This window comes from Elephas maximus, chromosome 5 (genome assembly GCF_024166365.1).
Source record: "Elephas maximus indicus isolate mEleMax1 chromosome 5, mEleMax1 primary haplotype, whole genome shotgun sequence".
NCBI classification, from domain to species: Eukaryota; Metazoa; Chordata; class Mammalia; order Proboscidea; family Elephantidae; genus Elephas; species Elephas maximus.
In genome coordinates, this window is record NC_064823.1 from 82,338,193 (window position 1) to 82,626,550 (window position 288,358).

Sequence of the window (288,358 nt, forward strand, 5' to 3'; positions counted from 1 at the left end):
TTGCCATTAAGTTGACTCTGACTCATGGTGGCCCCATGTGTGTCAGAGTAGAACTGTACTCCACAGGGGTTTCAATCACTGATTTTTTGAGTGTAGATAGACAGGAACCTCTGAGTGAACTCTAACCTTCAACCTGCTGGTTGGCAGCAGGGCATGTTAACTGTTTGCATCACCCAGGGACTCCTGAGTCTTCATTTGCTCATCTTTAAAACTGGAATAACAAAATGTTCAGGCTCCATTTGTAAAACTTCTGGGCCTTAAACTACTTTATTTATTTATTTTCTTATTCTGTGTGTATGGCCGTATATCTGTTATTAACAAATTCTTGCAGTGATGCCCATATACACCTGCCTGCTTCTTAGCAGTGAGGATGGCGAGACTTTGACTTGCTTACTTTGGACACATCATCAGAAAGATCGATTGCTAGAAAAGGACATCATGTTTGGTATAGTAGAGAATCAGGAAAATGAGAGAAACCCTCGGTGAGATGGTCTGACACAATAGCTACAACAATGGCCTAAAGATACAAACAATCGTGAAGTTGGCACAAGACTGCAGCATTTCATTTTGTTATACATAATAAGGTTGCCATGAGTGGGAGCTGACTCCCTGGCAGCAACTAACAACAAAATGCTGCTCAGGACTGCCTTTATCGCCTTTCAAAGACATGTTACCAACAAAAAGAAAGGAAAAGAGGTGTAATGTCCAATAACTCAAACCTGTGCAGGTGGGAACATTTCTCTCTCAGCCTTGGGAGTGACTATAAACACCACATCAAGTTTCTTTCCAGCTCATGTTCCCACTTAGAAATATAAAGGATTTATTCTATCTGAATAACTAGTACTTTCCCAATGTACTCCCAATTATTAACTTCAGAACACTATTTCACATCAGCAACGACAACAATCTAAGACCTACTGCCTTGCCAAGTCTACTGTGAAGTCCCTATGGGCGTCCACAACTTCTGCACAGAGGATCATTTTAGGAGGGTATTCCGTGAAGGCATTAAACCCAGTGCCATCGAGTTGAAGGCATTAAGGTGTAGTAATTAAGAACATAAACTATGTAGATAAGTATGTCATATCCTTTATCTCATTTAATCCTCACAACAGCTTTGTGAGGTGCATACTGTGATTTCCTTCCATTTTACAGATGAATAATTAAAGGCTTAGAGAGGCTCATAACTTATCCAAGGTTTTATAACTAGTAAGTTGTAAAATCTAGTTTCAGATGCAGATCTAATTCCAAAGTCTGTATCAAACCCCCCCCTTTTTTTTTTTTGTCGAGGGCAACAGTATTATAATTGGGAATTGTATTCCTGATTTAATATAATTAAATTGGACTGTCAGAAGAATGAGTAAACCGGTCCGGAGGAAATATAGCCAGAATGTTCCTTAGATGCAAAGATGGCAAGACTTCATCTCATTTACTTTGGACACATCATCAGGAGGGATCAATAGCTGGAGAAGGATATCAGGCCTGATAAAATAGAGGGTCAGCAAAAAAGAGAGAGACTCTCAATGAGATGGATTGACACAGTGGCTGCAACAAAGGGCTCAAACATAACAACTATTGTAAGGATGGCTCAGGACCAGGAACATTTGATTTTATTATACATAAGGTGTCTGTGAGTTGGAGCTGACTTGATAGCACCTAATAACAACAACAGAAACTCTGGTGGAGTAGTGGTTAAGTGCTATGGCTGCTAACCAAAAGGTCGGCAGTTAGAATCCACCATATGCTCCATGGAAGCTCTATGGGGATGTTCTACTCTGTCCTATAGGGTTGCTATGAGTTGGAATCGACTCGACAGCAATGGATTTGGTTTTTTGGTTTAATAACAACAACATATTCTTTGGGGGAGGGGGAATTTTTGAAAAATTTTTTCTTCTTTTATTGTACTTTAGATGAAGGTTTACAGAACAAACTAGCTTCTCATTAAACAGTACACATATTGTTTTATTACCGTGGTTAACAACCCACAACATATCCACAACCTCCCTTGGGTTCCCTATTACCTTGGATTCCCTATTACCAGCTTTTCTGTCCCCTCCTGCCTTCTAGTCCTTGGCCCTGGGCTGGTGTGCCCCTTTAGTCTTGTTTTGTTTTATGGGCCTGTCTAATCTTTGGCTGAAGGGTAAACTTCAGGAGTGATTTTGTTACTGAGGTAAAAGGGTATCTGGGGTCCATACTCTTGGGATTTCTCCAGCCTCTGTCAGGTCAGTAAGTCTGATATTTTTTTGTGAGTTAGAATTTTGCTCTACATTTATCTCCAGCTCTGTCCGGGACCTGCTATTGTGATCCCAGTCAGAGTGGTGAGTAGTGGTAGTGGAGTACCATCTAGCTATACTGGACTCAGTCTGGTGGAGGCCATGGTAGCTGTGATCCATTTGGACTAATCTTTCCCTTGTATGTCTAGTTTTCTTCATTCTTCCATGCTCTTGAAGGGATGAGACCAGTGGAGTATCTTAGATGGCCACTCACAGGCTTTTAAGACCCCAGATGCTACTCACCAAAGTAGAATGTAGAACTTTTTTTATAAACTATGTTATTGCCAATTGAGGTAGGTGTTCCCTGAGACGGTGGTCCCCACAGCCCTCAGCCCAGCAATTCAGCCCCTAAGGAAGTTTAGATGTGTGTATGGAGCTTTCACCATCTTGCCCTGTACAACAACATAATTTTTGATGTCAGAAAGAAAAAAATACAACACACGTATCTAAAATAATTTAAAATATTATCATTTTCCTCTGACTTCTATGAAATATATGTAAATATTGTACACATAAATCTCCAATATATTATTAAAGATACGTATTTCACAAAATAATTCAACTCTTTATTTGACCTGTTTCCAACATACTAACTACAATGAACATTGTTTAAACATTCAAATCACAGTAATTTTGCTTTCTTTTGAAAAAAATTTAAGATCTTTTTGGAAATGATTTGAATAGTCTTGGAACCTGGGTGGAACAAGAGGTTTGCAATTGGCTGTTGATAAAAAGATTTAACCCTGCCCACAGCTCCAAGGAAGAAAAGCTTAACTACAGCCAAGAAAACCACAGGAGCAGTTCTACTCTGTAACTCATGGTATCATCATGAGTCAGAATTATTTCAAAGTCAATGGGTGTGTGTGTGTGTTTTGTTTGTTTCTCTTTTTAAAACAGTCAGGGAATTCTGAACCAATATCTTCCTTTTTGCTTTGTCAATTTCTCTGTAGCAAGCAGAAGCCCTCTAAATTATTTAATTACCTGCAGATTATGCTCCAAATTGAGATCATTCTTTATCAAAACAGCCATTGCAGATTTGAAAGCCAGACTAAGGATTTTAATGATGAGAGTCTGATGGAAGAGACATCCCTCCAAAATAATTCTTTCTTTCTCTCTCTCCTTTGTCTTTTATGCTTTGCTTTCCAACATCTCTCTTGTAGTCCCTTTCTCCCTACCAACTCTCAAAGAAGTTATAAAAATTAAATTCGGAGACTGCATGTGGATGTTATTTGAAGGCATATTTTATGGATGTGAGTTTTCTTTTTGACCAGCTGGTAGCTCCTTGGGGCTCACCTTCCTTTGCTTTCCATGCAATTGCCCAACATAACTGATGGTGCTGCAACACAGCCATGGAATGAGCAGGTAAAGCAGGTAAAACGTGAAGATTTATAAAGTAGCGGAGACTGGTGAAGTATTAGTAGTACCTAGAATATGCCAAATGTGGGATGAGTTAGCTAGCACATGTGAACTGTATAAGTTTCCTAAGAGCAAATAGGGAGCAAATTGTTTTCCTCTTGGATTTGATGACGCCACAGTCCTAGCTATCACCCGTTTCTCAGACCACTACTCCTCAGTATCTTTAGTATGTTCTTCCTGGACTCTGGCTTCAAGTTAAGAGTTCTTAGGGCTCAGTCATGGGCTTTCTTTTTCGTTCACTTTATACTTATTTTCTTAGGAAATCTCAATTTCTAACAAGGTTTTACATATCATTTTTATTCCAACATTTAAATTTATTTTCTGTACCTCTGTTTTAGCCCTTTCTTCATGCTTCAGATCTGTATAAAGAACTGCTGGCTTGTTATCTGCACTCAGATATCTCATAGGCATCTCAAACTTATCATCTTTGAAACTTGTGTATTCCTTTTAACCTTCTCTCCCTTTGTTCTTTGCTATCTAATAAATGCTAACTTTACCCACCCAGTTGTTCGTGCCAGAAACCCAGGAGTCATTCTTTTTCTTTATTTCCTCTTTTAAAACAGTAATTTAAAGTTTATTCCAGCTATAATGCAGGCTTCTCTGGCATGTTTCAGAGCCCATTACCAACACATTCTGTTGTACTTGTCTGTCTGATTTATGGATCTGTGCAATTTCTGGCACTAGGGCATCATCTGAGTTTGGACCATATGTTGTTGTTGTTAGATGCTGTCTAGTCAGTTCCAACTCATAATGACCCTATGTACAACAGAATGAAACACTGCCTGGTTCTGCATCATCCTCACAATTGTTGCTATGGTTTAGCCCATTGTTGCAGCCTCTGTGTCAATCCAACTTGTCAAGGGTCTTCCTCTTTTTCACTGACCCTCTACCTTACCAAGCATGATTTCCTTCTCCAGGGACTGGTCCCTCCTGATAATATGTCCAAAGTACATGAGATGAAGTCTTGCCATCTTTGCTTCCAAAGAGCAATCTGGCTGTACTTCTTCTAAGACAGGCTTGTTCATTTTTCTGGAAGTCCATTGTAGCTTCAATATTCTTCACCAACACCATATAACAATGATAAAATGAGTAGAAGAACTTTAGAAATAGTTAAAGCAAGAGACCACTGTGATCCCAGACAAATTCTCCCATTATTATTTAATGTTTGGGTGATAAATTAGAACATTTAGCATTTAAATACTATTTAAAATGTAATATTATGTTAATATTTGGATGATGAATTCTTGTTATAAATGCGTTTGTCAAAAAGAATATACCACCTTATATAAGGGCTGTCATTTGGGTCTGTTTGTAATTTGCCAGTCTGTCACAGGCCAAATAGTTAAGCTCCTTATTCGTTGTTTCAGTGCCATGGTTTGTGCTTTTTTCTCTGGTTTTTCACTCTCTCATTGTGGACTCTGGTCAAACTTTAGGACACAGAGGAGAAGTTGCCTTTTTGCTTCACACCATCTTTGTTGAACACAAGTGGCCAGTCGGAGATAGAGGATGGGTTGATGGGTTGAGAGGTGGGTCAGGGGTTGAGAGCAGTGAAGAGGAAGTGAACATATTTATGCATTGAAATTCATCCTCAACATCTCCTTCCTCTATTCTACCCTCCACATCCAGGCTACCACTATGATTTGGCAATGTCAACTTAGTCCTCCCCACCCAACTAACATCATTATCTCTCCTTGGACTATTGGGATAGCTATCTGGCTGGTCTTCCCTCTTTCATTCTTACCCACCTTTAATCCATTCTCTACATATCAGCAAAAATGATCTTTTTAAAGACGTAAATCATACTACCTCTATGTTTTCCCCTTTTTGAAACCTTTGGATGGCATCCCACTGAACTTAGGATAAAATCCAAAATTTTTGATGTGTCTTACAAAGCCCTGAATGATATGACTATTTCCCCAGACTCCTCTAATATCACTTCTCACTTCTACTCTTTATACTTTAGACACAATTTCGTGAACATACCAAGGGCTTTCCCAACTGAAAACCTTGGGAATGCTGTTCTCTCAGCTGGAATGCTCTTCTCTTCTTCCTCGTCTAGCTAATTAACTCCTTCAGATCTTCCCAGTCACAGCTTAAATGTCATTTCCTCAGAGGGCCATTCCCTAAATGGCATGATCTAAATTGTTACCCTCTTATATTTTTACATAACACTTCTTCTTATAGTATTTATCAAGTATTTATAGTATAGTACTTCTGTATTTATCTGTATAATAACTGTCTCCACTACTAGCCACCGTGCTTCATGGGGGCAGAAACAGTATTCACTTTGCTATTATTAGCACGTGTCTGGCATGTAGTAGGCTGACAATAAATATTTGTTAGAATAAGAGCAATATGATTTTTATTGTTAATTTAAAAAAATACATACACTTGTCCAGAAAATTTAACTTTTTGAGGAACCAAATTATTCTTGGAATAATTTATCTCATAAAATACTGATATAAAATACATTATTAGGTAGTATAACAGACAATGCACTCAACCCAAATTTATCAGAGATATGAAAATATTCATTAAATTTACAATAAAAGATTAATATTGGCTGTTTGTTTTTTCTCATAATCATACAGAGAAATACTTGTGTAACTGGTACATTGAACAGACAGGACTCTTAGGATGTATTCAAAAAAAGCATCTTTCTCTTTTATCTTCCACTGTCTGTATACAATATTTTCAATTGTGGAAGTGTTTCCCTGCCCCTGTCTACTTTTAATTAATAAACCCATTGCCATCAAGTAGATTCCAACTCATAGTGACCTCATATGAGGGAGTAGAACTTCCCCATAGGGTTTTCAAGGCCATAAATCTTTATGGAAGCAAACTGCCACATCTTTCTCTGAGAAGTGGCTGGAGTTAATAACAATTAAAAAAAAAAGTCCTACAGCCACAACCAGTTTCAATTAATAAATAAAGATATCCAATCCAAAGTAATAATTGCAACTATGAACTAGATTTAAAGTTAACCCTCTGGCTGGGAGTTTTCTTCGCTAGTACTATAATTCAAATGTGTCAATTCCTCTTCGGTCTTCCTTATTCATTGTCTAGTTTTTACAAGCATATGAGGTGATTGAAAATAACATGGCTTGCGTCAGGTGCACCTATGTCATCAAAGCGACATATTTTCTTTTTAAGCTTTTGAAGAGGTCTTTCATTTGATTTCTTGACTGTTGCTTCCATGGGCCGTGATTGTGGATCCAGGTAGAGTGAAATCCTTGACAACTTCAATATTTTTTCTGTTTATCAAGATGTTGCTTATTGGTGCAGTTGCGAGGAATTTTTTTTTTCTTTATATTGAGGTGTAATCCATTCTAAAGGCTGTATTCTTTGATCTTCATCAGTAAGTGCCTCAAGTCATCTTCACTTTCGGCAAGCAAGGTTGTGCCATCTGCCTATCTTAGGTTGTTAATGAGTCTTCCTCCAATCCTGGTGCCACATTGTTCATAATGTCCAACTTTTTGGATTATTTGCTCAGCATACAGATTCAATATGTATGGTAAAAGGATATAACACTGCTGCACACATTTTCCGATTTTAAACAATGCAGTATCTCCTTGCTCTGTTCAAATGACAGTCTCTTGATCTATGTGCAGGTTCCACATGAGCACAATAACCTGTAAGAGTTCTGGAATTCCCATTCTTCCCAAGGTTATCCATAATTTGTTATAATCTATACAGTCAAGTGTCTTTGTGTTGTCAATAAAGTACAGGTAACCATCTTTTTGGTATTCTCTGCTTTCAGCCAAGAGCCGTCTGACAGCAGCAGTGCTACTCCTTGTTTCACATGCTCTTCTGAATTGGCTTGAACTTCTGGCAGTTCTCTGTCAATGCATGGCTGTAGCTGTTTTTTAATTATCCTCAGTGAATTATGATTGCATGTTATATTAGTGATATTGTTCGATAATTTCTACATTCTGTTGGTTGATCTTTCTTTGGAATGGGCATAAATATGGACCTCTTCCGGTCAGTTGGCCAGGTCTTCCAAATTTCTTAGGATAGAGGAGTGAGCACTTCTAGCAGTGCATCCAGTTGTTGAAGCATCTCAACTGGTATTTCATCAATTCCTGGAGCCTTGACTTTCACCGATGCTTTCAATGCAGCTTGGACTACTTTCTTCAGTAACATCGGTTCTTGATCATACGCTACCTCCGGAAATGGTTGAATTGCAACCAGTTGTTTCTGGTACAGTGACTCTGTGTATTCCCTCCACCTTCTTTTGGTGCTTACTGCATCATTCAATATTTTGCTCATAGAATTCTTCAATATCTCTGCGTGAGGCTTGAATTTTTTCTTCAGTTCTTTCAGCTTGAGAAATGCTGAGTGTGTTCTTCCTCTTTGCTTTTCTAACTCCGGGTCTTTGCACAATTCATTGTAATACTTTACTTTGTCTTCTGGAGCTGCCCTTTGAAACCTTCAGCTCTTTTAGGTCATCATTTCTTTTGTTTGCTTCAGCTACTTTGTGTTCAAGAGCAAGTCTCAGAGTCTCTTCTGACATCTTTGTTGGTCTTTTCTTTCTTTCCTGTCTTTGTAATGACCTTTTGCTTTCTTCATGTATGATGTCCTTAATGTCATCCCACAACTCTTCTGGTCTTTGGTCATTAGTGTTCAGTGCATCAAATCTACTCTTGAGATGGTCTCTAAATTCATGTGGGATATACTTAAGGTAGTACTTTGGCTCTTGTGGACTTGTTTTAATTTTCTTCAACTTCAACTTGAATGTGTATATGTGTAATTGATGGTCTGTTCTACAGGTGGCCCCTGGCTTTGTCCTGACTGATGATGTTGAGTATCTCCGTTGTCTGTTTTCACAGAGGTAGTTGATTTGACTCCTGTGTATTCCATTTCACAAGGCCTACGTGTATACTTGTCATTCGTGTTGTTAAAAAAAGGTTTTGCTGATGAATAAGTTGTTGTCTTACAGAATTCTGTCATGCAATTTCAGGCATCATTTCTATTGCAGGTAGTCCCTGACTTATGATGTGTTCGAATTACAACAAACAGCATTTACAACTGCCGGTTTTTTTTTTTTTTTTTTGTACATCTTATCATTGGTAATATGTGCTACATACAATGTTGCAGCAAGCAATTTGTTGATGTCATCATGTCTGTAAGCTTTTATGTAATATTTCCAACCCCCAAAGACAAATAAAGGTCAGATTTATAAAGATACTGATAGTAAAAGACAACAATAATGAAAACTAAAAAAAAAAAAAAAGGTATTCAACTTATGTCAGAACTGACTTAAGACAGGGTTGTCAGAACAGAACCCCATCATAAGCCAGGGACTGTTTGTATTAACTTATTTCATTCTTACAATAACTCCATAAATAAAAACCGTTATTGCCTACATTTTGCAGGTTTGAAAATGAAGCACAGAGAAGTTAAGTGACTGGCCCCAGGTCCCATAGCTGGAAAGCAGGGGAGCTGCGAATTGAACTAGGAAGTCTGGATTCAGAGTCTGGATCTAAAGTCTGCATTCCTAACCCCTATAATATACTATCTCTAACCAGGAGACAGTGAAGGTATTTCTTCTGGAGACTAAGAAGATATAGTCCAGGTGCACTGCTCCTGGTGATCTAAATTGATCAAATAGAGTTTAGATAACCTAGAAAAATTGGTAGTTATTATATCCCCTAGACTCTTTTAATTATCTGTTTCTCTGGTAACCTCCTAGTTACTGTCTGACTTGATCTGCATCAGCCTAGCAAATCAAGTCCAAAATATTTTATACCTGCCCATCTTCCCTGGTGTTCATATTATTGAATTAGCAAATAAATTCGATTTTTTTCCTACTGCTGGTTTTTCACAAATTGTGACTGGCACCTATATATCTGTAAAGGTTCTATTGCATTGCTAGATTTTCACTGCATCATTAGAACAGATTACAGATCGCACTGATGAATGCCACGATGAGATGTGATAAACATAGTCCTTTTTGACTGGGTAAAACTGAGAAAAGGACTCCTCTCTTTAAGATTCTGGTTTATAAAATGGCATAAGAACAACTAACTCATAATGTTGGGGGGCTGTATTAGATTAAATAAGATCATGTATATGAGAGCAGCTAATAATTCCTGGCATGTGGTAGGCATTCAATTAATGTTGTCAGAATCTGAATCATTGTAGGCAGTGGTTATAATATGACTGAGGCTAAAGGAAGAGAGGAGATGAGAGATGATTATATTTACTGAGCATTTTCCATAGTCCAGGCACCATTCTTGGTGGTTTACATACACATAGTTTTGCATTGTGACATTAGTGAATAATTTTATAAGATGAATTTCCTGTGAGAAGAGACAACTGAATGGGTCCCCACAAAATGCCCTAGATCGTTGCTTTTGAAACTTGAATGTGGAAACCAGATACTTGGGAGTCTTGTTAACATGCTCATTCTGATTCTGTCATCAGGTGGGCCCTGATATTCTGCATTTCTGACAAGCTCCCAGGTGGTATCAATGCAGCCGCTTCTCAGACACTTAGAATAGCAAGGCCCGAAGAAACACAGAACCAGAAATCCAGGGCAGGGAAAACTCAGACATTCACTGTGTCACTCATCAATGACCTTCCAATCACTTAAGAATCAGACACACCCAGGAATGACTGATCGCACCTTCCAGAAACTGGGACGTGCACCCCGAGGGATAGAAAACTAGCTAGGATCAAGGCAAGATGATAAGATAGAACAATCCATTGGTGTTGGAAGAAAGAAAAGAGTTCAAGGTCACATGGCCAGGACACCCATGTCGTGGGAGCGAAGGTGATCACCAATCTCTCTTTTGCCTCGTTCTAGCCACTCTGTGATTAAGAAGAATTGCTATTAAAAAGAGAGAGAGAGGGGAAATTTTAGTCTCTATATAAAGCTCATTACTAGGCTTCTTAAGGTTAGGGACTGTTGCTTATTTCTAGACATTTTTCAGAAAGATTCCCTGGGAAAATGTCTGTTTGACTCAAGGGTAGGAAGAAAAGAGACAGATTTATTGCTAAGTGCTTTATTAACAAGCAAGCCGGATACTTCTCATTGATAAGGACGGGAGAAAAAGGAAAGACACAGAAAGAGAAGGGCTGGTGGAAATCAAATCATATTTCCTCCAGGAAGCCTGACCTCAGTGAAAACGCAACAGTAGAGGACCCAAAGTATTCCTTCTGCTCCCAGGAGACACTGCATATTAGATTGGCATTGTGCTTAGCAGACAGGCCTAGATGCTAATTTCTCTTGACCTTCTCATGTGATTCTTGTCAGCCTGGCCCTCATTTGTTAAGCTTGCTTTAATTATGTGCATAATGGCTCATTATTTTTTATAAAGGAAGCAGCAAAGGAAACAATTATGCAAATGTGGGGTTTGTTGTTCACTGAGGAGTTGTGGGCTAATTAGGCACTGGTGCAAAAACACCATTGCCAAACACAACGCCAAAAAGAACCCCATTAATCTGAACCTCAGAGACTTCTTTAAGCACACAGTATCTACAAGATAAACTTAATGCCCAAGGAAAAAGATAAACTACTAGAATAACTGCTAAGGCCGGGGGATTTGATCGGAACAACCACTCTTTCTTCCTAGCCAAGGTTGAAGGTTTATTCAAATTATCCAAGACCAAGATTCTCTAAACAGCATCTTCTTTTTAGGTTGGTCTTTGGTTGTTGCTAAATTAAGAGGATTTGATTGTTCTGTTGTAGTATTCTTTCTTTCTTCTAGTTTCTCCCTTGGAATGTCTCAATCATTCATTCAATCATTTTCCCTGTGCTAATTCCACCTAGTTAAAATTTTTACCTACAAGATCCTATGTGATGAAGCTTTTTCTTGCCTTGTTGTTAGCAACTGCTGAGTCAGCCCCTGACTCATGGTCAGTGACCCCATGCACAGTGGAACGAAGTGCTGCCCGCCCCTGCGCCATCCCCATGACCTGTTGCAGATTGGACTGTTGCGATCCATAGTTTCAGAAGTAGATTGCCAGGCCTTTCTTCCTAGTACATCTTAGTCTGGAAGCTTGGCTGAAACCTGTTGAGCATTATAGCAACATGCAAGCCTCCACTGACAGATGGGTGCTGGCTGTGCATGAGGTACATTGACCAGGAATCAAACCCCGGTCTCCTGATGGAAGGCGAGAGTTCTACCACTGAACCACAAAATGTCAACCCTTCCTGACTCCATTCACTCCAACACAGTGGCCTTCTTTTGGCCTTGAACATTCCAAGCTTCTTTGGTCTTTTACCTACCATGGGTCACTACCCCCTCCACCGCCAATTCTGATAGATTAGTTCAAGAATAGGTATCACATGCTCCCATGATACCCTGTATGTCTCCTTCAAGACATTTATAATATTTGAAGTTAATTGCTGTTGCAAAATGACCTAAGCCAACTTGGTCATTTATAATTATATCTTTTCTTTCTAAATTTACAACCAGGAGGAATGTTACAGTGAAGGCAAGTCTCAAAATGGATTCTCTCACACATAAAAATATTTATCATTAAGCAAGTATAAAACAGCAACACAGCCTGTCCTGTAAGGTCAATGAAATCCTAGCTCTCTGTCTTTTTATGCACCTAGACAAGCCCTAAAATGAAAGATTCATTTGAGACAGATGTGAAAATATTCTACAGTAGGACTCGGCTAACTTTCTAATCAGAATCAGATACTGCCTGTATTTATAGGAAATTCCAAAGCCTGGGGCATCATTTCAAAAGATATACGACTATTAAGATTGCTGCTGTAGTTTTTGTTAGTTGCTGTCTAGTAGGCTCCAACTCAGCCACCTTGTATATAACAGAACGAAACGTTACCTGATCCTGTGCCATCCTCATTATTGTTGCTATGTTTGAGACACGGCTTCTAAACCTTACGTTCCTGTTTGACCCACTGCTGAGAATTTGTATTTCCACCCCAGATATACTGAATCAGAATCCACAGTTTAACAAGATCCCCAGGTGATTTTTTTTTTTTTGGAGTCCACTTTTATTTACTAATTTTTTGAATCCCAGCACTAAAAAGTACAATATTTTAATTTTTTTTATTGTGCTTTAGATGAAGGTTTACAAAACAAATTAGTTTTTCATTAAACAACTAATACATATAATGTTTTGTGGCATGGTTGCCAACCGTTCGACATGTCAACATTCTCCCTTTCTTGATCCTGGGTTTCCCAATTCCATTCATTCGGCTTTCCTGTCTCCTCTTGCCTTCTCATCCTTGTCCCTGGGCTGGTGTGCCCATTTAGTCTCCTATACATGGTTGAGCTACGTTTGTTTTATGGGCCTGTCTAATCTTTGGCTGAAGCATGAACCTCAGGAGTGACTTCAGTACTGAGTTAAAAGGGTGTTGGGGGCCATACTTTGGGGGTTTCTCCAGTCTTCGTTAAACCAGTAAGTCTGGTCTTTTTTTGTGCGTTTGAATTTTGTTCTACTTTTTTCTCCAGCTCTGTCTGGGACCCTGTATTGTGATCCCTGTCAGAGCAGTTGTTGGTGGTAGCTGGACACCAGCTAGTTGTTCTGGACTCAATCCAATGAAGGCTGTGGTAGTTGTGGTCCATTAGTCCTTCGGACTAATCTTGCCTTTGTGTCTTTGGTTTTCTTCATTCTCCCTTGTTCCAGAAGGGGTAGGACCAGTGGACTATCTTAGATGGTGGCTCATAAGCTTGTAAGACCCAGATGCTACTCACCAAAGGAAGATGTAGGACATTTTCTTTATAAACTATGTAATGCCAGTTGAGCTAGATGTTCCCCAAGACCATGGTCCCCAGCCCTAAGCCCAGTAATTCTATCCCTCAGGGAGTTTAGATGTGTCTATGAAGCTTCCATGACCCTGCTTTGGTCAAGCTGTGCTGACTTCCCCAGTATTGTGTATTGTCTCACCCTTCACCAAAGTTACCACTTATCTATTGCCTGTTTAGTGTTTTTCCATCCCCACCCCTTTCTGCCCTCATAACCATCAAAGATTGTTTCTTTTTGTGGGTAAACCTTTTTATGAGTTTTTATAGTAGTGGTCTCATACAATATTTGTCCTTTCGTGATTGACTTATTTCACTCAGCATAATGCCCACCAGATTCATCCATGCTGCGGGATGTTTTGAAGATTCATCATTCTTCTTTATTGTTGCATAGTATTCCACTGTGTATGTACCATAGTTTGTGTATCCGTTCATCTCTTGATGGGCACGTAGGTTGTTTCCATCTTTTTGCTATTGTGAATAATGCTGCAATAAACATGGGTATGCATATGTCTATTTACGTGATAACTGTTATTTTTGTAGGATATATTCCTAGGAGTAAGATTGCTGGATCATATGGTATTTCTATTTCTAACTTTTAAAGGAAGTGCCATATCGTTTTCCAAAATGGTTGTATCATATTGCATTCCCACCAGCAGTGCATAAGAGATCCAATCTCCCCGTAGCCTCTTCAACATTTGTTCTTTTCTGTTTTTTTGATTCATGCCGTAATGTTGGGGTGAGGTGGTTTTTCATTGTGGTTTTGATTTGCATTTCTCTAATGAGTGGTGATTGAGAGTGTTTTTTCATGTGTCTGTTAGCCACCTGAATGTCATCTTTGGTGAAGTGTCTATTCATATCCTTTGCCCATTTTTTAATTGGGTTATTTGTATTTTTGTTGTAGAGGTATTGGATTTTCCTATAGATTTTAGAGATTAGATCTTTCTCAGATTTGTCATAGCCAAATGTATGTAGATACCCAGTCTGTAGATTCTTTTTTACCTTTTTTTTTGAAGTCTTTTGATAAGTGTAAGTTTAATTTTTAGAAGATCCCAGTCATCTAGCTTATCTTCTGGTGTTAGTGTGTTAGTTATAGCTTGTATCTTATTTATGCCGTGTAATAGGGCCTCCAGTACTGACCTTGTTTTTTTTTTCTATGATCCTTATCGGAAGCCCTGGTGGGGTAGTGGTTAAGTGCTACGGGTGCTAACCAAAGGGTCGGCAGTTCAAATCCGCCAGGAGGTCCTTGGAAACTCTATGGGGCAGTTCTACTCTGTCCTATAGGGTCGCTATGAGTCAGAATCGACTCGACGGCACTGGGTCTGGGATGATCTTTATAATTCTTGGTTTTATATTTAAGTTTTTGTTCCATTTTGAGTTAGTTTTTGTGTTTGGTGTGAGGTATGAGTCCTGTTTCTTTTTTTTTTTTTTGCAGATGGATATTCAGTTTTGTCAGTATCATTTGTTAAAAAGGCTGTCTTTTCCCCACTTGATGGATTTTGGGCCTTCGCCGAAGATCAGGTGACCATAGGTAGGAGGATTTACGTCTGGATTCTCAATTCTGTTCCATTGGTCAATAAATTTGTCATTGTACCAGCATCAGGCTATTTCGACTACCATAGCTATATAGTAGTTTCTGAGGTCAGTGCAAGTCCTTCTACTTTATTCTTCTTCTTCAGTAGTGCTTTACTTATCTGGGGCCTCTTTTCTTTACATATAAAGTTAATGATTAGTTTTTCCATCTTGTTAAAGAAAGCTGTTTGTATTTGAATTGGGATTGCATTGTATTTGCAGATGGCTTTGGGTAGAATAGACATTTTCCCAATGTTGAGTCTACCTATCCATGTTTTTCCATTTGTATGGGTTTCTTTTCGTTTCTTGTAGTAGTGTTTTGTAGTTTTTTTGTATAGGTTTTTTACATCCCTGGTTAGATTTATTCCTAAGTATTTTATTTTTTTAGGGGCTATTATAAATTTTTTTTTTTTTTATAAATAGCACTGCTTTCCTGATTTCCTTTTCATAATTCTCTTTATTAGTATATAGGAATCCAACTGATTTTTGTGTGTTTATCTTGTATCACGCTGCTCTGCTGAATCTTCCTATTAGTTACAGTAGTTTTCTCATGGAGTTTTTGGGTTCTGTATGTATAGTATCATATCATCTGCAAATAGGGATAATTTTACTTCTTCCTTACCAATCTGAATGCACTTTATTTCTTTTTCTTGCTTTATTGCTCTAGCTAGGACCTCCAGCCCAATGTTAAGTAGGAATAGTGATAAAGGGCATCCTCATCTTGTTCTGTACTCAGGGGAATATTTTCAGCCTTTCTCCATTAAGAATGGTGTTGGCTGTTGGTTTTGTACAGATGGCCTTTATAATGTTGAGCAATTTCCCTTCTATACCTCTTTAACGATAGTTTTTATCAGGAATGGGTGTTGGACTTTATCGAATGCCTTTTTTGTATCAATTAAGATGATCATATGATTCTTTTGTTTTATTTGTGTGATGGATTATGTTGATTGATTTTCTAATGTTGAGCCATCCCTGCACACTTTCCCTCCAGGTGATTTTTGTGTACACATAAGAATCACCTGAGGATCTTGTGAAACTGCAGATTCTGATTCAGTATATCTGGAGTGGAAATGCAAATTCTCAGCAGGGGGTCAAACTAGACTGTACTGGTTAGAATCCCTGGTTTAAGCCCATTGTTGGAACCAGTGTGTCAGTCTATCTCATTGAGGGTCTCCCTATTTTTTGCTACTTTACAAACCACGATGTCCTTCTCCCATGATTGGTCCCTCCTGATGGCATGCCCAAAGTAAGCTAGTCAAAGTCTCACCCTCCTCGCTTTTAAGAAGTATTATGGCTGTTTTGTTCATTCTTCTGGCAATCCATGGTATATTCAATATTCTTGACCAACACCACAATGTGAATACCTCAGTTCTTCTTCAGTCTTCCTTTTTCATTGTCCAGCTTTCACATGCATATGAGGTGATTGAAATTAGCATGACTTCCATCAAATGCACCTTAGTCCTCAAAGGGACTTCTTTGCTCTTTGAGATTTTGAAGAGGTCTTTTGCAGCAGATTTGCCCATTGAAATATGTCATTCGATTTCTTGAATCTTGCTTCCATGGGCATTGATTGTGGATTGAAGTAAAATGAAATCCTTGACAACTTCAATATTTTATCCATGTATCATGATGTTGCTTATTGGTCCATTTTGAGTATTTTATTTTTTATGTTGAAGTGTAATCCATGCTGAAGGCTGTATTCTTTGATCGTCTTCAGTAAGTGCATTAAGTAGTCTTCACTTTCGGCAAGCAAGGTTGTGTCATCTGCATAACGCAGGTTATTAATAAGTCTTGATGCCAATCCTGATGCTGCATTCTTCTTCATATAGTCCAACTTCTTGGATTATTTGCTCAGCATACAGACTGAATAACTATGGTGGAAGGACATAACCCTGTCATATACCTTTTCCAGTTTTGAACCATGCAGTATCCCCTTATTCTGCTCAAATAACTGCCTCTTGATCTATGTACAGGTCCCAATGAGCACAATTAAGTGTTCTAGAATTTCTGTTCTGAATAATTTTGTGCACAATTGTTATGATCTGCATGGTCAAATGCCTTTGTGTAGTTGATAAAACACAGGTAAAAATCATTCTGGTATTCTCTGCTTCCAGCAAAGATCCATCTGATATCAGGAATAATATCCCTTGTTCCACATCTTCTTCTGAATCTGGCTTGAACTTCTAGCAATCCCCTTTTGATGTATGGCTGCAGCCTTTTTTGAATTATCTTCAGCAGAATTTTGCTAGCATGTGGTATTAATATTAATGATACTGTTTGGTAATTTCCACAACCTGTTTGACTGCCTTTCTTTGGAATAGGCATGAATATTACAGTGCAGTGAATGACTTAATATGGCCCTTTAGGCAACAGTCATCGTAACTCCTATCAAATGACCAGGTGGGACTATGCAAATGAGGTGCTGGTGATCCACCAAGGGGATTGGGCAGCTTGCTAATGTAAATAGGATGTATGGAATACTAATGAGGGGATTGGCCAGTTTTACAATCCTGTTAGGCTTAAAATGAGCCATCCCAGAGGCGGAGAGAGAGGATCTCACCACCACTAAGGAAGAAAAGCCAGAAGTAAAGCACATCGTTTGGACCCAGGATGCCTATGCTGAGAGCCTCCTGCAACCAGGAGACACAGAGAAAGAGCTGTAATATGGAAGACAGCACGATGTGGTGGCAGAGAAACAGTGGCAGCAGAGGCAGGAGATGGCACGGTGGGCTTCTTGGCCCATGGAAAAAGAAAGCTGAGTCCCTTTGGGCAGGAGGTTTGCTGGTGGAGTAGGGTGCCTCCGGGCACTTGGTGAAGGAGCTAGGTTTGCAAATCCACAGAGCTCCACATAGCTGAGTGCCTTCACACCTAGGCTTACTGGTGGTGTGAGGTGCCTCTGGGCACTTATCAGCAGAGCTAAAGGAGCTTTTTAACACTTGCCCAAGCAGGGCAGAGGCCAGGCCTCTCCAAGGAGCCCAAGGCCAGGGAGAGACCTGCTTGAGGGCACGGGTTGAGAAGAGGCTGTCCAGAACAAAGAACTGTACCCTGAGTGTTGCTGAACCTGAATTGTAACCTGCTAAACGTGTTGGCACACACTTCCTTAATAAACCCCATAATCGTGAGTATTGTTTATGAGTTCTGTGTGGCCATTTCAAAGAATTATTGAAGTCAGCAGAGAAGTAGAGTGTGCCATGGGAGGACAGATAGTTTCAGAATGGGTAAAAAGGACTGGCAAGAGGAGGTATGTCTAACCCCAGTCTCACAGGAATCAGCCTTGGGTGGGCTGTTGATCTTGCTTCTCCTTCCCCTGTTGTGAAGTTAGAGGCTGCTAGATGCCACCCCCATGCCATTTTTACAAATATGGATCTCTTCCAGTCAGTTGGCTAGGTAGCTATCTTCCAAATTGACATAAACTTATCTGATATCTTTGTGTGTTTTTGCGAGGACAGGAATGTCTGTACAATGTTTCTATTCAATCCATACAACCTGAAAATAATTTATTTCACTAAAGAAAAATCGTGTACATGTCTTATACTAAATACAAAGCTTCTACTGCTGATCAGATATTAAGGTAGCTGCAGCATTATGGTGGCATATGTAGCTACCGTGGTGGCATAGTGGTTAAAAGGTACATGTGCAAACCAAAAGGTCTGCAGTTCAAATCCACCTGGCATTCCTTGGAAACCCTGTGGAGCAGTTCTCCTCTGTGCTATAGGGTCACTCTGTGTTGGAATCGACTCCACAGCAATGGGTTTGGTTTGGTTTTGGTAACATTATGGGATAGCTGCCTCTGGAGAGTAGAGTTTGATTGGTATCTTTGAAATACTAATTAATCACTCCTGGTGTGTGTATTTCTTATTAGGGTAGTTTAGATATTAACCAACCAGTCCAAGAATGTAAATTAAAATGTCCACCTATATATCATACAATCTGTGGAAGTAGTTTAAAGTAAATTGCAGACAGTATACCAATTGTTAAGTTTGTTGTTAAATGTCTGGCTTTCTCTTGAGTTGTATGTAAGCTCCATGAAATTGGAGGTGACTTTTTACACTGTATATCCAGAGCCTACACAAGTAGGTGATCAAGAAATATTTTTGGAAGAAATGAAGATCATCTAACAACCTCTCTTCCTTCCTATCCAATTCTCTATTTTTACTTCTCATTTTCTTCTATCATTCTTCTTTCCTTTTTTATTTTCTTTGTTCCTCCTTCTCATTCTCTTTTCCTTTCTTTTTTATGTGGGAAAGTCATGTAGCATTTTCAGGATTCTGGCAGTATGTTCTGCTATTGAAGAACTGGGGTATTTGAGGTGCCCTTTTAGGTTTCTTTTTAGGTGCCCTGGGAAACCCTGGTGGCATAGTGGTTAAGTGCTATGGCTGCTAACCAAAAAGCCAGCAGTTCGAACCTGCCAGGTACTCCTTGGAAACTCTATGGGGCAGTGCTACTGTGGCGCAGTGGTTAAAGCACTCAGCTGCTGATCAAATAATCGGCATTTCAAACCCACCAGCCACTTCATGGGACAAAGATGTGTCAATCTGCTTCTGTAAAGATTACAGCCTTGGAAACACTATGGGGCAGTTCTACTCTGTCCTAAAAGGTCACTGTCTTAGGCTGGGTTCTCTAGAGAAGCAAAACCAGTAAAGCGTAAAAATATATACAGAGAGATTTATATCAAGGAAACAGCTCACGCGATTGTAAGAGTTGGAACATCCCAAGTCCTTGAATCAGGATAGAGACCTTTCCTAATTCATGGAGCAGCAGAAGCTGGTGAACCCAAGATGAGCAGGTCAGAGAGCAGGGCTCCTGCTCACAGGCTGTGACAGTCAGGAATCCCCGAAGTCGGCAGACAAGACCGCAAGGTTTCTCCTGAGCCACGTAGCTCTGCAGGGGCTGGCCAACCCAAGATAGGCAGGTCAGGAAGCAGGACTCTTGCCTGTAGGTGGCGAATCCCAGAATGGACAGGTAAGCTCCTAGCTCAAGTCCCAAGAACCAGAAGTCAGACAGGAGACTGCTGTTGGATCCACAACAAGCCAACAACCTTTCCAAGGCAAGCAGAAAGGGAAGTAGGTGGCAGAAGGGGGAGAGATGAAAGCTGAGGTGATGGTGAGCCACTGCAGGCCTCACTTCTGCTGGTACCACTCAGCAGATTCCTTCATGGGGGTGATCACATATCAAATTTTGACAGGGTAGTGATCACAACATTTTACAACTGCCAAAACACTGGGAATCACGGCCTAGCCAAGTTCATACACAATCTTAACCATCACAGTCACCATGAGTCAGAATCGACTGGGCAGCAGCAGGTGTAGGTGGCATAAACAGTTTGTACTCAGTTGCTAACCTAAAGATTGGCAGTTGGAACCTACACAGTGGTACTTGGAAGAAAGGGCTGGCCAATCTGCTGCCATTGAGATTACAGCCAAGAAAACCCTATGGAGCAGTTCTTCTCTAAAACACATGGGGTCTTCATGAGTAGGAATCAACTCAATGGCAACTAACAACAACAAAAAGGGTACTTGAAGACTTGCTTTATCCTGATTTTATCACTTTTAGGCTTGAAGCTTGCTTTGTTTTCTTATCTGGGAAATGCGGATTGCGGTAGGATCTACCTTAGACGGTTGTTGTGAGAATTTCAGTTATCACTATGCCTAGTTCACTTAGTTCTTCTTCTAGTCTCCATCTTTATTCTAAGTTAACCCTAACCTCCATTTTAATAATTATTTGTTTACTTTAATTTCTTTAGCAAAGACATCATCCATTTCTGTCCCCAAGACTCAAATATTTGAAAATGTAATATCTTCCTGTTGGGCATGTATACGCGTGAGATAAATTGGGAAGGGAGGGATGACTAGGCAAGAAGAAATGCCTTGCTCCACTCACCTTTCTCCTCTAGTTTGGTTTTCTTAGATGACCCAGTTAGTCTTTTTCAGCTTTAATTTTCCTACCTGTAAGAGGGAGCTATGATGCCAACCTCACATATCATGAGGATAAGATGAGACGGTATATGTGAAGACACCTATTTCGGATTGAATTGTGTCCCCTCAAGATGTGTTGGAATTCTAATCTCCAAACATGTATAATCCTATCTGGGAAGAGCTTTTTGTTATGTTAATGAGGCCGTATCACTGTAGGGTGCATTTTAAGCCAAACGCTTTTGAGATACAAAAGAAGCATATTAGGCACAGAGAAGCAAGCAGGAATGGAGGAAAGGTAGATGCCATGTGGAGATCTCCACGGAATGCTGAGAATAATGCTAGAGAAGCTGAGACAAGGATTTTTCTCCATAATTGACAGAGAATCCCCTAGAGTCAGCACCCTGAATTTGTACTTCTAGCCTGCTAAACTGTGAGAAAATAAATTTCTGTTTATTAAAGCCACCCACTGTGGTATTTCTGTTATAGCAGTACTTAGAAACTAAGACAACACCTAATTCAGATTGATGCTTTACAAATGTTAACAAAATTGAATGATCCTTTCTAATCAGTGATATTCTAAAGGGGTGAGGTACCCTACTTCACACATGAAATGAAATTCCAATGTAAGAGAAGGGTTTTAAAAATGATCACATATCAGTTTCCTTACAAATGACAAAGGGAGATTATATTGATTATAATTTAATTTTAAATTCCAAATATACTTTAGTATTTACCATATCCATGTACTCTATACTTTTGTTTGTTTGCTATTTGTCTCATCTCACTAGATTTTAAGCTTCATGGGAGTAGAAGCATTGTTTGATTGCTATCCTTTCTCTGAGCTCCTAGGGACTCAGCCATGAGGACTGAAAAAGAGCATTTCACAGGACATCTTTCAAACCTGTGCTTCTACATCCTCAGTGGGCCCAGAACATCTGTGGGTAAAGAGTAAATAATATGTACTCCATTTTGTCAAGGAGAAATAGGTTAGACCTTTAAAATGTTCATAATAAAATATTTTTCTCTTACTTGAGGCTCAGCACAACTGAGCCACTGCTCATGTCAGGAGTTTGGTGTAGTTTAAAAGCATTCAGCAGATTCAGTGTTAAGCACTGAGGAAAGGAAAGATGAATAAAATACCTCTTTTCAGGAATTTAAAATCTAGTGTTTGGGAACCAGTTACCCGTTGTCATCGAGTCAATTCCAACTCATAGCGTTTGGGAGGAGGAACAATTATAAAGTAACTATGATCTAGGTACACTGGAGGAAAGAAGACATGATCAGTTCCTTCTAGGGAAAAAAGGGGAGGAATCAGGGAAGGTAAGTCAGAGGAGGTGCCTTCAATTGTTGGCCCTTGAAAGATTTATCAAGCAAAGAAAACAGGCAAGATATTTATTTCCAGCAGAGGAAACTCAAGGAGATCAGAATATTTAATTAATTTCTTAACCATCCTGGTTGAGTGACATGAGAAACTTAGTTCTTATTTTAACCAACTGAAAATCTGACAATCATGGATATGGCAGAAGATACACAGTAAGTGAGATATAATGAGCTTGGGATAACAAAAATGTAAATAGTAAAGGAGATGAAGTTTATTTTTAGTACTTCTATTTATCCTCTGGGGGCTCTCCAGGTCCCTTTGCACTCAGGCTTTCAGGGACCTTATGCTGTCTGTGGTCATACCCCACTTTAGTGCATACCTTGACTCATAGGACTCTTTCTCCCATTATACCTTACCTGTCTTCATCTTATTCTTTTGGCACTTGGTGGTTTATTAGGCTACCTGTTTAGCCAATTTTATGAATTAAATCGTGTTCTTAAAAAAGATATGTTGGAGTCTTAACCCCTGGCACTGACCTTGTTTGGAAATAGCGTCTTTGAAGATGTTACCAGCTAAACTAACATGAGGTCATACTGTAGTAGGGTGGATCCTAATCAAATATAATTAAAACTTGTTGCCGTGCATTTGATTCTGACTCATGGTGGCCCCATATGTGTCAGAGTAAAACTGTATTTCATGGAGTTTTCAATGGCTGATTTTTCAGTAGTAAATCATCAGGCCTTTCTCCCGAGGCGCCTCTGGGTGGACTCAAACCACCAAACTTCTGTTTAGCAATCAAGCACTTCAAATGTTTGCACCACCCAGGGACTCCCCAATCTGAGTGGCATCCTATAAAAAGAAGAGGCACACAGACACAGAAAGAAAACAGCCATGTGACAATGAAGGCAGAGATTGGAGCTGCAAGTCAAGAAATGCCAAGGATTGCTGGCTGTCACCAGAAGTTAGGAGAGAGTCATAGAACGATTTTCCTTCAAAGCCTCAGAAGGAATCAACACAGCAAACAACCTGATTTCAAACCCCTAGCTTCCAGAATTATGAAACAACAAATTTCTGTTCTTATAAGTGACACACTTTGTGGTACTTTGTTACAGCAACCCTAGGAAACTAATACACCCAGACACTATCATTTGAATGATTTACAATTGTAGATTTCCTTAAAGCTTGCTAAATGCATTTAAATATAGCATCACATGTAATTAACATACCATTGTTGTTGTTAGGTGCCAACAAATTGGTTCTGACTCAGAGCAACCTTATCTACAACAGAACGGAACATCGCCAGGTCCTTGGCCATCTTCACAATTGTTGCTATGCTTGAGCCCATTGTCGCAGCCACTGTGTCAACCCATCTCGTTGAGAATCTTCCTGTTTTTCGCTGACCCTCTACTTTACCAAGCATAATGTCCTTCCCCAGGGACTGATCCTGCTGGATAACATGTCCAAAGTATGTGAGACAAAGTCTCTTCATCCTTGCTTCTAAGGAACATTCTGGTTGTACTTCTTCCAAGACAAATTTGTTGGTTCTTTTGGCAGTCCGTGGTATCTTCAATATTCTTCACCAACCCCACAATTCAAAAGTGTCAATCCTTCTTTGGTTTTCCTTATTCAGCGTCCAGCTTTTGCATGCATACGAGAAGATTGAAAACACCAAAACTTGGATCAGGCACACCTTAGTCCTCAAGGTGACATCTTTGCTTTTTAACACTTTAAAGAGATCTTTTGCAGCCAATTTGCCCAATGCAATGAGCCTTTTGATTTTTTGACTGCTGCTTGCATGGGTGATGGATCCAAGTAAAATGAAATCCTTGACAACTTCAATCTTTTTCCCACTTATCATGATGTTTCTTACTGGTTCACTTGTGAGGGTTTTTGTTTTCTTTATGTTGAGGTGTAATCCATACTGAAGGCTTTGGTCTTTGATCTTCATCAGTAAGTGCTTCAAGTCCTCTTTTCTTTCAGCAAGAAAGGTTGTGTCATCTGCATAACACAGGTTGTTAATGAGTCTTCCTCCAATCCTGATGCCCATTCTTCTTCATATAGTCCAGCTTCTCAGCTTATTTACTCAGCATACAGATTGAATAAGTAAGGTGAAAGGATACAATCCTGATGCACATCTTTCCTGACTTTAAACCAATCAGTATCCCCTTGTTCTGTCTGAACAACTGCCTCTTGATCTATGTAAAGGTTCCTCATGAGCACAATTAAGTGTTCTGGAATTCCCATTCTTTGCAATGTTGTCCGTAATTTGTTATGATCCACACAGTCGAATGTCTTTGCATAGTCAATAAAACACAGGTAAACATCCTTCTCGTCTCCTCTGCTTTCAGCCAGGATCAATCTGACATCAGCAATGATATTCCTGATTCCACTTCCTCTTCTGAGACCAGCCTGAATTTCTGGCAGTTCCGTGTGGATATACTGCTGCAGCCATTTTTGAATGATCTTCAGCAAAATTTTGCTTGCGTGTGTTGTTAATGATACTGTTCTATAATTTCCACATTCGGTTGGATCACCTTTCTTGGGAATAGGCATAAATATGGGTCTCTTCCAGTCAGTTGGCCAGGAAGCTGTCTTCCATATTTCTTGGCATAGAAGAATGAGCACCTCCAGTGCTGCATCCATTTGTTGAAACATCTCAATTGATATTCAGTCAATTTCTGGAGCTTTGTATTTCACCAGTGCCTTCAGAGCAGCTTGGACTTCTTCTTTTAGTACCATAGGTTCCTGATCATATGCTACCCCTTGAAAAAGTTGAACATCGTCTAATTCTTTTTGGTATAATGACTCTGTGTATTCCTTCCATCTTCGTTTGATGCTTCCTGTGTCATTTAATATTTTCGCCATAGAATCCTTCAGTGTTGCAACTCCTCGAGCCCTGAATTTTTTCTTCAGTTCTTTCATCTTAAGAAATGCTGAGCATATTCTTCCCTTTTGGTTTTCTATCTCCAGGTTTTCTATCTGAACATGTCATCATAATTTTTTTTTTTTGTCTTCTTTAGCCACTCTTTGAAATCTTCTGATCAGCTCTTCTACTTCATCATTTTACTTTTTTTTTTTTATAGCTACTTGACATTCAAGAGCAAGTTTCAGAGTCTCTTCTGACATCCATTTTGGTCTTTTCTTTCTCTCCTGTCTTTTTAATGACTTCTTGCTTTATTCATGTATGTTGTCCTTGATGTCACCCCATAACTCATCTGCCCTTAGGTCATTAGTGTTCAATGCATCAAATCTATTCTTGAGATGGTCTCTAAATTCAGGTGGAATATACTCAAGGTCGTACTTTGGCCTTTGTGGACTTGTTCCAATTTTCTTCAGCTTCAACTTGAACTTGCTTATGAGCAATTGATGGTCTGATCCACAGCCAGCCCCTGGCCTTGTTCTGACTGATGATATTGAGCTTTTCCATAGTCTCTTTCTACAGATGTAGTCCTGTGTATTCCATCTGGCAAGGTCCACGTGTATGGTCATGGTTTATGTTGGTGAAAAAATGTATTTGCAATTAAGAAATCATTGGTCTTGAAAATTCAGTCATGCTATCTCTGGTATCATGTCTATCACCAAGGCCATAGTTTCCAACTACTGATCCTTATTTTTGCTTCCAACTTTCACACTCCAATCACCAGTAATTATCAGTGCATACTGAGTACATGTTCAATCAATTTCTGAGTGTAAAAGTTGGTGAAAATCCTCAATTTCTTCATCTTTGGCCCTAGTGCTTGGTGAGAAAATTTGAACGATAGATGTATTAACTGGTCTTCCCTGTAGGGTTGTGGATATTATCCTATCACTTACAGTGTTGTACTTAAGGATAGATCTTGAATGCTCTTTTTGATGATGAATGCAACATCATTCCTCTTCAAGTTGCCATTCCCGGCATAGTAGACCATATGATTGTCCGCTTTGAAAAGACCAATCCAGGTCCATTTCAGCTCAGTAATGGCTAGGATATGGATTTTTATGCATTCCATTTCCTTTCTGATGATTTCCAATTTTCCTAGATTCATATGTAGTACATTCCAGGTTCCGATTATTAATGGATGTTTGTAGCTGTTTCTTCTCATTTTGAGTCGTGCCACATCAGCATATGAAGGTCCCAAAAGCTTGACTCCAACCACATCATTAAGGCTGACTCCACTTTGAGGAAGCAACTCTTCCCCAGTCATATTTTGAGTGCCTTCCAACCTGAGGGGCTCATCTTTTGGTGCTATATCAGACGATGTTCCACTGTTATTCATAAGGTTTTCACTGGCTAATTCTTTTCAGAAGTAGACCTCCAGGTCCTTCTTCCTTGTCTGTCTTAGTCTGGAAGTTCAGCTGAAACCTGTCCACTGTGGGTGACCCTGCTGGTATTGGAATACCGGTGACATAGCCTCCAGCATCGCAGCAACACACAAGCCCTCACAGTACAACAAACTGACAGACTCATGGGGATCAACCTATTAGAATAGATTAGAATGTTGATAAGTCAGTCCCTCTATGTAACACACTGATATGTAAACAAGGGGCTACTGGAAATAGTATCATACTCCCCTAAACATCTTAGACTGGCACGGTACTTTATATTTTCCAAAGTGTTTTCACATCTGTTATTGAAGAGGCTCTAGAGTAGTGCGAACCGGGCACTGGGTAGACTGGAAGGGAAGCTAGAGGGGCGCTGGGGGCCAGGGCCCCCACACTGCACAACCCCAGGGGGTGGCATGGACACTGAGGGCCCTGGCGATGGCATCCTGTAGCTGTACAGCTCACTTCTTGTGAACAGCCAGACACAGTAGCCCTGTTTATGGCCTTTAGTTCATTCCCTGGTTTCTCTGCTCCTTCCCAAGAAGATGGCTTAAACCTCCCAGCTGGAGACACTCAGAGGGACTGGGTAGAGGGGATCCTGACACTCACACCCCTACAATACATCATTCTTCCCCCAAGCCCAGGGAAAATCTTTGGCAGAGGAATTTTCCTCTCAATGCTCAGAGTTAACCTCCTTGTAGTTATGATTAGAGCAGAGGTCAGAGATTATAAAACTATGCAAAAGACAACATTTTTTTTTCTTTTAAATACGTTTTCCTATGAAGTTCTCAAGGAGCCCTGGTGGTGCAGAGGTTAAGGGCTTAGCTGCTAATCTGAAGGTTAGCAGTTTGAACCTACTAGCCACTCCTTGGGAAAAAGACGTGGCCGTCTGCTTCCGTAAAGATTACAGCCTTGAGACAGAAAATGATACTGGTGAGGAGTGAGCTTCTTGGCTCAGGTGGACACATGAGACTATGTGGGCAGCTCCTGTCTGGAGGCAAGATGTGAAAACAGAGGGGGACAGGAGCTGGTTGAATGGACACAGAATGAGGGTGGAGAGGAGGAGTGTGCTATCTCATTAGGAGGAGAGCAGCTAGGGTACATAGCAAGGTGTGTGTAAGTTTTTGTATGAGAGACTGACTTGATTTGTAAACTTTCACTTAAGGCACAATAAAAAATATTAATAAATATTAATATTAATAAAAAAGATTACAGCCTTGGAAATCCTATGGGGCAGTTCTACTGTCCTGTAGGGTCGCTGTGAGTTGGAATTGACTCGGCGACATATATATATGCAGCTGTCACAGCTCAGTTACTATGTTCATGTTGCCAAGGACTTGAAGACAGGCTGCTGCGGTTTTCAGTTTTCCTGATGAATTCAGAAAGAACTCTAGTTTTTGAACTCAAATATCTCATTTGAGCACTGTGCGCTGGTTGTCAGGGCCCCTTCTGATTATTCTCTGATGCCAAAGCAGTTGTCTACCGGACTCTCTGGCTTTTCTGCTATAAATGCACTCTCTTACTGTGGCACCCTACTTTGGGGGTCCAGGAGGCCTGAGTGAACTCCCAAGAACGCTTGTTACCCCAGCAGTTTATCAAGAAGTCCTAAGAAAGTGTGGCAGTTTTACAGAGAAAACCTATGCACATTTTGTCCACATGTATTTCACAGATTGGCAATGTGAGATTAATCATAGGCCTCAGAAAAATTCTGTTACATTCCTCACAAACCAAAATAGTCTAAAAGTCTTGCTTGTGCCAAAGGCCATGGGAGTAGCTGTCCCTGCTCACATTTGGTTCATTTCCATTACTGTGCTTGTGTTAAGTCTGAATTTCAAAAGGATCTCCATCAGTTCTCCAGGCATAGATAGGTTTTGTCCCAGATTGTGTAGGTGCCAAGAATAAACAGCAGAAGAAAGATTTCTTTAAACATTTAGGTATTGCCTCCTTCCTCCACTTGTGTTTGCCCAGACACAGGGGATGCAGAAGCATGAGACCCTTTGTTCAGCTTCTTGACTGGAAGTGTGAAGATGATTTGAAGCAGCCTTGGGGGATTTATAACAAGGGAACACAAAAGTAGCATCTGCTTCTCAGAAATTCTTAAGTGGAAGCTGTCCATAATGCCACTTTAATTGAGGATAGTTTTGAAACTGTGAAGCGAGTAGAGTCTGTGGATTATAGGGGCCTATTTTTTTTTTTTTTTAACTCACTTACCCCAGCTACCATATCCCTGGCCAAAAAGACGATCCTGTCTATTTGTCCACAACTGTTTTCTTTCAGCTGTACTCCTACATTCAATTCCTGCTGAAACTTGAACGGTTTTTATTTTATAGAGCTTTGTTTTTAAATGTAGATGTTACCTTGTTGTTGTTGGGTGCTGTCGAGTTGGCTCCAACTTATAGTGACCCTATGGCCAACAGAACAAAACATTGCCCAGTCCTGCACCAACCTCACAATTATTGCTATTTTTAAGCCCATTGTTGCAGGCATTGTGTCAACTCATCTTATTGAGGGTCTTCCTCTTTTTTGCTGACCTTCCATTTTACTAAGCATGATGTCCTTCTTCAGGGACTGGTCCCTCCTAATAACATGTCCTAAGTATGCGAGCATGGAAGCAGCAGTCAAGAAATCAAAAGACACATTGCATTGGGCAAATCTGCACTTTAAAGTGCTGAACAACAAAGATGTCACCTTGAAGACTAAGGTGTGCCTGACCCAAGCCATGGTATTTTCAATCGCATCATATGCATGTGAAACCTGGACAACGAATAAGGAAGACCGAAGAATTGATGCCTTTGAATTGTGGTATTGGCGAAGAATATTTAAATACACCGTGGACTGCTAAAAGAATGAACAAATCTGTGTTGGAAGAATTACAACCAGAATGCTCCTTAGAAGCAAGGATGGCGAGACTGCATCTTACATGCTTTGGACATGTTGTCATGCTTATTGGTCCACTTTGGAGGATTTTTGTTCTCTTTATGTTGAGGTGTAATCCTGGAGAAGGACATCATGTTTGATAAAGTGCAAGGTCAGCAGGAAAGAGGAAGAGCCTCAACGAAATGAATTGACACAGTGGCTGCAACAATGGGCTCAAGCATAACAATGATTGTGAGCATGGTGCAGGACCGGGCAGTGTTTTGTTCCGTGGTAGATAGTGTTGCTATCAGTCAGAACTGACTCAATGACACCTAACAACAACAACAAGTATGTGAGACAAAGTCTTGCCACCCCCGCTTCCAAGGAGAAATCTGGCTGTACTTCTTCCAAGACAGACTTGTTCATTCTTATGGCAGTCCATGATATATTCAATATTCTTAACCAACACCATAATTCAAAGACATCAATTCTTCAGTCTTCTGTCTTCATTATCCAGCTTTCACATTCAAGTAAGGCCATTGAAAATACCATGGCTTGGGTCAAGTGCACCTTAGTCCTCAAAGTGACATCTTTGCTTTTTTAACACTTTAAAGAGGGTTTTGCAGCAGATTTGTCCAGTGCAGTACGTCGTTTGATTTCTTGACTGCTGCTTCTATGAGCATTGATGAAAGTCTTGACAACTTCAATATTTTCCGTGTTTATCATCAAGTTGCGTGTTGGTCCACCCGTGAGGATTTTTGTTGTCTTAATGTTGAGGTGCAATGTGTACTGAAGGCTGTAGTCTTTGATGTCCATCAGTGAGTGCTTCAAGGCCTCTTTGCTTTCAGCAAGCAAGGCTGTGACACCTGTGTATCACAGGCTGTTAACGAGTCTTTCACCAATCCTGATGCCATGTTCTTCTTCAGGATGTTACCTTAGCTCCCAATTTATGCTCAACATTTTAATTAATACTATTATTTGTCATCATATTAGGTAGTTTAGAGATGAGTGATTATACTATACGTGTGTGCCTACCTTTGTGCTCTTACCCTAATAACTTTTTAGTTTACAGTTGTCACACTCACTGATCTACACTTACAAGTTCTCTGTCAACCTGGCTTCTAAACTGGAGGTGAGGCTTGTTGAGAGGGTAGTCTGTCTTGTGGCCTTGAGAACCTCACCTGGATCATTTAATCAGTGCTCTTGGGCCCAGAACATTCCCTAATAGTGAAAACCTCTCCCTCTGGCCCAGTTTCTTCTTTTTCCCTATTAAGGCAGCTACTTCTCTGCTTTGTATACGCAGTCTGATTATTGCTTATGCATGTGTGTTATATGACACCTGGCCAACCCCACTTCTGTATCTGTTCCCAGTAGGGAAGGAACAGGGTTCCTCTTCTGTAGTATAAGAAGGGTGTATGCAATCTGTCATTCTGCATCAGCTGCTGTGGACAGTGACCCACTGGCCATGGGGAACTGATGCACACTGTTAAAACTGTATCTTCATTTGAGTAAAATATTGTTCTATCCAATGTCTGTGTGTTAGTTGTATCTTTCTTGGTGACCTCAGACCTTGGCTCAACAAAGCCATTATAAACTGCTGTGGCTAGCTGAGTATTTCTCCTCTCTTTTTTTTTTTTTTACCATTACACTTTCTTTGCTATTATTGTTTATGTTTGTTAATTTTGGTTTTGGCTGTTTCATTATATCATGATTTTTACCAAAATGATTCAAAGGCTTCCAAGGATTTATTGAAGCATAACTATAGTGTTAAAATAGTTAACTAGGAAGAAGGACCCAGCAGTCTACTTCTGAAAAGTATCAGCCAGTGAAAGCCTTATGAATAGCAGTGGAACATTGTCTGATATAGTGTTGGAAGATGAGCCCTCCAGGTTGGAAGGCACTCAAAAGATGACTGGGGAAGAGCTGCCTCCTCAAAGTAGAGTTGACCTTAATGACGTGTTGGAGTAAAGCTTTTGGGACCCTCATTTGCTGATGTGGCATGACTCAAAATGAGAAGAAACAGCTACAAACATCCATTAATAATCGGAACCTGGAATGTACCAAGTATTAATCTAGGGAAATTGGAAATTGTAAAAAATGAAATGGAACGCATAAACATCAATATCTTAGGCATTAGTGAGCTGAAATGGACTGGTATTGGCCATTTCGAATCAGACAATCATATAGTCTACTATGCAAAGAGGAATGATGTTGCCTTCATTGTCAAAAAGAACATTTCAAGATCTATCCTGAAGTATAATGCTTTCAGTGAAGGGATGATATCCATATGCCTACAAGGAAGACCAGTTAATATGACTATTATTCAAATTTATGCACCAAGCACTAGGGCCAAAGATGAAGAAATAGAAGATTTTTATCAGCTGCTGCAGTCTGAAATTGATCAAACATGCAATCAAGATGCATTGATAATTACTGGTGATTTTAATGTGAAAGTTGGAAACAAAGAAGAAGGATCGGTGGTTGTAAAATATGGCCTTGATGACAGAAACAATGCCGGAGATTGAATGATAGAATTTTGCAAGACCAACGACTTCTTCATTGCAAATACCTTCTTTCACCAACATAAACTGCGACTATACACATTTATTTATTTATTTATTTAGTTTAATTTTTTTTTTTTTTTACACATGGACCTTGCCAGATGGAGCACACAGAAATCAAATTGACTACATGTGTGGAAAGAGACGCTGGAAAAGCTCAATATTATCAGTCAGAACAAGGCCAGGGGCCAACTGTGGAACAGACCATCAATTGCTCAGATGCAAATTCAAGCTGAAACTGAAGAAAATCAGAGCAAGTCCACAAGAGCCAAAATATGACCATGAGCATATCCCACCTGAATTTAGAGACCATCTGAAGAATAGATTTGACACATTTAACACTGGTGACCAGAGACTGGAGGAGTTGTGGAATGACATCAAGGACATCATCCAAGAAGAAAGCAAGAGGTCATTGAAAAGACAGGAAAGGAAGAAAAGACCAAGATGGATGTCAGAGGAGACTCTGAAACTTGCTCTCAAACATCGAGCAGCTAAAGCAAAAGGAAGAATTGATGAAGCAAAAGAACTGAACAGAAGATTTCAAAGAGTAGCTCAAGAAAACAAAGTATTATAATGACATGTGCAAAGAGCTGGAAATGGAAAACCAAAAGGGAAGAACATGCTCAGCATTTCTCAAGCTGAAAGAACTGAAGAAAAAATTCAAGCCTCGAGTTGCAGTAGTGAAGGATTCTATGGTGACAATATTAAAGGATGCAGGAAGCATCAAAAGAAGATGGAAGGAATACACAGAGTCATTATACCAGAAAGAATTAGTCGATGTTCAACCATTTCAAGAGGTAGCATATGATCAGGAACCGATGGTACTGAAGAAAGAAGTCCAAGCTGCTCTGAAGGCATTGTTGAAAAACAAGGCTCCAGGAATTGATAGAATATCAATTGAGATGTTTCAACAAATGGATGCAGCGCTGGAGGTGCTCATTCTTCTATGCCAAGAAATGTGGAAGATAGTTTCCTGGCCAACTGACTGGAAGAGATCCATATTTATGCCTATTCCCAAGAAAGGTGATCCAACCGAATGTGGAAATTATAGAACAGTATCATTAACATCACACGCAAGCAAAATTTTGCTGAAGATCACTCAAAAATGGCTGCAGCAGTATATCCACACGGAACTGCCAGAAATTCAGGCTGGTCTCAGAAGAGGAAGTGGAATCAGGAATATCATTGCTGATGTCAGATTGATCCTGGCTGAAAGCAGAGGAGACGAGAAGGATGTTTACCTGTGTTTTATTGACTATGCAAAGACATTCGACTGTGTGGATCATAACAAATTACGGACAACATTGCAAAGAATGGGAATTCCAGAACACTTAATTGTGCTCATGAGGAACCTTTACATAGATCAAGAGGCAGTTGTTCAGACAGAACAAGGGGATACTGATTGGTTTAAAGTCAGGAAAGATGTGCATCAGGATTGTATCCTTTCACCTTACCTATTCAATCTGTATGCTGAGTAAATAAGCTGAGAAGCTGGACTATATGAAGAAGAATGGGCATCAGGATTGGAGGAAGACTCATTAACAACCTGTGTTATGCAGATGACACAACCTTTCTTGCTGAAAGAAAAGAGGACTTGAAGCACTTACTGATGAAGATCAAAGACCAAAGCCTTCAGTATGGATTACACCTCAACATAAAGAAAACAAAAACCCTCACAAGTGAACCAGTAAGAAACATCATGATAAGTGGGAAAAAGATTGAAGTTGTCAAGGATTTCATTTTACTTGGATCCATCACCCATGCAAGCAGCAGTCGAGAAATCAAAAAGCTCATTGCATTGGGCAAATTGGCTGCAAGAGATCTCTTTAAAGTGTTAAAAAGCAAAGATGTCACCTTGAGGACTAAGGTGTGCCTGATCCAAGTTTTGGTGTTTTCAATCTTCTCGTATGCACGCAAAAGCTGGACGCTGAATGAGGAAAACCAAAGAAGAATTGATACCTTTGAATTGTGGGGTTGGCGAAGAATATTGAATATACCATGGACTACTGGAAGAACAAATATATCTGTCTCGGAAGAAGTACAACTAGAATGCTCCTTAGAAGCAAGGATGGCGAGACTGTATCTTACATACCTTGGACATGTTGTCAGGAGGAATCAGTCTCTGGAGAAGGACATCATGCTTGGTAAAGTACAGTGTCAGCAGAAAAGAGGAAGACCGTCAACGAGGTGGCTTGACACAGTGGCTGCAACAATGGGCTCAAGCATAACAACGATTGTAAGGATGGAGCAGGACCGGCAGTGTTTCGTTCTGTTGTGCATAGGGTCGCTATGACTCGGAACTGACTCGACGGCACCTAACAACAACAACAACATAGTGTTAACAGTAGTCATACAAATACTCAGAATAAATGACAAGAACTCCCCTATACTGAATGTGAACGTGATGAACATACATTGTGAATTTCCGTGGACCAGAACAATTAAATCCATCGTGATGATAATCTTGCACAAGAAAAAAAAAAGTAGGAAGTAAAACAATAAATACATGAAATTGGAGTCTTACTGGAATGACAACTTATTTTTACCTAATACTTAGTCCATTTTAAAACTATCAAATGGAGGTATGAAACCAGTATAGCTTTTATATCTTTTTCAATCAAGGTACAATGATATACCCGCTACAAATAATTTCAGCTGCATTTTTTTTTATAAGAACTTAACCGTGAATTAACAGTTTTTTTTTTTTTTTTTTTTAGAAGAAGAAGAGAAAGGTTCATTTCTCTTTCTCAAAGAAGAAGTCTGAGGTAGGCAGTCTAGGTTTGGTAGAGAGGCTGTATGGGGTCATCAGATCTCCAGGCTCTTTTCTTTTGATTCCACCATCTTAGTGTGTGACTTCTGTTCTCAAAGTTCCTTTTTGGTCAATGATAGCTGTTGGAGTTCCAGACATTACAATCCTATTTAGCCAGCAGGAAGAAGGAAGGATGGGCACACTCTTCTCCTCTTAAGGACACTCCCTAGAAGCCCCACACAAACACTTCTATTTATATCATAGATTGGAATGCCAAGGGCTGCAATGGAGGTGGAAATGTAGCCCTCTACCTGAGCATCAGTGTCCAGATAAAATTTGGCATTCTGTTATTATGGAGGGAGAGGAAAATGGATATTGTGCATGCAATGAGCAATTTCTTCCACAAACGACATCCATAGCAAACTAATAAATTTTCTAAGAATATGCACAAAATAATGCTTCCTAGTATAATACCAATAAGTTTTATAGCTAAAGCCAAAAAGGCAAAAAAAAGTAGTACATTTAAAGTAGTACTACTCATAGCAAAAATGAATATTTACCACATAAATGAGGAGAATGTTATAAAATTAGTCACAAAGTTAATGATAAATATTTTTTTCGTGCTTTAAGTGACAGTTTACAATCCAAGTCAATTTCACATACAAAAACTTACACACAGTGTTATGTGACCCTAGTTGCTCTCTCTATAATGTGACAACACGCTCCTTTCCACCCTGTATTTCCCATGTCCATTCAACCAGCTTCTATCCCCCTCTGCCTTCTCATCTCACCTCCACACAGGAGCTGCCAACTTAGTCTCTGTATCTGCTTGAGCTAAGAAGCACACTCTTCATCAGCATCATTTTATGTCTTATAAAAAAAAAAAAAAATATATATATATATATATATATATATATATATATATATATATATATATATATATTTTAGTCCAATCTTTGTTTGAAGAATTGCCTTTCGGAATGGTTTTAGTTTTGGGCTAACAGACAGCCCGGGGGCCAAGTCTTCTGGGGTCCCTCCAGTCTCAGTCAGACCATTAAGTCTAGTCTTTTTATTAGAATTTGTGATCTGCACCCCACTTTTATCCTGCTCCATCAGGGACTCTGTTGTGTTCCCCGTCATGGCAGTCATTGGTGGTAGCGAGGCAACGTCTAGTTCTTCTGGTCTCAGGGTGATGGAGACTCTGGCTTATGTGGCCCTGTCTGTCTCTTGGGCTCGTATTTTCCTTTTGTCTTTGGTGTTCTTCACTCTCCTTTGCTCCAGGTGGGTTGGGAACAACTGATGCATCTTAGACGTCCGCTTTCTAGCTTTTAAGACCCCAGATGCCTCTCACCAAAGTGGGATGCAGAACAGTTTCTTAATAAACTTTGTTATGCCAATTGAGCTAGATGTCCCCTGAAACCATGGTCCCCAGGCCCCTGCCCCTGCTAATGTGTCCCTCGAAGTGTTTTGTTGTATTCAGGAAACTTCTTAGTTTTTGGTTTAGTCCAGTTGTGCTGACTTCCCCTGTATTGTGTGTTGTCCTTCCCTTCACCTGAAATAATTCTTGTCTACTTACTATCTAGTTAGTGAATTCCCCCCTCCCTCCCTCTCCACCCTCGTAACCATCAAAGAATGTTTTCCTCTGTTTAAAGCTTTCTTTGAGTTCTTGTAATAGTGGTCTCATACAATATTTGCCCTTTTGTGACTGACTAATTTTATTCAGCATAATGCCTTCCAGATTCATCCGTGTTATGAGATATTTCACGGATTCGTCATTGTTCTTTATCATTGCATAGTATTCCATTGTGTGGATATACCATAATTTGTTTATCCATTCATCTGTTAATGGGGACCTAGGTTGTTTCCATCTTTTTGCTATTATGAACAGTGCTGCAATGAACATGGGTGTGCATATATCTAGTCATGTGAGGGCTCTTATTTCTCTAGGATATATTCCAAGGAATGGCATTGCTGGATCATATGGTAGTTCTGTTTCTGGCTTTTTAAGGAAGCACCAAGTTGATTTCCAAAGTGGTTGTACCATTTTACATTCCCACCAGCAGTGTATAAGTGCTCCAGTCTCTCCACAACCTCTCCAACATTTGTTATTTTGTGTTTTTTGGGTTAATGCCAGTTTTATTGGGGTGAGATGGTTTCTCATTGTAGTTTCGATTTGCATTTATCTAATGGCTAATGATCATGAGCATTTCCTCATGTATTTGTTAGCTACCTGTATGTCTTCTTTGGTGAAGTGCCTGTTCATATCCTTAGCCCATTTTTTAATTGGGTTATTTGTCTTTATGTTGTTGAAGTTTTCCAGTATCTTGTAGATTTTAGAGATTAGATACTGTTCAGATCTGTCATAGCCAATTTTTTCCCCCAGTCTGTAGGTTGTCTTTTTACTCTTTTGGTGAAGTCTTTGGATGAGCATAATTATTGATTTTTAGGAGCTCCCAGTTACCTAGTTTCCCTTCTGGTGCATTGTTAATCGTGTTTTATATTCTGTTTATGCCATGTATTAGGGATCCTAGCATTGTCCCTATTTTTTCTTCCATGATTGTTATCGTTTTAAATTTTATGTTTAGGTCTTTGATCCATTTTCAGTTAGTTTTTGTGCATGGTGTGAGGTATGGGTCTTGTTTCATTTTTTTTTGCAGATGGATATCCAGTTATCCCAGCACCACTTGTTAAAGAGACTGTCTTTTCTCTGATTAACAGACTTTGAGCCTTTGTCAAATATCAGCTGCACATAAATGGATGAATTTACATCTGGATCACCAATTCTGTTCCACTGGTCTATGTATCTGTTGTTGTACCAGTACCAAGCTGTTTTGACTACCATGGCGGTATAATAGGTTCTAAAATCAGGTAGTATGAGGTCTCCTGCTTTGTTCTTCTTCAGTAATGCTTTTCTTATCCAGTGCCTCTTCGCTTTCCATATGAAGCTGGTGATTTGTTTTTCCATCTCATTAAAAAATGCCATTGGAGAGGGCGGAGCCAAGATGGCAGACTAGGCAGACGCTACCTCGGATCCCTCTTACAACAAAGACATGGAAAAACAAGTGAATCGATCACATACATAACAATCTACGAACCCTGAACAACAAACACAGATTTAGAGACGGAGAACGAACTAATACGGGGAAGCAGCGATTGTTTCCAGAGCCTGGAGCCAGCGTACCAGTCAGGTACGGCACGAGCACAGAGAGCTGCTCCACCCCCCTGAACTAACCCCAGGAGGGGGACCAGCTGGTTCCACGGGCGGAGTGGGACGCAGCCGGTAGGAGAAGTCCCCGGGAGGCAGTGACTGGTCTTGGAGCACAAAGAGCAGCGTCTGAGCCAGGGAACCGTCCCGCAGGGATTTGGACTGGACGCAGGTACGGCATAAACATGGAGAGTTGCTCCACCCCCCTGAACTAACCCCGGGAAGGGGACCAGCCGGGTCATGTGGGCGGCGTGGGACGCAGCCAGTAGGAAAAGTCCCCGGGAGGCAGCGACTGGTATTGGAGCGGGGAGAACAGCGTCCCAGCCGGGACACTCGGTCACGGCACAAGCACGGGGAGCTGCTTCACCCATCTGAACTAACCCCGGGAGGAGGCCCAACTACCTCTCGGGTGTGGCACGGCCACGTGGCTGGAGGGACGAGAAGTCCCTGGGAGGCAGCGACTGATTTTGGAGTCAAGAGTGCACCGTCCCAGTAGGGGAGCCTTGACGCTGGGCGTGGGGCTGGATGTGGAGGATCTGACCTTGACTCCAGCGGGCCAGACCCCCCGGGGGCAGTCTCCACACAGCCAGCACACATAGGCGACGCGCCCCGCGGGAATCTTAGATATAATAGTCATTCCAAGCAAGACAAGCAACTCTGGCTATATTCTGAGGTGCTACTCTCCTATCTCTCTGTTCCCTCCCCCACCCTCCCCAGGCGGCTTCATTAACATCCAAATAGCCTGAGCCAGAGGGAGAACTCTGATAGGGATCTGACTGCATTTTTTTTTAGCGGATTTTCTGGAAAAACTAGTTTCCCAGTGATGGCTCGGAGACAACAATCCATATCAAACCACTTAAAGAAGCAGACCATGACAGCTTCTCCAACCCCCCAAACAAAAGAATCAAAATCTTTCCCAAATGAAGATACAATCTTGGAATTATCAGATACAGAATATAAAAAACTAATTTACAGAATGCTTAATGATATCACAAATGAAATTAGGATAACTGCAGAAAAAGCCAAGGAACACACTGATAAAACTGTTGAAGAACTCAAAAAGATTATTCAAGAACATACTGGAAAAATCAATAAGTTGCAAGAATCCATAGAGAGACACCATGTAGAAATCCAAAAGATTAACAATAAAATAACAGAATTAGACAACGCACTAGGAAGTCAGAGGAGCAGACTTGAGCAATTAGAATGCAGACTGGGACATCTGGAGGACCAGGGAATCAACACCAACATAGCTGAAAAAAAATCAGATAAGAGAATTTAAAAAAATGAAGAAACCCTAAGAATTATGTGGGACTCTATCAAGAAGGATAACCTGCAGGTGATTGGAGTCCCAGAACAGGGAGGGGGGACAGAAAACACAGAGAAAATAGTTGAAGAACTCCTGACACAAAACTTCCCTGACATCATGAAAGACGAAAGGATATCTATCCAAGATGCTCATCGAACCCCATTTAAGACTGATACAAAAAGAAAAACACCAAGACACATTATCATCAAACTCACCAAAACCAAAGATAAACAGAAAATTTTAAAAGCAGCCAGGGAGAAAAGAAAGGTTTATTTCAAGGGAGAATCAATAAGAATATGTTCTGACTACTCAGCTGAAACCATGCAGGCAAGAAGGGAATGGGACGGCATATACAGAACACTGAAGGAGAAAAACTGCCAGCCAAGGATCATATATCCAGCAAAACTCTCTCTGAAATATGAAGGCGAAATTAAGATATTTACAGACAAACACAAGTTTAGAGAATTTGCAAAAACCAAACCAAAGCTACAAGAAATACTAAAGGATATTGTTTGGTCAGAGAACCAATAATATCAGATATCAGCACAACACAAGGTCACAAAACAGAACGTCCTGATATCAACTCAAATAGGGAAATCACAAAAACAAACAAATTAAGATTAATTAAAAAAAAAAAATACACATAACAGGGAATCATGGAAGTCAATAGGTAAAAGATCACAATAATCAAAAAGAGGGACTAAATACAGGAGGCATTGAACTGCCATATGGAGAGTGATACAAGGCGATATAGAACAATACAAGTTAGGTTTTTACTTAGAAAAATAGGGGTAAATAATAAGGTAACCACAAAAAGGTATAACAACTCTGTAACTCAAGATAAAAACCAAGAAAAACGTAACGACTCAACTAACATAAAGTCAAGCACTATGAAAATGAGGATCTCACAATTTACTAAGAAAAACGCCTCAGCACAAAAAAGTATGTGGAAAAATGAAATTGTCAACAACACACATAACAAGGCATCAAAATGACAGCACTAAAAACTTATTTATCTATAATTACCCTGAATGTAAATGGACTAAATGCACCAATAAAGAGACAGAGAGTCACAGACTGGATAAAGAAACACGATCCATCTATATGCTGCCTACAAGAGACACACCTTAGACTTAGAGACACAAACAAACTAAAACTCAAAGGATGGAAAAAAGTATATCAAGCAAACAATAAGCAAAAAAGAAGAAGAGTAGCAATATTAATTTCTGACAAAATAGACTTTAGACTTAAATCCACCACAAAGGATAAAGAAGGACACTATATAATGATAAAAGGGACAATTGATCAGGAAGACATAACCATATTAAATATTTACACACCCAATGACAGGGCTGCAAGATACATAAATCAAATTTTAACAGAATTGAAAAGCAAGATAGATACCTCCACAATTATAGTAGGAGACTTCAACACACCACTTTCGGAGAAGGACAGGATATCCAGTAAGAAGCTCAACAGAGACACGGAAGATCTAATTACAACAATCAACCAACTTGACCTCATTGACTTATACAGAACTCTCCACCCAACTGCTGCAAAATATACTTTTTTTTCTAGTGCACATGGAACATTCTCTAGAATAGACCACATATTAGGTCATAAAAAAATCCTTTGCAGAGTCCAAAACATCGAAATATTACAAAGCATCTTCTCAGACCACAAAGCAATAAAACTAGGGATCAATAACAGAAAAACTAGGGAAAAGAAATCAAATACTTGGAAAATGAACAATACCCTCCTGAAAAAAGACTGGGTTATAGAAGACATCAAGGAGGGAATAAGGAAATTCTTAGAAAGCAACGAGAATGAAAATACTTCCTATCAAAACCTCTGGGACACAGCAAAAGCAGTGCTCAGAGGCCAATTTATATCAATAAATGCACACATACAAAAAGAAGAAAGAGCCAAAATCAGAGAACTGTCCCGACAACTTGAACAAATAGAAACTGAGCAACAAAAGAATCCATCAGGCACCAGAAGAAAACAAATAATAAAAATTAGAGCTGAACTAAATGAAATAGAGAACAGAAAAACAATTGAAAGAATTAACAAAGCCAAAAGCTGGTTCTTTGAAAAAATTAACAAAATTGATAAACCATTGGCTAGACTGACTAAAGAAATACAGGAAAGGAAACAAATAACCCGAATAAGAAATGAGAAGGACCACATCACAACAGAACAAAATGAAATTAAAAGAATCATTTCAGATTATTACAAAAAATTGTACTCTAACAAATTTGAAAACCTAGAAGAAATGGATGAATTCCTGGAAAAACACTACCTACCTAAACTAACACATTCAGAAGTAGAACAACTAAATAGACCCATAACAAAAAAAGAGATTGAAACGGTAATCAAAAAACTCCCAACAAAAAAAAGCCCTGGCCCGGACGGCTTCACTGCAGAGTTCTACCAAACTTTCAGAGAAGAGTTAACACCACTAGTACTAAAGGTATTCCAAAGCATAGAAAATGACGGAATACTACCCAACTCATTCTATGAAGCCACCATCTCCCTGATACCAAAACCAGGTAAAGACATTACAAAAAAAGAAAATTATAGACCTATATCCCTCATGAACATTGATGCAAAAATCCTCAACAAAATTCTAGCCAATAGAATCCAACAACACATCAAAAAAATAATTCACCCTGATCAAGTGGGATTTATACCAGGTATGCAAGGCTGGTTTAATATCAGAAAAACCATTAATGTAATCCACCACATAAATAAAACAAAAGACAAAAACCACATGATCTTATCAATTGATGCAGAAAAGGCATTTGACAAAGTTCAACACCCATTCATGATAAAAACTCTTACCAAAATAGGAATTGAAGGAAAATTCCTCAACATAATAAAGGGCATCTATGCAAAGCCAACAGCCAATATCACTCTAAATGGAGAGAACCTGAAAGCATTTCCCTTGAGAACGGGAACCAGACAAGGATGCCCTTTATCACCGCTCTTATTCAACATCGTGTTGGAAGTCTTAGCCAGGGCAATTAGGCTAGACAAAGAAATAAAAGGTATCTGGATTGGCAAGGAAGAAGTAAAGTTATCACTATTTGCAGATGACATGATTATATACACAGAAAACCCTAAGGAATCCTCCAGAAAACTACTGAAACTAATAGAAGAGTTTGGCAGAGTCTCAGGTTATAAAATAAGCATACGAAAATCACTTGGATTCCTCTACATCAACAAAAAGAACACCGAAGAGGAAATAACCAAATCAATACCATTCACAGTAGCCCCCAAGAAGATAAGATACTTAGGAATAAATCTTACCAAGGATGTAAAAGACCTATACAAAGAAAACTACAAAGCTCTACTACAAGAAATTCAAAAGGACATACTTAAGTGGAAAAACATACCCTGCTCATGGATAGGAAGACTTAACATAGTAAAAATGTCTATTCTACCAAAAGCCATCTATACATTTAACGCACTTCCGATCCAAATTCCAATGTCATATTTTAAGGGGATAGAGAAACAAATCACCAATTTCATATGGAAGGGAAAGAAGCCCCGGATAAGCAAAGCACTACTGAAAAAGAAGAAGAAAGTGGGAGGCCTCACCTTACCTGACTTCAGAACCTATTATACAGCCACAGTAGTCAAAACAGCCTGGTATTGGTACAACAACAGACACATAGACCAATGGAACAGAATTGAGAACCCAGACATAGATCCATCCACGTATGAGCAGCTGATATTTGACAAAGGACCAGTGTCAATTAACTGGGGAAAAGATAGCCTTTTTAACAAATGGTGCTGGCATAACTGGATATCCATTTGCAAAAAAATGAAACAGGACCCATACTTCACACCATGCACAAAAACTAACTCCAAGTGGATCAAAGACCTAAACATAAAGACTAAAACGATAAAGATCATGGAAGAAAAAATTGGGACAACCCTAGGAGCCCTAATACAAGGTATAAACAGAATACAAAACATTACCAAAAATGATGAAGAGAAACCCGATAACTGGGAGCTCCTAAAAATCAAACACCTATGCTCATCTAGAGACTTCTCCAAAAGAGTAAAAAGACCACCTACAGACTGGGAAAGAATTTTCAGCTATGACATCTCCGACCAGCGCCTGATCTCTAAAATCTACATGATTCTGTCAAAACTCAACCACAAAAAGACAAACAACCCAATCAAGAAGTGGGCAAAGGATATGAACACACATTTCACTAAAGAAGATATTCAGGCAGCCAACAGATACATGAGAAAATGCTCTCGATCATTAGCCATTGGAGAAATGCAAATTAAAACTACGATGAGATTCCATCTCACACCAGCAAGGCTGGCATTAATCCAAAAAACACAAAATAATAAATGTTGGAGAGGCTGCGGAGAGATTGGAACTCTCATACACTGCTGGTGGGAATGTAAAATGGTACAACCACTTTGGAAATCTATCTGGCGTTATCTTAAACAGTTAGAAATAGAACTACCATACAACCCAGAAATCCCACTCCTAGGAATATACCCTAGAGATACAAGAGCCTTCATACAAACAGATATATGCACACCCATGTTTATTGCAGCTCCGTTTACAATAGCAAAAAGTTGGAAGCAACCAAGGTGTCCATCAACGGATGAATGGGTAAATAAATTGTGGTATAGTCACACAATGGAATACTATGCATCGATAAAGAACAGTGACGAATCTGTGAAACATTTCATAACATGGAGGAACCTGGAAGGCATTATGCTGAGCGAAATTAGTCAGAGGCAAAAGGACAAATATTGTATAAGACCACTATTATAAGATCTTGAGAAATAGTAAACCTGAGAAGAACACATACTTTTGTGGTTACGAGGGGGGGAGGGAGGGAGGGTGGGAGAGGGTTTTTTATTGATTAATCAGTAGATAAGAACTGCTTTAGGTGAAGGGAAAGACAACACTCAATACATGGAAGGTCAGCTCAATTGGACTGGACCAAAAGCAAAGAAGTTTCCGGGATAAAATGAATGCTTCAAAGGTCAGGGGAGCAAGTGCGGGGGTCTGGGGAACATGGTTTGAGGGGACTTCTAAGTCAATTGGGAAAATAATTCTATTATGAAATCGTTCTGCATCCCACTTTGAAATGTGGCGTCTGGGGTCTTAAATGCTAACAAGCGGCCATCTAAGATGCAGCAATTGGTCTCAACCCACCTGGAGCAAAGGAAAATGAAGAACACCAAGGCCACACGACAACTAAGAGCCCAAGAGACAGAAAGGGCCACATGAACCAGAGACCTACATCATCCTGAGACCAGAAGAACTAGTTGGTGCCCGGCCACAATCGATGACTGCCCTGACAGGGAGCACAACAGAGGACCCCTGAGGGAGCAGGAGATCAGTGGGATACAGACCCCAAATTCTCATAAAAAGACCAAACTTAATGGTCTGACTGAGACTGGAGGAATCCCGGCGGCCATGCTCCCCAGACCTTCAGTTGACACAGGACAGGAACCATCCCCGAAGACAACTCATCAGAAATGAAACGGACTGGTCAGCTGGTGGGAGAGAGACGCTGATGAAGTGAGCTAATTATATTAGGTGGACACTCGAGATTGTGTTGGCAACTGTTGTCTGGAGGGGGGATGGGAGGATAGAGAGAGAGGGAAGCAGGCAAAATTGTCAAGAAAGGAGAGACTGAAAGGGCTGACTCAAGAGGGGGAGAGCAAGTGGGAGTAGGGAGTGAGATGTATGTAAACTTACATGTGACAGACTGATTGGATTTGTAAACGTTCACTTGAAGCTTAATAAAAGTTATTAAAAAAAAATTCAAAAAAAATTCAAAAAAAATGCCATTGGAATTTGGATCAGGATTGCATTGTATCTATAGATCGCTTTTGGTAAAATAGACATTTTTACAATGTTGAGTCTTCCCATCCACAAGCAAGGTATGTTTTTTTTCCACTTATGTTGCTCTCTTTTGGTTTCTTACAGTAGTGTCTTGTTTTCTTTGTATAGGTCTTTTACACCTCTGGTTAGATTTATTCCTAAATATGTTATCTTCTTGGGGGCTATTGTAAATGGTATTGATTTGGTCATACCCTCTTTGAGGTTCTCTTCGTTGGTGTAGAGGAATTCAACTGATTTTTGTATGTTTATCTTGTATCCTGATACCCTGCTGAATTCTTCTATTAGTTCCAGTAGTTTTCTTGTGCGTTCTTTAGGGTTTTGTGTGTGTAAAAGCATATCATGTTCAAATAGAGATGCATTTATTTCTTCCTTACCAATTTGGATGCCCTTTGTATCTTGTTCTAGCCTAATTGCTCTGGCTAGGGCCTTTAGCACAACGTTGAATAAGAGTGGTGATAAAGGGCATCCTTGTCTGGTTCCCATTCTCAAGAGAGATGTTTTCAGACTCTCCCCATTGAGGACGATGTTGGCTGCTGGCTTTGTATAAATGCACTTTATTATGTTGAGGAATTTTCCTTCTGTTCCTATTTTGCTGAGAGTTTTTTTTTTTTTAAATCATGAATGGGTGTTGGACTTTGTCAAATGCCTTCTTTGCAATAGTTGATAAGATCATGTGGTTCTTGTCTTTGGTTTCATTTATGTGATTGATTACATTGATTGTTTTTCTGATGTTGAACCATCCCTGCATACCTGGTATAAAACCAACTTGGTCGTGATGAATTATTTTTTTTGATATGTTGTTGAATTCTATTGGCTAGAATTTTGTTGAGGATTTTTGCATCTAAGTTTATGAGAGATATTGGTCTGTATTTTTCTTTCTTTCTTTTTTTTTTTTTTGGTGCCTGTACCAGGTGTGCACATCAGGGATATGCTGGCTTCATAGAAAGAGTTTGGGAGTATTCCATCATTTTCTATACTCTGAAATACCTTTAGTAGTAGTGGTGTTAATTCTTTGAAAGTTTGGTAGACTTCTCCAGTGAAGCTATTAGAGCCAGGGCCTTTTTTTGTTGGGAGTTTTTTGATTACATTTTCAATCTCTTCTTTTGTTATAGGTTTATTTATTTATTCTACCTCTGTTTGTGTTAGTTTAGGTAGGTGATGTGTTTCTGGAAATTTGTCCATTTCTTCTAGGTTTTCAAATTTGTTAGAGTACAATTTTTCAGAGTATTCTAATTCTTTTAATTTCAGTTGGGTCTGTTGTAATATTACCCATCTCATTACCTACGTGGGTTATTTGCTTCCTCTCCTGTTTTTCTTTTGTCAGTTAGGCCAATGGTTTACAGGTTTGCTAATTTTTCAAAGAACCAGCTTTTGGTCTTGTTAACTCAATTGCTTTTCTGTTCTGTATTTCATTTAATTCTGTTCTAATTTTTATTATTTGCTTTCTTCTGGTGCCTGAGGGTTTCTTTTGCTGACATCTTTCTTTTTGTTTGAGTCGTAGGGTTAATGCTTTGATTTTGGCCCTTTCTTCTTTTTGAATGTGTACACTTATTGCTATAAATTGACCTCTGAGCACTGCTTTAACTGTGTCCCAAAGGTTCTGGTAGGAAGTGTTTTCATTCTCATTTGATCCTGTGAATTTCTTTATTCTGTCCTTAATTTCTACTATAACCCAGTAGTTTATGAGCAAGGTGTTGTTAAGTTTCCATGTGTCTGATTTTTTTTTCCTTGCCTTTTCTGTTATTGGTTTCTACTTTTATGACTTTATGGTCAGAAAAGATGCTTTGTAATATTTTGATGCTTTGCATTCTGTTAATGTGTGCTTTATGGACTAATATGTAGTCTATTCTGGGGAATGTTCCATGTGTGTTGGAAAAAAAAGTATACTTGCCTGCTGTTGGGTGGAGTGTTCTGCGTATGTCTATGAGGTTGAGTTGGTTGACTGTGGCATTTGGCTCTTCCGTGTCTTTATTGAGCTTCTTTCGGGATGTTGTGTCCTTTACCGAAAGTGGAGTGTTAAAGCCCCCTACTATTACTGTGAAGCTGTCTATCTCTCTTTTCAATACTGTTTGAGTTTGTTTTATGTATTTTGGAGCCCTGTTGTTGGGTGTGTAAATATTTATTATAGTTATGTCCTCCTGGTGTATTGACCCTTTAATTATTATATAGTGTCCTTCCTTATCCTTTATGGTAGATTTTACTTTAAAGTCTATTTTGTCAGAAATTAATATTGCCACTCCTGTTCTTTTTTGATTGTTGTTTGCTTGATATATTTTTTTCCACCTGTTGAGTTTTAGTTTGTTTGTGTCTTTAAGTCTAAGGTGTGTCTCTTGTAGGCAGCATATAGACGGATCGTGTTTTTTAATCCATCCTGCCACTCTCTGTCTCTTTATTGGTGCATTTAGTCCATTTATATTCAGTGTAATTATTGATAGGTATGAGCTAGCACTGTCATTTTGATGTATTTTTTTTTTTGTTTGAGTTGTTGACAGTTTCTTTGTTCCACTTAATTTTTGTGTGCTGAGTCATTTTTCTTTATGTATTTTCTGTCCCTCTTTTTCATTGTTTTTGCCTTTGTATTTGCCGAGACTTTATGTTTTTCTTGTTTTTTTTTATAGAGATGTGTAGGATTGTTAGTTTTCTTTGTGGTTATCTTGCAATATTTAGCCCTATTTTTCTAAGTTTAAACCAATCTTTCACTTCTTTATATCACCTTGATTTCCTTTACATATGAAGGATCTATGACTGCTTTTTTTTTTAGTTCCTGTTTTTTGTTTTAATGTTGTCATCTTTTACATAATGATGCCTCTGTTTCCCTATTTTCAGCATTTTACCTTTGATTTATTTTTGTGATTTCCCTATCTGGGTTTATATCTGGTTGTTCTGTCCTGTGTTCCAGTCTTGGGTTGTTATCTGATGTTACTGATTTTCTAACCAGAGGACTCCCTTTAATATTTCTTGCAATGTTGGTTTAGTTTTTGCAAATTCCCTAAATTTCTGTTTATCTGGTAATGTCCTAATTTCGCCTTCATATTTGAGAGACACTTTTGCTGGATATATAATTCTTGGCTGGCAATTTTTTTCCTTCAAGGTTGTGTATAAGTCCTCTCATTGCCTTCTTGCCTGCATGGTTTCTGCTGAGTAGTCCGAGCTTAGTCTTATTGACTTTCCTTTGTAGGTGACTTTTCATTTATCTCTAGCCACTCTGAAAATTCTTTATCTTTGGTTTTGGCAAGTTTAATTATAATATGTCTTGGTGACTTTCTTTTGGGATCTACCTTGTGTGGGGTTCAATGAGCATCTTGGATAGATATCTTCTCATCTTTCACCATATCAGGGAAGTGAGTTTTCTGCCAACAAATCTTCAACAATCCTCTCTGTATTTTCTGTTGTCCCCCCATGTTTTGGTACTCCAACCACTCATAGGTTATTCCTCTTGATAGAGTCCCACATAATTCTTAGGGTTTCTTCATTTTTTTTTTTTTTAATTCTTTTGTCTGATTTTTCCTCAAAGATTTTGCAATCAAGTGCTTTATCTTCAGTCTCACTAATTCTGACTTCCATTGCCTCAATTCTGCTCCTATGACTTTCTATTGAGATGTCTAATTCTGAAATTTTATTGTTAATCTTCTGAATTTCTGTTTGCTGTCTCTGTATGTATTGTTGCAGCCTATTATGCTCTTCTCTAATCTTCTTAAGTTCCTTTAATGCTTTTTCTGTGTGTTCCTTGGCTTGTTCTGTGTTTTGCCTGATCTCCTTCCTGATCTCTTGAAGAATTCTGTATATTAATCTTTTGTATTCTACCTCTGGTAATTCTGGGAAGTTATCTCCAACCAGAAGATTTCTTGATTCTTTGTTCTGGGAGCTTGCTGAAACCATCATGGTCTGCCTCTTTATGTGATTTGGTATTGACTGTTGTCTTGGAGCCATCAATAAGTTATTTATTTATTTTATGTTTGCTTACTGTGTCTGAGCTTCTTGCTTTGTTTTGTTATGCCCAAATAGACTGCTCATGCGAGCTAGTTTGATTACTGGCACCTTTGAAGCTCTAACATCCTGTCACGAGGTGGTTAGAGCTGTTACTAGGTATGTGAGCCCAGGAGTCCATTTACTTTTCTTGTATGGATTCAGCTCAGGTGTCCAGGTAGTCAGTCACCAAGTGTGTGGTGCAGGCTCTCACTTCCATTCCTAGATGAGCAGAGGTGATTGGTGTAGGCTGCAGTAGGGGGTCACACACTGAATGAGACAGGGAGCTGACAACCTCCCATGAGTGTCTGTGAGGAAAGCATGTCCCTGTTCCCTAGAGTGCATAACGGGGTGGGTTTTGCAGCCAGACTATGGGCACACAATAATGTAGCTCTAAAGACTTGGAGGCAACACTTATTCTTGGACCCCTGTTGTGGGTGGCTAGGTGGCATGGGTGGAGCTACTAGTCTTTATGCCTCTGATGTGGGTAAGTGAGGACACTGCTTAATAGGCAGTCTGGTGTCAAATGTCATGAACCTACCTCTCCATCATGTAGCTGAAACAGCTGAAGTTAGATTTCAGGTATATTCCCTGTTATACTGTGCTAATGAGGCCCTATGCTGTTGAAATGGACCCACACAGGTCTATGCAGAGGTGAAAGGCATTCAGGTCCGTGGACCCCTTATGCCTGTGCCTAAGCAAGGGAGCTGTTTCTGCCTAAAATGCCTGGTTTAGGGGAACTGGCAGATTATTTTTTCCTGTTTGTTAATTTGTTTTCTCTCCAAGGCTGGGAGAATGGCTCAGGCCACGTGATGGGTCCTACTTTCAGCCCAGGAGGCATGGCACTCTCTGAAGCTGGCTTGGACCCAGTTCAGAATGGAAAGGGGGCAGGTAAGTGGGACAAAGGTTTTTCCCAAAGGGGTGTTTTTTGATCTGCACAGTAGGTTAGATGCATGTATTTATCTTCTACCAGTTGAGCACTGTTTTTAACTAATTCTTGAGGTGTGAGTAGATTCTCCATTGCTTGGCCTCTCCTGGTGTGGAAAATGCACCCCAAAAGCCATTGCTTGTGTCATCACACTTGCATCAGTGGATCCAGCCTGCAGGGTGTCAATTTCTGCCAAGTCAAGTCTGGCAACTCTTTGCTGCTTCTGAACTGTCTCTCCCTCCTTCTGCTGCTCAGTCCAGTTCCTCAACTTTGTCTTTGATGTTCAGGGCCCCTAGCTTGTCATATATAATCAATTCACTTGTTTTCTTGGGTCTTTGTTGTAAGAGGGACCACAGGAAGCATCTTATTAGTCCGTTATCTTGGCTCCATCTTTAATGATGAATATTATGCTTTGAAAATTATTGGTAGAGTTCCTTTATGAAATGGCTCTGCTGTGTATTGTTCAAGATCAGTGAAATATTACATGAAAGGGAAATTACTCTCTCAAGTACATAATAATGGTAAACATTTTGTATTACAGTTCTGTAAAAACATTGAGTTTCAGAGTCTTAAATTAGCTTATGACATTTGTGAAGTTATATACAAGGGCAATGTGCTTGACAAATTTTTGTTCTATTTATTCCTGAAAACCCATGGTATATAACATTTTTGTTCATTACCTTTGTAAGTCATAATGTAGATAGGAAAACATACATTCAGTCCAGCCATGTTTACAGCAAGTCAAAGAAACTCAACCAAAATGTGATCTCACTCATTGTTTTATTCAGACAAAGTAGTTGCCAGTCAATAATAGGTCACTAGCTTAATTTTAGAGGGAGTAGTGAAAGTTGTGAACACAAATACTGGCTAGTTAGTGTATTATTTTCAATGTGTTATGCCAAAAAATGGACAGCATTTAAAAGTCTACTGTTGGTAGATAGAACACATCTATGATGTGTGGTAGTGGTGCAATCATTAAATATTTTAGCCAAGGTGAACTGGGAGGGGACGCAGGTGGAAGGTAATGCAGTAGTGGGTACAGTATGTCAGGTGTCTGAATAATATGGGGGAAATAATAATTATAAGGACTATAAAATTGGATGGCTGTTGCTGGTGGCAACTGATGCTTTAGAGAAAGAAATAGAAAGGGCTAAGTTTTATTAATTGCCAACTAAAGACTAACTGTGAAAGTGAGAGGGCTTCCTTGGCAGCATATAAAGAGAGTCTCATCTCCTGCAGGATTGGGCCCAGCACTTAATTAGAAGAGTAGCAGAGCTCCAGAGGGGGTTGAATTCTCAAACTTGATCAGTCTACTACATAAAGTCAGGGCCCTGATTATGAAGAAGTGGAGACATCTGGGTCAATGCACTAAAAAATCAGATACTCAGATTTCTCCGAATCCCCTGAAACTGCAGAAGTGACTTTCTACTCTCAGTAAAAGACAAATGCTCCCGCGTTGCCTGAAGTCAATGAGGAGGCCCCCACCCCTTCAAAACCTGCCCCTACTTCTTCTCTTGGCCACCAGACCATGAGAGAATGCCCTCGCTTCTGAAGGACTCTAGGACATAGGGTCTGAATTAACACTGATACCCAAAGCATCATTACAGCCCTTGTGTTAGAATGGAGGCATATGGAGGCCAGGTAATAAATGAAGTCCTGGCTCAGGTCTGGTTCACAGTGATTCTGCTGTGTCTGCAGCCTTCCTGGGTGGCTATTTTTCCATTGCCCAAATGTATAGTTGATTACTTGGCCTATTGGGTAAGGTCTATCATAGTGAGGAAGGCCAAGTGGGAGTTTCTGAAACTGCATCTCACCCCCAGCCAAGATGGTAAAACAAAAACATTATCTCATACTGGGGGAATGATAGAGGTTAGCACTACAGGCAGTCCCCTGGTTATGAATGTCCAACTTATGTACAACCCATAGTTATGAAGCAACCCCTGTAAAGCCTATTATATTAAAAACTTGAGGTACATACAATGGTTTGTAATAACAAACGGGCATTACTTTGCGATGTGCATCAATATATTATTATTACTGTATTATTATGTTAAAGATGTTCTAATGTCTCTGGAAATGTTTCTTTAATGTTTTTATGCATAGAAATGTACACTATACACTAAGACAAACATTTGACTAACTGGCGTTAGATATGAACTGTACCTAACTGTTCTGACTTATGTACAAATTCAGCTTAAAGACAGATTTAGGAACAGAGCTTGTTTGTAACCTGGGCACTGCCTGCATTTGTAAAGGCCTAAAAGATCCACAGATGGTGGTCCCCATAATATTCCTGTTCATTTTACCAGTCTGACTCTTACAAATAACAGATCCTGGAAGACGACAGCTACTCAACCAATTAGCGGCCCTAATTCCTGCTGCTGTGCCAGATGAGGTTATTTTTACTAGAGCAGACTAACATGACTTTAGATATTTGGCATACGGCCATTTGTCTGGTGAAGGCATTCTTTTTCATTCTATCAGGACTGAGGGTCAGAAATAGTTCACATTCACTTGCTACGGACAACAGTATGTGCTTACGAGTTAACCCTAGGCTGATTCTCGAGCCCTCTGTCTTAGCATAATCTGAAAGGACCTGACTTTCTAGACATCCAAAGAATATTACATTGGTCCGCAATATTACTGAGAACATGTTAATCCAATGGTATGAACAAGACGCGCCAAGTATGTTAGAAGCCTTAGTAAGATACCCATGTGTGGTAGGCACAGTTTTTACAGATGGTCTACAAGATTGCACACTCTAATCCCCAGAACCTGTGAATGTGATGAGATATAATGCCCATGATTGTGTTATGTTCTATGGAAAATTTGACTTTAGAAAAGGGAAATTAGCTAAGTGGGCTTAATCTAATCATATGAGTCCTTAAAAGCAGAGAACTTTCTCTTGCTCGTTGGCAGAAGAAAAAGAGAGCTTCAAAGCATGAGAAGCCCACTGGAGGGGGACACGTGAGAAGGAATGCAGGTAGCCTCTATGAGAAAAAGGTAGATCCCACTGACAACCAGCAAGAAAATGGTCATATCAGACTTACAGCTCAAGGAACTTGATTCAACAACTTGAATGAGTTTGAAGTGAATTCTTCCCAGTACCTGTAGATAAGAACCCAGCCAGCCAACATCTTGACTTTGGCCTGTGAGGTCCTGAGTAGAGAGCTCAGTTGAGACTACTTGGACTTCTGATCTACAGAGTTGTGAGGCAATGCATGCGTGTTGTTTTAAGCTGCTAAGTTTGTGGAAATTTCTTAATGCAACAATAGAAAATGCAATGTGTTTCAGAGAGTTGGAGATAAACCCTAAGAAGATTCAGGGACCCACAGCATTGCTGTAGTTTTTAAAGTCTAATGCTCTGAGGCACAGTGGAGCATTGTCTCCAAAGTTAGGAACAGATTACTATATCTTACACCATCAAGAATTACCTGATGAAAAACCAGTAATCAGTTGCCATCACATTAATTTTGCCTCGTGGCAACCCCATGCATGTCAGTGTAGAAATACCTGATAGGCATATTTGATTTCTGGAGGTAGCATATTGCATACTTGAGAGTATTGCCTCAACCCATATCCTGGGTGACACATAACACTGAAAACTTTGTGTGGGACCCAGAATAGAAAAGGGATCTGCAGTAGGTTCAGTAGCGTGGACATTTTCCACACTGGATTTGACATCTCTTCAAAATAGGTGTTTGCCTTTTCTGCCTGCAAAGCCTCAGCCAGCACCACTAAATAAGGGCTACAGAGATTTGATCTGTGAGCATAAATAGAATTGCGCTGGATCAAGGGACTCATTATATAGCAAAGGAATGCAGCAATGGGCACATGACTGTGATATCCATTGGTCTTTCATGTACCCCACCACCCACGGGGTGTTGGACTGATAGTGCACTAGAACAGTCTGCTGAAGGTCTATCTGAGGTGCCAGCTTGAAGAAGATAACTCTGTTCAGATGGAACTCTATCCTCTGATGTCATATTGACCCTAAATCAGTGAACAGAAATACCACAAGTGGGAGACTTTAGAGAACAGAAATATATTTTATCACTGTTCAGGAGGCTAGAAGCTTGGATTCAGGGTATGGCTCTAATGAGGGGCCCTTCTTTGCCTATTTCAGCTTCTAGTAGCCAGCAATCCTTGGAGTTCCTAGGCTTATAGATTCACCTGCTCATTGTTGGTCTTCCTTCCTCCCGTGTCTCTCTGTCTGTGCTCCTCTTTATATAACTTAGAAGTGATTAGATTTAGGAGCCACCCTACACTGGTATGACTTAAATTGATTATATTTCATAAGGTTACATTATGGAGGTGATTACATTACATTAGATTGAATCCACAGGCATAGAGGTTAGGATTCCAATGCATATTTTTGGGGGGAGGAGCACAATTTAATCCATAACAGACAGGAAATTGTCCCACCAGGGGACTAAGCAAGAGTCCCATTAAACTTCAAGGTAAGGCTGTTGTTGAGTCACTTCAAGTCACTTCTTGGGTCAAGAGGCCAGTAGACAAGCAAAAATAGAGGCCATACCAGCTGGAATAACTGACTCTGACCATCAGGCAGAGGTACACTAGAGACACAAAAGAAACAAGGAAGGGCATGCTTGGCACTCAGGTGATCTACTTAGGTATCTCTTGGTAACCGTTTGCCCAATTTTGATGGTAAATGGACAAGTGTAGCAACCATGGCCTGAGAAGGTCATGGTGACCAGTGGCTCATGAAGATCCTTATTCAGAAATAAGAATCTGTGCCATCTCAGCAGCCTAGCCACTTACACAGAGGTGCTGGTTAGGGGTTAAGGAGCTCCAGAAGAGGCGGTGGAGGAATAGGTGGTGCCTTGAGTTCAGCTGCAATGGCAATCACTACAGTTTTTCTCATGAAACTTCCTCTTGTAAAACTGACCCAAGAAAAGAAGCCAGACAAAATACTGGAGGAGCTCCTCCTAGAATTTATTACGTGAGGCAAGTGGATTCAAAGGGTACAAGGGATTGTCTACTGTGGATGCCATGGTGTGCCACCCAGATCTCCCTCCTGGTCTGATGTACTCATTCCCCTAGCTGGTAGGAGTGTTGGTGACAGACAGCTGTCGGCTGAGTTCCTTTTCTGATAGTTGCCATAGGTTGGAGAGAGCTGCCTTGCCCAAGGTCGTGCCACCATAGCGTGGGGGAGGAGGCTGAAATTCTCACCTCAATTTGAGACAATTTAGAAAGGTCGTCTTAGCCTCAGAGCTCCCCGTAGGATGGCTGAGAACTTCACTGCAACTGTATTGCAGTTCCAATTCCCTCTCTGTGCAATCCGGCCTCTTTCTCTTCCTTTCAGGTGTTGATCCCTAAAATACTCCCCAATAAACCTTCTGCACACAAATCTTTACCTTGAAATATGATTCTTAGGTTTCTGATCTGTGAAAAAGTTTCTCCAGTTTATACCTCACTAGAAATATAATGGAGTCCCTGAATTGTGCAAATGGCTAATGTGCTCAGCTGCTGACCTAAAGGTTGGCAATTCAGGTCCACTCAGGGGCACCTCAAAAGAAAGGCTTGGCAATCCACTTCCAAAAAATCAGCCATTGAAAATGCTACGGGGCACAGTTCTACTCTGACACACGTGGGGTGACCATGAGTCAGAGCTAATTTGAGGGCAACAGGTTTTTAGAAATATATAATAGTTTCATCACAGCTTTTCTGGTATTGGGTATCCTAGTTTTTAAAGTTGGGAATTTTTGTTGCTGTTGTTTTGTTTTCTACATTTATTATGTACAATGGTGTGGCAGTTTTATTTGGAATTTTTAAAATTACCAGCAAGGTTGAAAATATTCTTACATGTTCATTTACCAGTTATATTTTTTCTTCTGTAAAATGTCTAGAGGCATGAGTATTTTGGGACCTGGCCTTTATACGTCACCCAGACCAATGACCATTTCTTTTCCACCTTTCCCACTTCTTTTACATGGTGCACAGCAGGAGCTTTTGAAGTATTCTGGTCCTGTTTACTGTCAAATAGGATGCTATTCTCTACCCCAACTCCCAAATTCCTAGAAGGGCCAATTCATGAAATTGGGTGGAGAATTGGGTTGGAAATATGCTAAATATAAATAGGCATTTTATTAAAAGTCTATAAACATACTTCATGACTCCTCTTTGTTTGTTTAAGCTCCTCAAGCTTGTGACTTCAATTTTCCAAGGCTGGGATATTTTCTCTGGATGCAGGGCTACATATTTCAGGACTAAATGTACAGGCAGCACTTAGCACCCACAGCGTTGCATTGAGATTCCCTTCAGACTGACAAGAACTCCAGCTTTTATCTGACTTCATTAGAGAAGATTAAACAGACAAAGATGTTTGGAAGCTTTTTCAAAATTCAGAAACACTTTAATACCCTTCCAAACTACTACTGACACTTGAAATTTTGATTATGTGAAGAATTTTGTCTCTGGAACATGGAATCACCTACTGCCAGAAATAACTCAACTGAGACCTGGAATCTTTTTCTGTCAGAACTGATGTTAGTAGGATTAGCTAACAGGCTAGAATTCCCATTTTGAGCAAAGACATCATATGTGATTAATGGAATATTTGGACATGGGTACCACCTGACTTAGAACAACTGAACTAGAGAAGTTCAATCTTTATAAGCTTATCTATCCTAAGTAGGATTTCCATCATAGTGAATAAACTTTGTATTAACAGTTGAAGCTGATGTAAATTTAAAATAAAGTTAAGTCAATGCAAATAATTAGTGATAAGAAAATGTGGCAAGCTGATTCGAGAGGTGGAAGAAACTTTTGATGGTATGGATTCATGACTGGTTGAAGTGTATGCCCCTGAGCCAAGCTGTAAATTTTGGCAAAGGCATTATTTGTTTCTTTAAAAAGTTGTTATGAACACAGCTTGGGAAACCATCAAGAAAAATGATAGGTACGAGTAAAGTATAGTTTGTTCATTCAGAAAGAGAACTGGTTGGCATATTTTCAGATATTGGGGGGAGGCTGAGAGGGCTGATAGAGACAGAAGACTTATTTGAGAATTAGCTGAAGTCTTTGAAGTTGAAAGCTACTGTTCAAGATGGGTGTTTAATGCTTTTGAAAAGGGAGCAGAACATTACTGCAAGAGAAGTCACCTTTGAAACCTTTCTCTTAGAATTGACTGTTTACACTCATTGGCTCATCAATGGAAAATTTTGCCCCAGGGGATCCAAACATAGATCTGACTACTAAGAAACCTCTCAGGAGAAGAAGGCATCTTCATGACTCAGTTCACTGGGCTCATATTTTTAGGAACCAAACAAGCAGCCTATGCCCCACCCTCACAATATATTTTCAAATGTAGATTTATAGTGTATGTTTAGTTTTACATATTAAATATGTCAAAGCATGTATTTGTGGGGGGTAATTGTTTCATGATTATCTGGCATGTTTTTTATGTGAAATGTTGTCTTAGTTTCCTAGGGCTCTGATAACAAAATAGCACAAAGTGTGTGGCTTTAAAGAACAGAAACGTATTGTCTCATAGTTCTGAGACTAGAAGTCCGAAGTCAGGACATCAGCTGGACCGTGCTGTCTCTGCTGTTGGGGAAAAATCCCTCTTTGTCATTTCCAGCTCTGGTAGCCCCAGGTGTCTCTTGGCATTTCTAGGCTTTTAGATGTAGCTTCACAGAGTGTCTCCCCCTACCCCACCATGAGCTCATTTCTACATACATTCTACTTTTTTTTATGAAACACTACTCAGAAGAAATCAGGACCCACTCTACTCTGCCTTGACCTCCTTAACTGACAACCTTTAAAGAAAAACCCTATTTCCAAACAAGGTCACATTCACAGGCACAGGTGTTAGGACTCAGCATATCTTTTGGGGGATGCAGTTCAATCCATAACAAACCGGTTTCCAAAAACAAAAGTCCAATTCATAAAAATTCGACTATGGAACCCTTTTAGTTATCAATCCGGAACTTTAGTCTATTGTAAATCATGTGTCCAAAGGATCTGAATTTTTATTTCAACTTTGTTATTCTTTCTGAGTCATAGAGAAAGGAAGAGATGGGGATTAATGTTTATGAGCACTATGCTTAAAGAATCTTACTTTAAGCCTTATAAACAACTCTATTAAGTATTATCATCTATGTTTGTTTTAGGGGAGGAATCTGAGGCTCAGGGAGATTAAGTAATATGCCCAAGGTCATTAACATTAATAATTGGGGGAACTGAGAATTAGATGCAGGCTTGCTCTCACATACTGCTTTGCCAATAATAAAGATATGACATAGAATTACTAATTTGAAAGTAAACATTGTACCTAACACCGTGCTGGGAACATAGTAGGTGACCAACAAGGGGTAGATGAGGAAATGGGATAAAGCACCAGGCTCCAGAATCAAACTCCTTCGTTCATATGCTGGATTCATCACTTACATAACCTTGGGTAAGTCACACTTACCTCATCATGCCTCAGTTTCCTTACATGAATTAATTCAGTTGATACTAGTAAAATACTTAGAATGGTATTGTATCTGGCACATAATAAATATTCAGTGAATATTACCTTTTAATTATGATTAATCAGCAAAACTTCACCACACTGGAGCTGTGTGAAGTTGGGTAAGCCTGAGTTTCCTTGTCTGTAAAATGGGGAAAATAATTTATTTTGCAAGACTATTTTATTTAACAAACATATACTTTTATAGTCTTTGCTCTGTGCCAGGTACTGTTCTAAGTGGTCTATACGTACCAACTCATTTATAGGTAGGTCTGGGGTGGGGCCTGAGATTCTGAGTTTGTAATAATAAGCTCCCAGGTAGCAATCACCTAATGTGCCAGGTACCATTCTGATGCCCACTTCACAGATGAAGAAACTGAGGAACTGGTCACACAACACAATTAAGTGAGCTGAGATTCAAAACCAGACTCTGCAGCTCCACAGTCTGAGTTTGTAGTTATACCATGCAAAGGGACAAGTGAAATAGTGTCCATAAAAAGCCTAGTAGGTGTCAGCTCCTCTCCCATCTTCTCAGTAAATATCTTTTGAAATTCTTGGGGAATGAAAAATGATATGAATTTATTAGCCAGACTACGGGCTTTCCTAAAATGCCCAAGTTTGTATAATAATAGCATCCTTGGGCTCTTTGAGGGCTCCCAGAGATATGTGAACATACACCTCTCTGACGAGGACTATCTTGGATAACCTTTTCTGTTGACATCTTGGGGTTTCAGTAGCAAGACGTCAGCATGCACTCGTGTATGTGCGGTGATGTCTTGTGGAGCAGCTGTCACTGATGACAGTTTGCAGCAGAAGAGCTGGAGGACAGAGCCGATGTTTCTAATGACTGAGAACTAGTAAAGGAGGTCAGGCAGCAAAGGGATCAGTTCTGACAGCAGGGCTCACCCGAAGATGCCATTCAGGGTTTCTTGATGGGGATGTTAGTTTTAGGTGGGGCAATTCTATGCTATGAGGGACTGTCCTAAGCAAAACAACCTGAACTATTTCATAGTTTGTAGGATCCGTAGCATCCTTGACCCCAGGTACTAAATGCCAGTAACTCCACCTGTCATAAAAAAAACAGCAGTTGCCATCAAGCCAATTCTGACTCATGGTGACTCCATGCGTGTCAGAGCAGAATTGAATTCCGTAGGGTTATCAGTGGCTGATTTTTTTGGAAGTAGATTTCCAGGCCTTTCTTTTGGGGTGCCTCTGGATGGACTTGAATGTCCAGCCTTTCAATTAGCAGCCAAATGTGTTAATCATTTACACCATCCAGGAACTCCCCACCAGCCATACTGGTGTAAAACAAAACCAAAATATACTCCCACACTGTGCTGTGCTAGGGAGGAAGGGCCATTATCACCTTTACGGAGAACTGTTCTTTGTTGGGCACTTGGAGTTACCTGAGATCAGGAGCAGAAGGCTGCATCCTATATTGCCTTGCTGTTCATAGTGGGGTCCATGGAAGCAGCATCAGTACCAACTGGGATCTTAGTACAAATGGAGAATCTCAGACCCGACCTCAGACCTACAAATCAGTACCTGCATTTAACAAGATCCTTAGTGATTTGCATGCACATTAAAGTTGAGAAGCACGGCTATGGTAGATAGAACATGGGCTGGGAAATAAGAAGGTCCAAGGTTGAAATCCAGACTTCCTCTTACTAGCTGTATAATCATAGGAAAGTCACTTAACCTTTCTGAGCCTCAGCTTCCTGATATTAAAAAGATGCCAATGCCTTCCTCATGGTGTAGGCACATAACAGGCATTCAACAAAAGTCATTTCCATTCTCCTCTTCTATCGTCCATGAGAGAATGCAGGAAAACCAGTTTACCTCTTTGGTGACCATTAGGGAATTATCATTATAGGATACTGTAACAAGATGAAGAGATGATGATGCTTGGTACATTCTTTCTCTTTCTTCTTCCTGCTTTCTTCCAATACATGTCAGGTTTAGCTAGGGCAGGGCTGGGGTGGAACAACAGAGCAGAGAGGGCTGACGTGGGTATCACAAGGCTGGGAAAGGCCAGTACTCCTGGCTAGGATAGGTCATTTAGGAGGAACGAATTAAATTTCCGAGGTAAAAATGTAATTAATGGTAGTAAAACATTTAAGGAGCCCTCCTGGCACAATGGTTAAGTGCCTGACTGCTAACTGAAAGGTCAGCGGTTTGAACCCACCAGCCGCTCTGCGGGAGGAAGATGTGGCAGTCTGCTTCCATAGAGATTATAGCCTTGGAAATCATGTGCGCCAATTCTACTCTACCCTATAGGATAGCTATGAGTCAAAATCGATTCGATGGCAACAGGTACTTGTTAGTAAAAACATTTAGGTTGCTGGGTGGTGCAAAAGATTTGCACTGTGCTACTAATCCAAAGATTGGTGGTTCATACGCACCCAGGGACGCCATGAAAGAAAGCCTTAGTGGTCTGTTCCTGTAAAGATTACAACCAAGAATACTCTACCTACGGATCTCAGTTCTACTCTGTCACACATGGAGTCACCATGACTCAGAATTCATTCTATGGCAACAGGTTTTAAAACGCTTAGAAGGGTGCACGTAATAAATGCTCAGTGAATGCTTTGCAGATGGCTAAGGGAGTCCAGGGAAACCCTGGTGGCATAGTGGTTAAGTGGTAGGGCTGCTAACCAAAAGGTCGGCAGTTCGAATCCGCCAGGCACTCCTTGGAAACTCTACCGGGCAGTTCTACTCTGTCCTATAGGGTCGCTATGAGTCTGAATCGACTCCACGGCAGTGGGTTTGTTTTTTTTTGGGGGGGGGGGTTTAAGGGAGTCCAGAGAACAAGTGCAGGTCCAGGAAGCTATTAGGCAGCCAGTGAGGGACTTAGAATCAGAGACACGTCTGGGAATAAAGAAGATGGAAATAAACTTGTCAGGACACTTCCAGGTCCTTTTGTTACACCTTCTTCTGTGCTTCCGGTGTACCCTGCACAGTATTCTACTGTTTTATTATTAGATCAAAAACAGTTCCACCTGGACATTGTTTTCAATGTCTAGGAAAATATCTGTTGTTGTTGTTAGTTGTCGTCGAGTCTATTCCAACTCATAGTGACTCCATGTGACACAGTAGAGCTGCCCCATAGGGTTTTCTAGGCTGTAATCTTTACAGGAGCAGATTGCCAGGCCTTTTCTCTCATGGAGCCGCTGAGTGGGTTCGAATTGCCAACCTTTAAGTTAGCAGCTGAGGACTTAACGGTTGTGCTAGGGTGCCTTAGTCCCTAGAAGCTGTATATAAATTCTGTTTGTTGAATGAATAAATGAATGAATGCTTTGTTTCAAGTGTGATGATTTCCATCACAGTTTATTCCTTAGGGAAACCCACAGGCCTCTAATACAGCTAACATTGAGGCTCTCTATGAGCAAAGGGGCCCCTGGTAGTCTCCAATCCTATGTGCCCCTCTTAGGTAACAGCCTGGATTTCTCACCTTACCTCTCTTCTTGCAGTTACTGTCCCAGACATAGAGAAGGAACCAAGGGGAATGGGCATAAAGTTGGGAGAGTTTTCAGCCTACCAGTTCTCCTTTTGGCTATTGTTAGATTGAGAGACTTACTTTCCAAGGAGCAAGCTACCTCAGTTTCCAGGAGGTCTGGAAGCTGAGAAAGAATGCTTGTGCTTTCTTTACTAAAAAATAACTGCCAGCCCCCCTGGGATGGCTCAGAAGGTCAGTGCTCTAGAAGCTAGCTTAGAGATACACCTGAACTCTGAGGCAGGAAGCATCAGAAGCTGGTCCATGGAATACAGATATAAAATTCAGCTTCTCTAGCCAGGTTATGCTGGGAACCCATAGAAGGGGACAGGCAAAGGATTCGAGGCTCCATCCACCTGAATAGGGGCTGCTGGGTAAGCTTGGCTACTTTCCAGAATTCAATATTTAGGGGGACAACGACTCTTCAAAGGACTTCTGGGCCTCTGGACCTGAGATTAGTTGCCATAGGGGACTGCTCATCCTCTAAAAGTTAAATGCATTTCATTGCCTATCAGCTCCAGAGCTTATCAGCTGCTCAGCAGAGCCACTTGCAGCCTGGAATTTCCTTATGGGAGGGGATAAATTGGGGAATTGGTGAGGGTGGGGGATGGAATGGCCCAGGGCACTTTTATGTTGAAAGTGAATGAATGAAAGGAAACCTTGCTCTTATTCTCCCCCACTCTTCCTAACAGGTCTTTTTGAAGTTCTGGCTTTCTAAAGAAGGAAGGCCTAGTTCTCCCCAGAAGACCCCAAGCAGTAGGGATGGAGTTGTTGGTGGCAGATGGGTGGTGGAATGGCTCATGGCTCTGCCTGCAGCAAGCTAAGAGCTGAGAATGGTTGGAACCTCACCCTTATTTTCTTCCCCTGCCCTTTTTTTTTTTTTTTTGGTGTGTGTGAGTGAGGTGGGCTGGAGGGATGGGGGGTAAGAAAAGAAGGAGCGATTAAGGAAGGGAGGGGAGAGAATTTGGCACATTATACACCATGTGAGTTGGCCAGCCCTTCCTTTCTTCCTCCCTTCCTCCCTCCCTCCCCCCTTTCCCTCCCTCCCTTCCTCTATCTCTTTCTTCTTTTAATGTCCATACTTAAAATAAAATAAAATAAATGATAGAAACATCATCCAGTAACTCCCTTTCCCTTTGCCAATCCCCAGGTTTTACTCATATTTTGACTGAAGATTTGAGTCACCTGGCCTGTAAAGAACCAAAACCAGCTGAAGTGTTGGCCAAGGACAAAAGTGGAATAACTAATGGAAGAAGGAAGTGATTTCCTTGCCTGGCATGTATATGTGTAAATATATGAAACACGACAAATAATTAAGCAATTCTTTTTCCTCCCTTTCTTATCCCCCTCTATCCAATATAAGGTCGCTATGAGTTGGAATTGACTCAACGGCAATGGGTTCTATCCAGTAAAAAGTGAATTAAAGTGGTTGACCGTATAATTTGAGATTTAAGTTATAGGCTCTCAGAGGAAGACAGCATCTGAACTAGGAAAGGAATGGATGTTCCCAGAGAGACATAAAGTGGCATGTGGGACATTGTACCCTTCCTTATAGGGAGCAGGTGTGTGCATCCTCATTTGTGTGAAGGCCAGTTACCATGTTAGGGGGATATTTGATGTTGTTATCGTTTTTTTAGGGAGGATATTCTCATCAGGGGTAAGAGGGGTGGACTGTGCTCATTTGTTTATTTTCAACTGAGCATCATTTTATCTTTTTCTAAGATCTCCTTTGCAATGCAGAGGAGCAGCCAGGAGCTACATTTCTCAGAATCCCCTTTCTTGTATGGTTGGGGTTAGAATTTGTCAGTGAGAAATTCTCAGGCGAGATATGAAAGACGGATAAAAGACAACGTCATTCTTCAGAAGCTATTGCCATCAGATGTGCAGGCAGCTTCACAGCTGCAGCTCAAGACAGCTGGTAGGAGTTTCCAGAGACCCTGGATTTTCAGCAGTCACCCCAGTCATCTGCTGGTGGCTTCCCTAACCTTTTCTTCACCTGTTCTTCCAAAGTTTGTGTAAGACTCCAATTTCTACCTGGAATTCTTTAGTTGGTATTAAAATTTAAACATATATTCCAGGAATACACAGAGCACTTTTTATTTTTCTTTTCCTGATGGAGCGCTGTTACAAGGCTTAATGTCCTGGCATGGGGGCTGGTGTGGGGGTGGATGTCTCTCACACCACCTGATAACACCTGGCTTGTAACTGACTGGAATTTCTCAACACTTGGCCCAGCAGTGTTAGTTGCAATGAATTTTGTTCGTGTGCCAACGGGGAAGTGGTTAATGACAGAACAAGACAGTGGTCTGGACTGCCTCACCACAGTCGCTCTATGGATTTGGTGACAAGGAAAGGATCAGTCTGGAGTCCCCTGATGTTGACTGGGTGGCGGTCATGTGGGTGACTTTGACTGGAAATCTAGTGAGATGCAGCTCTGTGTCTGCCAGGCCATCAGTCCTAGGGCCCAGCTGTTTTCAAAAGGCCCCAAAGCACGGCACTGACACCTGTGAATACATAGGTGCTGGGGCCCAGAGCTGCCCAGGTGCAGATGCCCTTACTGTACACTGGTATAGCCACTTTGGAAACTGTCATTCAGGGAAGGCAGAGGATGCCCAGCCTTGGCTTAAAGTTATCCACTACTGGGTTCAGAAATGACAGGTCTGCTTTACGGCTGAGAGAGTGTGTCTCCCAGAAATCTCTGGCATGGGGTGAGGATTCTGCATGGAAGTGGTCAAAAGCATAGACTATGGAGGCAGACTGGCTGGATTTGAATCCTGCCCCACCACTTACTAGCTGCGTGACCTTTGGAAAGTTTCTTAACCTCCTTGGTCCTTAGTTTCCTCATCTGTACAATGGGCATATTAAAATATCTACATCATAGGGATGTTAATACATGTAAAGTGCTTTTTAGGACAGAGTCTGGCACATACTAAAAACCAAACCCATTGCCAATGAGTTAATTCCATAGGACAGAGTAAAACTGCCCCATAGGAGTGGCTGGTGGGATCGAACTGCCTACCTTTTGGTTAGCAGCCGATCTCTTATCCACTGCACCACCAGGGCTCTGGCACATACTAAACGCCATGCAATTATTATTATCATACCAAGAAAAGGCAAGTTGGGCCAATGATAGAGGCTCCGGGTAAGAGAGGGGAGTGATTCTGAGGGCAGCCTGCTCCTGTTCAGCCGAAGCAACTCTAATCCAGCTTACTGTGGATTCATAACTGACTCCTGTGGACAGCAGGGGAGCGGCAAGTAGAAACTAAAAGTTTTCACTAAAACTTGGTGAGAAAATGGGAGCCTGTGTTGGTGTCTCCACAGAACAGGGGAGGAGGCAGTCTCTCCCGTTGCAGAGAACACAGCCTGGCAGGGCAGCAGGGGTCAGCAGAAATGCATTGATACCTGGCAGGGATACATGCTTCATAGCTGACTGGATTTGTTTGGGACTGCATACCAGACATAACCAGGACTGCCAGAAATAGCTGAGGGGGATTTTGTCCCATATTAGCAGGAGGCATGAGAATCTTGAGATCCTGGCTAAACTTACGTTGGATACCACCAGTCCCTCAGGTGGAAAAAGGCAAGGGCTTTGGTGACAGACAAACCTGGTTTTCATCCCAGCCACTTACTAAAGTGTAAATACCCAAAGGGCAGAGACCATCTTATTAATTATGGAGTACATGGAAAGATTCAGTAAATGGATGTATGGATTTAATATCGTGGACCTCAGTTTCCCCATCTGTAAGACGGAGATTGTGTAGTGATCTCTAAAGCTGATCTAAGGATTACGTTAGACAGTGCCCAAAGGCATGGAGTCCCTGACCCCCCAAAGATCTCATTGCTGTCTAGCCGATTCCGACTCATAGTGACACTACAGGACGCAGTAGAACTGTCCCAGAGGGCTTCCAAGGCTGTAAATTTTTATGGAGGCAGACTGCCCCATCTTCCTCCGGTGGAGCAGCTGGTAGGTTCAAACTGCCAGCCTTTCAGTTAAGCCAAGTGCTTAACCTCTGTGCCACCAGGGTTCCTATGGAGTCACTGGGCGGTGCAAATGGTTAATGTACTCAGCTGCTAACGGAAATGTTGGAGGTTCGAGTCCACCCAGAGGCATCTTGGAAGAAAAGTCTATGATCTGCTGACACACATGGGGACACTATAAGTTGGAATCAACTAGATGGCAACAGAAATACTCATGCAAGTTCCCTAATGAATATTGTATTTTGTTATTAATTTTGATAGTAAATATGCTGTGTCTTGCTTAAATTAGAAACTCAGATTCATTTGGTGACTCAAACTTACTAATCTGTTTTAGTGCAGTTAATTGTAGTTCATTCTACATTTGCCAAAGACTAGATCCTTTAAGGGAAGACATCGTACATCTTACAGGTTTGTCCCAATTTGAACAGTGCTTTTCAGGTGTTATTTATGACACAATGCTTCTGGACAAAAGTCAAAATATAGTTAGCTATTGGTAAGCACCATTGAATTTCAGAGAATAGGACATTACAGATAGGTTATTAAGTGATTTAAACAGAATACACTCAATGAGATGGACTGACACAGTGGCTGCAACAAGGGACTCGAACATCACAATTGTGAGGATGGTGCAGGACCAGGCAGTGTTTAGTTCTGTTGCCCACAGGGTCTCTATAAGTCAGAACTGGCTCAAGGGCACCTAACAACAACATGCTCTGGGTTGGGAAAGCCATGTCAGAAAAAAAAAAAAAATACTAATTTGTATCCAAGAATTTCATAATATGTAAACACTATACATTATTGTTAAGCTTTTTCTTTGTCCATTTAAAGTGCTTTCTGACTAATCTTGTTCGGGAAAGCTTTGAATAACGGGGTTTTTAGTTGCTTTTATGCCCCAGGGAAGTTCCTCAAGAAATGACTGAATAACGGATGGGAAAGTGGCCATTTCATGATTGGTCTCTGACTTCCATTTTGATTCCTTCCAGTCAATCCTCCATGCTCTGCCACTGGAAACTAGGAAACTAAATTTATTAAATCTGACCTTAATTTTGTATTTATCCTCCAATCAATGAGTTCTAGTTTGCAGGTGGTTCCATTCCTCTCTTAAAGAGCAGAATGTATGTGGTTTGTTGTTGCTATTTTCCTTAAAAATCAAAATAATCATTGGTTAGCTTCTGGAATTGAAATTATATTCTGGACGAATGTCTGATATGGATGAATATGCTGAATTTGATTTTCTCGAAGAGGAATGAAGCAGGTATCAAATGTACTGTGAGTGCTGATATACCTTAACATGACTTGTTTATGTACTGCCATCTACTCACGATTCAAAGTGTTCTTTAACACCTATTTTACAAGGCATAAAATACAGGTAAGAGTAAAATTACTGCTTGGAAAGTTTCTCCAATTCTGTTTTAAGATCAGAAAGACCTTCCTGCTCTGCAGAAAATATTATTTATTTGATGTGGAATAAATTTTCTTTAAGAACAAGCCAGGACTACTTCATATGAGCAGTATTGAGTATACCCACCGAATGGCACACCAAAATATAAATCACCACAGCCAGATGCAAGCTTTTAACAACTTTAATACAATTATAATCCATATAATACATCTTATAACAAATGTGGATACAAGGACATGAAATATCAAAGAAGTTGCACATCTTCCCATCTTCAAATGATGTCGGCTTACCCATCCCAGGAAAACAATCTGGCACTGGTCTCCTGTTTAGCAATGTTACCAATATCATCTACTGTTTTTAAAATCAAAGTTGAAGTGATACATTCATTTGCCAAAAAAAGGTTAAAGGCAAAGAAGGTGAATCAACATGCAAATTAGCATCTGGCCCAGTTGCAAAATTAATTTCCCAGATGTGAGGGATTGAACCATGCACCCTTGCAAGCAAGATGAACGGCAAACAGATGACATCAAGCCAACAGGAAATTCAGCAAAGGGCCCAGGAGACCCCAAGATGGTATAGGCCAGACGTCTACTGTCCTTGGTGCTCATGTATCTGTACTATCACCCTGACCTTCTAGATCCTGGCTTAAGCGTCTATGAGACCCATGTCCTAGGCCATCCTTTCTTTTGGAGATGGAAACCATTGTTCAAGGTCTCAGGCACGATTAACCCTGCAGTTGGTCAGCTGCACTAGGGTAGTTCAGAGCTGTAACAGCTGTCTGGTGTGGCCACAACACAGCTGCAGTTTCATAGATTTAAGTAGAAACAATTCACCAGTATAACAGCAAGCAAACCTAGATCACTTATATATCTATGTAATACTTCAAATATCTATAAATATTTTTCTCCAGAAACTGAAAATACTGTAGATATGAATTCATTAATCCTCATGACACCTCTGTGATGTAATATAGGGTGAGGTCAATATGAAAGCATTGCCCTCATTTTAGAAACAAAGAAACAGAAGTTCAGAGAGGGCAGGAGATTTCAGTGGGGCCACTGTTTTCAGAAAAACAAAGTCGAATCCCAGTCTTCCAGGAATTTGCAATCTCTGGTCTAGAAGAGGCTCCTGCACTGACCTCCCTAAGGCTTTTACACTAGTCCTATGCACGGATGCTGTGCTGTTCATTTGGATCCACTGGAGCCATTTCCCCTGGGTAGACCTGAACAGACTCTCTCCCTGAGGAAAGTGATGTCAGTTATTGGCATATGTTTCATATGTGTATGAATGTGTGTTTTAAGTAACATTTGCAGAATATAATTGCTAAAATCCTCTGGCCAACTCAAATGCCAAAAATACATTTAGCTAAATAAGGTTCAACTCATACATTCTTTATACCAGCATAACAAAGAGTGCTCTTAGAGTTTTTGTGGGAGGCTGTCGTCTAGCTGAATACACTTACTTTAGACCCAGACCCTTCTCTTCACCATAATGATTTTGAAGTTAAGAGCAACTAGCTACCTGGTGCCGTTGCTGACTCTATGGTTTATAATTGGGTGGGGTTCTCTGTGAAGAGTTGGTCCCTCTGACCCAATGTTTATGACTGAAGCCACACCCAGAAGTGAACCTCCAAAGGTGTACCATGGACATGTTGTCAAAATGGTTTTAGCTGAGGGGGACAAAATTTATGGAATGTCCTGTTTTTATTAGCTTGTTCTTTGCCAAACCGAAAGCCCTTTGAAGGAGGTGGGGGTAAGAAAGAGGGACAATTATCCAGAACATTTACAGCCCAAGGTGCACCTTTGGTCATTCTTGGCCATTTTTCTGAGAAGATCCACTTAAAAAAAATTCAGAGATATTATAATTCCTGGAAGCCCACTCCTCGTTACCTACTGCTGTTGCAAAATACCTCTCGGGGTTGCTCCTTCTCTTTTGGCACCTGAGGAATGTGGGATGAATTCCTCAAGCAGGGTATGGGATGGCAGGTTGTGGACAGTGGTGCTGCTCCCTGCACCTCTGACACCAGAGAGGTTAGAAAAGTACTGCAATGGTGGTTTTCATGTCAGGACTTTGCTAGACCAGAGCGAGTGACAGGATGATCTGCGGGTCAAGTTTCTGTACACTAAACACTCATGGCAATAAGTTCAAGTTTAGAAATAAAAACTGACCCAGTTTCAAGTTCTTTGTGACATTGAAGGACAATAGAGCACATTCTGAAAGAGGACCTGAAGTATGTTTTCTACTACATGAAATCAGGACATCAGATGCTGGTTGCTAATATCATGTATTATGGGAGGACAGAGTGGCAGCCGTGAAATAAAGCTATCTAGGAAACACATGGAAATAAAAAGGCAATCATGCATGCCAAAACAACCCACGACCAACAAACACAACACTTTCAATATAAAAAATTTAACAAATCATTTCATTTGTTAAAAAAAAAAAAAGTATTACTAGTCTGTGAATGTCTCATTCTATCATAATGAAACACAATAAATTAGGGTTTCTCAACCTTGGCACTGTTGACATTTTGGGCTGGTTAATTCTTTGTTGTGGCAGGCTGTCCTATGCACTGTAGCATGTTTAGCAACATCCCTAGCCTCTACCCACTAGTAGCACCCCCAATAAAAAATGTTACCAGACATTGTCAAATGTTTCCTAAAACCAAAAAAACCCATTGCCATTGAATTGATTCCAACGCATGGTGACCCTATAGGACAGAGTAGAACTGCCCCATAGAGTTTCCAAGGAGCACCTGGTGGATTTGAACTGCTGACCTTTTGGTTAACAGCTATAGCTCTTAACTACTGTGCCACCAGGGCTTCCAATGTCCCCTAATGTCCCCTAATGGGGGGAAAAATCACCTCTTGCTTGGGAATCACTGAGATAAATGCCTATAATGATGATCCGTTCTTTCTCAGAATTTGCTATGCAAGATTTGAGACGATATACCCAGGGTATTCCTTTATTAAAGGGAAGAATGTGTAAGTTAAAGGTGTGGGAAGGATAAATGGATTAACCATGGTGTTGGTTTCCTATGGAAATGCCTCAGTGACAAAAGCCAATACATTAGTGCCTGCTTTTAAAAAAAAAAAAAAAAAACCAAACATTTTCAGTCATTATCCAACAGACAGGAAGGCAGTGAGCCAGTTGTTTTATTGGGTATAAAGCAAGGATTCTATTGACTCCTTCGAGCAGTGGATACCTCTGAGAGTGAGAGCTTATTCTTACTTCCCTAATGAGGCCCTCAATGCATGTCACTCCCTCCTTTCTCCCCTGCCCTCCTCAATTCCTCAAGCACTCAGCCCATGACATCTCTTCTTTTCTCTTCTAGATCTAAACTCATTTCACGGCATTCTCCTTTAGGATCCCAACTCCGCTGAAAGCTGTGGGCTGCAATTCCAGCTGAAGTTGAATAGAACTGGCATCCTTAGCTGAGACAGGAGCCTGGAGGGGAGCACAGGTAGAGGTGGGCTCACTGAGATCTGGCAGCAACTTGTTCCTCTGGCCCTCAGCCTCCAGCCTCCCCCAGGGCACTTTCTATTTTCATCTTTCATTAATTAGGCCGCGAAGAAGCTGGTATCCAGCTTGTCCAGCTTAAAGGATGTCCTGTGAGGCACAACCAGATAAACGGAATTTAAAAAGGAATTGGAGAAACCCTTGCTTTCCTCACCTGCGGAGTGAATTCCTCCTAGTCCTCATTTCCTTTCCCCTCATTGACATGTAACATAATTTCCTAGAGAAAAGTTTAAGAAGTACCACGAACAAAAAGCTCCCCTTAAAGTAACCCCCAACAAAACTAACCCAGTCCCTCTTCCTTGGTCCCTCTCGGAGCGGGTCTTGCGGTGGATGCAGATGCCTTCACCACGGTGGTTGGGCCTGGTAGCTCAAAGTTGGCCCATTTCAGAAGCAAACCAGCCTTGATTCACCTTTAATTAATGGTTCTTTTTGTATCAGACAGGGGGAGTTGTAGCAGCCATAGGAAAGGGAGGAAAACAAAAACAACCAGACCAACAAAACAGGGCTTAAGATTGCCATTCAATGTGCATCGGGTACTTGTTAATTCTACTGGAGAAGCACTTATAAATAAAGAACAGTTATTCCATCCCAGTCCACGGTCCTTTGTTAGGAGTCGTCGTAGAGAGGGTTGTTGTAGTTTCCCCAGGATCCGTAGTCATGGTCATCCAAAAGCCTTCCATAGGAGGAATGCCTGGTGGGGAAAGAGAAGAGCGTTGTGGTTACTTTGTAGGACAGCCTAATACATCTGCAGCCTGAATTGGGTAGCTGATGGGGACTATGAGGGGTGAGAACATGATGCTCCACTAGGACAATCCTTTGGCAACAGAGAAGAGCGACCAGCCAAGGGTCTACAAACACCCTGTGGCTATGACTGATCCAGCTGGGAGCCCACCTGGCGCCTTCTGTTGAGATCATGGGGCCTTGTCTCTCTCCTCAATCCCCAGTGCTGGAGAAGGAGGAAGAGGCACCAACTCCAGGATTATTTCATAAGAAGGGATGGGAAAAGGAAGGCTGCATTCCTGGCACTCAGCCTTAGGACCAGGACTTAATTTTCTTGAAATAATGACACATCACAACCACTGTGCTATCACCATCTCTGTCAACATTTATATAAGTGCTTTACATTTACAAAGCACGTTTATAGTCAGTTTTTACTTGATCCTCGAAACAAAGCCACGAGGCAGGTATTGTTTATCTTTATTTTCAGATGAGGGCAGTGCGGCTCAGAGACATCCACTGGCTTGCCCAAAGTCAACCCACTCAAATCCCAGCTGCCTGGACCTAAATCCAGTGCTCTGACTTCATTCTAAGAGTCTGATTTAGCACCTTGGTTCAATGACAATACTGGTTAAACAGGCTTTGGTGGGTCATTCTGGGAACCTGTCTCACAATTAATATTATTTCTATAAGAAACTGAAGTCAGATAATTATCACATCTCTGTTCAAAACCTTGGCTCCTCATCTCCCACTGAGTAAAAGCCAAAGTCCTACAATGGCTTCCAGAGCCCTACAGGATGGATGGCACACAAGAACAACGATAGGGTCTGGCTCCTGTTACTTCTGCCTTGGGGCCTTTGCACTTACTGTTTCTTCTGCCTGGAACAATCTTTCTCCAGATATAGCTCACATAGCTCATTCCCTCACCTCCTTCAAGTGTTTGTTCAAATGTCACCTTCTCAGTGAGGTTTTCCTTAACAACTCTATTTAAATTTGCAACTCCAGCTTTGAGAGCTCTGTTTATTTTTCTCAGTGCTCACAGCCTTCTAACATACTATATATTTTACTCACTAATTTTGATACTGCCTCTTCCCCCTAAGTAGACTATAAATAAGCTCCAGGAGAGTATATATTATTTGCCTATTCTATTTTGTTCCTGGCTGTTTGTCAGGGGTTGAATTGTGTTCCCCGAAAATATGTGTTGAGTTGGTTACACCATGACTCCCAGTGTTGTGTGGTTGTCCTCCATTTTATGATTGTAGTTTTACATTAAAGAAGACTAGGGTGGGATTGTAACATCACCCTTACCCAGGTCACATCCCTGATCCAATGTAAAAGGAGTTTCCCTGGGATGTGGCGTACACCACCTTTTCTCTCTCAAGAGATTAAAAACGAAAGGGGAAAGAGCAGAGACGGGGACCTCATACCACCAAGAAAGAAGTACCGGGAGCAGAGAGCATCCTTTGGACCTGGGGTTCCTGTGCAGAGAAGCTCCTAGTCCAGGGAAAGATTGACGAGAAAGACCTTCCTCCAGAGCCGACAGAGAGAGAAAGCCTTCCCTCAGAGCTGACACCCTGAACTTGGACTTGTAGCCTACTAGATTGTGAGAAAATAAATTTCTCTTTGTTAAAACCATCCACTTGTGGTATTTCTGTTATAGCAGCACTAGATGACTAATACAAGATTTCTCCAGCACATAGTAAGTGCTCAATAAATATTTGTGGATGAAACAGCGATTGGAAAAATATATCCAATCTGTACATAAGATGGGAGCTTCCTGGAGAGAGATATGGTCATTTTAAGACTAAATCTAATGACAGGATTTGGAAAACACCAGAAAATGAGCATCTGGTGCCTTTGAGGTTCATGCTAGCGTGTGAATTATTATACCTTGTCACTATAAATCATGTTTGTTATCTCTAGTATGGAAAATATTCCCCTGTTTTTTTCTCAGCTAGATATGAAAATTAAATGAAAATACAACTGGAGAGGCACAAAAAGTGTTTTGCTATGCTTTTATCTGTTGCTAAAATAGTTTTTGTTGCTCTCCTGAAGTTTACTTATGTTTGCCAGTATCTCAGTCATTTAGAGCTGCTATAACAGAAATACCACAAATGGATGGCTTTAACAAAGAGAAATTTATTTCTTCAGATTAAAGTAGGCAAAAAGTCCAAATTCAAGGCATCAGCTCCAGGGGAAGGCTCTCTCTCTCTGTTGGCCTTCTCATCAATCTTCCCCTAGACTAGGAGCTTCTCTGTGCAGTGATCCCAGGTACAAAGGACATGCTCTGCTCCCGACACTGCTTTCTTGGTGGTATGAAGTACCTCTTCTTCACTTCCTTCCCTTTCCTTTTATCTCTTCTAAGATAAAATGTGGTGCAGGCCACACTCCAGGGAAACTCCCTTTGCATTGGATCAGGGATGTGACCTTGCTAAGGGTGTATTAATTCCACCCTAACCCTCTCTAACATAAAATTACAACCACAAAATGGGAGACAACCACACAATACTGGGAATCATGGCCTAACCAAGTTGACACATATTTTTGGGGGACACAATTCAATCCATGACATTCTACCCTTTGGCCCCCCAAATTCATGTCCTTGCTACATATAAGACACATTCACCCCATCATATCATAGCAAAAGTCTTAAATCAACTCCAAGTCCAAAATCCAAAAAGTCCTCTTCATCTGTGAAATCTAGAATACAAGTTATCTGCTTCCAAAGTATAATGGCAGAACAGGTACAAGCTAAAACCCAGTGCCATCGAGTCGATTCCGACTCATAGCGACCCTATAGGACAGAGTAGAACTGCCCCATAGAGTTTCCAAGGAGCGCTTGGCGGGTTCGAACTGCCGACCCTTTGGTTGGAGGTACAAGCTAGACATTTCCATTACGACTAGGAGAAATTGGAGGGAAAGAAGGCATAACAGGCACCAAGCAAGTCAGCAGAACACTGCATTAGTCCTTAAGACTTTGTAAACAATCCTCTGTTCTCTGAGGCAATTTACACAATAGTCCTGCCCTCCAGACTCTAGGTATTGGCCACACTCTCCAGTTAGGGTTGCTATGAGTCAGAATCGACTCCACGGCAGCAGGTTTGGTTTTCGCTTTTCTCCAGATTCTGAATGGAGGCCTCTCGGCCCCGGGCTTCACTTCTACCTTCCAGGCCCACTGGGACAGCAACTCTGCTCCCTCAGCTTTAGGTGCACCATTCTCCTAGTCCATCTGAGTGGTGACTCCACCCTTAGAAACGCCAGAGGCCACGGCTCCAGCCTTTGAAAACCCAGAGGTTGTGGCCAGACCTTTTGAGACTGAGGCAGCTTGGCTTTCTGTGTTCCTTGTCTCTTCAGCTTCTGCTTCCTGGTCCCTGGGCCTCTCAGCCCTTGGGCCTCATGCCTACATCTGCCCTGCTGGGGCAAGTGTTTCAAAGCTCAATAGCTCCACTGATAAGTGCTTGGAAGTATCCCCACTCCACCAGGAAGCCTCCTGCCCACAGGCACTCAGCTCTCTGGCTCCATGGGGCAGCAAGCCTAGCTCTACTGATAAGCGCCCAGAGGCAGCCAGGTATCTGAAGAGACAGTTTGCTACAGGCACTCAGGTCTCTGGCTCTGTGGGTCAGCAAGCCTAGCTCCACTGATAAGCACCCGGAGGCAACCAGGTATTTGAAGAGACAGTTTGCTACAAAGAACCAGGTCCTTGGTGTGCTTGTATCAAACTCTTAGCTTTCAAAATTTTGAGTTAGGTCCTGAAAGGTGACTCAGCTGACCCAACCTATATATCTGGAAAGTTAAGAATGTTCTACAACATACGTTACGCTTTCCTTAAAGACCCATGTTAATTTCCGTGTATGGGAAGGAACAGGTCTACAAATAGCAACCCAGACACTCTACTGATCTTTGAACGTACAGGAATAGGGGAAAGGCTAGTTGGTTTCCAACCATTTATAGAAAGGTAAACAAAGGTCACGAGCCATCCATCCTCACCACTCCCCCAAATTTAAAATCTCCAAGTGCAATAAAACATTTTACCAATATGGTTGAGGAATTGAAGCTGCAGAATGAACAAGTAAAAACCTGGGAATTACAAGACCGGAGCTCAGTCTAAGTTTCAGCATGACTTACTGTTGCAAGCTTGGCAAGTGTCTACCTAGTAAACTTGTTCCTTTATTGGAAAGACACTCATACTTCACCTTTGTATGGTAATTTAACTTCCAACAGCATTTTTATATCTATCACAATTTTATTCCCATAAAATGTCAGTTTAGTTAATAGATTATGTCCTTGAACATGTTTTCTTAATCCCTATTTCTTCATCTATAAAATGGAGAAACTTTTTTAACTGTGTTAGGGTTGTTGAGAGGATTAAGTGTGGTAATGCATATAAAAGGCCTGGCACACAGTAAATGAGCAATAAATGTTGGCTAATATTGTTTTTTAGTTTTTATTATAGTGAAACTTATGTAAGCATGTGGTAAATCTGCAAACAATACAAAAAGGCATTGAATGGAAGGTGAGCCTCCCTCCCACCATGGACTCCTGAAACTATGCCCTAAGCATACTGATGAGACTACTTTCTTATACTGTCATTATTTAAATTTTTACCAATTATTATTATTATACTGGAGTGGGTTATAAGATTAAAAATCTCCTGATAGTCAGGTTTTTATTGCCCACAGTTATTTTAGACAAGACTATTTGATCAGTGCTGTACATGAATCTGCTGTCTTGTGAGAGTCATCTACTGCCCAAACACTAGTGCAATAAAAGCAAAGGCTGGTCTTAAGTTTCATTTCTCTTTGCCTTCCCATAATCTGAACAGATAGCAAGTTGAGCAACACGCTGGTAAGTGAGGAAAGAGAAGCAAGAGATATAGATAAACCAAAATTGAGAATGTACTTAACCCATAGGGCTTGTTTTAACACATGAATGAGTCTAAACAAGATGAGTGGAGAGCACTGGGACGCAAGCCTGGTTTGATAAATCCTGTAAGACAAACTTTTTTTGCTTTTTGGTGATGAGGGAAGAATAATTAACTAATTAATGATCATTTTAAACTTCTCTCTCCATCAAAAATTCGTAAATCAAGGCACATTTTGGAATAAAGGCTTTCAAACTTACATTTGTGGAGGCTAAAGTTCCCTCAAGTTTTGCTTCCTTGATTTTTTAGAAAAATGAAATGTTAGCGCTGGTAGGCCTTTGGGATTATCTGATTAACCTCTTCACTCCCACGATTAGGAAAGCGAGGCCCAAAGAATTTAGAAGACCTGTTCAACAGAGCTATGTTTTCTATTTGCTGTGCCTTGGCTCCCCCTGGATGGTGAACTTCTTGGGGCCAGATTATGTCTTACTTCTAACTGTAGGGACACCTAATATATTGCTCTTGACATGATGGTTATCTTACAAATATTTGATAAGTTCTTACATTCAGTGGCATATAAATAGTATATATGAGGTTTGCTTGGTCACTATCAGCAGGGGTTAGTTACCAGTGGTAACTCATTGTGCAATATAACTGTGGCAAAGTGAAAAAAATCTTATTCAAAGATGCCAAGGGTCAAAGCTGCCATTTTGACTTTAAAGATAGGACAGAGGGAGAGAATTATGGTTAGATTTTTCCCATGTAATGACATGGCTTTGAAACACTTGGCACAGTGCTCAGGGTCCACAATAATCAATGGCACTGTGTGTATTGTCAATGTTACTATACTAGATTGTACAGTTTAGCTAAAAGTAAAACCTGAGAGGACAAAATAGAGAATGATTTATTTCAAGTCCTTGCCTCATTGCTCTTGGTCTCTAGCAGCTTTGCTCTAATAGAAAGCAACACTCCCCACCACCCCAATTGGTGATGCCTTTTTGGTGACAACTGGCAAATACGGTGGTGATACTTGTGGTTTGAGGCTTTCTCTACTACTGCAAAATGATACCTATTTTAAGGTAACTGTAGTATCAGTACTTAACAGAATACTTAACTGTCTTTATAAATGAGTGTGGTGATTCACTTGTGTTAAAACACATTTTAGAAAACACCTCCTTTACAAAGGTCAACCCCAGATCTCCATCAAATACCCACATTTGTTTACAACTACGCTCTCCAGTCATCTTCTCTTTAGTCAAGCTAGTCTTGCCATTCAATCATTAGTGCATATCAGGTGCTATCAAGAAAGGATACAGACATGAACAAGACCTGGCTTAGTGCTGGGAAAACACAGCTGAATTTTCAGCTCATTAGTCATTAGTAATTAAGCCTTAGGCCCTTATCATCCATTAGCAAAGCTAGTTTGGTGCAGCTGTCACTGTCTCCCTTTTTTTTGTTTCTATTAGTGGCTTTCTTTTTCTGATTGTCTTTTCCTGTCCTGACTCCTTTCTTTTAACTATTTAGTGAAAAACTTACCATCTGCCAGGCACTCTTCTGGGAGCTGCAGGATACCTCAGTGAATTAAACAGACAAAAATCCTTGTCTACAGGGAGTTTACATTTGAATGGGGGCAGAAACAATACATAAGATACAAATAATAATACGGCTAATGGTAATAAGTGCAGTAGAGTAAAATAAAGCAAGTAGAGGGATGAAGGGTTTCACATGGAAGGTAGAGATTATAATTTTAAATATGGTGATCAGGGAAGATCTCACTAAGACATGTAAAGTAGATGAGGGATGACTCAAATGGATGCCTAAAATATACCCGATAGACAGAAGGGACAGACAGTGCATAGATCCTGGGGTAGGCGCAAAGGGCAAATCTGCATGATAGCTATAGAACCATAATTTTTTAGAAAATAGACTTCATTTGGAATTATTTAGATTTACAGAAAAGTTACAAAGATAGTTCCCATATACCCTTCTCCCAGCTTGCTCTAATGCTAACAACTTACATAACCATGGTGCCTTTCTTTGTCAAAACTAAAAAGTTAACACTGTGAGTCACAATTTTGAAGCTAAGAAAAGTGTGACCATTAGGGGTAAATTTATTTCCCATTTATTTGCCCACAGGTACCATAACAAGTTGGTTGTCGAGTGAGTATCACAATTCAGGAATCCTATCAGTTCAGTCATCTTTCTATTCAAATCCCAATGACAGAAACACTTCCAAACATTCATTTTCAAAATGCTCTTTCTGTAGTGTGGGTTTCTCTTAAAAATAAACCACCAAAAACCAGTAGCCATTGAACTGATTCCAACTCATGCTGGCCCCATATGTGCCCACTAGAACTGTGCTCCACGGGGTTTTCATCGCTGTAGCCTTTTGGAAGCAGATTGCCAGGCCTTTTTTCCCAGGGACCTCTGGGTGGGTTTGAATTGCCAACCTTTTCGTTAGTAGTCAAGCACTTAACTGTGCCACCAGGGACTCTTCTTTTAAGAATAGCTACTTTCAAGGATACAAACCATAACTAACAACACACAAAATTCAGATGATAAGCTAGATAACTGGGAGCTTCTAAAAATTAAATACTTATGCTCAACAAAAGACTTCACCGAAAGAGTAAAAAGAGAACTTACAGACTGGAAAAAATCTTTGGCTATCACAAATCTGACAAAGGTCTAATCTCTAAAATCTATAGGAAAACCCGACACCTCTACAACAAAAAGACAAATAATCCAATTAAAAAATGGCAAAGGAAATGAACAGACACTTCACAAAGAAGACATTCAGGTGGCTAACAGACACATGAGGAAATGCTGGAGCTCACTAGCCATTAGAGAAATGCAAATCAAAACCACAATGAGATACCATCTCAGCCTGGCATTACTGGCACAAATCAAAAAAGCAGGAAATAACAAATGTTGGAGAGGATATGGGGAGACTGGAACTCTTCTGCACTGCTGGTGGGAATGTAAAATGATACAAACATTTTGGAAAATGATATGGCTCTTCCTTAGAAAGCTAGAAATAGAAATACTATATGATCCAGCAATCCCACTCCTAGGAATATATCCTAGAGAAATAAGGCCTGTCACACGAGTAGACATATGCACACCCATGTTCATTGTTCACAATAGCAAAAGATGGAAACAACCTAGATGCCCATCAATGGATAAATGGATAAACAAATTATGGTACATACATACAATGGAGTACTACACAATGATAAAGAACAATGTTGAATCCACAAAGCATCTCACAACATGGGTGATTGCCTTATTTCACTCAGCATAATCTGGAGGACATTATGCTGAGTGAAATAAGTCAATCACAAAAGAGCATATGCTGTATGAGGCCACTACTATAAAAACTCCTGAAAAGGTTTACACACAAAAAGGAACAATCTTTGATGGTTACAAGGGAGGGGAGGGGAGGGAATGGAAAAAACACTAGACAACAGATCAGCGATAACTTTGGTGAACGGTACGACAGTACACAATAGTGGGGAAGCCAGCACAACTTGTACAAGGGAAGGTTATGGAAGCTCCATAGACATATCCAAACTCCCTGAGGGACTGAACTGCTGGGCTGAGGGCTGTAAGGACCAAGGTCTGGGGGACTCTCTAGCTCAATTGGCATAATATAGTTTATAAAGAAAATGTCCTACTGTCTACTTTGGTGAGTAGCGTCTGGGGTCTTCAAAGCCTGTGAGTGGCCATCTAAGATACTCCACTGGTCTCACCCCTTTGGGAGTAAGGGAGGATGAAGAAAACTAAAGACACAAGAGAAAGATTAGTCCAAAGGACTACGGACTAGAACTACCACGGTCTCCACCACACTGAGTCCAGTACAACTAGATGGTGCCCAGCTACCACCAGTGACTACTCTGACAGGGGTCGTAATAGAGGGTCCTGGCCAGAGCTGGAGAAAAATGTAGAAAAAATTCTAACACAAAAAAAGACCAGACTTACTGGCCTGACAGAGACTAGAGAAACTCTGAGAGTATGGCCTCTGGACACCCATTTAGCTCAGTAATGAAGTCACTCCTGAGGTTCACCTTTCATCTACAGATGAGAGAGGCCCATAAAATAAAATGATACTAAAGGGGCACACCAGCCCAGGGGAAGGACTAGAAGGCAGGAGGTGACAGGAAAGCTGGTAATAAGGAACCCAAGGTCGAGAAGGGAGAGTGTTGACATGTCGTGGGGCTGTTAACCAATGTCATAAAACAATATGTGTACTAACTATTTAATGAGAAGGTAGTTTGTTCTGTAAACCTTCACCTAAAGCACACACACACAAAAAAAATCCAGAAGAATCTACATGGCAAGTTGGAATTCGGGGAAGTAGAATTGGAGTAAAAGGCCCTTTTAACTTTCTACATGTCTCTATAGCTTTGGTTTATATAATTTTTATTATTAAAGTGCAATTTTAAACCTGTGCACCAATACTCCTTTGTAGCACTTTTCATAAAAACCAGAAGGTGGAAACCAGCGAACTGTCCATCAACAGATGAAGGGATAAACAAAATGTGGTCTATACACACAATGGACTACTAGCTGGCCATAAAGAGAAATGAAGTCCTGATGCATGCTGCAACATGGATGAACCCTGACAACATCATGCGGACAGAAATCAGTCAGTCACAAAAGGACAAATACTGTAGGATCTCATTTGTATGAAATAGGCAAACACATAGAAATCAAAGTTCATTAATGGTTACGGGGTGGGAGTGAGGGGCAAGGGGGATGTTTTTGCCTAGGGGGCACTGGGTTTCTGTTACTGGCGGTGGAACAATTTGGAAAAAGATATTGAGAATGACTGCACAACTGGAAGAATGTAATCAAGGTCACTGAACTGTATGTGTATAAATTGTCAAACCGGTGTATCTTTTGTTGTGTATATTTTCACTGCAATAAAAAAAAGCAAAAAAATAAAAATAGTTACTTTCAAACTTATCTTTAAACAGTCACCTTTACTTTGAAGGGGCAGAGAAAAATTATGTTTATTTTTTTTTTTAGTCTCTGCCAGATACCGTACTGCTGGCAAACACTCAGCACAGAAAAGGTCTGCACGTTTGGAACATTTGTCTTTTTGTAACAAGTTCGTTGTCAGCAAACTAGTGGAAGTCTGTGCGGTTTAACAGATTCCTATGGCTTCCTCTTGCCCAAACCTAGTTCCTATCTGAATAATCAAATATTGCTGCAGTTCCTCAAACTTTCCTACCCCAAATCATTCATTCATCTAACAAATGTTCATAAGGCAAATATTATATGTCAGGTACTGCCAGGGGCTTCATATCCTTCTGGGGGGGGGGGGGGCGGGGGCGGTGCTGGCTAAGAATGAAATGATTCCAGGACAGGAAAGTGAGTGGAACAATGCGTTATGTGCAGCACGAACCCACCACGGAGAGGGTGGGGAGGGGGGAGGCTTCCCAGGAGAGGTCGCTTTGAGCTCGGCACGGGCATCATCTGTGAGCTGGTCAGAAGTGCAGGCTCATAGACCCCACCCTGACCTACTGAGTCAGAATCTCTGGTGATAAGGCCCAGAAAGTTAAAAAAAAAAAAAAAAAGAAAAGTGTTTTAATAAGCTCTCCCTGCTGATTCTTACGCATGTTAAAGTTTGAGAACTACTGGGGCAGAGAATCAGATTAGGCATGCAACAAGACCTATAGAACTCCAACAGCTGATCTGAAAAAGCTGATCCATGGATAACAAATTGTAGAAGATCTTAGCTTTTATAGCTGGCTGGGCCTACTCTTTAAACTCAAAAACAACCAGAAGACATCCAGTTGTATAAAATGTTATCATAGAAAACATAAAGCAAAACAGGTGACTTCTAAGAAGTTGCCTTACGAGCCAGGCCCTGTTGTGTCTATAAATCAAGATCACATTTATTTTTGAGAAGGGAACGGCATGTGTTGTCTGTGTGGGTTACCAGCACACCTAATTATAGCAGCATCCACATCGCTGGTGATAGGAGATATGGTCTCCTGCTCAGGGAGATTATCTCGCGGCTGAACAGTTATGAGCCAATTTAAACAAAACAGAACCGACTTACCTCATTCTTCAATCATCACTAATTAAATACACCCTCTGCAAGAGGCAGGCAAGGCCTTTGCTTTCTTTTAAATTTGCAAAGAAGCCCTGGACTGAAGGCTGCTCAGAGGTCATTTCTGCTTATGAATGCACAATGGGGGTGCAGCTTCCAGGGCCTTCAGAAACAGCATGACTGAAAGCACCAAAGCGGAGTGTGGAAGCCCGCTACCTCAATACACAGAACACTGAGCTCTGGGCTATCTTCCTCCTCCCCTTCTTCCCTCTCCTCTAAACCCCTGATGCTTACTGAATGGGACTGGTAGGGATGGAGCTAGTAAGGCCTATTGTTGGTTGCTACCATTTTACTGAGCACCTATGGGTTAGGTCATCACCCATCTGTCAGTCTGTTGTACTCTGGTGGTTTAAGCTATGCTGTTGGTATTTGAAATACTAGCAGGGTCACCAATGGTGGAGAGGTTTCAGCAGAGCTTACAGGATAAGACAGACTAGGAAGAAAGGCCTGGTTATCTACTTATGAAAATTAGCCAGTGAAAACCCTACGGATCACAACAGAACATTGACTAGCTTGCTTTGGACACATCATCAGGAAGGATCAATTGCTAGAGGATGACATCATGTTTGGTAAAGTAGGGGGTCAGCAAGGGCAAAGGAGAAACTTGGTGAGATGGATTGGGACAATAGCTGCAATCATGGACTCGAACATGCTAACAATTGTGAGGATGATGCAGGACCTGGCAACATTTCATTCTGCTTTGCATAAGGTCACATGCTTTGGAGTAGATTCAATGGCAGCCATCTTTTTATCTGTCCATGGGCTAAGCACTATTCCAACAACTATAATAATAATAGTTACCTCTTCTATCACCCTCACTTCCTAAGAGTCACTGAATGTTTACATGTATCATATAATTTAATTTAAAATAATCCTGTGCTTTGGGTGTTATTATTATATACCCATTTTATAAATGAAGAAACTGAGCGCAGAGTGATTAAGATAGTTGCCCAGGGTACGAATTCTTAACTGCCAAGTTATATTGTCTCACCAGGTACTTTACATTCGTTATTTAATTTCTTACTCAAAACAACCTTAAAAGACAGCCATCAGGAGCAGATTATCCAACAGGCAAGGTAAGTACAGTGCTTACCTTGCTTGTTGGATAGTCTACCCCTAATAGTCATTATTAGCTCCATGATGCAGATGAAGAAATTGAGGATCAGGGAGATTATAATTTGCCCACGGCCTCCTAACAAATAAGTAAGAGGGTCAGTATTGAACCTGGCGTGAAGCCCCCTTCCTTCCCTCACCCCATACTGCTGCTGGCTAAAACAGGCTTCCATAACAGAAAATGGCCCTGTTTGATTCAAGGTAGTTCATTTCTGTGAGCTGCACCCAAAAGTGGCTCAGGTTACAAAAGGATGCAGCTCTCCAGGAAGGTGATACTGTGACAAAACTAGGGTCACAGGTCTCTGGAGGAGTGTGAAAAACAGATGGCTAATGAGTTTACCAATGTCTTGGGAGAAATGAGGACTTGGGAAGAAAGGTGAGGCTACTTCTCCCTCCCTCCCCAGCCCCCCATCAGCAGACCTTGCCCACAGCTTTTCTGGTTGTGAAGCTGCCCTTTCAGGCAGGCTCTCACCTTGCATTTGTGAGCATGTTGGCTGGGGCTAGGGGTACAGCCTGTCGTTGCAGGCCAGAAGCTAATGGTTCCCTCATGGGCTGTGATTTCAGCTGCTTGCTGCTCCAGCCAAGTGAGCTGTTAAGACCAGAGAGAACAGACTTCTTGCCATGCTATTGTTCTCAGAAATCTAGGCCGATGGAAACAGAATAAACTTTCAGCCAAGGCTAAGCCTGACCACACACACACACACACACACACAAACACACACACACACATTTGTCAATGAAGCCAAATGTATTCTTGACTAATGATTAGCGGGACTTTCCAAGAATCTGGCAAAATAACACTTGAAAGAGTTTTAACCCAGCCTTAAGATTAATGACAGCTATTACCCTCCTTATATTTTCACTTTCGTCAAAATAATTAATAGAGAAACATAAGGGGATTTTCCTTAGGGGGTTTCTCAGAAGGGGTCTGAGCACGTTATCCATTGCTAAGTTTGTAGTGCTAAAGAGAAACAACAAATATGTGTGTGTATGTATATATGTATATATACATATACACATATATATAATTGCTGTGTGCTGTTGAGTCAATTCCAACTCATAGCAACACCATGTGGCAGAGTAGACGTGCCCCACAGAGTTTTCTAGGCTGTAATCTTTATAGATGCAGATTGCCAGGTCTTCCTCCCTAGGAGTCACTGGTGGGTTTGAACCACCAGCCTTTCAGTTGGCAGCTGAGTACTTAACCACTGTGCCACCAGGGCTCCATATATATACCCGCTACCATCGAGTTGATCGCGACTTATAGTGGATTTGAACTGCTGACATTTTGGTTAGCAGCTGTAGCTCTTAACTAGTACACCACCAGAGTTTCCATATATATATATGTATGACAGCACTGGGTGTTTTTATATGTATATATAAAAATATATATTTATATAAAGTATATATAAATATATACACACACATCATTACAGACCTTCCTACATTTGTGGAGGGGAACTATAAGGGAAAAGAAATAATGATTAGCTCAATTTGATAATTCACTGAATTTATCTGGTGTTGAGAAGGCCCGGCAAAATGTACTTCTGAATAATTTTTTTTTTAATAAAATTTTATACAATTTTAATCAGCACTCATTATGACAAATTTTAATGGCCTGCTAATAAAATTTCCCAGTGCAGTAAGATGTGCTAATGTAGCCCCAGTGCTTAGCAGTGTTGCACAGGGCTGAGGGACAATGACTACCTATCAAGCAACCGTCTTACTAGGTCCCTTCCAGCTTACCACTTTGAAAATGAATGATGATGCTGCCAGTGCCACGTACTTTGGTAGCAGTATCCATAAATCCTCCCAACAATGCCACCAAGTAGTTAAAATTGGAGCTCTGGTGGCGCAGTGGTTAAGAGTTTGGCTGCTAATCAAAGCGTTAGCAGTTGGAATCTACCAGCTGCTCCTTGGAAACCCTACAGTGAAGTTCAACTCTGTCCTATAGGGTTGTTATGAGTCAGAATCGACTTGATGGCAATGGGTTTGGTTTTAGTTAAAATTACTACACTTACATTACAGAGCCCTGGTGGCGCAGTGGTTAAAATGATCAACTGCTAACCAAAAGGTCAGTGGTTCAAAACCACCAGCAGCTCCTCAGGAGAAAGATGCGGCAGTCTGCTTCTGTAGAGATTTACAGCCTTGGAAACTCATCATGAGTAGGAATCGACTAGATGGCAGTGGGTTTTGGATATTACGCGTGAGGAAAATGAGGGTTAATGAGGCTAAGTAACATACCCCAGTCACACTGCCGGAGAGTGAGTGGTAGAGTTGGGATTCTAAATGAGGTCTCCTTGGTTCCAGAGTCTGAATTCTTAATCACTGTTCTAAACTGCCTGTCTATAGTTAGCAGTTGGTTTGAAACGGTAAACTTGAATTCGTGCCTGAAGTAAAGAGAAAGAGTTCTTGAGGCTGCTTCGGCACCTATTTTTGACAAGCATGTAGCAAGAAAGCAATGTTTGTTTAACTCCACATTCCAGTGGAGGTCTAATTTTTGGCGACATGGCCCTTCAGAACTCACCACTGGTGATCCTAAAATGATGCCAAAGTTTATCTGTAAGTTCCTTTTTTGGGAGCCAGAGAACAGATTTTTCAATAAAAACTTTCTTACAAAATAGTAATGAGGTTCTCAGACTGGTTCATAAAAACCAGTTTAGTTTATAATTAAGATAATGTCTATTTGCAGTGATAAACTAGTAATTAAGACAGGTGGAAAAGAGTACCATTCAATAAGATGTAATTTATAAAATTAAGTTTGGTGTACAAGGAAATACAAACCAAACACAGAAAAGATTGTGTAAAATCTGAAGGAAACTTCTGGATGCTTTTAGAAAGGTTTTCGATACAAGTAACACTGGTCCTTTAGTTTCAATTTCCCTTCAAAACCTGGCTTGCCTGTTCTCAGTTCCTTAGACTCAGGTGGTATTATGGGCACCCTCATACTTGACACCATCATTAGATTGATCTGGTGCACATTTAGGACAAAAGACGAGAGAGAGAAGGGAAGGCGGAGGAGAGCATTTCCCAGTGGGCGCTGGGCTGGCACGGGGCGACGACAGGAGATGAAGGGGCAACAGGAGGGGGCAGCAAGGTGGATGTGTGCATATGGATGAGAAATTATACATGTGAACTCTACGTGGGGAACAAGGACACGAGAGAAGGACAACGTGTGTGCACACCTCTTGAGGAGGAAGTGCAGCTGTGGGGAGAAGTCAGTCAGGAATGCATGTGTGTGTACATGACAATGCCTGTGTGATGGTTTATTTGTAAGCTTCGTTGTTCACTTATTCGACTTATCTTTGTGCCCAGCACGCCAGTGCTAGGTGCTAGAGATGCAAAGGTAAACTGACAGATAAAGTTCAAGTCCTCATGGAGTTCACATTTTAGTGGAGAAAACAGATAATAAATAAAACAATAGACTGGTAACTGCTGTTCTTATTAGTCATCATCGAGTCAGCCCTTGACTCATGGCAACCCCATGAACACTGGGACTGAACCACTGTGATCCACAGGGTTTTCACTGGCTGATTTTCAGAAGATTGCCAGGTCTTTCTTCCTAGTCCATCTTAGTCTGGAAGCGCTGCTAAAACCTGTTCAGCACCATAGCAACATGCAATCTACCACTGACAGACGAGTGGTGGCTATGCTCCAGGTGCATTTGCTAGGATGGAAATACTCAAGGCACTCAGAGAATAAATAACAGGGACAGCAATCTGAAAGGGAAGTCTCCTGGAGGAAATGCTATTTAAGCCAACATATACAGAATGAGAAAGAGCTGGAAGAATAGGCTCCAGGTAGAGAGACCAGGAAGAGCCAAGGAGCAGGAGAGGAAAAGAACTGGACAGAAGGCCAATGTGACCGGAGCTCTATGATTAAGAGGGAGAGAGAGTACATGGTGTGGGAAGAAGTAGGCAGAGGCAAGTTCAGGAGAGACCTTCAGGGCCAAGCTGAGGAGTTAGAATTTAATTCTAAGTGCAGTGCAGAGCCACTGGGGGCTTCTAGTGGAGGAGGTGACATGGCCAGAGGAACTTCTATAAAGATCACCTGGCTATTGGGAAAAGAATGTATCAGAGGGTGAGGAGTGGCTGACTTATCATGGCGGCACCTGGTCCTTCCATTCCCTGTTATGGGCACACACAGACTGACCAATAAGACTGACACTTGCCATTTGGCCCTTTAGAGCTGGAAGAAAACTCAGAGATGCTAGTAATGTAGTTCTGAGGCTTTTGGATTTCACAGAGAAATAGAACGCAAAATGGGGGAGTCACAGAATATTGTAACTTTCTATTTTGCTAAGCCAAGTAAAGACTCAGTTATCATCTTTGATCATTTCATTTTATAAAAGAAGATATGTTAAAATCAAAAATATAAAGATACAATCTCAGAAAAAAAAAAAGATTGTATAGAAAGCATACTTTCCTTGTATTTTCCCCATTTTGCTTTAGGGCCAATGAAAACCTCATTATATATTGGGTACAAAATCACAGACCAGAACTCAGAACATCAGTATTTAGGAACCATGGATCCTATTCTCTATCCTATCTCACAAATGAGAAAACTTGAGCTTCAGGAGGCACACGGCTTCCACAGGGTGCTAAGGTAAGTTCAAGGCAGAAAGCCTAGGCAGGCCTCTGTCTCTCTCTCTCTTTTTTTTTTTTTTTTTGTGCTTTAAGTGAAAATTTACCAATCAAGTCGGACTCTCATACAAAAGTTTATGAACACCTTACTATACACTCCTAATTACTCTCCCCCTAATGAGATAGCCCACTCCTTTCCCTCCACACTCTCTTTTCGTGTCCATTCGGCCAGCTTCTGACCCCCTCTACGCCCTCATCTCTCCTTTAGACAGGAGATGCCAACATAGTCTCATGTGTCTACTTGAACCAAGAAGCCCATTCTTCCCCAGTATCATTTTCTATCCTATAGTCCAGTCCAATCCCTGTCTGAAGAGCTGACTTCGGGAATGGTTCCTGTCTTGGGCTAACAGAAGGTCTGGGGATCGTGACCTCCGGGGTCATTCTAGTCACAGTCAGACCATTAAGTCTGGTCTTTTTATGAGAATTTGAGGTCTGCATCCCACTGCTCTCCTGCTCCCTCAGGGGTTCTCTGTTGTGTTCCCTGTCAGGGGAGTCATCGGTTGTAGTCAGATACCATCTAGTTCTTCTGGTCTCAGGCTGATGGAATCTCTGGTTTATGGGGCCCTTTCTGTCTCTTGGGCTCGTGATTACCTTGTGTCTTTGGTGTCCTTCATTCTCCTTTGCTCCAGGTGGGTTGAGACCAATTTATGCATCTTAGATGGCCGCTTGCTAGCGTTTAAGACCCCAGACACCACTCTCCAAAGTGGGATGCAGAATGTTTTCTTAATAGATTTTATTATGCCAATTGACTTAGATGTCCCCTGAAGCCATGGTCCCCAAACCCCTGCCCCTGCTATGCTGGCCTTCGAAGCATTCAGTTTATTCAGGAAACTGCTTTTGGTTTGGTCCAGTTGTGCTGACCTCTCCTGTATTGTGTGTTGTCTTTCCCTTCACATCAAATAGTCCTTATCTACTATCTAATTAGTAAAAGCCCTCTCCCTCCCTCTCTCCCCCTTCTCATAACCATCAAAGAATATTCTCTTCTCACTATGAGTTGGGATTGACTCGACGGCACTGGCTGGTTGGCTTTTTCTGTTTAAACTATTTCTTGCGTTCATGTAATAGTGGTCTTATACATTATTTGTCCTTTTGCAACTGACTTATTTCACTCAGTATAATGCCTTCCAGATTCATCCATGTTATGGAATGTTTCACAGATTCATCATTGTTCTTTACTGGTGCATAATATTCCATTGTGTGAATATACTATAACTGATTTATCTATTCATCTGTTGATGGGCACCTTGGTTGCTTCCATCTTTTTGCTATTGTAAACAGTGCTGCAGTGAACATGGGTGTGCATATATCTGTTTGTGTAAAGGCTCTTATTTCTCTAGGATATATTGCAAGGAGTGGGATTGCTGGATCATAAGGTAGTTCTATTTCTAATTTTTTAAGGAAGCGCCAAATCGATTTCTAAAGTGGTTGTACCATTTTACATTCCCACCAGCAGTGTATAAGTGTTCCAGTCCCTCCACAACCTCTCTGACATTTATTATTTTGTGTATTTTGGACTAATGCCAGCCTTTTTGGAGTGAGATGGAATCTCACTGTAGTTTAGATCTGCATTTCCCTGATGGCTAATGATCGTGAGCATTTCCTCATGTATCTGTTAGCTACCTGAATGTCTTCTTTAGCAAAGTGTCTGTTCATATCCTTTGCTCATTTTTTGATTGGGTTATTTGCCTTCTTTGTGGTTGAGTTTTTGCTGTATCTTGTAGATTTTAGAGATCAGATGCTGATCGGAAACGTCATAGCTAAAAACTTTTTCTCAGTCTGTAGATAATCTTTTTACTCTTTTGGTGAAGTCTTTGGATAAGCATAGGTGTTTGATTTTTAGGAGCTCCCAGTTATCTGGTTTCTGCACTGTTAGTAACGTTTCGTATACTGTTTATGCCCTGTATTAGGACTCCTAGCATTGTCCCTATTTTTTCTTCTGTGACCTTTATCACTTTAAATTTTATATTTAGGTCTTTAATTCATTTTGAGTTTGTTTTTGTGCATGGTGTGAGGTATGGGTCTTGTTTCATTTTTTCACAGATGGATATCCAGTTATGCCAGCACCATTTATTAAAAAGACTGTCTTTTCCCCATTTAACTGACTTTGAGGCCTCAGTCTCTTGATTGAAGTTAATTTTAACACATCACTGTGCTGAATATTTTAGCTTATTTCTTTTACTTTGCCGGGGTTCAATACTGTAGCATCTATTCCTGTCTAGCGGGGAGTCTGCTGGACATATTCATTTCCCTGCCAGTATTGCTGAAAGCTAAGGCACCTCTTAGGAAACAAGCACAAAGCAAAACAGCTCTCAGCCTAGAGACCAACAAAATGGAATCCTTTTCTTTATAAAGAAGAGTCAGATGAGTCTTACCTGATCTTCAGATATGCTGCAACTCCAAACACCAACAACACCACGGCAATGACTGTCACGGTAATGGCGGCGATGCTGCCTGTGAAGAGGGAAGGCACAGAAAACAAGATGAAAGAGAGAGTTTAATGCCTTTGGGGGGCACAATCCACAATCCTTTTCTGCCTGACCCATCTTTTCTCTGACACAGGAAAAGGTTTATTTATTTCAGATTGTTCTTCATAAAAGTCAGAGCTAGGATAAAACCCAGGATCTTAATTTGCTTATCAAAATGCTTTTTATGCCAGGCGAGGTTTGGTAAATAGCCAGTATTTATGAAGACTTTTGGCTGGCCTGGAATACAGAGAACAGTACATTGTACTATTTGATTATCTCTTTAAAAATGACCAGCCTGTTATTGTTACTGCTGCTTTCGTTGTTCGCAGAGGTAGGGGACTTAAAACCTCTTGATGTTCTATTTCCTTTTTCTATAGGCTCTGGCTTATATTTCAACCACTTGTGAAATACTGGGAGACTCAGGATGTTTCACTGAAGAGCCACTACAAGGTAATGAGGCTGGTATTTTAATAAACAAGAACCACACAGCTATATCAATAGCATCTACTTCGAAAGTCACCTTGGTAGGAGATGCACTAATTTTGATAATGATGCCATCAAATCAGAACATTTGAAAGACTCCTCTTTAGGAAGTATGTCCAGTTTTCATCCTTGAGAGGTGAATTGATATTACAGAAAATAAACTCAATTTTGGTATACAAGATAAGGTCAAGTCTGGTAGGCAACACTATTCTTTGTTTGAAAAATAACCAGGCACGATTAAAAATAACATCAATGTTTTCTTGCGCAATTTGAAAACTCGAGCCAAAGGTAGCTATAAAAGGGCAGTTAAAAAAAAAATCCTTTCAGCATGATAGCCTTGTAAGAAAAACCACAATGCCTCCCAGGGTTACTACTTTGAAGCACAACACTTTTTTGTGTGTGAGCATTGGACTATTAACGCAAATACTTCAGTTTTATTTCACCTTAGAAGTGGGAAGACTCACATGGGCTCTTGCAATTAATATTTAAAGTGACATTTTGCACTAAAGCTAGAGTTGTTGTTGTTGTTGTTAGATGCCACTGAGTTGGTTCTGACTCATAGCAACCCTATGTACAACAGAACAAAACACTGCCTGGTCCTGTACCATCCTCACGATCATTGCTATGTTTGAGCTCACTGTTGCAGCCACTGTGTCGATCCATCTCGTTGAGGGTCTTCCTCTTTTTTGTTGATACTCTACCAAGCATGATGTCCTTCTCCAGGGACTGGTCCCTCCTGATAACATGTCCAAAGTATGTGAGATGAAGTCTCACCATCCTCTCTTCTAAGGAGCACTCTGGCTGTACTGCTTCCAAGACAGATTTGTTCATTCTCCTGGCAGTGCATGTATATTCAATATTCTTTGCTAACACCATAATTCAAATGTATCAATTCTTCTTTGGTCTTCCTTATTCATGGCTACCAACCCAAAACCAAACCCATTGCCGTGGAGTCGATTCCAACTTATAGTGAACCTATAGAGCAGACTAGAACTGCCCCATAGAGTTTCCAAAGAGGGCCTGGTGGATTCAAACTGCTGACCTTTTGGTTAGCAGCCATAGCACGTAACCACTATGCCACCAGGGTTTCCTTATTCATGGTTAGGGACCCATTTACTTTTTCAGGCCACTGAGAAATTATTTAGTACTTCAACAAATGAATGGGACTCTTCTTAAACAATGTAAAGAACATATGAGATTTGGAGTACAAGATGTGGATTCAAGCTTTGGTTCCCACCATAATTAGCTACATGACCATGGCTTATTTACTTATACCACTCTTCTACAAAAACAGAGGAATAGAGGTGTCTTATCTATCTCATCGACCATTCGTCTGTCAGTTTGTCATACTGTGGTGGCTTGAGTGTTGCTATGATGTTGGAAGCTATGCGACCGGTATTATACATACCTGCAGGGTCACCACGGTGGACAGATGTCAGTGGAATTTCCTGGAAGAAAGACCTGGCAAACTACTTCTACTTCTGAAAATTAATCAATGAAAACCCTATAGATCACAACAGAATATTGTCTGAAATAGTGTTGCAAGATGAGCCCCCTAAGTTGCAAGTCACTTAAAATACTTGGTGGCTTCAAGAATGGACTTGAGTACACCAATGATCATGAAGATGGTGCAGGATTGGGCAATGTTCCGTTCTATTGTATATGAGGTCACCACGAGTCCAAGTTGACTTGGTGGCAACTAAAAATAACAATATATTTATCTCACATGATTTTAAGGGGATTAAATGAGATACTGCATGCGCCAGGCTAAAGTGCTATCCAAATGTAAGATCCTGGACCAGGGCCCATCTCTTGTGTACCAGGTCTCCAAGGTGGTGGAACTTCCCCACATTTTTGGAGATTGATCATTTTCAGATTATTATGCATTCTCTCCTTTTATTTTTTCCCTCTTGTGTGAATGGCTTTTATTTAATATTCTTCTCACTGGATCTCCACCAAAGGAATTAGAGCAGAGCCAAACACAGGTCAATCTACTTATGAACCCTTTAGTTAACTCCCTAAAAGTTTTGGGTGAAAGAAGGCTGCCTCAGACATCCATGCTCTGACTATTATAATTTCTAAATGAGAGCCAAGTAAGATCACTGCTAACATCTAAACTAAGATCAGAACTTGATATGTCTACCCAGACTGACCAGAGTCCACCATTTCAGAGCTTCCACATTTCTGGATACTCACGTCTTCATTTCTTTGTCCCTGGGATCCTTCTGAACCAGGTTACTAAAATTATTGGTATACTTTTCTTCCCCCTTCACTATTGTAAAGACATAATTATGGGACTGATGCTAAAATGTGTAGACTGTACCAAGCTGAGAAAGTTTTGGGTCTGCTTCTCTTATGGAAAACCTCCACTCCTACTCTGAAAGGCTGTTCTTTGAGGCCCATAAAATAAAAAGAGACTGAATGGGCACACCAGCCCAGGGGCAAGGATGGGAAGGTAGGAAGGGACAGGAAAGCTGATAATAGGGAACTCAAGGTCGACAAGGGGAAAGCGTTGAAATGTGGTGGGGTTGGCAACCAATGTCACAAAACACTATGTGTATTAATTGGTTAATGAGAAACTAGTTTGCTCTGTAAACCTTCATCTAAAGTACAATTTAAAAAAAAGGCCGTTCTTTGCTTCTCAGCCACCAAGCTATGCAGAAATTAGACAAGTTCAAAGTTCACTGAAGCCTCTTAAGAGCTCTTTAACCAAAAATAAAACCAAAAATCAAAAACCCCAAACCTTTTGGGGGTGAATCGATTTCAACTCATAGCAACCCTGTAGGACAGAGGAGAACTGCCGCATGGGGTTTCCCAAGCTGTAATCTTTATGGAAGCAGACTGTTACCCATTTCTCTCTTGGAGAAGCTGGTGGGCTCAAACCGCCGACCTTTCTGTTAGCAGCCGAGCACTTAGCCACTGAGCCACCTGCGCTCCCTTTATAGCTCTTTTAAGAGCTTCTGAAAGGAGGATTATAGCCTCGAGCTAAGGTGATGGGGGCATTTTAGATTCAAAAAGATACAGCCATTGCAATTTAGGAGCAGCTTTAAAAAAGGAACTTTTAATTTCTCTCTTTTAAAAAAATGGGGGGAGAGACGGAATCTAGCTAGTTTTCCTATAAGACTTCTGTCTTGCCCCAGAGATAGTTTAATCCAGGAAACTGTAGGTTTGACCTTTCTCAAAGTTTCTTCCCTGACTCTAAGTAGTTGGGCCTCCTTCAACTCTGCTATTTACTGAATTTATTTATATATCACCTCATTCTAAAGATGAACACAGGCAACTTCCCCAGCTCAAGTGCTGTTCTCTTTTGGGGGACAGCAAGTGATAGAGTGACGCACTTCCCCTCCATGTCACCAGTGGTTCTCTAGTTCTTGGTGCAAACCCAGTCTTCAAACAGGACTGGCTTTTCAAGGCCACCCTTCCTTATCCCCTGAGGATAACCCACGTGACTACAGCTGGAATTAGGAGGTCATTTTTCCACAGTGATGGTCCCTTAAGGGCAGCTGGGCAAAGGGGCACTCCTGGGGGTTGGTGCTGCCCAATATGAGGCCAAAACAGATTTTAGTCTGAGGTAAAAAAATTTGTACTTAAACATTTGGACTTCCTTATTAACTATTCTGCCACCAACTGGCTTTTCTCAGAGGGTGCTGGTCAGGGAAGCTGGGGTCCTCCACAAGTAGAAGACCTTTATCAGGCCCAGAGCCTAGGCGACCTTATGTCCTGAGCTTGCTCTTGCCTCCACAGCAGCTGCTGCCCTCGGAAGCTTAGTCCTGGGACAGTCGACATCTGAGGGCATCATGGTTTGAGCCTGTGAGGAGGTTGCTAAGCCAACATTAAACCAAAAAAAAAGCAAACCCGTTGCCGTCGAGTAGATTCCGACTCATAGCGACCCTGTAGGACGGAGTGGAACTGCCCCATAGAGTTTCCAAGAAGCGCCTGGCAGATTTGAACTGCCGACCTTTTAGGTTAGCAGCCGTAACGCTTAACCAGTACACCACCAGGGTTTCCAACATTAGCACAACTTTATTTGGTAACTGAAAGGGCTTTATTTCCTCCTTGAGAAAACAAACGTCATTTCCTCCTGAGCTCTGTTTAAAATAAAGTGGAATTCCCCTTCTCCTGCTACCCTTTTTCTTTTTTTCAGGTGGGGCAGGGAAAGGGAAAATGAGGAAGGTGTGGCTGTGGGCAGGGGTGGCTTTGCCCTACGAGGAAGATGCTGGACACTTGGTGTGCAGTATACTGGAAGTGGGGGGATGGGAAGGGTGACTGGCATTTCTTTCTTCCTTGTTGGTTTTGCAAGTTACAGACTGGGGTGTGACTCACACTGTGGAGCCCTGGAGCCAGCAGAAGTTAAGAGAGAATTGGAAGAAACTTATCTGTGTATTTTATAAGCTGAGATGCGAGAACATTCCACTGCATCAACACTTCCTGCCTGATCAGAGGGCTCTTGAAGAACCATGAGCCAATGCCTCCTTGAAGTTTGGGCCTCTCCGAAGGCTGGGGTTTCTCAGGGTGCCATGCGCCGCTTTTATAACAGCCCAGAGCAAAAATAAACAGGCTAAAGAATAGCACGAGCTACCATTTGCAGGTGATTACTTTGGGCTTGCACTGTGTCACGCACTTCACAGCTATCATCTCACTTAATCCCTGGTGGTACAGTGGTTAAGGACTCGGCTGCTAACCAAAAGGTAGGCAGCTCGAATCCACCAGCAGCTCCTCGGAAACCCTGTGGGGGCAGTTCTACTCTGTCCTATAGGATCACTATGAGTTGACTTGATGGCAACAGATTTGGTTGGATTTGGTTTACGAGATAAGTGGAGTAGTTCCCATTTCAGAGATGAGGAAGTTAAGGCTCAGAAAGATGAAGAACTCGATTAAGGTTTCACATTTAGGAAATGAATGAGCTAGCATTTGAACCCAGGACTGTTGCATTCCAGGTTTTATATTTTTAACCATTAATATACTGGTTCCTTCCCTGGACTCTTTCCTCAGCTTAGTCAGCTCCTACTCACTCTTTATGGCCTAACTAAAAGATCAACCGTTCTGAGAAGCTTCTCCTGACTCACCCAAACAAATTACCATGCTGCTGTGTGCTCTCAGCCCTTTTCCTTTGTGATTACTTCCTACTCACACACAGTGAGTTTTGTTCATGAGCCTCCCCAGGTATACTCTAATCAGATTTATTCTGCATCTCTTCCCCTACACTCATAGTGGGTGCTCGACTCATTCAATGCTGAATGAATACATCCAATACGGGCAAATGAAATGATAATTGGCATTTTTTTAAGCCCTTGTATATGCCAATCATGATACTAAGAAAGTTCCTTAGCAGCAGGCTCTCATCTATTCATCTTGGAATCCCCTGCTCCACGTCTTACCTGCATACTTACTTCTATAACTCTACCTTTCTGGTCCTACTATCCCAGCTCCTTATTTGCCACACATGCTCTTGAGAGTCCCAAGTGTGAGCAAGTTGGTGAGCTGGAGGAGAGTTATTTTAGGAATAACTGTTTGAGTAGAGTGAGATAATATCCTTGAAGCAGCCAGAGCAAACTCCCAGGAGGCTGTGCTCTGGGGTGGTTTCCAGACCTGGCCAACCATTACTCCTACTTACTTCCCCCACAGGAAGGTGTCTGCCCAAGGTCATCATTTTCTCTGTTTTGGGCTGGTTCTGTACCCTGTGGCAGTCCTGGGACCAACTCTGGCATCATTTTAAGGGTCCGTCTCCTCATGGGCTACCTCTCATGTTATATACACATCCCCTCACCCCCTTCTTTCAGTTACACACCTACTGGTCCTTTGTGAACACAGGAGCTCTGTCTACACTCAGAAGGCTCTCTGCCTGTATCCGAACTCCCTCCCCCTCACTTGACCTAAAAGTCCCCTCCTGTCTTCCTGGGCTTGGCAACATTCCCAAACCTCAAAAGGTCCTCTGGGAACTCTTCTCATTGAGGTGTTTTCTTTTCCTTTTTTTTTTTTTCCTCTTTTAAACATGAAAGAAATATTTCATCTGATCTCTTTGGCAGGATATTTGCCAACTATATCCAAACTGAAAATACCAGTTTGTGATGGGGTGAACCTCTGAAAGAAAGAATTTTACTAGGCTCTTTAAAAGTTGTTATTGCTCTGAGAGAGCTAGGGTGGAGGAGGTGATGGTGGAAAGCTTCCAGAGGTGAAAAACAGAAGGTGAGTGTCTTGCCCCTATCCACAGATGACTCCCAGAAAAATCAACAGTCAGCTTATTTAGAATGTATGTGTAAGGACTTTGACCAAGGTCCTGGGTGTGTGTTTGTACCTCTGATCCATTTTGAGGAGAGTCATTAACAAAACTCTTGACTGCTTTTCAGTATTCTTGCTCTTTTATTTCCTCTTCCTGGTCCAGAGCCAGAGCCTTGGTGGCATGGTAGTTAAGAGATCGGCTGCTAATCAAAAGGTCGGCAGTTCCAATCTACCAGACACTCCTTGGAAACCCTATGGGGGTAGTTTTATTCTGTGCTATAGGGTTGCCATGAGTTGGAATTGACTCAGTGGGCAGATTAGGCAAGAAATGGGGAAGATGAGAAGGTGGTCACTTCAGTGTGTACAGTGGCTTCTTCAGTTAAAGTCACCAAGAGGAAAGCAACATTTTGTCTCAAAGGAATTCTTTCTCTTTAAAAGAGTATGTTCACCTGTGGGTGATTGATTGGTGAGGAAAGGGGCTCAACAGAGCTCTGAGTGTGTGTCCAAATCTCAATTTATTACTCTGGAAAAAGGCTCTTCCATCTTTATAGCAAGAGTCTTGGATCACATCTCCTCCCAAATAACAACAATAATAAAATAATCGTAATAAGCAACAAGAATAAAAATAATAGCAGTGATACTTTCCTGTTACTTACTATGGTGCCAGGGACTGTTCTAAGAGCTTTATATATTTCAATTCATTTCATCCTCATGGGAACTTCATAAGGTAGATATTCTTGTTACTGCTACTTTACAGACAAGGAAACTGAGGCACAGAGAAATTAAGGGCCCAAAGCCACAAGGCTGGTAAACAATAGAACTGGGATTCAAGGGCAGACTCTCAAGTTCATGCTGCCAATCACCAAGCCCTCCTGCCCCCTAGGCTCCAGTGCTAGATCTGAGTCTGTTTGGGGATGAAACTTGCCACTCTGGTACATGCTCTGTCTGCTTTCTGTTGTCTGGCCAAAACCATGGCCTAGCTCAGGGCTGTGTGGTGGTTTAGATCATCTCATGCGTACTGGTGAAGGGGGGTTGAAGCTTAGTAGTTCAGATTAATGGGGATGAGGGACTAGCTAGAAGCAGACAACAGTCAAAGCAATCTAAAAGGTCCATGTCACAGGCTTCTAGTATGTGTTGTGGTCCAAATTAGCTGTTACACTACTGCCAAGTGCTGCACATTACAGTACATTAAATAACTCAGGGTAAATGGTAAACGATAATTTGCATTGGTAAGGTGGGGTGGAGGGCAGGTGGGGATGGTGAGGCGGGGGTGAAAAAGTAAAAAAGAGAACCTCAATTCTCAGATATTGCCATCTGATGGGAAACCCCGGTGGCATGGTAGTTAAGTGCTACAGCTGCTAACCAGAAGGTCAGCAGTTCATATCCACCAGGCACTCCTTGGAAACTCTATAGGGCAGTTATACTCTGTCCTATAGGGTCGCTATGAGTCGGAATCGACTTGACGGCACTGGGTGGCACTGGGTCTGGGTTACCACTTGATGGATCCTAATTTTACCATTATTAATGGTCTGCTTGACCTCTGGCCTTGGATTCTGTTTGGATTTCCTTCCTATTCTTCTCTCTCTCTATCCCGCACCAGGGGAAGCTATGCTTGTCTCCTCCCTCTTGCCCCAAATCCAACCTACAAACCTCTCCCGAATGAGCTTCATGGGCTCTCTTGACGTAGGCCACTGTGATGGAGGGAGAAGCAACACAGGCCAGGGCTCTGAGGTTTTAACACCCAGCTCCAGAGACACATGTAAGGCCCCGGAAGCCACACTGGATAGTGTAGAATTTGATGGATAGATAAGCAGGTAGGTGAGTCGGGGGAGGGGTGGCACTAAACTCTATTTCTGCCAATAACTGCTGAAGGAGCAGTTCACAAATGACAGCGAGTCTTTGAAAGCTGGAGCAGTCTTGGGAAGAGGTAGGGGGTGGGTGGTGACACCACGGGTTACCGCACTGGGTGACACCAACCCGAGTGACGCCTTTGTATGGAGGTATGAAATACAGTGTTATAGTCATGGTTTTATGAAAAAAAAAATTTTTTTTTTCTTTTTTTTTGTTCTGCTTGCTCACTGGACTATAAAAGTCCCTTAAAGCCAGGGATAAGAAATTGTACTTCTTTATTTGTCTAAGCTTAAAGTAAGCAATTCATAAAATAGCTTGGATATCTTCTGAAAGCATAGCTATTTTTTATTTAACTTTACAACTAGTAGTGATGCAAAAATAAAACTCCTTTATAAGGTATACAGCTTGCATGCAAATATGCTCCAGAAGTATTTTTAATTAACACTTAACCCAAGCTTGTTTCTGTAAGTTAATCCTTCTTCCTAATGTTGTTCAAAAACTTTAAATCATGAAATCACTGCTTAGTCATTTTTCACATACAGTTGCAGAGGCAAAATTTATCAAAATTAGCCAAATATTATCACAACAGGAATCTTTTACCTCATGTTTATATTCTTTCTAAAAACTACTTAGTGGGTGGCTAGTGGGCAGACGTGGATTTTGGGCCTGATGCTGTTTGTTGCCATTGAGTCGGCTCAGACTCGTGCCTGTCTGATGTACAACAGGGCTCAGCAGTGCCCAGTCCTACGCCATCTTCATGAGCATCGGCATGCTTGAGTGCATTGTTGCGGCTCTTGTGTCAATCCATCGCTTTGAGGGTTTCCCTGGTTTTCACTGGTCCTCTATCAAACATGATGTCCTTTTCTAGCAATTGGGTGACATGTCCAAAGTAAGTGAGCTGAAACCTCTTTATCCTCACTTCTAAGGAGCACTTTGGTTGTATTTCTTCTAAGTCTGGTATGAACATACTTTAGTCATCAAAGTGACATCTTTGCTGTTTAACACTGCTTTGATTTTTTAACTTCTGCTTCCATGGATGCTGATTGTTGATCCATGTAGAATGATATCGTTGACATCTTCAGTTTTTTCTCCATTCATCATAATGTTGTTTATTGGTCCAGTTGTGAGGATTTTCGGGCAGGAGCCTTCAGATCTATACTTTTCCACTTCATGTGATTATAAAACCTGGTTTGGAGAATGGGTTTATTTTTATCTAAAAGCATTTTACCTATCTAGAGCATATGGGTAAAAAGGTGAGCTACAAGTATTAATCTCTGTTGAGATAATAAAGGATTTCCATGTGCTCAAGTCAAGTGCTTGTTTTCTCTTCCTTTGTTGCTCTCTCTCTCGTGGGCATGTCAGCTGTGCTTCAGGGAATCAGGGAGCACAGGTTTTTAATGAATGCAAACCAGTGGCACGCAAGTCAGGACAGTTCCTGGTTACCATGGTTTTAAAGTTTTTTCACTTACAATTTCAATCTTTTTCAGCACAATATGGCCTCTTTTCCACTTGGAATTTATTTTCAACGCCTTTTTCACTCCCCTAATCTCAGCTTTCTTTTGACACCTGTAATATGGACTCTACTGGGTTTCTAAGAATAGTAAATGGTGTTCCTCTTCCCCTTTTCCCATCACACAGCAGCAATCTGTGTACACACTGGCTTCCCCATTTGAACAAGCTGATTCCCATATAGCAGCCCAAGCCTGCCCAATGTTTGGGAGCACTCTTCCCGTTCAGTTGGCCTAAAGGCACTCCCCTGAGGTGCTGGTGGTTTAGTGGCAGTGAACAGGAGATCCTGTTCAACTCCCAGACAATGTACTTCATGTGCAGCCACCACTTGTCTGTCAGTGGAGGTTTGAGTGTTGGTATGATGCTAAAGAGTGTTTTAGTAATGCTTCCAGACTAACAGAGACTAGGAGGAAAGGCCTGGCCTTTAGGAGGAAAGGCCTGGCAATGTGCATCCAAAATTCAGACAATGGAAACCCTATAGATTACAAAAGTCCCATCTGCAACTGACCATGGGGATGGTGCAGGACTGGGTAGTGTTTCTTCTGTTGTGTACAGGGTTAGTATGAGTCAGGGGCTGACTCCATGGCAACTAACAACAATGACAATAACAAGGCTGCTCCCAGACCAAAAGGAGACTGCAGGGCTTAAGATTTCCTCCTATGCATGGGTGGCCCATACATCTGAATGCTATTCACAGAATTCCCTTAAAGACTGCTCTGGATTCAATCTCCCCTTAATAATAGTTCTTGGGGGGCATCTATGGTATTGTGCCAAGGGCAGTAATAAAAGCATTAAGAAAACAATCCTGCCCATAAAAACCACAGTAGCCATCATTTCCTGTGGCTAGCCCGTGCTAGGCATTGAGCTAGGCAGAGGTGGGTAGATCTCTCCAATTTGGAGTTTAGGAAGTTTAGTCTCCAAGTAGTTAACGAATCTCTTCAATTGGTTAGTGGGCAGAAGTGGGATTCAAGCTTTGGGGCTATGCTTTTGTACTTCATGCTACCAAAAGACCTGGTGTGGGGACTGGCTTTGTATATGCCCTAGCTGAATGGTCTTGGGCAGGTCACTTCACCCCTCTCCTCCTCCATGCCACATCTTACCCCCATTGCTATCTGCAAAATGGGATTCGTTCCATCAATTACACAGCTAATGTTTATTGTTTACTATGTGCCAAACTCTGACAAAACACTCCTTTCCTCCAAGAGTATTAAATAATGTTTTTAAAATGCTTTGTCCGTTATCAAGTACAATTCAAAGGCCTTAGGATCCACGCACCTCTCACCCATAAACACTCTGAAGCCAGGAAGGAACCTTGGATTCAGTGGAGCACTTGAGCCAACCTAGATATTAACAATGACTGCTGATCTCATTATTCAAGTTTCCCCTTCAGCCAGACCATAACCAAGGCAATAATGTAATTTTATTGTTGAAAGGGACTTCTAAGAAGTCTCATCCAGCTTAACGCCTTCATTTTGCAGATGATAAAATAGAACGTTATAGAAGTAAAGAGGTTTGGTCTGGATCAGAGTCCCTCAGTGGCAGAGAACTCAGATCTCTTGATTCCTTGGATTCTTTTAAATTCTCTACTCATTGGCTTCAGAACGAGTAACAGCTTTTAAAGTGCTGGTAGCTGAGGTAGTGAACAGGACCGAGGCCCCAGCCTCTACTTCGGGACAGTGTTTCCAAAATTCAAAAGTCTATATACCAACTGCAGAGTAGAACTGCTCCACAGGGTGTTTAAGGCTGTAACCTTTTGGAAGCAGGTCACCAGGCCTTTCTCCGGAGGCAGCTCTGAGTGAGTCTGAACTGCCAACCTTTTGGTTAGTAGTCAAGTGCTTAACCATTTGCGCCACCCAGGGACTTCTTCTCCTACCCAGACCCCACACCTATTCTGGAGAATAACTGAAGAAAAAGAACAGAAAAGCACAGTTAGTGTTGGCTGTGGATGAGGAGAAGTCTCTTGCCTCCCCTCTCCTGAAAGTACTGATCTATAAATGTGAGTGGGTCAGCTGTGTTATGTCAGGCCATCTGATCCCTTGACTGAAGGGTGTAGGTATTTCTATTCAGCAGTCAAGTCAGAATGAGAAAAATAAATCCCCATATCTCTCTGCTATCCAAATATTCTGAGTACAATTAACAATAAAATTATCAAAAATAATTCACTGGGATTTTTCCAGTTCAGGTCAACTATCTGCATGGCATTGGGCAGGAGAAAAGTATGTGTAGGCTGAGAAGTCAGCCCTTTGTAGACTCTGACTTTAAACAACCATATATTAGAGAGTAGAACTGTGCTTCATAGGGTTTTTAGTGGCTGATTTTTGGAAACAAATTGCCAGGCCTTTCTTCCAAGGTGCCTCTGGGTGGGTTTGAACCGCCAACCTTTCAGTTAGTAGCCCAGCACTTAACCGCCTGCATCACCCAGGCAGGCCTGAATGACACCTAGAGTGGGAAAATAATGCACTGCAGGAAGCATGCCACTGTCTTGCTCAGGAGCTGCCATTTTCCTCCATGAACACTGAGGGAGGAGGTTTGTTGTTGTTACCTCCCCCTTTGTCGCTTTATTATTTCAATGATGAATGTGAGGTATGACCATAGATAAAATAATATTTGAGGGGAAAATAAATCACAGAAGTTGACATATGCCCTTTTTGAGAATCATCCAGACAGCCAGGTGGAGGCTCAGATTCCTTCGGGGTCCACCAGCCTCAGCAAGGAAGACCTTCCACATTGAAATTTTCTTGGTTCAGAGGAAATAAGCAAGAAAAGAGGGAGGAACTTCTTAGAGCCTATGGCAGAGTGCTAACCCTACTGGCCCAATGGTGTGCACATTTATCATTTGAGCATGGAACACAGGGGGGAGCAGAGAGTCACAGTTTCAGGTCACCTGTCCCAATACCTTGGTCAAGGGCAGTAATATCAGTAGAACTGCTGTAACCCCAAGGACTCAGGGATCTGTACAGAACCATTAGTCAAATTTATCTAGCCTTGCCTCTGTGTAATGAATCACCAAGGCCAGGTAAGAACCTGCTTTTAAATATTGTATTTACCAAGTTTTAATTTCTCCCAGACTCTTGTCCCTAAGGTTTTAGAGTTAAAAACATTGGAAAGAAAAATAATTTCCAAACTTGCAGGCAAGTTAAGAGAAGACAGCAACTTCTATCTATTAACTGTCTACCCACAGGGGCAAGTGGGGTCTAGGCTAAATCCCAAAGCTCAGCTTTTGTATCTTCCTCTCCCCCACCACAAGTTCTTTTCTCTAGGCAAGAAATCTCTAATTGTTTGAACTCTTTAGCCCTTTTCCTTGGGTTGCCCAGGTTTTCTGAAAGTGTTACTATTTCTAAGGTGAATATAGCTATTCTTATCCTTCACACCTTTTGGATTATTATTTTCTTTATTGTGCTATAGGCGAATGCTTAAAAGAATCTTTATGACCTAATTTTTAGAGCAAAAGTCCCTTTAGGAGTCTTAAAGTGTTTTGCAAACATTCTCATTTTTCAAATTAAGAAAATCAAATTCTGGAAGAGTCAAAACTCATGTTAGTAACTTATACTGAGAATTACAGATTCAACTGTACTAACCGTAATGGCTAACATTTATTTGGTACTTACTATGTTGGGGACACTTTATATAGTACCCGTCTCATTTAATCCTAATAAGAATGATTAGGCAGGCATGATACTGTTAGAACCGTTATGTCATAGATGAGGAAAACGGGACACCCAGGGATGAATAAGTTTGACCAAGTATTCCATCCAGCAAATGACACTGCTGACATTTAAACCAGGCAGTCTGATGCCAAAGCTTGGACTGTTAGTAACACTCTCGCCTTCCTACAGTCTGGCTTTGAAGTTACCCCACAGTTTCTCCACAAAGAAATAGGCAAAGTGGTTTTGATGGCCCACTTCCATGAACTCACTGAGGTTTTATGACTTTAGCTTAAATTTATCCTCACTTTTCAGCCTGTGGTCACAAGCCTGAAGACCATGAGTCTAATGATGACAGCAAGACACTATAATAAAATGCCTTCTCTCATTGACCAATATTTTCTTTCTAACGACCAAGAAAAAAGGTGAGCTGAGGACCATATCAATTTAGTATCCGTTATGTGCCCTCTTAATACAATTTTCCTGAGTCAACATGTCAAGGATGGGACTTTCAGATCCTTTTCCAATCAAGATGATGGGTTGGTACCAATCCATTGGCACCTCCCTGCTCGGTTATTTTGTAACTAAGAAGACATACTCTTTTGAGTTGGAAGCTTAGGGTAAAAGTGCAATCTAGATATGGAGTCAGGCATATTCCAATCAGTTTCCCAATAAGCCCACCAGCCACAGAATCAACAATTATGTCAGCTGTGCTTACAAGTCAACTCCTACTTCCTCAGTGAAGCATTTCCCAAATCACTTTGGCCAGCTATGATTGGTGAAAAGTATGTAAAGCAGAAGAATGAAACTGTTCCATGGAAATAGAAACCCTCTAAATGTAATAAAAGGTGACACTGAGACAATTAAAATATGTGATGGAACAGTACTTGGACCAGACGACAACATAAATGGTAAAGAGTTGATTTTCTTTATTATCTTGACATAACTTTTCCAAGAATATTTCAAGAACCAGATTAAGATTTAGGTAATAAAAATAAGCCAAAGGAGAAATACAAGTAGTAGAGACAATAGCTCAAAATATTTTTAACCTAAGATAAAATCTGACAGCTGGAGATCATTGTGGGAGTTGCAAGCTCTGAGGTTTAGCGTAAGTTTAAAGAATTGGGTACAAAAGGAAAAAGTGGAGTGAAAATCTATAACAACCTTTAACCTGGCCATTCCTGAAACCTATGGGAAAGCCAAAGGTGGTAGTCAGAAGAGAGGTAGTGAGAACGAAGGTGGGCAGAAACCCTTAGCAACAGCAGAACAGCCTTTAGACAGCCTACAGGTATGACAGTATATTCAAAAGGTATTTTTGTGTGCACAGGTGAGGGTGTTCAATTTTTCTTTATTTTCAATACCAAACCCAGGATTTATGAGGCCAAGAATATAAGTGGATGTATTGTCTAAATTTTGGTACTTAGTCATCAAAAGTCATTCATTCATTCATCACACATTTATTGAACACCTACACTGAGCCAGGCACTGTAGGTACTGGAAATATGTTTGTGAGTCAAAACAGACAAAATCACACCCTCAGATACCTTGGAAGGCAGTGTAGTGATGGACAAAGAGCCACATGAGGTAAATGTATAATCACGTATTGTGCTATGTGTTGTGAGAGGGTTCCAGGTAGAAGCGTCTGAATGAGTGAAGGGAGATCAGCAGATTCACAGTACTGAGAGACATCCAGCCTGGGAGGTAGAGGGAGGAGGGCAGGGGGCTGAGATGCAGGCAGGGGCTGACCCTACAGGGCTTCACTAGCCATGTAAAGTGAAGGACTGTGGACTTCATCTTAACAACAGTCGGATGCCCGGAGGAGATGGGATGTTGGTTATGGAGATGTCATATGTGGCCTGTTCAGATGTGTGTTTAAGGTCACTCTGGCTGCTGTGTGGAGACAGGTAAGATGGGCGAGATTGGTACAGGGGTGGATGTGAAGGAGCGCAGTAGAATTAGGGAGCTTCGATGTGAGAGGGAGTGGAGAGAAGTGAATGAATTTGGGAGCTATTAAGACTTCAAAATCAATATTACTTGATGGAGAGGAGAGTGAAGGAGAGAGAGAACTGAAAATATGCTGGCACCATTCATTAGGAGTCCTTGGGTGGTGCAAATGGATAATACCCTTGGCTGTTAACTGCTGAAGGCTTGAGTTCACCCAGCAGTGCCTTGGAAGAAAGGCCTGGTGATCTACTTCTGAAAAATCAGCCATTGAAAACCCTACATGGAGTTGCCATCAGTTGAAATTGATTTGATGGCAACTGATTTACTGGTTTATTATCCACTAAGAGGACCAGGCTTGGCTGTGAACAGTGATGTAATATTTGTAAAACTGAGCCTAAGATGTATTTTTTAGGATTATTGCTTTCTGATATATTCTGGGCATTCTTAAAGAATCTAATAAGTAAATGTCTAACATTCTTTTACATGGCTTTCTCATGCTATGTTTCTAGTTAAATCATTTTTCCCCTTTAACACGTTTTTAATGTATCATTTAAATATGGTGGTCATTAACATACTACGATACACATTTTTATTCCTAGAACTTTTCTACATACATTTTTAAAATTATCCTTCTACCTTTTGTAAGAGTTAATCTTCTTCAAATGTATATTCATTCGAAGGATTAGTCACAGAATAAGGAGATGTCTTGTAGAGCAGAAAGTCCCTTGCAGGTGTGGACACAGAGATGTTTAGATGTCTGTACCTGCTTATTTGAAACTTGATTTGACCTGAATAAATACTGCGGTTCAGACTGGTGATTTAAAGTTGAAAGGGCACAAATTGACACAATTATCTGCCCTTTTCTTTGTAAATGAACATATAGATTAGCATAAGACCAATAAAAAAACCAAACCCATTGCTGTTGAGTTGATTCCGACTCAGCGACCCTATAGGACAGTGTAGAACTGCCCCATACGGTTTCCAAGGAGCACCTGGTGGATTCGAACTGCCGACCTTTTGGTTAGCAGCCATAGCTCTTAACCACTATGCCGCCAAGGTTTCCGTAAGACCAATAAAAAAAATAAAATAATAATAATAAAAAGACCAATGGACACTTGGAATTTACAGACAAAAGAGAATATCCACTTTGCAACAAAACCACACCCATTGCTGTCAAGTTGATTCCAACTCACAGTGACCCTATAGGATAGAGTAGAACTGCTCCACAGGGATTCCAAAAAATGGCTGGTGGACCTGAACTGACGACCTTTTCGTTAGCAGCCAAACACTTCACCACTGTGCCACTAGCAACAAGTAGAGTGTAATTTTAAAGTCTGCATATACAAGGATTGATGACACTTTGAGTATACTGTAACTTGATGTGTAATGTCAGTTAATTCCTTGGCATTTACGGAGCACCTAATTGTTCACAGAGCCATTCAATTTAGTTCAGGAATTCAAAAAACAATTGCGTAGTTCCACCCCTACTGGGTAGTTCTACATCTTAGAATCAGCTCTGGCAGCACCTGGCATTTGACAACATCCCATCCAGCTCATGTTCACAGTAGCTTTGGAGGCCATTGCTCTCTTTCCCATTTTTCATTTCTGCAGAGTCAGGTAGTACTGGTGTAGTGGAAAGAACACTGGACTTAGGATCAGAAGAACTGAGGTTGAAGCCAGGCCCAATCACTCATGTGAGAACTTAAGTCTCTTAATCTTTCGGAACCTGTTTAATCACCTGTAGAACAGGTGCTGTGTTGCTCACCTCACTGGAAAGTATGAGGATTAGACAAAGGGGTACGTGTGTATCGGTCACTAGCCCAATTCTTGGAACATGTATATTCTTGGTAAGTTTCAGATAAATATGAAACTCATTCTTTCTGCACAGGGCAATTGAGATAAACAATTATCATAGTATGACAAGCCAGAAGGACCTGAAAAAGTGTCTCTCTTATATTCAGCTTATAGCTGAGAACACTTAAAAGTCTGAGTAGTGAAGTGACACGCTTCTTGGTAACAATGACAAACCAGAAACCAGGTCTCTTAACTGGTCTACATGTTTCCAGCGCTGAACTCTCTCCAACTTACCTTACATAATTCTGCCGGTTGGATACACTTAAATATAATTCTGAGCATGTTCTTGCCTTGATCAAAAGCCTAAAGTGGCTATCAGTGGTTTGGCAAGGAGAGCTAACTGTCTCATCCTACTACCTTGGGTCCTCCAATACTTGTCCTCTTCCTGCTTCATCTGCAACGTCTCCCTTCAGGCAGCCTAGCACCCATCAAACAGGGTACTTGCTATGCTGTGTACATGCTACATTGTAAACGCCACGAGGGTAACAATTGCCTTCTTCATGCCTATATGCCCAGTACCTACTCAGATACTTTCACAGGAGAAGTTGAAAAAATGTTGAAGATGGTGGGCCTCTTCATTGTAATAAATGTAATAACAACAGCAATCATAATAATGACAGCAGAATAGTAATAATACTAACAATGTAAATTAATAACTGTAAATAACAGTGAAGTAGCAACGAGGATAGTCATCAATTGAGCCATTTATCAATGGCCAATCTGTTGTAAATTTATTATCTCAATTAAACCTTGCAATAACCAATCACACAGATTTTATCTTTATGCTATCTTTCTGATGAAAAGGCTGATGCTCAGAGAGCTTAAATAACTCACCTTCGTTGAATGATTCTTTCCTTTATCAACAAATGTTATTGTAGGCATACCATGTATCCGGTTGCCCTGGGTGGTGCAAATGGTTAAGTTCTGGGCTATTAACTAAAAGGTTGTTGGTTCAAATTCACCTAGCGGAGTCTTGGAAGGAAAGCCTGGAGATCTGTTCCTGAAAAATCATAGCCTTATGGGCATAATACTACCTTGAAACACATGGGTTCTCCATGAGTCAAAATCAACGCAAAGGCACCCGGTTTGGGAAATGGTAAATGATCAAAAGGGAAAAAAAGCTGAGTAAAGGAATCGACCGTGATGGTGGGGGGGTTGCTATTTCAGGTAGGGGTGTAAGTAAAGGGCTCAGTGAGGAGGTAACAGTTAAACAGAGTCCTGACTGATGAAAATGTGTGAGCCATTAAAGCTGTGAAGGGGCTATGTTTCTTGCAGAGGGAACAGTAAGTGCAAATGCCCTGAGGCATGAGTGTTCTCAGTATGTTCAATAAAGAGCAACACTGTCAGTGTGTTTAAGGGGGAAAGTGTAAGAAGGTGAGCGCAAAGTGGATGTGGGGAGTCAGATCAGGCAGAACATTGTAGGCATGATACAGATTTTGGCTTTTACTCTGATTCAGAAGGGAGGCAACTGGAGAGCTAGTGCTGAGGAGCAACAGGCTCTGTCCTGGCAAGGGTGGGAGTAGGGAGATCACTTACAGGAACACTGAAATAACACATGTGAGAGACGATGGATGGGTGAAAAGAGATTGGGGTCTTGATGGCCTGGATGTGGAGCATGAGAGAAAGAAAGGAGTCTTAGTTTAGTCTAAGGCTTTTGGCCTGAGGAACTGAAAGAAGACTGAGAGAGGCACAGACTGAGAGCTAGTCGGAGAAATCAATAATTCATTTTATCTATATTAAGTTTGAAATGCCTCTTAGCCATCTAAGTGGAGGTTATGAATTAGATGACAGTTGGATATACATGTCTTCGGTTCAATGAAAAGAAAAAAAACAAAACAGAGACAGAATAGTAAATCTGAGAGTCATCCTTTTATGGATGGCATTTAAAGCCCTGAAACTAGACAAGATCAGGGGACTGAGTGTGGAGGGAAGAGAGGAGAGGGGAAGTGCGTGAGTGTGAGGAGACGGGGAGAGAGGAGGGCCAGTATTGCCCTGTAGAGGGAGGAAGATGAAGTAAGACAAAAGAGGCTGAGAAGGAGCTTCCGGTGAGATAGGTAACGAACCAAGAGAGACTATGTCCTGGAGGTCAAATGGAGAGGACTTTAGAGGCGATCACCTGTGTCAGATGCTGCTGACCGGTCAGGCAAACCAGGTCTGAGAATTAACTACTGGATGTGGCAATGTGGAGGGCACTGGGTTCCACGACAAGAGCAATTTCAGTGTGTAAAACTGAGTGAAAGGACTGGGTTCCCAAGCCAGGTGTATCCCACAGCAAATTCTGCAGCATTGTCCACTATGCTGGCTCCCTACTTTGCTCACAGTGTTCCTCTGGCTGAATCTCCCTTGCTACCTCTCTCTCTCCTTATGCCCCAAATCCTTCATCTCTTCAGCCCAGCTCATGTGCTCTCTCCATCACAGAATCTTCCCCAATCCCTTTTGTCAAATTTAACTCTGATAGCAATTAGTTTGTTTTATAAATACTTATTGATGAAGATGGATAGGTATCCTTTGAATGGATGAGTCCTTACAAGGATTAATAGAAACATGCTGTGTGAATCCACATTGTTGTTGTTGTGTGCTGTCCGAGTCAATGCTGACACATAGCGACCCTATAGGACAGAGAAGAACTGCCCCGTGAACCTACATAAAAAATAGACTATGACAAAGTGCTTCCAAAGGGAGTACTGCTACTGCTAAAGGCAGGACAAGAACATCCCAAAATAGTAATCCAGAGCACAGTCTCATGGGGCGCTGCTTGGTCTACTGGGCTAAGAAATGAGCAGTGTAGCAATGCTGGGTGGTGGAAAGAGGGATCTGGGCTCTGGGCCCAGCTGGCACCGAGCGGTGTGACATAATTTCTTCACCTATGAAATGAACAGATTGTATCACAACATCCCAAAGGTCCTCCTACCCACCTTGGTTTATTCTTAGAGCAGAAATTAATGAGTGGCATTAAGAGTTATTGGTGCTTATGCTATTTCTCTCTGTGTAAACTATAAAATCTCAGAGGACAGGTCTTCTACTTCTTTGCATCAAGAACAAGTTCTTGGTAGATGCACAATAAATATTTTTGTAGCTTGTAAGCGAAATGTACACTGAAATGAAATGTACACAGGCCCAAGCTCTGTGGTCTCCCTGTAACCCCCAGTCACTCACTCTTTCATACATTTACTCTGGACCTCCTACTCTATACAGTATTCTGTAGAGCTATAAAGGTTCAGAGTCCCTAGGTGGTACAAACAGTTGGCTCAGCTGCTAACAGAAAGGTTGGAAGTTCAAGTCTACTCAGAGGTGCCGTGGAAGGAAGGCCTGGCAGTCTATGTTTGAAAAATCAGTCATGGGAAAGCCTACAGAGCACAGTTCTACTCTGATACACAAGGGGTCATTATGCATCAGAACTGACTTGATGACAACTGATTGGTTGGTTCTAACAGTTCAGGATTCAACTCTGACACTAGTTTTTTTGCCTCTTGACCCTGCTTACTTAGAGGTGAAGAAATCAAGATACATGGGATGATCTCAAAAAGACAGACTATTGGAACTGGACTGTCCTAGATAATCTAGCCCGAGGAGTAGGTTGTGTCAGATGACCACATTCTTGCATTCTAAGCTCAGAACTTGTGCTCAGGAGTATTAGCCCACCATGTCTAGGGCACCCTGGAAAGGGCAGAGTGAAGAGAGGGTAGAAGCTGAAGAAATAGCTCAAATAGGTGGTGAGGAGGCCTTCAACTGGGAAAGAGAGAAGAGATGAGGTGGGGCACTGGCCGCAGGCCTATACTTTGATGGCACCTTTATTAGGAAGTCTTCAAGACACTGAGTCAAAATCAACATCCACTCTGCTCTCAGGGCCCACTCTGTACCAGAGGTGTTTTCTGCATGCTGGGAGTGTCAAAGTATCAGGCATGGTCCCAGTTCTCAAGAAGCCTGAGTGCAGGAGGGGATGGAGACAGTCAGAAGTCACATATCTAAATGCAGTGTCTAAGTGGTATAAATAGGGTGTGAATGGGAAGAGGCCGCACATTCTTCCCAAGAAGTTCATGAAAGCCACACAGAGGAATCAACATTTGAACTGGGTTCCCAGAGTTCTTTCTTTTTTCCTCTAGTTCCCCTCTTCACCCTCCTCTGCTTTGCTCTCAGGCCACCCTCCAGGAGGCTGACTTGTATGGGTTCTATTGGTAGGTTCCTTCCTCCTTTGGCTTCTGGCTTGGACAGGCCAATAGGGAGTCAACAGATCAGAGGAAAGTTGGAGAGCTGGGGGCGGAGGATTTCTTTGCTTCACTCACTGAATGGGGGTTTCCCTGGGTTAGTGACCTAAGGTCACTGCTCCTCTTATGGTGACCTGTTCTACAGAACTCTCTCTCCTGGGTTCTCCTAGCTAGTCCCTTCTTTACTCAGGCTTAGGCTGGCTGGTAACGCTCCTGATGTTACTACTCCTGTGGCTCCCCCACACCCCAGCCAGAGCTTTGTAATTAGTTCCTCTTATTCCAGTTTGAGTGTCTCTTTCTTTCCTGTTGAGACCTTCACTGATATACTGGGCCTTTGAAAATAAGAATTTGTTATTGTTAGAAACCCCCACCCCCCACACACACTAAATTATGAGCTATTCAATAGCAGGAATTAGTTTGTTAATCTTAGTTCTATCTCTCCTCATTGCCTACAACTGCCTAGCACAGCTTTGATTCGTAACCAGTAAACCAGGTGCTGTTGAGTCAATTCTGACTCATGGCGACTCCATGTGTGTGAGAGTAAAACTGTGCTCCATAGGGTTTTCAATGGCTGATTTTGTTTTTCAAAGTAGATTGCCAGGTCTTTCTTCCAAGGTGCCTCTGGATGGACTCGAACCTGAAACCTATTGGTTAGCAGCCAAGAAGGTTGATTCATAAAAAAAAATTTTTCACAGTCATTGTTTAAAAGTTGTTTATTAAAAGATGCTAATTTCTCCTCAACAACATCCATTTGACAGCCATTCCTTTGACAGTTGTTGGCCAAGTGTGGCTCTGTCCAGAATATTCCACCCTTGGTCTGTGTCCCTGGCAAAACTACCCAAGGAAGGGGTACACCTCAGTTTCCCCCATTCACCTCATGGCTGTTCTCACTTCGTTGTTTCTCAACCAAGAAGTCAAATGCTGCCACTAAAGCTTTTTCCTGGCCAATACGCCAAAGTTTCTAGTCTTCACATCAATGTCAGTGCATGTAGCCCAGAAAAGACCCTAAATTTCTCTCCATTATCTCTCTCCATAATTTGCAAATGAAGGTAAAAACGATACCAACCTCACAAGGTTGCTGGAAGGATAAAAACAAATGTGACAACAATTTATTGTCTTTTCCATGAAATACATCAGTGGAAACAAAGAATAAGTCTCTCCACCACCAGTCTACATTCTTTGACTGTTTCCCTGAGGTAAACACTCCTTTAATACACTGAACAGAATAATAATTGTTGTTGTTAGCTGTCATCGAGTCCATTTGGACTCATGGCAACTCCACCCATGTCTGAGTAGAACTGGACTCTATGGGATTTTCAATGCTTTGACCTCGCAGAAGCAAATCACCAGGCCTATCTTCCAAGGCACCTCTGGCTGGGTTTGAACTATCAATCTTTCAGCTAGTAGTTGAGCGCTTAACCTTTTGCACCATCCAGGGACTCCAAAGCAATTATAACTGACAAACTTATTCCCCGTGAGGTCCTGTTCTAAGTACTTTATATGTCATCTCATTTAATCTTCACAAGAGCTGTTTGTGGTAGCCCTTATTTTATCTCCATTTTACAGATGAAGAAAAATAAAAACACAGAGATTAAATAACTTATACGAGGTCAGGGGCCAGAATTTAAACTTAATAAGCTTGACTAAAAGCCATGGTGTCCATCACTTTGTTATACATCGTTTCTCTTTTACCTGTGACATTATGTCAAGACAAACCATATTTGTTTAATTAATTAACTAATTAGTTCATTAATTGGCCACAACTAATAAATATCGTATGGAATTTATTAAATGACTATAAACTTTGCATTCTTGTGGAATTACAATTCAGCTCAGGTGTTGCATTTCAAAATTCAACCTTAATCAATTGTGCTTGGTTAACCAAACTGCATTGTTAACGTCCCAGTGTAGTCAACAGCACTAGTGTTCTAGATATAGACTCACCTCAGTGTAGTCAACAGCATTAGTGTTCTAGATATAGACTCACCTCAGTGTAGTCAACAGCATTAGTGTTCTAGATATAGACTCACCTCAGTGTAGTCAACAGCATTAGTGTTCTAGATATAGACTCACCTCAGTGTAGTCAACAGCATTAGTGTTCTAGATATAGACTCACCTCAGTGTAGTCAACAGCACCAGTGTTCTAGATATAGACTCACCTCAGTGTAGTCAACAGCACTAGTGCTCTAGATATAGACTCACCTCAGTGTAGTCAACAGCATTAGTGTTCTAGATATAGACTCACCTCAGTGTAGTCAACAGCACCAGCGTTCTAGATATAGACTCACCTCAGTGTAGTCAACAGCACTAGTGCTCTAGATATAGACTCACCTCAGTGTAGTCAACAGCATTAGTGTTCTAGATGTAGACTCACCTCGGTGTAGTCAACAGCACTAATGTTCTAGGTATAGACTCACCTGAACTTAGTGCATGTTCTACCTCCTCCATGATCACACCCGGGGAGGTGGCGGTGGTCTTGCTGTCTATCAGCTCACAGGTTACCTTGGTTGGCACAGTTTCTTGGGGTGTTGTCACCGGCCCGGTAGTGGCATGTAAAGTGGGTGTATGGTCAGAGCTGTGCTCCTCTGCTGGGGACTCTGCTGGGGTTGGAGTTCCTGGGGGCTTGCTGCTGGTCACGGCTGAGCTGTAGTCAGTGGTGGCAGGGGTAGAAGGAACCTCAGGTAGTGAGGTTGATGCGGACGAGGGTGATGAGACTGGAGACTGAGAGGAGATGAGAGTGGGAGACTCAGCGGATGACCAGGACCCTGTAGGAAGCACGCTTGTTTCAGAAGTGCCCGAGCTATGTTCTGTGGGTGTGGATGTTAAGTGGACCGTACCGCTTGTTGGTGAAAGCCCAGGAGGTGAAGGGTCTGTGCTTATGCCTTCCCAGTCTGAAGCTGGCCTGGTGACCTCCTCCTGTCTGGTCTCTACAGAAGTGTTTTTGAGAAGTGGAGGTGTTTGGGATGACGATGGCACTGGCAGTAGCAAGTTGCTATGTGTGTCACTGGTAGGGGAGGCAGTGGCTGCAGCAGTGTTTTCTGGAGAGCTAGTCCAGGTAGATGTCGGTGGGGTAATTTTTGAAGAAAGAGAAACAGGCAAGAGGGTTGACGTAGGCAGACTCTGGACCCTCAATCCTGCAGAAGAACGAGTACAAAAGTGGTTACTATGTGAAAGCCTGAGAGGCTCAGCTATTACCCCAAGGCTGTTTTACAGTCTTTTCACACATATTTTTTATTTTTCATTGTGCCTTTCCCAATCTTGAAGGTGACTTCTTTTTTCTTCACATGAATTGTTCTCCCCTCCCTTTGTGATGGAGTCCCGGGGTAGTGCAAACAGTTAATGTGTTCAGCTGCTAACCAAAAGGCTGGAGGTTTCAGTCCACCTAGAGGTGCCTCAGAAGAAAGACCTGCCAATCTATGTCCAAAAAGTCAGCCATTGCAAATGCTATGAAGCACAGTTCTACTCCAACACACATGGAATTGCCATGAGTCAGAGCTGACTTGAAGACAACTGGTTTCCCATTTCAATGATCAATAGGAACTAGGCAGAAGGCTGAGTAAGAGCAACAAGGGGGTCAGTCAACACATGTACAACCAGTATGTAGAATGAACCAATCTTACTTGAAACCTTGTTCTTAAAAAGTGAAACCCTCTGGGGATCTGATCTGATGGGAATCTGGACTGCTGAGGTGCCTACTCCACCAACCCTTTGGGTATGCTAAGGGTCTGTGTGGGGGCAGTGAGTGTGTGGTTGGTGCTGCAAAGCCAGAGAAGCTTCTTGATTGTCTGCTCCCTGCTACCGAGGGCTGTCAGCTCTGCATTTATGCACAGGGATGCAAGGGCTATGGGTCTGTGGACGGGATGTGTAAGTCTGTGAGCATATTCCTTGTGGAGGAAGAAACAGGGAGGTCCTAGAATAAAAAGCTAAAAGGCATCTCTGAGTACCTGGTCCAATCCCCTCAAATGAGAAATATGAGTTTGGAAATATTTTCTGAGACCAAAATCCAGTTCTCCCAAATTCTAGCCTGGAGTTTTAGCATCATATCATTTTACCAAACATTCTCCTTCATAGTTTGTAAAATTTAGAGTTAGGTTCCTTTTTCCCTCCCTCCCTACCTCCCACCTACTCTTTTTTCTTCTCTCCCTCCCTCTCTTTCTTTCCCTCCCTAATTTACTTACTCAATTTCATTCATTCAACAAGTATTTAATAAATCATTTTTTATGTGCTAGCACTCTGCTAGACATGGATTTATAATTTCACTTTTCTTTTTTGAGTTGCCTATAGGTTCTTTTTAATTTTTATAATATTTTATTGTGTGTCTGGTGAAAGTTTACATAGCAAATTAGGTTCCCATTTAACAATTTCTATGCATATTGTTCAGCGATATTGATTACATTTTCCACAATGTATCAACGTCCTCAGTATTTCCATTCTGGCTTTTCTGTTTCCATTAATCAAGCCTCCCTGCCCACCCCTTACCTTCTAATCTTTGCTTTAGGGTAATTGTTGGTCATTTGGTCTCATATCCACGATTTTTTAAAGGAGCACAGTACTTACCAATGCTGTTGTTTATTTTATGAGCCAACTTGTTATTTAGCTGAAAGGTGACTTCCGGGTGTGGTTTCAGAGCAAAGTTTAAAGGGTATCTCAGGGCAATAGTCTCGGGGTTTCCTTTAGTCTTTACTGGTCCAGTAAGTCCGGCCTTTATTTAAGAATGTGAATTTTGTTCTACATTTCTCTTCCATTCTATCTGGGACCATCTATTGTGCCCCTGGTCAAAATGGTCAATAGTGGTAGCTAGGCACCGTCTAGCTCTTCTGGTCTCAGGATAGATGAGGCTGTTGTTCCTGCAGGCTAGTAGTCTAGTTTCTTCTATGAATCTTTGATTGCCTTCTTTACCTTCTGCTCCAGATGAGTGGAGACCAACTGTTGTATCTTAGATAACCACTCGCAAGCTTTTAAGACCCCAGACACTACTCACCAAATTAGGATGTTGAACATAAAGCTTATGAACTATGTTATACCAACTGACAAAGTTATCCCACGAGACTGTCCTCCTAAGCCTTCAAATCCAGTAAACCAATCCCATGAGGTGTTTGGTTATGTCTAGGAACTATCTGTAACTGTGCCTCCCATGTGCTTTATTATATATATATAAATATATATGCAGCACACACATACTTGTATGTACCTATGCTTACAGATACACCTATACATCTACCCATATATACACACATATACTTCCCTATACATGTATATGCATACACATCTACCTATGTAACCATGCCCATTTTTTTTGGATGTTATTACAAAATGATAATTTCACTTCCTAGGTAACGCATCTTTGGATTGCCACCCTATGCTCCTTATCACCCTCCAACTGGCTTTTTCCATAGTCATTTCTGTTTCAGTAGATGGTACCCCCATCCACTCAGTTTCTCAGTTAAAAATTGAGACATCATTTTGGATGCATCTCTTACACCCACACTGCACATCAAATTTATCAGTGAGTCCTCAGGACTCTACCTTGAAAATATATCCCAACACAGCTGCTTTTCACCACCTCCTCAATTAAGCCACCACAGTTACTGGCCTAGACTGCAGTAGTCTATTAATTGGTCTTTGGCTTTCTGGTTTCCTTCCTTTCAGTTTATTCTCCACAGAGCAGCCAGTATGATCTTTAAAAATGGTAAACCAGCCCATGTTACTAACTGACGGAAACACCCTAAAGGCATCTTGTAGAGCTTGAACCAAATCCAGAGCTGCTCCTCTGTGTCATTCCATTTCTCCTCACAATCCAGGCTCTACTCAAATGTCACCTTTTCCTGAGAGAAGCCTTCCAAGACAATTCTAACTAAAGGAATTCCTACTGTCTTGCCCCTTGCCCATATATTTTTCTCCATAATTCTGGTCTCTTCCTGAAATTACTTATTTATGTGTTTACTTATTTATTCTCTCTCTCTTTTCTACCAGAATGTATACTCCATGAAGGTGCAGGAACTTGGTCTTATTCATTGCTGTTTCCCCAGAGCCTAGGACAGCACCTAGCTCCTAGTGAGTGCTCAAAAAGTATTTGCAGTAAGAAGGAAGAGTGGAAAAAAATAAATGAACAAAAGAACTTTATTCAAGAATACTCCGTCATCTCTCCATCCCCTTCTACGTATCATTTACTTATGGTCACAGCCATCATACCTTCCTCAGGGATGGTGGCCTACCTCATGTTATTTGAGGGCAGGAAAACTGCTTAAAATGGCCAGTCTCCTCTTTGCCATTTCGCTGTGACATATGCCTATGTCTGATGCCTTGCTAGGTCTTCAACTCTTCATCCTATATACACTGAGGTGATTTCCTTGGGGGTGACATGTAGGCAATGGTCAGTCATGATTAAGAGTCAGAGAGAATGCACCATGGGCTAGATTCCAGCACAGAGGAAGGAAGACAAGATGAACAGGGAGGTGTTCAGGCACTTGGGATAATATCTGATTACTTCATCATTCTACTACACAACAGATTCAGTAGCTGAAGGAAAGCTGTGTTACAGAACATATCCTGAAAACGTTGTTTACTATTTTACTGAATTTAACTGAATTGTCATCAAAATGGAACTCTGGTGATGCTGTGGTCAAGAGTTTGGCTGCTAACCAAAGGGTCGGCAGTTTGAATCTACCAGCTGCTCCTTGGAAACCCTATGGGGCAGTTCTACTCTGTCATAGGGTCGTTATGAGTCGGAATCAACTTGATAGTAATGGGTTTGGTTTTTGGTTTTGATCATCAGAATAATGGAAAGAAAAAAATGGTTTTGTTTTATTTAAAAGGAGTTGGTCAAGACCACAACCACAGGAGAATTACTCTCCTAGGAAACAGGAGGACAGATCACCTGATACAGGCCATATAACGTTCCATGATGCTATGGTGGCCTTTAAGGAGCCCTGGTGGCACAATGGTTAAGTTCTTGGCTTCTAACCAGAAAGTTGGCAGTTTGAACCCACCAGGCACTCCACAGGAGAAAAGACCTAGTGATCTGCTCCTGTAAAGATTACAGTCTAGGATACCCTATGGGACAGTTCTACTCTGCCCTATAGGATCACTATCAGTCGGAATCAACTCAACGGCACACAACAACAGGGACAACATGGTATCTTTTGGCATCTGTAAACTGTCAACAATTTCAGGATGCATAATGATGAAGAAATCTCTGAAATATGGACAAATCCCTGTATTAAGACCCTGGGTCTTCATCTGTGGCCTTTGGAGCTTACTGGCTCTGCATCCTGGCAGCTCCTATGACTAATTAAAGATTCTGAGGGCAAAAAGATGACCATGTTTAACTGCTGTTCATAACATAATAGATGGGCAGGTAGCATCAGAGAGAGCCTCAGTCTGGTAGTTAGTCGAGTCAAAAAGTCTTTGGAAGCCTGAGATAAAGAAGGAATGAGTGATATAGAAAAAAAGACCAATTTATTCCTTCAGGCATTTATTGAGTAGCCTCTACGTCCATGACCTTGCCTTCAGAGAGTTCAATATCTAGAAGGACATAAAGGACAACCAATTTTTTAAAATATGTGATATGAGATAAGTGCTTTATGGAAGAAAAAGCAAGGTGCAATAGGAGCCCTGAGGAGAGATTTACAAATTCTGTATGGGGACCATGGAATGTAAAAATAAACAAATGCTGTTTTCAAATGACATTTAGAAAAGTCACAGAAGAGATGACATTTGAGTTGGTTCTTAAAGGATGAGAATCTACAAGATCTCACTTAAGGTATATGATGTTCAGGGTGACACATGCATTGTCATTTTCAGAGATACTAAAAGCTGTATCATGGAAGTCATGATGGTGCTGGAAATGACATACTCCAGGAATTGGTTTTGTTGCTGGAGACATCCATTCCCTTGTTTAATTCTTATTAAATTACTTCTTTAACTCTCATCCTGCCTGCTTCCAGAGGACTGGAGGTGGTCGCTCATTTTCCATAGCTACATATTGAGTACCTAGTTTGGACAATTTCTACTCTTAATAAACCAACAATGTATGAAGTTGTGTGACAACATTGGTTATCTTTGTGAACAAGGCACTAAGAGCCTCCACTTTGCCTTATTTGATGATCTATCCCATTCTGCCCTGACTGCATCAGGGCGGATCTTCTTTCAGCATAAAGACAGGCAAGGATAAGGGTCAGAGAAGATGAAGGAAGCCCTCCATGAGATGGAGTGACACAATGGCCACAACAATGGACTCGAACATACCAACGATCATGAAGATGGTGCGTGACCGGGCAACGTTTCCTTCTGTTATACATAAGGTCACCATGAGTCAGAGCCAACTCAATGGCAACTAACAACAACAACAAAAAGGTACCATGACTACCCTAGAGAATACTTGTGGGAATCCCAATCTTTGAAGCTTTTACCCTGGCATTATGGTAGAATCAGAGAATAGTCTGAGAAAATGTAATTTTTACTTTCTCATGTGTACAACTTGTGTTTTCACAGAAATATGAAACTGAGTAAGTCAAAGAGGTAAGAACGCATACTTTCTTAGAAGTTCAAAAATATCCTAGACCTAAAGAGGGCCTAAGTGATGAGCAAGTACAAGTCTTCATTTGATAAATAATGGGACAGAAGCAGAGAAGGGAAGTAATGTAATTAAGGAAGAGGTGGACAGTGTCAGCCTGGAAGAATCATTCAGATCTAGAGCTCCTGCTCTCTGGTTCCCCCACACCACACTGTGTCCCAGCCTTGGAAAGAACAGTAAAACTTACTTGAACAACCACAGTTACAGAACAAAGGAGGAGTCCATGTGCAGACTGGACAGCTGCAGTCATTAATATAATTTAGTGTACCTTCCCACCCAAAATAGAGTCACTTTCTTTTGAATAAAATAATGAATTCTCTAATATTCCCTTGAGAAAATGGCAGTGTTAATAGAATAAAGAAACTGAACCCATAACACAATTTCTAAATTAGAGGTGAAGGAGCATTGTCCCAAAACAGAGTGACAGTGCCAGATACATGTGCACTGCCGGGGTGGTGACAGGTGCACAAGTGTGACATAAATTGACTCAAAGGAGGAAAGGACTTAGCTAATACGAGAGGTCTTATTTGCAGCCATCACCCATCTGTCAGTGGGGGCTTGCGTGTTGTTATGATGTTGCACGGGTTTCAGCAGTTTCCAGACTAAGATAGAGTAGGAAAATAGGCCTGGTGATCTACTTCCAAAAATTAGTCAATGAAAACGCTATGAATCACAAAGGTCTGATCTGAAACTAATCATGGGGATGGTGCAGGGCAGGGCAGCATTTCATTCCATTGGGCATGGGGTCACCGTGAGTTGGGGCCAACTTGAGGGCAACTATTGACAACAACAAGGGCATGACAGCCAACTTAATCTGAAATTATTCCTTGTATGTTTACAAATGGTAGTCAAGTTAAAGCTTGTATGTTGCAAGAACAGCTGACAGATTGTCTCAGATTTATATCCAATATTTGGATTATTTGTTTCCATGTATATTGTCCTCTACAGGGGAGAACCACATCATGATGTACATCTTTTTGATGTTTCATAGAGGTTGAATCTAGCTTGATCTCTGGTTTTTTGCCTGGCCAGGAGCGCGGATTTGAAGGCTCATAGAGTCCATATACAGGTGTCTTCTCTCCATGCTGAGAGGAAGTACAAAGCATCATGGGGTACAGAGTGCATTCCGAAGATGAGCTCCTTGCCTCTGGCTCAGCTGGTTGTCATGAACACTGGTCTGCAACACTGGCAGCCAGCGGACGATGAGTGCCCTGAACTCTGTTTCCTTCTCCTGGATTTCGTGGTCAGCAACCAAGGCTGGTGCCAGAGTCCCAGGCAGCTTGCCTACCTGTGCTGTTCACTTCTTCCTTTTTTCCCCTGGCTATATCCTCCCCTACCCTTGGCTTGTCAAGTGCCTGAGAAAACACAGTAGAGCCCTCTCCTGTTCCTGCCAAGTCAGCCCCCAGTGTTGCCTGTGGTCTCTGGATCACGCCACGTCTGCCTGGCAGAGCACCACGGCTGCTAACAGTCTAAGGCTGAATAGCTGCTAGCATTTATCTCCACACAGCCACCACAGTGAGCTTCTTAAAAGGCCAACTGGACCATAGCACTGCCTTTGCAGGGTGGGAGGAGGAATGGAAGCCTGTGCTGGTTTCCCACTGAACAGAGGAGAAAACATCAAATCCTCACCTTGGCCCACGAGGCTTTCCATGATCTGGACTCTGTCTGCCTCTACACCCTCATTCCTCACTAGATCTTCAGATACACCTCACACACACTCCTGCCTCAGGGCTTTCACTTATTCTATCCTCTCTGCCTGAGATACAACTGTTCATTCTTCCAGTCCCAACTTAAGGCCCCCCTCCCTCTTTTTTAAATCTAGTTTTGCCTCTTTTTATGTGTGGTAAAATATATACATAACAAAATATTTACTTTTCAACAATTTTTTTTACATACAATTCAATGACATTAATTAACCAAAAAGACCAAAATTGTTGCCATCAAGTTGATTCTGACTCATGGAGGCCTTATTCTTGGCTGTGACCTTTATGGAAGCAGATTGCTAAGCCTTTCTTCCACAGTGCAGCTGGTTGGGTTCAAATCGCCAACCTTTCAATTAGTGAAAAAAAAAAAACAACTTGTTGCCATTGAGTCAATTCTGACTCATAGGGACCCTATAGGACACAGTGGAACTGCCCCATATGGTTTCCAAGGAATGCCTGGTGGATTCGAACTGCTGACCTTTTGGTTAGCAGCCGTAGTTCTTGTAGCCCAGGGCAAATCATTTCCGCCACTCAGGGACAAGACATTAATTACTTTCATCATATTTTTTAACTATCATTATGATGCTGAGACAGATAGGGTTAACTACACTGGTGTAACAAAAGAGCTGTTAAAAGATTACCATCTAAAAGTTGGGTAAACAGGAACCACACCCTGTCAACAGGAGATAAGGCTGAAACAACCTGTGAATTACTATTTCCTTCTTAATGTTTTTCTAGTCCCTTCCTCCTTTACAGGCTCCCGCATGTGCAGAAGAACAAAGTGTGACCGCTTCCTTAGCCCTCTGAAGATGGTGATGTAGTGCCAAAAATCAGTGTGCTTGAGCTATATCCGATAATAAGTGATGCCAAGAGCTGCCAAGAGGACTCCATCTTGAATATCAGCGGGTTCCGTCTTGGATTCCAGATGTGCGTGCAACCTAATTAATATGCACTGCCATTCTGAGAAGTACTCGCCCCTTGAAAGACACCCACTAAATATTCATTACTCTGTTGTTTCCACCGAGCCCATATAAGCCCTAGCCTTGCTTCCCTTTTTGAGTCAGTCTTTTGGAGAGGCTTAGATCCCCGCTAACTCCTTTTGCTTGACTCAAGCAAAATAAAGCTTGCTGAAGATAAAGTTTGTCTTCTAAGTGTATTCTTACTTGGGAAAAGACAAGGACCCTTTGTGTCAGATTGGCAATTGGTAACAATCCATTTCCAAATTTTTCCATCACCTTTCACAGAAGTTCAGTGTTTTTCAACAAGGCCTTCCCTGACTCTTTAGGTAAATTCTCCCCTACCAGCTTCTATATATATTTAGAGAACCTTGTCTTATGAAGAGTTTTGTTTGTGTACACCTTCCCTTAGACTCTGAGATTCACATGGAGCAGGATCTCTGGTGGATTTGTTCATCCTGGTGGTACAATGGTTGAGAGCTTGGCTGCTAAACAAAAGGTTGGCAGTTTGAATCCACTAGCTGCTCCTTAGAAACCCTACAGAGCAGTCCTACTCTGTCCTACAGGGTGGCTATAAGTCGGAATCCACTTGACGGAAATGGGTGTTTTCAATGGATGTCCTCTTTGTCTGATCCCTCCCCCCAAAAATTATATTTTATCTATTTCTGAATGAATGAATGAACTGGGTGCTCTATGCCAGGCACTGTGCCAAGCACTTTATGTGCATTATCCCATACAACCTGTATGAGGTTGGCACCATTATTATCTCGGTGTCAGAGATGACGAAACAGAGGCTTAGAAAAGTTAAGTAACTTCCTTCAGGGCACACAGCCAGTTCATGGCACAGCTGAAGCTTGACCCCAAACTGTCTACTCCAGGTTTAACCTTTTAACCATTTGGCTATATTTAACTGGGGAATGCATGTGTGCTTTGAAGTCTGGCCCCATGTTTGTAAGGCAATCAATCACCAGTTTCCCTCTATCTTCCTCAATAAATTCTCTAGTGTGGGCCACTAGAATGATCTTTAAAAAGCTATCTTGATCATATGAACCCAGCCCCTTCCCTTTAATTCCATCAAACCAAAACCAAACCAAACCTGTTGCTGTTGAGTCAATTCCTACTCATAGCAATTCTATAGGACAGGATAGAATTGCCCTATAGGGTTTCCAAGGAGTGGCTGGTGAATTGGAACTGCCGACTTTTTGGTTAGCAGCCGAACTCTTAACCACTGTGTCACCCAGGCTCCATTAAGGGCTCCCTAATGTCCTCAGGAAAAATCTTGAACTCTGTGACACAGCTCATAAAACCTTTTATGGCTTCCAACCACTTCACTCCTCATGAGCCCTGCGATCTTAGCAATCTGAATCATATCAAGTTCCTAAAAATTTTCATAACTCTCTGCCTCCCTACCTTCACACCTGTTTTCTTCTTCCTGTGACTGCTTTCTCCCTGACTGCCTTTTCCTCATCACGATTCTGAGAAATCTAGAGCCTTACCTCCTCTATGAGGTATTCTCCAACTGGGCACTTTATCCTCCGTGCAACCACAGACTCCATACAGACTTTAATCACACTATGCCAGTTGCCGTCAACTCTAACTCATGGCAACCCCACATGTGCCAGAGTAGAATTGTGCTACAAAAGGTTTTCAGTGGCTGAAAGTTAGCAGCCTAGTGCTTAGCTGTTTGTTTCCCAGGGATTTCTGTTGTTCAGTGCTGTTGAGTCGATTCTGACTCACAGTGACCCCATGTGACCGAATAGAACTGTCCCATAACGTTTTCTAGGCTATAATCTTTATGGCCACCATTCGTCTGTCAGTGTGTCATACTGTGGTGGCTTGTGTGTTGCTGTGATGCTGGAAGCTATGCCACCAGTATTTCAAATAACAACAGGGTCACCTATGGTGGACAGGTTTCAGCAGAGCTTCCAAACTAAGACAGACTAGGAAGAACGACCTGGTGGTCTACTTCTAAGAAAAATTGGCAAGTGAAAACCTTATGAATTGCAGTGGAACATTGTCTGATACAGTGCTGGAAAATGTGCCCTTCAGGCTGGAAGGCTCTCAAAATATGACTGGGGAAGAGCTGCCTCCTCAAAGTAGAGTTGACCTTAATAATGCAGGTGGAGTAAAACTTTTGGGACCTTCATTTGCTGATGTGACGCAACTCAAAATGAGAAGAAACAGCTATAAAAATCCATTGCACTGGGTAGTGTTTTGTTCTGTTGTACACAGGGTCACTATGAATCAGAACTGACTTGACTGCACCTAACAACAACAATAACAACAATCTTTATGGAAACAGATTAAGTCTTTCTCCCAAGAAGCTGCTGGGTGGGTTCAAACTGCCAATCTTTTGGTCAGCAGCCAAGCACTTAATCATTGCACCACTTAGGGCTCCTTTCAGGGACTCCTAGTGGACACTATAAACCAAAAGCCAAACCCATTGCCACTGAGTTGACTTTAACTCATAGTGACCCTATAGGACACAGTAGAGCTGCCCCACAGTTTCCAAGGTTATAATCTTTATGGGAGTAGACTGCCACTTCTTCCTCCCATGGGGCGGCTGGTGGGTTCAAATTGCCCTCCTTTTGGTTAGCAACCAAGCATTTTAACCACTTTGCCACCTGGGCTTCTCGGTGCATACTCTATTGGGCCATGCTTTCTCACCATACTCATCTCCCACAAGCCCAGGAGCCCTGATAATAACTGTGGCTTGTTCTTCTTTGTGTCTTTGTTTCTGGCACTCAATATTCATTGAGTAAGAACACGGATTTGCTGTCCCTTGATAAACAGAAATGTTCTGGCTTATGTGCTGGCCCACGAAAGCAGAGAGCAACCCCCTTTCATTTGTCTCTAAGTTCCATAAAGATGAATAGCTAATATGAAATTTCAGATGGGCCTCTAAACAACTTTTTATAATTCTCATTTGTTTGTTTTTTACTTTGGAGACTACAGGGATTTTTCTCTCTATGCAGGGTTAAAAGTCAGAATCTTCAGCTCTTGAAATGTTGACCAGCAACCAGCTGGTTCAAACACATGCTGGCCTTACCATCCCCACTTTGAATGGGCTGAACTTCAGCAAGTGTTTTAGAGAAAGAAAGAGTGAGAGAGAGAATCTTAAAATGATGATTTTGTTTTTCTGTATCAAAACTAGGTCCTGGTGTTCTTTCAGTTGAGTAAATCTTCTGTTTGGGACCCTCACACCTACAGAACTTCCCAATGTCATCTTTGGTTGGGGTTGCTAAGGGCCGCAAGGGCTCCAGAAGGCTCATCTAACATCTGCAACACCATTACTAACGACAGTCTGGCCCAACCATCTGGTATTTGAAAACTATCGTATGTCTAGAGAGAATGTGTATGCCCCAAAGCCTTCAAACTGTGTTTAAGAAGGTACTTGTTTGAAGTAGAAAAGCCTTATTCTCCAGAGTGTTTTAGTTAAGGAAATAAGGAACAATTCCAGTCTAAAAAGAGAAGAGCTTCTGTTTCTCAGTCACCAAATCAGAACCCACAGGCATGGTGTATGACTCAATTTCTCCATTCACAAAATCAGGACTAATGCTATCACCAGGCTTCTGCAGGTGCTGTGAATGCTAATGAGAGAATAACTTTTGTTAAGAATTTCATACTTCCTTGGGAAAGCTTCTGTTTTCTTTCTGTTCCCCAGAAGGACCACCTGGCTTTCTCGGTCAAATGCCATTCCAAGACTCACTTCCTCTCAGTTGGGAGGGACTGTGATGGTCTGCCCAAGGAGGAGGCTATGCCAACCAAAGATGTCAATAGACACTGGAAATTCTGAAGGCATCATACTGGGGTTTCTCAGGGAGAGGATCAGCAAAAAAGAGGAAGACCCTTGACAAGGCAGACTGACACAGTGGCTGCAACAATGGGCCCAAACATACCTACTATTGTGAGGATGGCGCAGGACTGGGCACTGTAACCTTCTGTTATACATAGGTGTGCTATGAGTCCTGTCTGTCAGTGGAGGCTTGCATGTTACTATGATGTCGAACAGTTTTCAGCAGAGCTTCCAGTCTAAGATGGACCAGGAAGAAAGGGCTACTTCTGAAAAATAGCCAGTGAAAACCCTATAGATCACAATGGTCCACTCCACAACTGATTGTGAGGGTGGTGCAGGACTGGGCAGCATTTTCTCCTACAGTGCATGAGGTCGCCATGAGTTGGGAGCTGACTCGATGGCAGCTAACAACAACAACAGGTTGGAGCAGTAGAGAGAAAGCAAGACAGTGCAGGGAGGGCAGGTAACTCTTCTCAGGCTGCTTTTTGATGTGGGTGTGAGCAGTGGTAGTGGGGTGAGAGAAAAAGAGGACCTAATACCTCTTTCAATGAGCGACAAGGTCAGTTTCTCTGGTACTTCCCTCCTGTGGGCTCAGTCCAAACACTGGTGGGGCCCAGGACAAGAGTACAGATGGAGGCCCACATAGGAAATGTATAAACATGTAACTGTTATAAATTAAGTCATGCTCACAGCCCAGCCTATGCACCCATCCAGGGCCCTGCAGCCCACTCCCAGAGGATCCCTCCAGTGACTCTAAGGCTAAAGGATCTGCTGGGGTAGTTACAGGTCAAGGCTGGGCCTGGGCCATACCCACACGAGGATGAAGACTGACCTGGCCATATTTCCCTGCCAGCTTTGATGGACAGGGTCCCCTTCCCCATGCCTTACTTTTCTGGGAGGATTTCCAGGCATATCTAAGTCAGGTACCATGCTGAGTGATCAGGAGTGACCAACTTTAAACACTACCACTCACCTGTCAGTTTGTCAAACTGTGGTAGCTTTCATGTTGCTAAGAGGCTGGAAACTATGCCACCAGTATTTCAAATACCGGCAGGGTCACTCATGGTGGACAAGTTTCAAAAGAGCTTCCAGACTGACAGAATGAGAAGAAAGACTCGGCCAACTACTTCCAAAAATTAACTAATGAAAACACCAGAATATTGTCTAATAAAGTGCTGGAAGATGAGCTCCCTAGGATGCAAGGCACTCCAAATACACAGTGGTTGCAACAATGCACTCGCACATACCAACCAACAACCATGAAGATGGCATAGGATTGGGCAACACTTCCTTCTGCTGTACATGGGGTAGCATGAGTCGGAGGTGGCTCAACAGCAGCTAACAGCCACCGTAATTTTAAATAAAGGTAATCCCTCCTCTGGTTCCCCAGAGCTGAGGCTATGGTTCTCTCCTCCCTAGCTCCCTCTTGTTCTCTCAGCTGTGCATCCTCTGGCCTGGGGGCTCCCTTCAGCTCCTGTGTCGCTTTCCTAGATTTCTTGTTTGTTCAATTGGTTACTGAATTTCAAAGAAATTTCTGACGAGATTGAAAAGAAAAAAGAGCCTTCGGGTTTTGGTTTTTGTAGAATAGAGTCTTCCCTTGCCTTTGTCTCTTGCAGATGACACAACCTTGCTTGCTGAAAGTGAAGAGGACTTGAGGCACTTTCTACAGCCTTCAGTGTGGATTACGCCTCAACATAAAGAAAACAAAAGTCCTGACAACTGGTCCAATAAGCAACAATATGATAAACAGAGAAAATACTGAAGTCAAGAATTTCATTTTACTTGGATCCACAAACAATGCCCATGAAAGCAGCAGTCAAGAAATCAAATGACATATTGCATTGGACAAATCTACTGCAAAAGACCGCTTTAAAGTGTTAAAAATTAAAGATGTCACCCTGAGGGCTAAGGTGGGCCTGACCCAAGCCATGGTGTTTTCAATAGCCTCATACTCATGTAAAAGCTGGACAATGAATAAGGAAAACGGAAGAATTAACGCCTTTGAATTACAGTGTTGGCAAAGAAGAGTGAATATACCATGGATCGCCAGAAGAATGAATAAGTCTATCTTGGGAGAAGTACAACAAGAATGCTCCTTAGAAGAGAGGACGGCGAGACTTTGTCTCACGTACTTAGGATGGGTTATCAGGAGGGAGCAGTGCCTGGAGAAGGACATCATGCTTGGTAAAGTAGGGGTTCAGCAAGAAAGAGGAAAACCCTCAATAAGGTGGATTGACACAGTAGCTGAAGCAGTGGATTCAAACAGAGCAACACTTGTGGGTATGGCGCATGACTGGGCAGTTCTGTTCTGTTGTATACAGGATCGCTGTGAGTCAGAACCGACTCGATGGCACCTAACAACAACAACAGCTTGCCTGGGTGGTATACTCTTATACCTCATTTCCATACGGCCAATTTTTTTTCTTTTTTTTATATCTCAAGTCAGTTTCTCCTACAAAATCCTACACACACATTATTATGTGACCCCAGTTGCTCTCCCTACAATGAGATAGCACAAACCCTCCTCTCCACCCTGTATTTCCCCTGTCCATTCAACTAGATCCTGTCCCCCTCTGCCTTCTCATCTTGCCTCCAGACAGGACTTGGCCATAGGGCCAAATTGCTATCAGTTCACTGCTCATAGCTTATAAAAAAAACTCTCAGAACTATACAAAGCCCATAATACCTGCCTGCTTTGACTCTGGCCCTCTTCCTTCAGGTGGTCTTTGTTTAGGCTGGCAGGGTGGCAAAGGCAGACCTGGAAGAGTTGCACCACTGCCTTCTGGGTCTAAATGCACTTGCCCAAACTTTTCATCTCCAGCCCAACTTATTGCCCCATACATGACTTCTTGTTCCAAGAGAGTTGGAGCTCTTTAAGTGGTTGGCCCCATGGCAAAAGCCTTTGAGAGAACAGTTCTCAGGGGCATCCCAGGCTGATGCATGCTGGCATTCTTACTGGCGAATTAGTAGGCAATTTGACTGATTAGAGGATAACACCCATGACATGCAATTATGGGTTGCATTCCTGTTGGCTTCACCACCGAAGTCCACCACTGATCATCAAGGGCTGAGGCCAGAGGGCAGAGAGGCTCCAGTGCAAACACATCTCCAAGACCAGGAAAATGACGCAGAGATTGTTTCCTCTGTTTGGGGAGAGGGTAGCAGGGTCTTTCTGAGACAAGAAGAATAATCAGTGATATTGGTGTGTCTCCTTCCTCTTCCTGTTGCCATTTTTTTCTAAGTGTTTTAGCTGAAGATGTCAGTCAGCATCTGTGCATATGCTTCATACTGACTTTTTTTAGTGTGTGTACACTTTAAAAATTGAAGTATAACTTTTTTTGAAGTATAATTTATGGTAAGATGCATACATCTAGGAACGCCTAACCCTCCAAAAACCAAAAACCAAACTGACTCGACAGTCCCTAACAACAACAAAATGATGCTGAACAGGTTTCAGGGGAGCTTCCAGACTAAGATGGACCAGGAAGAAAGGCCTGGCAATCTACTTCTGGGAATCAGCCAATGAAAACCCTGTGGATCACAATGATCTGATCCGGCACCAATCATGGGAATGGCACAGGACCTGCCAGCATTTCATTTTGTCGTGAATGGGGTCACCATGGGGTCGATGGCGGGTAAAAACAACACCATGCTGATTTCTGCCCCTGACCCTTCTGAATAAACGCCTCTGCTCTTGGTACAATCATGTCTCCTCCTGTTACCTTTCTCCACACATTGTTGATTTTGTCAGATGTCCTGAAAGGCCAGGGATAAACGAGCAGGGTTTCCCTAAGCTATTAAGTAATACACTAATGTGAGGTATTAATGAATGATAATTTCTGCCCTTCAGCTTTCTTTCTGCCTCTTAAAATGTCTCCAAATTATAGGTTTTAAAATGTACAGCGTCACAGGCCGTAGTTTCTCGAATTGGAAGATCACTGTCTTCTATAGAAATCTAAGTGAAAACGGGGTTTGCTATCTTGTGATACAGGGGAAGACAAAGTATTCTAGGCTGGACATGCTGAGGCAGAATTTGAAGCTCTGTATCTCCAGCTGCCCTTGTCAGGTCTCCTCCTTGAGACCCAGCTTCCCTGATTATTAAATCTCTTTCCCATAAGGAGCCTCAAAAATGTGGCTGGCTTCTCTGAGAAGGGCCATTTCAGAACTAGGTTTGGGTGGGGATGGAGGCTGTGGATGAAACCACACTGCAGAGCAAGACCAAACTTGTCACCGGAGACTTTGGGACAGGACCTTTTGTTTTATTCCTCACCAACTGTTTCTCAAGTCCTGATGTGTTGTCAAAGGCAGGCAGACCACGCTAGGGGAGTAAGATGCCATGTGCACATGGTTTCCTTGAATAAGGGAAACGGCTCGGGGGACAGGAATTCAGTCATTAGGAGATCACAGTTATATGAGTATGTTTCTAGTCCACACAAAGGTATGAATACCATAAAGCTAAGCTGGGACAGGGGCAGTGGTGGGTCAGTGGTAGAATTCTTGCCTTCCATACGAGAGGCCTGGGTTAGATTCCCAGCCAATGTACTTCATGTGCGTCCGCCACCTGTCTGTCAGCGGAGGTTTGCGTGTTGCTATGGTGCTGAATAGGTTTCAGCAGAACTTCCAGACTAAGAGAGAGTAGGAAGAAAAGTCTGGTGATCTACTTCTGAAAATCAGCCAATGAAATCCTGTGGATCGCGGCAGTCTGATGCGTAAGTGACCATGGGGATGGTGCGGGACCAGGCGGTGCTTCCCTCCATTATGCATGGGGTCACCATAAGTCAGGGATGACTCAGCCACAGCTAACTACAAATCACATTTCTGGTTTAGGTGTTATTGAGGTAACCTAGTAACTTTGTAGCAATGGATCCTCTCTGAAAAATGTTCTGCATAATGAACTAAATCTGTTGAAAGCAATATGAGAAGCCATGCCTTATGTAAAAGATGTCGTGGATAACAAATTTTAACCAAATACTTTAAATGACAAGAAAACTAGCTATTTAAAGAAATTCCATGGTGAATCCTTATTTAATGTAATTACTTTCCTCCTAATTTGTTGCCTGTATAAAGGAGCCTTCAGATTTTTAATTTGCCTAAAAATCTGGTCTCTTTTATGCTCTTGTTACCTAACACATTCACTACTTCATAAAGAAGCTACTTGCTCTCCTTCCTCATAGACTTTGCATCTTTGCTTAAAATAAATCCCCACTTGGGTGCACACAGCCATGTAAAACATCATCCCAGTGTTTCACTAGTTCACCAGCCGCCAACGGCTGCTACATTCAGTATCTCTCAAACGCCTGCAGCTTGACCACCTCTGCTAAAGAAAGTGTCGGCAACGCCAGCCGGGGAGGCATCACGGGCTCCGTTATTAGAGTATGGCATATTCTGATGGAAATCTTGGGGATCCAGTAAAATGCCACTCCACAGCCTCTGCTGACATGCTACTAACCCATCAGCCTGGAAGAACACAATCTGGCCACAGCAGCTCACTCAGGCAAATTGTAGAAGCTGTGTAAAAATTGGCTCCTTTGATAGCTCAACTCGAAGAATAATTTGGCTTTTGGTATACTTATTTAGAATAAACTTATAAATGTTGCTCCTTATTCAAAAAATACAGCTGCCTATTCTAAACCTTATGACCCACTCCTTTAATATATTCCTATGTACCCTCCGACAATGTTGGGATTATACAGTGACGGTCCACACTCACACGTTTAATTTGAGGCAGAGGCAACTATATCTCATAGCTTTATTTCGAAGGTGATCCCCAGATCCTAATATCCAGTTTGTGTCCTCTCCTGCATTCCAATCCTTTATCTCCAAATGCCTTTGGGGTTTTACACTTGTTATAGATTGAAATGTGTTCCCCAAAAGATATGTTAAAGTCCTAACCCCTGCACCTGTGAGAGTGATCTTAGCAGACACAGCATGGCCCTGCCGATGCTCTGAATTGGGACTTCCAGCCTCCAGAACTGCGAGACAGTAAGTTTCTGTTCTTTAAAACCACCATGTTGTGGTATTTTGTTATGGTGGCCCTAGGAAACTAAGACAGCACTTAAAGTCCGTAAGTATTAAATGAGCTTTATCTTTCCCCATCAAACCAGCTCCTCTAGACTTCTCAGGTTCCTGTCATTGCCCTCCCTCTTACCCAAGTTCAAATCCGAAGTCAAAAAACTTATAAGAGTCCAAGTTGGGGTTTGAATCCAGATACGTCTGACTGTTCCAGTAATCCCTGTGGTCTTTTTAGTAAAAGAGGATCCCATTCCTAAAGACATGGAGGCTACTCAGGGAAGCACTCTGTTTGTACTGCCGTAAAATATTAACCCATGTATTAATGAACATACATACATGCACACACACACACACAAACCCTCCTAAGTGATCCATTAGAAAGAAAGGACTTTTTTTCTGCTCAACCGAACTATAAATTCCTCATATAAGAATCCAAGCCTGTGGCCATGGAGTTGATTTCAACTCAGAGTGACCCCATAGGACAGAGTAGAACTGCCCCATAGGGTTTCCAAGGAACAGCTGGTAGACTCGAACTGCTGACCTTTTCATTAGTAGCCGAGCTCTTAACTGCTATATCACCAGGGCTCCTCTCATATAACTACCTACAAAGAAGTGGGTAGGTCATTCTTTAGGCCATAGGACAGATGCCCACATGTTTTCAGGGGCAGTGACTAGCTGCCAGCCAGGCTACTGACATACAGTTTCTCTAGCTCCAAGGCTGATTTTAGCATGACTGGCCCACATCACACCCTAAAAACACTTATCAGCTGTTAGACAAGCTGAAGGGCAAGCATTTCTGCTTGGTAGGGCTATGGGGCTGTAATTGCATTCATAAGCCTTCATCCAGAAAATCTACCCTTTACTAAGTCCTTATCAAATAATGATGTATAGAAAAGCCAAAATTATTCTTTGCGAGATCAGAAATAGCGTTTCTATTTGCTATGTGATTGAATCAAGAGCATTTCAGCTTTGGCTCCTTTCTCTGAAATCTACCTTTTGGTTCACTACTTCAGCAAGTGACGGCACAATAAACGGTACAAGCAAGCTTTCTGAGAGAGGCGGGGAAAATTAATTCTCCTTTCTGTGTATGATTGTGCATACAACCTGGAGAAGACTATGCCTGGAAATAATTTTGATTTTGGTTTCACTGTAATAAAGCCAACAATCAGTCTAGGTAAACACTACCAAGCAAAGAGAGAAAAGAAGAATTCTCTAAGAGAAGTATCCAGGCATTAGAAAGTCTGAACTTTCAGCCTCCATCTCAAATAATTCCATTATTCTAGCTGCACAGTGGCCATTTCATCCTGGATGATGTTTTGTCACCAAATTCAACAGGTCTCAGTATAAACTGAGCAACCTCCCCTGACCCCCAAAACAGTTCTCTGAAATACCCCCTGGATTCTGTCAATGGCACTGGTTAGATTTAATGTATTAGAAGAAAGTTCGATTTGTCTCTTTTGTTTTCTGTATTCTGTCAAACTCGAATTCTCCTTTTTTCTTCAACTAAAAAAATTATTTCGATCCCACCATGTACTAGGTCCCATGCTAAGTGTTGGAAATAATATAACGAACAAAGGCACTGCCCTCACAGAGCCTAATAATATTCAGTGGAGGGAGTCAATTATTAAACACAAGATTAGAATGCAATATAATTAACGATCGTACCGGGTACTTACAGTTCTAGTGCTTTGGGGCAGGGGGAACCTAAGGCAGATGACGGTCAGGGTGTTAGAGCAGGCTTTCTGCAGAAAGTGACCTCTAAGATTAGATGTCAGGGATGAGGAGGAGTTAGTTTGTGAAGGACAATGGATCGGAAAGAGGCCTACAGAATTTCCAACTGAAGGAGTATCATGTACAAAATCCCAGAAATGAGAGAGCATGAAGCCTTATGTCTGGAATCTAGCATGCAAAATGGGGAGTGGGGAGAGACAGGGCTAAAGAAATCATCAGGGACCAGATCATGTAAAACCTTATAAGACACACAAGCTTTGGACTTAACCCTCATGAATTTGAACAGAAGGGTGATAAGATCAGCTTTACGCTTTTGGAAGAGCATTCTGGTGAGGGTGGAGCACTGATTGGAGGATGGCAAGTCTGGAGACAGGGAAAGCAGCTAGAGGCTTTGCAGAGAAGAGAGGACGCTTCCCTGGTCTAAGGCAGTAGCCATGGAGATGGGAAGAAGTGGATGCACCCAAGAACTCTCTTGAACTTGGCTCCTTCTTTAATGGCACTCCCAGTACCTGTCAAAGGGCACAGAAACTGGTACACAGGAAGTGCTTGAGGGCCATGTAGCATGTACAGAGCTCTGGAGCTCTGAGTCTGTATCTGTTGATTGATTTCTGTCCTCACAATGAGTCATATTTTATTGCTTTTCACATGCCTAGTAATTTCTGATTGAGTAATAGGCATGGCTTTTTATATCACTGGGTGCTAACTTTTTTCTTCCCTGGTACTTCAACTGTTTTTGAACTTTGTTCTGGGACACAGTTACTCGGAAATATTTTCACCCTTTCACAGCTTGCTTTTAAGCTTTGTTAGGTGGGACCATTAAAAAACCTAGGATTTATTTGGCTTATCATTTAGGCATCACTCACCCTTCTGAGTATTCAACCTGATGCCCCATTTATTATAAGATTTGTCCTCTCTGGCTGTTGAGGACATGAATTATTTCCAGTCCTGAGTGAGTGTTAGGGATTGTTCTGACAATTCCCTTCTGGTGATTGTTTCCTCAACCTCAGGGTTTGCTCACAATCATGCACTAATCAGTACTCAGCTGAGGGCCTGAAGGGAACACTTTTCGAGTTCTGGAGCTCTCTCTCTGAGTAGCTCCGGTACAGTGCCTTGAGAATTCCAGCTGCCCTGTCCTTCCTGTCCACTCTGCTTCTTCCTCTGGGAGACCGCTTGGCTCTGCCTATGTTCCTTTTATGTCTGTCACCTGCAAACTCTGTCTCGGTACGGAGCTGAGGCAATCGTAGGGCTCACGTTGTTTGTTTTCCTTCTCTTAGGAATCACTGCTTGTTTTCGAATGTTCGAAAATCATTGCTTCATATATTTTGTTTGGAATTTTAGGTGTTGATGGCAGAAAGTTAAAACAGTCTCTTACTCCATCAAGTCCAGAAGTGAAATGCTGTTCCGTATGGTTTAATAGTCTATGATGCCATTTACCCTCCCCCCAAAACTTTCCACATGTCTCTTATTCCACAAAAAAGTGCTGCTGGAAGGCAGAACCCATGCCATCTGACTTCTTTTGCACCTAGCACAGTGTTGCACACATGCAGAAAAAATACATATTGCTCTTCACGTGGTCTCTGGAACGGTTGGTTGCAAAGTCTCCTCTCTTTGCTTCCATAATACTGCAGCCTTTTGGTTCTTCTCCTATCTCTGTTCTCTCTAAATCCAGTTCCTCTTCCCACCCCATAAATATAGAATCTCCCCATCACAATGTCACCCAGCCTAATGGCTTCAGCTATCACTGTCAAATACTGAGTGGCAGCTTTGCAATACCAGAAGGTCCCAAACTGGTCCTTATGCGCCAAATATTTTAAAGGTGAACCCAGGCAAAAAAAGCTGCCACCTGGCAAAATTAGTCTGGTTATGCTAATTATTATGCTTGGTTGACACCCATTATTTTGGCTAACTCCCCACCTTCTGATCCTAATCTCCTTCTCCCTGCTGGGATTTTCAGTGTCATCCCAATTCAGCTTGTAGTAATATGTGACTTTCCAAAATTTTCACTGGATGATCCTAAGTCCCTGTCTCTTGGATCACAGACAGAGCCTGAAGTTCACTTGCTCTTTCTGGTACTGTTCTTGCATATCTAAATGTCATCTCTGGCAAGGTCTGAGTTGTGCTGATTCCAGCAGTATTCTGGAGGAGGTCACTCGCTCCCTGTTTATACTGCAGCTGCAAAACCCCTCCTGCTTCCAGCTGGAAAAACTGGTTTTGCAGATAAAGATATTAATAAAATTACAATCTTACAGGTGAAATTCCTTTTCAGGACCTATTGCAGTGGCTCCCAGGCTTGCTTGCTTGAACCGAAAACCCTAAGAAACTGATGACAACGCTGTATAACCTAAGTTTTCTTTAGTTTAAGATTAGAATTAGGTGCAAACCTACATGCAATCCAAGGGATTCCTGTTCTATAGCAGTTGCTGATGATCCTGGTTAACTTCTCGGGGCAGATGGAAAAAAATCAGTGGCCCTAGATAGTACAAATGGTTTGTGTTCGACTGCTAACCTAAAGATTGGTGGTTTGAACCCACCTAGCAGTACCGTGGAAGAAAAAGCCTGGCAATCTGCTTCTGTTAAGATTACGGCCAAGAAAACCCTATGGAGCAGTCCTACTCTGTAACACATTGGGTTGCCATGAGTTGAAACTGACTCAACGGCAACTAACAACTCAATGGCATATAATACAAACATGTATATGACCCAAAGGTTCTTTTGGAACATTGTGAGGCTCTTCTCCACATGCTCCAACAAGTTTTTGACTACCATACTAGAGCTTTCTAGTTTTTGAAATGTAAAAACTGTCAATCCCTTACCTATGACATAAGTTATCAAGAAATGGCTCATGCTACCAATTCCAGAAGGTACTTACCATCATCATCTGTGATGGGCTGGACTAAGAGATACAATCTAAAAAGTCTGCCCCTAGCTAGGAAATCTGAATTGGCAATTCAGACTCAATACCTGGTAGGCTGGGGGAGGTGGTTTAAACTAGAAAACTAAGACTAGGAAACTCATCTAACCACGTTAAATGATGACCATGTTCCAGAGTTATTATTTCACACAATTCAAACCCCACATATGCTGGAAAGGGAGAGGCCTGAAGGAGGGATACTATTAGGCACTGACGGATCCTTTAAGATTTCTGGAAGAAGATCTGGTATGCAAACATCAAATCCATTTAACATGGCCCTGGGTGGAAAACGATGCCCCTGAGTGATCGTTTTCCATATTTCTTTATCTTGGCTTTTCCCCTAATTTCCAATCCTCTGCCTCCCACTCATAACTCTGCTTTCCTTGCTCAGCAGTTGGTATTACCATGACTTCCTTGTATACATCTCAGCTGCCCTTGACCCCCCACCTTTGTGTCATGTTTTCTTCCATACTGAAATAGAACATTCTTTACAAAAATGACCTCGAGATCTCTAGCTTAGGCCTGGATCTCCCAATTCTGCTGCTCGCTGTGTATTTCCATGTGGATACCCTGCCCTCATTTTAAGCCCAGCATATTCAAAACTCAACTTCTCATCTTCTCTGCCAGTCTGATTCTTCTTCTATGGTCCCTATTTTCATCAGTAATGCCTCCAATCTCCTAATAAAGAAACTTTGAAACTCAGGGGTCATCTCTGACACTTTGGTCTCCCACTATCTTCATCTAATCTGTTTTCTAGTTCCAACAGTTCTACATGCATGATATCTCTTGTATACAATGGATTCGAGCTCTCCGCTGTTCATCTTATCTACCTTTTTCTCTACATTCCCACTGTCACTCCCTTGCTGCAATGCTTTATCCTTGATTTTATCATCATCATCCATACTACACAGTTTTGCCAGCTAAATCCCCTCCAAGAACCACCTGGTTATGTGACTTCACTGTTCAAAAGTTTCAAGAGCTCTTCACTGTCTACAAAACTATGTCTAAACTAATCCTCCAGCTCTAATGGCCCTTTCCTCAGTGATTTTGCTGTGTGACTCCTTTGTCATCTTAACCATCGTGCTTCATCCCACACCTGCTGTCTGCAGTCAAACTGAACTACTAATCTTTTTTTGTTATTCTCTCAGGTCCATTTAAGCCTCTTTAAACATATAAGTCTGAACTTTAAGGTCCAGCACACATGTCAGCTCCTTCATGTGATCTTCTCAAAGTTCCTAGCCACTAGTAATCACCGTATACTTATGCCTAGAACAGTGCCAGGCACATAACAGCTATACAATAAGTATGTATTTAACGAGTGAATGAATGTTTCTCTTTTATGTTTTCATAACATTTTGTACTTCTCCAAGAGCACTTTTATCGTCCTACCTTGACCCATCAATTAGTTCATTCATTCAATAAGCACTGACTGAGCGCCTATGACATGCAAAGCTCCATGCTGTGGAGTTAATTGTACACGTGGTCATCTCTCCCATGGTTGCATAAATTTGCACACTGAACACATGGCCAGCTCTCTCAAAGTTGTACAAATGTGTACGCTGTTTACCCAGCCATCTCTTCCACAGTTGTGTACATGTGTATACTGCAAACACAGCTATCTCTCCTAGTTGTGTAAATGTGTACACGCATATCCAGCTATCTCTTCCGTGATTCTGTAAATGTGTGTACTTCACACACAGCCGTCTCTTCCATGATGACGTCCCCAAAAGAAGAGACCACATCACACACATCCTGACTTCACTCACGGAACCTAGCACAGGGCCTCATATGACACACAGAAAATGCTGAATTAAACATAAATGGGTTCTTTTCTTGAATTAATGAAATAAGCATAGGCTCAAACAAGAGTCTGAAAAATATTGATGATCTGTTTATTTCTCAAATAATTGAAAGGAAGAGAGAGATCATTTCATATCCCTGGAGGAAGTAAGCACTGGCTTGCTTTTTTGTATTCAAATTTAATCACTTTCAAATAATGGAACAGAATTCTGTCTTTATTGATCAACTATAAGAGAACATCACAAACAACACAAAATCTACCAAGTTTAGCTTTTTTCAGATGGTAATCAAGTTAATTCAGTGGCTAACTTTAAAACTTCACAATTTTGCCTGCTGATCTTGATATAACCTTAAATATTTTAATTGTAATATAGAAACATGAATATTCAGTATACCCATTATTTCAATTTTAAAAGGAGTCTTCACAAATAAATTTACTTCATGATGCTCTCACATGCGATTTTAAACAGGGTTTGATTTTTACACACGTCTTTCTTTAATATAGTTACTGTTTAAAGATAGGTCTACTAAAACATTCGATAAAACTATTGATGTTTAGATGGATACAAAAGTGCTAGTCTAAGAACTAATGCTCCCAACTAACAATAGGATGGGCCCTGTGGTCACACCTGAACCCTGTGATCCTGTCCTCCCATCACTGCTGACTGGGTCAGGGATGGACACCTGAGCCTATCAGGTTCTTTCCTCCAGGATACTGGATTTTGGACTGAGACACTGGGCAGTCTCTGTCAGAAACAACGTTTAAATTGGGAGGACAGACGTCTTCCTATATGCGTAAAGAAACAGGGGAAGTCAATTTGCAGATGAAAATGAATGAAGTAAATGTGAAAAAGAAGCACAAATAATGTTTATTAAGCACTTGTTGCTGTTGCTAGTTGGCAACCTTGTGTATAACAGAACGAAACATTGCCTGCTCCTGAGCCATCATGATAGTTGGTATGTTTGAGTCCACTGTTGCAGCTATTGTGTCAATCCATCTCATTAAGGGTTTTCCTTGTTTTTGGAATTGTGGAAAGGCATCAAGGATATCATACATGAAGGAACTGAAAGATAATTAAAAAGACAGGAAAGAAAGAAAAGACCAAAATGGAGGTCAGAAGGGGCCATGTGGTTTCTCCTTGCCACTTACAGTAAAATGTGAGAGGAAAGAGATAGACTTAAAAATGAACTTTGCAAAATGAGAACAGAACCTAAAGAATTGGAAAATTCTGTTGTATGGGGACACATGTCCTAGAATGTTCATCAAGGGTGTGGCTACATAATCTTTTGTTAAAGAGACTGAGCTCATGACTGCTGGATCTAATCAACTACCACAGCAGAAAATCCATCAGCTTAGGCTGAAGGGGACAGAGAAAGAACTAAATGAAAGAACACTGTCTACCACTTGGAATTCTAGGCAGGAAACAGGCCAAAGGAGCTACATCCATTGTCCTCCAAGAAAAGAAAAGGACCATCCCTGGAGCAGCTCGGAGATCAGCAGAACTGTTGGAAGGAGCATGGGAGGCAGTGCCTTCTCAGTTTCAAGGGGTGGGGCCATGGTCTTCTGGATCTCAAAGAACGGGGCCACAGCGCCTTAAGTTTCAAAGAGTCCAGATCTTCACCAACTCAGTTTCAGGGTGTGGGGCTGCTGTTAAGGTGTGCCAGAGAGATGGGACCATTTTCCAAAGCTGAGGGGGTGGTGCTACCATGGCTAAGGGGCAGAAAAATGGTGCTCACCAGGGCCAAGGGAGTGGGTTGCCACTCAGATGAACTAAAGCTGAGGGAGAAGAGTTGCCATCCCAGAGGGCCTGGAAGGAGACGCTGAAGCCCAGGGCCAAGGGGACTCTACCCAGGATCCAGAGGGCATGGTCAGCACCCAGAATCTAGAGGGTTCCATTGCCCAGATGGTTTCAGAGAAGAGAGGATTATTTTCAAGCCATGAGAGATAATTTAACTTGTTCTGCTGGGTTTGGAACTTACTTGATGCCTTTTACCCCTTCTTTCCTTCCAAGTTCTCCTATTTGTAAGAAGAATGTCTACCTTGTGTCTGTTCCACCAATGTACTTTGGAAATAGATAACGTGTATTCTAGTTTCATAGGTTCACAGATGAAAACAAATTTTGCACCAGGATGGAATATGCCTAAAATCTCGCCCATATTTGGTTGATGATTCAGAAAATGAGGTTTTGGACTTGGAGTTGACCTAAGACTTTTGGGTTGATGCGATGGCAAGGACATGAAGTTTTGGGGGCCAAAGTGTGGAATGTTGTGGATTGAATTATGTCTCCCCAAAATATGTCTTGTAAATCCTAACCTCTATGCCTGTGGTTATAACCCCATTTGGGAATGAGATGTCTTTGTTATGTTAATGAGGTAGGATTAGTGTAGGGTTTATCTTGAGTCAGTCTCTTTTGAGATATAAAAGAGATTAAACAAGCCAGCAGGGCAGAGATAGGAGAAGAGAGCTGCCAAATCACGTGAAGACTGTCCAGGAGCAGAAGTTCAAAGTGACAAGGGCCTTCCTCCAGAGCTGACAGAGAGAAAAAGACTTTCTCTAGAGCTGGCACCTGAATTCAGACTTCTAGCCTCCTAAATTACAAGAAAATAAATTTCTGTTCATTAAAGCCATCCACTGTGGTATTTCTGTTATAGCAGCACTGGATAACTAAGGCAGTAATTAGGCAATCTGAACATTAGCTAGAGAAGGATAATTCAATCTGTGTCTTGCCTTTCATACTAAAAAGTCAACCTTTCAAAACAAAACCTTTCTAAATTCAGTTTTTACCAGGAAAGCTAAACTTTTGCTGGCATGTAAACATATGTAAATTTTAAAACGGGTTACGCACTGCAGGGTCTGTGCACTGTAGAAATGCCATCTCTCAGTATTATTGTTATTTAAAGAAGAAGGCAAAACAAAGAATTAATTTGACAGGTACATAATTTAAGTCAAGTCCTTGTGGTTCTTGGCTTCCTTCTGAATGAAATGAAGCAATATTATGTTGTTCAGGCTCTGCACTGAGACAGATAGATCAAGGCTGTGAGCACTGTAAGGCTACAAACTGCACTATAAAAGGGCAATGTGGGCAAACTCCACCTTTATCACTAACTGTGTAGCAAAGATCAGCATGAATTGAATTCCCAGGTAGAGGTGCATCCAGGGCTCACTTTCCCTCATTTCTACTCATCATCAGCCACTTTCATGGCAATTCGTATCCCTGAACCTAACCACCCAGAGTTAGATCAGACCTCGTCCCTGGCTCAGAAAAAAAAAAGAGCTGGGTCAAAATATCCCTGACTTCCTGAGGCCAGGCCATCAGAGAGCAGCCGTAGGCTCAGGAGTCTCCACAACTCCCTGCACTTCAGACCAGCTGGTCTCTCTCTCTCTTTCTTTGCTCCCCTGGGACTAGATCACAAGCTAGAAGGGCTCTGTCCTTCTTCCCTGACTGCCTGTGTGGCCTTTCTCTATCACCCAGCCACCCAAAACCGAGTCTATACAAATCAACTTTACTTCCAGCCCCTGCTGGCTCATTGCCCCTGTTGGTTCATTAATTCTCTATAATGGCTAACAAAATTCATGGGGATTGCTACTTCTACTTACAGTTACTCATTTATTACAACCAGAAAGGATACAAGCATAGAGATACATCAGGGAAGGTCTGGGAGAGGTCCTGGACTGAGGTTTCCATTGTCCATAGGGATCTCAATGAATATGCGCGACTTGGGCTTAACGCATAGCTATGATCCACCCAATCAATTAATATGCATGACTGCATTAGGCCTCCCTCCCTTCCTGAAGTTAGTTTACCAGGTGTGGAGCCTTTGTAGCCCCTACTTGCCCAGCTATTTTGGAAAGCAAAAGCATCTTGATCGTTCAGGTTATTTTCGGAAGCCAGGGTCAAAGGGCCAAATCAAGTTCTTTGTCCCTCAAGGGTTAAATCACTGCTCACCACCTACTAGCTATGCAACCTTGGGCAAGTTACTTTTGACCTTGGGCAAGTTACTTTCCTTTCTCTGAGTTTCAGTTTCTTCATCTGTAAAATGGGGTAATAAAAGAAGTATCTACTTCCCAGGACTGAGGATGAAGCATACAATTCATTGTTGGGAGAGGCAGTGTGCCATGGCTTAAGCATCTGTACACTTCTTGCTGAGTGTGTCATACTGCAAGGCCTAAGTGTCCTCTGATGCTGAGCCATTTCTGCAGCTAGTCACGTAGCCAAATAAGTAGGTCAAGGTGACACAGAGTGACTAGCATGCCGGCTCATTTACCACTTGCTAAAAAAAAAAAAAAATTTTTTTTATAAAAGGTGCTGAGCCCCTGCTCCTGCATTCCTTAGCCAGAGCACAACTGCATGCATAGCTGCCATCTGGGCCCACTGTGTCAGGGGGTCAGAGAGCACTACCAGGTGATGCTCCTGCTGTTTGCTGAGCTGTAAATAAAAAGTGTTGCTCTGATCCACGGAGTCTCATGCCTACTCTAGCGTGTCTGGGTGCATGCCTGCGCACTTACTTCCTTTGCAGTGTTGTTACCCCATGCCACCCTCTACGACAGACAGGGGCAGGCCAACTTTTTCTGTAAAGGGCCAGAGAGTAAATATTTTAGACTTTATGGTCCACATATAGTTATCTATTACATATTCTTCTTTTTGCTTTTTTAAAAAATTTTTTCTTTAACAATTTTTTAAAAATGTAAAAACCATTCTTAATTCTCAGGTTGAACCAAAAGAGGATGTGGGCCAGATCAGACCCAAGAGCCAAGTTTCAGACTCCGGCTCTAATGAGGTTGGGGTTCTTTCCTGACATCCATGTACAGCGCTTAAAAGAGCATGGTCTATATTAGTGAAAATTCAAATAACATTAGCTATTCTTAGATTTAATATCTTTTGTTTTTTAATCTCGAAGTCTAAGGAAACCCTGTTGGTACTCCAAACAATGTAATAGAGCATTTTGGTTCACATACCATGCACACCAACCAGTTCTTCCCACACCTAGCAAGTGAGGTCTCCTGTTTTGAAAACAGGACATTCTGTATGTCAGGTTTCCCAACACAGCACAAAGAATAGGTGTCAGGTGTATGTGTAGACACTGAACTAACTACTCAGCCTTCAGGGTAGCTGGGCTAATAGCCCTAAGCACCCTCATCTCTTTACCCCAGGGCGCTGTGCAAATATCATTTTCTATGTGTGCCATGATTGCAGCAGTACATCAACAGGGAACTTCCAGAAATTCAAGCTGGATTCAGAAGAGGACAGAATGAGAGATATCACTGCTGATGTCAGAGGGATCCTGGCTGAAAGCAGAGAATACCAGAAAGATGTTTACCAAAAAAAAAAAAAAGCCCATTGCTGTCAAGTTGATTCTGACAAACAGTGACCCTATAGGACGGAGTAGAACTGTTCCACAGGTGGGTTCAAACTGCTGACCTTTTGGTTAGAGCCGGAACTCTTAACCAGACCCGGGAGGCAGTTCTACTCTGTCCTATAGAGGCGCTATGAGTCAGAATTGACTTGATAGCAATGGGTTTTAGAAAGATGTTTACCTGCGTTTTATTGACTATGCAAACACATTCGACTGTGTGGATCATAACAAATTATGGATAGGATTTCTAAGAATGGGAACTCCAGAACACTTAATTGTGCTTCTGTGGAACCTGTATATAGACTGAGAGGCAGCCGTTCAAACAGAACAAGGGGATACTGCATGGTTTAAAATCAGGAAAGGTGTGTGTCAGGGTTGTATCCTTGAACCACACTTATTCAATTTGTATGCTGAGAAAATAACATGAGAAGCTGGACTATGTGAAGAAGAATGTGGCATCAAGATTGGAGGAAGACTCATTAACAACCTGCGATATGCAGATGACACAACCTTGCTTGCTGAAAGTGAAAAGGACTTGAAGCACTTACTGATGAAGATCAAAGCCTACAGGTTTCAATATGGATTACGTCTCAACATAAAATAAAATCCTCACAACTGGACCAATAAGCAACATCATGAGAAACAGAGAAAATATTGGAAGGTGTCAAGGATTTCATTTTACTCGGATCTACAATCAATGCCCATGGAAGCAGGAGTCAAGAAATCATGTTGTTACATATTGCATTAGGCAAATCTAGTGCCAAAGACCTCTTTAAAGTGTTAAAGAGCAAAGATGTCACTTTGAGGACGAAGGTGTGCCTGACCCAAGTTAGATATTTTCAATCACCTCACATGCTTGTGAAAGCTGGACAATGAATAAGGAACACCAAAGAAGAATTAATGCCTTTGAATTATGGTATTGGCAAAGAATATTGAATATACCATGGATTGCCAGAAGAACAAACAAATCTGTCTTGGAAGAAGTACAGCCAGATGGCTCCTTAAAAGCAAGGATGGCAAGACTTCATCTCATGTACACTGAACATGCTATCGGGAGGGACCAGTCTCTGGAAAAGGACACCAGGGTTGGTAAAGTCAGGGTTAGCGAAAAAGAGGAAAACCCTCAATGAGATAGATTGACACAGTGGCTGCAACCACGAGCTCAAACATAGCAATGATTTTGAGGATGGTGCAGGGCCAGGTAGTGTTTCATTCTGTTGCACATGGGGTTGCTATGAGTTGGAACAGACTTGACGGCACATAACAACAACATGGGTGACAAGGTATGAAAAAGGTTGGTAAGTTCTGCTTCAGGTCATTAAGCGATTTCTCAGTATGTACAGTTTTACATTTTCAGACCACTTTTCAACTACAGTATGGAAGATGTGGAATTCAGAGGGGGAAGGCAGGCCCCTTTACTGACCCCAGATGACTGCAGAATGGTTTTAACCACATAAGAAAGGAGGTATTAAGAAGTCATAATAGCTACTTCACCCTTAATTGTCCAGGCAGCATGTGAGGAGAAAGATGAACAAAAGCAGCCAAGAAGACAATGATGACATACAGGATAAGGATAAGGTAGGACTTGGAGGATTGCTTAACCAGAACGGGAATCGGTGAGAGGGAAACGGACCCAAGAGGGAACTAATAATTGAGTGTCCAGAAATTTCCAGGCACTCTCTAGTTAAAAAGGCAAACTCCCCAGAGTCAAATCTGAGAAAGGAAAGGAAGGAGCGGAAGAAAGTAGTGGCCAAGACCACACTTTACTATAAATCTCATCTGTGAGGAACAGTATAGATCAGTGCTCTAGATTAACCTCATGGTACTCTTCCAGTCCTCAACCATTTCCTGGACTAGTTTTCCCTCTGACTTAGTATAAGATTCTGGGTTGTCACGGTAGATACATGACAATATATGGTGTGATGGATAAAGTAGGGCATTGGGAACCTGATTTTTCCCTGTTAGAGTTACGAAAAAAAAAAAAAGGGAAAAATGTATGAGACTAACACCCATACTTTATGGGGTCAGAGAACAGAATCCTTTGAATGCAGAGCTGATTGACTCAAGGGGTGATAATGATTTTCTGTATATAAAGAATTAGAACGAAACTGTACGTGTTTCAGAATAATGGCAAGTTAATTCAGGCATATCATTGGGGAAATTGCTTTCAAATTTTTTATTTTAAAGCTTGACTGAACTCCTCAGAAATGTTCCCGAAGGGAACTGTTTCTGAAAGTTGCCCTGGAAATGGAGGGCCTTTGCCTATTGGAGTGGAGTCCCCGGGTAGTGCAAATGGTTAATACACTCCGCTGGTAATGGAAAGGTTGGTGGTTCGAGGCCACCCAGAGGCACCTTAGAAGAAAAACCTGGTACTCTGCTTCCAAAAAAACAGCCATTAGAAATCCTGTGGAGCACAGTTCTACTCTGACACACATAAGGTTGACTCAACGTCAACTGGTACTTGTTGCTTATGGAGTAAGTTCAGGCTCAGCACAGGTAGCAGGGCTTCGAACCAGAGTCCCAGGTGTCAGTGACTTCATTTGAAAAACACACACATGTACTAAGGTTGAACAGCGGTGATCTTTGGATGGTAGGAAGAGGAAGTTATTTTTTAAAAAAGGTTTACTTGTCTGGCTCTTCTAATTTTCTACGATACATATATACTGAAACTGTAATAATGCAAGGCTCATTAAAAAAAAAAAATCTATACCCAAGCCATTGTGGGAAGGCTGATCACAGAGAGGTTGGTGAACTACTCATCTACTTGTCACACCTAATCAAGTTAATCTAATTAATAAAATTAGTGGAGTCAAAAGGAGACAATACGGGTGTTTTACAAACTTCCCTGGTATGTATATGCCTGTAAAATTTCTGGGAAATGTTGAAACCTAATAAAGGATATTCCTTCCCTTTATCTCTAAACCATCCATATGTTTTTACACCAGGGCTTCAAACAGGTTCGAATTGGTTCGGTCATGGCGGACCTGAATCAGAACAGACCTAAATTTGTAAAATGTGGGTGTACCAGAAGGACAACTGGAACCAGGAAAAATCACGGGTCAAAGTCCTGGAATGGGAGACTTAGAAGAAGTGTAGTGAGCTCTTTCAGCAGCCTGATGCTGGAGACTGGATTACTGCCAGGACTGTGAAGAGCAACACACATTCAAAGTGGCACTGCTGCTGCCACCTCTGAGCCGGGCACCACTGGTCAAGAGATTTGGTTGCTATGCATCGTGCATTCTGCCTTTGTTTTTTAGGAAGGAGACCCATTTTCTAGCAGAGTGTCAACCAGTAATTTTTTTCAGTTCCAGTTGTGGCTCCAGCACACTCACATTTACAAATTTGGGTCTGTTCTGTTCTTGCTTTGTCAGCCATGACTGAACCGGGAAGAACTGGTTTGAAGCCCTGCTTTAAACTATTCAAAAACTTACAAAGTGGATTAAGGAAACTGAGATCACTGAACTTCTGGCCAGAGAATTACACCCTATGTTTTCATATTGTTTTCCAGAAAAAACAAAATCACAATCTTGCATAACTGGAAAATAGAAAACTTTCATTAACTACATTGTCTGATTATGTCCAATTAAGTCTAAAGCTAGATTAACAATATTTTATTTATTTATTTTTTATGATATATCATAATTTAATGCAACCAATCTTGCTGTTAGCTGCCATTGAATCACCCACTGACTCATGGAGATCCCATGCACAGCATAAGAACTGTTGCCTGGCCTGGTGCCATACCCATGATCAGGTGCAGATCAGACTATTGTGATCCATAGTGTTTTCACTGGTCGATTTTTTGAAAGTAGATTGCCAGGCTTTTTTTTTCTAGTCTATCTTAGTCCGGGAGCTCCAGTAAAACCTGTTCAGATCTTAACAACATGTAAGCCTCCATTAACAGGCCGGTGATGGTTGCATATGAGGTACAATGGCTGGGAATTGAATGCAGGTATCCTGCATGGAAGGCAAACATTCTACCACTGAACCGCTACCGCCCCCAATATAATGTGTACCACTGTGAAGACATTCAGAATTTACACTTCGTTGACTGAAAAACAAAAACTAAAGTCACAAGGTGAACACTAAAAATATTAAGCAAGGTTTCTAAAAGCAATGCAGAAATGGAGAAGAGGGAAGAAACTTAAATGTCTACTCTGTGATAGGTAGCGAAGTCAGTACCTTCAGGGGCAAATTACCCAATAAGCAAGGTAAGCACGGGCTTACTCCCTGTCAGGGAATGTAAATTTGAAAAAAGGCTTTGATTCTGTAGGAAGGTGCTGTGGGGTGGGAGAGAGACAAATGCCAGCAGAATCTTTGATGTGCTGAAAAAAATGTGAAATTGTTCACTACAGATTAGTAAGTAAGCACAAGCAAGCCCATGCTTACCTTGCTTGTTGGGTAATCTGACACTGGGTACATTCATATACTTCCTTATTCATTGTCCAACTTTCACAGGCACATGAGGCGAATGAAAACACCATGGCTTGGGTCAGGCACGCCTTAGTCCTCAAAGTGACATTTTTGCTTTTTAACACTTTAAAGAGGTCTCTGGCAGCAGATTTGCCCAATGCAATACGTTGTTTGATTTCTTGACTGCTGCCTTTATGGGTGTTGATTGTGGATCCAACTAAAATGAAATTCTTTTCAACTTCAGTCTTCTCTCTGTTTATCATGATACTGTTCACTGGTCCAGTTGTGAGGATTTTTGTTTTCTTTATACTGAGGCATAATCCATATTGAAGTCTACAGTCTTTGGTCTTCATCAGTAAGTGCTTCAAGTCCTCTTCACTTTCAGCAAGAAAAGTTGTGCCAGCTGCATATCACAGGTTGTTGGTGAGTCTTCCTCCAATCCTGATGCCATGTTCTTCTTCATATAGTCCAGCTTCTCATGGTGTAGTATTATTATAGTCCAGCTTAACATGGTGAAGTACTATTGACACATTACTTACTAATGAGACAAATGAGGCACAGAGAAATAAAGGCCAACCAGCAGGTAAAGACCACAATTCCAAGAGCTGTTTGCTTGAAAGCAAAGCCTATACTTCCTTCACTATGTTGGATCAGCTTCTAGATGTCCCTCAACCCTCCTATCACAAAACTGGAAACTTCCATTTTACCCATGTTTTCAAAGAAAAACTACAGGGTCACTATAAGTCAGAATTGACTAGACTGCAGTGGGTTTGGTTCTGGGTTACAGAGAATATTAAGAAGATTGAAGAACCCTGGAGGTGCAGTGGTTAAAATGCTCAGCTGCTAACTGAAAACTTGGCGGTTCAATGCACCGGCCACTCCAAGGGAGAAAGATATGGCAACCTGCTTCTGTAAAGATCACAGGTTTGGAAACCCTGTGGACAGTTCTACCCTGTCCCATAGGGTTGCTATGAGTTGGAATGGACTCAACGGCAACATGTTTGATTACGTCATCAAGGCCTTAATATTTAAACAAAATAATCCAAAGAATTTAGACAGCCACCTCGTAGTAGGTTCAGATTGAGCCTAGGTTACTTTCTGAGGATCTCTACCTATCAGAATAAGACACACTGGAAATTAACCAGATGAGTTTTCACATGGATGTTAAAGTCATAGCCGAGTTCCCCCCAAAGAGCTCTAATCCCAGGGAGTTATTTGTGGCAGAGTGTCAGGGCTCGCATCATGCTACTGAAGAGCTGCATGAAAAGCCAGAATTTTGAGAGTGCTCAGATTCAGTCCTGGGTGTTTAAAGAGACAAAGATTTTGGAAAGGTTTTAACTTGGATCTGTACTTCTTTCATTAATTCTCTCATTGTTATGGCGATACAGATACACAGGCCAGCAGTGCTAAAGGAGGGGCTCTGAAAGGAAGACATGGAGAGATTTCAAAACCAAGCCAATGAACATGGGTGAAAAGGAAGTGTTGTCAAACACGTTTCTTAAATAAATTTTAAAAAGCAAATTCTAATGTTCAGGGCACAAAGCAAGGATCCCTAACAGTAGATCAAGATCTTGCAAATAACAGGGAGATCCCAGTTGCCACTGCTCTCGCTCACCCTCCCTCTGTCTCTGTAGCTCCAAAAGAAGGGGATGCAGGCTGGGCTCTTCCACCTGGAGTGACTTGGGAATTTCAGTTTCATACCCTGCCTGCCTAGCTCAGAGGCAGGGACACACAAGTGTCCATATCCTCACTTATCCTCACACAACCCCAGCCAGGTCCTCACTACCAGCGACCTTAAGGGGTGATCTGCGAATAAAAAAGTATCTGTGACATAAAATCATTATGCTGTGGCCATAAAGATGTCCCCTGGCCCTGGTCGGGGTGGGCACCATCTAGCCAATCCTGTGCTGCAGAAAGAAAGTATTTCAACTCCTTGGATTTCTCAGAAACCCTGAGAACTTTCTCCTGGAAAGAAGGGCTCAGACTAGGCTGGATGAAGATCAGGATCACAGGCAAGGTCATTAAGAGATGAAGCCACTCGTCACGATTCCAGCCAGTGGAGAGAGGTGACGGAGCGTATGATTCAGCAGAGCCCAGAACCTCAGAGAGCAAGAAGGTCCTCGAGCTCCAGCCTGTAGACCCAGCCCAGAGACATGACCACATGTGTCATCAAATCTAAAGCCATGATTATCAGACACACGGTTATCTATGTACCATTAAGAGAGACAAAATACTGCTGATAACCCAATAACGCCATGGATTGTAAAATGCACCCCAATTCCAGAGGAGACAAATGTAACAAAACAAAACACAGAAGTCTTAGAATTGATGAGATATAATGAGCAACTTGCCCCAAACTGCTCCATACTCAGTCCTCCGGTATCTTTTTATTTGCTGCTGTACTGTGCTGCCTCAGTTCATAAGTGAGAAACCTAAAATCCACAGGATAGGCGACTTACTCAAAGTCACCCAGCTAATAAAAAGCAGAGCCAGGACTCAAATGCAGGCCCCTGAGTTCTGAGAGCCAGCTTCCATGATTCTATGCTGCCTCTCATTCCAAGGCATCTACCTCTGACTCAGGAAAATGTAGCTACATTAGTCTGCAGGAGGTTTGCTTTCCCTATTAAGTTTCACTTACAATACTATAAAAATGAAATTGTTGCCCTTAACACATGCAGGCAGGTTGCAAGCAGCCTGGGTAGAGTTTTCCAGTGCGGAGGATTGTATCTATGGATTTCAAATATGCTCAGTCAAACCTAGAAGTAGATAATCCACATGCCAGGCAATTGAATAACTACTCATCACAGTAAGATGTGATGCTTTACTAGATCTATATTTACTGGCATGTGGGAGAGGGGTGAGAGCAATTTTATTTCTGCGTACACCTAGCCCTTTCCCTCCACCACACAGCTGAGGTTCCGCCACAATTCCCGTGCCTCTGGGAAAATGGTGGAAGCTTGCCATGCCTGTAACTAAATGCTCTGGGGGCTGACACTTGAACTCTCCAGCCCCAGCTGGTCCAGAACCCCTCAGACTTGAGAAGAGGGACCAAAATGAGTTGCCATAGAATCTGTCCCAACTTATGGGGACCCCATGTGTATTAGAGTAGAACTGTGCTCCACAGGATTTTCAATGGCTGATTTTTTAGAAGGTGATCACCAGGCCTGTCTTTCAAGGCACCTGTGGATGGACTTGAACCGCCAACCTTTTGGTTAGCAGACGAGTACATTAACTGTTTGCACTACCTAGGAACTCTGAGAAGAGGGACAGGGCCACAGAAGAGGACAGCACCCTCTTCAGTGCCTACTCTAACGAGGATGGCATTGAGGCACAGATCAAGCTTCAGAGCAAATGACCTGAAATATCTCATCTGGGCAGTGCCCCAGGGGCCCCCAGACACTGTGCTCCTCCTGTCCACACAGGAGCCGTTACTTCTCAGTTCAGCTTGGGTAGGTAAAAACCAAAAACCAAACCCACTGCTGTTGAGTCCATTCCGACTCATAGCGACCCTATAGGACAGAGTAGAACTGCCTCACACAGTTTCTAAGGGTCCCCTGGTAGATTCCAACTGCTGACCTTTTGGTTAGCAGCAGCAGCTCATAACCGCTGCACCACTCTAATTCCTCCTACAGGGCTAGGCTTCCTTGAACTCAGAAGTCCTAACCCCTGCATTGTGGCTGGATTACAGATGAGTGGTCATACTGATCTCCCCAAACCCTGGGCTGGTCATCTGGCTGTGAGCTGCCTTAACTTTCTGAGTATGCCAATGACTTAGACAAAAAAAAAAAAAAGTTAATCCAAACTCACGTGGCCTCTGAGAGCTCAGCTGTCAGATCTTCTCAAGATGAAAGAGCAGTGTAATAACTATTATCAACTTCTACAATCTCACAAAAAGAGTGAGAAACACAACCCCTGCCACTCCCCAACCACACAATTGCTGCCCGCTGGCTGGCAACAAGGCGTCAAGGAGCACCCAGAGAGAATAAGCAGCCACATCGCTGTGCTGGGAGAGGAACAAGGCAGCACCTTGCTCTGGGTACTCTCGTTCCACCACACTTTGCCTTCCCTGCCTCGGGAAGAAAGGAGCTGATCTCAGAGCTGTGGGTTCAGAGCTGTGCTGGAGAAAAAGCAGCATTCCCTTTGAAACACTGACTGTTTTCACATGAAAAGTGGGCATTTTTGCTCTCAGAATGAAACATTAGGCCACCTGCCTTCTTCCTTTGGCTTTAGAGGATCACCACGTGAGTCTGGAAGGCAAGACACAGGTGGTAGCACTAGATAAGTCGGGGCTGGTGGCAACCGCAATCTTATTTTGGTGTTTGTTTGTCTGCAACTTGGATAATACAACATTCTGGGTGCTGTGCTATACTTCCTGGCACTTATTTCCCTTACACACTCGGCTACTAACTGAAACGTTTGCAGTTTAAGGTCACCCAGAGGTACCTTGGGAGAGAGGTCTGGCGATCTACTCCTGAAAAATCCGATGGAGCAGTTTGACTCTGACACACATAGAATTGCCATGAGTCTGAATCAACTCTACAGCAATTTTTTTTTTCTTCCTTTTTTCTATATATCAAGTAGGAGCTTGGGTTTATACTTTCTCTCCGTATGCCTGGAAGCACTCTTTAAATTCCCTGACACAGCCAGCAAGGCATCTCGGACCTCCCTGGTACAACCAGCAAGGGAGTTTGACTTCCTCCGGGTCCTCCTTTAACTGAGAAGGAACAGCGGGGGAGGTGAGCTGCTCTTCCCCAGCCTTTCCCTGGTGGCCAGAAGCCCTGCGTACACACACGGTGACCTTCCTTCACCATATCTAACGGCGAGGAAAGACTGGCAGCCAAACTGTGGTGTCTGTTCCAGTCCATTCTGGTTCTCTGTCTGGAAGGTTATTTCTATTTTTGAACATGAGCAGCTTTGGCAAATGAGCCCTAATCTACTATTGTTTTCCACCACATTTCTTAAATATGGGAAATCACCACTACTCTCACAATGATTAAGAACTCCCAATCCTACCGATTTGTATGCTGTCTAGGATGTAATTTTGACACCTTCCTAAACTCAAGCTTGGTTTAATTCCGTTCAAAGAAATTACATCATGTATTTAGCTACCTTTGAGTAATGAAGTTGTCGTTGTTGTTAGGTGCCGTCGAGTTGGTTCCAACTCATAGTGACCCTATGTGCAACAGAACAAAACACTGTCCCGTCCTGCGTCATCCTCACAATCACTGTTATCCTTGAGCCCATTGTTCCAGCCATTGCGTCAATACATCTCTTTAAGGGTCTTCCTCTTTTTCGCTGACCCTCTACTTTACCAAGCATGATGTCCTTCTCCAGGGACAGGTTCCTCCTGATAACATGTCCAAAGTATGTGAGACATTGTCTTGCCGTTCTTGCTCTGAGGAGCATTCTGGCTGTACTTCTTCCAAGACAGAGTTGTTCATTTTTTCGGCAGTCCACGGTGTATTCAATATTCTTCGCCAACACCGTAATTCAAAGGCATCAATTCTTCTTCCATCTGAGTAATGAGGAGCCAGAATAATCAGAAGGAAAAAGTCCTTTTTGTGTTTTTCAGGGGGAAAAAAAGGATGTTTATTGGCAAAAAATACTACAACAGACAGTTGATTCCAAACTTTTCTCTCTGCTGTCAGCAGAACCACTTCAGGGGGTTTGAGGCTGGTTCCACAATTAGGAGTAATTTCATTTAATATGGGGTCTCTAGGTGGGCAAACAGTTCAACACTTGGCTGCTAACCAAAAGGTTGATGGTTGGAGTCCACCCAGAGGCACCTTGGAAAAAAGGCTTGGTGATCTGCTTCTGAAAAATCAGCCATTGAAAACCCTATGGAACCCAGTTCTACACTGCACACATGGGGCGGCCAGGAGTCGGGATTGACTCCTCTGCAAGTGGCAGTCAGCTAATGTAAGTACCAGTAATATTTTCCCCTCCTTGTCTTTATTCTATGCACATTGACAAATAATCGGGGTATGATGTGCAAACATTTCAAATCTATTTTGAAGTTGAGATGGTATAGAATTCAGGAAGTGTAAAAGTCTTATTACAGAATACTGTACCCATGTAAAGGGTAGGTAGCGCATGAAGCCAGAATAAACCAGCTCCCTTATTTCCTGACCCTTACAAACTTAATTACCTCAACCTGATGTTTTAGTAATCTGATTTTGAAATGATACAACGTTCTTTTTCCTTCATTTTTCTTGAGACAAATGCTCTAATTTTATTTGTAGCATCTGGGGGAAAGTAAAGTTCAGTGCCTAATTCCCCTGGTACATACAGAGCTATTTTCCTCTGCTTTCTAGGAGACAAAATAGAGAAACATAAACAGGATCAAATTCTATAAATAAATGACACTTGGCTTCTCCTTAAATATCATAAACTGCCTAAAAGAAATGAAATCATAAACATGTATTAATTATATTTTGAAAGCTGGCTAAGAAATGGTGTTAACATTAAAGCATTTTTAAAGAAGGAAGATGAAAGGAGGGGAGAAACACCCCTGAAAAGACTTCAGAAATAATGAAACACCTCTATTTCCTTGCCAGCCTCTTCTAAGACAACAGAATCCTGTTCGTGCTGCTGTCTCCACTGTGCCGGTGAGACACTCCAGTAACCCACCAAAGTGTTGGGATACTGGCTGACAACATGTCTGTTTGTTGCTTGTTAATAACAATGGTTACCTTTTGCCCAATATTCTAACCACCACTACACTTTCTCCATGTATTAAAATATCCCAAGGAAAAAACTTCAAGTTCAATAACAGCAGAACAAGAGGACCTTATAGGTAGACATGGATTTGTTTGAATTTTATGATCTTCCTTTCATGTCCTTTCAGAATTTATTTAAGGAGTTGGGAGAGTCAGAATGTGTTAGCTACAGGAATTTTTTTTTGGAACTGAAACCACAAAAAAAAAAAAAGAACAACATTGAATTTATGTTTTATACAGCTCAGCCCATCATGCCAATGTCAACCTCTGTGGGTCTTCCTTGCACAGGCCCTCCCTTTTAGTCCTCTTCGTGTTCCTCGTGACGCAGCCTGTCTCCCAGCAAACAGAACTCTAGGGTGTCTCCAGAGCCAAAGCCAGGTGGAGAAATGGAGCTATTGTGCAGATAATTTTAGGACAGAATACAGGCCAAAAACCAAAACTGGTTCTGCTTGAAAGTGCCTGGCTGCCCTCATTTTATCACTTGGCTTGACATGAACAGACACAGCTCTAGGACTTAGCCCAAATGACAAATAACCGTGGCGTTTGAAAACAGGACTAATGCAAACTGGAGACCAAGCTTATCAAGGTTTGGAAAGCCCTGCACACCTGGAAATGTTAATGTGAATGAATGCGCTGCACTGACACAGAAGGAGATAAAACCCTCCTGTAGTGTCTCTTTCTTACCTAGATTGACAGATGTATGGGCTTCATGCTTTCACCGTATAGAAAGTCCTTACATCTGCGCAAGGACCCTGACTGGAAAAAGATCAATGAGGGGCTTTTGTTTTGGGCAAGAGCTGCCTGGTGGATCCTAGGCATCAAATCATCTGCAAAATCCTATGCCAAATCTCAAAAGCTTGCTGTCTTGAGGCCCACAAGCAAATCCATTCAGGAGGCAACTGGCTCGTACCCAGCCAGTAAAACCATTGCCCAAGATCCAGATGCTGGATGTGAAATCACAGGTAATATATACATATTTATTTTACATTCTATACATAGTTTACATTCTATACATATACATAGACATAGACATAGTTTACATTCTATACATATACATAGACATAGACATAGACATAGTTTACATTCTATACACATTTTATTTATTTTTTATTGTACTTTAGATGAAGGTTTACAGAACAAGCTAGCTTCTCATTAAAGTTAGTACACATATTGTTTCATGATATTTGTTAACAACCCTACGACATGTCAACACTCTCCCTTCTCGATCTTGGGTTCCCTGTTACTAGCTTTCCTGTCCCCTCCTGCCTTCTAGTCCTTGCCCCTGGGCTAGTATGCCCCTTTAGTCTCATTTTGTTGTACGGGTCTGTCCACTCTTTGGCTGAAGGATGAACCTCAAGAGTGACTTCATTACTGAGCTGACAGGGTGTCTGGGGGCCATACTCTCAGGCACAGGTAACATTTTTGAAAGAAAATTAAACAGAGAGGTAACGCTACAGCACTTGAGATAAGTGATACATGAGATTGGATGCTACTGCCTAGGAGTCAAAGCAAACACTGTTACATGGTAACCTTTTTAGATAAAACCCACTGCCCTCGAGTCGATTCCAACTCATAGCGACCCTATAGGACAGAGTAGAACTGCCCATAGAGTTTCCAAGGAGCCCCTGGAGGATTCGAACTGCTGACTTTTTGGTTAGCAGCCGTAGCACTTAACCATTACACCACCAGGGTTTCCCCTTTTTTAGATAGACAGCCTTTCTTATGACTATCAAGGCATATGTATTATAGGTTATACATGTAGCGTACCATTATATGTCTGGCAGTACAATTGCTTTGTATACAAGAGACATGAGATACATGTGTTGCGTGCAGGAAGCTGTCCTGTTCACTACGTCCACTTCTCTGATCGGGATTTCTGAACTTTATTATAACCTAATGGGAACAGGATGTATATGCAGTCGGACTTCGCCTCAAGGGCCATTATGTGGCACGTGATTGATGATGACTATGCTGTAATAGGAGCAGAAGGTCAACCACTTTGGTGACAACAAATGTCACCATCCCTGTGGCAAGGAACTTAAATTTTCTTTTTGGGATTACTTTGTATAAATAAAGTTAAAAAAAAAAGTAGTCATTTATTTTACTTGCTTCCCCTACTAGTTAAACAAGGAGCCAAGATTGACTATTTTAGTTTTGAGGCTTTACCTTTAAATAAACTGTTTATTTTGGAACAAATTTAGACGTACAGAAAAGTTGCAGAGACTTGCCATATACACCTTTCCCCCAGTCCCACCCACTGTTAACATTTTGTATTTGTCAAAGCTAAGAAACTGACCACTGCTAGATTAGTACTAACTGAACACTCCAGACTTTCTTTAGATTCCACTAGAGTTTCCATTAATGACCTCTTTCTATTCCAGGATCCAGTCCAGGTTACTACATTGCACTTGGTTGTCATGTCTCCCCAGTTTCCTCTGGATTGTGGCCATTTCTCAGTCTTCCCTTATTTTCATCATCTTGGCAGTCCTGAAGAGGACCAGTCAGGTATCCTATAGAAATGTCCACTTATCTGGGTTTGTCTGATATTTTATCATCATTAGGCTGGGGTTATGGATTTTTGGGGAAGAATACCACAGAAGCAAAGTGTCTTTCCATCACATGATCATGTTTTGTGATGACTTTTGATTGTTCTGAGAATTGTAAATGTGGAAGCCCGTGTTCAGCAAACTTAGGGCAGGACTCTTCACACCCCATCACTGTAGGAGGAATCTTACTGAAGATTTCATGATGGAGGGCAGGAGAGGGGAAGGAGGGGAAAGATACGTGGCATAATACAAATCACAAATTAATGAACATTCCCACTAATACCACTTCTTTCCCCGCCTTACAGTGGAAGGTCAGCCCATGTGTCCTTCATTGCTCAGGCGGCCTCTGGAGCCCACCAGCTCTGCCTCCCACCTTCTTATGCATCTGTGCACCCACCATCTAGTTCAGCAAAGCCCCTGCTGAGGGCCCATCTTGCCCAGGAGGCACCTGAGGACAACAAGTAACAAAGAATGTTTTCAATCACCAATAACTTTTTTTCTTCTACACAAAAGAAGGTTTATTAAAAGCTTTTTCATAATCTATCAGATGAGAAATGACTTCAACACCATGTCCAGTGGTGCAAGACAAACTGAGGAGTTGAGGCAAACTGTCTTGCCCCTAGTATCTGGGGGGTGGAATGGGTGAATGGGAGCTTACTTTGCCTAAATGTTCAGAATTGGCATTCATTACAGGTCCCTTTCACAAGGTAGTCACAAATTCACTCACCGCTTTGCCTTACTTGTTTGCCACTTACTCCCCCTTCTCCACGTCCTAAATGGTCTTCAAGTAAGACTACCCCTACACCTCTCAGAGAAGTAGAAACTAACCTAGAGAACTCAGGAGGACAGTTACTTCATTTATTCATTCATTCATTCACTCACAACAAAAAAAAATATTATTTGTGTTGAGTTGCTAAAGTAGCTAGTCTCTACCCACTATTACAGTCATTCTTTTATTTATGTTTTAATTCAACAGACAGCTACTAAGTTCCTACTAAGCATCCAGGACTAGATTAGAGTCTTCCTTCCAGTTTTTTTTAGCTGCTGTCTAGTCAGCTCCAACTCATGGCTACTCCATGTATTTCACAGTAGAACTCTGCTCCATATCAGTGGCTGATTTTGGGGGAGTTTTCCAGGCCTTTCCTCTGAGGCACCTCTGGGTGGACTTGAACCTTCAGCCTTTCGGTTAGCAGCAAAGTGCGTTAATTGTTTACACCCTTCAGGGACTCCCAGACCTAGAACAGACACAATCCCTACTTGCATAGAATCTATAGTCCGAGGAGGAGATGGATATTAAACAAATACTCTTAAAAATAAAGTTTCATTACAAACTATACTAACAATCATAATGAAAGCATCAGGAAGGGATGCAATGAGGCTTTGTGTGCATGGGAGGAGAGAGGGATGGGAGGAGCTGATTTACTTTACAAGGTATGGCTCAGGGAATGCTGATCTGAGGGAGTAACCTCTGTAGGACACCTGTCAGATAAGTAAGAGATAGCCAAGCTGGGCATGAGGAGGAGTGCAATCCAGGCTGAAAGGAGGGCCTGCTGGCATGCTCTAAGAACTGCAGATGACAGTGGATCTGAAGCTTAGAGCCCAGGCTGAACACACCAATCATGCAGGCTCAGGTAAGACCAAGTTCCAGATTGGGGATGCTGTCACCCATGCAGAGCACAGTACAAAGTGCTCAGGAGGGCAAGAGCTAAGTACTTCCTTCCTGTCACAGAGGAGCACTATGGAAACTATAAATAAAATGGTAACTGAGCTGTCCTGCTATTCAACAATTGCTATTTCCACAGCCACACCCATGTCTTGAGAAGGAGGAAAACAAGGCAGTAAACCTGCAGACCCACTCAGACCCCCCTGAAACCATGTGCCATTTCCTAACTAGAGTCCATTACACATAATAGCTGAAATCTCTTCTCTGGGAAAGATGGAAAGAGCTACATTCGTAGGTCAGGAACCTCAACAGTCCTATCAAGTATATGTGCTTCTCAGTTCAACTAACTACACCCGTTGCTGCAAAGACCTGTGTCTGCGCCTGACCACTCACACTTAACCAATGACTCTGCTGAACGGCAATCACCTCAATTTTTTTTTTTTAATTGTGCTTTAAGTGAAAGTTTACAAATCAAGTCAGCCTCTCATACCAAAACTTATACACGCCTTGCTATGTGCTCCTAGCTGCTCTCCCTTTAATGAAACAGCACACTCTTCCTCTCCATCCTGTATTCCCCGTGTTCATTCAACCAGTTCCTGTCGCCCTCTGCCTTCTCATCTCACCTCCAGACAGGATTTGGCCACATAGTCTTATGTGTCTACTTGAGCCAAGAAGCTCACTCCTCACCAATATCATTTTCTGTCTTATAGTCCAGTTCAATCCCTCTCTGAAGAGTTGGCTTCGGGAATGGTTCCAGTCTTGGGCTAACAAAGCGTCTGGGGACCATGGCCTCCAGGGTCCCTCTAGTCTCAGTCAGGCCATTAAGTCTGGTCTTTTTATGAGAATTTGAGATCTGCATCTCACTGTTCTCCTGCTCCATCAGGGATTCTCTTTTGTACTCCCTGTCAGGGAAGTCATTGGTGGTAGCCAGGCATCATCTAGTTCTTCCAGGCTCAGACCGAAGTGGTCTCTGGATATGTGGGCCTTTCTGTCTCTTGGGCTCATCTTTACCTTATGTCTTTGGTGTTCTTCATTCTCCTTTGCTCCAAGTGGGTTGAGACCAATTTATGTGTCTTAGATGGCTACTTTGCTAGCATTTAAGACCCCAGACACCACTAACCAAAGTGGGATGCAGAACATTTTCTTAATACATTTTGTTATGCCAATTGACCTAGATGTCCCCTGAAACCATGGTCCCCAAACCCCCCTCCCTGCTTCGATCACCTCAATTTTGAAATGATAAAGAATTTGAACTCATGTTTGGTAAACACTATAAGAAGTATGTGTTTTTGTTGATAGTTTAGTCATGGATTGAACTGTGTCCCCCAAAAATATGTGTCAACTTGGCTAGGCCATGAATGCCAGTATTGTGTGATTATCCACTCTTTTGTCATCTGATGTGATTTTCCTATGTTGTAAATCCTACCTCTATGATGTTAATGAGGTGGGATTAGCGGCAGTTATGTTAATGAGGCAGGACTCAATCTCCAAGATTAGGTTGTGCCTTAAATGAATCTTTTTTGAGATATGAAGGAGAGAAGCCAGCAGAGAGACAGGAAGATCTCACACCACCATGAAAGAATCACCAGGAGCATAGTGAGTCCTTTGGACACGGGGTCCCTGCGCTAAGAAGCTCCTTGACCGGGGAAGATGGATGACAAGGACCTTCCTCCAGAGCCAACAGAGAGAGAGAAAGCCTTCCCCTGGAGCTGGTGCCCTGAATTGGGGCTTCTAGCCTCCTAGACTGTGAGAGAATAAATTTCTGTTTGTTAAAGCCATCCACTTATGGTATTTCTGTTATAGCAGTACTAGGTGACTAAGACAAACACCCAGGCAAAGTAATAAAAATTAGTACCAGTTTGACAACAGCAAAAAAGTACTAGTTATGCAAACAATGTTGCTGGGCATTTTGTACTAAATAAGCTGTTGCCAATGCATAACGTTCCCATTAGGGTTTGTCAGAAACAGGAACTAAAATATCTGTCAGTCAGTTACAGATTGCTCGAGATTCACTGGATAAGGCATGTGTGTTATGTTGGGAGCAGACATGTGCATGATGGGGAAAGGAGAGGTGGCCAAGAAGGACATCAGAACCTACAATCCTTGGGTAACAAGCACTTTCCAAGGCAGAAAGCATAATCCAACCAGATCACGGGATAAAAGGGTCTTACCTGGAAGCCAGAGACCTGTTGGGTCCTAGTGCCAGGGCTCTCATTAACTAACTATGTGACTCCCTAGGCAAGTCCTTTTCCCTCTCCAAGCCTCCATTTCCACATTTGCAAAATGGTGGCAGTGGGAGGCCTAAGATAAGGTCTCCTATGTTGTTGCTATTGTTAGCTGCTGTTGACTGGGCCCCTGACTCATAGCAAATTCATGCACGAAGGAACGAAACCCTGCCCAGTCCTGCACCATCTCCATGATCGGTTGCAGATTGGATCATTATGATCCATAGGGTTTTCACTGGCTGATTTTCAGAAGTAGATCACCAAACCTCTCTTTCTAGTCTGTCTTAGTCTGGAAGCTCCACTGAAACCTGTTTAGCTGCACAGCAACACACAAGCCTCCACTGACAAATGGGTGGTAGCTGTGCATGAGGTTCACTGGCTGGAAAATGAACCCGGGTCTTCCACATGGAAGGCAAGAATTCCATCATTCAACCACCAATGCCTCATTAAGGTCTCTAATAGGTAAAACATTTTATGATTCAATGACTACAGACCAGCACTGTCCAGTAAATAGCCACTAGTCAGTAGTCACACCTCAAACACTCAGTAGCCAAATACTACAAATGAACAATGGATTGGACAGAGCAGATACAGAATAATTCTATCATCACAGAGAGTTCTATTGGACAGCCTTGTTCTAGACCCTTGAGAAGTCTAACGTAAATACTGTTCATGTTCTTATACAACGTTATTGGTTTCATTGTAAAATTGGCTGTTGCTACCATGACTACTACTAAGAGTTGATATTAACATGCTAGAATTGTGCTAAACCCGAAAAAAACCTGTTGCCGTCGAGTCAATTCCGACTCATAGCGACTCTGTAGGACAGAGTAGAACTGCTCCATAGAGTTTCCACGGAGCGCCTGATGGATTCGAACTGTCGACCTTTTGGTTAGCAGCCACAGCACTTAACCACTGCACCACCAGGGTTTCCAAATTGTGCTAAGGACTACTTTAACTCAATCCTAACAACAATCCTCTGAGATAGGGACTGTTATCATGCCCATTTTATAAGTGAGAAAACAAGATTTAGAGTGACTAAGTGCATCGTTCAGAGCCATATCCTAGAAGTGCAGAGCTAGGGCTCAACTGCATTGAATGTCATAATCCAGAGCCCCAGATGCTTTGCCCTGGCCCCAAGCTGGGTCTCTGGTCTCAGTGTCTTATGGCCAAGTCTCACGGACTCTTCATAATCCCCCTTTCATGGACACTGTGCCTTTGCCCATGCTATGTCTAAAATGCCCTCCCTCTCCTCTTTTTCTTTGCTTGAAAAACTCCTATTCATCCTTCAGCAACTAACTCAATTAACTTAACATCACCTCTCCTTCAGGAAAAACAGTTACCCTGTCCATTTTGGGCTCCCACGACCTTTGTTCATACCTCCAACAAAGAACCTACCAGGCTGCACTATAGTTGGTCTGTTTACAAGTCTATCTCTCCCACCAGACTGTTACAACACTCATGACGAAAGCCGTGCCTCAATTATTTTTGAATGTCTCCAGATCAAAGAAGGTGCTGAGTCAATGTTTGCTGAATGAAAATATTAAAACATCCTCCTAAGATTAAGAGTCACCACCTTCTTCAGCCATTCCAGCTGATCTAAATGCTTTCCATTTCCTACCTAGAACTTGCCGTTTCAGAAGCCATTCATTATTTGCAAGCAGAGGGCTACAGTGCCTTCAGGTACGGAGCAAAATAAAAAATGCATATATACATAGGCACATACTCTGTTTTCTGAGACAAGTGGCTCTTCCCAAGCCTCTCTGGGGGCAGGCTGTCATTTACAATGATATCAAGGAAATACCACTACTTCCTACTGGTACAGTTCTGTCAACATCTGCTACCAGGCACAGGCCGGGCAGCGCTCTGGGCTACCTGCCTAGAGTAACAGCGGCAACTTAAAAACACTGCAGCCCCATTGTGGTGCAGCTTGGCTGTTGTCTTGCTTCAACACTTCTCCAAAGCAACAGGACTGCAGTAGCTTTGTGAGAAGACATTAAAGTTATTCACAGGGTCTTAGTACACAGCTAAAAAGCCACCTGGCAACCCCACACAATTTCCCAGGTAGCAGAACAGCATACCCTTAGTTTCCTGCTCTGCAGCTCTTACCCCCAGACTCAAAAGAGAAGAACAAAATGTTATTCTGGCCCTCTCAGTCCTCGAAAGTCATGCAGACAAATTTTTGCTTCCGAATTTCAAAAAGTACTCAGCTAGGCACAAATACAACAATACCCTAATTAATTATTCTAACAAACAAAATTAGAGCTATTACCGGAGCAAAGGATAAAAACCAAACCGAACCTGTTGTCGCTGAGTCAATTTCGACTCATAGAGACCCATAGTTGCCAAGAAGCACCTGGTGGATTCAAACTGCTGACCTTTTGGTTAGCAGCCGTATTTCTTAACAACTAAGCCACAGAGTTTCCAAGCAAAGGACAGGAAGAAGTAATAATTATTAAGAATTTTCTGTGTATCAGGATTGTTGATCTGGGTCAATTCATCTCTCATAATCCAACAATCCTAAAGGTACTGTGTTGCACTTGCAGCTTGTCCCAAAGCCAGGAGACCATTAGAGAAAAGGCACTAAGCACTAATAGTGATTCTTCCACGAGTATCACGTCCTTCTGATCAGAGCCTGAAAACACAAGATGCTCCCAGAGCATTAGCACGTGGAAAGTAGCTTTCATTGCTTACAAAAAGAAGCAGACAACATAAAAAAATAAATTTTTTTTTTTTAATACAACAGGAAAATTTCCATGAAGAGTGGTCCTCCTGCCCCATCCCAGCTCAAAAGCTGTCCTGCAATGTACCAAGAGCCCTGCAATGTACCATAGGTGGGGGACTCTAGGGCCTTCATTACACTAACCCCCCCTGGCTAGGCAGGTTTAGTCAGGTGGGCTGAAAAACATGCTTTCACCTAGCACCGTAGCTGAGGGACTCAAAGGGAACGGTTTTGTGGAGCCGGTCCTCTCTGGCTTCTAGAAGCTGGCCCGGTGGAGATGAAGAACTCTGCTACATGTGCCTCCACATAGCACCATCGTAGCTGAGGGACCCCAAGGTCCCTTCCCTAGCCATTTTTATACTTCAGGCCTATGTGACACATTACATGGAGTGCAAGGCAGGTTTTTTTTTCCACCTGACTATCCTAGGAGGGGTATGATGAGACACCTTGGCACCAACCCAGAAAGGTAGCTCTTCTGTCCTGATGCTCATTTACACAAACCATTATGCTTGGGGGAGCTTGAGGGAGTGATGGTTTGTTCCAAAGCTTAAAGACGGTAACGGGGGAAGTGGCGAAGACCATAACTGCGGTGTTTGAAGGGCCACCTCTTCACAGGTACAATTAATGATCGCATTTTATAGATGAAGACACTGAAGTCCAGAAGAATAGAAAGACCTGGGCTCAAATTTGAGTGCTACTAACTCTGTGGCAAAGGAGCCCTGGGGCACAGTAGTTAAGGGCTTGGCTACTAACTGAAACTTTGGCAATTTGAACCCACCAGCAGTTCTATGGTAGAAAGATGTGGCAATTTGCTTCCGTAAAGATTATGACTTGGAAACCCTATGAGGCAGTTCTACTCTGCCCTATAGGGTCGCTACGAGTTGGAATTGACTCAACGGTGAGAAACAAGAAAAACAAGCTGTGTGGCTTTAGATAAGTTATTGAACCTCAATTTTCTCATTTGGAAACAGGGACCAGTAGTACCAACCTTCTAGGGCTATTGTAGAGTAGAATAAGAAAATATCTGTAAACACGGTGTCAGCTAACACAAGGGCTGGCACTTTATTTGGTTCAATAAATGTGTTTCCCCTTCCCTTGTCTCTGCATGGCAGACCTGGAATTCAAAAGCAGGATTGTAGCCCCCCAAATCCAGTTCTTTGCAGGTCTGTAATGAGAACTTGTCTGAGCTGCTCTCCTGCCGTTATGGTGATGCAACCAAACTGGATGAACGAGAGTAACTGTTCCCTTGGTACTGCAAAACAGTCTCTTATTTTATGTACCTATGCCCAGATGTAAATCTTTCAGAGGCCGAAATCAAAATACATAAATCATGCATTTTCCAGTGCATTATAATGTGCCTTCAGCTCAGCTTGATCATAAAAATATCTCTCAGTCACCTAACATCATGGAGCCACTTAGGAAAAAGGTTTAATGTTGGCAAAAGATAATAGAATAATTACTGTGTTTCAGTTGCTATTGAATTTGCAAAAAGCCAATAAAACATAGAGATCAACAGTCTTTCTTGTCTTAAATCCTCTCGCAATCCCCCTCTTTTGAATCAGGCCATGTTTCCTTCTGGAAAGAAAAAAAATGCAAGTCCATAAAAAATATTTTTGTAAAAAGTTGTAGGCTGCATTTAGAACCGGGGCGTTTAGTCTCAGTAGCTTTCTTACTGGTCATAGATATATTTGTCCTTTGTTTGCTTGCTATGGAGAAAGATTGTGAACTTCTAGAAAAATGCTTCAAACCTAGACTCCAGGGAATCCACTATTTGTCTTACTGTGGAATTGCTATTGCAGACAGCTCCCTCTCCAAATGCATGAATCTATAAAAATGGTCTCACCTAGTAACATTTTTCCCAGGCTGTGCACCCATCACCTACCCCCAGTGCCCTAAGAACACTGTAGAAACAGCTATGGTGTAATGAACAAGTGTGGATGTAGGTCACGAAATTGGCATTGAATACTGGTTCCGCTTCTTCAGTGGCTTTAGACATATCACTTCATTTCTACAAGTCTTGATTTTTCTCATCTATACAATGGGAGCACTATGCTGACTTTCAAAAGCTTGTGAAGGTTGAGCGTTTCTTTTACCTAAAAATTTCATGGAAACTATAAGGTGCTATACAAATATTTTTAGTATTAGAATTTAAGGAGCAGGAGCCTGAAGAACTGTATGCTCAGGGCAATAGTGTCCATTTTAAAATTAAAATTCATATGTGCCACTAGTCTGATTTCTTTTGGATCAGCTTTCTTTGGACCTAGAGTCTGCAACCTTTTGCTAAGGTTAAGTGGCATCCAAAAAAACTGAGCTGTGTGCATGAGAATGTAGCTTTTATGGCATCCTACATAATGGACTGTAAATGGAAAGAACACTAGAGCCAAAACACCCGCGGTTGATTCCCAGGGCTCTCGTGGACCAGCTCTGTGCCTCTGGCCGCAACTCTGAGCCATTCTGCCCCTTCATTTCCTTATCTGTCACTTGGGATGAATCTGCCTTTGCCGGTTTCCCAGGGTGAGACAATGCATGCAAGAGTAATCTGTATGTTGGAAGGTACAGCACAAATAAATTTAAGCCAGTACTACTGTTACCGTAATGATGTCCTCAAGCACTGGAATATCCTGAGGAGCCTTATGAATTTTCAAAGAAAGACTAAATCATTTAAATGGTCAAATTAATCGCAGAATGGAAGTTGCCCTTTCTTCAGTTTACTGGGGGCACAAAGTGCTGGTTTTGGCTAAAATGTATGAACCCTCTCTCAAGGGAAAAAAATGCACATAAAGGCATACATACGATGTTTTGATATAATTTGATGTGTTTTGTGGACTTCATGATGCTCACTTTTGGTAGGGAATCCCCGGGTGGTGCAAAGGATTAACGTGCTCCCTTACTAACAGAAAGTTTGGAGGCTGGGGTCTACTCAGAGGCACCCCGAAGAAAGGCCTGGTGATCTCCTTCTGAAAAATCAGACACTTGAGAGCCCTGTGAAGCTCAGTTCTACTCGGACACACATGGGAAGCCATGAGTCCGAATCAACTCCATGGAGGCTGGTTGTTTGCTTGTTTAAGGTTTGGTAGATAGGTTAAGAATCTGTTTTAGGTCACAAAGAACAAATACTAAAGACCATCTCATCTAATCCTCTCTTTAACAGATGAGAAATAGAGGCATGGGGCGTATCAGAGATTTTACCAAACTGGTAAATACAGTTTTAAATAAGCTTTTTTTTTCTTTCTTTCTTTTTTGAAAATTGTCTATCTGCAATATATGGAGTTAGCTCAGTTATTTGGACTCTTTCATTTACCAGAACATTTCATTCCTCATCCTTGTTAAATCGAAACAAGCTTATGCATATCTTATCCATTTTTCACAACATAAATTGAATTTATACCTTGAAACGATGCCATGTAGCAAAGAAGCACAGACTGAATTAATCCAGTGTTTCATTTAAAGCCAAATTGCCTAACACTTTTAGAAGGAAACTGTACCTACCAGGGCTTAAGCCTAAATTCTTAGATAAATTTTGATTTATTAATCAGGTCTCCTGAATTTGTATAGCTTCTAGCTAACTGACCATGTTCTGCCAAATTCCTCATCAAAAAGAAGAAAAAAAAAATTAACTGTTGCTTAACTCTGAAGCGAAGAAAAATGCATCTTATAAAAATAAAAATCAAGAAAACACAAACAACATAACTTGCGCATTTAGAAGCCTGAGTGGTGAAGGCCAACATTCTGATTGTGAGTGGGTATTTGGGGCCTGTTATGTTTCCCACTCAAACCAGTGGAAATTACTCTCCTGCAGGTGCGGGGTCGGTGTGTGTGTTTTGAACACAATGCTAGAATGTGCCGTCAGCATCACAAGTGAAAAGAAAATGAGCACGTAGAACCGTTGAGTTTACAGCAAGGTTCCATCTACATTTGCTCTCTCTGTAATTTCAGAAAAGCCACATCTTTTCTTTTTTTGGTCTGGCATTATGAGTCAAACACAGGTCAAGTTTGGGTTGTTAAAAACCTTGCAGTAGGTGCTTAGGAAAGAACACTGGCACCCTTTCAATTCCAAGCTGCTACTTTGGGTGAAGCTTGACCAGAAAAACTAACAGCTTAAGAAAGAAGATGCATGATGTCAATTTTTTCTGGCAAAGACTTAACGAAGTATCAACTAGCATATGCCAATGGTCCTTGTCTCTCTAGTTCAGCTTTCTAAAAGGCCAAGCCTGCTTAAGCCAAGGAGGAATCAGATTTTTTCCCCTGAAATTCCTCCCCCTTCACATACTATCTCAGGAAGAAAAAAAAAAAAATCTTAGTTATTAATCAGAAAACATGAATATATGTGATTATGGCTGCTAAATGTATAGAATATGTTGCTTTTTTATTGGACGGGGGTTGAATTTTAGCCATTCTCACAAAACGTGTGAACCAAAAACCAAACCTGTTGCGAGCGAGTTGATTCCTATTCATAGCGAATCCATGAATATTACTTTTCCCTGAAAAAGATATTCTAAAGCTATTTTTTCTACCCCTTTTTAAATTCTTCTAATTTTCTCCTTAGTTTTTCCTGAGTAGTTCTTGCTGGAAAGATGGCTGTTCTTTCCCTCACTAATTTTGAGAAGAATTTATCGTGGATATGATGGCACAGTGGTTAAGCTCTTGGCTGCTAACAGTAAGGTCAGTGGTTCAAACCCACCAGCCTCCTAGAGAAAGATGTGGCAGCCTGCTTCCCTAAAGATTTATAGCCTCAGGAGCCCTATGGGGCAGCTCGTAGTGACCCTATAGGTCACTATGAGTCCTATAAGGTCACTATGAGTCAGAATCAACTCGATGGGTTTGGTTTTTCAGTTTATAGGGCTCAATGGTGCCAAAGTGCTTTGAACTAACCCAGCAGTACCACAGAAGAAAAGGCCTGGCAATGTGATCCCATTAAGATTACAACCAAGAAAACCCTATAGAGCAGTTTTACTCTGTAACACATGGGGTTGCCATGAGTTGGAACTGACTCAACGGTAACTGACAATAACAACAACAGGGCCCGAGAGTTTCCAATAATATAGTCCAGACCTACTCTTACTTCCTGCTATAAGCCTGGTGCAAAATTCCAAGCAGCAACCGAATTACTGGGCTGAGGGCTGGGGACCATGGTCCTGGGGGACATCTAGCTCAATTGGCATAACACAGTTTATAAAGAAATGTTCTACATCCTACTTTGGTAAGTGGTGTCTGGGGTCTTAAAAGCTTGTGAGCAGCCATCTACTCAACTGGTCCCACCCCGTCTGGAGGAAGGAGAATGAAGAAAACCAAAGACACAAGGGAAAGATTAGTCCTAAGGACTAATGCCTCACAACTACCACAGCATCCAACAAGCTGAGTCCAGCACAACTAGATGGTGCCCAGCTACTACCACTGACTGCTCTGACAGGGATGACAACAGAGGGTCCCAGACAGAGCTGGAGATAAATGTAGAACAAAATTCTAACTCACAAAAAAAAAACACCAGACTTACTGGTCTAACAGAGACTGGAGAAACTCAGAGAGAATGGCCCCCAGACACCCTTTTAACTCTGTAATGAAGTCACTCCTGAGGTTCACCCCTCATCTAATGATTAAAAGACAGGCCCATAAAACAAAATGAGACTAAAAGGGCACAGCAGCCCAGGAGCAAGGATGAGAAGGCAGGAGGGGACAAAAAAGCTGTAAACGGTGAACCCAAAGCCGAGAAGGGGAGAATATTCACACATCGTGGGGGTGGCAACCAAAGTCACAAGACAATATGTGCATTAATTAGTTTAATGAGAAACTAATTTCCTCTGTAAACCTTCATCTAAAGAACAATTTAAAAAAAAAAAAAAGATAAAATCCCAAGCAGCAGCCCTTGGAAAACAGCCCTGCAAGGTGCCCTGCCCTGGCCAACCACAGTAGAACTGGTAGCGTCCAAATCAGCCAGCTGACTTGCCAAGGGAGACAAGCTGCTTCACCAGAGGTGACCCACTTCCTTTTCTCTCAGGCCCTTCAGGGTTTGAGCCCCAGCGGGCTTATCTGCTTTCCTGGTCAGATGTCTCTGGAGATGCCAGGATGTTCTCAGATGTCCATGGTGAAGGGGATCGCTTTTCAAGCTTTCATGTTTCTTGTCACCTTGTTCTTTCTGGAAGAATTATCATAAAGTACAATCTTTGATGGAAAAGTTTGGTCATCCCAAGCATGTGCCCCAAACCAGATATATGAGCTGGTTAACCTTCTCACCCCTTATATAACCTCAGATTTCCTGATTAACATCTTTAATCTTAATTGTTTAAAAAAAAAAATCAAAGCTGCCAAAGCTCTTTGCTGCTGGCCTCCTGGGCACTGATATTGGGTCCCAGGCTGTCTTACCACATTGCTTTGGCAAAACAATGCCTCTACCTATGATGTTAAAAATATAATGAGGCTGTTCTCTTGCTCTGTAACTCTTCATCTCGGCATGAACTCCGTTCTTATCAAGGAACTTTGTTTATAGTATCAGAGCTTTAAATTTTTTTATTCTTGAAGAAAAACCCAAATCAATAAAGGTTTAAACAGTAGAACTCTCATTTTTCTTAGGATGTTTCTCTTGCTTACACAAGCAAGAACTACCTAAATAATTAAATCTTCTGTAGGTGAAATCATTATTTTTTCCAGAGGCAAGAGTTTCAAAAATCAGTTTTTAGTCTGGCATATAAGGGATGCCATGATTGCAAAAGAACATCAAGTAGGTAGCTACAGAACCAAGTAAATGTCCATATGCTACCTAATAAACATCTTAGTTATCAAGCAGAAGACACGGATATTTGTGATCATGGCTGCTAAATGTATAGAATATCCTGCATTTTTATGGGGTGGGGAGAGTTGAAGTTTAGATATCTGGAAAATGTATGAATCCATGATCATTAATTTTCCCTGAAAAATACATTTTTTTTTCTAATGCGACCTTTTCTCCCACTTTTTTAATTCTTCTGATCATTTTAGTAAGGAAGGAAACAGGAAGGAGGGAAGAACACATTCCACCCACAAACACACACACATACACACACACAAACTATTCACACTGAAAAATAGGAACCTGCTGTCCTGGAATATCAGAATTTCTACATTTTTCCATAAAAGATTTCTGTGATCTCTTATGCCTCCATATTCAATAATATATTCCCTAGAACAGAGAAAAATATATTTTTTAGGAGTGGATCACATCCTTCCTGCACATCAATAAAGTCATCATTCCTACATCGCAAGGAATTACCTAAAAAAGAGTGTAGCTATTTTCATCTCCTAAAACTTTCTGATCTCTTTCTGTTTTCTTCCTGACTCTATCTCAGACACCATTTTGAAAAGATATAGCGTTAAAACACAGCAGAGAAGAGGTGAAATGGGTACCCTCGAAACTTGCCACATGCTTCCCAAATGTACAAAGGCTACGGTTGTTGTTGTTGTTAGACTCTATGTATGACAGAAGGAAATGCAGCCTACTAGCCACAGCCAAATCAGAACGTTCCTGAACCATCTAGAGATCTCCCACAGTTGGTAGACTGGCTGAGTAAGGAGGACTGCTGTTGCTTAGTACAACCCATTCTGTGTGGGGATGTTGAGGAGGGTCATTACAAATCTCATTAATTTAAATTAATGGTTTTCAACAGGTTTGTTAAGTTTGGGAATGTGTGAAGGCATTTCCTCCCTCCCTCTTTTCCTCCCTTTGTTTTTTCCCTTACCCGACACCAAGGCCTGTAGGGCGCTACTGGTATTTAATGGTCAGGGACCAGAGATGCTGCCGCCATGTGTCAAAGAAATGTCTCCTTCCAAATGCCCATAGCCTTCTGGTTGAGAAACACTTGATTTAAACAGAGTCTCAACCAATCTTCTACCATCAAGAGAAATAAATACATAAGCAAACAAAACACTTGAGGTGACAGCAACTGCTATTTTAAATAGAAGCGATTTATAATTAAGTTACTGTTTCTTTATCAGTAGGGGAGAGTCTTTCATGAACATGGTTCAGATGTGAAGATAACATAGTTATATTTGTTCCAAGCTTGGCAGGTTAGCATAGCTCAAAAGAGCAAACAGCTCACAGCAGTTTGCGGGAGTAATGTTTGGGGACAGGCCACTTCTTATTGGAAACCTCTGCTGCTAGGGTAACCGAGAAAAAAGCTTTTCCCTTTCTATACAGGAGGGCACACTTCCTTTTAAGTCCTCTCGTCTAAGCTGAGGAAGCCCTTGGGTGGCGCAAACAATTAAGTGCTCACGTACTACCAGCTGAAAGGTTGGTAGGGTGAACCCACCCGGAGGCACCTTGGAAGATGGACCTGTCTACCTGCTTCCAAAAGGTCATGGCTTTGAAATCCCTATGGAGCAGTTCTACTCTGCACATGAGTGGGAATCGACTCGACGGAAATACGGTTTGATTTTATTCTAGGTTCGTGATATCAGAATAGATTTCTAGAGTCCTAGTACTCTGTCCTATAGGGTGGCTATGAGTCGGAATTGACTCGACGGCACTGGGTTTTTTTCTGGAGTTCAAAGGAAGAAACGTGTCCATTTGGTGAAGTAAGGACCAAATAAAAATTGCTTCTGTGCCACTGTTTCTATCACCGAAGCAGATATGTGAGAATTGAAAGTGGGCCAGCCCACAGAGAAGTACCTCTATTTGACACCACCCTTCACATTTACAGGACATGTTTGCCATCATAAACTCATGTTTATCGGGCTAGTCGGGGCTCTGTTTTGACAGCATATTTCAAACGTTAAACTGTGAATTCCAGTGTTAAAATAAGAAAACCTACTTACACAGAAATAAAACCTGTGCCCTTTCTCACTGAGTCTAAAACCAAACAGATACATGAATTTTTTAGAGGACACGTGCTGGTTATCGCCTTCCTACAGGAATCTTCCCTGTGGTTAGCAATGGCTAGCTCTCACTGTTGATGTCCCTGTGTGGCGTGAATCATTAGTGCACTCAGCTGCTAACTGAAAGGTTGGTGGTTCTAATGTACCCAGAAGCTCCTCAGAAAAAGGGCCTGGCAGTCTGCTTCCCAAAGGTCACAGCCTTGAAAACCTTTTGGAGCACAGTTCTACTCTGCAATACATGGGTTGCCATGAGTTGGAAATGACTTGGTGGCAACTGGTTTAGTTCTAATTGTAGATCCTTTAAAACACGATCCATACTGGATTCATTTATCTAGAGGTAAGGGTGGTTGCCCAAAGATAGCAATCTTGTCTGGAAATTGATTACAATGCCCTTCCAAATTTCATTTCCTGATGTGCAATCACAGGAAACAGGCCAACTGGATCTCCAGCTGCCTCCCAGCTCTCTTTTCAGTGCTCCTGTGATGCCTTTTGGGGTGCAGTGTTTTCTTGGTGCTTCTCATTGTGCAGCCTCTTACCCAGGCGGTGTCCACCTTCCTCTATCAAAATGTACTTGTCCACAGGACACTCCCTCTAGGTCCTATGCTCTTCTACATGCATGGCAATAGATAAATGGTGCATGGCAATACTGTATTTTTACACAAATAACATACACCTTCTACACTTGTTTGCCAACCATGCCCTCCCCCTGCAAGGTATTCTCATAAGTGCTGATTTGTCATTTTTTTGTACATGTTGCTATAAAAAAATTAACAAAGTGTGCTCACAAAAGTAACTCACCAGGGGGAGGATGTGGCTGGCAAACAAACTCCTAAACCAAAAGTTGGCAGTTGGGATCTACCCAACAGTGCTGCAGAAGAAGGACCTGGTTGATTTACTTCGTAAGATTACAACCATTGAAAATCCCATGGAGCATAGTTCTACTCTCATAGGGTTGCCATGGAATCGACTCAATGGTAATGCTTTTTTTTTTCCTTAAAGATAACAATGTGAACAATGTTAAAGGGGCTCTGGGGTCCCTTAAGTAAGGGGTCTTAAGTTGATGTGAGTTTTTAGTCTCAGTTCAGCCACTAACTAGCTGTGAGACCTTGGACTCCTGATCTTTGAGCCTCGATTTCAAAGCTCTACAAGCATTGTGCACCAACCGTGGGCTCACAAATGGGAGAAAGCAATATCAAACCAAGACACTGTCCCTGTTCTCTAATGACTGAAAGTCTAGTTGGGCTAACATATGCAAACTACTTATGGGGAATTTTGAGCTTGCAGGATGAAGAGGATCTTGGTTAGCAGAGAATGGAGGGGTACAACATTCTAGAATGAGGAGATTGCATGAGCGAAGGCATAGCGGCTTGAAGGTTTGTGACGTGTTTCCACTTTGGGGAAGACTTCCCAAACAAGAATAACCTACTTCCTTCTCTGCCCTCTTGCACCACAGTTACCTGCATCTCCTGTCTTTTGTTCCGCCTCTAATTCAGACCCAAAGCCACCTGCTAAGGAGTGTGGACTTATTTCTGTAAGCAGTGGTGGTTCTGGAAGACTCCTCATAAAACCTTTTATAATGGAAAAATTTAATCATATACAAAAAGGGAGAAAAGAGTATAGTGAACTCCCTTGTTCCTATCACTCGGTTTCAAGAGTTATTAACTTGTAATCACTTTTTTTTTTCCATACTCCCACCTGCTTTCCCAGTCCTGTATTATTTTGAAGGAAATTCTAACCATCATTGCATTTCTTCTTATCTCTAGAAGATAAGGACTCTTTTGGAAACATGAGGGCTATAACATTATCATACTTAAAATATTAAGAGTACCTTACTATCATCAAATGGGTAACCCTCGTGGTGTAGAGGTTAAGAGTTACAGCTGCTAACCAAAAGATGAGTAGTTCGAATCCTCCAGGCACTCCTTGGATAACCCTATGGGGCATTTCTACTCAGTCCTACATGGTCGCTATGAGTCAGAATTGACTCATCGGCAACGGGTTGGGTTTTTTTTTTAATCATCAGATATTAAGCCAGTATTCAAATTTATAGTTGTTTAATAAATGTCATAATTTACTTTTACAGTTTTGGTTTGATTCAAGAGTCCAATAATGTCCACAGTTGTTATTGGTTGCTATGTTCCTTAAATCTCTTTTTAATCTGTAAATTCCCACTCCATCTTTCTCTCAATCTCTCTCTCTCCTTTCTCCTTGCAATTTATTCATTGCGGAAATCCAGTTGTTTGGTCTGTAGAGTTTTCTATAGTTTGTATCTTGCTGATTTCATTCCTGCAGTGTTATTTAATATCTTTCTTGGTCTTCTATTGTTCTTGTAATTCGATTATTGGATGTAGAAGCTTGTTCAGTTGTAGGTTCCTTTTATTTTGACAAGACCATTTCATCAGGAGATATGGTATCTGGTTACCTCATACCTAATGATGTTGGCAGCCACTGATGGTCAGTGCCAAGATCCATTAATTTGTTTGGTGATACAACATGGTTCTCTTCTCACTGTGCCTTCTCACTTATTACTGTATTTTCATGAAAATAAATCATGTGTATAGCTTTTTTGCCAACCACGCAACCCCCTTGCACATTATTTCCCTAGGCGCACTATGTGTGTTACATGTGTGGGCACGTTATTTACATGGGCACATTATTTGTAAAAAATATGGTAGCTGGATTATTTCTATAAAGACGATCATCCCATCATCTAATATTTGGTCACCAAGTGGTATGCTTCATAAAATAAAGGCAGAATAAGAACTTGACTCTATCTAAACTAAAACCAAACCCTTTGCCGTCGAGTCGAGTCTATCCCAAATCATAGCGATCCTATAGGACAGAGTAGAACTGCCCCACAAGGTTTCCAAGGAGTGGCTGGTGGATTCAAACTGCTGACGTTTTGGTTAACAGCGGAACTCTTAACCACGGTGCCACCAGGGCTCCCGATTCTATCTATCTAGCTATTATTTTTCAAAATAATGTGTTGGTTTGGTATCATCCCATGGAGATCAATAAAGTTTTTTGTTATCATTATAATTTTGTTGTTGGTATCATTATGAACTTATGGTTTAAACATATTCAATGTGTTTCAATCCATTACAATTATTATCCTTGTCGATGCTCAAATTGTCCCATCTTTGGCCAGAGGGGGCCTCATTAAGTGGTTTTAAGTTCTTTTGACAAGCCCTACTAGCCTTTGATGATGTATTTGCTATCTGGTATAAAAAGATATTCCAGGTTCATCTTATACAGGGAATTAGCCACTACTTCAAGGAGGTTTTATTCCTTTCAGTGGAAATGGAACTTAGAAACCACGATCTGAGCATCTGCAAGGCTCTTAAGCAGGTTTAGGTCTGCTTCTCCTCCTTTGTAGGAGAAGCCAGGCAATTTCGCTTGGCCTGAATGGGTCCAAAAGAGAAGCCAGAGATTCTGAGGAGAGAAAGGTTGCCATTCAGGGGTTACTGCAATAGTCTAGATGATAAGGTATTCAACCATGGCTGCAGCTGTAAGGATGGAAAAGCAGCAGAGTTAACAGAAACTCTAGAGACTAAGTTTAAACAAGAGTATTTTGCAGTGGATTTGGCAGTCCAAGGCAGCGGAGGAAGAGGCGGCAAAGGTAGGTAAAGATTAAAGACCTGGGTTCAAAGCCTAGCTCTGTAACTTAACAACTGTATGGTCTGGAGCTCATTACTCACTTCTGAACCTCTGTAACCTGAACTGCAAAATGGGAATAATAATGCCTACCTCATGGGGTTGTTAGGACGGCTAGATGAAGTTGCAGATAAACAAACGTAATATAATGTGTGATGCCTAGTGAGAATAAAAATAAAAAATGTGAATTCTCCTCCCTCTCTGCAGCATGTCTAGCTTTATCTATAATATGACGGGTTAGCCTAAATCACGTCATAACCTCTTTCAGTCCTAGTGGCTCTAGACCTCTCCCTAGTCACACTCCCATTGTTCTCTGATAATGCCAATGTGTACTGTAGTAATGAAATAACTACAAGTCTGTTTAAAATTTACAAAAAGAGTTTTATTATTGCAAAAAATGCATTTTGCAAAACAGGGAAACACAAAGTCAAGAAGCCCTTGACAAAGTGCTCCAAGGAGCTGTTCATGTACAGAGACTTACAAAGACAAGTAGAAGGGTATATCGAAAATATTTGTGATTGGTTGATACTTACAGAGCTTAGAGGGGGGCTAGAATTAGGTTATGGAAAAGTACAGGGCTTTATAAGGGCCCAGGCACTTACAATTTTCCAGGTTAGAAAAATATTTTTTTAAGGGGAGCCAAGTAGGCATTTTCTGAGAATTGACTTAGCCACCTGTACAAGTTGCTCTTAAACCGTAGGTCATTTCTAATTATAACAAAACTACACTCTTCTGTAGTCTTGTTATAACTAGAACTTACTTGCTTCAAGGTAGGTAACAGGCTGCATTACCTGGCAGAGCTGTCTTTAAAAACACAAAATGGAGTCACTTAGGACAAGAAGGGATTTGGCCTAGACCCTAGCCAAAAGTCCCAGTCATGTCAAGAGCCTTAGTTTTCAGAATGTTCTTCCTCAGCATTAAAAACAGATCCTCCAAAGTTTGCTTAAACCACATCTTATCGATTATTTTATTTAAGAGATGATAGAACAAATTCAATGTTGCCAAAAGAAAACCAAACAATTTTTCAGAGTTCTGGTTTTCTTATTTGCTATCTAAGTTGACAAATTTCATTTTAGAAAAGCCTAGAATAATGAATTAAGAAATTGCTTCTATAAGTGACAAACACTGAAGAGATTAAAAACTAAAAGAACCTTAAATACTCATTGGTTAGCCCAGGCCCTCTTAAAATACTACCCGAGATGGTCACTCTGATCAACAATTTATGCAGCACTCTGGTTTTAGAAAATGTAATATTACTTCAAGTCAATTCTTTCCCAGAACCCTTCATGCCCATGACGTCAGTGAAGCCCTGTAAACCTTTCTGAGGTCATTTGGTTCTGTAAGATCTTATCTTTGAGGGCTCCATCAGAATGACTTTTTAATCAAGATTTTGAGGATTGAAATAGCCATGTAGCAGTAACTAGAGCCACATTAACTGTTGATAAAGGGGGATTAAGAATAGATGTTCATAGTATCATTACTGTTTTAATTGCAAAGGCAACACAAGTTATTAAAAAATGCAGGCAGTGTAAAAGCATGGAGGGTAAAAGTGAGACTGACCCCAAACTAACTTGCCAGAGGTAACCACCATATTCTTCCAACCCGACCCCCCCACCCCCCGCTTTTTTTTCAGCAGGCACACACATACACCTGTTTTAAATGTTTCATTAAATGTACATTTTATTCTGGAGCTTGGTTTTTCACTCAATATAATGTAACCATTTTTACACGCCAGTACATTATGAACCACCTCATTCTTTTAAGTTCCTTAGTGTTTTGCCAGGTAGGAATGTAGATTAGTTTATCTACCACTCTACTGTTAGGCATTTTCATTGTTTCCAATTTATTACTATTAAAAGCAGCTCTTAACAACAACAATAAAATAAATCAGGTAAAGTCCCTAGATTTTCAGGAAATACAGGGAGCAAAGGGATGGTTTAAGTAACACTACAAGGTTGCAACTAACAAACTTCAATATGTAAGAAAATATAGGCAAAGGACTTGATTACATCAACAACAAAATTACAAAAAAGAAAAAGAGGGACGGGATATCATAGATCAAAAGAAACTTAAGAGACAGTGCTTGGATCCTATTTGTACAATCCAATTGTTTGAAAAATGAGAAAATGGGGGAAATTTGAACAGCAACTTGATCTTATTAAGGAATTAATGTTTCAGGAGTGATGACAGTATTGTGATTAACAAAGGAGAGAGCAGTTGCTGACTCACAGAGACCCCATGGAGTCTCTGGGTGGCGCAAAGTGCTAATGTGCTTGGCTGCTAAGCAAGAGGTTGGAGGTTGGAGTCCACCCAGAGGCACCTTGGAAGAAAAGCCTGGTGATTTACCAGCCATTTACCAGAAAAGCCTGGTGAAAAATCAGCCATTTAAAACCATATGGAGTGTAGTTCTACTAATCTGAGATTTGTTTCACAATGAAGCACTGGGGATAAAGCAGGAGGGGGTGGGGTTTTAGATGAAACATGAGTGGTGCTGAGTTTTAGCTGGGTGATAAGTACATTCCTTTGTACTTCCGTGTATATTTATAGTTCCCATAATAAAAATAAATTAAAAAATCACCCCTTAACTGGAAGTTTGAAAACTATTATAAAACAAGAAAAAACTGTCACTTACCAAGAGACATTAAAAAAAAAAATTACCAAAACTTGGCTGTAATTTTTTTAATCTCCAAAACCACATTTCCCCTCTTTCTGTGAAACTGCCGAACTCTCTGTTCTTCGTGAGATACACTCATTTTCCCTCTTCTGGCAGTCACACTTGGCCATTGAGATTTTGGGCATCTCAAGCCTTCTTTTGTTGGTGTGTGTTCCCGGCCTTCATTGTAATCAGGGAACGTAGTATCTCCCGTGGGAGGCGAGGTGGCAGAATGGTCACCTGCCCTCCAGTGTCACACTTACAACACAGACACTTCCCTGGTGGTCTTCAGCAGAAGGTCAGGATTATCATCCTTTGCCACAACTCTGTTTGACAGTCATTGCTGCTGTCCTTCAAGGTAGTCAAATGCCTTCAGGAATGAACATATGGACCTCACAGAACAAGCAAGGCATCTATTTTTAATATAAGTGTCCTTTCTACCCTTCTGTGGCTTGTTCAAAAGTTGCTCTTCAAGTTGATATAATCTTAAATTTTGCCATGATCCCTAAGGCTTCAAGACCAGTATGTTGTTATTTTTAAACTCATGTTCTTGTTGACAGCTACTAAATAATTGAACTTCCCTATTTTGAGTACGCCAGAAAGTACCATGAGTGGGATGAAGAATCTGGGCGGTAGGCCAGCATGGGTGACTTTAACACCAGCCACGTCCAGGGGTGTCAGCCCCGCAGGGCTGATAACAAAGTTCCCTATAGAGGGTCCGATATGAGTCAGGACTTTACCATCACTACTGGTGACTGCTTGAGCTGAAACATTATTCATATTTCAGAATCACCAAGGACAGAAAAATGCAGTCTATAAGGCCAAGAAAACCCTCATTTTCTTCTTGAACTTATTAGCTACTAACACCACCAACTCTCAACGTCTCAAATTACTCAACTTTCACAAACGTCCCCCTTAGTCTCAAAGCACTTTTCATCATCAGGCTATTTTTTAGTTATTCGGAAAATTCTCAAAAGTGTTCAAATAGTGTTCAAATCTTCTCTACTTGAGCTCAAAGGTGACATTTTCTTAATTGGCCAAAGAGTTTAAGAAGTTTTAGCTATTTTAAAGTGATATCTGTGGCAGATATCACTTTATGGCAGTGATTTCACTTTATGGCAGTTCGAATCTACCAGGCGCTCCTTCAAAACTCTATGGGGCAATTCTACTCTGTCCTGTAGGGTCGCTATGAGTCGGAATCGATTCGACGGCACTGGGTTTTGTTTGTTGTTTATCTATGGCAAAGAAAAAAAAAGTGTTTTCTATGTGCACAGCTTGGAAACAGCTGATTTTAAAGTTTAGCTTTTATAATCTTCAGTGAAGACTAAAAGCCTGACTCATTTTATTTTAAAGCTATTTAGAAACACTAGACATAAGCACCTGATTTTTGGATGATCTAAGGCAAAATTTGAATTAAGTCCAATTTGCCAGTCCTCAAAAGTGTATTTAATTATTCAACAAATATATTTTGAGTACCCTCTATGTGCCATACACTTTGCCAGCACTGGGAATGCCACAGTAGACCAAAGACAAAATCCCTGTCTTCTTGGAGTTATGCTTTAGCTAGGGGTTGGGTGGGTGGGGGGAGGAGATAGACATTAGAGAAAGAGTAGAGCCAAGAGTCAAGAGCCAGATAAGGGTCATTGGAAATGTGGTGTTGGCCGGTGGAACAGACTGCAATTCTAAAATGTTGGTCAGGGTAAGTGTCACTGAGAAGGTGACATTTGAACAAAGGTTTTAAGGAGGTGAGAGAATTAGCCATGTGGAATTCCAGATAGAGAAACCAGCCACCGCATACCATAAAGAAGCCAGCGACACTGGTTTTTGGCCTGCACAACCAGAAAGTTGGAGTTGCCATTGATGGAGATGTGGAAGGCTTCAGGTAGAGCCTCTCTAGGAAAAGAAGTTCAGTAACTTGCCTCTTTTCCAGGCCGAGAAAGAGGTGTGCAGCCCACCAGATTTCTTCATCACCGTCTTAGCACCCTCTGATGAGCAAGTGGCAATGAGGTCCTCTCAATTTCTAATTCTGAGATGTACAAAAGTCTTCTCATAATATGACATAGTAACTCGACAGAATGTTATAACTCTGGACTACCCAAGCTGGCAAGAATGCCATAATTCAAAAGGTAACATTTCACATGTTTTAATAACCTTATATAAGGAAATAGGGGCCCTGGTGGTGCGGTGGGTAAGTGTTCAGCTGCTAACCAAAAGGTCAGCAGGTTGAATCCACCAGCTGCTCCTTGGAAACCCTAGAGGGCAGTTCTACTCTGTCCTGTAGGGTCACTATGAGTCAGAACCAACTGGACAGCAACAGGTTTGCTTTTTATGAGGAAATACAATATGTTCTAACCAATAGGAAAGGAGCCCTGGTGGTTCAATGGCTAAAACACAACTGCTAATAGGAATGTGGGAAGTTCACACCCACCAGCTCCTTCATAGAAGAAAAGACCTAGCTATCTGTTCCTGTAAAGACTGACAGCCTAGGAAACCCTATTGGGCAGTTCTACTCTGTCTTACAGGGTTACTACGAGTCAGAATCAACTAGAGGGCACCCAACAACAACCAGTGGGAAGTTTGGATGGTAGCTCTAAGTTTACAATCATGGCCAAAAATAAATAATAATCAACCAACAAAAAATTCTCTCCTCTAATTCCTTTCATGTTCATTCAACACCTGAAGTAAGGTTCTCATGTCCTTATTTCCTCCCTGATGGAAAATAAAATCAGATGTCAGAATTTGGAATGTAAGTGGAAGATAATATCATCAAAGTTGTATTCCACCACTTGCCTTATTTTGTATCGAATAGACATGTTTTCTAAATATTACACCTGGTAACTTCCCACAATTTTTTCTTTTCCATTTAATTACAGTTACTTGTTCAGATTTTGCCTTAGGTATAAAAGGTGCAAATTTCCACCACAGTTCAATTGCTTAAAGGATTTTGTTTTTTTCTATCTGCCTTAAAATCCTGTCTAATATGTAGCTTCAGGATCTAAAAAGCCACAGCTTTCAAGCGATACCAAGAGAACTATCAAGCAGAAATTATGTAAACCTTATATAATTAATATTTGTGAGATGTTTTAAGATCCTGGCACAAAAGAGATCATTAAAATCCAAAGCTATTCTGTAACTTTCTTTTTGAATCAGCTGCCAACTGGATTCTAGAAGGCTTCTAGTTCTAGCTCCTATGCAACAACACTGCTAGCATTTAAAACCTCCTCAGTTTTTTTAAAAAAGGAAGGGTCAATAGGGGTTGGCTAATGTAGCCTCAGGGTGGCTACAGTAATCCCACCAATTGTTCGGAAACACACAACAGGGCACAACTAAAGGCTATGCAGTCATTTTCTAAGTATTTCACTGGTGTAAGAGCTACCTCTGAATCCTAATCCATGTGGTTGCTACCTAAGAAAGAAAAAAAAAAAGAGCTGCTCTTAAATCTTCATGTCTTCCCATGAACACATGGCTTTTAATGGAATACTGCAGGGCAACTAAAGTCTGGCCAGACAGAGGGCGAAATAAAGCAAATCCTGCCTCTAATCCATTGCACAGATGAAAGGTCAATGGTAGACTTGCCAAATAAAATATAAGACACCCAGTTAAATCAGAATTTAAGATAAACAACTAAGAATTTTTTTTTTTTTTAATCTAAGCATGTCCCAAATACCGCATAGGACACAGTTGGCTTAAAAAAAAATTGTTTATTTGAAATTCAAATTTGATGGGGTACTGTGTATTTTTGTTTGCTAAATGTGGCAACCCAACCCAAAGGAAAATTAAAACAGCTAGTTTCCAACTGATATTATATACGCTGCACCAATGAGAAACATAGATGAAGATAATTCTGTAATTGTCTATCTTATTTTAATGATTTCTATTACTTGTAAGGAGCCCTGGTGGTGCGATGGTTAAGCCTTGAGCTGCTAACCAAAAGGTCAGCAGTTTGAATCCACCAGCCACTCCTTGGAAACACTATGGGGCAGTTCTACTGTGTCTTATAGGGTCGCTACAAGTCGGAATTGACTGGGTGGCAAATTTTTTTTTTTTTTTTATTACTTGTAAAATGGCAAAGGTCTTAAGATTCATAAATGGCATTAAAACAGGTGAAAGAAATGGCCTATGCTGGTGTAAAGGGTGGGTGATGAACATTTAAAGATGCACACATCAGAGCATCTGATATTACATCAAACCCTGTCTTTTAAATAATTAGAAGTGTGGCTAAAAAGTAATGTTGTGAGCTACATACACAAATCAGTGTAGTTTTATCATCACTCTGCTTGAGCTTCACTGGTTGATAACCTAATAGCTTTGCATCTCCAAGTGAAAAGCAATCACGGGATAAGGCAGATCCTCGCCACCTGTGTACCTCCTTTAAAACTGCAGTGCCTTCTAAATGAAACGTTTATTCTTCAAGCAACTGTTTCATTTGACGTCTCATTAACAAGGCAAATATTTGATTCCTGAGCTACCACATCCAATTTCAGTGGCGGATACTTTCAAAAGGAAGCAAACTTCTGTAACTTCGATGGATGGCAGAAGGATTCTTTTCACTTGGGTGTTAAGGGAGTCAATCCCTTTTCAAAATATTTTTCAACTGTCACTCTCCGTTGTTTCCAGTGGATGGTGTACCCCTCCTCCTGGGGCAGGGGGTGGGAATTATTGTTTCAGAAAGTCTGCTTAAACAGTGTAAATACTTGGCCAATATTTTCCTCATGAAAACACAAGCACAATTAGACCAGGCCCAAATCCTCAAGATAAATTAGAGGTCTGGCAATTATTAATGATTCTGGGCTCTGGAGAGAACCACTCTGGATTATTCACATACCATGATCTATCTTTTTCTAATTTGTTTGATTTGAGCTACCCAAAAGTTTGTGTCTCCGAGAACCTGACCTTAAGGTTTAGCTGAGTCGGGCTTTTGAAACACACCATTTTGCAAAAGGCTCTGTGGAAGAAGTAAAGTCTTTGGTTAGACTTTACTTCTATTTGTTTCTGAGCGTTTTTTGGACTGTTGTGCTAAATCTGACCTGGCCCATTACTAATCTTTTCAAATTAGGCATTTAGTAGGCTCAGCTGAATATTTTCTTAATTTGCACATTAGGGTTTGCCAGAACGGCTGGCACTGCACCTGAATATTATTTGAGATCTTTAATTTACATAGTCTAAGCGCCAACACATATATTCTGCTTCGGAAGAGTATGACCTAATCAGAGCAGAGTACAGTAAACTTGTAATAAGAATAAAGCAACAACAATACCTAACACTTATTGAGTCCTTAGTAAGCCCCAAGCACTGTTCGAAATCCTTTAGAATGATGCCTTCGAGCAACCTTATGAGGTTATACATAAAGAAAACAAAAATCCTCACAACTGGACCAATAAGCAACATCACGATAAAGGGAGAAGATAGTGAAGTTGTCAAGGACTATGTGTTACTGGGATCCACAATCAACACCCATGGAAGCAGCAGTCAGGAAATCAAATGACATATTGCATCGGGCAAATCCGCTGCCAAAGACCTCTTTAAAGTGTTAAAAAGCAAAGACATCCCTTGGGGACTAAGGTGCACCTGACCCAAGCCATAGTGTTTTCAATTGCCTCATATAAATGAGAAAGCTGGGCAATGAATAAGGAAGACTGAAGAAGAGTTGATGCCTTTGAATTATAGCCCTGGCTAAGAATATTGAATATACCATGGACCACCTGCCAGAAGAACGAACAAATCTGTCTCGGAGGAAGTGCAGCCAGAACGCTCCTTAGAAGCAAGGATGGCGAGACTACATCTCACATACTTTGGACATGTTATCAGGATGGACCAGTTCCTGGAGAAGGACATCATGCTTGGTAAAGTAGAGGGTCAGCGAAAAAGAGGAAGACCCTAAACGAGATGGACTGACACAGTGGCTGCAACGATGGGCTCAAGCATAGCAACAATTCTGAGGATGGCGGGGGACTGGGCAGTATTTCCTTTGTTGTACACAGAGTCACTGTGAGTTGGAATTCACTTGACGGAGCCTAACAACAAGATCAGGGTGATCAGTAAATAAGAAAGCTTAGATTTGTGCCTAAGCAATCTAGCTGCAGGGTCTACATGGTTGCCACTACCAAGCATTGCTTCTGTAAACACATCGGATGACAATGGAGAGCTTCCATCCCCTTAGGTCTGGTTTCATGGCAAGCAGGTAACCTTTACTTGACTGTGACCTCTGAGTCTAAATGAACAGGAATTAATCAAGCCAAAGGAATGCAAGCAATCCTTCACCTCTGAACCTAATACTCCATAGGCAACCTCACTGTTCCTGTAAATGGGTGTGCCGTTTTGCTTACCAGATATTTTTGTGATGAGGCAACAGAACTAACATAAACAGCCTTAAATGTGTAGAGCAGGGTCTTCCTTCGATAAGGGCACTTCAAATGTCAGTCACTTGGAGAAGAGGTGTCTGAGAATTTCAGAACACAAATAGGATCCCAAACTGGGTGGCCAACTAGCAAAGTAGCTCTTTGCTCTTGATCACCAAGGGACCAGGAAGGAGAGCACAGAGTGCCTGGGTAATGGGATGGAATGAAATGTCCTCCTTGGGGTCAGACCGGGGACAGAGAGGGCAGAACCCAGGACAAGAGAAGTGGGGTTTGTGCTTCTGTAACCTATGTTTGTTTCCCTTTTGTCCTCCTTGAGTGTTTAGAAAAGGCTTTTTGAAAGACTCAGTATATCTCAGATATCTCAATAAATTGGGCCCTAGACTCCACGGAGGGCAGCAATGATTGTGGTATGAACAAAAGGAGAGAATCTAGAGAAGAGTGGGAAAGGGAGAAAAAGCAAATTTATCCAGTGGTCTGCCCACCCTCCCTCCCTTGTCAGTCTGGTGCCAAACCTTAGAACTTCTGCCTTGTATTTTACTTTGGAGGTGGTATTCCTGTATACCTTGCATTGGCATAAAGGGTGTTTGGGAATGGGTTGTAAAATAACCACATTAGCTTTCTACCACAATTAACTTTGAGAGAACTATAGACAGCACAAGGTTTCTCTCTTACCCATTTTGTATGTACAGGGTATAAACGTGAAGACTTTCCTTTCTTAGGCTATTAACAATGCACAAATATTTTCAAGTGACCATTATACAGGCTCAAGGAAATGCTATGGACGTATTGAGAGAGTTCGTTAAGCTAAGAAAAGGTTCCCTGACATTCTTTCTAGTGGCACTGTGGTTAAGAGCTCAGGCTGCTAGCCAAAAGGTTGGCAGTTTGAATTCATCAGCTACTCCTTGGAAACTATTGGGGCAGTTCTACTCTCTCCTATAGGATCGCTAATCAACTCGATGCCAATGGGTTTATTTGGTAACCTTCTTTCTGGCTCAAGGAAGTATTACCTTAACTGTGTTACGGATATTTTCCTGAAGCCCCTAAACTGGGGGAGAAAAAGGGAAGGAAGAAACAGCCTGGTGAAACTGTCTAGAGCTTGTGGAGGGAGCTGGAGGATGAGCTGCTGAAACATGCCTGCTGCTGTCATTTCAAGCCTCCCTGCTGCTCTCTCCTTTACCAACACATCTATTCTTTCTGGACAAATACTATTTCTGATTCTTAAAAAAAAAAACCTCAAAAACCCACTTTGAGGTGCAAAGAATCTCATGAGGTATTTGTGCCATTTTATATATTATTTATTTGGACAATTTACTGCAAGTAACTCTAACAACTGACCCCTAAAGCCACCTTTAGAGGTACACACTCCAGAGGGAAAAAAAAGAAGCTTCCATTAGCTTCATCCTCTTCCTTCCACACAGGATAGTACATAGAAACATAACTAAGGAAGAGAGGCAGTATGTCCTTCGGGTCATCCAAGCCCCAGACCTGGGAGGCCATAACCCTCTTGGCTCTGATTTCAGCGCACCTGTGAGTGAGTGAGGGTGGGGCTGCTCAGCAGGCCCTTGACCCATCATTCCCCTAACTCTGGCTATGGACAAGAGCAATCTTCCTGCCCTGAAAGAGAGGAGCTAAGTCGAAGACTGTTGTTCTGTGTCTACGCGCGTGCGCGCGTGTGTGTGTGCGCGCACACACACACACACATCATCATCATCATCTTGTGCTCCTTAAGGGGGATGAAAAACGCTATAATACACTCCTGTTAGGATTAATCCCGGTTTTCCCAATGGCAGAGCTGTTTAAAAGAAAAAAGGATAATCATTTAATAAAAGCAAATCTATTTTCTGGTTCTGCTGGCTCACTCAAGATTTTCTCATTAGTAAACATCTCTTGCTTCGACGATTACATAAATTACCACGAACGAACCACAATCCTGGGCCTGGGATGCGGCCGTTTCACCTACCGGGATCCAGGCGCTCGGAACCTGGTCCGCGGTTGCTCAGCCAAAGCCTTCCCGCGCGCGGAGAGGGTTTGTGTGTGAACTACCGTCAGCTGACGCGTCTCCAAACCATGCACAGACCAGAGAGAAAAAGGAGTTTTCTCAGTCGAAAAAACCTGTTGCCTTCGAGTCCACAGACGTTCAGTAAATTGCCTCAAGTTGGGAAACTATTCCTTAAAACCGTATTATCTTTTGCGAACTGCCATGACATCCCAAGCTTCATTTCAAGAGATCATAAAGGATTTGGGGGCTGGGGCGGGGGGCGGGGGGAGGATACACTGACTACCAAACCCGTCGCCTTCGAGTTGATTCCGACTCATAGCGACCCTACCAAAAACCCACTACAGCACCTACCAAATCAGCTTCTGCTCTGTGACTTTTGATCATTCTCAACCTGTCAGGGTCCGCGCAACTCTGGCTACTTTTCCTATTAATGCCTTATACATGACCTTACCCATGATCTGCTGTCCCATGTCGGGGCTGTATTTTCTGGAAAACTAGGTCCCAGAACTCTAGACTCAAAGAGTTACTCTGATTCTCTCCCTGGTACCCACCACACCGAGAACTGAGTCTTCCTGCTTCCCTGCTTCCTCTTTCCAGAAGCCGCCACGGTCCGTGTCCAGAGACCCGGGCAGCGCGCGTAGGGAAGCGGTCCCCGGCGACTGCGTGTGTGTGTGCGTGTGTGTGTGGAGAGGAAGAAGATGCTAGTTCTAGCCAAGTTATTAATTTTTCCACACGGACCATTTTTTGCAGGCTCCGGGCCACAGGCTAGACTTGCAAACTGCCAGCGGTGATAGGAGCCTGAGCCCGGCGGGGGCCGCCGCCAGTGGGGCTGTTAGTGCAGCATCATCCGCAAGCGTAATTTGGAAAGGACGCTGGAGACCAGAGACCGCCAAATATCGCCCTGCTGCCGCTCAGCCACTGGCGAAGCCCTCCCGTTGTGATTTCTTCCTCCCCTTACTCCCAACTTTTTCATCCCTCCCCCGGCCGAAGAGCACCAAGAAGTTCGGTTGCAGGCTCTGGCAGACTGTAAGCTGCTCCCGGAGACCCTGGCGAGGAACGATAAGCCTCTAGACGCAGCTAGTGTCGCCCACCCGGGGTTCGATCGCGCCGCGCAGCCACCTGTTCCACAAAGCTGGAGTTTGTGAGGGAGCAGGCTGCGGCAGGAAGGACCCTGTCATCCCCTTCTTCCCCCAGGGCCCAGGATCTCTAAAGACGCACATCGCCCCAAATCCAAATGCGCACATACCTGCGCACACCCCCGGCAATAGCACTCACCACTACAGCCTCTCGCGCGCCACGACTTACTTCCCGGGTCTCCCCGCTTCAGCCCCAGGCCCCGGACGGCGCCCTGAAGTACCTGCCGTGAAGATGCAAAGGGCGAAGAGAATCTTGCAGACCATGGTACCCTGGTGCTTGGTGCCGAGCCCGACGCGGGAGGCAGGAGAGTTGGCCGGGACTGACAGAGAGCAGCGGACGCGTGCGGCTCCTTCTCTGCCCCGCGGCTGCGATGGGAACGCGAAGGCGTGCACTCCCTGGCCGGCTTAGGCTGCAGACTGGGAGGTGAGGCGAGCGCGGCGCGGCTCCGTCAACTGCGTGCCCTGCGGCGACCGGCGCGCTTCTGCTCCATCCTAGCCGCCGAAGTCCCGGGCCGCCTCCGCGGCCGCACCCGCCACCGCGAAACCCCTCCCACCCGGCCCAGCGGCAATGACAGGGCCACCCCCTGCGCTCAGGTCCCCCGAGCCCCGGCTCAGAGCGGCCTCTGCTGGACAGTCAGGGCGCGAGACCGGAATTATTTAGTAAATGGTTGGAGCACTTCGCATCATGTTGGGAACTGGGGGGAAGGCAAAGAAATGTGAGCCGATCTTGATCTCTGCCCCCAGGAAACTATCTCAGCTTTTCTTACAAGCAGTTACAGACTTTAAACAGGTGACCATACGCCATCTTAAGCGTCACCTCGGAGAGCCAGGGTCCACCATGGTTAAGAGAGCATGCACATTTCTTTCCAAGTACTGGAACCTTTCCTTCTTTTCTCCAAAAGTTGCTGCTGGCCCACTAAACCCTCCACACATTCGACCCCACTGCACTACTGGTTCCTGAGCCAGGATGCCTGCCACCCTCTTCAGCTTCTTACTAGAAGAAACCAGGAGTAATGTCAGGTAACACTGTGCTACATGTTGTATCATGACCCCTTCTAAGAACCCTATGGGATAAAAAATGGATAGGAATGGTTATTTCATTCCATAGATGAGACAACTAAGGTACAGAGAAGAGATGCTAAAGGTCCCACACCTGGTAAGGACTGGACCCCCTAACTGAAAAATTTGTACACCAGGCCCATAATAATCAAAATGGCTGAAGTTTCCTGAGTGAATGGTGTATGTTAAAAAAACACTGGAAAATGTGTGGACGGGTATTAACCAAGTTATTTATTTCTCAACAACAATTCTATGAAGTGGGCACTCTTATTATCCTCATTTTCAGGGGAGGAAACTGAAGCACAGATTTAAGTACTCGCTCAAGGTCACACAACTAGACAGTAGTAAAGATAAGATGCCTACCCAGGCATACTGTACTATATGCTTTCTCCAAAGCCCAGGGCTAATTCAGATCAAAGATATCTGTTCATTTACTTCCTCTCCACTCAGGCTTGCGTAGCTCTCACACCTCCGTCAAACCAGAGGCCAGATTCTCTCCTAATAAGTATGGTGTTATGAGCCTGATGGTCTCTTTGTTTCTAGAACTGGGGAGCTGCAGGAGTTAATGAGCCTTCCAAAGTAATTGATTTGCTCAGGACCATTAGTAGCACTATTTTTTTTTTTTTTTATTAGTAGCACTGGAGAACAGCTTTTATTTTTATTTATTTATTTTTTTGTGTGCATGTGTTTTTCTATGACTTCTCTTTCACATAACAGGGGTTCAGTAAGCTTTATTTTCTCACTCTTTTGGGCTTCATCACTTTATCTGGGACCAGGTCAATTCCTCTGTACCTGACCTCATCATTGCCATCTCTAGATCCTGCTCACTCTCATCTGCAAAAACAGATTAAACTGGGCTCATATTTTTTCTTTTGTTTTGGTAAATTTATTAGTTCCTGTTGGAAGATGAAGTAAAAGATATTCCATCCAAGTGCCCATCCCCCTTCTCTCCTCCCTGGCCGAACTGCAAATTCGATTTGTTAAATATGCTCACTGAATGCTTTTGACCTCGAGGTCCTTCCGGTTTCTAGTCTAATCTGTGTGATTAAGAAGAGTTTCTGCATCTGGATTGTGGTTGTCATGGAGGCAGGGACCACACACAGATGAAATTTTGCAGGAACATACTATGAGGCACTAGTGCATTTAAATAGGTCCATTTAAGTAAGTAATTGTATGTCAGAAAGAAAGGTTTTTGCAAAGAGCTTCACAGAACAATTTATTCAATTGAAATTCAACAGAACTTCCATGGAGTCCCTCTGGAGTGCAAAGCATGAGCAACTCTGCCTTTGATATCTAAGGTGATGTTTTGACCCCCAAAGGATGATGATCCCCACATTCTAATCGGTTAAAGCTTTCAAGGCTTTTCACTGCATAGAGAATGAAGTTGAAAATAATTTCTTTAACCTAAATTATTAATTTTAAGTGGTGATTAAAAGTTTTAATTTATTAATTTAGTCAAAGCATATTTGAGAATTTACTATGTGCCAGACTAGGCTGTGGGAATATAATGATCGTAATAGGGTAGGCTACGTTATGCTGCTATAATAAACAATCCCAAAGTCTCAGAGCTTTGGGCAATAATGGTTTCTTCCTTGCTCATGCAAAGCCTACTGTGGGTCCAAGTTACTTCTCAGAGTAATTGTACTCTTCCCCAGGACTCAGTGCTGTACTTCCATATCACAGCCTTCTTCCACATTCCTTGCGATACGGAAAGGGAGAGCTGGAGAGCCAAGGACAGCATTCAAATCATTCAAATACGGCACTTCCGCTCACATTTCATTGGCTAAAGCAAGTCGATGGCTGCGATCAACCTCAAGTCAGCAAGGAAGCACAATCTCCTCAAATGCCCAGGTGGAGTGGAAAACTGGATGCCAGTGAACGGTTGTGATGTGTGTCAAGGTGGATAATTGTCCCTGCCATCCAGATGCTTGTATTTTAGTAGGAGAGTAAAATATTGAATGAATGATCACAGTCATATATGTAATCATGTATTGTGTTAAATGTTACGAATAATAATACCCACTGTCTTAATTTTCTAGCTCTGTCATAAAAAAAATACCGTAAATGGGTGACTTTAAAGAACAGAATTTATTGTCTCAGTTTTGGAGGCTAGAAGTCCAAATTAAGGCATTAGCTCTAGGGGAAAGCCTTTCTTTGTCAATAGCCTTGGACGTTTCTTGGCATTCCTTGGCTGCTTGACAGATTCTCACATAATCTCTTCCCCTGTGTGTGAATCTCTCTTTGTGTCTGTTTTCCCTTTTTATAAGATGTCATTTAGAAAGGATTAGGTTTAGGACCCACCCTATACTGCTAAGACCTCATTAATATAACAAAAGAAAGAAGGGTTACATTCACAGGTACAGGGGTTGAGACTTCAGCATTTCTTTTTTGAGGACACAATTAAATCTATAACATTCACTAACATATATTAAGCTTCTGCTATGTGCCAGGAATTGTTCCAAGCATTTTATGTATGTCAATCTGTTTAAATTTTACACTCGTTGAGGCAAGTACTAATATTATCCCAATTTTACTAATTAAGAAACTGAGAGATACTGACAGACAGTTAAGTATGAAGGAAACAAAAGGAGGCTATGAGATATTATAGTGGTGGGACTTGTATTCCTCAGCAGGGTCAGGGACAGAATTTTCCTGTAACTCTTACACATTATAGCAAAAACCAGCTTCTTCATAGAATTTTCTTAGTTCTTTAGTAATGCTCTGCCTTTTACTGACTTGCACCCTTCTTTTCACCATTGTTAGAATGAATTTCTAGTATTGTAGTCTTTCAACATCTTACCGAAAATTGCCCTTGGTTGAGTTAGTTTTTAACATTCCGAATTTATTATACTTTATGGATAATCAGAATGTTAGCTCCAGATGCCTGGTTTCATTGTGGTGTAGGAGAAAAACAATAGCTTGGCTGAGAGACCTGGATAAGGCAGTAGGTGCAGTGGTTAGAGCCTGGGCTCTGACACTTGGCCCCTGGCCCCTGGGGCCTGGGCGCTAATCCCAATTCTGCTGTCTATTAACTGTGTGGCTCTAATTACTTGACATCTCTATGCCTGTTTTTTCCTGGCATTGTTGGGAAGATTGAATAGCTTATATATGTGGAAGCCTTGACATGTTCTAAGTGTTCAATAAATGCTAGCTATTATTAGAGGAGAAACTTCAGGATATATTTAAAAAAAAAATTTGGGGGGGGCTCTAAAATACAAGGAGAAAACATTAATGCCTCCCACAGGTATTTTTTCATACACACAATTATGTGACTTCAGCTCTGCCCTGAGTAATTCCACTCCTGCTATAAATGAGCTGCAGTAGAATGCTCCAAACTGTCCCTGACAGCCCTTCCCTCACTTTCCCCTGCACCTCAAAGGCAGGAATGCAGCAGCCTCAAGACCCTGATACATTTTGACTTAGCTTCATTTCTCTTTCCCCAGGCTGCACTGCAAAAATATCTCCTTTGGTTTTGCCACGCCTCTGCCATCACTTTGCTTTTTTTATCTTCACTGTTATGGCAATTGCACTCATAGCCAGTTGGCCGACCAAGTGGCTATGAGTCATAATCGACTCCACGGCAATGGGTTTGGTTTTTGTTTTTTTATAATGGCATTGTTAATGGCAAAAAAAGATTAAAAGCATGTATGCAAGATGCGCAAAAGGGTAACTTTGGAACTTAGCTAGGAAACATTTGCTTAAACAAAGGCTATTTTAAAAGGGCGTGATGAACATGATTGTTTCCCGGATTTTAATAACTCTGTTTGAAGCTGCAGGAGCTAGTTGAGGACACTATACCATTTATCAGTAATTTGTATTTTAATTAAGAAGAAAGCCCTTAAAATATTTAAAGCAGGAAGAAACCAATTCTTGGTGGTGATGTAAATAGTGAAACCTCTTATTTAACCAAATCTAAAACGTGATTGAGTTGATATTGTAGACCAACACTGTCTGATAGAAATAAGATATCACAGATATAATTAAAAACTTCCTAGTAGCCACATTTTAACAGAAGGAAAAAGAAACAGGTGAAATTAATTTTAATAATATATCTAAAATATTGTCGTTTCAACATGTAATGAATAGAAAAATACTAATGAGATATTTTACATTATTTTTCTTGTTCTGAGCTTTCAAGATCCAGGGTATGTTTTACACTTACAGGATATCTCAGCTCGAACTAGTTGCATTTCAAGTGCTCAGTAACTACAGTAGTGGGCAGTGTGGTTGTAGAACGTTGGCTCAGTTGCCCTCCTCGCCTCTGGTTTTGTTCTGTAAAAGTAAAGAACAGCCATGGTGAGCCTTTCTTGACTAACTGCACTCTACAGTATTTGGAAGCCTGAGACTTGCTGATTGCATAGTCTTGGGCAAGTTACTGAACTTCTCTAAGCCTCATTTTCCCATTTATGGAGTGGGGATGATGATGCTAATAATGATGATGGTAATAATAATACCACCTTCTTCAAAGGGCTGTTGTAAGGAGATCATAATAATACCACCTTCTTCAAAGGGTTATTGTGAGAATAAAATGCATGGAAAGCATTTAAAACAGAGCCTGATAGAGCAAAACCTCAATAAATGTTTGTTGTCATTTGGTAGAAATGATTATGGTGATGATGAAAAATGATTATTAATAGTAAATTTTGTCATTTGTCGTCGCAGTAATTAGGAGAGTTAGAGATTCTTTACTACTCAGAAGCACTGACAATATTGCTTGACCCTAGAACTATGCATGGTTTAGAGTAGCAGTTCTCAAACTTCTTGGTCTCAAGACCCCTTTGTTAAGTGTTGTTAGTTGCCCTCAAGTTGGCTCTGATTCGTGGTGACCTTTTATATAACAGAACAAAACGTTATCTGGTCCTGTGCCATCCTTTCAATCATTGGTATGGTGAGATCATTGTTGCAGCTATTGCGTTAGTCCATCTTATGGAGAGTTTCCTTTGTTTTCCCTGACCCTCTATCAAACATGATGTCCTTTTGTAGTGACTGGTCTTTTTTGATGACATGTCTGAAGTAAGCAAGCCGAAATCTTGCCATCCTCGCTTTGAAGGACCCCTTTACACTTCTACAATTTAATAAGAACCCCCAAAAGCATTTGTGTATTTGAGAAAAGCATTTTAAGAGCTCTTTCAGGTAATTGTGATTTTTTTCTTTTATATTGCACCAAAACTCAACAAGCAGTAATTTCTTAAAAGTTAGTTGTAATATGGAATCTGAAAGTAGATTAATGGAATTGTCATACTCTGTTATATTAAAATCTAATTGCTGTTACATTAAAATCTATTGGTTTATCTTGTACTTTGATTGTATCTTTTACCCAAGCATGATTTTTGTAACATCATGCATTGATCATATGGAAAATATTGGTTCATTGAGTTATGCAACTCTTCCAAATGTTAATATATTTCATTATACAGTATCAAGAATCATATTTGTTAATATCCTACCTGTACCATCATAAAGGTTTTATGTATTGGGAAACTGTCACATTAATATGTTGTTAATGGTAACATTAATGGTAGAGGATACAAATTTGACAAAATTCTCATTTTCCTTTGAAAGCTTTAGTTTTATCTTTGGTGTGATGGCTAATGTTATGTGTCAACTTAGCTAGGCTGTGATTCTCAGTGGTTTGATAGATACTATGTAATGACCTTCTATTTTGTAATCTGCTATGAGCTGCCAATCAGTTGAAAGGGGCGTTTCCTTGGGGGTGTGGCCTGCCTCCAGTCTGTAAATGGATATTCTGGTAAAGCTTACTCTCTTTCTTGACCCTGCGTTCTTCTAGTCACCTGATCTCTGGTTCTTGGAATGTAAACCGACAGAAGTCTCTGTCCTGCCACCTGACTTGCAGATTTTGGATTCACCAACCTCCTCAGCCCCATGAGCCAGCAGAGGCCTACAGCCTGCTACCTGATCTACAGATTTTGGGTTCATCAGCCCCTGAGCCAAGAGAAGTCTTCAGCCTGTTGTCTGACCCACGGATTTGGGACTTGGCAGTCCCCACAATTGTGTGAGCCATTTCCTCACAATTGCATGAGCCATTTCCTTGAAGGAAATTTCTCTCTCTCTCTATGTATTTTATATACATCTCTATATTATATACCTATTTACGCTTCACCAGTTTTGCTTCTCTAGAGAACCCAGACTAAGACAATTGGCAACAAATACTGTCAATTGTTTTCCTTGAAGTGACAGGCCAACTTTAGGAAGAAAATACCTTACAAATACCCAAATCTGAATAATCATAGATCATCTGTCAGTTGCTGTTGCCAGTAAAAATTGTGTTCCATGAAAAAAGTGGCTAGTCCTGCTTGCAAGTTGAGCATTCACAGAGCGTATTTTCTTGAGACAGCCATCTTAGTTTGGTATGCAGCAAACATGCTTTATTCATACTTCACATTTATTTACACAGATTAATAAAAAGTTGTGCATTCAAAGGTCAAGATTTAATAAAATTAATGAATTTTTCTGCTTCATCGAGGATATCCTTAAGTGAAACTTTTTTTTCCCCCACTTTATATTGGATATGCATGGTGTTGAAGAATGCAATGACTACTGGTACAGTTTGCTACCACTAACTTCATCTACAATAACACATCAGAAATTTTACTTACAGTTGTCTTTCAGCACAAATATCAACACATCAATAAATGCAAATAATGTCTTAAAATTGTTATGAAAATATTTTTAACATTGTAGACTTAAAAGGATCTCAAGAATCCTCCAGTGTCAGTGTACCACAATTTGAGAACCACTAGTTTTGCGAGACATTTTAGAAGATTGCTGAGGATATCAACTGTCTTATCTGCCCAGAGTAGCCCCCTTTTCTTCAAGAAAATGCTCTTCCTCTGCTCTAATCAAGTGGTCCCAATGATGGTAAAAAAAAAAAAAAAAAAAAAAAACCTGTTGCCATCAAGTTGATTCTGACTCATACTGACCCTATAGGACAGAGTAGAATTGCCCTATAGGGTTTCCAAGGAGCAGCTGGTAAATTTGAACTGCTGACTTTTTGGCTAGCAGCTAAACTCATAATCACTACGCCACCATCTTCTTCTTGACCGTGCCTCTCCTACCAGATGTTTGGTCCTAAGGTGGACACCAGACTGTGTACTCACTATACTTCCTTGGGAATTTTTAATTTGGGACCACTAATTGCTACTAGCTGAGTATGGAGTTATGGGTCTCTGACACTCTGGTGTCTGTCTTCCACATAAAAGCATGTGGAAGAACTTGGCCTGAAGTAGGACAGAGAAATCTGATTCTCAGAAAGAAGCAGAAACAGGAGAAGAGCAACCTGCTTTCATTCCAGTTCTTGATCCCATTTGTCTCTGAGGCTCAGCCACACCCTTGCTCTTCCCATAGTTCTGTGAGCATTCTAGCAAGTTCTGCCTTTTGGCTAGGCTATTTCAAGTTGGATTTATGTCACCTGCAACCAAAATAAATTTATTAATGCAGAGAACATCAAAAGCTAATTTTCAAAGCCATTCAAAGGTTCCTTAGTGGCTCAAATGGTTTGTGCCTGGCTAGTAAACAAAGGTTAGTTGGTGGCTATTTGCTTCTGTAAAGATTACAGCCAAGAAAACTCTATGGTGAAGTTCTCCTCTGTAACATATGGGGTCTCCTAAGTCACAAATCAATAACAAAAACAAAATCAACAAACAAAGCCATTCAATGTTTGATAATAGTGATTGAGGGCAGTTCTTACTCATAAAACTTCGACTGTGGCCTGAGCTAAAAAAAAAAAATTCAATAAATTACAATAAAACTACAATTCAGAGTGAAGGTGAGAGCGTCTGGTTATTGAATCATCTATCCTTTGGGAAACCCAGGTTACTACTGGGAGTAATTCTCTTCAGCATGGCTCTTCAGATCCAGGGCTCTTTGCCGGGGTTGGGGTGCAGCAATCTTTGCAAGGTTGCCTAGATTCCCACCAAACAGTCATTTTGTTACCGAAGTCTTTCCACTCCTCTGGTGGCTATGCTGAAGAAGTAGGTCACAGATCCTCTCTGTATTTAGACCCTTAGACCTCTCTGTTCTCATTATCCACCCTACACCCTAAACTGCTGGGAATTTCTTTGTTTTAGGGAAATCATTTCTTTCATTATTCTGGCCTAGATACTTTGCCTGTATCCTAATCTTCACCCAGCTTTAGGGATTAGGCCTTTGTTTCCAGAGGCCTGGAAGATTCCCAAGTTATTTCTGATTTTTGCTCTGCCACCTACCAAGTTGGCAATGAGAATTAAAAAAAAAAAAAAAAAAAAAAAATCAGCTGCTGTGGACTCAACTCTGAATCAGGGAGACCCCGTGTGTGCCAGAATAGAACTGTTCTCCATGGAGTTTTCAATAGCTGATTTTTTGGAAGTAGATTCCTAGACCTTTCTTTCAAGGCTTCTCTGGTTACCTTTTAGTTAGCAGCTGAGCACTTTAACCATTTGCACAACCCAGGGACTCCAGAAGTGAGAATAGGATTGACTGTTTGAACTGGGGCAGGAGAAGAAAGAAGTACAAGGAGATTAAAAATAATAATAATAATAACAAAATATTTCTCTGCTGCATGCTTGAAAATTGATTTTTGAGTAGTCCTGGTAAAAGCTGTTTGTGGTTGGAATAGAGTAGCCCGTTGAAATGGAGAGATGGAAACAGATTTGAAGTACATTTTGGAGGTAAAAGTAACAGAACTACTGATAGTTGAGGGAGAGGCAGGAATCAAGTATGACTTCCAGATTTCTGCTGGACAAACTCTGAGGCCACATTTACTGAGTTGTGGAAATCTGAGGAAAGAAAGAATTTTGAGGATGTTCTCATATCCATTTTGCTACTTAAGTATACATTCACACCTCATTGTCTAAGAAAATGGATGAATACGTAACAGTTAAAAATGTAAAGAACTAATACTTATCCCTTCTTTCTACAATCTTTGGTCCTCCACAAAGTTCTCTTAGCAACTCAGTTTATGTTTGAAATGTGGAAGATTTTGAAATAGGCAAAAGAAATTACCAGATATTCTTTCAATTGAACGCTGGAGCCTCAGCGTGTGCACTTTTGTTGGTCTTGGCTGCGCTATTTTACAACCACGTAGATTGGTAAACTTGTAGAAAACTCACAGTACTACAAATCATTTCAGCAAATTTTCACCAGTGAAATGCAATTAATGACCACACTGTGGTTGTTGATTAGTTTTGCCAATTTTACATCCATTTGTAAATTTATTTCAGCATCCCTTGTCTGTCTATAAATGTATGGTATTTTGAGTCCTCCTTTACTGGTTCCCTCACTAACTAAGGAGCTAAATAAAATCTTTGACACGTTCATTTTTTATTTGATTATTTGTGATTTTCCTTTTAAAATAATGGCCCTTTAACAGAACAATCACAATTTAGGTTATTACTCAATATCTTCAATCATATTCCTTTAGGATATTAAAATATTATATTGGGGAAGGCAAAGATCTTAGAGATTTTATAGCCTAATCTCCTCATTTCACAGATGAGGAAATTATAGCACAGACCAATGAAGTGATGGGTCCAAAATTGCAGTTAATCCGGTGGACAGAGGAATTCATACCCAGCTTAAGCAACTTCTAATTCATACTGTTTTCATTCCACCTTTTAATTGAATCTAATTTCTTCTCTTAGTGGATTAAATTGTATCCTCCAAAAAAGATATGTTGAAGTTCTAACCCCTCCCCGCCACCTCTTACCTTGTTTGGAAATCGTTGTGGTTGTTGTGTGCCAACTCGTAGCCACCCTATATGACAGAGTAGAACTGTCCCATAGAGTTTTCTAGGCTGTCATCTTCATGGGAGCAGATCATCAGATCTTTCCTCTCATAGAGTGCCTGGTGGGTTCGAACTGCTGGCCATTCGGTTTGCTGCTGAGTGCTTAACTATTGCACCATCAGAGCTTCTTTGTTTAGAAATAGGGTCTTTAAAGATGTTATCAGTTAGCATGAGGTCACACTGGTGTAGGGTGGGAGAAGAGACAAAGAGAGAGACACACAACGAACATAGGGAAGATGGCCAGGTAAAGACAGAGGCAAAGACTGGAATGATCTACAAACCAAGGAATGCCAATGAGAGCTGGCTGCCAGCAGAAGCTAGGAGAGAGGCATGGAACAGATTCTCCTCCAGAGGCCTCTAAGGGAATCAACACAGCCGATATTCTGCTTTTGGACTCCTGCTGCCCTGAACTGTGAGGCCATGTATTTCTGTTCTTCTAAGCCACCCACTTTGTGGTACTTTGTTAAGGCAATCCTGTTGTTGTTGTTGAGTACCGTAGAGTCTGTTTTGACTCATAGGTTTAGGCACCCCATGAGGAAGTTGTAAACAAGTTGCTTCTGAGGAATAAGTTTAAGCTTTCTTGACTTTATGTGTGTCTTTAGGACAATTCATTTATTTGAAAAGCACAGGAGAAAGCTAACCCTGAGGCTGGGGGGAAAAAAAGTCTTTAAAGTTAAAATTATAAATATAAAATTTAAATTCAAATTATAAGCATATTGGTTATTCTTGTAGGCCCAATTCTCTGCAACAGTACAAGTACATAAAACACAAAATATGTGGAGATTCCTAAACCGCAGAATATTATAATTATTATGTATTTAATCCTGTGAAGTATCTCTATACTTAATTCTAAATCTCCCTGGGTTTAAAATATGCTTACCAGTGTGGAGACATTTATGAAATCCTAAGACCCTTAAGACTCTTGGATATGCAGTGACTAAAGATATTAGCTGAGGTGATGACTGCATTTTTGTCTACAACACTGAATGGTCACTGTTTATTAAAAGGATTTCATAATGTAAAGGGGTTAGTCTCCTAGTCCATTTAGTTTGCTTCCCTGCTTTGCTCATGGAAGTATTTATTTCTACCCAGGCTGCTTGACTGAATTTGGCATTTCTTTGCGTCTTTGCCTAGCTCTTAATGCTTTGACTTTGAATACTACTTCTTTCATTTGTCTCTATTTGGTGGAACCACTCAAGTCTTAAAGCTGTAAAAGTCTTAGCGCTAGAAGTTTTGTGGCTTTGAATGACTATTACTATTTGATCACAAATTTTAAAGTCTTTTTATTATCAGATTCTTGGGTTTGAAGTCACAGAAATGAATTCTAGCCAAGGTAAGCAAAAAATAAGTTTACTTGAAGGGTATAGATAGCTGAAAATTGAAGAAAAAATTAAACATCAGACTTCAGGAACCAGGGATACTCCAGAGAGTAAAGGACCATATCTTCAGAGAGTTACCTCAGGATCTTCAAGAAGAATTTTCCCCATCCATATTTTGTCACTAAGACTGTTCACACAAGTTTAAATTTGGGGGGCAAAAGATTCTTACTGGCCTGACTTTTGTGAAGTATTGCTCCTGGCCAGGAAGTTCCACAAAGGAAACTGGGATGTTATGACCAGAAAAATGGGAAACTGAGATGGCTACACAAAATGATTCTATGAGTTTCCAGTGGTAGAAATTGCTTGAATAGCTCTGGTTCCTTTCAAGCCAAAAAAATAGATGCTTTTGGGCGATCACTGGAATGCTAGTGGTATTGTAAACATGATCTTAATATTTAACTAATTTCGATGCCATGTTCATCCTAAATGGAACTCATGCTAGAAAGTAAACTTGTAGCTGTGTAACTTTTCTAGGAAAACAGATTCAGGAAACATCAAAAGAAGATGGATGGAGTTCATAAAGTCACTGTACAAAAAGAATTTGTTGATGTTCAGCCATTTCAGGAGATAGCATATGATCAAGAACTGATGATATTGAAGGAAGAGGTCCAACCTGCACTGAAGGCATTGGTGAAAAACAAGGCTGTAGGAACTGACAGAATACCAACTGAGATGTTTCCATAAATGGATGCAACACTGGAATCACTCAGTCGTCTATGTCATGAAATTTGGACGACAGCTACCTGGCCAACCAACGAGAAGAGATCCATATTTGTGCTTATTCCAAAAAAAAAGTGGTCAAACAGAATGCAGAAATTATCGAACAATATCATTAATATCACACACAAGCAAAATTTTGCTGAAGATAATTCAAAAGCGGTTGCAGCAATATATCGACAAGGAACTGTCAGAAATTCAAGCTGGATTCAGAAGAGGACCTGGAACGAGGGATATCATTGCTGATGTCAGATGGATCCTGGCTGAAAGCAGACAATACCAGAAAGATGTTGTTGACTATGCAAAGGCACTTGGGTGTGTGGATCATAACAAATTATGGATAACATGGCAAAGAATGGGAATTCCAGAACACTTAATTGTATTCATGAGGAACCTGTACATAGACAAATAGGTAGTTGTTCTAACAGAGCAAGGGGATACTGCATGGTTTAAAATCAGAAGAGGTGTGTGTCAGGGTTGTATTCTTTCACCACACTTATTAAGTCTGTATGCTGAGCGAATAATCTGAGAGGTTTGACTATATGAAGAAGAATCCAGCATCAGGATTGGTGGAAGACTGATTAACAACCTATGCTGTGTGCAGATGATACAACCTTGCTTGCTGAAAGTCAAGAGGACTTGGAAGCACTTACTGATGAAGATCAAAGACCACAGCCTTCAGCATGGATTACACCTCAACATAAAGAAAATAAAAATCCTCACAACTGGACCAATAAGCAACATTGTTATAAATGGAGAAAAGATTGAAGTTGTCAAAGATTTCATTTTACTTCGATCCACAATCAACATCCATGGAAACAGCAGTCAAGAAATCAAATGAGGCATTACACTGGGCAAATCTGCTGCCAAAGACCTCTTTAAAGTGTTAAAAAGCAAAGATGTCACTTTAGGGGCTAAGGTGCGCCTGACCCAAGCCATGGTGTTTTCAGTTACCTCCTATGCATGTGAAAGCTGGACAATGAATAAGGAAGACAGAGGAATTGATGCCTATGAATTATGGTGTTGGTGAAGAATATTGACTATACCTTAGGCTGCCAGAAGAATGAACAAAATGTCTTGGAAGAAGTACAGCCAGAATGGTCCTTAGAAGGGAGGATGGCGAGACTACATCTCACATACTTGGAACGTGTTATCAGGAGGGACCAGTCCCTGGTGAAGGACATCATTCTTGGTAAAATAGAGGGACAGTAAAAAAGAGGAAGACCCTCAAAGAGATGGATTGACACAGTAGCTAGCAACAGTGGGCTCAAATACAGCAGTGATTGTGAGAATGTACATAGGGTCTGTTGTACCTAGGGTCGCAATGAGTCAGAACTGACTTGATGGCACCGAACAACAACAACATATCAGTTAATTCTTAAAGGAATAACAAGTCACTTCTTTGAGAGGAAAATAAGACCATATGAATTATTGCGTCAACCCATGTGCCTTTGCAGAAAAAAATTTTTTTTTTTTTTTTGCAGAAGAGCATAATAACTTTACTCTCTGAGGAAGTAAGTGTGTGACAGGTCACCAGTGGTAATTTGGATAAGTGCTCTTCACTCCATCAGTGGCCATTAGATGGGAGCATACTGATTATCCAGGGGAACAGAAACCACCATAGTAGCCACTGTCATAGAATCAGCACCCCCTACTTTTGATGATAAATACTGCACGTTCAACTTAACAAATCAATGTAACCTCACAGGGATATTATTGTGAAAATGTGATTTTATTGGTATTTACACTAAAATAGGAAACAGTTTCCCCACGGTACATCCAAGTAGGGACCGTGATCCTCAGTAAATATTTTGACCATTATATGAATTTTTTTCTGTTTATTCCACTTATAATTTGGTTATATACTAGCAGTTATTTAGGTGATAGTTTGTGCTTAGAAAACGCCCAAAGAAATTAACTACTAATTCTAGTCTTTAAATATGGCAAAAATTCACTAAAATCAATTAGAAATCCTTGTACTGTTTCTTTTCCTTGATGCTAAAAAAAAAAAAAAAAAATTACTGCACTACAGTTTAGAGCCCAGTGCTTTCTTATTTTAAATTACTTATACTTTTAAATGCAATTTCAAACGCTACTTTAAAATGCTATTTCTGGGTATGCAGTCATGCTACCTTGGGTTATAATATTGACAAATAAGTGTAGGCTTGGTGATTTTTTAGGAGAAAACTTTGACCACCAAGGCAACATTGAATTAATTTAGGTCATTTTTGCAATATGTAAAATTTCAACACACTATTTAATAAAGCCATACTAGTTTTTAGTAACATAATAAAGCTAGTAAGGCTTCAAGGAAGCTCAAAGAATCTTTGTGGACTTTATTCCTAATAATTCAAAACGTCGGTATGAGGCAGGCCATATTAGGGCCATGATTACACAGAAAAAAAGAAGCAGAAGGTTGTGTAATTAACAAGTGACCTGCAGATGAGAGAAGTTGGGCTTCTGTGTTTTTGATGGGTAAGATCGTTTTAGCTTGCGTTCTCTGAATTGCCTCATTCTGTGTTTCTGATTAATTATATGTTAGATTTCCACTAAACATTTGTACTCACTTTTTCATATGCGCTTTGTCACTGGGTGAGGATGCCCAGCCAAGGACCCCATTTCTCAGCACCTCCTCCTTCCCTCCAGACATGGCAAATGATTAATCTTTTCCAATGAAGTGTGGCCAGAAGTGATCAGTGTCTTTCTAGGCTGAGACTTTCTCCTCTTTTCTCCCCAAGATAGAAGGAGCCTGGAGTTCTGACTCATCACAGAGCAGCATGGCCTTCTTCCCAACTAGGAACACCTGCATTAAATTATTATGTGAGCAAGCAATCAACTTCTATTATGTTAATCCCCAGAAATTTTGGGCTTTATTTATTATTGAAACTATTATTATCCTGATTAATATATTTAGGAGGATACTTGTGTAATTCTTTGTTTCAGTCTGGCCATATCTATCATCCATCCATCTGTCTACCCATCCATTCATTCAACAGATATTTACTGAGTGCCTCTTACATGCGACCACCATTCATCTGCCAGTTTGTTGTACTGTGGTGGCTTGTATGTTGCCGGAAGCTATGCCACCAATATTTTAAATACCAGCAGGGCCACCCATGGTGGACAAGTTTTAGCGGAGCTTCCAGACTAAGACAGACTAGGAAGAAAGGTCTGGAAATCTAATTCCAAAAATTAGCCAGCGAAAAAGTTATAGATCACAGAATATTGTCCAAGACTTGAACTTGATTAAACATGTCATCAGGAGGAGTGATCCCTGGAAAAAGATATCATGTTTGGTAAAGTGGAGGGCCAGTGAAGGCCAGGGATGTCCTCAATGAGATGGACTGACACAATGACCACTACAATGGACTTAAAAGTACTAACTCTCATGAATATGGCCCAGGACTGGGCAACATTTGTTCTGTTATACATATGGTTGCCATGAGTTTGAGCTGACTCAAGAGCGACTAACGACAAAACATTATTATGTGGAAGGCACTGTGCTGGGAATACATTAATGAAGATAGGCATGATGCTCTATTGTTACAGCCTAAGAGATTCATGGCAGGAGGGGGTAGGAGAAGCTAGACGTGAAACAAGTCAATTGTAAATGTGATGAGTGAAGGGGTAAGTACAGACTGCTATGAGAACTTAAAGCCGGGGAGCCTCATCCAATGTAGGGAGTCAGGAAGGGTTTCTGTGAAAGTGACTCATAAACCGAAACTTGGAGTTTGAGTAGAAATGAACCAGACAAAACCTGGCAAGTGAGGAGTGAGAGTAGAGGTGAGGAGCCGAGAGAACATTCCAGGCAGAGACAGCAGCATGTGTGAAAGCCCTTAAGGAAAATGTATTTCATTCAGCAACTAAAAGAAGACAATGCCTAATTTAGTATTTTGTTTACAGTGTTATTTACTAGACAAGCAAATTAAAGCATTAACAATTTCAAAGGTGTCTGGCATAATGCCTCTTTCCAATCAGCCCTGGTTTCAGCACTATCTGAAATGTGAAGCTAATGAGAGTAGCTAGTATGGCCTAATGATTAGCTGTGTCTTCCTTCTGTACTGCGTCTGCTGCTGTGTCAGGCTAGGAACAAGCCAGCTGATTATTCACAGACTTTTAGCAGCTGCCTTTATTGGTGTGGCAACGATGTGCCTACAATTCCCCCACAGTATCTGCTTTAAAGTTTTTGTCCTATTATATTTTCATATAAATGCAGCTTCAAATCAGAAACCAAAAGTGGTCAGACCATGTTGATCCTACTTTTTTCTCCTCCTCCTCTTCTTTCTCTTCTTCCTCCTCCCCCACTCTTCTCTCTCTCTCTTTTTTCTTTAAGAAAACATGGTGTCTTAGTTATCTAGTGCTGCTATAACAGAAATGCCACAAGTGGATGACTTCAACAAACAAGTTTATTTTCTCACAGTCTAGTAGGCCAAAAGTCCAAATTTAGGGCATCAGCTCCAGGGAAAGGCTTCTTCTCTTTGTCAGCTCAGGAGGTAAGTCCTTGTCATCAATATTCCCCTGGATTAGGAGCTTTTCAGCACAGGGACCCCAGGTCCAAAGGACATGCTCTTCTCCTGGCACTACTTTCTTGATGGTATGAGGTCCCCATGTCTCTTCGCTTGTTTCTCTCTTTTATATCTCAAAAGAGATTGATTGAAGACACACCTAATCTTGTAGATTGAGTCCTGCCTTATTAGCATAACTGCCACTAATCCCACCTCATTAACATTGTAGAGGTAAGATTTATAACATTTACGAAAATCACTTCAGATGACAAAATGGTGAACAATTACACAATACTGGGAATCATGAACTAGCCAAGTTAACACACACTTTCGGGTAGACACAATTCAATCCATAACATTTGGTTACAGTATTTATTTGGGTAAAAATTACTATGGGCACAGGATATATTAAATTACTGTATTGTGCATCTGTAGGAACTCCTGAGAAACAGGAACAGTTAACAAATGAATAGAGGACCCTATGCCACCTGGAATCTGAGAACCTAGAATGACTGGGCCCTAGAAATATTTATAATATGAAAAATATTCTTTCTTGAGATCCCCTTCTCTGGCTAGCCAAATTAACACATTTTTCTCAGCACTGTCTTCCTCATGTATAAAATAGGTATAGAAACCAAGGGGGAAGCCGGCCAATCTCTAACATCTCTGCTGCATCATACCATGATTTTGAAACTTACAAATGCACAAAGCAGCTGAAAGATTTGTTTCTCAAGAGAGTCAAGATGAGTTTTATTAGACCTGAGAAGTAAAACAAGGTTTAGTCAATCAAGAGGAACTGACTGAAACACCTATCAGTCTGAGGAGAATTACGTACTCACTAGAAGCTCTCTGCTACTTCTCTCTGGTCCTTTATGTAGAACAACAAAACCTACAGTTACAACAGCTAGCAGTGATCAACTAGAAGGTAGCTGCCATCGAGCTGATTTTGACTCATGGTGATCCCACGTATTTCAGAGTAGAACTGTACCCCATAGGATTTTAATGGCTGTAACTTTTCAGAAGTAGATTGCCAGGCCTTTCTTCTGAGGTACCCCTGGGTAGGTTTGACCCACCAACCTTTAGGTTAGTAGCTGAGAAGCTACCTGACCCTGTTTGCCTGGCACTCTACTTCTGAAAAATCAGCCATTGAAAACCCTGTGGAGCACAGTTTTACTCTGACACAAATGGAGTTGCCCTGAGTAGGAACTGAGTCAACAACTGGTTTGGTTTGGTGTTAGGTTATCTGGACCTGCAAAAGTTGATGATGAACCAAAGCAGCTGGTCACTCGCCAGCTCTGGAGTTTCTCCTCCTGTGATCCCCCTCTCTGCGCGCAATGGTGAAAATAACATTGCCTTTTTAATTGAATACCTTTTTCAATTTGGCTACTTCAGGCTTCTTTAATTGGAATTTGCCAACCAAGCCCTGACCTGTGGTGCTTGGCTTTCAAACCCGTGGTGCAATTGATTTGCATTTGGTTTTGGATTCCCCAATTATGGCGTGGGTGGCCTGACCTCACCCCATAACTTGGGAACAAAAGTTTTGTTTCTGGCTTCCCAGCCCCAGGTCACTGCCTTATCTGGCTTCCTGGCACCCGCTTTTCCCTCATATTTCCGTTCCCTCCCCTCCCTGAACTTGTTAGCAAGGGAGCAGGAACAGGCTGGTAAAATAGAAAGAAAATAGGCTTGGGGTTGAAGTTAAAGTGCTTAACCTTTTCAGAATTCCACTCATTATTTGTAAAAGAATAAGAATACCTACTGTTATGGATTGAGTTATGTCCCCCCAAAAATGTGTGTATTAACTTGGTTAGACCATGATTCCCAGTATTCTGTGGTTGTCCTCTATTTTGTGATTGTAATTTTATGTTAGAGAGGATTAGGGTGGGATTCTAACACCCTTATCGGGTCACATCCCTGACCCAATGTAAAGGGAGTTTCCCTGAGGTGTCGCCTGCACCATCTTTTATCTCTCAAGAGTTAAAAGGAAAGGGAAGCAAGCAGAGAGTTGGGAAACTCATACCACCAAGAAAGCAGTGCCAGGAGCAGAGAGCATCCTTTGGACCTGAGGTTCCTGCCCTGAGATGCTCCTGGACCAAGAGAAGATTGATGACAAAGACTTTCTTCCAGAGCCGATAGAGAGAGCCTTCGCCTGGAGCCAGTGCCCTGAATTCAGACTTCTAGCTTACTGGGCTATGAGAGAATAAACTCTTTGTTAAAGCTATCCACTTGTGGTATTTCCATTATAGCAGTACTAGATGACTAAGACACTCACTTTACCAGATTATTTTGAGGATTCAAGAAGTACTCATTTTAAATGATGTGACATTGGTGGTTCATAGTAGAATTCTTACCTTCATCAGTTAAGAGCCCAGCTGTGAACCAAAGGGTCGGCAGTTCGAATCCACCAGCTGCTCCTTGGAAACCCTATGGGGCAGTTCTACTCTGTCCTATAGGGTTGCCATAAGTCAGAATTGACTCAGTGGCACTGAGTTTGGTTTTTGGTTTTATGTGGGAGACAAGCAGCCCTGGCAGTGCAGTGGTTAAGTACATGGCTGCTAACCAAGAGGTCAGTGGCTAGAACCCACCAGCCTCTCCACAGAGGAGAAAGATATGGCAGTCTGCTTCTATAAAGATTTACAGCCTTGGGAACCCCATGGGGCAGTACTACTCTGTCCTATAAGGTTGCTATGAATTGGAATTCAACTCTACAGCAATGGGTTTGATGGGTTTCGTTTTGGATGCTGGAGACCCAGGTTCAATTCCTGCCCAATACACCTCAGGTGCAGCTGCCACCCATCTGCCATTGCTATGATGCTGAACAGCTTTCAGTGGAGCTCCCAGACTAAGATGGACTAGGAAGAAGGGCCTGGTAATCTATTTCTGAAAATCAGCCAGAGAAAACCCTATGGATCACAACTACGCTATCCATCCCCAATCAATCATGGGACAACGTTCCATTCAGTTGTGCATGGGATCATCACAAGTCAAGGGCTGACTCAATGGCCGCTAACAACAAATTTTAAATGGGCCCAGCACATAGCAGGCATTCAATAAATAACTATTAAACAAATTACATTAAATTAGTTCACATTTTTAAAGGGCTTAGAATTGTGCCTGGCACATATTAAACATTACTCAAAAGTGAGCTATCAGTCAACTTTTGGGGTTAAAGAGATCTTTGAGGTCACAAAATTTAGCCCTTGTTTTCTTATACTTGGAAATTTTTTTAAATTTAAATCTAACTGATTATTTTATTACCCTGTTTTTATTTAGTAATTATAGTAAGAAAATAGTTACATTGCTGAAAAGTATACATTTTATAGAGAAAAAATCATACCAACTTTTGGGACTTGCATTTACGCTAAACATGATTGGACTTGACTACCCCAATAGGAACTACCATACCTCTCACCATTAATGATTAAAATTACATAAAATTTCACAATGACATATTGTTTTACTTTAAGATAATATATCACACTTACAGTACGTTTTCTTTTATCTAGATTAGTGAGATTGGGGAACTTATCAACATTAGTGAAAATTCTGACTAGTGGCTCCTTTGAAAAGAAATACAGTTTTTTTCATTATAGTAATTTACTTAGCAAAACATTTTTGTGGGTAAAAAACATAATCTACTTACCGAAACATTTCTTTATGGTAAAAGACACTTCAGTTTTTCCTTTTCTGAATTATCACATATTCTGAGTTTCAGAAGCCAGTTAACAAGGTTTTGTTATATATTTTTAAATGTTTTTTTTTATAGCAAGAGATTTAAAAATCAAGAGCTTTATTTAATGAATATAAAGTTAGGTGAACATGATTACTTTTGGTCTTAAAAGCTAGCCAACCTACTTTTTATTGGACTAACTAGTTAAGATCATCTCAAAGATGAAGATATTTTGCAAAGAAATCCTTTTTTAGTCCCACTTACATGAAGGCTTTTAGCAAAACATCTGCTCTGCTTTAATGTATCTGTGTCATAATAATTAAAAATATATATATATATACATATATATATAAAGACACTGAGAGGCTGTACAAGAAAATAAACTTTAGCTTTGAGAAGCCAAATGTACAAATGCGCAGTGGCCAGATCATGAGGGCTCACTAAACTTTAGAACAAGGCTTAATGCCCTAAAGTCGTGTCTCTGGGATCTTGGAGAACTGCTGTCAGAACGCAGACACCTCAGTCATTGACTGGATTCTGATACGAAACACGGGTTCCCTTAGGCGGGCATGAAATTAAAAGAAAAAGACAGAATTCTAACCCACAATCTCTGCAGCAACCTGCCCAGGAAGTCAAACCACTCTAGCAATTGGCCCAGGATCATCAGGATTTGGTCAGTAACTGCACCTTCTGAACTATCTTGTCCCTGCTTCCAACTCAAGATCAACCAGAGAAACCTGAATATGTTTTGCAAAGCAATCACATGAGATGCCACTCCTAGTTAGCTTGCCTCCAGTTTCTCCAAGCCAACAACCTCCTAACAGATCATGCCTGCAGCCTTCTCTTTTTTTCCCCCTATAAAGCTTTTCTATTCCCTTGCCTGTCTTTGAGTCTCTGTTGAACACAAGTGATGATGGCTCCTTTGCTGTACAAACTCTGAATTAATAGCTTCTGTTTGTTCTCATTTGGGTGGTCTTCATTTATTTCTACTGTTTACTTTTAGGCCCCACCAAGATACTGGGTACACTGCCCACAGCCACAGACCCAGCATCCGACCAGGTGTGGTACACATATAGAGACCTTTTGCCTTGCTGTTGGCAGCTTCTCCAGTCCATGACAATGCGGTAAGTCACTACTGGCTCCGAATTCTACCCTCTTTGTATGCTGTTCCTCAGTTGTTTCTTCTCAGTTTGGTACTGGGGTTTTGTTAGTGATTCCCAATTGTTTGGCACCCTTGATGGAATCAAGCCATTCTTTTTCATCTCTTTTTTCTCTCTTTATGCTTCTGTTTTGTGCTGTGCTGTCTAAAAATTGTTTGTCATAAGAAGAATCAAAGGATAGAACAGAGGCGTAGGCCTACAGACCTGTCGTTTGAGCTGACTGCAGAGAGTGATTTTGAAGTTCTCACCTGCCTGGCAGCCATTTTGAACAAGCTTTGGTTTTGCTGGCTCATCAGTAAAGCTGGGTAAGGTTTTCCTTTTGCCTTGATTTTTGTCCTGAGAAGTTGGCTTTGATTCAGGGAGTGTCTCCCCTACTTCTCTGCTGTTGGTGAGTGGGGTGCAAACTGCTCAACTTCATCTATTCCTGGTAGATATGGAGCACTACTCTTTCTACATTAAACCCTGCCACCTTTGCTCTACCTCTTCTTTGGAGTGAACATATCACAGAGGTGGAAGACGTTTCACAGATTTTCCCCGTCTCCCAGTACTTAACTGTAATTAACCATTTGGCCCTGAGTGAAAAATTTCCTTCCTGTTCTGTGACAATATCCCCACAAATTTACCAGGGAAAGACTTACTTTGCAAATGGAATTGTAATATTAAATGCACACCAGAGAGACTATTTCTTGAGGTTACAGAGGACTCCTTTATTTATAATCAAGTTTGTCTTCTCTAAATATACCTTTGCCTTATCCATTATATTTGATTCATCCCCCAGATAAATATCTTGACATCATACCTGACATTCTATGGACTAAAAATTCTACTGATATAAGAAAATTAACCAGAGAATGATCTATTAAAGTTCAGATAGATACTAATAACTCTTATTAAAACTCCCCAACATTCCTTGACGCCAGAAAGAACTCAGACTCAGAGGTTTTATATCCAAAAGCCTTATACCCTACACCAGCCCTTGTAACACTCCTATTCTTGTAGTAAAGAAACCAAACAGACAAGGAGATCTATTTGGACAAGATTTTAAGTCCATCAACAAAGTTGTTATCTCTTGTGCCTACATAATTGTGGGAAAATTGTAAAGGCAAAACATAGCCAGGAATCAAGCCTCAAGGGCCCTTTGAACAACTTCAGATGAATTTTATCCAGTTTCCTCTACTTATGGGATTTGAATATGTGTTAGTTATATGTCTATTTTTAGGGTGGGTTGAAGCATTTCTTTGCCAAAAAGCGAAAAGCCCTTATAGTTGCTAAAGAACTGTTCAATTTTGTGTTTCCAACTTAGAGTATAACAATTTTATATTAAGTAACTGAAGTACACACTTTATGCAAACTGTTGTAAAAGAACTCAGTAAATCATTACCCCTTACTCAGAAACTACACTGTCTTTATCACCTACAATCTTCTGGAAAGAATGAAAGAGCCAGTGGCATCTTCAAATTAAAATTAGCAAAACTTTCGTAAATCCTTGATCTTCGTTGTCCAAAGGTACTTCCACTAGCCACTTGCCATACAGTCCACTCCCCTGGGGACACATTTGTTACCCCGCTATGAACTGGCAACTGGAAGACCCTTGCATTTAGAACTTTTACCCCAATACTAGATTCTTCCCTGCTGCATGCAGATTTGGAAGAATATTGCAAGGGACTTATATACTATATCCAGTCCTCCATCAACAAGTTAAGGCCTCCTTCCCAGAATTTCTTCCTAGACAGCCTCTTTATGATCTTCGATAAGGAGATTTCATCTATTGAAAGGGACATCAGAGAAAAACTACTCTCGAACCAAATTGGATGAAATTTTATTAGATATTAAAAAAAAAAAAAAAAACAGTGCCGTCTAATAATATTAGATATTATTAGCAAGAAATATAGCAGTAGAAGTTCAGAGAATCAATTCTTGGGTTCACATTTCACAATTAAAGAAGCACTTCCAAATACTACACAATTAGAAAGCTACTCCAATAGGGGACCTCAAACTGAGGATTCTGAGAGCTCTCTATAAGAAGCTGACCTTTGGAAGTAGACATCTCACAGAGATCTTTGCAATAAGCAAATGACCAAGGATAATGGGCAGCTTTTGCCCAAGATGTCAGACCACAACACCTGGATAATCTCTGTTTTGTTTTTCATTTTGATCGTAATCATTCTTCTCATTCTCTATAGATTTCTTGTTGTTATCCACACACAATGGCCCATTTTCTCTTTTGTTATTTCTCTATGATAATAGCTAGATCATAACTTAGTCATTCTAATGCCATTATTTGATTAACTCAAGCAATAGTCACTGCCCTTAATTTTACTGACATTGGGATATTCCATCCATTGCCAGATTCCCATGATAAAAACTTCTGGTCAATTATGGTATTATCAAAGGAGTTCCTAGGGAATTATAGCCAATGGCATTTCCACTTGCACCTACATGGACAAATAACCTTAGATAAATCAATCTGTGACTTTGCAAGTGTCCCTTTCTTCCCAAAAAAGAACCAATTATTACAATCTATTGGTAGGACTGTAGGTAATTCTAAATTTAAATTCAACAATCTTTGTAGGTCAGTGGGCCAAATTGCCTACTTCCAGCTATCTGGAAAAGACTAATAGAGATCCAAATATGTGACCCAACTAATGCTTTTGTTCCAACCTCATGTCATGAACAGCTCCTTTTTTCCTGGGTCTCCAAATGTTCCTACTGGATACTGCTTCCTTTGTGGCCTGTACATCTGACCCAGTTTGCCTCAGACTAACATTTTACACAATTTAAGAATAGTAATCTTAGTTTTGTCTGTACACAGATACTCAATTCTATAAATAACCAAGGCTGGAAATTCTGACTTAGACATGAGTTCCAAAACAAGGCCGCCCCTGATTATTCAGGTACTCTACCTGTCTACCTGCGAGAATTACTGACTCATTGTTCAGGCAAATAATCAGAGCAATGTTCACATTTGTGGAAATCATACATATAGAAAAGGCTGTCAGAAACTTATGACTAACACTGACAGAAGTTATTAACAATATTACCTCTGCTTTAGGTGGAATACAGATCAATCACAAGTCATTGGTACAAGTAGTTATGGACCATTGCATTGTTTTAGATTTCTTGTTAACTAGCCATTGTGGTGCCTGTGTCATCACTAATTCTTCTTGTTGTATTTGAGTCAAGAAAACAGTCAAAGCAGAACAGGCTATACATTGCCTTAAGCAAAGAAAAAACTACTTGCCTAAGATTGATCCTCATAACCTATGAAGTTTGTACTCTTTGCCTAGGCTGGGCAATTGGGGTTTCTGGTTCCATGCATCTTACATGGGCTACTAAATGTTCTTGTTTTTTTCATAGTAGTCATGACGTTGTTTATCCAGAATTTCAAATTCTTTTACGTGGGAGCTCATTAGATGATTGCCATGATGATACAACAGAAAGATCAAGATCTTGCAACATAGTTACATACGGAGATGACTAACAATTGCTGATTTGTGAACGTCTGTATTTCTAGCTTTCCATGGATTTTTCAACTTCTTGCAAGTGAGATACTGACCAAAATGGAAGACTGAGAAACAGATGAACAGATAACGGCCAGGCCATATGTAACAATAGAACTCTGACCCACAACCTCTGTAGCAATCAGCTTTGGAAGTCAAAACAACAACCTCTGCAGTAATCAGCCCAGAATGGCCAGAATTTGGTCAATGAATACCAGCTTCCCTGATTTTTGCCCTTGCTTCTAACACAGGACCAACCAGAGAAAGTCAAATATGCTCCCCAAACCAAACACATAAGATGCTCTACTTTTAGTCACCCATCTCTAGCTTCCTGATAGGAACAACTTCCAATCAGAGCATACCTTAAAAAAAAATTTTTTTATTTATTTTATTTTTTTTATTTTAAGCCTTCCCTTTTTCTACTATCAAGCTTAGTTTCCCTGCCCACCTTGGAGTGTATGCTAATGCAAATGGTGATTTTGAGTTCTTTTCTATAACAAACTGAAAAAATAGCCTCTGTGCTCATTTCAGTGGTCTTAGTTTATTTCTACTGCTTCCAATTGGTGACTAGCTTTGTTTTCAGTTGATATCTATAACAATGAGCATAAAGGTAGTAAAATTATAAAGTCAGTTCCAAACATGGAAGGTAAATATGACAGGCAGTGAGGGAAGGAAGGTTTCTTTTGTTAAAGTGAAGGAAAAGTGGTTCCTGAAAATTTTTTAAATTCTAGATTGGATGCAATGGACAAATTAACTATAAATCTTCTGAAATTTATGAAAGGGGAAGAAAACAAGTGATTTGTTTGTCTTTGTAAAGTGACTTGATGGACCGGATGAGGTCCTTATTTTTTACAATAAAAAAGAAAGAAAAGAATGCCCTGAGTTTTGTACGATTTGACAGCAATTTTCTTACCCAGGCTCTAAAAGCACTTAAAATAATCTGATGTCAAGTATTATACATTCTTTTTCAAAAATGAGAAGTAGGAGTACCTTTGGTTTTTCCAGGAGAGTAGAATAAAGGTTTTCTATTTTCCTATGAATTATTCTAACAATCGTTCCAATGTAATCATCAGCTAGTCTGCACAGTTGATCCTCCATACCGACAGGTTCCGCATCTGTAGATTCAACCAATCACTGATCGAAAATACTTGGGAAAAAAAAGAAGTGACAAAAACAAAACTTGAATTTGCCATGGTCCAAGCACTAGCTTAATACACATGAATGAAATGATATGTAGGCATACCCTACTGTAGCCTCCCACCATATCACAGATCCTCAGTCTCTCTCCAGCGTTGTTTGCCTTATGTCTCATTCGTTCTTTACTTGCATTGTGTGCACCCTTTGTTTCTGTGAAAAAAAATGGCCCCTAAAAAGCAATAAAGTGGTCAAAGTAATCCCTCAAAGCCTAAGAGGGAGTGTAAAGTGCTATCTCTCAATGAGAAAATAAAAATTTTAGATTTTTTTGAAAGTGGCATGTTGCTTGCAGAACTCGGCCATAAGGTCAGGAAGAATAAATAGAGCATTTGCACAGCAAAGCAGAAAGAAGCTGAAATTCGTGGAAGTGTTAGTGCTGCGTCTACAATGGTAAAAATGGTCTCTCTGGTTCATAATAAAGAGTTTGCGAGGACTGAGAAAGCATTAAGTGTTAAGCGTAAGCGTTAACAACTATTTACATAGCATTCACATTGTGTTAAGTGTTATATAAGTATTATAAGTAATCGAGAGATGATTTAAACTATACTGCGAAGGGTTTGTGTAGGTTATATGCAAGTACTACACCATTTTATATAAGGGACTCGAGCATCCTTGGATTTTGGTATCGACGTGGGGTCCTAGAACCAATCCCCCATGGATACTAAGGGATGACTGTATAGCTGGCTTTTATGTATCATGTATGCTATATCAACTCCTAAAAATACTTAATAAAATAAAACCCAAAACAGAGTTGTTGCATTTTAAGTTTAGTCTGTTTCTCCCTACTGTCATAAGAAAGCTGGCACCAAAGTTACCACAGAGGAAAGGCCTGACAATTTGCTTCCGTAAAGATTACAGCCAAGAAAACCCTATGGGGCAGCTCTACTCTGTAACACATGGGGCTTCCATGAATTGAAATCAACTTGATGGCAATGAGTTTGTTTGTTAGTTTGCTTTTGGTTTATTCTTTCAGGAGCCCCTAGGTGATACAAACGGTTAATGGGCTTGGCTGCTAACTGCAAAGTTGGAAGTTTGAGTCCACCCAGAGTTACCTTGGTAGAAAGGCCTGAAAAACTACTTCTGATAAATCAGCCACTGAAAACCTTGTGGAGCACAGTTCTACTCTGACATACATAAGGTTGCCATGAGCCAGGGTCATCTCATAAACAAGTGGTTTATATTCTTTTATAAGGGTTTTATTTCTCTATGTTTCACCTTCTTTCCTTAATAACTGTGATGTTACAACTACATTTTTATTATTCATGCTTTTCGAGAGCAGAACATGACATGTTAAAATACGTGTCCTTTTTCTATTATAGGTCCTTGAGCATAAAATTTAAGATTTACTCTCCTGCTTCCACAGTCCATTTTTCTTTTTGATAATTTTCTGATACCACCAAGACATTACATCTGCTCTTCTTGCCCTAATAAAATGGGGCTTGCTTATTATCTACATATTTTTTATCCACATATTTAACAAACACCTATCAACCACTTCCTGTATGTCATACACTCTGCTAGGCACCAAGAATGCAAAGATATTTAAGACATATTTTCTCACCTTGAGGAACTCACTCATGTTGGGGAACTCAAGTTCAACGAGTAGAGATCAATATGTATAATCCAGATGACAATCAGGATCCCTTTTCCTTAGAGATTTAAGAAAAATTGAATACTTATATTGCACATTGTAGGGGAAGTCCATTGCCAACCACAAGGTTTTGTTTTTGATGCTGATTTAAATCTTACAGGCTTCCATTCTCATGGTCACCTTGCTCTAATTTTCTGATGATGCCAATGACTTCATTTACGTCTCACATTGTATAGCTATTCTATTCTCTATGCCCTGCACAGACCCAGGTGTGTAGTCTAGTCCCCTTTTCTCGATTTCCTGCAAGATTTCATGCATACAAGGTATTTGTGCATGTGGAAAATTTATTAAAAGTTTAGAGTGATGTGGTGCCAAAGGACCACAGAAAAAAACCCGAACCAAACCCATTACCATCGAGTCAATTTCGACTCAGGACCACACAGGACACAATTTAAGATGAATGTTACACTACCCTCTTTTTAGATATTCTTAGGCCACCTTCACTATCAGAAGCTAGTCAGTTTTGCTCCACTAGCCCCATTGGAAACCCTGGTGGCATAGTGGTTAAGTGCTATGGGTGCTAACCAAGAGGTTGGCAGTTTGAATCTACCAGGTCCTCCTTGGAAACTCTATAGGACAGTTCTACTCCTCCCTATAAGTCACTATGAGTCAAAATCGACTCGACAGCAGTAGGTTAGCCCCATAGGTGGAGACAGATTAGTCCTTTACTCCCTAGTCTCCCAACATTTTCCCCTTAATCTTTTTCCAGTACCCCAAATTCCTACTTATTTCAAATGCTAAGCAATATTTTTTTTCTCTCTTTGTTTCACTAGACCATTCCAAATCATACTCTGGAAGTCTCCCTTTTTACATTCACAATGGACTGTGACCATATTTTATTAAATAGAAGACTTTCTACTCCATAGAGAAGTTTTGTTACTCCCTTAAGGGCAGAAGTGGCTGAAGCGTTTGGTTTTAAAAAGCAGTGTATCAGTGCTCTCCCTTACACGTGTGAGCAATATACTGGATGGGAATGACTGGAAATCCAGATAGAGTGTGCTCTGAAAGCTCTGTGAAGGTACCTGGGAAAGTCATGGAAGCTTCACAGACTTAACATTGGAACTGCTTTTAAAGGATGAGAACAGCTTTACCAGTCAGAAAATTGGGGAAAGGTGCAAGAGAATCTTTTATATGGGTTACTATATAAATATTGGTATAACTTGTTGTTGCTGGGTGCTTTTGAATCGATTCTGACTCATAGCAACTCCATGTGTGTGACAGATTGGAATTGCCCCATAGGGTTTCCTAGGTTGTAATCTTTATGAAAATAGATCATGAGGTCCTTCTTCTGCAGAATGACTGGGTGGGTTCGAACTACCAACCTTTTAGTTAGCAGTTGAGTGCTTAACCATTATACTACCAGAGTTCCTTTGTTACAACTAAAGTGATTGCCCTTGAATAGATTCCGACTCTTAGTGACCCTATAGGACAGAACAGAGCTGCCCCATAGGGTTTCTAAGGCTGTAAATCTTTATGGAAGCAGACTGCCACAGCTTTCTCGCATGGAACAGCTGGTGGGTTTGAACCATCGACGTTTTGGTTAGCAGCTTAGCACTTTGGCATAACTAGTGGGAACCTATTAGTTGTAATTAGTAAAAGTATTGTAAATAATTTTTCACCCTTCAAATTTTAAAATAGGTTATTGTGCTTTCTCAGCATCTCCTCCTGCCATTTAATATTTTCAAGTCCTTACTCTTGTTGAATCTATTGTTTGTCATTTTCACCTCTACTCCTTTTCCTCTTCTACTTGTCTTTGGGCCCTTTCCTGTCTTGATCTGTCTTCATACCCTATGCTCTATTGTTTCAATAATGTTCCCATTAACAGTCTTGACTGCGTCACCTCTTTAGCCATTACCTTACACAACTTGCCAATTCTTAGCTCTGGATAATCCCCACTTTCTTTTCCTTTTACTCCTAGTCCTTTCTTACTATCCCCAGAGAAAATGATAAAATGAGAGCTGAAACCAAAACAGTTTCCTATCCTCATGTTAAACAATAATGGGACTGGATATACTTTCCTGTGCTTATGTTAAATAATGCTGAGAACAAGCACAAAATAACTTAGCTACTTGTTCCAGAAAATACTTCATCCTCAGGAATAAGACTCTGAATCAGTTACACTAACAGCCTGATCATCAAAATTTGCTTCAAGACCCTTGCTTGACTGTGTAGATGATCCCAAAGCTATTATGTCATAGCTCTGCATAACCTCATCCAGTTTCTTGCTTTGCAAGACCTATCTAAAAATCAACCAGCCAGGTCTTAAATGCTATAAATATAGCCTTCAGACTTCCCCTTTCTGAGATGCTACTAAAGCTCTATCAAGATGCTGTTCTCCCCATAACAAAAGAAGAAATTGAAGAGATTATTTAAAAAATCAAAACAAACAAACAAAAAAAAACCCAAAAAACTCCCAATAACCACAACAAAAAGCCCTGGCCCAGATGGCTTCACTGGAGAATTCTTTCAGACATTCAGAGAAGATCTGACACCAATTCTACTCTATTCCAGAACATAGAAAAGGGTGCAATACTCCTGAATTCATTCATTCTAGGACACAAGCATGACCCTGATACCAAAGCCAGGCAAAGTCAGCACTGAAAAAAAAAAATTATAGACCAATATCTCTTGTGAATGTAGATGCAAAAATTCTTAACAAAATCCTAGCCAATAGAATCCAACATCATGTCACCAAAATAATACATCATGACCAAGTGGGACTGATACCAGGTAGGCAAGGATGGTTTAACATTAGAAAATCAATCAAAAAATCCACCACATAAATAAAAAAAGGGAAAAGATTGTATCAATATATGCAGGAAAGGCATTTGATAAAATTCCTGATAAAAACTCTCAGCAAAAGAGGAATAGAAAGGAAATTCCTCAACGTAATTAAGGGCAGCTCTACAAAATCAACAGCCAATGTTATTTTCAATGGAGAGAGAATGAAAGCATTTACCTTCCGAACGGGAAACAGATCAGGATGCCCTTTATTACCACTCTTATTCAATATTGTACAGGAAGTCCTAGCCATAGCAATAAGGCAAGAAAGGGAAATAAAAGTCATCCAAATTGTAAGGAAGAAGTAAAATTATCCCTATTTGCAGATGATATGATCCTATACATAGAAAATCCCAGAGATTCTACAAGAAAGCTATTAGAACTAATAGATGGTATGATAGTTGAGGTCATGTGTCAACTTGGCTGGGCCATGATTCTTAGTGGTTTGGCAGCTATGTAATGATGTAATCACCTCCATAATGAGATCTGATATGATGCAATCATCTTCATGATCAGATCTGCTATGTGCAGCTAATTAGTTGTAAGGGAGTTTCCTTGGGGCCGTGGCCTGCATCCTAAATATGTGCACTTTCTAGCAAATCTCACGGGCTTTTGCTTAGTCTGGATCCTGCATTTGACCTTCAGTTCTTGGGACTTGAGCTAGGAGCTCACTTGTTAATCTTGAGATTTGTCAGACTCTGCAGCCTGTGAGCCAGAGGCCTGCTGTCTGACCTGTGGATCTTGGGTTCACTAGCCCCTGCAGCTATGTGAATCAGGAGCAGCCTTCAGCCTGATCCACAGACTTGGGAATTTCCAGCCTCTACAACTGTGTGAGCCATTTTGAGATAAATCTCTTTCTCTCTCTCTAAATATATCTATACTTCACTAGTTTGGCTTTTATTAAGAACACAGCCTAAGGCAAAAGGGTTCAGCAAAGGGTACAACATCAACATACAAATATTAGTTGGATTCCTCTACACTAACAAAGAGAACTACAAAAACAAAATCAAGAAAACAATAACATTTACAATAGCCCCTAAAAGATAAAATACTTAGGAATAAACATAACTAGGGGATGTGAAAGATTTATTTATACAAAGAAAACTAAAAAAAAAAAAAAAAACTACCATAAGAAACAAAAAGACACATACATAAATGGAAAAACATACTATGGTTTTGGATAAGAAGACTTAACATTGTGAGAATGTCAGTACTACCCAAAGTGATCTATAGATATAATGCAATTCCAGTCCATATTCCATCAACATTTGTTAAAGAGATGGAAAAACTAATCACCAACTTTTTATGGAAAGCAAAGAGTCCATGGATGAGCAAAGCACTACCAAAGAAGAACAAAGCAAAAGGCCTTACACTTCCCAATCTCAGAACCTACTATACAGCCACGGTAGTCAAAACAGCCTGGTACTGGTAAAATGATGTAAACATGGACCAATGGAGCAGAATTGAGAACCCAGAAGTAAAACCACCCACTTACGGAAAGCTGATCTTTGACAAAGCACCAAAATGTATTAAATAGGGAAGAGAGAGTGTCTTTAACAAATGGTGCTGGCAAAACTGGATATCCATTTGCTGAAAAATGAAGCAGGATTCATACCTCACACCATATACAAAAACTAATTCAAGATAGATCAAATACCTAAATATAAAACCTAACACTATAAAGATCACGGAAGAAAAAATAGGGCTGTCTTAGTCATCTAGCGCTGTCATAACAGAAATACCACAAGTGGATGGCTTTAACAAAGAGAAATTTATTTTCTCATGTTAAAGTAGGGTAAAAGTCCAAATTCAAGCATCAGCTCCAGGGGAAGGCTTTCTCTCTCTGTTGGCTCTGAAAGAAGGTCTTCGTCCTCAATCTTCCCATGGTTGAGGAGCTTCTCAGCCACAGGGACTCTGGGTCCAAAAGACGAGGTCTGCTTCTGGTGCTGCTTTCTTGGTGATATGAGGTCCCCCCCCACCCCGCTTGCTTCTGTCTTTTATATCTCAAGAGATTGCCTCAAGACACAATCTAATCCTGTAAGTTGAGTCTTGCCTCACTAACACAACTGCCGCCCATCTTCTCTCATTAACATACTAGAGGCAGGATTTACAACATCTAGGAAAATCACACAATACTGGGAGTCATGGTCCAGTCCAATTGATACACATATTTTGGGGGGGACATAATTCACTCTATGACTGGGCAAACTAGGGGCCCTAATTAATGGCATAAATAGACTATAAAATAAACTAAAAATGAACAAACATCACAAGATAAACTAGGGAAATTGGGAGGCAGAGCCAACATGGAGCTATAGACAGAAGCACCATGCCCTTCCTCTGTAGCAATGACCCGAAAAGCTAAGTGAAATGGATATAAACGTTAATCCTAGATCCCTAAGCACCAGATTGAAAGAATAAAGAACTCTATCAAGCACCGAACGGAATATGAAACTGACAGAAAACAGGGAACCGGGAGAGCTACAGAGTAGAGGTCTCCTACCAGCTTACTTGGCCAGATTAGCCATCTTAGACTACAGTCACCAAAGAATGAAGACAGGAAGTATAGGCAGGCAACTTCACAGAGCTGTCAACAAGAGACAGAACACCTGGTAACTGAGGATAAATGCTTTCCCACCCCACACTCTCTTTGCCTGTACAAGACCCCTGCTGATCTCCAACAAGCCAGGTTGCTCAGCCAGGGAGATAGCAGCTCACTGCTGCCTGGATTCAACATCATGGACCTCAGCCACAAACGACTGCAGACAGGGAGTATGAGAAGGCATCTCCACAGAGCTACCAGCAGGAGACAGAGCCAGGTAGACAGGGATATATGTTTTCCGACACTCCATCCTTTTTCCTCTATGTGGCCTCCACCACTTTCCAACGGGCCATGGATGTTCAGCAGGGGAGACACCAGCTTACTGCTGCCAGAGTCCACCCCACCCACCACTGGCCAACCCCTTCAGAGCCATGTTCATTGGTTTGTTTGGTTGATTGGTTTTGTTTTTGGTTTATACTTTTGATTTCTTCTTCTTTTTTTTTTTTGGCTTTTTTTGTTGCTTCTCTCTCTCTCTCCTTTCCTAGCTTTCCTTTCTCTCACCCAACTAGCCCCGTGACCCATCTCCTCTCCTTCTTGTTAGGCTGTGATTTTTGTTGTTGTTGTTGTTTTTTCTTCTTACTTTCTGTATCTTCTCTTTCTCTCTCCTTTCTTTTCTTTCTCCTGCACACTCAACACTTTGTACACCCTGCCCCTTCTGGAGTGGCTGTGCATCACACCTCACTTGGAGAGTCACTGTGCATGGGCTCCCTGTGTCTGTGCCACTGTCACTGTTCCCTCAACACCATTTTATTTATTTTTTGTTTTTTGTTGTTGTTTCTTCTCTCTGTCTTCCTTCCTTCCTTTCCTTTCTCCCATCTACCCAGTCCCGTGTTCCTCTACAACTTCTTGATGGGCTGTGCTGTACTGCTCTGCTCGCTCACAGCATCCCTGAGTCTGTGCCATGCCCCACAGGCCAGCTCCTGCAGGCCAAATTTTTTGTCTTTATTTTTCTTTATCTTTCCCCTTCTCCTTTCCCTTCTCTCTACTACTTAGGCCCTATGCTATCTCCACCCCTTCCTGGCAGGCTGTGACATGCCATCTGGCTAGAGAGACATCAGCTCTCCACTACCCTAATTCTGCCCTGCCCCCAAAAGCCAGCTCCCCCACTACCGTATTTTTTTGTTGTTTTTATTTTTATTTGTTTGTTTAATTGTTGGTTTCTTTTCTCTGTTTCCTTCTTTCCTTCCCTTTCTCCTACCCACCTAGCCCCATGCACCACCCATGACCATTCTCAACAGGTTGAGCCACAATTCTCAGCTAGAGAGCCACCGGCACATGGCCTCACTGGGTCTGCCACACCTGCACCACCGAATCCTACTACACTGCTATTCTATTCACTTTTTTTTTAACTTCACTTTTTGCGTTTTTACCTTTGTTTCTTTCTCTTTTTCCACCCACCCGCTTAGCTCTGCACATCACATCCTCTCCTTTCCCTTCTGCCTAGCTGCCCTGTGCACCAAGTGCCATGCCCCTGAGGAGTTCCAGTGCAGTCCCCCAGACCCTGCCCTGCACTGCCCCCCAGGCTCACCTCGTCACCCCATTTTGTGCCACAAACTACCCATACCCACCTCTCCACCCCCACTGGACCCACCCTGCTGCACCATAGTTGAGTGAGCAGCCCTGCCCACCTGGACAAGGTGGTGAGAAGTATCATGCCCACAAGGAAGCAACAAAACACAGCCTGCTGACCCAGACATAATGAAATAAAACAAAAAAGCAAGATGAAACAATCAAATCTACAATCAATAAATGAAGAAAATAATTCCTGAATGTCCTGGAGACAGCAGACAATACCAAAGCATAAAAACAGGAGATGAAGGCTGCAGAAAGCAAGCAAAATAAAACACCAGATGACATTTTCCTAGAAGAAAAGGCACTGGAACTACCTGATAGGGAATTCAGAACTCTAATATTCAGGGTTCTCCAACAGATGAGGGAAAATACAGACAAAAATAAGGAAAAAATAGGCAAAATCATGGAAAATACTGACAGTCATGGAAAAGACAGACAAAAAAATGGAAGAATTCAGTAAGATAATACAGTAACAAAATAAATAAACAACTAGAAATCATACAAAATCAGCAATTAGAAATCAAAAAAAGAAACAATATTTCAAAAATAAACAGTGCAATAGAAGGCTTTAGGAGCAAATTTGAAACAAAGAAAAACAGGAACAATGAAATTGAAGACAAAGCCTTGGATGCCACTTTGTTTGAGAAAAAAATCAGATAAAAGAATGAAGAAAAATGAAAATACTGAAAATGATGTGGGACACAATCAAAAGCAAAAATTTGTGTGTGGTCAGAGTTCCAGAAAGGGGGGGAAAACGGAAAACACAGAGAGGATCATTGAAGAACTGCTGACAGAAAACTTCCCTAATATCATGAAAGATGAAAAAGCCAACCATCCAGGGAGCTAAATGAACCCCACATAAAATAGACCCCAAAAGAAAAACACCAAGACATATCATAATTGCACTCACTAAAATCAAGACAAAGAAAGAATCCTGAGATCAGTTTGAGAAAAATAAAGGTCACATACAATAGGGAAACAATAAGATTAAGCTCTGGTTACTCAGCAGAAACCATGCAGACAAGAAGGCAATGGGAAGACATACATAAAACCTTGAAAGAAAAAAAAAAACTGCCAACCAAGAATAATATGTACTGCAAAACTCTCACTCAAATATGATAGCAAAATTAGATATTTCCAGATAAATAGGAATTAAGGGACTATGTAAAAACCAAACCAAACTTACAAGAATTATTAAAGGGAGTACTTTGGCTGGAGAACAAACATCAGACAACAACCTGAATCTAGCAAATAGAACAACAACAGCCAGATACCAACCTAAATAATGAAGTCTCAAAGTTAAAACAAAACTAAAAAAATATTACAGTAGGTAACCAGAGAGGTTGATCCGTAAGTGACAACAACATCAGAACAATGAAAGAGAGCATAAACGGTACAGGTATAGAACTTTCAAATGGAGAGGAAGTCAAGGTGTTATCAAGTAATAAAACACTGGTTTAAACTTAGGAAGATGGGGGTAAATTTCAAGGTAACCACAAAGAAAGTTAACAAAACTCCTCATCAAAATGAAGAAAAATATAAAGTCTCAGTAAACACAAAATCTACAAAAATGAAAGAAATGAAAAAAAAATCCACAAAAGAAAGGAAATCAGCACAGAAGAGTAAGAGGAACAAAGAAAACAATAGAACCACAAAAAAAAAAAAAAAAAAAACCACTGCAAAATGACAGCAATTAACTCAGGCTTATCAAAAAATCACACTGAACATAAATGGCTTAAATGCACTCATAAAGAGACAGAGAGTGACAGAAGGAATAAGCAAACAGGACCCATCAAACAAACAAAAGACACATCTTAGAAACAAAGAGATAAATATATTAAAAATCAAAGGATGAAAAAAATATATGTCAAGCAAACTGCAACCAAAAACAGCAGGAGTGGCAATACTAATCTCAGGTAAAATAGACTTTAAAACAAATTCACCATAAAAGACAAAGAAGGACATTACATAATGATTAAAGGGACAATCCACCATAAGTACATAATCATAATAAATATCTATGCACCCAGTGACAGGGCTCCAAAATACATAAAACAGGCTCTACCAACACTGAAAAGAGAAATTGACAGTTCCACAATAACAGTAGGAGACTTCAACACACCGCTCTCAGTAAAGGACAGAACATCTAGAAAGAAATTCAACAAAGATACAGAAGATCTAAAGGCTATATAATCAACCAACTTGACCTCGTAGACATATATAGAACACTCCACCCAACAGCAGCAAAGTACACATTCTTTTCCAACTCACACGTAACTTTCTCCAGAATAGACTGTCTTAAGCCATGAAGCAATGCTCAATAAAATCCAAAACAGTGAGATAATACAAAACATCTTCTCTGACCACAACACGTTAAAAGTAGAAATTAATAACAGGAAGAGCAAGGCAAAAAAATCAAATATATGGAAACTGAATAACACATTGCTTAAAAACCACTGCTTAAAAGATAGGATAAAAAATTTTCTAGAATCAAATGAGAATGAAAACACATCATACCAAAACTTTTGGGACACAGCAAAGGCAGTTCTCAGAGGTCAATTTAGAGCAATAGATTCACATGTCAAAAAATAAGAAAGGGACAAAACGGAAACATTAGCTATATAACTTGAACAAATAGAAAGAGAACAGCAAAAGAAGCCCACAGCCACCAGAAGAAGGGAAATAATAAAGATCAGAGCAGAAATAAATGAATAGAAAAACAATAAAAAGAACCAACAAAACCAGAACTTGGTTCTTTGCAAGGATTAAAAAAATTGACAAATCATTGGCCAAGCTGACAAAAGAAAATAACTCAAATAATAAACAAAATGGGGAACATTACAACAGGCCCTACTGAAATAAAAAGGATCATAACAGAGTGCTATGAAAAACTATACTCTGACAAATTAAAAAATCTAGAGGAAATGGACAAATATCTAGAAACATACTGCTTACCTAAACTAACACAAACTGAGTTCAAAAATCTGAACAGACCCATAACAAGAGACGATATTGAAAAGGTTACAAAAAAAAAAAAAAAACTTCCAATAAAAAAAAGCCCCGGCACATATGGCTTCACTGGAGAATTCTACAAACGTTCAGAGAAGACCTTGCACCAGTGCTACTCAAACTATTTCAGAATGTAGAAAATGAAGGGATACTTCTAAATTCATTCTATGAAGCCGGCATAACTCTGATGCCAAAACCATGCAAAGACATCACACAAAAAAGAAAATTACAGATTAGTATCTCTCATGAACATAGATGCAAAAAATTCTGGTCAATAGAATTTAGCATTGTATAAAAAAAAATAATACACCAGGAACAAGCAGTATTCATACCAGGTAAGCAATGAGGATTCAACATTAGAAAATCAATCAACATAATCCACCACATAAATAAAAGAATCACATGATTATGTCAATAAAATACAGAAAAGGCATTTGATAAAGTCCAACATCCATTCCTGATAAAAACTCTCAATAAAATAGGTATAGAAGAGAAATTTCTCAGTAGAATAAAGGAAATTATACAAAAAAAAAAAAATTTTTTTTTTTATACAAAACTAACAGCCAACATCATTTTAATGGAGAGAGGCTGAAAACCTTCCCCCCTGAGAACAAGAACAAGACAGGGAAATTCTTTACCACCACTCCTTTAACATTGTGCTCGAAGTGCTAGCTAGAGCAATAAGGCACAAAAAAGAAATAAAGGGCATTCAGACTCGTAAGAAAGAAGTAAAACTGTCCCTGTTTGTGGATGATATGATACTATACATAGAGAACCCAAGGGACTCCACAAGAAAAATCCTGGAAGTAATAGATTTAGCAGAGTAGCAAGATACAAGATAAACATAGGAAAATCAGTTAGATTCCTACACATCAATAATGAGAATGACAAAAAGGAAATCAGGAAAGCAACAACATTCATAATAGCCCCGGGGGGGGGGGGCGTGGGGGAACTTAGGAATAAATCTAACCAGGGGTATAAAAGACCTATACAAAGAAAACTACAAAACACTACTTCACAAAACCAATGGAGACCTACATGAATGGAAAAACATATCATGCTCATGGTTCGGTAGACTCAACATTGTGAAAATGCCAATTCTACCCTAAGTAATCTACGAATAAAACACAATCCTGATCAATATACCAACAGCATCCTTTAACGAGATGAAAAAACTAATCATTAACTTTATATGGAAAAGAAAGAGGCCTGGATAAGTAAAGCACTATTGAAGAAAAAGAATAAAGTAGGAGGCCTCCCACTATCTGACCTCAGAACTTACTATACAGCTAATTTTATGGTAGTCATAACAGCCTGATATTGGTACAATGACAGACACAATGACCAATGGAACAGAATGAAGAACCCAAATGTAAATCCATCCACCTACAGTCACCTGATCTTTGACAAAGGCCCAAAGTCCATTAAATGGAGAAAAAGGCAGTCTTTTTAACAAATAATGCTGGCAAAAGTGAATGTCCATCTGTAAGAAAATAGAACATGACCCATACCTCACACAGTACACAAAAACTAATTCAAAGTGGATCAAAGATCTAAATATAAAACCAAAAACTATAAAGATCAAAGAAAAAAAAAATAGGGTCAACACTAGAGGACCTAATACGTGGCATAAGTAGCATATAAACCGTAACTAACAATACACAAACACCAAACACCAGAATATAAACTAGGTAACTGGGATCTTCTAAAAATTAAGCTGGGATCTTCTAAAAATTAAGCATCTATACTCATCAAAAAACTTCACCAAAAGAGTAAACAGAGAACCTAAAGACTGGGAAAAACAAAAATTTGGCTATTATGAATCTGACAAAGGTCTAATCTCTAGAGTCTATAGGAAAACCCAACACCTCTAGAGCAAAAAGACAAATAATCCAAATAAAAAATAGGCAAAGGATATGAACAGACACTTCACCAAAGAAGACGTTTAGGCAGCTAACAGACACATAAGGAAATACTCGCAATCGCTAACCATTATATAAAAAAAAAAAAAAACACCAAACCCATTGCGGTGGAGTAGATTCTGACTCATAGCAACCCTATAGAGGAATCCAAATCAAAACTACAATGAGATATCATCTCACCTCGGCATTACTGGCACAAATCAAAAAACAGAAAATAACAAGTGTTGAAGAGGTTTCAAGGGAGCTTGGAACACTTATTAACTGCTGGTAGGAATGCAAAATGGTACAACCATTTTGGAAGATGATATGGTGCTTCCTTAAAAAGCTAGAAATAGAAATACCATATGATCCAAGAATTTCATTCCTAGGAATATATTGTAGAGAAATAAGAGCCATCACACAAATAGGCAAATGCATACCATGTTCATTGCAGCATTATTCGTAGTAGCAAAAAGATGGAAACAACCTAAGTGCCCATCAACAGATGAATAGGTAAATGAAATATGGTACATATACACAATGGAATACTACAAAACAATAAAGAACAATGATGAATCTGTGAAACATTTCACAACATGGATGACTCTGGAGGGCATTATGCTGAGTGTAAATAACCAATCTCAAAAGGACAAATACTGTATGAGAACACTATTATAAAAACTTATGAAAGGCTTACACACAGAAAGAAACAATTTTTTATGGTTACTAGGGAGGGGAGGGAAAAACACTAGACAACCGATAAGTGGTAACTTTGATGAAGTGTAAGAAAGTATACAATTCTCTTTGGTGAAGGGAAGTCAGCACAGCTTGAAAGAGGTAAGGTCATGGAAGCTTCATAGGCACATCCAAACGCCCTGAAAGACAGAATTATTGGGCTGAGGGCTGGGGACCATGGTCTTGGGGGACATCTAGTTCAATTAGCATAACATAGTTTATAAAGAATATATTCTACATCCTACTTAGGTGAGTAGCATCTGGGGTCTTAAAAGCTTATGAAAGGCCATCTAAGATACTTCTCGGGTCCCACCCTGCCTGGAGCAAGGGAGAATGAACAAAACAAAAGAAACAAGAGAAAGATTAGTCCAAAGGATTAATGGACCACAAGTACTGCAGATTCCACCAGACTGAGTCCAGTACAACTAGATGGTGCCAGGCTACCACCACCAACTGCTCTGAGAGGGATAACAATAGAAGGTCCTGGACAGAGCAGGAAAATAATGTAGAATAAAATTCTAACTCACAAAAGACCAGATTTACTGGTCTTTTTATAGAGACTAGAGAAACCCTGAGAGCATGGCCCCTGGACACCCTTTTAACTCAGTACTGAAGTCACTCCTGAGGTTCTCCCTTCAGCCAAAGATTAGACAGGCCCATAAAACAAAATGAGACTAAATGGGCATACCAGCTCAGGGGCAGGGAAGAGAATGCAGAAGGGGACAGGAAAGCTGGTAATGGGGAACCCAAGGTCGAGAAAGGGAGAGTGTTGACATGTTGTGGAGTTGGCAACCAATGTCACAAAACAATGTGTATTAATTATTTAATGAGAAACTAGTTTGCTCTGTAAATTAGTCTTTATCTAAAGTACAATAAAAAAATTGTTAAATAGGAATAAAAAAAAAGATAAACTAGACAACTGGGGCATCCTAAAAATTAAACACTTACGCATATTAAAAGATTTCTCCAAAAGAGTAAAAGAAGAATCTACAGACTGGGAAAAAAAAAAAAAATGACAACAACATATCTGAAACTGGACTGATCTCTAAAATTTATAGAAAACTTCAAACTTCAACACCTCAACAACAAAAAAATAAACAATCCAATTAAGATGCAGGCAAAGGACATGAACACTTTATCAAATAAAGCATTCAGGCAACAAACAAATGCATGAAGAGATGCTTGCAATCATTAGCCATCAACCTGTTGCCAACGAATGATTCTGACTCATAGCGACCTTACAGGACAGAATATAACTGCCCCATAGAGTTTCCAAGGAGTGCTTGGTGGATTCAAACTGCCGACCTCTTGGTTAGCGGCCATAGCACTTAACCACTATGCCACCAAGGTTTTCCATTAGCCATCAGAGAGATGCAAATCAAACAAAAATGAGATACCATCTCACCCCCTCAGTAACAGCAAAAAAAAAAAAAAATGCTGGTGAGGGTGTGGTGAGGGTTTGTGGAGATTGGAACTCTCTTACACTACTAGTGGAATTGTAAGATGGTACAACTACTATGGAAAAGAGTATGGTGCTTCCTTAAAAAGTTAGAAATAGAGATATGATCCAGCAGTCCTACTACTAGGTATATGTCCCAGAGAAATAAGAGCCATGACACGAATAGATATATGCATACCTAGGTTCACTGCAACATTATTCACAATAGCAAAGAGATGGAAACAACCTAAGTGCCTATCAGCGAATGAATGGATGAACAAACTATGGTGAATGAATGGATGAACAAACTATGGTACATACACACTATGGAATATTATGCAACATTAAAGAGTGACAATGAATCCGCGACACGTCTCACACCATGGATGAACCAAGAGGACGTTATGCTGAGTGAAATAAGTCAATCACAAAAGGACAAATATTGTATGAGACCACTATTATAAAAAGTCAAGAAAAAGGTTTACAAACAGAAAGAAACATTCTTTCTTTGATGGTTACCCGGGATGGAAGGGGGAGGGAGGGAAAATCACTAACTATGTAGCATCCATGTATTAACTTGGGTGCAAGGAAAGGCAATATACAATAAGGGGAATGTCAGCACAACATGGCCAAGGTAAAGGAAGACAGTGGGAGGTACACGACAGTAAAAGTCAACAATGGTAAATACTATTACATACGCAATCCTGCAATAACAGTAAAAATAAACAATAATTTACAAGTAAATACATAGGTAAATATGTAAGCTAAACAGGTGTGGGACGGTGTATGGGAGTACACCCAGGAGCATGTATCGGCTTGAAGAGGACAGTTCTACCTACAGGCATGTTGCTGTTGTTAGGTGCTGTCAAGTCTGTTCCAACTCATAGCGACACTATGTACAACAGAACGAAACACTGCCTGGTCTTGTGCCATCCTCATGATCGTTTCTATGCCTGAACCCATCGTTGCAGCCACCGTGTCAATCCATCTCATTTACAGTCTTCCTCTTTTTCACTGACCCTCTACCAAACGTGATGTCCTCCTCCAGGGACTGGGCCCTCCTGATAACATACCAAAGCATGTGAGGTGAAGTCTTGCCATCATGCTTCTAAAGAGCATTCTGGTTGTACTTCTTCCGAGACAGATTTGTTCATTCTTTTGGAAGTCCATGGTGTATTCAATATTCTTCAGCAACATCATAATTCAAAGGCACCAGTTCTTCTTCAGTCTTCTTTCTCCATTGTCCAGCTTTAACATGCATTTGAGACAACTGAAAACACCGTGGTTTGGGTCAGGTGCACCTTAGTTCTTAAAGTGACACCTTTGCTTTTTAACACTTTAAAGAGATCTTTGGCAGCAGATTTGCCCAATGCATTGTGTCATTTGCTTTCTTGACTGCTGCTTCCGTGGATATTGACTGTGGGTGCAAGTAAAATAAAACCCTTGACTTCAATCTTTTCTCCATTTATTATGATGTTGCTTATCGGTCCAGTTGTAAGGATTTTTATTTTCTTTATGCTGAAGTGTAATGCACACTGAAGGCTGTAGTCTTTGATCGTCGTCAGTAAGTGCTTCATATCCTCTTCACTTTTAGCAAGCAAGGTTGTCTCATCTGCATATCACAGGTTGTTAATGAGCCTTCCTGCAGTCCTGATGCTGAGTTCTCTTCATATTGTCCAGTTCTTGGATTATTTGCTCAGCATACAGATTGAATAAGTATGGTGAAAGAATACAACCCTGACACACACCTTTCCTCACTTTAAACCAAATAATGAACAATCAGCCATATGAGAACAAAAGGGCAGCAATTGCCCGAAAACAAAGTTCAGAAGGCGTGAAAGGGCAGGAAAGATGGGTGAATGATAACAGGGAACTCAGGGAAGGAGTGGGTGGTGTGCTGTCACATTGAGGGGATTGCAACTAAAGTCATCAAACAAATGTGTCCAAGTTGTTGAATGGGAAACTAATTTGCTTTGTAAACTTTCACCCAAACCACAATAAAATGATCAAAAAAAAAAAAAAAAAAAAAGATGCTGTTCTCCCTTACTGCAGTGTCTTATAATCTTGGCTTTGCTTGATAAAGAAAGACATTTTTCTGATAGTCTTTTAGGTAAGTCTACAATTATCATTCCCACTTGATGTGCTATGGCTTCATGCTATAGTCTCAAGTGTATCTCCTCACTATGCAGCAATCCTTTCCTTCATCTAATACTACTTTTTAAATTTTTTGTTTTCCAGATGTCAAGGCACCAATAACACTCCAAGATATCAAACTAAACCCACTGCTGTTGAATCAATTCCGACTCATAGTGACCCTATAGGACAGAGTGAAAACTGCCCCATAGGGTTTCCAAGGCTGTAAATCTTTATGGAAGCAGACTGCCACATCTTCGGTGGAGTGACCAACCTTCAGGTTAGCAGCTGAGTGCTTAACCACTGCACCACCAAGGCTCCTTAATAGTAACACTATATCCCTCAGTTTCAGCAAATGACCTGACTCTATCTGCCCTGTTCCTAAAAAGATAGGAAATATGCTCTAAGAACAGTTTCATGGCAGTCTGCTTTCTTAGAACTGCTCCCTTGGTCTTTACCTCACTGATTACTTTTTATTGTTTTTTTACTCATCTTCTACCATTTACTCCTTAAATGAAAGTGTCCCACAAAGTTATCTATTCTTTTCACCCTCTCTTCAAGGGCATTCTAATTCAATTTCATAGGGTCAACAATGATCTCTATGTAGATGATTTTAGTCATATTTTCTAGCTCTAACCTCAATGAATTTCAGGCAAATGAGTCTCAGACTGAACACAGTAATCCATACACAACTCATGGTCTTTCCCTCTTTCCCACATCTGTGCTTTCTCTTAGAATTTCTATCTCAGCTAATGCCCGCTTGTTGGTCATCCTAATCATTATTCTGTAATAAGGACAATGAAACAAAGCAAAAATAAATAAATCTCCAGCTGTGGCAGATTCTTTGTTAAGCAGAGCTCAATTTATTTCTCCTGGAAAAAGTAAAATGGGGTCACAAATTTTCTTACCCTACCTTTTGGGGTTGCAAAGAAAATTATTGTTAGCTGTCATGGAGTTTTCCCCGCCCCCATTCGTGGTGTTCCCAAGCACAATGGAACAAAACTCTAGCCCTGAGCCATCCTTATGATCGATTGCAGATTAGATAGTTGTTATTCATAGGGTATTTATTGATGAATTTTCAGAAATAGATCACCAGGTATTTCTTTCTAGTCTGTCTTACTCTGGAAGATCCACTGAAACCTGTTCAGCATCTTAGCAACATGAAAGCCTCCACTGACAGGTGGGTGGTGGGTGCTCATAAAGGCTTTGACCAGGAATAGAATCTGGGTTTCTGGCATAGAAAGAAAGAATTCTACCTGTGACACCACTGCAAAGAAAACAGAGCTTCTTTATTTCCTATTTTGCATCAGAAGAAATGAAAGCTAACATTTAGGCTCAGATGTATGTGCCTAAACCTTACGAGATTTAAAAGCTGACTTGCCCTGTTTCACAAAACTATGGATATCTACATCTGTGCCCTTTCCCAATACAGTCTCTTTCTCAATATCTCCATGGATGAGAGACAGAGAAAAAGCAACAAGACCTTAATAGTCTGATTGCTAGACTTCCTGTTGGAGGGATTAAGTGAAGGATTAGTCTTGTGTGGTTTTTTAGCCTTCCATTGCAAATGGCAAGTTTGAAGGATGAATAAATTGAACAATGGAGGGAGCCCAAGTTAGAAAGCTATTGTAACTGGTTTCTTGGATGGAGAGGTGGGAAAATATGTCTCTGCTCAACAATGGCTGAGGCCGTATTGTCCAGCTGGGCTGCTGTGTTTTGTCTTAGTCCCCTCTGCTACGTGAGAACCAAAGAGGACTTTGGCCCTTTCTAAACATGCTATGCTATCATTTTACTCTGCTCTGATGGTGTCATGTTGCTTTTACCACGGACTACACTGTAATTTGTTCTCCTCCCAGAATTCCAAATAAAACATGGTGTCAGGGTCCTTCAACTCTCATCTTTCCTATTAAATTTTATGCTTTAACTGCCAGGGTTTCTGCCTGAGATGGTGTGGTGCAGCCAAAAAACATGCAAAGCTGCTTACCATCCTTCTCTGTACATTCTCACATATTCCTGCACTGGGACTGGACAGACTCTTGCATGTTTCTCTCCTTATCACTATGCTGATTCCTTTACACCACGTCGGATTATTTTCAAAGTGGAATGTACTTCTGCCACCCTTCCCCAAAAATATAATGGTAGAATTGTTGCCACAAGACATGCTTAATGGGGGAAACAAAATCTACATCAATTTAATACATTCAGAGTATTATTCTTGCTACCACAAATGTTATTGATATATGGAAACTTTCTGGGCAGGCGACTGGCACATTTGCAAAAGGATCCCAGGAGAATTCTGGCAGAAAAATAATAGAGGCCCAATTTTTCAGCCTGGATTAAACATTATGAAAACTTTCCAGGGTGAAAGAGATGTTTCTGACCAAGGCTTCCCACTCAAACCAAACCCACTGCCATCAAGTCGATTCTGACTCATAGTGATCCTGCAGGGACAGAGTAGAACTGCCTCATAGGGTCTCCAAGGCTGTAAGTCTTTGCAGAAACAGACTGCTACATCTTTCTCCTGCAGAGTAGCTGGTGGGCTCGAACCACTGACCTTTTGGTTAGCAGCCAAGCACTTTACCCATTGCGTCACTAGGGTTCCTTGACCAAGGATTAGGGGCAGAGAAAGGAAGTCAGGTCTGGTATGGGGCGGGGTGAATAGAAAGAAGTTGGTTCTTTAGCGAGATGTGTGGCGGAAGAGAAATGTGGTCTGGGACTGAGCAGCAAAAGATATGAGACTTGTCCCAGCCCAGGAGCCTTATAGGTGCTCAGGGAAATGATAATGCCTGTGAACCTGGGACCCATTTTGTTATGGTGGGAAGAAAGGATGACACCATCCTCCTTCATACCTCGAAGCTTCTCTGTGGCAGTGGCTTGTGGCAATGGCTGAGATAGGAGACAGGATTTCTTCAGACTTCCTAACTATCAGCTTCAACACTGGTTCTCCAGTTTGCAGGCTCCATGGCCTACTCTAGAATAATGGTTTTCTGGAGGTGGATGTGGCATCTTACATATTTAGAAAACTGTCTTAGCTATCTAGTGCTGCTATAACAGAAATACCACAAGTGATGGCTTTAACAAAGAGAAGTTTATTCCCTCACAGCTTAGGATGCTAGAAGTCCAAATTCAGGGTGTCAGCTTTCTCTCTCTGGTGGCTCTGGGGGAAGGTCCTTGTCAACAATCTTCCCACTGGTCTAGGAGCTTCTCAGCATAGGGACCCCGGATCCAAAGGATGCAAATGATACTGGCTGTCCTTGCTCAGCAGTAATGAGGTCCCTCCTTTCTCTGCTTGAGTCTCTCTTTTGTATCCCAAAAGAGGATGACTCATGATACAGCCTAATCCTCTAGATTGAGTCTTGCCTTATTAACATAGCTGCCTCTAATCCTGCCTTATTAATACCATATAGAGGTTAGGATTTACAGCACATAGGATAATCACATCAGATCACAAAATACTGGACAACCACACAACACTGGGAATCACAGCTTAGCCAAGTTGACACACATTTTGGGGGGACACAATTCAATCTGTAACAGAGACCATTTCTGATTTCTGGCTCTGGTAGCAACCTGGGAGCAAGCAGGATTGATCCACTGGACATGAATAACTCCTTGGGAAATTTCTGGGGTTACCACAGAAGGGATGACGCAAGGGCGGAGAGAATGATGTTCTTCTGAAGGGTGAGGTGGGTGTCTGGGACCTTTAATGACAACATAAATAGTGTGACTTTATCTTGTGTCCCAAGCTGGTGAGAAGGGTCATATCACTTGTATTATCACTCACCAAGACCTCTGGATTTCCCTGATCGGGTGGAATTCATATTTATCTCTACTTACTGTTATTGCTGCCCTAGCTTAGGCCTGTACAGTTGCAGTAGCCTCCTAACTGATTTTGCCTTTGTATTCAAGTACCCATAATGTCAAAATGTAACCTTTCTGAGGCTGAGGAAGAAGTCTGTGTTCATCTTTACTTCCCACTATAACGTAATAAAGTCTAGATTTCTTAGTATGTTATTCAAGACCTTCCATGATCATACTGCAGCTTATTTTCCAGCCTCGGCATACATTGCATCTCTGTTTGCATTGCATTTTTACGTGTACATGTATTGTTTCCTTCAATCCCACTTGACCGCTTTCTAAATATGTTCTCTCCTAAATATGCCTGCAAGGAGCCCTTGTGGTGCAGCCCTTGTGGTTAAGCATTTCTCTGCTAACCTAAAGGTCAAAGGTTTGAACTCACCAGCCTCTTCGAGGGAGAAAGATCTGGCAGTCTGCTTCGGTAAAGATTAAAGCCTCAGAAACCCTACAGGGTAGTTCTACTCCATCCAGTAGGGTGGCTATAAGTCAGAATAAACTGGATGGCAATGCGTTTGATTTAGTTTAAGAATGTCTCCACTTTACTGCTCCCAAATATGCCCCCACACTAGACCACTGACCTTTTCAAGACTCATCAAATTTAAGTTTTTTCTAGTTTTCCTTTATCTCAATAATACATGAAAGATGTGCATCTATGATATTCTGTATCTCTAATTCAACACTTAAATTCCATCATATATTTAGTTATGGAAATGACTGCCTCCCATATTGAGCTGTGAGGTCTTTGAGGCCAGGGCCTGTCTGAGTCATCTTTGGGTTACCCAGGGTGCTCTACATTGTGCCTACTGCACAGTAGGTGCTTACAGATTTTAAAACGAGTTGAGTTGAATTGGCAGATGTAGTGCATGACTGGCATTGATGTAGAGTTTTGGAACAAGCAGACATGTAGGAACAAGTGAAGGTGTCAGGGTGCCAGATAGCCTCTGGAGAGAGGTAAGCATAGTACGTGCATCTCACCTGGTGGAACAAGGAAAGCAGAGATGATCAAAGAGAAGCTTTCCTTATTCTGGCTTTCCCCTCTGGCCTCTTTCCCCTGGTTTTCAGAGAACTGCACAACGCTGGCCTGTGGCTCATCTGTTTCTCACAGAGGCTCATTCCAGGAGGAAACAGATACAGCACTCTTCTGGAGGGTGGGGACAGACCGAGGGTAAAAGGACATGAAAGAGCTTGCTTTGCTATCGCTGTTTACCTCACCTAGAAAAGAAGTTTCTGCAGGTGTCTAAACAGCTGTGAAATAAATCCTAATCACTTCTTGCTCTCAAAATCTGATCAAACAGATTCATTCTGTTCAGGTATGTTTCTGGCCATCTGTCACTGTCATTCTACTCCTCTGGCTTGAAGAAACCCCTACGGCCCTGGCTGTCCGTTTTGCCCTGTATTCTGAGCCTGGGGAGACCAGGCTGGCACTTACATTTGGGATCTTTACAGTCATGCTGCAAAATCTACCTTGGAGCTCAGGGATTTTGCCAGGCTCTTGAGCCCTTTCTGTTGGTCAATGTGACCAATCACAAGTTTGTCACCTCATCTGATGGCTAGAGCAGTTGTTGGGATTTTAGAAATGTGGTTGTTGCCACAATAGAGGTCAAAAGGCCATTGCTCCTTGGCCAGGCTGTCGGATTGCTTGATAAAAATATGGTCTGTGAAATTTCTGACATGGCAGTGGGAATGGAGTGCTGATGGACTGCAGCGCCTTTGCTATATTTCCATATTTCTTTTATTCAAGTGTCACCGTCAACTTAAAACATATTTTCAGAAAGAGAAAAGGATAATACTGTTGCCACAGCATTAAATGTACGTATTGATTGCAAGGTGTATGTTGATTTGAGAAATGTTTAACTGGTGGGGAAAACCTTCATACGGTAATCAAGGCAATATAAAGCCTTCATGGACAGGTAAAGGTTATGCTGACCAGGCAGAACTCATGGAGTGTGATGAGAAAAAAAACTTTATCTCCTATGCACCTGTTTCAAGCCCACTGTGAACTTGGAGGAATAGTTCTTTCCCATCCCTTTGGATAAAATTTAAATACAGACCCACAGGTTTTATCGTCACCCTGTAGTCACAAAATGCAGTCTCAGTTTAGGACTTAATATGTATAAACCAAGTGAAGAGACTGAACCCTTAAGTGGACCCCATCCCGAGATCTCTTACCTTCCAGCACTGGCAAAGGCATCTATTCAATCTGATTGCTATGACTCCATCCTTTGCCTCCAAGCATCCTGTGGGATACTTCCAGGTTTATTCCATTTGGGTCACCTTGGACCTTTAGGTAGCCTCTTTAGGATTTATGGAAACTTCATGCCAGCCTTCTTGTACATGACCCTCATGTAATCCACAGAAGATATTCATGCACAGTTTTTTTGCCCCAACAAACTACTGGAAACACATGAATCCCAATGCAGCTATTGTACCTTCACTTCTCTATTAGAGCAGTAACCAGCCAGAGCCTTATATCCCTTATATTTCTTAGCTGGTATTCAGACACTTTTCTATATCTAGTTCTCTAAGTGGTTCCTGACTTGGGTTCAGGAGAAGGCAGCTTCCATCCATCTCCCATGAGGAGTTCCTCATGCTGTTGGAGACTCACAACACACTGACAATATCCCACATGACACAGTCTTCCAATGTTGTTAGTTGTCATTGAGTTGGCTCCAACTCATGATGATACCATGTATAAAAGAATGAAATGTTGTCTGGTCTGCACCATTTTCATGATCTCTGATATGTTTGAGTCTATCGTTGTGCCTATTGTGTCAATCCATTTCATTGACAGTTTCTCTTGTTTTCGCTGACCCTCGGCTGTACTAAATGTGATGTCCTTTTCTAGGGATTGGTCTTTCCTGATGGTGTGTTCAAAGTAAGCGAAGTTTCACCATCCTTGCTTCTAAGGAGCATTCCAATTTTATTTCTTCTAAGACTGATTTGTTCATTCTTTATTTGACTATAAAAAAGAAAACAACAAACAAAAACAAACAACACAAATACCGTATGGATAGCCTTCCAATAGCTCTCATTTTTTCCCTGTCTCTCCAATCTTTTTTTATAGGTTAGAGCTAATGGTTAGTTAATGGTCACAAAAGTGATTTTCAGAGTTGCCTTTTTAGCCCTAATGGTGCTGCACTGCAGAGTGTAGCATCTATTGTTTTGTGGACTTTGGTTGAAATGAAGACTAAAAAATTCTATTTTAACATGCTTATATGGATGTAATCCTACTATTTTCCAGGCCTTACCAGATTGTATATTCAAGTTAATATCAAATTACATTTTCCTGGCTACATCATCACTCTTATGGATATAAGACACAGAAATCTGTTTCACATTGGCTTAACAAGAAAAATGAACATATTGACTTAAATAATAGTATAGTCCACAAGTAGAAGTGGCTGGATCTAGGTATAACCAGACCACAACCCTGTAAGCCTGATAGGAGTACACCTTGATGATTTTCCAGGAAATTGAGTAACTTCCTTTAACTTTTTTTTCAGAAACCAACAGATATATCAAGAAAAAAAAAACACCGAAAACCAGTTTTAACAGGATCTCCACACATGTGCAAAGAGCCTCACTCCTCTACCCTTTGCAAACCTAGGCTCACCAAAGGGGAACCCATCTGCTACACACCCTAGTAGAATTTTGAGGTTCCCCGACGCTTAAACTCTTAAACACTTCCATCGAACTTTCACAGAAGAATAAAAATTGCCTGGCCCTTTAATTTGAAGCAAGCATAGTTTTAGCCAATCACAAAGTACCATCCAACCTCTTGTATGAATATGTATGACTTCCCTCCTCCCCAACTCTATAAAAAAGCCTGTACACCCACATTCTGGGGAGTCAGATCTGAGGAAACTTCCTCCTGGGTCCTAACAATGAAACTACTTTCTCAAAGACTGGTGTCCAGTAATTGGATTTCTGTGCGCAGTGGGCTGGGACCCAGTTTTGTTCAGTAACATAGGTACCAAAATGAAGTCATTTGGACTTGTTCTCTACTTTTTTTCCTTTTCTTTTCTTGTGTTAAAGTATAATTTTTTTAAATGTAAAACTGTGACTCTTAGGCAGATATAAAATAAGCCAATGTCTAAGATTTTATTTAGCTGTGTCTTTCAGTTTTTACTTACAACCGTCTTGCTCTCCATGTTCTACATGTACAACTTAGAAATGAAACCAGGAAACAAATAAGAGTGATAAACACTGTTATGTATTCAAAATCATCAGCTCTCTGTCAACTGAGGCTTGGTTGTTGTGTAAAGCTCCTGGAATCTGGCTTCCTCTTCCTTAGGAATTAATTCTCTCAAGAAGCATCTGGTTTCTCCTGCAAATGGCCAGTAGGCTGTCTGCCACAATAGTCTGCCAAACAAGCCTAGACATGTCCTTGTACTCTGTAGCCTCAAGCTGGGAGCCTAGTTTTCAGCAACAGTCATCAAGTACCATAACAAAAGGAAAATTACATATTTAGATGCTTATCATTCTGCAGATGAAGCAACCAAAGTTGAGAGAGGTAAAACAATTCAGCTAAGGTCATTCAGCTAGTTAGTTACAGAATTAAGACCAAACCCCAAATCTCCTGACACCTTCATTAATTCTCTTTCTAATTCAGAGTTCTATCTGTTTTTACTAGATGATGATGTACTGAAATTATATATAAAGAATATTGTGTTTAGAAAACTACTTCCTGATTTCAGAATCAAGTAATATTAAATACCAATGTATATTAACAACAACAACAAAAGCAGCAAAATTTAATTCAGAACACTCCTATATATGTGGGGTGCCTGCCAATTCTAAGTGGTAATGATGCCAACTGAAAAAAATTCCAGCAGAAAAAAATTTCTCTCTTTTTCTCCTTTCTTTCTTTTCTCTGTTGTAATCACATTATGGACCTTACCAGTAGTTCTCTTTGGTTTGGAAGTACACCACTTGGCAGATTTGGGCTGACTGCTAGCTTCATTATTAGTCTAGATGAATGGAAGCACTTGGTAAATTCTGGGGAATTTTGGAACAAAAGGGACAATTTCTGGATTTCCAAAACATACCCAAGAGAACGCTAGTCTTGAAGATAAGCTTAAAGACTTACATGTTGTAGAGCAACAATAGCTAAGGGAGGTGTCTAGGCAGATAGTATTGAAGGAATCCCCATAGTGTCCTGTGAAGCATGTTATAATGTGGGAAAGTAGGTTAGAGTCTCCAAGTGCCTAAGGGAGGTGCAGAAGTGACTAACCAGTAAATGACCTCAGGGATGGAATTAAACAGAGAAAATGAATGGACTGAGATGTGGAGGACAAAGTGGACTGAGGGTCTCAGCAGTACGTGCTAAGAGGGACAATGAAGGAGGCTCAAGAAAAGCCAGAATGAGCTGTGCCTCATTTGACGTTGGCAAGGACAGAGGATGACACATAGACCTAATATACACAACCTACCCATGGACTTTTACCCATGGACTGGTGGTGGGATGCTACATAAAAAAAAAAACTACATAAGCTTCCCCTAAATCCAGGTGCTACCTGGGAGTAAAGGAGAGAGAAAACCCAGAACTTCAGAGAAATTAACTAAAGAGCCTGAGTAGTAAATCACAAGAAACGAGTTATCTTTAAATGGTAGAATTAATCATATTTTAAAATAATTTTATTTATTTTGCTGTTGTTGAGAATATACACAGCAAAACTTATACCAATTCAACAGTTTCTACAAGTACAATTTAGTGATATTGTGACGTTCTTCGAGTTGTGCAACCATTCTCACCCTCCTTTTATGAGTTGTTCCTCCCCATTATCATAAACTCACTTCCCCCTAAAGTTCCTATCTAATCTTTCAAGTTGCTGTTGTCAGTTTGATCTCATATAGATAGTTCTTAAAAGAGCACAATGCTCAAGGCCGACATTTTTTACTAGTTAAACTTGATCTGGATTGTGGAGACCCCTTAAATCTTATAGGGCTTGGCCATAATAAGGGAAGCAAGGAAAAGGGCCCGTTTTCCTTTCCCCTGGTTATGTGATAGAAAAACTGGCACAACAGGCTTCTCTGCTGCTTAATAAATAAGTGTAGCTAAGTAGGCTACACTTTCTGTGGCAACAGGTTTTTTTTTTTTTTTTTTTTTTTTAAGTAGAACAAAGAAGAAAATGCTCCATGATGCATGTGATCTGATTTAAGTTAAATGTTGGGGTCCTGGCATTGTCTTATAACCACCTTGTGACTGTGGCTTAGTATCTCATGATCGTGAGTTGACCTCAACCACCGTATAGCAAGGTAATTAAAACTCTAGAACCAATCCTGTAAGCTTTTTAACCTGTAATTATGTATGTATCCTAGTCATGGTCTCTTCCCCGCTTCTCTAGTCCTGTCTATGAGAGCGACAAATTGATCTGCTACCAATCCGAATTTTGTGATGATTTTCTTTGTCCTCTAGAGTATATAATAAACACCATGACTGTAATTTGGTGGATTCCTTTGGCCTCTGTACCGGGTACATGCTTATGGTCTCACTCATTCGAATGAGTGTCTGTCTTAACCTTGTCTTGGCTTAATAAAAGCCTCTTTTGATTAAATTTGATCCTGGAGTCTTTTTTTTCCCTATGGCATTTTGGTAACGAGGATGGGATTCAAAGCCGCCTCCCTTCAGTGGGACCCTCAAGGGGCCAAGGAACAGAGTAGATACCAATAACAGGGCCTTTCGTGCCCTTCCATTTCCATGGACCCCAGGGGCCTGCAAAGGTAAGTGCTCTTGCATTTGAACCTCATAATTTACAGCATGGTTCTCCGAGATCTTTTATTAAGGTTTTTGTTGTGTTTTTCTGTTCGAATTTTCTCGAATGTCTTTGTACACTTTCACTTGTTTGTGTTGCCTAAATTTGAGCATCTCAATTGGTACAGAGGTAAATCTTCATGGTTTGGGAGAAACTGAGGGTAGTTTTCTTTTGAACAGGTGGTTTGTCTCTGAGATTACTGAAAGATGAAGTTCTCATGCTGGCTAGTGACGTGTGGTTGTATCTGCAGATTTCTGAAATTTAAGGTGCACGTGCTGAACTCTGGTGAACCAGGGAATGCCGTTTAGCTTGAGAAATGACATGCACTTAGCAGAGATTAGGAACCAAAACAAATGGCTGATGCAGGAAAGTTTTGAGATCAATAAAATTAACTTTTCTGTGCAGTGGATTAGAATAAAAGGGCTTTAGGATGAATCAACAGGTTAAATGAAAAGCTGCATTTCAGGTGCCTAGTAATAGTCCTCTTTCACTTTCCCATTTGCAGCTGAATGAGCTTGCTAAAGGTTTGTGTTCAAACCCATTTGATAGATTTCTCTTTAATTTCGTGTTGTTCATGGTTTGAATGACTGCCAGACTTTTATTTTTTTGTTTCTGTTTGTGGTTTGAAACTTTGAGCATGACAAGTCCACCATATAGTAGATGAAATGTATGACCCCCTGTGCAAACATTTACTTTTGTTTCTTTAAAGGTGCATTTTAGCTTAGCACACTTTTCTTTTGTTGGCATGTGCTGTTACTTAGTAAGATGGGGGGAGGCCACATCTGGCATGCACTTACTAAATTTTCCCATTTGCAAGTTTGGGTTAAAGTTGGTTTGACTTACACCTGGTGCATGTGTGAGGTTGCTTCTCACAATTTAGCATTGTGGAGATTACTTTAAGGAATGAGAGATCTAAAGTAATGCTCCTCACAGCCAGGGTGCACAAATTGGTATTGTGGTTGTTGTGGTTGTTAGGTGCTGTTGAGCCGGTTCCAACTCATAGCAACTGTATGTACAACAGAAAGAAACACTGCCTGGTCCTGCACCATCCCCGTCATATCTGCTATGCTTTAGCCCACTGCTGCAGTCACTGAGTCAGTCCACCTTGTTGAGGGTCTTCCTCTTTTTTGCTGACCCTCTACCAAACATGATGTCCTTCTCCAGGGACTGGACCGTCCTGATAACATGTCCAAAGTATGTGAGATGAAGTCTTGTCATCCTTGTTTCTAAGGAGGATCCTGGCTGTACTTCTTCCAAGACAGATTTGTTTATTCTTTTGGCAGTCCATGGTATATTCAATATTCTTCACCAACACCACAACTCAAAGGAATCTATTCTTCTTCGGTCTTTCTTATTCATTGTCCAGGTTTTGCATGCATGTGAGGTGATTGAAAACACCATGGCTTAGGTCAGAAGCACCTTAGTCCTCAAAATGACATCTTTGCTTTTTTAATGCTTTAAAGAGGTCTTTGGCAGCATATTTGCCCAATGCAATGTGTCTTTTGATTTCTTTACTGCTGCTTCTGTGGGCATTGATTGTAGATCCAAGTAAAATGAAATCCTTCTTTTTTCCGTTTATCATGATGTTGCTTACTGGTCCAGTAAAAAGGTCCAGTAGTGAGGATTTTTCATTTTCTTTATGTTGAGGTGTAATCCCTACTGAAGGCTGCGGCCTTTGATTTTCATCAGTAAGTGCTTCAAGCCCTCTTCACTTTCAGCAAGCAGGGTTGTGTCATCTGGATAACACAGGTGGTTATTGAGTCTTCCTCCAATCCTAATGCTGGATTCTTCTTCATATAGTCCAGCTTCTCAGATTATTTGCTCAACATACAGATTGAATAAGTATGGTGAAAGATACAACACTGATGCACAGTTTTCCTGACTTTAAACTGTGCAGTATCCCCTTGTTCTGTTCAAATGACTGCCTCTTTATGTACAAGCTCCTCATCAGCACAATTAAGCGTTCCAGAATTCCTGTTCTTCGCAATGTTATCCATAATTTGTTATGATCCAAACAGTCAAATGCCTCTGCATAGTCGATAAAACACAGGTAAACATCTTTCTGGTGTTCTCTGCTTTCAGCCAGGACCCATCTGACATCAGCAATGATATCCCAGATTCCATGTCCTTTTCTGAATCCGGCTTGAATTCCTGGCAGTTCCCTGTGGATATACTGCTGCAAATGCTTTGTGGCGTTGTGGCGGTTCCTGTAAAAAGTGAGAAACTGAAAGTAATGCTCCTCATAGCCATTTTTCTTTTTCCTAAGTCATTGGGTGCACATTTGCTAAATTCTTGCCAAAAAAAAGTATGTATATATATATACACACACACACACACACACATATATATTTTTGCAAGAATTTAGCAAATGTGCACTCAATGACTATATATATACGGGCAATGCCAAAGTCCTGCCATGGCACCTTCTGCTTTGTTTTGTCCTGAGAGCTTGATTCAGTTCTGTTTTTTATGAGACTGAGTTTTTATCTTGTCTATCTGGGCCTTTCGTAACCACTCCAAAAGCTTTAGTATGAATTGGCCTACTTTAAAAAGAGCACTGAAAAAGGATCAATTATTTATTTCAATTAGTATGACAATGCTTTAAAAGAGACAAATTATTCTAAGTTACTCTTTAAAACATGAAGAATACAGGGTTATAAAAATATAACTTCCTACCTTCAGGTGATATTATTAAATTATAAAATTTCTTCAAAGAACTTTAATTATTTTAATAATAATATGTGCTTATAAGTCCAAATATCTCCAAAAATTAATAAAGGTAAACTTATTCTAACAAAATTTTTACATTCAGTAATATATCAATCCTTAAGGCAAAATGTTTCTAAGTAACTTAAACGAGATATTATTTGAAATATGTTTATTTAAAGAAAAAGGGCAATGCCCAAGAATCAATGAGTTCATTTTTACTAAAGAACTTTGGCATTTACTGGGGAAATAAAAAGTTGTAGTAAAAAAAGGCAAAACTGCTTACCAAGAGAATAATAAAAGAGAAAAAAAAATAGTTATTTTTTGTGTTTCGAAATACCTAAACCAACTTAAACATCTGAAAATAAATTGGATAACCAATTTTTGTCTTTAACCATGAGCCAAAACATAAAAATTATGAAGAGGCACACCTAAAATAAAATAGTAAAGGTTTAAATAAAAATATAGACTATTTTAAACAGTTTTATTTCAACAGGAATTATGTTTTGTGGCATATAAGCTTAAAATGGAAACCCTGGTGGCGTAGTGGTTAAGTGCTAAAATGGAAACCCTGGTGGCGTAGTGGTTAAGTGCTACGGCTGCTAACCAAAGGGTTGGCAGTTGAAATCCACCAGGTGCTCCTTGGAAACTCTATGGGGCAGTTCTACTCTGTCCTATAGGGTCGCTATGAGTCGGAATCGACTCGACAGCACTGGGACTGGGTAAGCTTAAAATAATTTCCAAGACCTTTAAGTAATTTACAAATATTAAATTGCTCTTTTGTTTTTATGCCACAGAAAGAAAAATATATATATATGTATCAATATTTCGATCTGCTGATAAACATTTTTGTCACTTAAAGTATTGTACAAAAGATAGAACCAAAGTTTTTTCTGTCTGGCTAGAATTTGACGAGTTAATTTATGAGATTTAAAATGAAAATGAAGTCAATTTATGAGATATAAAATGAAGGAATTAAATTTCTCACTGTTAAAAAAAAAACTTTTCTCTGATTACTAGGTTAATTTATTTTTATGTAATCCGCCTCAAAGACAAGAGTTCAGCCTCTCTTTAAGAAAAGATTCCTAAGTGAAAACAAATCTGCTTGGTTTTGAAGAAACTAAAGTTTTTACCTTTAAAATCTTTCATTTAAAATAATTTAAGCCTTGATTCTCAGTGATCTGTATCAAACTCCTAACAACTTTAAAATTTTATGGATAGCTGCAAAGGATGTCTCTGTTTTATAAAAAATAAAAAGATTTTATTTAATATATTGTGAAGTACATAAATATCTTGTCAAATCAGAAAAAGCATTAAATTTTCTTTGAGTTAAAATTTATATGCCTAATACTAAACAAGCACATATTACATCATAATTTTATTATTTCAATTGTTAAGATGATCACAATTTTGTTTCTCTTAAATCTAACACCATAAATCCAATAGTTTTAATCTGAGAATTCACATCATTTGCTTATGAAGTTTTTATTACCATTCAAATGTTTAGCTTTGTAATAACTGCTGAGGCTTGAAAAGATAATGTTTTTGTGAAATTAGCTCAATAAGTAGCAAGTATTTCCTGTTGTTCTTGGATAAACACCCCAGGTGAAGTAAAGGAAGACATAACACAAAGTACACCAAACAAGGAGTATGGCTACCTTCAGTCCCCCCAGTGCAGATGCCATCGGTATCTGAACTGTTTAATTAACTCCCACAAGGAATAAGATCATGGTTATGAACCTTATTGAAAATTAGAATAACTATATGAACAATTATTATAATCATTGTTGACATAGTCAAACATATAATGAAATGTGTAGCCAAGGTCAGGCAAAAACATGTTCCAAAACTAATATATATTGACTCTGCATGCTTTTATAACACAGTAGATGGGTCCTGCACCTTGAACTAGCGTTCCTGAAAAGGCCACATTATTCCTTTTCAATTCACCTCAGGTCTGCAATAGATGTATCCTGAATCCACACAGTGTGGTGAAAGCCAACGTAGAGCACGGTGAAGAAACAGATGGTAGCTGGCAGAGTGCAGACAACAAACTTGAACAGCAAAATTTGAGCAGCTGTGAATTTAAAGACCTAAAACCTATTGTCTGCCACCTAGGAAAGCCGAGTTCATGCTGAAGATAATGTAAGGCCATAAAAAGACAATGACAGTGTGATCAAAGGATGTTCAGCTGAAATCTCTGATCAAAAAGAGGGATCGATTTGGAGAATAGAGACCCCTAAATTTTACAGGGCTTGGCCATAGTAAGGAAACCTAGGATAAGGTCCAATTTCCCTTTTCACTAGTTATGGTATAGAAAAACTGGTAGCGCGAGTTTCTCTGCTGATTAATAAATAGGTGTACCTAAGTAGAACAAAGGAAATGCTCCATGATGCACGTTATCTGGTTTAAGGTAAAGGTTGGGGTCTTGGTATTTGTCTTATAACCACCTTGTGACTGTGACTCAATAGCGCATGATTATGAGTCAACCCTAGCCACCACATAGTCAGGTAATTAAAACCCCAGAATCAAACCTGTAGCCTTTTTTAACCTCTAATTATGTAAGTATCCTAGTCATGGTCCTTTTCCCAATTCTATATGACAGTGATAAATTGATCTCCTACCAATCATGATTCTGTGATGATTTTCTTTGTCATTATAGTATATGATAGACATCATGACTGTGATTCAGTGGATTCCTTAGGCCTCTGTGCTGGGTACATCCTGATGGCCTCCCTCATTTGAAAGATTTTCTTTGTGTTGTCTTGGCTTAATAAAAAATCCCTTTTGATTACATTTGAGTCTGGGGTCTTTTTCCCCAAGACAAGCTAAACTACTGTTTTGCTTTCAGAAGACTTTATGGCTTAAGGTTTAAAGATTATCTGAGGACAGTAGTTTCAGGGATACATCCACCCTCCCTGGTTCCAGGAAGTTTAGAGCCCATGAGAACTTGAAATTTTGTTCTGTATCATCTCCCTTTTAATCAGAATTCATCTATAGAATCTTTGATCAAAATTTTCAGTGATGGTAGCCAGGCACCATGCGGGTCTTCTGGTCTCATGGCAAAGGAGGCAGCTGTTCATGGAGGCAATTAGCCACACAGTCCATATTCTCCTCCTATTCCTGACTGTCCTTCCTCTGTTGCCCCAGGTGAATAGAGATCAGTTGTTGTGTCTTGGAAGGCTGCTTGCAAGCTTTTAAGACCCAAAGAACTATGCAATGAACTTGGAGGTAGAACAGAGGCACTAAACATGCTATTAGGAAAATTAACTGGGATGTCCCATAAAATCATGACCATAAACCTCCAAACCAAGGAATCAAATCTCATGAGGCGCTTGGTTGTACATATGCAGCCTGAGCAGCTCTTTTTTTTTTTTTTTCATTGTTGTAAATACAGCTGTCTAAGGCTAGATTCTCTAGAGAAGCAAAACCAGTGACCCAAGATCAGCAGGTCAGACAGCAGACCTCTGGCTCACAGGCTGCAAAGGTCGAGGAATCCCAAGGTCAACAGGTAAGATGGCAGACCTCTGACTTACAGTCAGTCTGTGGTGGCTGACTAATCCCAAGATTGGCAAGTTCGCTGCTAGCTCAAGTCCCCAAAACCAGAGGTCAGATAAGGATCCAGCTGCAGGATCCAGTGTGAGCAAAAGCCTGTGAGCTTTATCAGAAAGTCAAATACATTGGATGCAGGCCACACCCCCAAGAAAACTCTTTCAACTGATTGGCTGCTCATAGCATATCACATCCTGGAGGTGATTACATTATATCAGATCTCAGTATGGAGGTGATAACAGTATTATATAGCTACCAAACTACGTCATAACTGCCAAATCACTGAGAATCATGACCTAGTCAAGCCGATACACAACCTTAATCATCACAATATCTATCACACAACATTTGCCAGTGCAACTTTTTGCAGGTGTACAAGTTATTGACAGCAATTACAATAACTGACTGTGCAACCCTCCCCTTAATCAATGCAATTCAGAATTAAGCATTTTTGCTTCTAATGAAAATTGGGACCAGTAGCGGTTCAGTGATAGAATTCTCAACTTCATGCAGCCAATACACCTCGCGGGTAGCCACTACTTGTCTGTCAGTGGAGGTTTGTGTGTTGCTATGATGCTGAGCAGGTTTCATGGCACTTCCAGACTAAGACTAACTAACAAGAAAGTTCTGGCTGCCTACTTCCAAATATGAGCCAATGAAAATCCCGTGGATCACAACGGTCCAATCCACAACATGTTATGGGGATGGCACAGAACGAGGCAGTGTTTCATTGTGCATGGGTGGTCACCATGAGCAGGGGGCCAACTCCTTGATGGCTAACAACAACATAGAAAAATAAAGAAAATTGTTCTGCTTTGTATATCTCATCAGCTTGACTTCATTTGAGAACATGGTATTTCTGAAAAACAAAAAGCTACCTCTAGTATAATTCAGGGGCCCTGGTGGCGCAATGATTAAGAGCTACAGCAGCTAACCAAAAGGTTGGCAGCTCTAATCAACCAGCCACTCCTTGGAAACCCTGTGGGGCAGTTCTATTCTGTCCTATAGGATCTCTACGAATCTGAATTGACTTGACGGCAACAGGTTTTTTTAGCATAATTTCATTTTGTTGAACCCAGGGAAAAAAAATAAATGCACCTTTTGCAGAGACTTACTGCTATCTGTTAACAGAGATGGAAACCCTGGTGGTGTAGTCGTTAAATGTTACAGCTGCAAACCAAAGCGTTGGCAGTTCAAATCCGCCAGGCGCTCCTTGGAAACTCTATGCGGCAGTTCTACTCTGTCCTACGGGGTCACTATGAGTCGGAATCGACTCAACAGCACTGGGTTTGGTTTTGGTTTTTGGATTAACAGAGATATCTGGCTTATCCCATTACTCTCTGGGGGAGTCAAGGAGGCTGGTCAAGTCTCATTATTTCTGGGAGTCCTTCACTGCATTTCTTATTTAATTAAAAAATGCAGCATTTAGAACCTCAGGTATGCCTTCCCACACATAATTTGCATGTATTTGATCAGGACCTTATTTTTCATCCTTAAAAAAATCCACTCCAAATGAACACATGTTTTCGTGAGCTCACCAGTGGATAGCCAGAGAGTACTGTCACACTCAGCCTAGCTCTCTGCAAAATTTAGGGAACTGGGGTTCATCAGGCAGTAAATGTCAGGGTGGACAAATTGCCAAATCCAGAGCAGCTTCTCCTCCCAGCAGTGAGTACTTTTAAGATCATTTTACTTTTAAGTTTTATTTTCTTGTTTTCAATAGTAGAGGGAGTGGGGGAAAAGATAGGAATGCATTTTGTTCAGTCAGACTTAGTGATAAGTCAATAAAATGCAAAGGAAACGTTACTCCCTTTACATCTCCAGGTCTGCTAAGTTTCCGAAAGGCCACAGAGTACATCAAGGAATTATGCCTCACTTTGAAGTTGCAATTTTTTTTTCTCTCTTTCTTTCCTGAAAGACAATGGTGGGAGTATTTCAAAACAATTAAGGAGTAAAATATATTCATTACTAACATTTGCAAATTGTGTAATGGTAGCTTTCTGATATTCTGACCTATTTCCTGAGACATCCTGTATGCAATTGGTCAGTGTATATTTGTAGTTACAAGAGCTCTTTCTTTGGAAAGAGGCTCCTTTGTACTGAAATCTAGAGAAAAAAATGGGAGTTTAAACGGAGCGTATTTAAAAATAATCTGCTGAGTCAACATACTTGGAACAACGTGTAATCAACTATTCTTTCTCTCACTAAATTCTCTCACATACAGTTACAAAACCAAGGGAAACTCTGAGGCCAGGGACATGCCTGCAACGTGAGATGAAAAAATTAAGGACAAGCACTTGGCTGCTAACCGAAAGGTCGGTGGTTCAAACACACCAGCCACTACCTGGGAGAAAGATGTGCTTCCATAAAGATTCACAGCCTTGGAAACCCTGTGGAGCAGTTCTACTTTGTCCCATAGGGTTGCTATGAGTCAGAATTGACTCAACAGCACACAACAATAACAATACCCTTGCCTTGATGCGAGATTGAACTACATAGTTGCAAAATCCCTTCCAAATTTGAGACTCACTTACTTGGAAAGTTTAAGCTTCTAAATCTTTTTTGGCATTAATTGTTTGAATAATGCAGGTGATAATGTTTTGAGGTGTACACGTCATCCAAGTTGTTCTCTCAATTTCTGTACCTCACTTTGCTAGAGAAGACGTACTGACTTCCACTGAATATTATATTCCACCCAAATACTATTCTCTGCCTGTAATCTGTGTTGCAAATATGAAATGTTTTGCCCTCATAATATTTTTGAAAGAAAATGAAATCGACGAAAGAAATTTCTTCTGGAAATAGCTTTCATTTTGTTGTTGCCAATTCCAAGGGGACCTTCATAAACCTTCACAAACTATGATACAGTATCACGATCATCACCAAAGGATATTTTTCTCAGTCATTTGTTTTAAATAGACAAACAAATAGACATTTGTTTTAAAGTCCTTCTATTGTGAATAAACTCCTTTACATTCTTGATCTTTTCTTTTATGGCTGTCCTTGACTCCTTGCCTTAATTTCAACCAGCCTCTTTCTCAACACCACTGTTTCACTTGTAGTTTTCTTGAGCTGAATGGATTCCTTTACCATATTTCATCTACTATGGAGCCTGGAGATGGGTTGGAATTCCATGAATTAACAAAGTGTTATAATTCTTCCAAAGCATTAATTTTCATCCCTCAGGAAAGCTCCTCCTTCTTTTGAGGTCCTTACCGTCAGATTATATCATCTTCCTTGGTGCCATTCAAATCTGTTCATGCCTGGTTTTCATTGTTCTCTCAGTCTTTCCATGTCATCTCCTGACATGACTGTCATTAGTGACTTCAGGCTCCACGGGTTCTAATAATCTATTGACTTGGATTCAAAGTTTCCTGATATCCCTAACTTCAAAAATGATCATTAAAGTTTTCAATGATTTCATTCCTCTTGGATCAGTAATTACTGTCTATGGAAGCAACAGTCAAAAATCAAATGACATATTGCATTGGAAAAATCTGCTGCAAAAAAAAAATCTCTTTAAAGTGTTAAAAAAAAGATGTCAGTTTTATGAGTAAGGTGCATCTTCAATTTTCTCATATGTGTGCAAAAATTTGATAATGAAAAAGGAAGACATAAGAAGAATTGATGCACTTGTACTGTAGTGTTGGTGAAGAATATCGAATATACAGTGGATTACCAGACGAATGAACAAATCAGTTGTAGAAGAAATACAACCAGATTGTTTCTCAGAACAAAGAATGGCAAGACTCTGACTTGCTTACTTTGGACACACAATCAAGAATGACCAATTGCTAGAAAAGGACATTATGTTTGGCAAAGTAGAGGGTCAGCAGAGACAAGGGAAACCTTCAGTGAAATGGATTGATGCAATAGCTGCAACAATGGTCTCAAACACACCAAAAATCATGAAGATGGGGCAGGACCAGGCAACATTTTGTTTTGTTACACATGAGGTTATTGTGAGTCAGAACCTACTGGATGGCAACTAGCAACAGCAACAGACTGTAACTATCTATTTCCACAGGCACACTGTGATCTTATTACATACTATATATACTACATATTTACTACATACTACATCACAATGTACAACTGTTCCACTTCTGAAATTCTAAACTCCAATTTACTGTAACTTCCACATTCACACTCTCTTCCTCCAGCTGTCTTCCTCCAGCTCTCTCCCCCAGCTCTCTCCCCCGCCAGCTGTCTTCTTCCCAGCTCTCTTTGACCTCATTGAAATTCTTGACCCAACCATTTTATCCCGGGTTTTCATTCCCCTTATGACTTTATTTTCTTTCCTATCCAGCTATCTTAATTAAGATTGCATTCCACTACAGAAAATAAAAAACTCAACAAATGGTTTAGCTCAAATAAATTGGTGCTTGTTTTTTCACATAATAGGAAAGTTAGAGGTAGGAGGTTACTATAGGTGTTTTAGATACACATAATGCCACTGGGGGCCCAGGCACGTTCTATATTTTTTCTCTGCCACAGCTTAGCTTGTTGGTTTCTATTCTCATGCTTGTTGTTCGTACTTAACAGATAGCTGCTGCACAGTTAGAATCTCTCCATGTTCCAAATAGGAAGCAAGAGGAAGAGAGAAAAAAGGCCAGATTCTCCATGTCTGCCTCTTTTTATTGGGAAAGCAAAGCCTGACATTGATTTTTACATCTTTGGCCAGAGCTGTGTCATGAGATTACTTCAGTTGAAATAAAAACTGGGAAATAAATATGTACTTTTCTAGCCTCAATAGATGAGGAAGACAAGGGAGAAGAGAGCTGGGAGTGGATGTTAATCAACGTAATTCAGAATTAAGCATTTTTGCTTCCAAGGAAAATTGGAACCAGTAGTGGTTCAGTCACCTGGAACCTTGACTGGGGTGAGAGTGTCCACTTCCAAGCTGACTCAGGTTGTCTCTGGCAGGAGGCCGCAGTTCCTCATTGACTGTTGGCCAAGGCTTCACTCCCTTACCTCACAGGGCACCTGTAGTGTTTTCATGACACTGCAACTGGCTTCTTCTAGACAGAGGGATCTATGAAACAGAGCAATGATACTTTAATAACCTCATCACACTGTCACTTCCACTATATTTTATTCATTAGAAATGAGTCACTAAGTCCAGCCCACATTCAAAGGGAGCAGAATTAGATTCCATTTTTTGGAGGAAGGAGTGTTGAAGAATTTGTGGACAATTTTTTAAAACTACCACAGAAAGGATACTGTAGCTATATTGTCCAGGCTAGAAATAAGGAGGCTTGAAATAGTGTGTAGTCACCTTTGTTTGACTGAGAGTCCAAATCTATCTTCCTGTGCCTTTCCCTCATTGACTCTAGTTCTGTAGACTTTAGAGGATGGGATAAATTCCATCTCTCCTTTTATTTGACAATCATCCCATATTGTGGTGCAGTGGTTAATCGCTCAGGCTGCTAACCAAAAGTCAGCAGTTTGAATCCACCAATCATTCCTTGGAAATCCTATGGGACAGTTCTACTGTGTCCTGTAGGGTTGCTAGGAGTCAGAATTGACTCAATGGCAACAGGTTTGGTTTTGGGGGGATCACATTGCTGGGGGCACTGGTGGTAGAATTCCGGTTTTCCAGTGGGGAGACCTGAGCTGGACTCTTGGCCAATGTACTTCATGTTCAGCCAACACTTGTCTATCACTGGCAGTTCCTGTGTTGCTATGATGCCGAACAGGTTTCAGTGGCTGTGGTATTTCCAGACTGAGACAGATTAGGGAGAAAGGCTTGGCGATCTACTTCTAAAAATCAACGAAAACCCAATGGATCACTACCGTCTAGTCCACAACTGATCAGGGTACAGGACTGGACAGCATTTCATTCTGTTGTGCACAGGATCACCAAGAGTAGTGGGCTGACTCGATGGTAGCTAATGATACAACCATGATCAGATTGTTACCTAAGTCATCTCTTCACGGAAATCTTAATTGTTTGCTTAAAGGACATGGTTTGAGATTTTATCATTCTGTTCTCTGATCTTCTAAATGGAATCCTGTTTGTCATCTCCCCTCCGAACTGAGCAAAATGCTCCAGATGTGTCCTGATTAGTGAGGTAGACATTCCCCTTACTAGATAAACTGCATTTTTGAGAATGTAGAAAAAAAAATACTCATTTATTTTTCTCTCTTCCAGCTGTATCATCCAACTGTTTGATGGGGATTTTCTCTTCCAGCTGTATCATCCAACTGTTTGATGGGGAACTTGAAGTCATCTAAAGTACTTGGGCTTAATGTACAATTTAACATTTTGAAGGTAGGTTCAGGCTTTTTCTTTATCCCTATTTTTTTTTTTAAACACTTCTTTGGTTTATATAAAGGGTTTATTATCTTTTAATTAATCTTTGCATGTTTTAGACTAAAGCCTCAGTTCAGTTTGATAATTTTGCCTCAAGTGTGAGACATAAATGTATTGAATAGAGACTCCAAAGCATTCAGCTGGTGACAACTGCAATGCTACTGTGTTAGATGCAGTGAAGTACTCTGCATGTACCAAGCATCTTGAGACTAGGTCTACCCCATCTTTGCACCTCCAAATGCATTAGGGTGTGGAGCACGCTTTCCTCAAAGACAGGAAAAGTAGGAAAGGAAGCAAAGAGAAGATTCTACTAAAGTCAGAAGAAATATTATGAGCCCTAGGCATCTCATAGCAACAAGTCTTCCTTGCTTGCTGAAATTCTGTATTTAGCTACTACACAGAAAAACTTAAAGATGTCTAATTAAAATATTTCATTTTTTAATCCAAGAGACTTTGCCTTGTTGTGAGCTAGTGAACAAGTAAATGGATTGGCATGAGTCATTTGCTTCCGAGGAAACCAATTCCTACTTCTGAAGAGACTCAGCTGTGAGGACAGTGCATGAAGAGGGCTTTAGGGATGTATAAAGCAAAACATCAGATTAGTAGCCCTAAACCCAAAGTCCAGTGAAAGACGTCTAGTCCTCCAATGATCTCGTGATTGATGTATTTGACGATGTTTATTTTGTGTATTTGATAAGGCCCAATCTCCTTAGCAACCTAAGGCAAAACTACCCAAAAAAAGGCAAAACTAGTGTGGCCAAATATATAATGCTGAGTGAGTCTCCTCTTCCCTCATCTATTTCAGTTTGTTCTGCTTTAGACTGACATCTGGTGGTCATGAGAGACCAACCAATTGTCCCTGCAGTAAAGAATTCCATGAAATCAAAGGCTTGACCATTTTGTGTTCAACTATTGCGGGTAAATACTCTACAGAATGATTGTTTCTTTTCATTTTCCCTTGTACGTAAATCAGAGTGGCTGTCTGAATTTGACCACACTTTTCAAAAGGTTTTTAAGAACATTTAAAATATTTTGAGCTAGCACTTTCACTTTCATAAATGCATCTCAAAGAAATGTATGCAGACAGATTTGTGTATAAGCATGTTCCTCAAAGTGTTATTTATAATAGCTTGGAACTAACCCAAATGTTCAAAAAGTAGGGATTGTTAAAATTAGAATGTTTGTAGCACGGTGCACGCATACTATAGAAGAAAATGTAATGGCATGGGAAAATGTTTACGACATATTATGATCCGAACAAAACTAATTAAAAAAAAAAAAAACCAAGTAAGACTTCATGATCCCAGTTTTGGTTTTCAGTATTTTCTCACTTTCAAAAGCATGAGCATGTGATGTTATTGGAATCAAGGGGAAAAAAAGCACCATAAATAATGTGATTATATGGTCACCTGCATAGTAGAGTATCAATATCAATTCTTTTTTTCAAAGCAACACGTCCTTTTAAGGCATCACTCCAGAAACTTAGTGAAGTAAATACGTTCCTATAGAATATTGGTATAAAAGGTCGTGAACAATTGCTTCACTGTTCTCAGGATCAGGAACAATCCTGGAAGCTCAAGCATGCAGCTGCCGCTTCCAATCTTGTGGCTGAGACAAAAAACAGTGTTATTTCTTGCATAACCCCAAAAAACTCATTAATTTGATCTAAGGTTTATAGTTTGCTTCCAAGAGTTCTTAGTGGGGACGTGAAAGAAGATAGCAATTCAAATCACTGTGCGGTAATCAGAGTTCTATTTTATAGTTGGAAAGAGTCCATTTCTTAAAGTGTTCTAAAGGTGTAGCTTTGAGATTTTCCTTATACATTGCAAAGGTATAAATAGACTGTTTTCTTGTTTCACTGGGTGATTAGCCCAGAAGGTGAAGGATGAAGGGAATCTCACAAGTTTTCTTAAGCTGAGCTAGCAACAGCTGCCTTGGGTCCTGGGAGCAGCTGTGTGGTTAACCAAACCTACCTAGAGTGTTCCTTTCATGTAGCTTGACATTTCACATTTGCTCCCTTAGTACATTTGGGCATGATTTCCATTTACATGGTTAAATGTCACTTTTGTCTCCTCTAAAGGCTCCAGGTGGCAGCTCATTTTCAGAGCTCCCTGCTGGCTCAATCAACACTTTCCGGTTCTACTAAGGAGATAGTTGACCTCTTTTCATTTAGCCATTTGGTCAACCCAACTTCCATGGCTGTTACAGGAATTGTTTGTGATCTTGGCATTTACAAGTATTAACACCATTGCTATTAGATTGACAAGTAGGTATCATATTTATCCTCCAGCTCTAGTAGGAAATACATTGCCTTATGGGTCTTTCACTGAACTAATTCTGCTAAATTCCTGCCTAGGGCATAGCCAATGTTGCTGCTTTATCATTCTTGAAGAAATGGAAATAAAATCTGACTGAGGACTTTAACATGTATGTGCTTCTTAGATAAACGTACAAAGATAAATTGACTTGATCGTTCATCTGACTGCTATCTTAAAAAAAAAGTTTTAAAATGAATGTATATAGCAGACTATGTTCAAGTGAATATTAAAAAAAAATAGTCATAGAGAACCTCCTTTTCTTATGCTGGGTATGTTTTAGGAATTCAGTAACTATCCATTGAATAATTAATTTTATCTACTGATAATATTTTTTAGCTAAGTAAAATTTACTTTCAAAATAACAGCCAGTGAAAGATACAATTCAATGCAAAAACAGTCACTTAACATGTAGCCTTTGGGAATATAACACAAGGTCAAGTTCTGTGGTTGTCATCCACTAGTTATAAAGATCTTCAAGATGTGGTGGATGGTACGTATTAGTTCCAGAGTTGCAGAACATCAAGGACAGAAGAATTAACTTTTCAAGGTTAGACACCTCCGTAGCCTCATGTGTCCTGGCTTAAAATAAAGCTTTAACCTTTAAGAAATTGCACCCACTCCCCTTTGTGCCTAATGTGCTTGGCTACTTTGTGAGGTTTCTCATCATCACATTTTTAGGGTCTAAAAAAGGGGACATGTGGGTGAGTGACCTCCTCTAACTTCACAAGGGGGAAGGAAAATCAAGATCAACAGCCCAAGGCTGATTCCTATGAGGTAGAGGTCAGATATACCTCCTCTGTCCAACTTTTTTACCAATTCTGACAGCAGTCGTGTCTCTCAATAATTTGTTGCAATGGCCACGTAGAACTCACTGGCCATATTCACTGTTATGGGGTTCATTAGGGAAGTAACAGGTTACAATTCACAATCAGGAAGGACTCAGGATACAGTTCTTTGGTCAGTACAACTTCTTGGCTGTGTCCGCAGGCAGACCTCTCTCTGGACCTCCACCTCTCAGACCCTCGGCCTGGGCTCTGTTTTGCTCAGGCAAGTGTTACAAAGTTCTTTAGCTTTGCCATTAAGTGCCCAGGGGCAGCCCACCCCACCAGCAAGCCTTGGCCCAAGGCACTCCGTTCTCTTACTCTGTCGGCTGGCAAGCCTAGCTCTGCCAAGTGTCTGGAGACATCCCACTCTGCCAGCAAGCCTCCTGCCTAAAGGTGCTCAGCTCTTGCTCTGTGCGCTGGCACATGTAACCATCTTACTCTGTGGGCTGGAAAGCCCACTGCCCCATCTCGCAACAGTCTCCTGGTGCTACTGCCACTCCTTCTCACCATTTTGCACCATCTCCAGTGTTACAACTCTCTCTCTCTGTCTCCTGGGTCTAAGTGGATCTCAGTACAGGAACCCCGGGTCCAAATAATGTGCTCAGTTCCCGTCTTTTCTTCTTGATGGTGATGAAGTCCCCCTGTCTGTCTGTGGGATGGCTCATTTTAAGCCTAGCAGGATGGCAAAACTGGCCAATTCCCTTGTTAGGGTTCCATATGCTTTATTTGCATAGTCCCACCTCCACAAGGGTGCCATGGACCTTATTTGCATTATTAGTGAGCTACCCAATCCCTGTGGTGAGTCACAAGTACCTCATTTGCAGTCATTTGGTGGGAGTTATAAGACCATAGTGAGCAAGCTCACATAAAAGTGACCCATTGTGCCACACAGGGAAAAGTTTTCTTTCTGTTTTTGGTCAAAAATTCTATGCAGAAAAAAAAGATCATTGTCCAGTATCTTGGAAGACTTGAATCTAAATTTCTAACCTAAAATTTCAGGTATCAGTAGTCCATGAATGGGGGGGGGAAGCTATATTTAAATGGATCTACAGTCAGGCTTTATAAATTGAGGAATGAAGTGAGAGATAAAAAATATAAATTCATAAGATATATTAACATAATAATTTCCATTTATTGCATCGCCATTACAGTATGTTTTCAGCAAAGCACAGTTTTATATATAGTTATACCACCTGAAGTAGCCCCCTTCCATCAACTCCTTATTCCTCTACTTAACAATGCTTAATAGTCCAATAGAGCTTCCTGTGATGATGAAAAATTCTGTATCTGAGCTGCCCCATATGGTAGCCACTAGCCCCATTTAGTACTTGAAATGTGGCTACTGCAACTGAGGAACTGGATTTTTAATTGTATTTCGTGTTAATTTCAGCTGAAATAGCCTCATATGGTTGGTGGTAACTACATCTGATAGTGCAGCTTTAGTACACTAACCGGTTTTATTATCCCAATAGTACTTAGCACAGATGACAATTGTCTTTCTAATTTATTTGTTTTCTTGTTTTTTGTCTTCTCATTTGATCGTAAGCTCTCTGAGAGGCCTGATCTATCTTTTCCACAATATCCTTATTACCTGTAACACAGTTTAGTACGTAACTCATTGCCATTGAGTTGATTCCGACTCATAGGACCCTATGGGACAGAGTAGAATTGCCCCATAGAGTTTCCAAGGAGCGCCTGTTGGATTCGAACCACAAAACCTTTTAGTTAGCAGCTGAACTCCTAACCACTACTCCACCGAGGTTTCCATAGTATGTAGGTACTTAAATTATTTGTTAAAAAAATATGCAAGGTTGTTATTATTTATGTTGTACAGATGATGAGGAGCAAAGAGGGAAAGTATCTTATGGAAGGTGGCAGACACTTGAACCTGAGACCATCTGACTCAAACTCAGAACCCTTCCACTTTGTCAGTTGGCCGTAACTATGCCAACGGCTGTACGCCAGACCCCTGATTGCCAAGCCCCAAGGATGGGAACTGTTTTGGTTAACACCAAAAGTTGAATAGAAGGTCTTTTGATGTGCTTTGGTTCTGGACAAGAATCTTTCAGGCCTTTAGGCTAAAGCACTGTCCCAGAAAACTTGAAAGCAAACTTATTACTACTAAAGGATGATATCTTAACATAGAATTCCTCAAACTGTTCATACCAGTTAAGAATTCTAGTACTCTTTGAGATGTTATGAATTGTTCTTCTGGAAGTCAGGGGCAGGGAGTATTCTGGAGATACGTTTTTATTAAAATGTATTTAAACTGTGTATAAGAAACAAACAAAATACATTTTCTTACCTTGAAAATAAACAAAGTACATTTTCTTGACAGTTCTTACTACTTTGAGCTAATTTGCTTTAAAAAAAGATGTGCTGAAAATACTAAGAAGCCCTGAGATTTGGCTTGGGCGTTGATGTACCACAAGGATTTACGAATGACTCCTTTGGTTAATATAGGCCATTCATTTATGATTGCTTGACTGCTGTCTGGTGTGGTAAACATATAACACATTTGTGATATTACCCTATTTAGTTTTTGTTATGAAACACTATCCTACACGAATGTATTCCTTATGTATCTGTGTCTGAAAGAAACTTTAACTAAAAAGTATTTGAACTGAATTAAACAACCCAAAGCTTTCAGAAAAAAAGTGAACAATTATAGACTCTGCTTTCTTAAAAATTGGTAAGCGTGCTTTTCAAGATCAAATAAAGACTTTTTGAATGGCCAAAGATAAGACTACCTGAATATTGGGAAGCTTCAGTTTTTTCAGTTTTATATTCTTATCTTTGCTACAGTTCAGAACAAGATCTTAATAGGATGTTGTGACGGAAACAAAATATAGTCATGGACTTAGGCTGGGTCTGATACATGCTTTGACAGACAGCATTACTCATATTAAGCAATATGTAACTTACACAAAATATTGTTTTCATTGACTATTATAACAAAAATGTGAAATTAATGTTTTACCTTGACATATATTCTCTTTTTTTGTTAAGAAAAGAAGAATTACTCAATACATTTAATTTCTTTATTCTATTATAAAAAAGTCCCTTGGTGGTGTGAATGGTTAACTGGTCAGCTGCTAACCAAAAGGTTGGTGGTTCAAATCCACCCAGGGGTACCTCAAAAGAAAAGTCTTGTGATTTAGCTCTGAAAAATTAGCCATTGAAAACCCTATGGAGCACAGTTCTACTCTGATAAACATGGGTTTTCATAAGTTAGAATCGACTGAATGGCAACTGGTTTTTTTGTTGATTTTATTATAAAGTATAAAGAAATACACATAATTTTATTCACTTCCTGAGCTAATAATGAGTTTCTTTGACTATTTTTGCTATCCTTTTTAATGTCAGTGTTCATTACATCTCGTAAGCTCCTTTTGGTGATTTGTCAATACATTAAAAGTTTTAAAGTATTTCATAGTTAAATACATTTAGGAAACTTTGCTTCAGCCCTTTGGTATTCAGCAATTCAACCATCCATATCAGTATTTCAACTAGTTTTGTCTTCTCAGGGTGCATGACTGTTCAAAACAGGATGAGTCTGTTTTCACTGAGAGCCAGAGGAAATTGACTATTAGTACTGATTACAGAGGACAGGCATTGGTGACGTTTCACAGAGAGGTCTAAGATTCTAAGGCGGCAGCATGAAGGCACCTGTGTGCTCACAAGGTCTGGTGGGTTAGAGAGAGAGATTTGACCTGACCTACATCCCAATCCCCTTTATGAAGAATCAAGGACCAGATCTAGGTTTGGAGCTCTTAGAACCTGTCATGGATTGAATTGTGTCCCCTCAAAATATCTGTCAGCTTGGCTCGGTCGTGATTCCCAGCATTGTATGATTGTCTACCATTTTGTCATCTGTTGTGATTTCTCTATGTGTTGTAATCCTATCATTACGATGTTAATAAGATGGATTAGTGTCAGTTATATTGATGAGATCTACAAGATTAGATAGTGTCTTAAGCCAACCTCTTTTGAGATATAATAGAGAGATTAAGCAGAGAGACAGAGGGACCTCATACCACCAAGAAAGCAGTGCCAGGAGCAGAGCACGTCCTTTGGACCAGGGGTTCCTGCGTGAAGAAGCTTCTAAACCAGGTGGAGATTGATGACAAGGACCCTCCTCTATAGCCGACAGAGAGAGAAAGCCTTCCCCTGGAGCTGATGCCCTGAATCTGGACTTCTAGACTACTGGACTTTGAAAGAATAAACTTCTGTTTGTTGAAGTCACCTACTCGTGGTATTTCTGTTATACCAGCACTAGATGATTAAGACAGAACCTAATGTAAAATATCTTGCACACAGTTGCCAGGAGTGTCTTAAAGTTGGAGGCTTAGTGTCAGCCAAAGTTCTTAGAATGTGCCAAGGGTAAGTCAGAAAGGTCAAATTTGATAAGCTCAAAGGTAAGAACAGTTCCAAAAATTGGAGTCGGAGGTATGAGGCAACTAATTCAATGCAATGAGAGTAAGGCTAGCAATAAAGTAGTGTGAAGCTAGTGGGTAAGTGCATAAGCTCCGGGAGTTTTAGTTTAACTTAAAAGAAAGATGTAAAAGGTGGCAGTATTGGGATTTGAATCAACTGTTGTATTCAAATCCTTCCTCCTCTTCCTACGAAAGGAACCTCATTAAGGCTCATATTTCTTGTGTATATAATTCTGATAACAGTGTTCTTTATCTCATGGGGTAACGGTAAGGATTAAATGATGTCATGCCATAAAACACTTAAATCAGCATCTGTTACAGGTTGGTGTCCAATAAATATTTGCTGTTATCATTTAGACAAAGAAGGGCCTGAGCTGTGGTCATGAACAGAGCCAGTCAAAAGTAGGATTATATAGTAGTTACTCATATGCATCGTTATCAGACAAATTATTCAATCCCTCTCTTCCTTAGTAAAACAGAGATAATAATCACTTCCTTGGTTTGCTGTGAAGATGAAATTAATATATATAGAGCGCTTAGAACTTTGCTGTCTGTTACATAGTGAGAGCTCCATAAATGGAGGACCTGTGGTCTGATTTTAGTGCCTGTTTATCAGAGAGTGGACTGACTTAAAGGTAAAGAGTTAGATCACAACTTTGGCAAGTACCAACACATGTGTTAACCCAGGGCTTAGAAAACCTGATTTTCAAAGTTCTTCACATCAATGCGCCAGTGCTATACAAATGTATAAGACATGATTCCTAAGGATGTAATAACCTCTCATTATTGCACCTGTATTTCCCACAGCTGCACCTTAATGCAGCCTTAACATTTATTTGGGCTGCATTAAAATAACAGCAACACCATCTTATAAAGGTCACAATTAGGGAGGCCTTTCAAAAATGCCAATATTTTATTTCAAGTTCCACAGAAAGATTGATTTTATAGAAAATGGCTGGTAGAGACATATGGCCTTTCCTTTTTTAAGAGTGCTGTTTTTCACTTCTATTTATTTTAAGAAGTTCATGATTTAAAAGGGTAGAATTAGTTGGAAAGGGATCATCTGTAAATGTGATGAGCAATTTGCAGGAGACAAGTGTCTTTGTGGTGAATTAAAGGGGAAAGAAATGGTATGCAAGACACTAAACTTCAGAACGGCTGCATTTGTGGAAAATGCTTAGACCCCCTCCTTTGAGTGTGTAAGAATACAGAAAATGATGAAGGGCATATCATTATTATACCATCATTACATCCTTGGTTGAGGAAATTCGCTTGGTTCTTCAGAGGTTTTCAATTATCCAGCTCGCACTTCTTTTCTAGTTTTTGATTGTTTATCTAAATCATTGGCTTGAATATTATCAGCAGCACAACAGCCTTAAAAATAAATCATCACCTTCTTGTTCATTGGGAACCCTGGTGGCATAGTGGTTAAGTGCTACAGCTGCTAACCAAAGGATTGGGAGTTCAAATCCTCCAGGCACTCCTTGGAAACTCTACAGGGCAGTTCTAATCTATCCTATAGGGTCACTATGAGTCGGAATCGACTCGACGGCACTAGGTTTGGTTTTTTGGTTCTTGTTCACTTAGCATAGTTTAATGGTTTAGATTAGATTAAAAAAAAAACTTTAAATATTATTTTAAATAAAATAACTTCTTAAAAAATATAAAAAAGGATTCTTATGGTTGTTTTGTAATGTGTCAATTTGTTGAGGCTGAACTACATTTCCCAGAATTCACTTTCCTCTATGTTTCTGCTTAGAGTGAGCCACAGCAGAGATCCTTGTGCAAGATGTAGAGGGCAGATGTCATTTTGTAGTTCAGACACGTTGTTGATGACCTGCTGATTCACATCCTACAGCTGCACCTGCAATTGCTCCACCATCCTCCAGATGCTCTTTGGCTTCTCGGACTCCGAAGTTAAGTTGTGTGGTTGGCTTCATGACGAAGGGCTCTGGACTCTGTAAGACTGTAGGACACCCACCGCATTAGGGGCAGAGGCAACAGGTTGCAGTTCTCATCTTCAGCTCCAGGTTACGCTTGTGGATTTAAGTTTGTTCATGCTCTTTCCACCTGAAATCCATCTTACGTTCCTGACTGCCAGGGCAGATTCCTGTAATGAATCCAAGTGTGTGTGTATACATATGGTTGTATATCTCAATATGTGTATCCATATCTGTATCTATAGGAAGAATTTTGCTGAAGATAATTAAAAGATGGTTGCAGCAGTACATCCACAGGGAACTTCGAGAAATTCAAGCTAGATTCAGAAGAGGATGTGGAATAAGGGATATCAGTGCTGATAACAGATGAGACTTGGCTGAAAGCAAAGAACAGCAGAAAGATGATTACCTGTGTTTTATTGACTAAGCAAAAGCATTCAATTGTGTGGTTCATAACAAGTTATGGATAACGTTGCCAAGAATGGGAATTCTGGAACACTTAATTGTGCTTGTGTGGAAATTGTACGTAGACCAAGAGGCAGTCATTTGAACATAACAAGGGGATACAGAGTAGTTTAAAATAAGAAAAGGTGTGCATCAGGATTGCATCCTTTTGCCGTATCTATTATTCAATCTATATGCTGAGCAAGTAATCTGAGAAGCTGGACTATGTGAAGAAGAATGGGGCATCAGGATTGGAGGAAGACTTATTAACAACCTGCATTATGCAAATAACACAGCCATGTTTGCTGAAAGTGAAGAGGATTTGAAGTACTTACTGATAAAGATCAAAGACTACAGCTTTCAGTATAGATTATAGCTCAACATAAAGGGAACAAAAATCCTCACAACTGGACCGATAAGCAACTTCATGATAAATGGAAAAAAGATTGAACTTGTCAAGAATTTTATTTTAGTTGTATCCACAATCAATGCCTATGGAAGCAGCAGTCAAGAAATAAAATTAAGTATTGCATTGGGCAAATCTGCTGCAAAAGACCTCTTTAAAGTATTAAAAAGCAAAGGTATCACTTTGAGGACTAAGGTGCTCCTGACCCAGGCCACGATATTTTCAATCACCTCATATACATGTGAAAGCTGGACAATGAATAAGGAAGACTGAAGAAGAATTGATGCCTTTGAATTATGGTGTTGATGAAGAATATTGAATATTCCATGGACTGCCAGAAGAACGAACAAACCTCCTGGAAGAAGTACAGCCAGAATGCTCCTTGGAAGGGAGTATGGCGAGACTTTGTCTCACGTATTTTGGGCATGTTACGATGAGGAATCAGTCCCTGGAGAAGGACATCATGTTTGGTAAAGCAGAGCAAAAAAGAAGAAGACACTCAACGAGATGAATTAACATAGTGGCTGCAACAATGGGCTCAAATAATGATTGTGAGGATGGTGCAGGACTGGGCAATATTTTGTTCTGTTGTACAAGGGGACCTAATAACAACATAGGAAGAATTGATTCATTTGAATTATGGTTGGTGAACAATATTGACTATACCATGGACTACCAGAATAATGAACAAATCAGTCTTAGAAGAAATACAGCCAGAAAATGCTTAGAAATGAGGATGGCAAGACTTTAGCTTGCTTACTTTGGACATGGCGTCAGGAAAAACCAATCACTAGAAAGACATTTGGTAAAGAAGAGGGTCAGCAAAATGAAGGAAATCTTGAATGAGATGGCTTGACATAATGGCTACAAGAATCAACTCAAACATACCAATGATCACAAAGATGGCACAGGACTGGACAGTGTTTCATTCTGTTATACATAAGGTCACCGTGAGTTGGAGCTGACTGGACAGCAACTAACAACAGAAACATATGTATATCATCTATATCTATATCACCTGTCTCTGTCTCATTATCTATCTCTATCATCTATCTGTGTATCTCCTAGTCATTTGCTTCTCTGATTGAACCCTAAAAGATACAATCCTCTTCCTCGATCAATTCTAAGCCTTTCTTCAGAGATGCCCACTGTCACTAATGTTGTGCATTCTATCTAGCTTTTTTTTTCTGTGCATAACACCCCCCTGAAAAACCAAACCCACTGCCATTGAGTCGATTCCAATTCATAGCAACCCTGTAGTACAGAATAGAACTGTCCTATAGAGTTTCCAAGGAGCACCTGGTGGATTTGAACTGCCAGCCTTTTGGTTAGCAGCTGTAGCTCTTAACCACTACGCCACCAGGGCCTCCCTTCTGTGCATATACCTATGTAAATATCTATAGAAAGATAAGATTTGGTTTTGTGTATGTTACCAAAAGATAATAAGACTATACACAATGGTATTCAGGAGCCGGCTTGCACATACTAAGTTGATCATTGGCATCTCTTCCAGCCCCATATTCACTGACATCATGTTGGTAACTTGAAAATCAGTGATAGCAGGGATATTTATACCCTTGTTGTTAGGTGCTGCCGAGTCGGTTCCAACTCATAGCTACCCTATGTAAAACAGAACGAAACACTGCCCAGTTCATTTATATCATCCAAAACCAAACCAAACCAAACTTGTTGCTGATGAGTAAACCCACCCCCAGTGCCGTCGAGTCGATTCGGACTCATATCGACCCTATAGGACAGAGTGGAATTTAACTGAGGGATTATTAGCTTGCTCTGAGCCTCAAAATGTATCAACATAGCAAAACCTTCAAGGGACTTTAGGTTTGGCCACTGTAGCCCAGTCCAACAGTGCCTCCCCTTTAGTCCACTCTTTCACACTTACTTCTTCTACAGTCACAGTTTTTACAATCATAATTAACACTGTTAACAATCAACACTCACAAATGAATCATATAATCTTATCAGCATCTCCTCCCGCCCTTCCCCAGGCCCATCATAAAAAGACGAAACTATTCAGAGGGAATCCTCCCTTGTCCCTCTCATTTTGAGTGTAAGCACATCCATGAACGCATGTAAGCCAGCAAATTCTTGCCTTTATTCGCCACCACTCCATTTAAATAGCCAGTGTTTACATTGCCTGTCCCTATCAAATCAGTACTCTGAAGAGATAAGCGTGTTCTTTGATCTGAAGATCTTCTGTTCCAGTTGGAGCTTTGAGCATCTGCACCCGTAAGCAAAGTCCAATACACAGCAAGCCACCAAATTGCAGCAATTTACCCCAGATCATGGTGTCAAATATCTTTCTCTTCACTCTGTCAGATTCTGGTCAGCTTATCCCTAGCCATCCATCTTAGGACAATGAGTACCAGGCATAGGCTTGGGAGTCCACACACCTCCCTGCAGTTCAGACCAGCCAGCCCCTTCTCTCTCATCCCTAGCCCTTGTGGGCTAGGTCAACGGGCACCACCCACAGGCTCAGGAGTTCACACAACTCCCTGCACTTCAGACCAGCCAGCCAGCCCCCCTCCTGTCCCTATTCCCCATGTGCTAGGTCAGTGGGTTCCAATGGAACATGTCCAAAATCTATTCATTTCTTCATTGCTGCACTTCCCCCGCTTCCACTCATCTCACAGCCCAAAGTGGTCACCTCAAATGAACATACCAGGCCGTCTATTTGCCAGCTCCCTTTAACTTCCAAGAAAGGGAGTCCTTCTGATGGGCACTGACTTTTCCTGCCTCAAAGCATGCAACAGCAAACCACTTGCTTGAAATTCAAATTGCAAAACAGTCTTTTTTTCCTGCAGATCCTTCTTTCCAATGCAAGTTTCCTGCCCTCCTGGTAGTTTTGGGTAGGTCTGTATGCCTTTTCAAATGAAAATTTCCTGACTGGAAAGATCTGTGTGATGCTCAGGTTTTTGACCTAAGCCCCCAATACACTATACATAAGGCTACTGCATTGAAATAAACAGCCTGTGATTCTTTGGGGCAAACCCTAGTTCCCCTTTTAGCATATCCAGTCAAGCGTTGGCTGAAGGCAAAGTTACACACCCTCTGTAATCTATTATTCATTTCCATAATCTGCTCATAATTCAGTGCTCATTTTCGCCCTACATGTAGGTCTGTTTTACAACACTAGGTAGGAGACATATTCAATATCCATAGTACATTCAAATAAACACATAACCATTTTTAAAACATTCCAGTTTCATCTTCTCTTCTCCCCACCATGATTATCTTCCCATGCGTACGCATACAGACTTGGGCCTCTGGCTGAGAGGAAGCAGTAGACTCTGGCCCCCTATCAGTCATCTTGCTTACTTAACCCTGCTTTTGCCCCAGGCCATTCCAGATGTGGCTTTTCTTCCCTCAGCTACAGCATAACATCTCTTACTTTCCTTTTAGCCATTACAGGTAACAACAACAAAAGTAACCAACTAAGAATTAAGTTTCGATTCCCACTCCCCTTCATTCTTTCTCTTATGAAGTCCCATACTTCTGTGAGTCTGAAGCCATTGCAACGAATCCCACTCCTGACACTAACGGTAAAAATGGTGTGGCGGAGGCGTCTGACCTCCAAGTCTAACTTCGTGAGGGGAAGGAGAATCATTACTGACATTAATAGTCCAAGGCTCTTTCCTATGAGGTAGAGGTTAGACATGCTCCACCCTCCAACCGTTTTACCAACTCTGACACCATCCTTTCCTCCCATGACACTCTCTACTTCCCTGCTGGGTTTGATAGTTTGTTGCAATGTCCACACAGAGCTCACAGACCATACTTGCAGTTATGTGGCTTATTAGGGCAATAACAGGCTACGATTCAGGTTCGGGAACCCTTAGGATACAGTTCTTTGATCAGGATAGTCTCTTCTCAGCTGTGCCAAAGGCAGGCCTCTCACCGGCCCTCTGCCTCTTGGCCCCTTGGGCCTCTTGGGTTGGCTCAGCTCTTTGGCTCTGCTGATAAGTGTCTGGAGACATCCTACTCTGCCCTCTGCCAGTAAGCCCCTGCCCAAAGCTACTCAGCTCTCTCGCTCTGTGCGTTGGCACACCCACTGTAACTGCCTTGCTCCATGGGCCAGGAAGCCCACTGTGCCAACTCCTGCCAGTCTCCTGGTTCAGCTGCCTCTGCTGCTGTTTCTCTGCCACTGCTTCTTGCTGTTTTGTGCCATCTCCAGTGTTACAGCTCCCTGTCCGTCCCCTGGGTCTAGGAGGATCTCAGTGCAGGGACCCAGGGCCAAAGAGTGTGCTCTACTCTCTTCTTCATGGTAGGAGTGAGGTCCCTCCTGTCTGCCTCTATGATGGCCCATCATAAGCCTAGTGGGATGGCAAAACTGACCAATCCCCTTGTTAGTGTTCCATACACCTTATTTGCATGGTCCCACTCCTTCAAGGGTGCCATGCTCCTTATTCACATTATCATAAACTATCCAATGCCCGTGGTGGGCATAGTTCCACCCAGTCATTTGGTAGGAGTTACAAAGACTATGGCTAGAAAGGCCATATTAAGTAATTCACTGCACTACGCCTTTGTTGCAACCACTGTGTCAATCCCTCTCCTTCAGGGTCTTCCTCTTTTTCACTGACCCTCTACGCTACCAAGTATGATGTCCTTAATTTAGCAATTTTTGCATGTATGTTCTCTTACATGAGGCTGTCCTTTGCTTTCTTGTTCTCTCTTTAGCCAGTTCAATCTTCAGAATTATGCTGCCCTTATTTTTTATAAAATGGGCTGGGTTCTTTCTAGTTTTTACTTTATTCTCTAAAACAGTTTGAATACTATTGAAAAATTCATTGCTGTTGAGTCAATTCCGACTCATAGTTTACCCTGTAGGACAGAGTAGAACTGCCCCACAGGGTTTCCAAGGAGTGCCTGGTAAATTTGAACTGCCAACCTTTTGGTTAGCAGCGGTAGCTCTTAACCACTATGGGACCAGGGTTTCCTGAATAATATCAGAATTGACAAATATTTTTAAATTAATCTTTAAAATTATTCCCTAAAACTGGCTGGCTTTTTACCTTTTTCAGATTTAGAACTTAGAGTATCATTCAAAATTTCTCCATGAGATCTGATCTATTTAGATTTTATTTTTTATGAGCTACGCTTATAATTTATATTTTTATTAAAAAATCTACCTCTGGACATTCAGTAAGTTAAGTATAAACTTATATTTAATATTTGCTTGTAGTTTTTAAATATTCTCTGTACTTGTATTTGTATTCCTTTTCTAATTCCTAAATTTACATTTTCTCTGTTATACTTGCTACATGCTTATCTATTTTATTGGTCTTTTCAATGAATATGCTTTTGGTTTTATTTCATTTTTAAACAATATTTTATTATGCTTTCAGTGAAACTTTACATAGCAAATTATGTTCCCATTTGACAATTTCTACACAACTCGTTCAGTGACATTAGTTATATTTTTTACAGTGTGCCAACATTCTCTTTAATTGTGCTCTGGTTGTTCTGCTTCCAGTACTCTAGTTTCCCTGCCCCTTTATTCTCTCATCTTTGCTTTAGAGTAATTGTTCACCTTTTGGTCTCATAGAGATGGTTTTTTAATGGAGCACAGTACTCAGGGATAATATCCTTTATTTTGTTTGCCAATCTGTTATCACTAAAAGGTAACCCCTGGGGATAGTTTCAGTTCAAGTTTTAAACAGTATTTCAGAATGATAGTCTCAGGAACTCCTGATCCATTAAGTCTAAACTTTTTAAGAATTTGAGTACTGTTCCGTGTTTTTCTCCCATTTCTGTCAGGATCCATCTATTGTGGCCCCTATCAGAAGAGTCGATAGTAGTAGCCGGGCACCATCTAGTTCTCCTGGCCTTAGGGTAGATGAGGCCATGGCTCATGTAGGTTGTTAGCCCTGTAGACTAGTTTCTTCTCTGAGACTTTGGTTTCCTTCTTTCTCTTTTGCTTTTAATGACCAATAATTGTATCTTAGATGGCTAAGCATTTAAAACCCTAGATACTACTTGCCTCACTAGGATGCGGAACATGATCTCTGTGATGCCAATTGACTGAGTCATCCCATGAGACTAAGGTCCTAAACCTTCAAACTCAGAAAACCATTTTCACAAGGTGTTTGATTATGTCTGAGAAGTATATGTTACTATGTCCTCTATGAATGTATATGTGTGCATACACATATCTGTATGTACATTACATATAGATACTTCTACCTATGCACACATATGTACTCACCTGTACCTGCACTTACACATATATGCCTAGACATCTACACAGTTGATCATACACTCTTTTTTGGTTATTGTTGGTGTTGTTGCTAAATTATGTATGTTATATTCTTTATCACAAACATTTTTTTCTCTTGTGCTCTTTTGAGTAGCATTGTTTGTTTTGGTAAAGCTGTGCTCATTACACCCACATTCTGCGCTACTTTTCCCATCACCAAAAAGACCAAAAATAACAAGTATCTACAATCTAAAGAGTGATTCCTCCTCCCCTCCTTCCCATCTCTGGTAACCACCAATGAACTTTGCTCTCTGTATATATATCTATTCTTGTCCTCTTATAAAAGTGGGGTCATATTATATTTGCCTTTATGTGATTGACTTCTTTCACTAAGCATTATGTCCTCCAGATCCATCCATGTTACAGGATGTTTCAAGGACTCATTGATCTTCATGGTTGCATGATATTCCATTGTATGTATGTACCACATTTTGCTTATCCATCCATCCATTGAAGGGCACTTAGGTTGTTTCCTTTTTTTTTTTGCCATTGTGAGTAATGCTGCAATGACCATAGGTATGCATCTGCCTATTCAAGTCACTTCTATTGGGTCTCTAGGGTATATATCTAGGAGTGGGATTTCTGGATCATATGGTAGTTCTATTTCTAGTTCTCTGAGAAAGCGTCATACCGTTTTCTATAGTGTTTGTACCATTTTACAGTCCCACTAACAATGGATAAGGGTCCTAATCTCCCCACATCCTTGCCAACGTTTGTTGTTTTTTTTTTTTTTTTAAATGAGTGCCTTTTAGCTGGGGTGAGGTGGTATCTTATTGTAGTTTTGGTTTGCATCTCTCTAATGGCTAATGAAGGAACCCTGGTGGCACAAAGGCTAAAGTGATTGACTGTTAACTGAAAGTTCAGTGGTTTGAAGCCACCAGCAGCTCCACAGGAGAAAAATGAGGCAATCTGCTTCCATGAAGACTTGCAGCCTTGGAAACCCTATGGGGTCTCTATAAATCAGAATTGGCTCAATGGCAGTGGGGAGTGGCTAATGATCTTGAGCATTTTTCATGTGTTTGTTGGCCGCTTGAATGTCTTCTTTGGTGAAGTATTTGTTCATGTCCTATGCCCATACTTGTAATTGAGTTTGCCTTTTTGTTTTGAATAGTTCAAGTTTTCTATATATTTTAGAGATATGTTGTTTCTGAAGATTTTTTTCCCAGTCTGTAGATTGTCTTTTCACTCTTTTGATGAGCATAAAAGCATTTAATTTTTATGAGGGCACAATTATCTAGTTTGTTTTCTGCTATTCATGCATTTGTAGTTATGTTTGTTAGGCTATTTCTAAAAAAAAGGTCCCATAGTTTTCTATGTGTTCTTGCAAGAACTTCATAGTTTCAGATTTAACATTTAGGTCTTTGATCCATTTCGCATTAGTTTTTGTTTATGATATGAGATATGGGTCCTGTTTCATTTTTCTGCAAGTGAATATCCGGTTTTGCCAGCATCATTTATTAAAGAGACTGTTTCTTCCTCATTCAGTGGATTTTTGACCCCTTGTCAAAAATCAGTTGTCCATAAATAGAGGAATTTATTTCTGGGTTCTAAATTGCATTTTACTGGTGTATAGGTCTATCACTGAACCAATACCAGGATGTTTTGATTACAGTGGATGTATAGTATGTTTTGATATCAGGGAGTACGAGGTCTCCTACTTTGTCCTTTGTCATTAGTGCTTTGGCTATTTGGGGTCTCTTTCCTTTACATATAAAGTTGGTCATTAGTTTTTCTTGCTTTTGGCTTTATTGATTGCCTCTACTTTTTCTTTTAGGTTCTAATTTTATTAATTTCTCTTTTTATGCTTATTAATTTTTTCCCTCCACTTTCTTGAGGTTTATTTTTTATTCCTTTTGTAGCAACTTGATTTGAAAACTTAATTTCATTTTTTTACCTTTCACTTTCTAATAAGTACAGTAATTTTTATCTAAAATTGCCTTTTGAGTACCACCTGATACTATAGGTTTTTGTATGTAGCAGTCCTAAGTAATTTCCAATTTCCATTTTGGGTTTCTCTTAAATTCAAGAGCTATTTAGAATTTTTTTTTCCCATTTTCTAGTTGAATATATACACATACATTCCTTTTCTAGTTTTCTTGTATTATGGCTGGTGAAGGTGATTTTACACTTTCTACTTTGGTAATGTGTTGCTTACATGTGTTCAATTTCTGTGATTATCTCTTGTGTGCCTGTAAAGAATATTCTTTATTTGTGTGTGTGTAATATGAAGTTCTTTACATTTCTATCATATCAGTCTTAGTGACTGATCATCTTTGGTTTGAGATTTATTTTTAGCCTGCCTGTGAATGTTGTATCTATTTACAACAGTCTTGAGGGAGGCACAGGAGATGTTTTTGATAGACAGTACGTAAGGCTAATTATGATGATTGTTTGGGAGAGGTAGACTGTATTACCAGAAAGATGTGTCAGTAATTAGTCTTCTTGGCTTGGCAGACTTTCATTTCTCTTGCATGTTTATAAGAATAACTGACCCGCATCTTGTTCTTGTTGCCTGTCTTGAAGGCAGGCACTTCTGTTGTTCATTGTCTGGAGAAACAGGGAGGAGTTTCAGGGAGAGGATTGACCTACTTGGTTTTCCAACTTCAGTATTCCAGTCAAGACTCCTTATTCCCCCTTATTCCAAATTTGGAAAACTTTGAGCCACTTCCACTTCTTATGGCAGTCTTCTCATATATGCATTTTAGTCTACTGATTTCTTCATAAATAAAATCTTGCCTGCCTTATATCTTTCTTTTTAAAAATATTTTATTGTGTTTTAGGTGAAAGTTTACACAGCAAATTAGGTTTCCATTTAACAATTTTTATACAATTGTTCCATAACATTGGCTAAAATTTTCACAACATGTCAGCACTCTCATAATTTCCATTCTGTTTGTTCTGTTTCCATTGATCTAGCTTCTTCCCCTCCTTGTCTTCTTATCTTTGCTTTTGGGTAAATGTTGACTGTTTGTTCTGATATAGTTGATTGTTTAAGGGAGCACATTACTCGTGGGTGATATTGTTTATTTTATAAGCCAATCTATCATTTGGCTAAAAAGTGACCTCCAGGAGTAGCTTCAGTGCTAAGTTCAAAGGGCATCTTAGGGTGATAATCTCAGGGGTTCCTCTGGTCTCTGTTGGTCCAATAGGTATGGCATTTTTTAGGAATTTGAATTTTGTTCGACATTTTTTTCCCATTCTATCTGGGACCATTTTTTATGTTCCTGGTCAGAATAGTCACTAGTGGTAAGCCAGGCACCATCTAGCTCTTGTGATCTCAGGTGAGAAGAGGCCATGGTTAATGTGTGCTATTAGTCCTGTGGAATAGTTTCTTCTTTGAGTCTCTTATGTCTTTCATTGAAGTCATTGTGGTCCAACACAGGCATTCCTTCTTATCTTCCAACACAGTTGTGGATTTCAGAAAAGAAGTATCTTTTCTGTCATTTTTAGGGATTTTACGTGCTAAAACTGTGATTCAGTTTTTTAAGCTAAGCTTCCTTATTAGGGATTCCAGCCAAGAAGTGATTGTTGGGAGGAGGTAGCACTCTCCTGATCTAAAAGAGGTGAAATACAGAATATCATACATAGGACTTGTTTGTGGTTCTCTAAAAAGCGTAAATGTCACCTGAAGCAAGTATGTCCTAAAAGCCTAAATGGAAGTAGTAACATATTTGACAAATGTTTATTAAATAATTTTTAGATACATGGAAATGCATATTATCATTTATTAAGGCAATTAATAACAAAACATTTGAGAAATAAACACATGAAGAATGGCTGGAAATACAAAAAATATTAGGAAGCATTATGACACTATAATAATTAAAACAATTTGAAAAATGTAACTGAAGAATAAAGATCTAAAATTGTTGTTGTCATTGTTGTTAGGTGCCATCTAGTCGGTTCCAACTCACAGCCACCCTATGTAAAACAGAATAAAACACTGCCCGGTCCTACGCCATCCTCAGAACAGATGTTATGCTTGAGTTCATTGTTGCAGCTATTGTTATCCGTCCATCTGGTTCAGAGTCTTTCTTTTTTCCGATGACCCTCTACTTTACCAAGCATAATGTTCTTCTCCAGGGACTGGTCCCTCCTGATAACATGTTCAAACTATGTGATGCTTCTAAGGAGCATTCTTGTTGCACTTCTTCCAAGACAGATTTGACCTTTCTTCTGGCAGTCCATGATATAGTCAATATTCTTCACCAACAGCATAATTAAAAGGCATCAATTCTTTTTCAGCCTTCCTTATTCATTGTGCAGCTTTTGTAGGCATATGAGGCGACTGAAAACACTATGGATTGGACCTGGTGCACCTAAGTCCTTAAAGTGACATCTTTTCTTTTCAACACTTAAAAGAGGTATTTTGTAGCAGATTCTTTGATTGCTGCTTCCATGGGCATTGATTGTGGATCCAAGTAAAATGAAATCCTTGACAACTTCAGACTTTTCTCCATTTATCGTGATGTTGCTTATTGGTCCAGATGTGAGGATTTTTGTTTTCTTTATGTTGAGGTGTAATCCATACTGAAGGCTGTGGTCTTTGATCTTCTTCAGTTAAGTGCTTCAAGTCCTCTTCACTTTCAGCAAGCAAGGTTGTGTCATGTGCATATCACAAGTTGTTAATGAGTCTTCCTCCAATCCTAATGCCCCATTCTTCTTTATATAGCCCACCTTCTCGGATTATTTGCTCAGCATACAGATTGAATAAGTATGGTGAAAGGATACATCCCTGATACACACCCTTCTTGATTTTAAGCCACACGTGTCCACTTGTTCTGTTCAAACAACTCTCTTAGCCTGTGTACAGGTTCCTCATGAGCACAATTAAGTGTTCTAGAATTCCCATTCTTCGCAATGTTGTCTATAATTTGTTATGATCCACACGGTTGAATACCTTTGTATAGTGAAAAAAAACACAGGTAAACACCTTCCTGGTATTCTCTGCTTTTAGCCAAGATTCATCCGACATCAGCAATGATATTCTTTGTTTTATGGCCTCTTCTGGATCTGGCTTGAATTTCTGGCAACTCCCTGTCGATGTACTGCTACAACTGCTTTTGAGCGATCTTCAGCAAAATTTTACTTGTGTGTGATATTAATGATATTGTTTGATAATTTCTGCATTCTATTTGATCTCCTTTTTTGGAATGGGCACAAATATGGATCTCTTACAGTCAGTTGGCCAGGTAGCTGTCTTCCAAATTTCTTGGCTCAGGTGAGTGAGCACCTCCAGTGGTGCATGGATTTGTTGAAATGTTTCAGTAGGTATCCCGTCAATTTCTGGAGCCTTGATGTTTGCAAGTGCCTTCTGTGCAGCTAGGGTTTCTTCCCTCAGTACCATTAGTTCTTTATCACATGCTACCTCCTGAAATGGTTGAATGTCAAGCAATTCTTTTAGGTACAGTGATTCCGTGTACTCCTTCCTTCTTCTTTTAATGCTTCTTGTGTCATTTAATATTTTCCCTGTAGAATCCTTCAACACTGCAACTCAAGGTTTGAATTTTTTCTTCAGTTCTTTCAGCTGAAAAAAGGCTGACAGTGTTCTCCCATTTTGGTTTTCTATCTCCAGGTCTTTGCGCAATTTCATTATAACACTTTACTTTGTCTTCTGGAGCTGCACTTTGAAATTTTCTGTTCAGTTCTTTTATTTCATCATTTCTTCCTTTCACTTCAAGAACAAGTTTCGGAGTCTCTTCTGACATCCACTTTGATCTTTTCTTTCTTTTCTATTTTTTAATGACCTCTTGCTTTCTTCATATGATATCCTTGATGTTACTCCACATCTCATGTGGTCTTTGGTCGTTTGTTTTTTCAATGAGTCAAATCTATTCTTGAGATGGTCTCTAAATTCAGGTGGGATATACTCAGATTTGTACTTTGGCTGTCGTGAAGTTGTCCAATTTTTTTCAGCTTTGACTTGAACTTGCATATGAGCAATTGATAATCTGTTCCACAGTCAGCCCATGGCCTTGTTTTGACTGATGACATTGAGCTTTTCCATGGTGTCCTTCCCCAGATGTAGTTGATTTGATTCCTGTGTATTTGATCTGATGACATCCATGTGTACAGTCACCATTTATGTTGGTGAAAAAATGTATTTGCAATGAAGACGTCATTGATTTTGCAAAATTCTATCATGCGATATCTGGCATCGTTTCTATCACCAAGACCATATTCTCCAACTACCAATCCTTCTTCTTTGTTTCTGACTTTCACATTTCAATTGCCAGTAATTATCAATGCATCTTGAGTCCATGTTTGATCAATTTCACACTGCAGAAGTTGGTAAAAATCTTCAATTTCTTCATCTTTGGCCTTAGTGGTTGGTGTATAAATTTGAACAATAGTCGTATTAACTGGTCTCCCCTGTATGCATACGAATATTATCCTATCACTGACAGTGTTGTACTTCAGGCTAGATCTTGAAATGTTCCTTTTGATAATGAACGAGATGCCATACCTTTTCAATTTGTCATTCCCAGCATAGTAGACCATAAGATTGTCTGATTCAAAATGGCCAATACCAGTCCATTCCAGCTCACTATTATCCATGGAAACCCTGGTGGTGTAGTGGCTAAGAGCTATGGCTGCTAACTTAAAGGTTGGCAGTTCAAATCTACCAGGCACTCTTTGGAAACCTTGTGGAGAAGATCTACTCTGTCCTATAGAGTTGCTATGAGTCAGAATTGACTCAAAAGCAATGGGCATGTTATTGATCTTTATGTGTTCTATTTCATTTTTGATGACTTCCAATTTTTCTAGATTCATACTTTGTACATTTCCATGTTCCGAAGTTTACAGCTGTTTCTTCTCATTTTGAGTCATGCCACATCAGCAAATGAAGGTCTCAAAAGCTTGACTCTATCCACGTCATTAAGGCCAACTCTACTTTGAGGAGGGAACTCTTCCCCAGTTGTCTTTTGAGTGTCTTTAAACCTGAGTGGCTCATCTTCCGGCACCATATCAGACAATGTTCTGCTATTCATAAGGTATTCACTGGTGAATTTTTTCAGGAGTACACTGCCAGGTTCTTTTTCCTACTCTGTGTTAGTCTGGAAGCTCTGCTGAAACCTGTCCACCAAAGGTGACCCTGTTGGTATTTGAAATGCTGGTGGCAAAACTTCCAGTATCACAGCAACATGCAAGCCACCACAGTTCAACAAACTGACAGAAACTGAATAGACTCAAGTATATATGAGAATTTAGTAAATAATAAAGGTGACATTTCAAATCGCTGGGATCATAGACATTATTTGATAAATGATGTACAATTTTTTTTGTTGTTTCATCTTCAGAAAAAAAGCTAAATCTATATGTTTCTCCTTACTCCAAAATAATTCTGAATGTGTTCATGATCTAAGTACAAAAAACCAAACCAACCAATCAACAAGGAGAATATATAATATATATATATATAGGGGTCTTGGTGGTGCAGTGGATAAACATTTGGCTGCTAACCAAAAGGTCAGCAGTTTGAATCCACCAGTCACTCCTTGGAAACCTATAGGGCAATTCTACTCCATCATATATGTTCACTATGAGTAGGAATCAACTTGATGACAATGAGTTTTGGTTTTATAAATACATACATATATGCATATATATATAGACAAAAAAATGGATAAACTTATCTATAATCCTAGGTTGGGGTAGACCTTTCTGAACAGAATTCAAACTGAAAAGCAGTATTAGTCAAGATAGGCCTGATTATGCTGTGTTAACAACCCATGCCCTATTAAGTGCCTTTTTATCAAAGTCTTTTTGTTTGCTTACACCAAGTCTGCTGTGGGTCTAGATCAGTGTTTCTCAGTCTTTTTTTTTTTTTTTTTAATCATTGCCCCCACTGCATGGATCCTTTTTAGACATCTTTTCCACTAGTTCCCCATTCTCCCCCCACCCCATGAAGTTAAATACTAAGGAATAAGAATTTGCTGAGTAGAGTTGAACTTTGAAAGGCCACAAACTCTTGTAATCTCTCATATATTTTCACCCCCTTGGAAGTGATATTAGCCCCAATGAGAATGCATGCAATACCTCGGTACTGCCCCTCCTTATTGACATAATCACTGCAGCTGGGAAAGAGTGGACTGCAGGGTCTCACACAGGGATTTAAATGTCACAACCCAACTGGTCAGAACAAGTCACACGGTCATACCCAACTTCATGTGGGTGGAGAAATGTAAACCTCCTTTATGGTCAGAAGGAGAGGGTAGCCAGATTTTGGTGAAGAGTTGTAATGTCTGCCACAGAAGTCATAAAAGGAAAGGACAGTTACCATATGAGAAACAAAGTCAAAATTAAAACTGGGAGAAAATGTGTCTGACTTTCTTAATATACAAAAACTTGGACTAACAAATTAGAAAAAAAAAAGATCCATCCAATATAAAAACAATACTGCAGAAATGTTTCACTTATTAGATTGGCAAAATCAAAGTTTGCTAATATCCAGTACTGGAGATGGTGCGAAAATATGGAGGCATTCTCATACCGTTTTTTGGGGGGGGGGGGCGGAGATGTTATCTAGTGCAGCTTTTTTTGTAGGCTGATTTGGTAATGTTCATCAAAATACAAATGACAACATCCTTTGCCCTAGCAATTTCACTGCTTCTAACTTATCCTGGGTATATTCTTCTGTCCTGATGTGTGTACATAAAGCTGTTTCCAGTTTGCTGATATCAACCTAATGTAATACTGAGCAGTTGATAAAGAAATTGAGGTAGACCTTTATGTGCTGATATGGAACAACTTCTAAGATACAGTTTTAGGTAAAACGTGTTGTGGATTGAATTGTGTCCCCCAAAATATCTGTCAACTTGGCTAGGTCATGATTCCCAGTATTGTATGATTGTCTACCATTTTGTCATCTGATGTGATTTCTCTAGGTGTTGTAAATCCTATCACTATGATGTTAATAAGATGGATTAGCTGCAGTTATATGGATGAGATCTACAAGATTAAATAGTGTCTTAAACCAATCTCTTTAGAGATATAAAAGAAAGAAGCAAGCAGAGAGGCTTGGGGACTTCATATCACCAAGCAGGCAGTGTCAGGAGCAGAGTGTGTCCTTTGGACCTGAGGTTCCTGCACTGAGATGCTCCCAGACCAAGGGAATATTGAAGACAAGGACCTTGCTCCAGAGCTGACAGAGAGAGAAAGCCTTCCCCTGGAGCTGATGCCCTGAATTTGGATTTGTAGTCTACTAGGCTGTGAGAAAATAAATTTCTCTTTGTTAAAACCATCCACTTGTGGTATTTCTGTTTTAGCAGCAATAGATGACTGAGACAACATGCAAGTGCAGAACAGTATGTATATTATAATTCCATTTACTAAATAAATAAAGTATCCGTATACTCAGGTATTTTTCCTGGAGAAGTCATAAGAAACTATTCTCTATTATTACCATTGTGGAGACTAGACCCTAGGCGTGGGAGTAAGAAGGAAATTTTCATATGTCTTTATGTTTTGCTTTACTAGGTTTATATATTATTTTTATTAGCTGTTATGGGTTGAGTTATGTCCCCCCAAAATATGTGTTGAAATCCTAACCCCTTGTCTTAGTCATCTAGTGTTGCTATAACAGAAATACCACAAGTGAATGGCTTTAACAAAGAGAAATTTTTTCTCTCGTAGTCTAGGAGGCCAGAAGTCCAAATGCAGGGTGATAGTCCAGGCGAAAGCTTTCTCTCTCTGTCAGCTCTGTGGGGAAGGTGCTTGTCATCAATCTTCTGGATCCAAAGGATGTGCTGTTTTCCTGGCTCTTGTTTCTTGGAGGTATGAGGTCTCCCTGTCTCTGTGCTCGCTTCTTTCTTTTACGTCTCAAAAGAGATAGACTTAAGACAAAACCTAATCTTGCAGATTGAGACTTGACTCACTAACATAACTGTCTCTAATCCTGCCTCATTAACATCATAGAGGTAGGATTTGCAACACATAGGAAAATTACATCAGATGACAAAATGGTGGACAATCACACAATGCTGAGAATCATGGCCTAACCAAGTTGATACACATTTTGGGGGGACACAATTCAATCCATAACGCCCCTCTACCTGCAAATGTGAACCTGTTTGGAAATAGAGATTTTTCCTTTATGTTAATGAGGCCTTACCAATGTAAGGTGGATCCTAATCCTAATCAGTTCTGAGTTTTATAAGACAGAGACACATACATGGGGAAGACAGATGCCATGCGGTGATCACCTACAAGTCAAGGAACATCAAGGAACCAAAGAACACTCAGAGCTACTGACAAAGAAATAAACACAGCCAAAATCCTGATTTATATTTTTAACCTCCAGAATTTTGAGAAAATATTTTCCCATTTTTTAAAGCCACCTATTTATACTATTTGTGTTATAGCAGCACTAACCAATTAAAAATTAAAGAACTGGGAGAAAATGATATCCTCAGATATTTATATATACCAGCATACTACATTTGGGCAATTGGTTAAACTTTTACCATATTGTGTCTCCTTTGTGTTATTTAGCTAATTCTATTATTGAATAATTCTCATGTAGTTGATTTGGAAAATGGAGGAAGAGAAACCTGAATTGCAGTTCCAAAAGCAAATCAATTGCATGCTGATTAGGAGTAGAGCAGGCAGGTAGGAAAAACATTACAGAACACACCTGACATGCTCCTCAATGTGCGAGGTGCTTTTCTTGTGACTTAGAAAAGAGAACCAAGGCTCAAAGTGTTTACATCATCTCTGGAAGTGTCATTTCATTGATATCAAGCTGTACTTACATGTATCAGTTTTACTGGTGAGTTGGCAGTGACTGTTCTCCTTTTTGTCAGAAATTAGTCTAATTGAGTTCTTTAATAATTTGGTTAAAGTGCCTCTTCCATTGCTTGCTGTTGTTAGCTGTGGTCAAGCTGGCTCAGACTCACGGTGACTAGTGTTGCCTAGTCTTGCATCATCTTCATGACCGTTGGTATGTTTGAGTCCATTCTTGATTACAAGTAAGGATGGTGAAACATTTACTCACTTACTTTGCACACATCAACAGGAAAGACCAACTACTAGAAAAGAGCATCATATTTGGCAAAGTAGAGGGCCAATGAAAGGAGGGAAACCCTCAATGAGGTGGATTGACACAATAGCTACAACAATGGACTCGAACATATCTTTCTCTGCTGTTTAGGGGTTATTTATTCAGTTATCTTTGCAAACAACAAACACATAGTTCACCTGGATTCAGAATGAGCATTAAAAAAATCTTACCCATTTATCTGTTTGCCTTCTTTTTTTACTTAGTGATTTATAGAAGTTTGTACTACTCTTTACATTTGGGTTTTGCATTTCCCATTCTACTTTTTAGTCAAGGGTGAATATTCATAGATGAGGAAATATAGTCATTCATATATTTTTTACTTTCTTTGATTTATATTATTTGCAGGCTTGTCAACCTCAGTGGAAATCCATGGCTTGAGGGCAAAATCAAATGGAATTATTGAAAATCTAAAGTATGTGAGACATACTAGTAGGCATTTGGGAAAAATGTAAGGAATTATAAGAGATAATCTCTGCTCTCTAGAGTCTCATCTAGTTAGGAAGATAAAGCATAAATGTGTAAAAACTTTATTCATGAGAAAAGACCTAAATCGTAGCTCAAAAATTATTGGGATGTCACAAAATGGTACATGATAAACTGCCATATTAGAGCAGAAGATTGAGAGATGTTGTCTTCAACTGGTGTTGGGGTAAGGGCTGGAGAATGGGTGATATAGGAAAATAAGCTGAGAAGCTTATTTTCAAACTCTTCAGCCTCCAACCCCAACCTAATTGAGAAGTACTGTTGAAAAAAAGCACATCAAATCCTTCCCCATTTTTTTTTTTTTTTTGGCAAAACCACATTTTTCCTTTTGAATTATGTTGCATCATTATTTTCTATCTGTAGTCTCCTTCCCATCTTCTGGGTTCTTTCCCAACTGTCCAAACACCAAAGAGCACAAGTTTCAAGACCGTTTTCACTTATATTCAGTGATAGAATATCAATCACCTTGCTTTCTTCCAAGGGCCTTTTCTTTTTCATGGTAATCGTTAAATTTACTCTTCATGATTAACAAACGCTTGTGCCCTGAATTTTGATTTAATTATTCTTGAAGTGTGGCCCCGGCCTCAGTACTTTTGCAAGTTCCTGAGTGATTTTGAATTGCAACCAGTGTTAAGAGCCACTGTAGTAAGCATATTTTGAGAAAAGCTGACCTGACATGTAAGTGATTGTTTATATGTCTCTTATACTGTATTCCCCTAATTGGATGCTAAATTTGTCAAGAGAGTAATCTAAGTCTTTTTCATCTTTGTGGTGAATGTATACACTTTGAGTGAGGGAGCTACTTGATAAACTCTGGTCTATAATCTATTACCAACAATTTCAAAACCTCAAAGCTCTGAAAATGGAAATTTTTTTCTTAACTCATTTGAGAATAAAGCCTGACCTTAACTGAGATAAGACTATATCATTATTTACCCCACTTAGTATAGGTGTTTATTCATTTCATTACAGAATGTTAATGTGTTTGATTATGGGGTGTTGCCTCAGACTTTTTTTGAGAGTGTTACATAATTAACTATATAAACATGAATACAATATACATACACTGGGTATCCAAAAAACTCTGAATTCTTAAGTACAGCTGAACCCAGGTATCTTAGTCATCTAGTGCTGCTGTAACAGAAATACCACAAGTAGATGGCTTTAACAAACAGAAGTTTATTCTCTCAGTGTAGTAGTCTAGAAGTCCAAATTCAGGGTGTCAGCTCCAAGGGAATGCTTTCTCTCTCAGCTCTGGAGGAAGGTCCTTGTCATCAATCTTCCCCTGGACTAGGAGCTTCTCTGTGCAGGAACCCCAGGTCCAAAGGATGTGCTGTGCTCCCAGTACTGCTTTCTTGGTGATATGAGGTCCCACTGCATCTCTGCTCGCTTCTTTCTTTTATATCTCAAAAGAGATATAAATTCAGTCTTGTAGATTGAGTGTTGCCTCATTAACACAACTGCTGCCCATCCTCCCTCATTAACATCATAGAGCCAGGATTTACAACACATAGGAAAATCACATCAGATGACAAAATGGTAGACAATCACACAATACTGGGAATCGTGGCCTAGCCAAACTGATACACATATTTTTTGGAGACACAATTTAATCCATGACACCAGGACTTTAGAGAAGATATTTTGGAACTGTATGTATTGATGTTTCACTTAGGAATTTAAGAAAGTTGACTTCTTGGGGGACAGAGCAGAATTTAGGCCAGTGGCTCTCAAAGCTGGTAGAATCACTTGTGAAGCTTTTAAATCCTAGCAGTGCCCTTGCACCGCCTCCAGAGATTCTGATTCAATGGATCTGGGCAGTGGGATTTTTTTTTTTTTTTTTTTTTTAACTCTCCAGGTAACCTTAGCGTGCAGCCAGAGTTGATGGCCAAAGACATAAACTAACGATTCTAATCAGGGGCTTGCATACCCCTTACCCCAATCTGGGG

At 40.8% G+C, this 288,358-nt stretch overlaps 1 protein-coding gene across 1 annotated transcript; it reads right to left on the reverse strand.

Annotated features, from left to right (window-relative positions):
- Positions 1-67,985: 67,985 nt before the first annotated feature.
- Positions 67,986-190,763, reverse strand: PARM1 (prostate androgen-regulated mucin-like protein 1). The gene is made up of 4 exons (XM_049885995.1): positions 190,470-190,763; positions 114,894-115,610; positions 90,675-90,753; positions 67,986-71,541 (listed from the first exon to the last, which is right to left on the reverse strand). The coding sequence occupies exons 1-4, from the start codon at positions 190,510-190,512 to the stop codon at positions 71,457-71,459; spliced, it is 924 nt and encodes a 307-aa protein (XP_049741952.1). The 5' UTR covers positions 190,513-190,763; the 3' UTR covers positions 67,986-71,456.
- Positions 190,764-288,358: the final 97,595 nt, after the last annotated feature.

Bases quoted from the DNA above. Each gene is read 5' to 3' on its own strand.
- PARM1 (XM_049885995.1), bottom strand. From the start codon at position 190,512: ATGGTCTGCAAGATTCTCTTCGCCCTTTGCATCTTCACGGCAG. The intron at 115,611-190,469 runs GTACTTCAGGGC...GTTCTTCTGCAG, and splicing joins CCTTTGCATCTTCACGGCAG to GATTGAGGGTCCAGAGTCTG. The intron at 90,754-114,893 runs GTGAGTCTATAC...CCCTCTTCACAG, and splicing joins AGAACATGCACTAAGTTCAG to GCAGCATCGCCGCCATTACC.